The sequence below is a fragment of the Urocitellus parryii genome, chromosome 5 (assembly GCF_045843805.1).
Source record: "Urocitellus parryii isolate mUroPar1 chromosome 5, mUroPar1.hap1, whole genome shotgun sequence".
NCBI lineage: Eukaryota > Metazoa > Chordata > Mammalia > Rodentia > Sciuridae > Urocitellus > Urocitellus parryii.
The window spans coordinates 179,690,129-179,963,716 of record NC_135535.1 but is presented as its reverse complement, the minus strand read 5'-3'; the positions used below and the strand labels follow the sequence as shown (position 1 = coordinate 179,963,716).

General features: G+C 42.9%; 1 protein-coding gene and 1 non-coding gene across 51 annotated transcripts; one reads left to right on the top strand and one right to left on the bottom strand.

Annotated features, from left to right (window-relative positions):
- Positions 1-33,248: 33,248 nt before the first annotated feature.
- Positions 33,249-266,525, top strand: Sorbs1 (sorbin and SH3 domain containing 1). 50 transcript variants are annotated; one of them, XM_026394856.2, is made up of 35 exons: positions 33,249-33,346; positions 98,077-98,165; positions 147,987-148,041; positions 153,082-153,147; positions 156,326-156,421; positions 158,745-158,864; positions 168,334-168,360; positions 168,478-168,590; positions 173,219-173,926; positions 174,543-174,920; positions 178,656-178,800; positions 182,911-182,940; positions 188,373-188,545; positions 190,033-190,096; positions 192,114-192,188; positions 192,511-192,573; positions 201,571-201,618; positions 201,740-201,869; positions 203,719-203,833; positions 209,419-209,502; positions 213,611-213,676; positions 214,248-214,349; positions 218,202-218,251; positions 227,118-227,290; positions 229,884-229,969; positions 233,941-234,108; positions 238,358-238,404; positions 241,839-241,953; positions 242,114-242,239; positions 243,725-243,919; positions 245,379-246,149; positions 257,217-257,276; positions 257,848-258,038; positions 260,252-260,364; positions 263,154-266,525. In XM_026394856.2, exons 3-35 carry the CDS (start codon positions 148,032-148,034, stop codon positions 263,219-263,221), a joined length of 4,776 nt encoding a protein of 1,591 aa, XP_026250641.2. In that variant the 5' UTR covers positions 33,249-33,346; positions 98,077-98,165; positions 147,987-148,031; the 3' UTR covers positions 263,222-266,525. The 50 variants fall into 50 exon arrangements, with proteins under 50 accessions (XP_026250641.2, XP_077654903.1, XP_026250646.2 ...); XM_077798777.1 differs by having other exon boundaries at positions 158,745-158,873; XM_026394861.2 differs by lacking the exon at positions 168,334-168,360.
- Positions 142,416-142,488, bottom strand: Trnaa-agc (transfer RNA alanine (anticodon AGC)). Its single transcript has one exon. It is a non-coding gene; the product is annotated as a tRNA-Ala (tRNA).
- Positions 266,526-273,588: the final 7,063 nt, after the last annotated feature.

Below are 273,588 nucleotides of genomic sequence, written 5' to 3'. Positions count from 1 at the left end.
GCACAGGCTCTCAGGCCACTGCTTATCCTCTGAGGATGCTTTATGAGCATAAGAATTACGGTGTCGTGTGGAACATGTTCCCAGGCTGGCTCCAAACTACCTCTCATTCAGACCCTTACATGGTCTGGCAAGTCACCCTGCCTGCCCTGCCCCATGAAGGGGGAATTCTGGCATAGCTAGCCTGAAAAGGCAATAAACAAAGTCCTGCTGAAACTATTGCAAATACCACAATCAGCTCCCAAGCAGACAACAGATGCCCCAGAGTCTAAAATAGAACGCTGCTCAAGAGAGCCCTTGGGGAGGACTCCAGTGAGAAGAATCTGGGCTCTGAGGAAGTCCTGGAAGTAGCAAGTGGGCAGGGCATCCAGGCAGCAGGCTGGTGCAAGCAGGGGGTTGAACTAGCAGGCCTGGGAGCAGCGAATATGCCAGTTTAGGCAGAAGGCCATGGGTAAACAGGAAGGTCTCTCCTGAACAGTAGTGTTGGCACTGGAGCCTGTTTCTCATGAGATGAGAGTGGGCTTTAGCCCAGAAAAGGCATATAAAGGTTACCTGACAGAAACCTCACCCCTTGACCAATTTCTACAGAGACCATGGGCCACCAGCATTCTCCCTTTTCTACCAAAACTGAAGCAACCCCTAAGAGGGACCAGGAGGCCGCCATGGTCTTGTGAGTGCCCTCACTCAGGCAGTCTGCTAGTGGTTACTGGCTTGTCCTATAAGAGGAGCTTTTTAATCTGACATCTCACTTGCTTCACCTGTGCCTGGGAAATCCACCCCTGATCTCTCCTGATTCTCCCCACTACTTCCTTGTCCTGGCCACCAACTCCTGACAACACATACTGTGGAACCAACCGATCCCGAAGTTCCCACCTCACCCACCAAGGGGAGGAAATCCTCTGGGATATGTAAGGTTAATGTTCTCATTCTTCAAGTCACTTTCTGGGGTTTAGGTTTTCTGTTACTTGAATCTAAAAGTATCTCAATGACACAGGATGGATGTATACTAAGAGGGCAATGAGTACCAAGGAATTGTCTGCCCTCTAGCTCTTATTTTATGGAACCATCTCCTATTTTGCAATACACCTGCCCAGTCTGTGTGGCTCCCAGGAGGGATACTGATCTTTCCACCGTTTTTATTTTATTATTATTCTCTGAGTACCAGGGATTGAATCCAGGGGCCCTAACCACTGAGAAATATCCCCAGCCCTTTTTTATATTTTATTTTGAGACAGGGTCTTGCTAAATTTCTAGAACTGGCCTTGAACTTGCCATCCTCCTTCCTCAGCCTCCCAAACTGCTGGGATTACAGGTCTTTGCTACCACACCTGGCTTCCACCATTTTTAGTGATGGGCACATGACTCGGGCCTGATGAATCAGTACTCTGTTGCTTAGCGTTACTGCAGGGCTGGGCATATGATTAAAATTTGGTCAAACAACAGACTGATGGAATTTTTACTGTTATTATTGGGGGGGGGGACTCTTTTCCCCTGGGAACATAAACCTTTTAAGTCTCAAGGAGGTCCAAAGTTGATAATGTCTATCCTTCTTGCCATGTAGAGAGAGCCTCCATAAGAAGTGTCCAGACAATCTGGAGCAGGTATGCACACCTATAATCATAGCTACTGAGGACTGAAACAGGAGGATTACACAAGGCCAGGCTGGGCAATATAGCAAGACCTTGTCTCATGCACATAAAATGGCTGGAGATGTAGTGAGTGGTAGAGCACTTGCCTAGCAAGCATGAGGTCCTTGGTTCAATCCCTAGCACTAGGAGGGAAAAACATCCAACACAGGAAAGGGATCGAGAGCATAAAGTTTGCTCCACTTACCTCCATCTGTGCCTGAAATCCACCCCTGAACTCAATTCAATAATTTCCCTTTTTTTCTTAAACAAATTTGAGTTGGGTTTCTATTCCTTCCATCTTAGAACACCCTGGATAATATATACATACCTGGGTTCAAGTCCCTGCTCTGGTACTTATGACGTGGGTGACTTTGAGCAAGTTACTTTTGTAAGTCTCCATTTCTTCATGGAAATCGTAAGAACCTCTATTTCATAGTTGGCACTGTAAAAACTTGATACAGCACTGGCACAAAGCAAGTACTCAGTAAGAGAGAGAGAGATGGTCGCTTGCTTTGATTCTTCCAGAGCCCAGTTGTGTGCTTGGTTCTGTTCTCCACGAGAAACCAGAAGTTTCTTCTGTTAATTATGAAGCAGATTTTTCCCATCTCAGCTGCATCTCATCACCAGAAGGCCAGCCTCACCCTTCACATGAGCAGTGAGGAGCAGAACATGGAGTCCAATCACACACTGAAGTACCTGAGTATGTTGTGGCTGCTATTGAGAAGGGTGTGAGGCAGCAGGGACCTTATTTTGAGCCTGAGAAAGAGACGGTGAGTCCAGATGACTGTCATCCACTGCCTGAATAAAGAGAAGTGACCCTTGGGTAGCTGAAGAGGGACAGGGCTACTTGTACTTAGCGGATGGGAGCAAAGCAAGAGATTGTGAATGTCCAGATTTAGATGTGAGCACTACAGCAGAGTATGGGTGTGCTCTTCTGAGTTGGAAATTCATTTAAATCTCCAAGCAAATACAAAGGTTTGGTATATTTGGCTAAATCATATGGAAATCTTGCCTGGCTAAGATTTTTAATCTGTTAAGTCTCCTTTTTGACTCAGAGACAAATGTTGTTTATTTGTTATTACTCAACTACCTCTCAAGTGTACATGGAACAAAATATTTCTGGGTAGTATTCTCTGCTCTGTTACAGAGAGGATCTCAACAGCAGCAACAGTGGGGAATCTTTTCTCGTCCAAGAAACAGAAACCCCAGTTTAGACTAGTTTTAACAAAAACAAAGATGAGCCAGACACTGTGGCACATGCCTGTCATTCCCAGCAGCAGGATTGTCAGTTCCAGGTCAATCTGACCAACTTAGTAAGTCCCTGTCTCAAAACAACAACAACAAAAAAAAAAAAATTAAAAGAGCTGGGGATGTGACCCAGTGATTAAGCACCCCTGGGTTCAATCCTGGGTAACAAAAGGGGTGGGGGTGAGGATGTAGCTGAGTAGTATGTGCCAAGCCCTGGGTTTGAGCCCAGCACTAGAAAATAAAAATTTGTATCCCAAACTCAGGAAGTCCAGAGGTACAGTTCAGACATCCTTTCCTGGGGGCTCTGGCTCTAAGTGGATCTCTGTAACTTCAGAATCATCAGAATCACCTGCAGAGCTTATTAAAACAGATTCCTGATTCAGCCTCTCTAGGATAGGGCTGAGAATCTTCACATCTAATAAGTTCCCAGGTACTGCTGCCGTCGTTGCCATTGCTCCAGGGTCCATCCTTTGAGAACCACAGCTCTCCTGTCTGCCAGCATCAGCCTGTTCACATTCTGGCTTAGGTGATGGGTGCAGTCAGAAAACTGCTTCTTCCCACCACCATCAAACAAAAACCCCAAGCTTCACTCTTGTTAAACTGGCCTGAATCAATGGCTGTAGTAAATGGAGACATCAAGTTGAGCTGCAGGCCACAGAAAATCCAAGCTAGGTGAAACTGCAGATCTAGACCTGCTGTGCCAAAATTTCTAAGGTTGGGGCAAAGAACCAAAAAATTTAACAAGCCCCTTATGTGGTTTGTCCCTCCACTACAACCACTGCAAGTCATGTGAGAGTTTTATTTTTCTTTCATAATGAAAAGGCAAGCAGCTCTCTATTGAGAATAGAAACCCAGAATCTCTAACTTTCGGTCCTAACATTCTTATCATGCACGCTCCAATGCACATTATGGGCTGCTCCTCTGCACCTGTGCTCTGTCCATGTTCCAGGCAGGAAGAAGGGCTGAGGTGAGAAGTAGGCACAGCCCAACACATTCCCAGTGATTGCCACTTAAATCTCATCAATAACTGTTTCATTGGCCATATGGGCAACGCTTACTGCAAAGGAGGCTGCAAAATATAGCTTTGTAGCTGGGCACATTCTTGCCCTAACAAAAATCAAGAACCTCTTATAAGGAAGAGGAGAGGATAAGCATTGGGTGAAACACCAGCTGTGTTTGCCATTGTTACCTCTGAGATGATTTTGTAGTGCGTATTTTCTTGAAAGTCGGCTTTGTTCCCTTGAGTTTATGCCTGGGTCTTGTCATATAGATTTTGTAGCAACAAACTGACTTGCTGTCTCAGAGATGGAGAAAAGGCAAAATTCCTGGGAAGGTCTGGAAAGGAAAGAGCAAGCTGTAGACCTGCCCTAAGAGAGGACACAATCTGAGGCTCAGCAAGAGATCAGACTGGTGAAAGCAAAATCACCAAAGTGTGAGAAAAGCCACCTGTCTTTAAACCAATGGCTTGATGGGGGTTGCTATGAACTGAATGTTATGTTCCCCTAAAATTAATATGTTGAAGCCCTAGGTCCCAGTGTGATAATATTTGGAGATGGGACATTTGGGAAGTAATTAGGTTCAGATGTGGTCACAAGAGTGAGGCCCTCATGAAGAAATTAGTGCTCTTATGAGATGAGACACCAGAGTTTACCCCCACCCACTGTCCCATGTGAGGACACAGCAAGAAGACAAGATGCCAGGCACAATGGCTCAGGAGGCCGAGGCAGGAGGATCGAGAGTTCAAAGCCAGTCTCAGCAACAGCAAGGTTCTAAGCAACTCAATGAGACCCTATCTCTACATAAAATTAAAAATAGGGCTGAGGATGTGGCTCAGTGGTTGAGTGCCCCTGGGTCAATATCTGGTACCCTCCCCCACCAAAAAAAAAAAAAAAAAAGACAAGATTGCCGTCCGCAAGCCAGGAAGTGAGACCTCAACAGGAATCATAGAGGCTGGCACCTTGATCTTGAACTTCCCAGTGTCCAGATCATGAGAAATTCATTTATGTTACACAAGTCACCAATCTATGGTATTTTGTTATGGCAGTCAAAGCAGACTGAGTCAGGAATAATTGTCTTGGTGGCTCTTGCTTTTTAGAAAGGAAGTCCTGTTTAGGTTAGATAGAAGAAATAGAAGATAGGTAAAAAGGGAGACTTGGGGTCTAGCTCAGGTGTATAGTGCTTGCCTAGCATCCCAAGGCTATGAGTTCAATCCCCTGTAACACACACATACACACACACACACACACACACACACACACACAGAAAGGGCAAGGAAATATTATTTTAATTTAAGGTTCTGCATACATTTCTAGGTCTGTCACTCTCAAATTTTTGGAAAGTCTTTAACTCTTAGAGTTACCCTAAAATCAGTTACTTATGATAATTATCTTGTCACTGTTAATTCCCACCAGTCAATAGATAGGTTGAGCAAAGCAAGATGCTATATTTTAAGGAATCTATAATTTGAGGGACTTTCCAATGTTACCTACCAGTCAGATAATGGAGACCACTTAGCCGGAGGATCCTGAGATGACTAGACTGACCTCATCCTCATCTACCTTCCTCTGCCCACCCCTCACCAAGTTTCCTTTCAAAACAGAACTTGAGAACCCCCAAAGTGTCTCTCACCCTCAAGGTGGCCTGCATTCTCCCTTGACTGTATATTACTTGCTTTACCCCAAAAAATGTCTCTCTCTCTCTCTCTTTGGTACCCCAAATCCTCCATTAAATGTGTATTTTCTTTCCTAAACAAGTTTTTCTGAGTTTCCAAATGCATGTGCTGAAATTCTTTTCCATCACATATGGACCCTGAGACCTGAGTTGAGTTCTCCTTCCTCTCTAGGAACTCCTCAGGCCTCCTTCTGTTAACACTGTTGTTCTAAAACTTAGAGTGACATGGTAGAAAAGATGAGCACTTGGGAATTGTACCACATGTGTTGCCATCTGTAAATTGTGTGAACTTAGCACAATCATTTTAACCTAAATAAGTCTCATATCCTTACTTGGAACATAGATAGCTAATATCTACCTTAAGGGTTCCTATCAGGAAAGAATCAGGCAATAGATGGGACACATAGCTCTTAGAAGAAGTGCCACTAGTGTTAATCACAGGTAGTCATACCTGCTATGCCTGTCTTTCTTTGTATTCCCTGTTGGATGAAGAGAAGTGCATACAGGTGTTCATTGAGTACCTACTGAACACACCACTTGGTCAGAGTGATGGAGATGGAGGGACCTGCTCCGATATCGGTGGATCATTAGAGACACCGGTGTGAGTCTGACAGCCTAAATGATTGTATGTCTCATTACTTAAGAGCTGAGGAGTGGCAATGTTCTCACCTAGTTGTAAAAGTGCCTGTGGAGTCTCTTGTAGTGGAAGATGGGTTAAATATTACAATGTCTTTTCTACTAGTGCTTCTAGCAAAAATCAATGAATAACTTTATAACTGCTTTCAAGGGCACCTCACTTAAATTAGCAGAACTCTAACTGAAGTGAGAATGAGATTTGAAGCTTCATTCACTGTTCCGTGAGCACCCACTAGGTGCCAGGTGTTGGGAATGAGACATTTCCCCCACCCGATGGTTCAAACCTTAACCTGAGATTGCTGCTCCAGCCCCAGATGATTCCACATCTTAACTTGCAATCCTTCTTGCCTATTTGGCCCCCATTCCTAGAGAAACCATTTAGCCAATAGAAAGGTACCAGACTAGCAGCTGTGTTTCCCTTGCTGCGAGCAAGGAGGCTTCACCACACCTTCAGAGGAAAGCACCACACCTTTTACTCCATCTGGCCCCAGGACCCTTATCTTTTTTTAATATTTATTTTTTAGTTGTAGTTGGACACAGTACCTTTATTTGTTTGTTTGTTTGTTTTTATGTGGTTCTGAGGTTGGAACCCAGGGCCTCAAACATGTTAGGCGAGTGCTCTACCGCAGAGCCTCAACCCCAACCGCCCCAAGATCCTTCTAACACTAGAGGGCAGTCTGGCTCCATGGACCTAAGGAAGTCTGGGGCCCAGGAACTACCCTACACCTGTCCTCAGACTGCTCACCTGGCAAGGAAGTAAGCACAGTCAAATAACTTCTAGAGACCCATTTACCAGGAGGATAAGAACACAGGTGGACTAGGATTTGGACCTTGATTCCAACACATACTTGCTATTGAAACTAAGGAAATTATCTTAACTTCTCTGAACTTTGATAATACTTATTCATCAAAGAGATTTTTGACATTATCTGTAAAGCAGTCAGCATAATCTTCAGTTTGTGGTCAACTTGTTAGCTACTATTGTGTATGCTTCCAAGGAATAGATTTTCCTTAATTTTGGACATTGATTTTTGATTTAAAATCCAAACATCTTTTCCTAGGAAATGAGAGCACTCTTAAGACATGTATACTATGTATCAGACATCATAGTCGGAGCATTATATATGATGCTGCAATAATCCAGATGAGGAAATTGTTGCCTCTATTTTACAGATATAGAAACTGAGGATCAGAGAGGCTGGCTGACTCACCCAGCACCCCGCAGTTAGGAAGTGTTGGCGGAATCTGGATTCAAATTCGGGACAGTTGGCTTCAAAGCCTTTAACCACCACAGGGCTATAGTAGGAGCTTCTCAGACTTTAGCCCAGAAGGAAGTCATCAGGCTGAAGAAGGAGGTTGTCATAGCTACTAACTGGACCCCTTTTCAAGTAATCAGATCCTTGGTCTGCTCCAGTTTTGCAAGAGGAGCTGCCTGTCTGGAAACTCTCCTCCACACCTACCCCTGGAGGGAGCCGACTGCACCTTAATTATTCAGAGAGTCTCTAGACACTTGATATAATGAGCAGGTGTGGAGGCTTCTCTGACTTTCCACGACATGCCTTTACTTACCTCTGGTCCCCTCTCCCTAGTTCCCTATGAGGCAAAAAGAGGCACTGTCCTTTTTCCACATGGCATGTCAGCCTCCTCCTTCCTAGTTCACCCTGAAATCCATTTGTAAGAAGTGGACCATTTTTCTTGCAAATTTCAAAGTCATTGACTTCAAAGGCATTGTAAATAGGACCCTAACTAGTAAATGGATAAATCTTCATTTTCTGTGGATACACACTTCCTTTTTCTTGGTCCTAAGCTCATAAAAATCAAACCTAAAGACTGAGTTTGTGGAGGCTGGGGTTGTGACTCAAGTGGCAGAGTGCTCGCTTAGCACACGTGAGGCACGGAGTTCAATCCTCAGCACCACATAAAAATATTTAAAAGAAAATAAAGATATTGTGTCTACCTAAAGCTAAAAAAAAAATTTAAAAAGACTGAGTTTGTGTAAATGAAAAAAAATATATTAATATTATATATTTTAATTATGTGAATGGGAAAATCTATGCTTAGGGAAAAAAAAGACTGGAAGGAAATACAAATAGAAAGGTGGCAGTTGGCCTGTGATTCCTAGGCCCTAACACACTGTGATAGCATAACAGCAGGTGCTAAGAAATTCAATGATTAGAGTCACACATTCCCTAGGATCTGCTCCCTACTCTTGTACCTCACCTGAGTGATCTCATACACCGCACTCTCAACTCACCCAGTAAGTGTGGGGTCATTGTACTGCCTGAAATTGTCATGGTAGAGAAAACTGATCTAGGTTTGTCCCTGGTCCCCACTATGTGACTTTGTGTTGTTATCAGCATCCTTCCTATCTCCCAGATTTTTTTTTTTTTTTTGTACTGGGGATTGAACCCGGGGGCACTCAACCACTGAGCCACATCCTCAGCCCTATTTTGTATTTGATTTAGAGACAGGGTCTCACTGAGTTGCTTAGCTCCATTGTTGTTGCTAAGGCTGGCTTTGAACTCACAATCCTCCTGCCTCAGCCTCCCGAGCTGCTGGGATTACAGGCGAGTGCCACTGCATCTGGCTCCCCAGATTTTAATGTAAAATGAAACTAAATCCATTGGGTTATAATCATGTACATCTTTATTGTTAACTACCTGAAAATAATTAGCCATAAAAAATGATTTTTGCTAGGTGTGGTGGTGCATGCTCATTATCCCAGCTACTCAGAATCTGAGGCAGGAGGATTACAATTTGAGGCCAACCTGAGCAATGCAGTGAGACCCCATCTCAAAACAATTTTTTTTTTTAAAAAGGCAGGGACCTGGGGGTGTAGCTCAGTAGTAGAGGGATTGCCTAACAGTCATGAGACCCTGGGTTCCAGCCAATACCAAAAAATATGTATGTTTTTGAAAAATATTTATTGACATGGTGGAAGAAGCTCACTCCAAAACATTTAATAGGAAAAAATTAGGCTATAAAACAATATAATACTTCCTAATTATATACAGTTGATTAGAAAAAGATTGGCAGAAAATATTTCAAAAATATTATGAGTGATTCCTATTGAACAGCAAGAGCACAAGTTTTATTTCTGCCATTATATTTATTATTTTTCTACTTCACTATTTTTTAAAGGTTTTTCTTATTTTCATTAGCTACTACTATTTCTTCCTATGTTAGGTACATGGCAAAATTAAAATTTATGATAGTGATCTTTTAAATCTAAAGAGAAGCTTATTTTCCCTTCCATTCCCCTTTGCAGTCTGTCTTTTGCAGATGAAACCAAGATGCAGGGCTCTCAGTGACATAACCATTGAGGAGAAAGTCCTGAAAAGAGACTGCGGCCGAGGGTTGCAAGACTCTTCCAGCCCAGGAGTGACTCTGTCTCTGTGCTGATGGTTCCCAGCCCTATGCTCACTGCCTTCCCAAGGCAAGAGAATGCCAGAGAGCCATGACATGTTTCTGCTCCAGGTATTTCATTGGACTTGAGTTTTTCTTCTCTAGCTTGCAAATAAGCCTACATATCACTCTGTGTTTCCAGATTCTGTTTCAATGCAGGCAATTAAGCGGTAAATAATTGAAGAGGACGGAAACTGGCAAAGTGGTGTGTGGTATCCAAATAGCGATCTTGTATACTCTCTGGTGTAAACTTGAGGCTCATCTGCAAGCTAGGAGCCTGGGGAGCAGATGAAACTTTACTGTGAGCTACCTGCAAACACAGGACTCTCTCCTGTGCCATTCCCTGCTGTCTTTTGGTATTGTTTGGGAGTGAGAATGTAGTCTCCTGGTTTGGTCAAAGTATAAACAGAATGACTTTGGCAGACAGATTCAAGTCTTCTTTGGCATGTCTTAAGTTCCTCCCACCCTGGGTTGGTCCATCCATATCCAGAAGCTTCAGTTTCTCCTCAGGGTTGAGGATTCACGATCCAAAGCAGAGGCCTCAATAATACCACCACTCATCCTCTCTCTTCCTCTGCACAGTGAGGGAGGCGCCTTTTACCAGGTCCTTCTAGACACGCCCATCATGAAAGCAGCAGTCTTAGTTAAGACTCTTTGAGTTACAGGTAACATAAACCCCTTCCATCTTGCTTAAGAAGAAAAGGATAGTGTATACACAGGCACAGAGCTGTATCATAAAACCCAAGGGCAAAAATAAAAAAAGATGTGTGTGTGTGTGTGTGTGTGTGTGTGTGTGTGTATATATATATATATATATATATATATATATATATATATAGAGAGAGAGAGAGAGAGAGAGAGAGAGAGAGAGAAACACGGGGGGGGGGGAGGGAAATTAATGTGTATGCCAAGCATGGTGTGACACATGCCTATAATCTCAGCCTCATGGCTGAGGCAGGAGGATAACAAGTTTGAGGTCGACCTGGGCAACTTACTGAGACCCTGTCTCTAATTTTTAAAAAGAGCTGAGGATGTAGCCCAGTCGTAGACTGGTCATGGGTTCCACTCCAGGTACTGCAAACAGAAAAAAAGAAAAGGAAATGTGTGCCTTAACATAACCAAATCATAGCAAGAACAAATGGCTGGAATGAGGGACTCTGGCATCCCCCATGTCACTGTGCCTCTCCTTCCTATGTGAGGTCTCTGTTTCCTCCTGCCAGAGGCTGGTTTCTCCCATAAACATGGGACATAGCCAATGGAACCTACCAGACTTATTCTCACAGCTTTATCGTACCTCCCTGATACTGCAAAAATTAAAAAAAAGCTCTAGCCAGGTGCAGTGGTACACACCTGTAATCCCAGCAGTTCAAGAAGCTGAGGCAGGAGGATCAAAAGTTCAAAGCCAGCCTCAGCAACTTACCAAGGCCCTAAGCAACTTAGCATGACCCTGTCTCAAAATAAAAAATAAAACAGGCTGGGGAGGTGGCTCAGTAGTTAAGCATCCCTGGGTTCAATCCCCAGTACCAAGAAAATGAAAAAACCCAAATAAACAAAAAACAAAACAGAAGAAAACCTTGTGTTTCACTGTGCACAATGTGTGAGGCCAAGAGCAGGGACTCCTCTTCCTGGTCTTCGGTCAGTGTTAAGGAGGACCTTAGAGATCATCTCAAAAGTTGAGTTCATAGAGTTCTACTTCTTAGAACTCTAAGAAGCTGCAGAAACCATAAGAAACTGCCACACACTACTGGAGTTGGGTCAAATGGCTCAGGAGCAGAGTAAGACACTCTGAGGTCCCTCTGGCCAGTGCTGGGATAATCAATAAGGATTAGTACCCCATTAAACTCATTATATGCATTCAAACCCATGAGTTCATAACAAAATTGAAAACAGAAAACAAAAATCTTCAGGTTATTTTTTTAAAAATATTTTTTAGTTGTCAGTGCTTTATTTATTTGTCTGCAGTGCTGGGAATCAAACCTAATGCCTCACACATGCTAGGGAAGCTCTCTACCACTGAGCTATGACCTCAGTCCACCTTCAGGTTCTTGATGTAGCTCAGTGGTAGAGCGCTTGCCTCACATGGACAAGGCCCTGGGTTTAATCCCCAACACCTCAAAAAAGTTAATCACAATAAAATAAATAAATAACTTCCTGTGTCATATTTTGAAGGATGCCAGGGAATCAGTATATTATTTTGAAACTGTAAATAAAGAGAAAGAAACAGCATTTATTCTGCGCATCTTTATCCAGCTGTGTATCAGAGAAACCAGATGATGAAGGAATTCTTTTTTTCCTTATAGAAACATTTCCAATAAATGAAAAGGAAATAAAGGTAGCTTGTCAAATTTTAGCAATTCCTTTTTTTAAAAAATATTTGGCGACTCTTAATGAAATACTGGATCTAGACAATGATCATCAATGTTGGCTAATATCCTGATGGAAATACAATGCTACCAATGAAGGTGTAGGTGTTAGTTGGTGAGAAGAGCTAGATTGGCCATGAGGGATGATTCTTGGGGCTGGGCGATGGGTCCATGAGAGTTTATTGCATGTTCTTTCTATGTCTGTATATATTTGGTACTGGGGCTTAAGAACTCTAAGAAGCTGCAGAAACCATCCCAGCTTTAGAGTAACTAGTCTTGTTACTTTCATCACTGAACATCTCTTTTATTATTCTTTTTCCTCTTGAGCCCCATGTTCAAAAGACTCTGTTCACTAAATAAATGCATTTTTTATGTAATAATTTAAAAGCACTATGTCTTTGGGATAGTTTGAAAAATCCAAATGCTTCTTCTTTTGTGTATCCTTAAAAGAAGTCTTGGCAGGGAGATCCCAAAGTGGTCCAACTTTTTAATTTTACAGAGATGAAAACGGAGACTAGACAGGGAGATTGCTACAGACACCTGTGGGCGGAGAAGAAACAGGAGCTCTTTTCTCATTAGGCTGTCTACAGCTTCTCCAGTCCACCACCACTGGCTGAGCACAGAAAGGATTCTGGAATGTGCAGACAATCGCATTTACTGTACAGGAAACAGTCACTGTCCTAGCCTTCACTTTCTCTTTTCAAAGCTGAGCTGTGCCAGGGCCTTCAACTTTGCCACGTAGATTTTATTCACTTGTCTGAGACTATTCCAAAGCTGTCTGACACACTACCAGTTCATTTTGAATTTTCCCTTTAGGGTAGGCTGCCGAACACTTATTTTCCTTACCCCTCTCCAGTTAAAGAGTGGAACAGAGAAGTCAAGCACAGCCAGCTTCTGATTATCTGGGGCCAGGTAAGCTGACTTGCCATCAATCTTGGTCAACACTAATCAAAACACCCATATTATAGAATAGCAATCAGTAGATGCCACACTGCTATGGTTTGATTTGGAATGTCCCCCTAAGGCCACGCATGTGTTAAAGTTTTGGTTCTCTGCTTGGTACCATTGGGAGGTGGTAGGAACTCTAAGAAGGGCCTATGGGGGGGGGGGTTAGGCCTGGGAGAGTGCCTTTTTCCTTGCATCCCAGCCATGAGGTCCTACTGCACCTGCTGCAGGATGCGCTGCCCTCCCCTCCCCTCCCTACCAGAGGCCTGAAAACAGTGGGTTTAACCCATCATGGACTGAAACCTCCCAAACTGTGAGCCAACATAAACCTTTTCTCTTTATAGGTTGATTACTTTGGCATTTCAGTAACAAAAAAACTAACACAGTAGCTTTGATGTCAGGATGTTCCTTCTCTTCATCAAGCCTGTAGCAGGTACAGGTTTGTGTTTTTTTTTTTTTTAATTGGAAAATGCCTATATATAAGTATTCAGTACTTTGTTTCAGATGCTTGTCACAAACATATTCACTGAAGTTTTTCTGGTGCTAAGTCCACCTCATCAATGTTTCTCTTACAACCTCTTCTGCCTCAAAGATATTTTTCTGTCAAAATGGTAGAACCACATCCCCACCCCACAGCCTCCTATAAAGCTGACAGTGTAAACAACCAACCACAGTTGCCAACAGTCTCACATGCAAGGTTTAAATCTTTAAAAGCCCTTTTGGATGGTTCTGTGGTCCACTCTTATCTCTGTTGGGAATTGTTTGGTTTCCTTCCTGAATTTCCATCAAGGAAAAAAAAGAGGCCTGATTTGCCCACAGCAAGAACAAGAAGTGGCTTTCACAACAGCTGATTGGAATGGAAAACCAGCATCAGCTTCACCTCCAAAGAAGCTTTCACATGAAAGGGGAATGAAGTTTCAGTTATCTGCTCCAATTTTTACCAATAATTTCTTGAAAATTCAGAGTTGCTTATGCAAATTGACTAAAGGAAAAAACAAGAACTGTAACTGAGCTCAGTTTTGTCATGACTACACTTTTGGGTCCACTAAAGCTGAACTGCAATATCTCAGTTTAAGAGCTAAGTGTGAAGAGTAACTATCAGCACCATGACAAGTCTCTCTGGTCAGGATGCTCCATCATCCCCCAGCCTGCCCACGTGGCCTCAATCCTGTCTTCTGATACTCCCAGGATACTGCCCAAGCCAGCCTACTTATTATCCTGATTTTTTTTTTTTTGATCTTCAGTGCTCTGCCTCCTGCCTAGAAACTCAAGTCTAATAAACACAACACACACACACACACACACACACACACACACACACACACATATACACACACAGCCAGCTAGACATAGAAGAGAGCTCCCTCCAATTGGAGAGCTGTTGTCTCAAAACCTAGAAAAAAATAATTAATGGTAAAATATTAATGGCATTTCCATCAAAGTCAGGAACAGGATAGACAGCTTCCATTGCAATGAAAATCTACTAACACAATAGGAAGAATGGATAGGAGGCCAGAAGAAAAGATCCCCATTCTTGTGAACCTCCTGTGTCCTCTTTGATGATGGCTCCACTTCTGACCTTCTTTTTTACCTCTTAGTTTGTGCAAGGAAAATGGAAAATGGCTGTAGGTTACGATGCCCATGCCGTAAGAGAACTAGCATTTATTTACTGATTTTTACTGTTACCATGTTGACCATTTCCTCTCACCTATCTGGAGCCAAGGTAGGAGGCAAGACAGAAGGGAAGAAATATGTTTAAAAAAACTCTTACTGACTAGAGTTTCCAAATAAAGGTGGCCATACATTAAGCAAGAAAGAAGTGAGTGAGGACAAGTAAAAGAGAAAGGAAGAATGGAGGTGTGGTGACTATACAGGGGAGCAGCACAGAGTGGACTAGAGAGGGAGAATTTTGAAGGTAGAGAATGAGGATGAGAAAATGGAATAAATAAAAGGTAGGAAATCACCAGGAAGCCTTATCATTACTGAAGGAGCATGGAGGTATCTGAGCTGCAGCTGGATTAACACTACAATTTGACTGAGAAAAGTAGCTTCCAGGGGAACAAGAAAGGCAGTCAGGGATAAAGTTTGGGGAAGCTCTGGGTGCTTAAAGATGTGTTAGGAACTCTGCAAAGTGGTTTACATGGTTTCTTTGTTTAATTTAACCTTTGCAATGACTCTGTAATGTGGACATTCTTATTTCCCCCATTGTACAGATCAAAAAGCCGGGGTTTAGAGAAATCAGCATTTTGCCCCATATTAGTCACCCAATAATAAGTGGAGCTGGGATTCAAATCTGGGTCTGTTGGCTCTGGAGCTCTGACTGGTAGTCTTCAGTTTCATTCCTCCAGATTCTTATCAGATTCAACCTAGTTTACTTCCAAGGTTGGGCGTATTCAGGGTGGTGTCAGAGGGATTGCTATGCCTCTCATGTGTTGGTAAAAAGAATTTTGTCAGACTACCAAATTTACAGATTCCAATGAGCCTAAAATCCATGTCAGGACATTTTCCTCATAGATTTTATTCACTTGTCTGAGACTACTCCAAAGCTGTTTGACACACTACCAGTTCCCTTTATGATAGGCTGGAGGAACTGGGGTTGATTGACCTGCTGAAAAATGGTGCGATACTGGATATCTAAGGGACTGACATGGAAGAAGAAAACATCTTCCCACTCACTCCAGCAGGGAGAGCAGCTGAAGCCAATGTCTTGGCAGGGGATTACACTTCTGGTTTAGGACAAACTTTTAGCTAAGGCTTTCCAAAAATGGGATGAGCTGCTACATGCTTTAGAAGCTCCCCATTACTGACAGTATTCAATCCAAAGCTCCATCATTCATCTTTTCATCCTTACAAATGTTTGTAGAGGATCCACAATGTTTTATCTCATTCTAGGGACTAGAGTACACAAGGCATTGAGACAAACATCTCACTACCCCCCTGGAGAATTTCATTTTTTGGGGGGAAAACAGACAAACATGCACAGAGATAAATGATTTTGTAAGTGACTTATAATCCATGACATTTGTCATCAAGGAAATGAACTAAGAACTAAAGCAGGAAATGGGGAAAGGAACCATGTTAGTTGGTGTTCCACTGAGATTCTCTTGGGTCTCTTGGTAGTTTTGATGTGATAGTCCTGTTTCTGAGTGCTGGTAGTTCTAAGCACCTGTGACGTTGTTTCAAGGGTAGCCTTTTAGCCACTGAAGCTCTTTACCTGTCTACATAGAAATCTCCTCCCAAAGCCTCCTTAACCAAGGATTCAGCTTGTCCAGTGAGATTATACAAGCCCAACCCCTTGTCTTTTGAAGGAAGAAGGTTCTGGATACATTTTGCAACCTCCAGCTTCCTACAGAAAACTGACCCAGGCTGAGATTATGACTGAAATTCAGGCTTCCAGGCTTCTTTCTTGCATGATATCTTCTCCTTCCCTGACCAGCCTCCCCTCTTTCCCTTCCCTATGTCTCCTGGGGTCTGCCTTTCTTTCTTTTCTTTTTTTAAGGAAAACACTCTCTTAGGAATCCTCCTGTCAGGGTCTGCTTCTGGTAACTTAGCCCAAGACAGGGAGAGTCATGATCTGATTTACATTTTTAAATTGCACCCTGGTTCCTGGGGAAGAAGAGCCGTAGGTGTGTTAGGGGCTAGTAGTCTAGGTGAAGGATGAAGGAGGCTTGTCTAGGAGAATACCAGTGGTGATGGCAGTAAGAGCAACCTAAGGTCTGTTCTGAAGATAGAATCAAAGTTTGCTTGGGGATGACTGAAAGAAAGAGAGGAATCTAAGATGGTTCCTGGATTAGATTAGAACAAGCAGAGATATAATGGATAACAATCTCCTCATTGGATGGGAAGTAGAACTCAATGACTTCAAAGGCCATGTATCAATTTGAAAATCCTTTTGTAGTGGCCCGATTTTGCAACCCAACACAAGAGCTAGAGATGGTTACACATGAGAACAAACACAAACACAGGAAACATACATCTAGATTGGCAGATAGCTTGCAAAAATCAGTAAAATTGCTCAAATTCCTTTTAAGTTATTTAATGGAGTGTTTCCATTTCCTGCTCCTACAGCTTCCCCACTCTTCTGAATCCAGGTAATACCTGGCATTGTGAAATATGTTGAGCCTTTCTCTAAGTGAAAAGTATTTGTGTAAGAATCATCCTGAACTTCTTGGCTTGGCTATCTTAAGCTCTTGGAGATTGATTGCCTTGTTTTTGTTTTTGTTTAATTGTTTGTTCTCATGGTGCTAGGAATTGGACCCAGTGCTTTATGAATGCTAGGAAAGTGCTTTGCCACTGAGTTACATACTCATCCCTACCTTGCCTTTTTTTTTTTTTGAGGTACAGATGCTGCCAGGTGTGGTGAAATATGACTATAATCTCAGCAACTTGGGAGGTTAAGGCAGAAGGATCTCAAGTTTGAGGCCAGCCTGGGAAATTTAGCAATACCTTATCTCAAAATTAAACTAATTTTTAAAAACAGCTGGGAATATGTCTGAGTGTTCAAGCACTTGCCTAGAATGTGCAAAGCCAGGGATTCAATCTCCTATTCCACACTCACACACCTACAAAAAGATGCTAAGCTTTATTATCATTTTTGTTGCTAATATTTACAGAACTCTATGTGCCAGCTATTTCGTTTAGCACTTTGCATATATATGATTTCATCTAACTTTGCAACAATTCTTTGAGGTGATGCCCTTGTATTCTCCTTTAGGTGATGAAACCATCATGGCTTAACCATTCACTCAAAGTCAGATAGAGAATGGCTGAATTGGATTCCAACCAGAAGTGCCATAGCATTTCCCATGTTTCAACTGACTAGAAAAAAGTTCAGTCCCTCAAGGCTGTCAAGCCCCAGAGCAGCAGTGCTCAGTTCTCATTTTCCCACCTTCCAGAGTCTCTGGGCAGATGCGTCCACGGCCCTCAGTTCTCGCGTGAACAGGCATCCCAGTTTTTTATGGTACCAATGACTTGATGCTACAAAGCAAGGCCACCTCTCACCACCCTTATCTCTTTCTTGGTTCATAGGGAGTCGTAGCAGCCCTTAAGGAGTCTGTACCAGAGGTTCTAGAATTTTTTTAAATTAATTAATTTACCTATTTTAATTAGGTATAGGTGGCAGCAGGATGCATTTTGATTCATTGTACACAATTGCAGCACAACTTTTGATTTCTCTGGTTGTACACAATGTAGTGTTGCACCATTTTTGCAGTCATACATATACCTAGGGTAATGATATCCATCTCATTCCACCATCTTTCCCCATGCCCCCTCCCTCCCCTCCTTCCCCTTTGCCCAATAAAAGTTTGTCCATTTTTCGGCATCTCCCCCCGCCCCACATGCAATTATGGATCAACAACCACTTATCAGAACATTTGGCCTTTGTTTTTTGGGGGATTGGCTTACTTTGCTTAGCATGATATTGGAATTTTTTTTTTCCCCTGGTGCTGGGGATCAAACCCAGGGCCTTGTGCATGTGAGGCAAGCACTCTACCAATGGAACTATAACCTCAGCCTCCATCTGGAATTTTTTTTAGCAATGATTCCAAAGTAACTTATGTTTCAAGGTACTTCAGATCCATTCAACCCATGTTCCTCAAGTACCAGCTTCTACTTGGTAATGAGCAAGGCAAGGGAATGGTGTACAGTAAATGATGTCCTCTACTGCAGGGAACTCAGGTAATGCCAATCATGTTGTCCAGGTGACACAGATGGGGAAGGCTATTCCTTACAGCCCTATATTCTCAATTTTCTAGAAACATCAAAGTCCTTTTCTAGTTCAAAAGGAGATCTTCAAATCTAGAAATAATTCCTTCCTCAGGTGAAACAGCCATAATGTCCAACAGTAAGGTGTTTGTTAATTCACTAACTCATTATTTCATGCCATGAAACATCCTTGTTTACCTTAAAAAAAAGAATCTGGGCTTGGAATTGTAGCTCAGCAGTAGAGCACTTGCCTCATTTGTGGGTTCGATTCCTAGCACCACATATATATGAGCAAATAAAATAAAGGTCCTTCAACAACTAAAAAATATTGAAAAAAAAACAGATTCTGGAATCATTTGGGTTTCATACTATGTTGTGAAGGAGAAAACAAGATAGCATAATGTTTTGCATGCTAAGATCCCATTTATGTGCAAAAAAAGAGATATTTATTTGCATGGTGAATAGTGATTATTTCAAAATAAATACTGTTTTTTTCTGGTGATTTTTTGGTTTTTCCTTATAGTTGGCTTTAACTTTCTTATTTAAAAATGGTATTCATAAGCATATCTGAAATGATTACACACTGTATGATTCCAACTATCATGACATTCTAGAAAAGGCAAAAGTATAGAGGAGAAAGATCAGCAGTTGCCAGGTGTTTGGGTGGAGGAAGGGATGAATAGGCGGAGCATTGAGGATTTTTAGGGCAGTGAAACTATTGTGTAAGACATGGTTATGGTGGATGCATGTCATTTTACACCTGTCAAAATCCATAGAGTGTATGAAACAGAGAGCGACTAATGAAAACTATGGACTTTAGTTAGTGTATCAATACTGGCTCATCAATGTAACAAATTTACCACAGGACTGCAAGATGTTAATAAGAGAGAAAACAGCATGGGAGGGGATTCAGAAGAAGCTCTGTACTCTGCTCTACTTTTCAGAAAACTGGAAAAATACTAATGTATTCTATAATATTTTAACCATGCAGAAAAACAGAATATAATAAACCCATTCTTTTTTTTTACCAGATTTACTAAGTCTTCAGACTTTGCTATATTTGTTTTAGATTATTTTTATTTCATTTTTATGGCACTGGGAATTGAACCCAGAAGCCTTCTACTACTGAACTCTACCCCCGATCCTTTTTCAATTTTAAGACAGGGTCTCACTAAGCTGCTGAGATTAACCTCAAACTGTGATCCTTCTGCCTCAGCCTCCCAAATTGCTGGGACTACAAGTGTGAGTCACCATGTGTGGTTTGTATTAAATTATTTTTTAAAACAAATAACAAATTACAGAACAATTAAAGCCCATGTATACTCCACCTTAATTTCAACCTTTTTCCTCCTTCCCCAGGGAGAATTCCTTCTATCCATTATATATGAAATTTCACACACGTATATAATATTCTTATGTATTTTAAGTCCCCAAATAAATTGAATTATACATCCAACTCTGCAAATTATCTTTTTATTAATCTTATATTAACAGCTATTCATGTTGATTCATGAAGCTCATTTTAACTGCTATATAGCATTCCATTATGTGAGTATTCCACAATAAAAAGTTTTAAAATAATGTTTGGGAATATATCTTAACAATACAAAAAAGTACTCACAAGGTTAAGTGCGTACTTCTTTGTATGATACAAAACATAGGTATATATGAAGTAAAATACTATAACAAAAATATAAAAATATACATGTGGGCTTATGAATTATTTTTCATATTTCTTACATCTTGTGCCATGAATAAGCATTGATTTTATAATTTTAAAAGTATGAATAAAAGCATGCAATACTATTGAAATAGAAGTTACAGCTGCATAATCTGTGAAATTATCACCTCCTTGCCCGCCTCCATTGGCAGAACCCCTGGATAATCTGTAAATAAACTCACCCTGTTTCCACCTTGGGGATCAAGCAGGGGCAGCAACTGGCCCTACAGCTCCCTGTCCCAGTTGCCCTCTCTCATTGGTCTCTGCAACACATTGGATTGGGTTTGGTGCATGATACCCACAATGCAATTACAAGATTGACTATAATTATGCCTGCAGTGATATTATGGGATTGGATATAAATATTCTTGCTACACGTGAGCAGGGTTTATTTCTGTCCACAGTTTGCCATCTGGCTGCAGTACACCCTTTCCTAGCTCAGAGGAAGGAAAGAGCACCCATTCAAGTCAGAGGCAAAACGGGAGTGGGATGGGAGTGTTTAAACTATCAAATTCATTTTTGATGATTTTGAAAAATCATCTCAGCAAAATCATCTCAGCTTGTGTATTGCTAATGGGACCATTGTGTCAGAAATCACAGGAAAGGGCTGGAGATGTGGCTCAAGCGGTAGCGCGCTCGCCTTGCATGCGTGCGACCCGGGTTCGATCCTCAGCACCACATACCAACAAAGATGTTGTGTCCGCCGAGAACTAAAAAATAAATATTAAAAATTCTCTCTCTCTCTCTCTCTCTCTCTCTCACTCTCAAAAAAAAAAAAAAAAAAGAAAGAAAGAAATCACAGGAAAGAGGCAGCAGGATTGTATGGGTTTATTTATTTATTATTATTATTATTATTTTGAGACAGGGTCTTGCTGAGTTGCTCAGACTGACCTCAAGCTGTGATCCTCCTACCTCAGCCTCCTGAGTTGCTGGGCTGCATGAGTTTATGTTGCCCTTGACGCAGAGCACGCAGGCAAAGAGATCTTCACTTCTGTCCCTGCATGAGCTTGGACTAAAGCTCGGGAAGGCTTGCTCAAGTCCTAAAGCTCCCATGGTTTTGAAGACTCTCCTTGCAAAGGTACCCACATCCTCACCTTCTGCCTCAATCTTCCTTCCCCATTCAAGTCCTCCATCTGCCCCTGACTGCTAGACAGTTCCATCTGCCTGTCCTACTGTACCATCAAACTAAATTCAGAATTATGTAATCTTACCTACCCAAACTAGATCTTCCTCCGTATTCCCTATTTCTTTTAATGGAAACACCACTGGTCATCTAGAGGGTCATCTTTGGTCCCTTTCTGCCTCAGAACTTGTGTTTCAGCAGAAGGCAAATCTTGCCACTCCTTCCCCTATGAATCTGGTTCCCAGATCTAGCACAGTGCTTGTTCTCAGTGATTGACAGATATTTGTTGACTGAATGAATGAGTTGATAATCAAATGGCTCTTCCTTTCTATTCTTCTTGATCACCTTCCTAGTTCTAGCTCTTATTATGTCAAACTTGAACTATTGCAGTGACCTTTCAACTGGGTGCTTTGCCTAATCTTTCTGAGCTCCAGTTCCTCTGCTACTGTCACCAGATAGGTTGTCCTTGTGTGTCACTCCCTATTTAGACACATTTGGTGACTCTTCTAGGCTACCCATAAAATTCAAAACCATATCAGCTTTCAAGGCTACTGCAGTCTAACCCCAATTAACATATCTAACCTGTGATTAAAACTACTCACATTTTTTTTCTGTTCTCATCTTGCACTTGATCCTCACAATGACTATGCCCAGGCCATTCCCTTAGTTTGGACTGATATTCCCATTTCTTTCTGTTCTCCAGACCTTACCATCTTTCTGGACACAGCTCCCATCTCTTCTCTTCTATGAAATTTCCTCAGATCACTCTGGCCCTGAATTTCTGTGGTCCAGGATTTCCTGTCTATGCTATTGTTTGGTAATTAATTATGTTTCTGCCTTGTGCCATCTTTTATTTTATTGGGGTGAACTTATTGTGTATCCCTAGTATTGACTTATTTTTTAACCTTTTCTGTGCTCACCAACTTTTTAACTAGATCATGTGACTCTGCAGGGAAACTAGGAACTTTTTTGCCTTAGGAACTTTTTTGCTTGGGTGATTTTGTGCTTCATCCCTTCCCTCCTTCATCTCCACTCCCCACGGTGACTCGTGACCCAGGTCAGCCACTTCCCTAGTCACATATTCTATGAATGAATGATCATGGTCTCAATAATCCCGACCAGTCTAGTTGAAGTCTTTTCCCAGTATTTGTCTTACTGAAGCTGTGGGTTCTCAGAAGTGGCAAGGTGTGGATCTGGGACCACTACGTTCCCCTTCAGGTGATAAAGGTGGTCTGGGCTGCAGTAGACGAGGAGGTAGCAGACACCTAGAGAAAAGTAGTCAAAGGTGAGAAGAGAGAGACCTGAAGATGGTTCTTGGGTACCTGCATCCAATGATGATAGAAACAGGTTTATCCTTGGCATTTTATTGACCAAGTGAATACATTTCCCTTTTTAAATTTGAATTAGCACAAGTTAGATTTCTGTTATTTTAACTGGCAGAAGCTAATACACTTTGCTTAAAGAAAGGAATGGATTCCTTTTATGACTTGTACATGTACTATTTTAATACTTTATAGGTTTATATTAACATTTTCTGAGGAGCTGGTACAGTGGTGCTTGTCTGTAATTCCAGCTACTTGGGAGGCTGAGGCAGGAGGATCATAAGTTTGAGGTTAGTCTCCGTAACTTAGCAAGATCCTGTCTCAAAACAAAATTTAAAATACTGGGGATGTAACTCTGTGTTAGAGCACTTGTTGAGCATGTGCCAGGCCCTGGGTTCAATCTCAGTACTGAAAGAAAAATAAAAATCTGATGATAAGTATGCGTTTAATCATTTTAGCCAATTTTGAAAATAACAGAAATGTTTAAAGAAAAAAATTAATATCATCCATATCTCCATCACCCAAAGCTGCTGCTATCTGCCTTTAGCTTGCTTTTTTCCTTAAATCTTTCTTTTTTATCCTTTTTCTAAAACAATGTCATTATTTTCAGTTTTATATTCTGCTTTCTTTATGTTCATTACATTGCAAATGATTAAGCATTCACTGTTTTATATGGTAGTCTTCAACTTTGCTTATTTTTTTTTATTTTAAAAATGTTCTCTTTACCCAGTGACTTGGGAGGCTGAGGCAGGAGGACTGTGAGTTCAAAGCCAGCCTCAGCAACTGCAGGAGGCCCTAAGCAACTTAGTGAGACCCTGTTTCAAAATTAAAAAAAAAAAATTAAGGGTAGGGGGAATGGCCTGGGGATGTGACTCAGTGGTTAAGTGCTCCTGGGTTCAATCCCTGGTACCAAAAATAAAACAATAGAGATATTCTCTTTATTTTTCTCACTGTTAAAGAGAGGGCTAAGGTGAGAAAGTGAAAGAAAGACTGGGGAAAAGAGGAGAAAGATATCAAGAATACATGACAGAGAAAGAAAAGAGAGCAGAGATGACCCTCCTTTGCTTCGTTACAAGTCCATATTTTATCCTGCTTGGTTCCAGAAAAGATTTAAGGCACTATTGTCCTTGTAGCCTTAGGACGACAGCTCTCCCATCTCTCTCCCATGGTGGTGGCTGCAGGGGTTCCTGTGCCCCTGAGGCTGAGCCAGAACTGGCTTCTGCAGGCTGCAATTCAAGATGGCCAATTCGCAATCCTAGCAGAATCAATCTATTAGAAACTAATGAGGCACAAATAGTTCATGCACTTTGAGGCTGATCTGCCAAATGAGATAAACAGGGCTCAATCAGCAGGGAAAATCAATGATGCAAAAATGCATTTCAATCTAACATCATTTCCCCCTGGGATGCCCACGACATCACATTCTATTGTTTTGATGCTTCTGTGGCAATTCTTGTCTAAGCTTCTGTAGGCCAGGCCAAGAGAACTCCCTCACCCAGGGTTTCACGCTCCCAGAGGCTGGTAAATGCCAAGATTTGGTGGCTAAGACTGAGAGGCATGGCTGGCCAATGTGTGGAAGAAGGGAGGATTATCTGTTTTGTAAATAAATAACCTATGTTTATAAACCACCCTCTGTACCAGGTGATGTAATTAGCAACTAACATGACTATGAACTTTCCAAGACCACAAATATCAAAAGCATCATATTATACATTTACATTTATAAAACAAAAGACCGAGTGATGTTTTTTTAAATTTTTTTTTGGTACTAAGTTTATTTTCCCTTCAATATACTAGCAAGATATAATCATGAAAAATTTACGAATTATTGATAAGTAAAAAGAAAATATTTGACATCTCTATTAAATTTTATTCCTACTTGCCAAATTTCTCTCCATGCAGAATTATTTTAAAAATAAAACCATGAAATACATGCTGTTTCATAACCTACTTGTAAAAAAATTATAATATACTGGTGTAGACTATCAACACAGGTCTTTTCCACTGTCTTGGTGTTTCCTGGGAGGGCTACTGATGCCCTCTGTGTTTGGAAGCCAATTCGGTCCTTGGGAGACCTGATTGGAATGAACAGTTTAGCTCAGGAAAGTGGGGAAGGGATCTGGAAACACCACGTCTGATCCTGGATAGAGTATCCTGCAGAACCTGCAGGCCTAGCCAGTCAGCTAGCTCCAGGGCAACTACTAGGGATAAATAACCACATAGATTTACTCAGCAGAGCATCAGGTTAAATCCAAGGGTAACCAGAAAACTGAGGGCACAGGCTGAGACCCAAGGCATAAACTAATAAAGAAGACTCAGGGTGAAGCCACCTCAGTTTACCTATGGATAAACTGATATAATTAATTCTTTCCTCCAGAGCAAGGACTGGATCAGTATTTACCAATCCCAAGGCCAGAAAGAATGAAAATCAGGTAAGTAGTTGTTGCATAAAGGAATAACTAATCTGCTTTTCCAAGCCATCCTGGCCTTAGGTCAGATATTATCTCCTCCAGGAAGGTTTCTCTAATCAACACCCCTCTACACGTTCCCTCTACCCCCAGTCCCTGATAAATACCCTCCACTGAGACTCATCCAACACAACAATGAAAAGACAAATAATCCAATTTAAAAAGTCAAAATATGTGAATAGACATTTCTCCAAGGAAGACGTATGAATGACCAATAAGGACATAAAAAGATGCCCAACATCATTTGTCATTAGGGAAACACAAATCAAAAGCATAATGAGATACCCCTTTATCCCCACTAAGATGGCTATAATAAAAATGATGGACAGTAACAAGTATTCGTGAGGATGTGGAGAAACTGCAACCCTCATATGTCCCTGGCATCAATATCAAGTGGTGCAGCTGCTTTGGAAAACAATTTGGCAGTTCCTTAAAAAGTTAAACATAGAGTAACCATATGACCCAGCAATTCTACTCTGAGGTAAGTACCCAAGAGAACTGAAAACATATGTTCATTAAAAAGTGATACATGAAGGGCTGGGGTTGTGGCTCAGCAGTAGAGCTCTTGCTTCACGCGTGTGAGGTGCTGAGTTTTGATCCTCAGCACCACATAAAAATAAATAAACAAAATAAAGGTATTTGTCCATCTACAACTAAAAAAAATTGAAAAAACAATTGGTATGTGAAGGTTTCTAGAAGTATTGTTTATAATAACACAATAGTGGCAATAACCAAGGGATGAAAGGATAAACAAATTGTAGTCCTCCATATGATGGACTATCATTCAGCCATAAAAGAAGAAATGTACTGGTACATTCCCCATTAAAACATCATGCTAGGTGCTGGGGTTGTGGCTCAGTGGTAGAGCACTCACCTGGCATGTGTGAGGCACTGGATTTGATCCTCAACATCACATACAAATAAATAAATAAAGGTATGGTGTCCATCTACAACTAAAAAAATATTTTAAAAAATTATTATAAATGAAAGGAGGCAGACACAAAAGCCGTACGTGACAGCATTTATTTGAGAAGCTCAGAATAGGTATTCTATAGACAAGAAGTATCTTAGTGGTTGCTATGGACTGGGAGAAGAAGAGAAATGGAAAACAACTCCTTACAGGTAGGTGTAGGGCTTCTTTTTGTGGTGATGAAAATGTTCTGGAATGATAGGTGATGGGGTTGAACAACTTTATGAAACTCTTGGATTATTGACAGGTGTGTCTACCATGCTATCTTGTGACGAATATGTATTCATATCTTTCCTACAACACTGAGCATCACGAAGGTGGGACTTTCCTCATTTTTTTTGGCTCTGCAGCTCAGAGTAGAGAATCTGAAGCTGAGTGGCTAATGAATGGCTTGAGAGTTCTCTTTCTACAATCCCAGGACTACCTGTTTGGCTCTGCTTCCCGCCTTCCATGAACATTTTGGGTGTTAGAAACCCTAATCCAGGTATAGTGTCCTCTGGAACCAAAGAGTGGGCCTCATCCACCCAGCAGCCACCCAAAGCCTGGGGTTTGAATACCAGTTTGGAGCAACATTGTTTAATGTATGGATCAGGGATCACACTGAGTCCAAGCAAAGGGGCCACCACTGGCCCCTCAGGGATCATTTCTCTCCTGCTGATGAAGGATTCATCATGGATAACCCTTCTCTGGAGATGGCAGCTGGGTTGAAACAGTTTCTGGGGACCTAGTTCTATCTTGCTCTCTAGTCATGCTCTACTTCCACTTCAAGGTCAAATGAAGTCCTTGGTTCTTTTGGCATAAGGGAGGAGATAGAAATAGGTATCTTTGTCCAGTTGTTCCTTGTACAGAATACAGTTGCCCTTATTCCCTTGGCTATACAACATGCTCTCCCGGCCAAGATTATTTCCTTCTTATAGACAGAGCTGGATAAACAGGTGGGTCATGCAAGCATTGTTACAATTGCCAACTTAAAGGGGGCTCCTCACACCCCTGAAAACTGGTGAATTTTTCAGGCCTCCTCTTAGAGACAGCCAATGTGTGCCTGGATGAATCACTCAGTTCAGACAGCTGGGGAAGCAGGTGGAGAGATCCCTAAGCCACATGGCCTAGTGACTAGGGAGGGTCACTGTACTGCCGACCAAGCGGGTGGGTTGAGGTAACTGAAGCTTTAGACTGCTGAGTTGGGACAGGGCAAGCAAGTTCAGAGACAGGACAGACCTGCTAAGGTAATGCAAAGGGATTGAAACTCCACGGGTGCCCCAGCCATTTCCCTTTCTGCCCTTCCCTTGATACATGCTGAAGAAGTGTAATTAACCACCCCAGAGCACCCATGTGAATCAGTTTGATCCTCTGAAATGAGTTCCATCAGTGAACTCTTCCTGCCCCCTCTGACAAGCTTCCAAGTGCTTCCAGAATGTCGGTTATTCTTTTAACATCATTGTTGTTGATTTTTTAACCTTGTTAAGGTTACGTTAGTTCAGTCAGGCTAGTTGCCCATTTCGGAAGTCATGTTTTTCCCTGTCTATTCAGAATGGCTTCTCTTGCTCTCTCACCTTCTCTCGTGCTCTCCCCCCTTCCCTGTGCCTCCCTTCTCTCTTGCTTTTTGTTCCTCTCTCCTGGGTTCCTTCCCTTGCCTCTCAAGCCTTATCCAGAACGCCTCTCTTAAAGCTGTCAGCTGCATCCAACAACTCTAAAAATAAACACTTCATTGACTAACTTACTTTAGAGTAGTAAGTCTTCTAAAGTAAACTCAGCACTTTCTAACCCACGACACCCCTGTCCCATGTGTCAGTCAGCTTTGCCTCACTATGACCAAAATACCCGAGGAGAAAAACTTAGAAGACTCAAGGTACTAGAGGTCTCATTCCACCGTCAGACTCCACTACTCTGGGCCCAAGGTGAGGCAGAACATCACGGTGGAAGGGCGTGGCAGAGGAAAGCCACCCTTAATTCATGACAGCCAGGAAGGTAAAAGAGAGAAAGCCACATAGTAGAGCACGCCTGTAATCCCAGCAGCTCAGGAGGCTGAGGTAGGACGATCGTGAGTTCAAAGCCAGCCTCAGCAAAAAGCGAGGCGCTAAGCAACTCAGTGAGACCCTGTCTCTAAATAAAATACAAAATGGGGCTGAGGATGTGGCTCAATAGAAACAGGGACAAAATATAATCCCCAAAGACATGCCCCCAGTGACTTCCAGTCATGCTCTACCTTCCTACAGTTACCACCCAGTAATCTGCTCAAATTATTAATCCACTGATGAGGTTATAGCTCTCATAATCTAATCATTTCACTTCTGAACATCCCTGAATAGTCTATCACATGAGCTTTTTTTTTGGGGGGGGGTCACTTCATATCCAAACCATAATACTTAGTCAGAAAAAGCAGGACTCAGCAGCTCCTTCCAGACTGCCCCCCCCCTTGTCCCTTTCCCCAACCCCCAACCTAGGGCAGATTTTTTCCATGGATACATTCTGTACTTCTAATTTCTCCCGAAGTTCCCCATAGGTTAGCATATTAAATGTCTTTATTTTGATTATCTGATAGCATAAAATAAACTCCAAGCCAAACCTTGCACAGTTGGTAAAATACAATTATTGGAGGGTAGATTATTATTATTATTATTTATTTTTTTGTGGGGCTGGGGATTGAACCCAGGGCCTTGTGCATGTGAAGCAAGCACTCTACCAACTGAGATGTATTCCCAGCCCCTGGAGGGTCTATATGTACTCATGATTTCGTCTAAGGAACAATACCAGACATGTCAGAGCAAGGGTTTTTTTTTGTTTTTGTTTTTGTTTTGTACTGGGGATTAAACTCAGGAGTACTTTACCACTGAGGCACATCTCCAGTCCTTTTTTATTTTTTTTATTTTGAGATGGGGTCTCACTAAGCTGCTTAGAGCCTTGCTAAGTAGCTGAGGCTGGCTTTGAACTTGCAAACCTCCTGCCTCAGCCTCCACAGTCGCTGGGATTACAAGCGTGCACCACCACTACCGGGAGGAGCAAGTATTTTTAGATAGATAAACAGAGGCCTGGTAACCAGAGTCTTGTGGTTACTGATTTATATTTGTCCCAGCATGGTGATTCCCACTGCTCCTCTTGTTTTCTATCTGGTCCCACAGACATCTCCTGACTACTCTCTACCCATCTCATCAAGCTTTCCTGAAGCAGCTGGAAATCTTGGATTTATCATTCCAATTTCAAAACAGCTCTTTGCCCTCAGGCATGTGTGTGTAGGTTAACTTTTTTTCCATAATCAGTAAGATACAAGAGAATCAGTTCTTTCAGGGAGTTTTGTTCTTTCCACTACTTGCTTCACTTTCTTTAAAATGCTATGAAATAAATTAGGTATAAATCATTCCCGGGGTTTTTAGTTACACGGCAGCTAAACCTTTCTCTCATTCAGTTTTCTTCTCTCTTGGCGTTGTGCAGCATGGTGTCCCTGAAAATACCTATGGTCCAGCGTTGGGTAACTGGGGAAACAAGTTACCAAAACTGGAGCATTTTAAGTAAGTATGTTTCTCAATGTTGCCTCCTTGTAATGATAATAGTATCCACTTATTGAGGGCTCATGTATCAGAAAGTGTGTAAGTACTTTACACTGCACCGTCTCATCTATGGTTTGCAAGTGGACCTTAGAGGGGTTGTGTTCCCCCATGTTGCATCTGAATGAAGCTTGTCAAGAGTTCCCCACTGGCCACTGGAGCCAGGATTCTGCCAGCTGTCTTGCTCCTCTGGAGTCTGCAGCCTCAACCACTGTACTGCTGCCATTTCTAGATGGGCTAGTTTATTTCCCCCATCCCAACCTGCATGACCCTGAAGATGGAGGAAAGGCTGAGGACTCAGGTATCCACCTCAAAATCCTGCTCCCTCCTCTCTAAATTCCTCACACATATGGCCTGCTTGAGGGATGCTGCTTAATGCATGTTTACGATACTGGTTTGTGTGCACAACTCTCCTGCTTCATATTTTTATTTCTCTCTAACAGTGACTGCTGGGAATAATCTGATGCACATGAAGAGAAAATGAGGAGTTACTAATAAGATTAAATTACACTTAAGCACAGTTTTACTAGTGTGTGAAAGCACAGTACTAAACACTTGAGATGAGCAGACACAAGCCACAGCCTTATAGAATTTACAACCTGGAGTGGAGAGGGAATGAGGAATAAGACTACACAGAAATACACACGAGTTCATGCCAAATATGGTAAGTTCCACGAGAAAGGAGGAAATGGAGCGCTGTAGGGCCAGGAAGCAGGAGCCCTCCCATTTCCCTGGGGAACCACGAATGAGTCTGCGTGGTAAGAGAGAAGTGATTGAGATGGAGAGTGGAGTGCCCCCACACTTTAGTTTAGGCTGTCACTTGTACATTACGATGGCCTACAAAATTTATAGGACCTCTGGAAAATAATAATGCAGGACCCCTTTTTTTAAAAAAAAATGAATTCCAAGATGAGGAGAGCAGGGAGTTAAACCAAGTGTGGGACCCTTCTCAGCACAGGCTGCCTGACCAGGGATTGGACCCTGCCTCACACAAACAGCCCTGGCCTCGGCTTCCTCAATGCTTCCCTGTGCAAAGTAGGGAACCTGGTCTTGCTCTCACCATCCTATCTCCAGTGCATAGCAGGCCTCTTTATTAGGCCATTTTTGAACACTTCTTGGGAGAGACGTTTTGGATGAATCTTGAAGGATAGTAGGAATGAATTTTCTTTCTTCCTGTTTTCCTCTCTTCCTTTCCCTTTCTTCCTTTCAGCATTTTTCTCAAACACTATAATGATAATGTTTTGCTTTACTGTGAGAAATGTCATAGTTACACAACCTGGAACCACCAGAGGGATGACTTGAAGACTTTGGACTTCACATTCCTTGAGATAACTTCCCACTTACAGAGATGGCCTTGATTGTACATTCAGTCTCCCCGGATAGAATCTGGATTTTTCATTTTAAAATGATTTCATTTTATTTTCATGAAACAATTTGATAGATGTTTATGAAAGGGAAAAATCAAAATAATAAAGATAAACAAAAATAACTACTCACAAGTCCATGTGAAAAGTTCTAATGGGGTTGAATGAAACCAGTTTTCAAACTACTTTTTCATTTAATAGTTTATTTTGAGCATGTTTGTGTGCTGATAAGTGTCAATAGCCAGGCATGGTGGTGTATGCCTGTAACTCCAGATACTGAAAAGGCTGAGGCAGGAGGGTTGCATGGACCTAAGAATTCCTGTTTGACCTGGGCAACACAGTAAGACCCCCATCTCAAAAAAAAAAAAAAGTGTCAAATAAACTTTTTCATTTTTCATGGCTGTATGGCATTTTGTCAAATAGTTATACTGTTAGTTCTCTAACAAACACATTCTAATTGAACATTTGGAGTTTTTAAAAAAGATTTTTGTTTCTATTTTTTTTTTCCTTTTACTATTCTAAACAATGTTGCCCTGAATTTGCTGACTTTTCTCTCTATTCTTATTTTCCACCTCTCAATAATGATAGTATTTCTTCCTGGGATTGTTCTGCCATGTGAGTTAGTACAAGTGAAGCTCTTAGCACAAGCACAGTACAGTGTGTAGTAGACTAGATGTGCACAGTAAATATTTGCCGTTTTTACTTTATAGCCTAGAAAAAACTGTTGTGCTTAAATCGTGCTATAAATTAATAGAAGATGGGAAGTGTTCTTTGCAAAGCAGGAAGATGCATGGGTTGGGGGAGGCAGGGGCTCAGGGTTCTATTGGCTTGTCTCCTTGCTTATAGAGTAAGTTCCCACATAGCTAGGAGTCATCTAATCTTTTTCATTTTTTGCTTTCATACCCAAGGACAGCAAGTGCTCAGCAAAGACTTGTCCACTGTTCCCTGACATCTAAGAATTTTTGCAGATGGGTTTCCCTTCAGCTTGTGCAGTCAGCAAGTCAACAGGTCACCCCACCACACACAGCCTGTTAGTGGGAACATGCTGCAGCTGAAGAGCCTTGTCAAAGACAGCCTGAGGGGTGACTGCCCTACTTAAAGGGACTTCCAGGGATGTGGAAAGTTTAGCATGGAGGAAGCAAGTTCCAGACCAGCTACTTGTTGGCCTGAGCAATCAGTTTTTCTTCTCTGGTTCCCCTCTCTGTTTTCCTTTTCTATAATTCTGAAGGGAAATGGAGAAGGTCAATGGATGCAAGCACAGTGATTAGTTCTGAACACAATCTAATACTCAGAGTGATCTTCCCTCCTCACAGGACTGTGTTTCATTTTATTCACTCTGCTTTCACATTGCAGATGATCTCTTTTGTCCCTCTTCCTCACTAAAATGGAAGCTTCCTAAGGATAGAGACCTTACCAGTCACCCCAGGGCTCTATGTGAATATAGGAAAGCTCAGAGCCCCAGTTCAAATCCTGATTATATTGCTTGCTATGTGACCTGGGGCAAGCTATTTAAACATTTCTCAGTTTTTCTTGCTTTGAAAATAGGGATTAGTAATGGGACTTCTCATATAAGGTTATGATGATCAAATGAGAAAATATCTAGGAAAAATTAAGTACCTTGGCTGGTACAAAGTGTAATAATGATAGCAACAAACACTGATGGAGCACGATGTGGAGGACCTAATCTAAATGCTTTACAACCTTAAACTATATTAATCTTCATTCTTTAAAATCGGAACTACTGGACCATTTTCCAGATGTGCAAACTGGAGTCTAGGGGTAAAATAATTTATATGTAGTCCAAACACATTAGCTGTTATTTTATGACTAAGGTTCCTCCAGCTCCCTGAGGGCGATCCCTGTGAAAGACTGGAAGGACCCAAAGTTGGCTCCGGACTGAAAGGGTTACTGGGTGCGAGCGTGCGCCTTCTCAGCGGAGACCCGTGGGCCCGCGCAGGGCTCACAATGCCGCGGGCGGGGCGGCGGGCGCTACCTCGCCTCCCATTGGCGCACACGCCCCTTCCTGTCACGGCCGGGCCAGGCCACGCCCCCTGGGCGCTGCCAGAGTGGACGGTTCCAGAGGCATGCTAATGAGGGGCAGGGCGCCGCAGCCCATTGGCCAGCCGCGGAATGTCGGTGAAGTCAGCGCCGAGTCCCAGAAAAACAGAGCCGGGCCAACTGCAGCGTGTAGTGTGAGTGGGGCAGGACGCGAGCAGCCCGCCCGCCGGCAACCCGCAAGGTAAGCCTGCGCCGCCGGCCAGCCGGGCCGCGATCGCCCGCTCCGGGGCGGCGGAGAAGGGGGTGTGCGCCTGCCCGGCCCCCACGGGCGGCGCCTTTGTTCCGCGCTCCAAGGAGGTGCTTTTTAAAGGGCCAGCTGTTGGAGGGACTTGGGGGATCCCCCTCCTCCAGAACATCCTCCCATGGTCACGGGGACTGCTGTGGTCCCTGCGACCCAACGGTCTGTCATGCTTGCTCGGTAGATCTCCAGTCCTTTACGGAAAGTTCCCTAGCATGCAGGGGACCTGGGGCATTCCAGGTTTCTTTCTTCTTCTTCTTTTTTTTTTTTTTTTTTTTGGTGGGTAGGGGGTAGTGCGATCATGGCCACTGCCAGAAGAGAATGTCCTCCCTCCTCGGGCTGGGCTGCAACATGGGTGGGTGGAGGAGACTTGAAAGCCCCGGTGGGTTTGTGTTGTAAAGTGAAACTACCGAAGGGCTCCTCTGCAGCAGCCAGAGGAAGGAGGAGGGAGAGAGCGGCAGGATGGAGGCATCTCAGGTGTGTTCATTCATCAGCATCCCCTCGAGCAGAACAGAGGATGGCCTGAGGGGCGCAAGGACAAGGCGTCTGGCCCGAACCCGCCTGAACCGGCGGCCGGTGTGTGTGTGTGTGTGTGTGTGTGTGTGTGTGTGTGTATGCGCGCGAGTGTGCGCGTGCGGGGACACCGTGCCTGCCCATCCCTCCCATGCTCCTTCATCTCCCGGAGTGGCTGACAGCATCTTGCTAGGCATCTCATCACTGAGAAGGACGGAAAGCCATCCCTTCCTCTGAATTCCCTGGGCATTCCCACCTTGCTTCTTTCAGACCTGGCTTCCTTGATGAGCGGTAGTGACATTCAAGATAGAATGGAAAAGAGGCATAAAGTCATTATGTTCCTTTCATGGGGGAATGTACTGTCGAATTCTGCATCCCCGTGCCTCCGCTGTCGTAAGATGGCTTTGAAATTCACCAGTGCACGCTTTCTTCGGGCAGACAGAATTTATTACGCTATTACATGGCTACATAAAAGCAGAAGGGATCCCACTGAGCGTGGCTCATTTTATCCAGTCCCTCGGTTTTCCCAGCATGTTCTGGCTAAGGCTTTGGATTTTTGTGTTAAACACTGAGTGCTGGGATGCTCCTGTTGTCACAGGGCCGACCCGCTGAAATTGCTCGAATTGATTTCACTGTCAGTAGGAGGGAGGTTCATTTAGAGACTCATGGAACCTTTCTAGCATATCTGGCCTCTGACTCCATCTCCCTACCCCATCCCCGAGTGCCTTTTTTTTTTCCTTTTTTAGGTGAAGACTAGGAATGTCTTGTCTGTCTCCACTCTCCTTGTGTTTGGGGCTCTATTTAGATTCAATTCTGTGGCTGGAAAGGAAGCTTGGTGGTGATTGAAGGGGGTGATAGATTAAAAGTGGGGTGTACAGCAGAGGGGGATGGCAGCATTAATAATAGAAAACATAAGGTAGATGTTTGGGGACTACATAGCTTCAGACTATAGAGACTCATAAGGTAGATGACTGTGTGTGTGCTGTGAGGGGGAGGGGTGAAGTAGGAGGATGCTAACAGCATTTATCTGCCCCACCCTCTTGATGCTGCCTTAAATAGCTCCTTGCCAGCTGAGCCCTGAGGTCTCCCTCTTGGCCTGAGAGGAAAGGAGGGAATAGCTGGTCTGTTGTCTTCTTTGCCCTGGGCACTGTTGGAGTAGATGCTTAGGAAAAGGTTAGTTTCCCGAGAGCACTTTACTCAGCTGAAGGACCCTGTGATAACTGGATCTGCTGATTTCCCACCAGGGAATTAGAATGACTGAAATGAAGTGCTCTCTCCCTAGTGGGGTGAAGATGTTGGAGGGCATTGTCATCTTCCATACAACGCCCATCCTTCTCTTACCTGCTTTCATTTGTGGCAGTTGGAGAGTGTATGTAAACTTTTAAAAGAGCTTGCTAATATTGGGGGTGGGTTGGAGTTTGGGAAAGGATGAACAAATGTTTCTTGCAGAACAAAGAACTGTTCAGCTCTCTCCTCTTTCTCCTCTCCAAAATAGAGTTCAATACAGATAGCAGAGTCTGGGTTTTCTTTGCAGAGAATGAAAAGGCAGGCACAGGAAAGAAAGCTTCTATTGTGTAGGGTTGGTAATCATTTGGTCATCCCAACTTAGCTCTGGACCCTTCCCTGGATGTGGAAGTAGATTTGCTGTAGAGGGCACTCATTAGTAATTCAGGATTTAACCTGCCTGTGGGAAAAAGGAATGGATGGTCTCAAAAAGCTGGGGGAGCTCTGGACCAGAGGTAGGACAGTTGGCTTTGGTCTTGGCCACCCATCTTCTTTGGACTTTGGGCTAGTAGTTTCAGCTTCCTAGATCAGTGTCCTTGTTGATAAAGCAGAGGACTTTAGAACAAACAATTTTCCAGGGTTCCTGAGAGCATTACTCTCCTTAGATTCACAAGTACAGTTTGTGATGGCATTTTTAGATTCCTTCTTTTTTGCTAATCTGATGCTAAATTCACAGTATTGAGCAATGGCTTGGAAGAAGCATTCTAGGACACAGGCCACTGTTGGATTCAGATTCACCTTTTCCTTGCTTAGTGTGAGTTGTGAGGTTTACTGTATATAAAGAATTCAGAACCGGAAGGGCCCAGAGTCAGAGGCATAGACCCTCAGCATGGGAGGTTATCTGGGGAAGGTGAAGGTAGAATAACAGATTGTGAAGGAAAGAGAGTTTCTTTCCTTTTTAAAAATTTGTTAACATATATTAATTGTACAAATTAGTAGATTTCATTGTGACATTTCCATATACACAATATTGTCTTTTGATCATGTCCACCCTCTCTTCTACCCTCCCCTCTCTCCCCTTCCCCCAATCCCCTTCCCCCTTCCTCCTATCCCCTTCCCTTTTCCTAATAGTCCCTCTTTGGTTTTGGATTTTTTTTTTTTTAACATGGGATAGTTTTAATTCTGTGTCTTACTTTTTTGCTTAACATAATGTTCTTTATCCATTTGTTTTCAAATGGATGACATGACTTCCTTCATCTTTATGGCTAAGTAACACTCCATTGTTATGCATACCATATTTTCTTTATTCATTCATCTGTCAGTGGGCACCTAAGCTGATTCCATATCTTAGTTATGGAGAGCAATGCTGCAATAAATATGGGCATGTTTTGTGTGCTGACTTCATTTCCTTTGGATATATACCCAGAAATGGTACAGCTGATTGAATGGTAGTTATATTTTTAATTTTTTGAGGAATCCCTATGCTATTTTTCCTTCATGTCCATACTAATTTACATTCTCACCAATAGTGTGCAAGGGTTGTTTTTCTTCCAGATCCTCACCAGCATTTGCTGTTTTTTCATTTTTTTTTTTTTGGTAATAGCCATTCTAATTGAGGTAAGATAGAATCCTGAAGAAATTTTTGATTTGCATTTTCCTGATTTGAGCATTTTTTCCATATATTTATTGGCCATTTGTACTTCTTTTAGGAAATGTCTATTCAAATCGTTTTTTTTATTGGATTATTTGTTCTTTTGTTCTTTGAGTTTATCATATATTCTGGATATTATTCCTCTGTCAGATGAGTAACTAGCAAAGATTTTCTCCCATTCTGTGGGCTGTCTTCTCACTGTTGATTGTTTCCTTTACAGTGCAGAAGCTTTTTAATTTATGTAATCCTGTTTGTCAATTCTTGCTTTTATTACCTAAGCTATTAGGGTCCTATTCGGGAAATCATTGCTTCTGACAATATCTTGGCATGTTTCTCCTATATCTTCTAGTAGTTTCAAAGTTTCAGGTCTTACATTAAGGTCTTTGATCCATTTTGAGTTGACTTTTATACAAGGGAGATAGGGGTTTAGTTTCAATCTTTTGCATGTGGATATTCAGTTTTCTCAGCACCCTTTGTTTAAGAGGCTTTCCTTCAATGTATGTTATTGTTATCTTTGTTGAGAACCAACTGTAGATATGTAGATTTATTTCTGGGTCCTCTGTTCTGTTCCATTGGTCTACAAGTGTGTTTTTATGCCAATACCAGGTTCTTGTTACTATGGCTCTGTAGTATGCTTTGAAATCAGGTATTTTGCCTCCAGCACTTCTCTTTATGCTCAGGATATCTTTGGCTGTTCAGGGTCTTTTGTATTTCCATATAATTTTAGGATTGTTCTTCTAGTTCTGTGAGGAAAGTCATTGGTATTTTAGTGGGGGTTGCATTTAATCTATAGATCACTTTAGGTAGAATAGCCATCTCAACTATATTAACTTTCCCCATCCATGAATTTGGGAAGTCTTTCCTCCTTCTGGCCCTGTCTTCAATTTCTTTCTTTTGTGTTGTTCTTTTCTTTTTTTCTTCTTTTTATTTTTAGATATTGATGAACCTTTATTTTATTCATTTATTTATATGTAGTGCCGAGGATCAAACCCAGTGCTGCACACATGCTAGGCAAGTGCTCTGCCACTGAGCCACAACTCCAGCCCCTGTGTTGTTATTTTCATTGTAGAGGTTTTTCGTCTCCTTAGTTGGGTTTATTGTTAGGTATTTATTTATTTACTTTTGGAGGCTATTGTAAATGGGAATGTTAGGAAAGGGAATTTGTTTAATTCATTCTCTCCCATACGATCAGCTGTACCACTTCTGGGTATGTATCCAAAGGAAATGATGTTAGTACACAAAACATGCCCATGTGTGTTCAATTCACTATTTTATTTCTGATTGCACAGGTGAACGGATATTCAGATATTAAGGATATGAGAGTTGGAAGAGACCTCTGTGATTGACCCATTTAGCCCCCCTCTAAGGACTTTGAGAAATTGGGGGGCTTGGCTATTGGTCTAAAGTCATTCACCTGGCGAGATGCAGATCTGGAGCAGGAACCCAGGGGGGTAGGTTCTTGGTCCCCTATTCTAGATATATCTGTTAATCCCTCTCCTCCTCTGAGAGAGAGGAGTTTAGGAAGGGGAGGGGGAAAAGTGAGGAGGAAGTAGGAACCCAGGAAGAAGGGGGAGGCCGGAGGAGAAACAGTCAAGAGAAGGTAGGAGGTTGTGGACAAGTTCATTGGCAAGGAAAAGACACAGGAGCCAAGCTGGGAGGAGGAGAAAGGAATGGAGCTTGAAAGGGAAGGCACTGCCAGCCTTGAAAGAGCAGAGCATTTCTGTGCCCTTGCAGTGAGGAAAGGAGTAGCTTGGCTTAGACAAGGGAGGGTGTGGAGTGAGGGGGACAGAGAGGCCAGCCTTGATTGAGCCTGACTTGGAGAGTCCCCTTGAGAGCTCTCCTGTTGAGATGGGATTGTAGAATGGTGGAGCCTGCTTAGTGTCAAGGCTTTAGCTCCCCCTGGGGCCCATGGAACTTGAACATGTGGGGAATCAGGTGAGCTGGTAGTGATGCTGGCAAATGTTCTGCTGAGGTCCCAGTTTTTTTTTTTTTAATAATACAAAACTAAAATATTTTCCATGGTTTTCTCCTGTGAATTTCATTGTATGTTTATACAATTGTCATGTTTTATGAGAGAGCATTTCATGTATCCCCTTTTCAGTACAGAGACTGGTTTGCTGAATGGTAGCTCATCTGGGGGAGCTCTGTCCTGTGACCTGAGCTAAGCCTCAGGATGTTTCAGTGAGCAATTAAAGAGCTGGGAACAGTGGCTAACCAGAGCATTAACTGTTCAAAGGCAGGAATCAAAGGTGATGATACTTTGAAGTCTACGTTCCAAGCTAGCAGCTGGCCAGGAGCAGTGTAACTTCCTTTGGCCAGCTCCTCGGGCCTTCGGAAGTGTCTCTGTGGATCCTTTAGCTGCTCCTGTGTTGGTGTGTGGACAGCGTGATGCGTGGCACTGGATTTGGCTGCCCTATCCTTCTTTTCTGTGTTTCCCTCCTTTATCCATTTATTTTTCTCTCCTGTTATATCTTTCTCCTTGCCCTCCTCCCTTATCCTCCCTTTACTATCAATAGGATAGCTTTGTACTGTGCGTTAATATATTTATTGTGTCATTAAAATTTCATGTTCTCTGTTCTTAATTTAAAACCAGTTCAGACTTCTTGAATGTGGATGTGTTTTACACACAAAACAAACAAACCAAACCCAATTAAATTGCTTTTTATTCCTGTGTGGCCTTCCATTGATTTTTTTCCCCCCTCCTCTTCTGTGGTCAGTAGTGGCTCTTTATGGAAAAAAAAAAAATCCCAGGTCTCTGTCATGTGGTTCTTGTTTTTAAAACAAAAACAGCTATAACAATAGAAAGAGTTTCCACCCTTGTATTGTAAACCACAAGGGACACCCTCTCCCAAGAGATGTGCTCTGTTTCTTGACTTTCTTCCATGGAAGGAATGTCTTTAATATCTTCTTTAACAAGGCCTGTCCTATAAGGGGTGTGGGTACCGCTGGTGCTGTCTGTGAGACTGGCAGGCATAGCCAAGAGAGCAAGGAAGAATTTACCATGATGGATTTTCTTCATTTCCCCGGGCTATATCAGGACACTCACTTCTTTGGAAATGAATGAGATGTTTGTCATCTTAAAGATTATTTGGGTAGGATCCAAGGGATATCTTGTGCCTACCTTGGGAGGGTGGGCAGCCACCAACAGGTTGCTGGCATGAAATTCCAAATGTTTTGATATATGTTGTACAGCCTCATAAATTTCTTCTGACTCTGATTAATTACCGAGAAGATTGAGTCTTAATGTTTGGCAATCAGCAAGCAGTTTAGGATCTAAAGTGGGCCTTGTAAGAAGGAGACACCTAGAAGTCTCCAGTTTTTATATTAAAAATCCATGTGAGTTTTATAACCAACTTTATTTGTGCTAGTCTTCGTCTATCTAGTTACTTTTAGTATAAAAATACTTAAGCTGCTTTACTGTTGAACACAATTGATGGTTGAGGAGAATGTGTTTATCCTGGGCCCTCTTCAAGTATGTACAGACCCCAAGCCTCAGGTGCAAATGCCAGGTAGTCAGGAATGCTTCAGACCTGCTGTGGTTGAAAACCACCTCCCAGCCATACCTGCTGCCTCTTCTATGTCCCCAGAGGCCAGGCCTCTTGCTAGGATCTATCCCTCACTAGATGCTTTTCTCTCCCTTTCAGGGCCGATTCCTACTACTCCTATAAGGCTCCCTGCACATCTGGAAGGTGTGCATTTCCTACTTAGTTCACCTTTCTGCCTGTTTCCCTTGTGTGTTTCTTCCCTCATATTTTGAGATCTTGGAGAAGAGAGAATATTTCCATTCCTTTTTGAATTTTAATTTGTCTCAAAGATTGATCAATCTACCTACCTACATTATTTTAAAAGTCAAATACCACTACAAGAAAAATGTAAAGGCTTGCAAAGAAGCCAGGCTGGGTACGGCGGCCTTTTCTTGGAGACCTGTTCCCCAGTCACTGAATGTGATTTTCTATTGCTGTAGGAAAAAAGCACCACCAACTTAGTAACTTGAAGCAACCTAGATTTATATTATAGCTCTGTAGATTAGGAGTCTGGAAAGGGTCTCATTGGGCTAAACTCAAGGTATGAGCAGGGCTGCGTTTCCTTTTGGGAACTCTGTTTCCTGATGTGTGCCATGTCTTAGAGGCTGCCTGCATTCTTAGGTCAGGGCCATCTTCTTCTATCTTCAACTCCAGGGAAGGCTGGTGGAGTCCTCTAATTGCACCACTCTGAGCTTCTTCCATAGTCATATCTTCACCTGACTCCCTCCCCCCTCCCACTTTTATTTTATTAATTATATATGATAGTAAGATTTGTTGCCTCTTCCACTTTTAAAGACTTTGAATAATCTAGGATGATCTCCCTATTTTAATAAAGACTCTGTGTGTGTCGGTGAGACTGGAGGTTGAACCAGGGCCTTTCATATGCTATGCACGTGCTCTGCCATGAGCTACATCTGCAGCCCTGCATTCCTATTTTAAGATCAGTGATTAGCAACTTTAACTTTATCTGCAAACTTAATTCTCCTTTGCCACATAACTAACCATGTTCCTAGGTTTGGGGCGTAGGATATGGACATCTTTGAGGGGCCATTAGTCTATCAACCCTTTTAGCTATTTCTCCTGTTTTACTATCATATTTACAAGACCCCCTCCCCATGCAAACACACGCACTCACACATACACCCCCCCCACTCACACCCTCCCACCCCCACCACATACACTTACTTCCCTTCCTTCCTCTTCATCCTTTCAGTATGGTCACATCTCAGTTTTTGGTTACATTGATATTCCATATGCACATTATTTTTACTGTGCAAATAGTGTCAATGGCTGAGCCATATAGTATACTATAATGATACTTTTTTTTTTTTTTTTTGGTACTGGAAATTTAATCCAGGGGTTCTTTACCACTGAGCTACATCCCCAGCCCTTTCATTAAAAAAAAATTATTTTGAATTAGGGTTTCACTAAGTTACTTAGGGCCTTGCTAAATTGCTGAGGCTGGCCTCAAACTTGTGATCCTCCTCAGACTCCACAGTTACTGAGATTATAGATCTGTGTATTTTGAGTTAATAACGGCTTCATTTTTCCAAATTAGTTTTATTAATACTGATTATTAATACCCTGAGTCTCTGACAGTATTTTAAAACATCTCTGATTTATAACATATATTTATTTTCATTTTATTAATTTCCTACCCCCTGCCCGCTCCTTAGACTTCCCTCCTAGAGGCTCCAGCCCTCTCCTGTTCCTGTCCTTTGGCCTCTAGGCCTGTGGCATGACTCTTTTTTTTTTTTAAGGATTTTTTAAAAACTTAGTTGTAGATGGACAACTTTTTTTTTTTTTTAATTTATATGTGGTGCTGAGGATTGAACCCAGTGCCTCACACATGCTAGGCAAGTGCTGTACCATTGAGCCACAACCCAAGCCCATGTGGCATGACTCTTGCTGGGAATTCCCTTGCCTAGCTCTGGATGGGATTCTGTTTCCTCTTTGTTGATTTATTTTCCCAGGAGTTTCTGAGAAAGGGTCTGTGGAAGTCCTTCATTCCAGATTGCCACATTTGAAATGTTCTTATTCTACATTTGTAACTGATTGTTGGCTTGACTCATCTAGAATTTTGAGTTGAAATACATTTTCTCTTAGAATTTTGAAGGCACTGTTCTATTGTCTTCTAAGTTCCATATTGATGCAAAAATTTTGGATGCCATTCAGATTTTTCATCATTAATGGGTAATTTTTAGGATCTTCTTGCTTTATCTGTGTTCAATTTTCCTTGATTTAAAAATTATTGAGCTGGTGTTTTTATGTCCTTTTGATCTGAAGACATTCTTCAGTTTGGGGAAATATTCTTAAATATTTGTATTTAGTAATTTCCTTTTCTTTATTTTCTGTGTTTTGTCTTTAGAATTCTTATTAGCTAAATATTCTACTTTCTGGATTGAGTGTATAACTCTAAAATATTTTACTTCCTGTTTTCCATTTTATTATATTTTGGTTTTTCTTTTTGGAGGGTATCTTCAGCTTTATCTTAAGTCCTTTTTCAATTTCTTACTTTTGCTTTCATGTTTCTACATGAAGTGAAGCATCAGTCTCTGTTTTACTTTCTAAGTGCTACTTAATTCTCTAAATGTCTCCCCTCCCCTGCCTCCCACTGTTATTTTTAATTTTTATTTTTTTGTGGTGGTGCAGGGGATTGGACTCTGGGTGGAACAATATTGGACATGCTGGGCAAATGCTCTACCACTGAGCCATGTCCCCAACCCCCCTTTCCTTTTTAAATAGCATTCTATTCTTGTTTTATGGGTACAACCAATTTCCTTGTTAGTTATTGTTGTTGTGTTGGTTGTATTCTGCTCTTCCCTGCGTTGTCTGTTTCCTCCAAGCCTCTTTGTGCTTGCTTTGATTACTATATTTCCCACTGAAGCCATGCTTCCATGCATGCTGATCCTACACTGTCTGTTTATATCTTAAAGATGGACACTAAAATGGTCATTGGGCATCCTTGTGACACAGGAGGAGCTTATAATTTTCTTGTAGGATAAGAGAGCCCCTGTTTCTTCTGCTGGTGAAACCTGGGTATCAGTGCCTGTAGATATTTTCCCTGGGGCTTTCAAGGACCGAGTTTTCCTGGAGAGAATCTTGCCTGGGGTTGGGGTGGGAGGGTAGGAGCATGACTTGTGTGCATTCTGGGAGCTTTGATGGGGATCCATCTGCATGTTATCCTGTTTGCTCTGCAGCTTTTCACTCTATCTTTCTGTCTCTTGAAAGTTACTACCCTCTCTTCGGACTCTCTTCACTCTGTCTGAATCCTGAGCCTCTGGTGTTACTTGCCTGAACAGTGGACTTTGGAGGAGTGAAGTCCCTGGACTGAGCAGACTGCAGGAGGAATCTGGGTCTGATTGCTCCTTGCACTAACTTTCAGCCAACTCTCCCCTGTCTGGCCCCTTCCTGCTTCTCCCCTGAGAGTCCTTGTTGCCTCCAGTTCCTGAGCCTTCTTCATGCTCTGTGCCATGAGTTGGCCACTTGTTGAGTGGTTTCCTTTTGGCTTCACGTAGAGAATGGACAAAGCAGGAACCTAACACAGCTACTGCGTGGTGGTCGCCTCTCTGACTCCCAGAGTTCTGTTGACATTTGTAGTGTGCTGGTGTCTCCTTTCCATTAAGAAATAAATTCTTCTATTTTCCTTTTAGTGGGATTGTTGGAGACAGAAGAGGTGTTCATGGTGTTCAACCCTCTGATTTTATCAGAAACTTACTTCATCTCTTTATCCAAGTCCTTAAACCTGTGCCTGATATAGGTTATATTCCCAAGAGATATTTGTTAATGACTGGATGCATGTTTCTAAGAAGATATGTGCACAGTCATCAGATTTCAAGAGATTCCTAAACATATATTCTTATAAAACTAAATTCATCGTTTATTCTGAGATAGACATAATCACAGGCAGTGAATCCTGCCTGTTGTCTCCATGAGTATTGGAGGAGAAGCACCATGAGACAGCATCCTGGACTGTTGGTCTTATGAGTGGTGGTCTCCAGGTGCTATCTGTAGCACAATTAACTGCCTGGCTGGGTCTTTTGTGTCCTCAGCCTTCAAATGAGGTGCTGGTCAGGGACAGCTTCAGTTCTCTGCATGGAGCACCTGCTGTGTGCAAGGCACAGTGCTAGGGTCCTTGCAGGTGTCTCTTCTCAGACAGCCAGTGCTGTGTTTCATGGTTTCATCTCATTCTCAAATGTCTGTTATGGCATGTGTCATGCTAAGTTGATTGTTTGGTTTGTACGGAGTAAGTCCTCTGAATGTTTCACCTCTTACTCTCTAGGCTGTGTGCTCCTGATGAGAACTAAGTTGTAGTCATCTTCATGTTTCCTTCATCTACACAGTGGAGTCAGCTAGGGAACAGAAAAGCCATTTGCTCAAGGTCATGAGGCTGGATGGGACTGAGCTGGAGACAGATCTTTTCTCTTTGAGGGTGGCTCTTTTCTTGGTGAAGTGATTTAGGGGCGTAGAGTGCCTAGGAGTGTGGTCTCTGTCCTCAGGCTGCCTGCTACTGCCTTGGTCCCACATGAGTCCTAGAGGTCTCTGCTCTGTACCTCACCTAAAAAATGAAGAAAATCACGGTCCCTACCTCACAGTAGTTAGTGAGGATTAGATGATCCAGTGATGCAAGTCTGAGAACTGTGCCCACCATATAGGTAGTCACTTAGTAAGTGCTGGTCACCATTATTAAGAATGAGATGGGGACAGAAGTTACCAGTAGAGCCAAGGAGGTTTCAAACGGGAGACTCTGGAGTGGAAAAAGAATGTTGGCAGGCGGGGCTGTGTTTGTCAAGCTCGCTGGCCACCTGGAGAGGGACAAAGCTGAATGCTTCTAAGCTAGGGGCTGCTTTGGTCATGTGAGCTGATGTAAAAATGCCAGCATTCAAAAGGCCCTCTGAGTCCCTTAACTGGTCACTGGTACTCTGAACAAAGATCCTTTTGCTGCCTCTTTCTTCCTGGTTTGCCTCTACCTAGGCTGGCTCTTTCTCCTGTCCCCCAGCATGCCTTCTCCCCTCACTGTCTCCATCTTGGACAGTTGGTGTTACAGATATTTGCCATGTCCCACAGGGAGCAGAGAGGGGCGTCAAAGCGGTGCCTAGTGAGTAGGGACAGAAGCCAGGCATTTGAGCCGTTAAGCAGTTGGGGGCCTGGTCTTTTCTTTGAGGTGTCTTTCCTTGGTGATGTCCTTCCCACCATTTCTTCATCTTGCCAGCAGGCTCATCCAAAAGAGCACAGTATTCTAGGGATACTACTGTGTTTTGCTAGAGGAAGAGAGAGCTCTGTGTTAGCTTCAGGTGTGGGAGGGGCCTCTTTGATTGGCAGAGAGCCCTGCTTGCGTGTGGAGCTTTACCTCAAGAAGGGCCTTAGCAGCCACAGTCTCATCTCATCCATTAAACAGGTGTTGGTAAGGGTGTTAGACAGGGGGCCTGCCCTCCTGAAGTTTGTTTCCTCATTAACACCGAGAGAGCAGGACTCTCATTTTCCTGAATAGGCATTCAACAGTGCACTTAAGGTGACGAAGCAGGAAGGTTTTATTTAGAGTGACAAGGTGTGTGTGGGGAAGTGCAGGCAGTGCGGGTACTTTAGGCGTGCATAATGGATGTGGCATCCTGCCTCGTCCAAGTGGGCACACAGGTCAAGAAGTAGAGGCCGATGACATATATGAGGTCAGGTGTCTAGAAATGACTGACCCAGGACTGACCTGTGAGGAGATTGCATCCGGCAGTCAGCATTTTCCACATGACTTAGGAGTGCAGGTTCTGTCTGAGTACCAAGGATCAGAAGTACTAGGTTCTTAAAGCTTAACCTATAACTGGCTCTGCCAATCCATTTCCACCTGAGCCCTGGCTTTCCTTCGTCACTGGGGTGTTGTAGGTTGTACATAGTAGCTGTAACAGGAATGGGTGCTAAGTAGATCCTGGAATTGCCCTTCTGCTTTCAGGTCAGTGTGAAAGCTCATTACTCATTTATGCATTGATTATTGACATCAGCCTGTAGACTAACCTTTGAGCTTGGTTTCCCAGTATGAAAGGTCACTAGGACATACCTTATGAAATCCAAACAGTTTCTTTTATTGCTTGGAGTCAGTGTGGATCCTGGTGGCTGTGCACCAGAGCAGTTTCCTTGACTGATATGTAAGTAGATGATTCATCTGCAGGTTGCTCTTCTTGGAGTTTGTTTTCAGTCAGGGCAGATCCAGTGTGTGCTCACATCCTGTGAGCACAGAATGTTGATCAGGGGTTGTAGTTACTTATAATAAATGGACTTGGAAAATGGGGACAGTTTCCTGGTGTGTGGATATTAGGGAGTTTTTCCAAGGTGGCTGCAGCACAGGTGTTATGGACTCCCCTGTGCTTGGCCTTGCTTTCTAGACAGTCACACAGCAGGCTGTGACAGGAGACTGGCAGGATCTTGCAGCCAGGGATGAGGTAAGAAAGGCTGGAACCAGAGCTGGGAGATCTGAGTTGCTGCCCCAGTAGCCTGGCCAGCGGGAATCTGGGTAGAGACACCAAGGCTAGCATAAGAACTGCTTTTAAGGAGACAGAATGAATAGAGGCTCCAGAGAAAACAAATTCCCAACAGGGACAGAAATGAGAATAGCTAGAGGAAATTGGGAGAGCTTAGGACTTCATCAGGGTTTGATGGAGTTTGCTAAAAATCAGGTTGCCAGGCTCAAGAACCTGGGCCTACTCACTTTTAGGCTTTTTAGAACTATTTTGTGTTTGCCTCCTGGGGCCTCCGTGTTGCACATGGTACGTGAGTGAGCCAGCACTGGCAGGTGCGAGGGACAAGGTCCCCTAGGAACTGGGAAATATTAGTCATGCCTGTGCACTGATAGAAGATACGGCTCCTCACCAAGACAGCTGCTGCAGGAGGCCCCACTGCCGCCAGCCTGCCCAGTGTCCACATTCTTGGTGTTATCTTTAATTATTAAAGTCATAGGCTATTTAAATACTCACCTGAAGATGCATCATTGTGAGTAATTTTCCCTTCCTGGGATCAAAGGGGCTCCAGCAGAGAAGGTTTTTTTGTGGCCTGTGGTTCTGAATTCCCCAGGTGGCTCCTTTGAGGAACACACACCCAGGCAAGAGGAAATCCTGAAGATGGTCTTGATGGCAGGGTGCAGACCTTCATGGGCTGTCTTGTAGATTAGCATTTATTTTGAGTCCTTAATTTGAGGAGTAAAGGAGATTTTATATATATATATATATATATATATATATATATTTTAACTGTAGGCCAGGAAGACAGAATGCTGTTAGAAGATGTAAAATATTTAACATGCTGTTCAAAAAATTGAACTGCCCAGCAGCCTTTAATTGGTGGTGGTGCCTATGGCAACCTGCGTGGTTTTCAGGAGTGTCTTCTTGGGTCTCTTAGACTCCTCTGAAGGGATGGGTTGGGGTTCAGTCCTAGGTCTGGCTGGGCGCCCAAGAACTCGCCACTCTGCTTAACCCCTTCAGAAGTTCATAGTTGGAGGTCGTCTCTTTCGATAAGTAGAGAGGAGTAAAAGAGAGAAGGAGAGCCTATCATCCTTCTTTGCCTTGTTTGTGCATTCATCTGTTTTTTTTAGCATCAGAAATTTATTGGTTGCTCAAAACATTACATTGATCTTGACATATCATGTATCATACATTTGTTTCAAATGGGGTATGAATTCTTATTATTCCCTCGTGTACAGATTGCAGAATCACATGGTTATACAGCCACGTTTATACATACTGCCAAACACTCATCTGGTTTTATTGGCCTCTGCGAGTGTTTGCTGTTCTCCTTGAGCCTCAGGACTTTAGTGTGGAGGTTCCTTAGCCTGGAGTGCTCTTTCCTTCTTTCACTTTAACTCTGCTCATTGTCAGATCTCACCTGGAGCATCATGTGCTTAGAGTAACCTCCTCTGACTTCTAGACCAAGTTGAACCCTCCTGTGTGAGGGCTTTTCCCATGGTTCGGTGGTACTGGACAGAACATTCTTCACAGCGTTTGTCTGAACTGCTTTTAGGCTTGTCTGTCTGCCTAGCCCACAGTCTGTAGGCTCTTTCCTGCGAGTGGCCAGGCCTATTTCTCATCACCATTATATCCTAGCAGGTGCCTGGCTCCACTAATAATTTATTTATTCACTTGTTAAATTTTTGGTTCTGTACTAGATTCTAGAACTATAAACAGAATAAAACCCCCTGCTGTCCTTCCTCCCAGAGTTCTCAAACATCCAATAATGTGTAGGGAAAAAATGATCAATTGAAGTTCTGTTTATTCTTTAAAAGAAAAGCCTAGCTTTCTATTTATAGTAGTACAGATTTTATAATTAACTCATTGGTAAATATGCTCAAAGCTTTTTCATGAGCAGGAAAGCGTGATTAAGAAATTTGGTAACTGCGGCTCTGAGGAGAGGGAGGCATAGGAAAAAATGTGGTGAGCACTGTGTGGGGCAAGGGTGGCATGGAACATATGGGGCGGGGTGGAAATGGGCCAGAGAAGGACATTTCTGATAGCGGACAGAGGGATCTGCTTAGGCAAAGGCAGGGTGGCATGGAAGGCTTTGAGCATTGGGCAAATACTTTATAAGGCTGGAGTATAAAACAGGAGGAAGATCTGCTAGGTGCCCTCTACCGGGGATTAGGAGGGATTGAGAGTTGGGAATCCCAGATGGGTAAAACTGGGCAGGTTGGTCTAGTGGGAGAGAGAATTGTGTAAACACGCCCTAGGAGAAGCACAGCACAGAGAATACCTGGAATTTAGAAGAGGGTGGAGACTTTGGTTAGAAGGGATCAGGCCTCATCATGCTTTAAAAATTGAACATGCCCAAGATCACGCATATCCCTCTCTTCATCGCAGAAGTGGGTATTGGGTGGAGGGTGTTGCTCTTTCTAAGACCAACTTGAGACTTATTCATGAAGTTCTCCTTGCTCTTCTCCTGTCCACTGGGAGTTTTATCTTAATGTGATTTAGACTTCACCTTGGCCTGTATTTTCTGGGTTACAGTGTTGTATATGAATAGGGAAATAGCATATGGCATGTGTAAATACGCATTTTGGGGTTTTTACTTATCTGTGTAGTCATGCACACACCCTTCTTTTTGTGTGTGTGTTTTTAAGTCCTGGAATTGAAGTAATTATGTAATTAGGATCCACATAGAGTGTGGCTAGATAAGGTGTAATTAAAGAGGAAAGCCTAATTTTGGAAGAATGATAAGAGGTCATTTGACTCAGTCTGGGCCCGGATCCAGTTGTGGAAGAACAGTAAAAGGTCATTTGGATGTAGGGAGCTTGAGGCCACCCAGGAACCCAGACTGGCCTGAGAACTGGACAGATTTTGTTTCAGTTAATTGTGAAAGCCATTCACTGAGTATCCTCTTGGTACCAGATATTGTGGGAGACCCACGCCTGGGCAGGGAGCAGAAGATCTGGATCTCAGGGAGCATGGATGTGTAGGATGTGTTCTTGAGGACAAGTAGGAGGTTCTAAGGCAGAGAGATGACTCCTGGGGGGCCGCGTTGGGAAAGAATTCATAGGGCAGGTGGTATTTGAGCTGTGTCTTAAAAAGTAAGGAGAGTTTCAAAAGCAAGGACAAGAACTTTCTGGCACAATGGAATACTCAGATAATATTTGTAAGATGAATGCCAGTCTGAGGGGGGTGGTATAAGGAACATGGCCATGTTGGTGTGTGGTCATTTTGTGGTTTAGTTAGGCTCATACAGCTCAGGTGGTGCAGTATCAGTTATAAGGCCAGGAGGCCAATAGTGACTGTGCCATAGTGACTGTGTGCAGAGGACTCAGAGATCACTGTGCACTGCGGGGGTCAGGAGAAGTTTCCTTGTGGAAGAGTCTTAGAGTCTTGAAGGACCAATTGGAGAGGGGAAAGGGGAAAAGAAGGGAAGACTTCCCAAAGGAGGAAATGATGTAGGCAAAGGGCTGGAGAAGGAGCAAAGAGAAGATCATCAGACATAGGGGAACAGGGTGAACTCAGCTTGGCCACAACTTGGCTGATTTCTGGGGGTCAGGTGTGTTGGGCAGGAGAGGTTTGATCCATGGGATCAGAGGAGCCATGACAGATTGCTGGACAGTAAAGTGGCATGAAAAAAGCACGTTGAAGGAAGAGTAAGTGGGCCTTGGTAGATATGATTGGCTTCCAGGGAGTTCAGCCCCAGCAATTGAGCATGAGGTGATGGAGACCAGGCAGTGGGCTTGGGAGGATGGAGCCCTCTGGAGTCCTTTATTATTGAAGGGTTACTAGTCTTGCTGATGGAAGGATGAGGGAGATCAGACAAGGGAAGAGATACAGAGAATGGAAACACCTGCTATGTGTATGTTGGGTGTGTGTGTGTGTGGGGGGGGATCAACTGGTGAGGAAAGAGGATGTGGGCAGAGCGGTGTGTCAAAAGCCCAGAAAACCCTGTTCTGATTTCAACCCTATTCTTTTTCAGAGAACAAATGAAGAGGCCTGGGGCCAATTTCTTCCTCTTGTGATCTCCATTTCCTTGTTAGTGGGAGTTGCTGGGTTTATGGTGTAGGCTCATCTCAGACTTGTAGAATCATTACAGTTCTAGGGCTCAGGCAAGGGGAAGGGTCTGGGCTGGAGGTTTGTGGGGCTGCTCCACCAAGGTGAGAAAAGAAATAGCATGGTCCTTTTGGTTATGGAGTGGGCACGAACCTGGGGGTGGGGTGGTGCTCTAGTGACCAGGTTGGAGGTGGAGTTGGTGGAAGGGGGAGCCAAGGGAGTGGACATGACTCATCTTGCATGTCAGGGTGCTTTTGAGACTCTTTTGACACATGAGTAATATAAAAACCTAAGCTTATTCTGATATTGAGATAAATGCTCCTTTTTGGGGCAGAGCAGGGAAAGGGCTGAATCTTGAATTCACTGAAAGGAAATCCTTAGGATAGGGAACCATGGTGGTTAATGAATCCCCTACCCTGCCCCTCTCTCAGAGTCAGTATTTGGGAAATTTAAGGTCTCCGACCTTTCAAAAGTTTGTACAGACAAGAGTTCCTGGTAGAAGAAGATTTGGACAGGGCCTTGAAGGATGGAAGGAAGGAGTTTCCAGAGGAGAGGATGACTTCAGTTTATAGCACAACATTTGCAGTAGGGGTTCCAGGAAGAAAAGCAGGCTTTTTGAATACTCAGTGTGTATACCAGCTCCGTACCAGGTACTTTCCTGATCTTTGTTTCATAACATTTTCACCATTCCTGCCTTTATTATCCTGTTAGGGATACAGCATGTTGGGGATTGGAGGGCTGAGCCTATCTGCCCAAGGTCTAAATGATGGGGTGGGATCTCCTTTTATTCAGATCTCCTACTCCAATGGCAATACCCACCTCTGTCACCATTGCTGGTTGTCTGGGAAATGTAGGGAGGAAAAAGAGAATGATTTGTCTTTGTGACCCTTGCTTCCAAGTTAAGCACTTCCTAAAACTTTGATCCAACTGCCACCTGTGCTGCAGCCTCCTCATAGGGTATGACACTTTAGAAACTGATGATGCTGGCACTCAGAGCTCACCAGGTCTAAAGTGTCACTTACAGATTAGGAAACCGAGGCCCAGAAAGGAGAAGGATGTGCTAAGGTCAAGGGCAGAATGTGGATGAGAACTAGAAGACTCTGGACACTTGGGTCCTGTCCTTGTGGCTGTTTAAAGGCTCCCTGTGGAAAGTTTGTTTTTAGACAACAATGGGAACCTTTGTCTGGAGAGTTGGTCTGGGCTGGATTGGATCTGAAAGGTTCTCTGTGGATGTGTGCACGTGCACGTGTGTGCTTCCTCCCCTATAATCTCATGCCTTTGAACCAGCAGGAAGGATTCCTTAAGACCAAAGGTTAAGACCAAAGGCATTCAACAGGTGGAAAGGGCCTAGGAAGGAGGAAGAAGATCAGAAGCCACAGAAATAGAAGACTAAATGCTTGGCTAAAAGGAACTTTCCAAGTCTATAAACAATTGCTATCATTTATAGAACCCTCACTATACTGGGAAATCTTTATGTGTCATTTTTATGTCACTTCCAGGGCCTCCCCACAAGGTAAGTCTGTTTTATTGCCCCCATTTTGCAGATGAAGGAACTAATTAAAGACTGTGACCTACCTAGAGTCACAAAATTAGTAAGGTACAGAGCCAAGACTCCAACCTGGGTGTGTTAGTCACCATTCTGTCACTGTGACAAAAATACATGAAATAATCAACTTACAAGGAGGAAATGTTTATTTTAGCACACAGTTTCAGAAGTCCGTGGTTGCTCATCCTTGTTGCCTTTGGGCCTGTAGTGAGGCAACATGTCATGGTGGACACACATGACAGAGGAAGCTGCCCACCGCATGGCCACCAGAAAGCAGGAGAGAAAGGAGGGGACCGAGTCCTAACGCCCCTTCATGGGCATGCCCTCAATGGCCTGACTTCCTTTCATTAGGACCTACCTTCTAAAGGCTCCACAACCTTCCATTAGTGTCACAGGCTGGGGAACAAGTCTTCATACATGAGCCTTTGGCGAATATTCAAAATCCAAAGTACAGTACCAGGTCTGCCAATCCAAAGCTCTACCTTTAGTCCCCAAATGATTTTGTTGGACTAAGAGCACCAGGTATTTGAGCATTTGAGGGTACAGGGAATAGTACATTTAGGGAGATTACCATTTGGCAATGTTTCCTGACACAGGGCAATTTTACCCCCAGGGAACACTTAGCAATGTCTGGAGACATTTTTGGTTTTTACAGTTTAGGAGGTGCTATTGGCATCTAGTGTATAGAGGCCAAGAATGCTTCTAAACATCTTTTGCACAAAGCAACACCACACAACAAAGCATTACCCCACATAGTATGTTGTGTGCTGAGGTTAAGAAATCAGGCTCTTTGGGGACCTGGTTGTATTTTTACTATGTAGAACATAGGGCAAATGGAAGAGCCCATTTGAAGAACTTGAGTTGTTTATTTAGCTTCAGAGACTTCTGTTATACCTAAATGGTTATTTGCAGTTTGAGTTCCTCACTGACTGAGCCAAGAAAGTCTGGGGTAGTGGGTTGAGGCTGGGAGAAAAATTCCAGCAAGGTATGAGGGCTATAGTATCCCAGGACTATAGGAGGGATAGCAGGTGACAGGTGGGGTGCAATCCTGCCTCCTGGGAATTGTTTGGGCTACTTCAGTGTGTGTAACTAAATAAGATCAGATTAGGCTAACTGTGTCTTTTTCCTTTATTGAATTAATACTATGACTACTCATCCTCAGAAATGTCTGAGAAAGGGATACATGTGTTGCAGACACTCAGCTACAAGTAGACTATTTGCCAAATTCATCTGTTACTAGTTACTGTTTACCTCTAATGGCCCCATCCACTAACAGAACTGTAAACAAGTCTGGGGCGTCCCCAGGATCCTTAGCTTTTCCTTGAGCTTCTCCAGGCTGTTTTCTCTGAGCCTTGTCTGTGGTTGAGTCAGTCAGTGAGAACAGCCCTGTTCCTGAGCAGGTCATCCTGAGCCAAGTGCACACTGCTTTACTTGTCTCCCTCTTCCAGATCAGACATAAGAAGGTGTGTCATGTGTCCTCATCTCAGAACGTGTTCCCTTTGAACCCCTGTTCAGCTTGCCCTCTTTTGCTGAGCTTCTGCTCAGGCCTAAGGCTTTACCTTTACCCTGCTGGCCACTTCCTTTCCATCACCTGGGACCCATCCCCAGGCCTCACAAAGCTCTCTGGCCACTCTAGCCAACAGTGTCACCTCCCTCTTCCAACACTCTTTTCTCTAGGGACTCCTGTGCTTGTCTATCCAGTCATTAAATTCCGACGCCTTCTATGCCACTTTTTGACCTCTCCAGTGGCTCAGTCACTAACCAGCCCTGTGACCTTAGGTGAGTCACTTAACCTTAGGAGAAGGATCATGGCACGGAATCAGAGTCAAAGGAGTCACAGTTGTAGGACCTGGGGTATTTCTCTAAGGTCAGTGGAAATTCTAGTTCCCTTTTGGTCCCATACAGATTGTGAGAACCCAGGACGAATTGTTGGAAAACTCTCTTCAGACTAAATAAATAAACTTTAATATTAATTCTTTGCTCAGCGATTGTTTGTTGAGCGGCTGCTCTATCTAAGGGAGTGTGGTTAAGTTCCACAGGGGTGCAAAGGGGTCTCTTGGACCTTGCCCTCAAGGAGCTTGTAGCCTTGTAGGGTGGTGGGCATGTCTATGCCAAACCGTAACTGTGTAGACACTCTAGGACAACACTCTATGTCCAGCCTTGGGACTAGTTTATCACAGTGGTGCCTGTGCGCACACATACACACTCAAGTTCCACAAAAGGTGGAAGTTTTTGAGCCTTGTTCATCACATGCCTTACATGTTAATCAGCAGTCAGATTCATCAGTGGATGAATGAAGTAATGAATGATTTGTGTTTGGAAGGAAGGGGGTTAGGCTTTAGACCTTTGTGGGTGGGTGAGGTAAGCATTATAGACTGGGTGGAGGCAGGGGAAGAATGGCAGAGCAAACTTAGATGTAGGCATAGCCCTTAGAGATAGCAGTAGCTCAAGCCACGCTAGACAGCTGCAGCCCATTGTGATTGGACTGTGTGATAGGGGCAGGATGCAAAGACGGGAAAAGTAGTTTGGGGCCAGTTGGTGCAGTCTCTAATTCAGCCTTTGTTAAGAGGATTGGATTTATCCCATAGTAGGATGACCTCATGTTCCTGTTTCCTGGGATGGTTTTACCAGTTCTCCCAGTGTGATCATCAATAGTATCCCTGTCACTTTCCAGTATCTCTGTTTAGACAATAATTTGTATGATCCTGCAGTTCAGGAGAGGTATGGAGTCCATGCAGCTCTCCCAGTGGGATGTGGTCAGGCTGGCCTTAGGGAGGTCAGCGCCCACAATGCTTCATGGAGCCTGGAGGCAGGTGATGAGGCACCCTCTAGTTCAGGCCAGAGCCTAAGGATCTGTCATGGCATCCAAAAGAAGGAGGTGGTTATGAAACAGACTAAAGACCAAAGTGATACCACCCATGGTCTCTGAAATGGCTCCACATTGGCTCCTCCAAACATAGACCCATCTAAAGTGCAGGCATCCTGGACAAGCAATTTCTAAGTGGAAGTTATGACTGATTTAAAAAAAAAAAACAACAAAAAAACGACATTGTGTCTGTTTCCTGAACAATTAAAAGCCAGAGAAGCTTCTGCCCCTCCTCCCAAAAGGCCTGGTGAAACCCGCCGCTGTTCACTTGCCTAAACCCGGCATTGTTCCTTGGAATTTAAAATAGGTTATGAATGTGCTTGATGTCAGGAAAGATAAATCGGTGAGGAGGACTGTAGTCAATACATTCCCTTTTTAAGTAGAAACAATATAAAGAGCTTAATTCAGTCCTGAATCAATCTCACTTTGTTGCCGTGATTGTGTAAAAACCTGAACTGCTTTATGTCTGTCTCACGCTGTTTATATTCCCGATGTTCCCCATCTCAGCCAGCCCTGCACAGACTCTCAGCCTTTTTAGGCCATGTACAGCTCCCTTCTCTCAGGGATGTTTTCTTGCTCTTGCAAAAGGGTTGTGCGATGAGTGGTGATTTCATCTTATATCTAGACATGCTCTTCACGGTGACCATTCAGTGGTCTCTTTCAAGTGAACCTCCTTGTCTAGGACAGTTGGAAGGCTTTTGCTTTTTCCTTCCCATTAAAAGATCATTCCATTTGAAAATAGGTGATCACACACATGGTTTGGAAATCAGAACACTGTAAGCGTATACACTGAACATTTTCCTTCCCATTTCCACTGTGCCCGGCCCCCTGACCCTCAGCAGTCCCTCCTATTAGGTGGCGGAACATTCACTCAGTTGGCTCAGGTCAGTTCACTGTTTTGTTTTTTGTCCTGGTGGATGATCAATAACACCCTCTTTCCCTCTCAAAAGTGCCCCAGTTTAGGTGATAAATTATATATTATCCAATAGATAGGTGAGCACTTTGGTTAGTTTCCTGTATATTCCTCTGAGATTTCCATAGGCAGATAAAATACAGAAGGGGTAAATGTGACATTTAGTGTTTTTGTCACTAAACAATCTATCCTGGAAACTCTCCATATCAGGGAGGAGTGTCTTCATTCTTCTGTAATGTCTTTGTGAGCACTGTCTCCCCCGAATCCCCACCTTCCAATTTGCCGAGGCTGGCCTTGAACTTGGGCAGTCGCCTTCTCCTTACCTCACCAATTTAATTGCTATGTAGAGATTGTTTCTGTTTACCTAAAGAGAAGTGAAAGGCTGTGACAAGTGAAGGCAGCTTCCTTCTTAGGAAAAGTAAGTTCAGTAGTAGACTCATCCAGGAAGCATTTATTTGACACCAGATATGTGCCTAACATGGTACTAGGCACTTTGGATGAAGTGGGCCCTCCCTGCCTCTCCAGTTGCTTAAATCTTTTAAGGTCTATCTCAGATGCCGCATGCCTTTCAGGAGGGCTTTCCTGATTCAGTGGTGACAATTACTTGGCATCTCCAGCCATCCACTTATCTATCATTCATGTATCCATCCGTCTCTCTGACCATGTCATCAGCCAGCGTTCATTGAGTGGACTGTGTGCAAGAATCCGTGCTAGATATTTAAAAAGGAACCAGATTGTTGACAAGCTGCACTCTTGGGATCAGAAGGGTGAGCAGTAAGTGCACTGCAACGTGGCAGCTGCGTGATAACCTTTATGCCTGGGCTGCTTGAGGAAGCACAAAGCAAAGGGTGCCTGACCACTGTGGAGTGGGGAGGGTTGAGAAGGTCTTTTGAGGATGGAACCTTGTTTTGATTTTCTGTTGTAAGTATTTGCTTTACTCTTTATGGTTAGACTGGGGTCCTTCACATTATCTTCAGATCTAGCCCCCTCCCCGTCTCACTGTAACCTCTGGAGTAGTGTTCTGCATTTAATTAGCCATGCAGTATTTATTGAATGGAGGAGAAAAGCCCAAATTAATTAAATGAACCTAGAATCAAGTATATTAACACCAAACAGAACAAGTTCTTTGCTGTTCTTGGCCTTCACAGTTTGTCTATGTGACTGTGTCCTGCAAGGACTCTAAATTCATGCCTGCTCCTCCTTTTAGTTTCCTTTTATCAACCAAGCGATCTCTGTCCCTGCTTCTCCCCATTAGCATTGCCATAGTAGGGAATCCTCCCCGTGATTGTGCTACTTCCAAAAGGAAAGAGCTGCATGAATAGGACCCCTGGGCCCCACCCCCTTCTCTGGTCTTAGTTTCCCCTTTGGAACGAGGGGATGGCTATGACCCCTGAGGACCCTTGCACTTCTGACATTCCAAAAACAATGCTTTTGAGAATCCGCCTGGTGGCTTAGCAGATCCTTCTTTCATCTTCTAATAGCTCCAGCTTCCCTTGCAGTTTCCTGGTGCCGCAGGGATGATCAGTCCAGGATAAGAATGAGCCAGGCCAGGAAAATGACCTTTTAAAAGGGCCACAGGGAGAATGGGGATGACCAGATGCATAGCCTCTGAGCTACAAGTTGGGGTCAGCACTGCGAGGGGGTCCTGGTGATGGTTCCAGCGGCAGGGCTGTTTGGTTGTCATGGGTAGAACTTTTGGCTGAATGTTAGTTATTTCCTAAAACTGTGCAGAAGCAGCCTTCTGGGGACAAGGTGAGATTTGTTTAGCAATTCACACTCCTCCCTCTGTTGCCCTCATCTAACCTTCCTGCAGTAGCTTTTCTCAGGAAGTAGGGAGTGAGACAGTATTGCTCTGATAATACCAGTCCTTTTGGACTGATGTTGTGGGTACCAACTGTGTGCCTAGCACTGCACGGGGTGTCTCTACATGGCATAAATCACATGTTCTTAAACTTTGGGGAGCACAGGAATCCTTTACAGTCAGTGCTCTTTAAACATGTACACTTCTCTCTAGTGGGATGCAAGAATTTGTATTTTTAACATTTTCCCTAAGTTACGCAGGTTATATATGGATATTTTCAGCTGTAAGTAGCTGACCCCAAGTCAGATGGGCTAACCGTTGGGAGATTCATTGCCTCTCAGACAAGAGTGTTGTCATGTGACCGCAGTGTGAATTGTGCTCCCTGGGGTTGTGTGTGATGCGCGAATCTGAATCCAGACGAGGGTGAGCTTTAGAGTTGTTTCGAGTGACTCAGGGATGGCAGCAAGTCCCCAGATTCTTTCCATCTCTGCCACCATTGGTGTTAATTTCCTTTGCAGGCTGGGAATAAGATGGCTGCAGCATTTCCAAACATCTCAGCCAGACATAACATCCAGGGGAAGAAGGATATAGATTGATTCTGGCGTGCTCTCTCAGGAGTCAGGAAGCTTCTGGAAGCACCCCAGCACTTTTCCCATCATGCCTTATTGGCTGGATTTAAGTCATGTGTTTTCCCTGATCCAGTCACGGTTGACTGGAAGGGCATTGCCCTTCTGGAGCCAGGTGGAAGGGGGGGGGCAGAAAGTACCTGAACAAAGGAGAGGTTCTGTGAGGAAGGAGGGAGCGAGAACCAGAGGTAGGGAAGGCTACCACCAGGGCCCAGTGCACGGGCGGTTTACACAACCCACCCAGAGCTCACAGCCCTGTGTCATCCTGAACGGTCGGGGTTGTTGGTGAGGTTATCTCTGTTGTGCAGCTGAGGAAATGAGGCTCAGTGGGGTTTAGTGACTTGTCTTAGATAACACACCCTTGGGGTGTGGGGGTCGGGACAGAGGGAAGTGAGGTGTTCCAGAGGCCATTTTAGCCCTAGGAAAGCAGTCATCTTTGGCCTTCCTAAGGGGTCAAAGCAGCCCATTTTATTTCATATTTCTCTTTCAGGGCGGCAATAATTCGTGGCAGGAGGCCTTCCTGAGTAATTTCTAGGGGAATAATCCTCAGAGAAAAATATATTGTGCTTTCCCCACCTCCAAGTTGGCTGGGCCTGAAGGCAGTTGAAATAGTAGCATCAGCTCCTGTTTTGGGGGGTCCCCCATCAGCCGATGTGTTGGTTATTGTGCATACAGTACCTTAAATCCCGGCAACAACCTTTAAAGTTGGATTTATTACCCACACTTTATGAATAGGGAAACTGAGGCTAGGAAGGAGGTGGACTGAGGTGGTCTGCCCTGCTTGACGGGCTGGAGCCAGCAGGCAGCCTGCCTGACTCTGGTGGTGCTGCTTCTCCACCCCACGCCATGGCTTATCAGTGGCTGCCATCCTTGTTCTGGGCCTGAAGGAAGACTCTTGGGGAAAGGGGTTTCAGGGTCACATGAGTTCCAAAGGAGCCAAATGTTTCCTATGGGAATAATCCTCAGGGCATTAGGAAAAATATCCTGAGCATAATAAACACAAGAAAGAATCAGGAAATCTGGTTTGTTATATAGCAGCTAAAATGCAAGTAGGACAAACTCAAAAGCTTAAAAGGTTGTTGACCTTAAAAATGGAAGGTTCTGATAAAGGGTAAGAAAACCACGTGTGGTTCAGGAGATGAGTGATTAGTGTGGGCAGTGTGGCAGCAATAAGGGGTGCTAGACGAAGCATCTGAATTCCTCTCTGTGAGCCCCAGTTCTGCCGCTTTCAAGCTGTGTGACCTTGGCAAATGGCTCAACCTTTCAGGGTAGTTTCTGAGCATGTGAAACAAGGTCCTGATTGGCAGCTTGGTGGGCAGGGAGATCAGAGAGGTGAGTGGTGGAGCCAGCCTTGCCAGCTCTATAAACTTTGCAAAGGTGAGGCATGTCCGGGTATGAACCACAGACTTGGCACCTCCATGTTGTAACCTTAGTGCAGCGAGCTCTCCCTGGCTCTGAGCTGTTCTTTGCTCAGTGTGCACTGGTGCTGCAGAGACAGCTGAGGGCAAAAGTCTGGCTTTGACCTCACCTCCAGGTGAATCATCTTTGCCCAAAATGCAACTCTCTGGCTCTGGTTGATTGGAGTCCCTCCCTTTGCTTAGGCCTTGGGGAGTATTGTAAGGGAGACTTCTATGGAGGCTTATAGTGACCTAATGAGTACAAGGTGGGAAGAGGTTAGCACCCTGTGCTCAGAACAGAAGGTACAGACCATGGCGACTGTGGGAGGGCCCCGGGGCTTGGGAAGCTCTGGAGGAGCTGAGGGCTGAGAGTCAAACATGCGTTTGAGAGTGGACTACAGGTGGGTGTGTAGGAGCATCAGCAGGTGAGGCCCTTTCCCAGTGCAGCTAACACGGCTCTGATCAGAGTCCCTCTGGAGAGATGGTGACTTGACTTTTCAAATACAAACAAAGGAAATGATACCCCAGCCTCCACCCTCAGGGAAGTGCATCTACAACTTTATAGAGTTTTGAGTCTCTAGTAAGGTGGTAAAAATTAGTTTCTCCCTTCCATTCTTCCTGTCCATTTCCCATTTATTGAACACCTTCTAAACATTAATTGAACAGCATATACATGGCAAGCTGAGCTTGTGCTGAGGTTTCAAAGTCAGAAATCGTTGCTCTCCAGGAGCAGTCTTGTAGATAAACAAGATGATTGCAAAGCTGTGTGGTAAGTGCCAACAGTATGTGCAGGGTTCCCCCAGGAGGGAACACCTGATTGTGCTGGTGGGTGGAGGTGACACTTGACCTGGAGCTGGGATGGGTGGGAGGTGTGTTGGGTGGAGCAGTGTCTGGGAAGGCATCCTAGGCAGAGGATGGCAACAGATCCATTCCTCCAGTCACAAAGCTCTTGAAGTCATGCCATGCAATAGCGGTGACGCAGAGATGTATGGCATCTAGTCCATTCCCTGCAGCGTTCACAGTGGAGGTGAAGGGGAAATAATGCATATGACAGTGTGGCTGGGTGTGGACAGAGTTCTGTGGTAACACAGGGCTCCTCAGTTATTGATATTTGCCTATCAGTCTTTCTCCTGGGGCCCCATATAGGTTCTTTCTTTGGTGAGCTATTTGAGGTCCTTGCTTGCTGCCAGTTACCCTGGGGGTTAACCGTTTCCTTCAGCAATGTGGATTTCACTCTCAGGCATCTTACTTCCAGGTTTCTTCCTTATAGACCAAACCTTGGTGTCTTAGTCATTTTTTTTTTGTAGCTATAACAAAATAACTAAGGGGAAAGGATAAAAAACTGGGGGTGTCTCCCAGGTGACCATATAATGCTCTTACTTACTTTGTACATCAAATCTGTGTTTACAGATATAGTACCCCCCAAATGGGAACCCACATAGCAGCTAATGAAACATGGGAAACCTCTCTTGAGGTTCCCAAAGATGGTGGGAACCAGACTAGGAATTCTTTTTGTTTTGACAGAGAAATTGAGGCTGGGTGCTTTATAAAGAAAAGAGGTTTATTTAGCTCACAGTTCTGGAGGTTCAAGAGCATGGTGCTGGTATCTACTCAGCTCTGGAGAGGGCCTTATGGTGGATGGCATCACATTGGTGACAGCAAGTGAGGAAGGGACAGGAAGAGCTGGGGAGAGGCCCTCTGGCTCCTTATAACCACTCGATCTCTCAGGAGAACTCACTCACTCCTTTGGGACTTGTCATCCATGTGTGAGGGTGGAGTCCCCATGACTCAATTACTTTCCACCAGGTCCCACCCCTTAAAGGCTCCACAACCTTATCATGCCACACTGGAAACAAGCTTCAACACACGAGCCTTTGGGGGACATCCTCAAACCATGTCTGAGCCCTAGCAACTGATAAGGAGTTGAATTGGGCAAGTCATTTCACCACCTTGGGCTTTATTTTTCTCTCTAATATAAGTAGCCTATTGGAGCTGTTCAGTTTTTCTCAAAAGGAACAAATTACCTTAGAATGGCAAGAGCCGATGGTTGAAATCTGGTCCTAGGGGGTGGCACTTCCTCCCCATTCACTCAGTCAACCTCTTCAGGGGTGGGGTCTGGGATTCTGCATTTAACAGGCACTCTAGGCGAGTCTCTAGTTTTGGGACCCCTGAGCTACATGATTTCAACCTCCGGTCTTTCATTCTTTCATCTCCACAGCCACATGTCCACAGGAACTGGAGAAGCGTTCGCATTCTTGTTGTTGATATCCTTGCAATGATGCCTTCAGCAAGCTGCTCTAAGTTTAGTGTCTGAATTTTGACAGCGTATGCTTATGAGCTATTCTGCAGGCTGGTCCTGATATGCCTTAAGGAAGAAAAACCTTGTTAACATGCACCCGAATGTGAATATCAAAGTCTGTTTATGAGCTGAATCATTTCAACAAACATCCATCTCAACTTTTCATCTCTGGTTTTGGAGTGTTTGCCTGGTTTCCCTTTTCTGAGTCATTCTCTGTTGGCCTCCTGCATTCTGATGAGGTCATTTGCATTGTCTCACATCAGGGCCAAAAGTTTCAGTTTCTCTTTGACAAGAATCAGAATTCCTACTTTGGTTCCCACCCTGCCATCTTTGTAGGGTACTCAAGAGTGGTTCCAATGTTTCATTAGCTGATATGTATGTTTTTATTTTTTGGTATTGTGGCCAAAATCACAGGTTTTAGTGTATAAAGTAAAAAAACAAAAAGCAAAAAACTTCATACAGCTTCTAGTAAGATTTCCCATTTTTTTTATTCTTTCCTTAAAATCCCCTTGTAGTCTCTAAAATTTAACAGTGTTGTTAGGTTTAGAAGCTTTTGCCCCACAATTATTCAGGCTGATCTCTTTCAGATAATTCAAGTATGAATGAAATAGTTCTTGGGCAAGGGTTGGACCAGGCATGGCTGTGTGTTCTGACCCATAATGAAGATAAAAACTTTGAAACCTAGTATATACTAAGCTTAAAAAAAAAATCAAGGACTTTCCAGCTTGGCATGGTGGTACATGCCTGTAATCCCAGCAGCTTGGGAGGATCACAAGTTCAAAGCCAGCCTCAGCAATTTCGGGATGTGCTCAGTGGTAAAGTGGCCCTGGGTTCAATCCTTGGAACCAAAATTAAAAAACAACAACAACAACAAATAAACAAAAAACCTTTCTCTACATCTGTGATATGACTTTCCTTGTTGAAATCAATCTGTAAGAAACACAGAATTCTGCACTTTCAAATTTTGATGAACTCCTCGACATTATGCATGTGGGGAAATTCAAAGTTCTCTTTAAATGAAGAAAGTGGTGGCTGCAGGTGGGCACCAGGAAGGCAGAGCGAATCCTGTTCCCCACAGGTCTCTCACAGTTTTTTGCTTCAGTGGGTGTCGAGTATGTGGCTTTTTTTTTTTTTTTTTCCAAAATGATAGGCCAATAATTAAACCATGAAGGCATGGAATTCAAAGGGTGGATCAGTGTGGTTTTGAATTTGCCCTTGATTCTTTCTGAAGTTTAATTTTCATGGAAATATCAATTAGATGCAGGATTGGTTGCAGTGCAGAATGGCAGAGATGGGGGAAAGGCAGACGTTGTATGCATGTTAAGTACTTTGGTACATCTGTTAGTTATTTGTTATTTGCTAGGCACTTGGTTAGATAATCCCAAGACACTGATTGACACATATCTTCCTTTTTTGTTGTTGTTGTTTAGGAAAACTGAGGCATAGAAGTGTAGTAATTGTTATAAATTTATATAGTGAAACTATTGAGTCAAGAAGGATTTATAGAACACCTCTTGGCTGGAGTACACATGAATTCTATTTAGCTTCTAAAAAGATGTTAGAAGTGATACAGGACAACTGTACACTCTTTTTTTTTTTTTTTTGGTGTGTGTGGGGGGTAGAAGTACTGGTAATTTAACTTAGGAGCAATTTATCTCTCTCTCTCTCTCTTTTTTCTTCTTCTTTGTTTTGTGGTGCTGGGGATTGAACCCAGGACCATGTCCATGTGATGCAAGCACTCTACCAACTTAGCTATATACCCCCAGCCCTCAGAGGCAATTTAATGCTGAGCTACATCCCCATCCCCTTGCTTTTTAAAAAATTATGAAAGAGGGCCTGCTAAGTTGCGGAGGCTGACCTTGAACTTGAGATCCTCAAGTTTCAGCCTTCTGACTAGCTGAGATTGCTTTGTGGCATTTCTGTCACTTGGTTATTTGGTCTCTGCTTGTTTCTCTCCAAGGAAAGGGAGCTCTGTATTCACTGAGGCTGTTCATTTTATTTTTGAAGATATCTCATTGTTGGAATTCTTTAATATGAGCTAAAATCAGCCTATCTTATTGCCATTTTCTCCTTTAGGATCTGTGTCTCACTATTTTTGCACCCCACAATTAATTTCTTTATTCAACCCTATTCATTGAGCACCAACAATGTTTTAGGTTCTGGAGGGAAAAGGGTAAACAAGATAGGCAAGGTTCTTGTTCTCTTGGAATTTAGATTTTGGTGTCAGTATGGTGGAAAAAAGATTGAACTTTATGTTAGAAGACCAGAGCACAGACCAAAGAAATTTATAATAAAGAAAGAAAAATGAAGGTTTTGGTAGTATGTATAACCTGTAACAACTTAGAAGAGACACTTGTTTTCATTTTGTTTTATAGAGCACATTATCCCAGTGAACCTTCCACAGCAGTACAAGTTCACTGGGATAACATGCCCTGTAAAATGATAATTGCTAATTATTAAGCATAGTAGCTCTTTCTTCTAAAGAGTAGTTCTTTCTCAACGCCTGGTCCTTGGGCCAGTAGCATCAGCATCACCTGGGAACTTGTTAGAAATACAAATTATTCAGTCCCACCCTAGACCTGATGACTCTGAAACTCAGGGGTTGGGGCCCTAAAATCAGTTTCCCAAGTACTCCCAGGTATATGTGATGCCTGCCTGCACTAGTTCAAGAACTGTGACTGTGGCTTATCTCAACTGGATTCACCTGAGAGTAGGGCTGCCCAAACTGCCTGCTGTCTCCCAAAAAGTCAGATGAGAATCTGGGAGTGGGGCCCCTGAATTGGAAACTATCCAGGTGATTGCAGAGGCCACCAGGTCTGAGAGTGTGGTTCTGGCCACCGGACTCAGCCTGGGAGGGAAGGACAAGGACAGTGGGAGAGGAAGGAGCACAGGTGGTGGTTTAGGTTCACGTCTTACGTGACTTGGTTTGAGTCAGGCTCTCCTCCTTCCTGGGTCTGTGGCCTTTGGCAAGAGGATTCTGGCCTCAGAATCTTTATCTACATAGTGAGGATAAGAATGCCCATCCCTGGGCTGTTGTGACAGTCAATGGATGATGTATGGAAGCCCCCAAGGCTGTGCCACGCACATGGTGAGTGACAGAGGACTGAACTCACTTGTCCTAGCCGGTGGTGTTTGAAGATGATGGTGCTCACTTTTCTTCCCAGCCACATTCTCCACACTAAGCCTCATTAGCTCTTCCTTCTGGAACATAATTTCCAGCCTCTTCTTTTGTCCAGTATTCTTTTTTAAAAGGAGGTGTCCACTTTGATAATATCCATTAAATTATATGCATCCACTTTATATCACTGTAATTCTACTCCTTAGAAATTTTCCTATAGGAATATTTGTATATGTGAGAAAAGGTTTGTGTGTATTTCTGTGTGTATGGTGGGGGCAGGAACTGGGGATTTAATCCAGGGACACTCTACCACTGAGCTATAGTATTCCTTGCCTTTTAATCTTTTTCATTTTGAGACAAGGTTTTTGCTCAGTTGCTGAGACCGGCCTTGAACTTAGAGATCCTTCTGCCTTAGTCTTCTGGTCGCTGGGCTTATAGGTGTGCACCAGCGTGCTCAGTGTATGTGTATTTCTTACAGCATCATGTGTGATAGAAGGCTGGAATAACTTAAATGTCCATCAATACAGAACCTCCATGCAGTTGAGAACTGTGCAGCCACAGAAAGAGTGAGGCAGCTCTTTGAGTACTGGCATGGGACTCCGTGGGATGTATTTTTTAGTGAAAAAGCAGAGTATGAAACTGTACATATAGTGTGCTACAGTTTGAGCAAAAAAGGGAGAGAAAAGCAGATGCTTTATGTATATATGTATGTGTGTGTGTGTATAATATGCACACTTACATACATATTTATGTATATATGACCTCATTGGATATTTTATCTATATATTTATTATTATATTATATATATTTATTATTATAACAGATGTTTTATATATACATACATATATATATATAACCTATATTATATTTGTATATCTCCTCACTGGAAGGATATATAAGAAATGGGTTGTGTTGGTTGTCTTGAGTTTGTTCCGGGGTTACTGCAGCAGTAAGTGGAACAGACTTTTCACTATAAGTCATTGGGTGTGTTTTATATCATGTGATGAGAGTTCATTAAAAATACATTTAAACTGGGTATGATGGCACATTCCTCTAATATATATATATTTATATTTGAGATAGGTTCTTATGAAGTTGCCCAGGCTTTCCTTGAACTTACGATCCTCCTATCTCAGCTTCCCAAGTAGCTGGGATTACAGGTGTGTGCCACTGGGCTTGGCCTGTCCTAGTTTTGATGCTATTGAAGATTGCATTACTCTTGGCACTGTGGGCTCTGATGAACCTTGTGGTCAGTGACAGTGCCCTGCTGTGTTTCACATGAATGGTTGTGGGCAGGTCTCCTAGACTTGAGGAAGTTGAGAACAGCCCCCAGTCTGTACTCCCACGGTTAACTTTGTTATTGTCCCAGAATGCTAAGCCTTCAGGATAATTTCAGTCTTGATTCTGTCATCTATAGCATTAAATCTTTCCATTTTGTGCCACCTGAGGGTTTTATAAACCTTCCTCCTGTTCACATCATTCTTAAAAAGACATTGGACACCAAATGTAGTATCACAGAGCATCCAAGTAATTGTGTTGATGGAATCAACCCACAAAAAACTGAAAGTTTAATTATTTTCATGTCTTGTCACTATTTTGTGATCTATCTCAATTTATATCTCCAACTACCTAATGGAATAGACTATCTTTTCAGCTTTTACAAATAAAAACTATGTCATTAAAAAAAAAAGACATTGGACAGGGTATGGCTAAGAATTCAGTCCTATGTCCTGCTGTCAGTAATCTTTCTCTAGCTTATCATCAAGACACTGATGATACCAGTGTCTTCATTTACTTCCCAGATGTGTGTTCATTGTGTGCCAGGCACTGTGCTGGTGCTGAGGACACGCAGAGGACATAAGACAGCCTTCTGGCTTAAAAAGAAAAGATCAGTTCATACAGAGGGAGGCAGACTTTTCTGTAAGTGGCTCAATGGGTAAATATTTTCAGCTTTACAGACCATACATACTCATGTAGCAGCTCTGCCACTGTAGTGCCAAGATAGTCATAGACTGCAGGTAAATGGATGTTCTAATAAAACTTGACAAAAACCGGTCAGGTAAGGCCATAGTTTTCAGATCCCTGGTCTAGTAGGAAGGCAGACAGGTGGCTCAGTGAGGTTTAATAAGTGCACAAGGAGGTGTGTATAAGTACAGTGGTGGCCCAAAGTGAGGAGTGACGGACATTCAGTTAGGGTAGTGGTCAGCTAGTTTAGTAGATGGTAGTTCAAATTGCTTCACTCTATTTTTCTAACTTATCTGTAAGTAAGCCATGGTAGGATGTTTTTGATGATTTGTTGAAGTCCAGATGCATGATATCTCCTGCATCTCATCTGATCTACCAACTTGGTAACCACCACATGAGAAAATTGAGTGTATTTCCAGTGGTCCTTGTGTACCCAGACTGCCTTTTCCCAACATTCATATTATTTTTTAAATATCCCCCAACCATTTGCTGTGTAATTGTACCAGGAATCATTATCGCTTTATAGTTGTCAGAGCCCATTTATTGGTGGAGATCAGGAGCACTTGCTTTTCTACTTTAAAATTGGTGTGTTGGCCCACATCCCATGCCCTTAGACCCCTTTTTTTCTTTGTGTGATTTTTGCAGTTGATCAATAATAGTTATAAGGAACTTTTATGATCAGCTAAAATATGTATGAGAGAAATTATATGTTGTCTCCCAGAAAAATTGGAACCACATCAAGAAGTGGAAAGATGGCTGAAAACAAGTCACTCTTGGTGCTGCCCCTCTAGTACCACCCCTGGTGATGATTTTTGTGTTGGCTTCTGCCAAGAATGTGAAAAATAACCCAAGTTTACCATCAGACTGCTCTGGAAGGGCTGTGTTTTATAATGAGAGCCTGATGTGTAAGCTAATTAGCAAAGTTTTAGAGAGGCTTGACTCCAATATGTTCTGAGGGTTGTGGTGGCATTGAAGCTGAAGGGGTCTATTTCACCTGGGCAAGGGGATGTCCAAATGGTGCCATAGAACAGGTGACCCTTTGTAATCAAGCAGAAATAAGAGTTGGAGGAAGAAAAAAAATCTAATTGTGTATGACATGTGATCATACCCACATGACAAATGTTTATGCAAACAAAAACCTGCATTGAAATGTCCCAAAATAATATGGTGGTAGGACTGTTGATAGATGTGGTTGTATTTTCTCTGGTTTTCCCAAGGAGAGTCTATTGCCTGTTGTAATTATTTTTCCAAACACCACACATGCATGCCCCAGTCCTCAGGAACTCAGGGTTGCAGAGCTTGGCTGTATCCCTGCAGGGTCTGGGAGTTTGGAGCTATGTCTCATGCACTCCTGGCATTTTTGCGGGGAGGTACCAGGGATTGAACTCAGGGGCACTCGACTGCTGAGCCACACCCCTAGCCCTATTTTGTATTTTATTAGAGACAAGGTCTCACTGAGATGCTTAGTGCCTTGCTAAATTGCTGAGGTTGGCTTTGAACTCCTGCCTCACCCTCTGGAGCTGCTGGAATAACAGGTGTGTGCCACCAGGCCCAGTCTCACCCCTGAGGCTGGGCATAAGTGATGGCTGAGGATGCAGTAGAGAAGCTAATAATTCTCTGATAGCCTAGCTCTGGGAAGAATCTGGGATTCAGTTTTCAACCTGAAAGTTGGAAACAAATCTTAGAATGCAACCTTAATAAATGGTGTGTGTTATTCCTTTGCAACCCAGCCCGATTGGATCAGGTCTTGCTTCCCTGTGCAGAAACCTTTCATATAGCAAAGATGAATCCCTTAAAAATGTTCAAGTACTCTGAGTTCAGTGGCTCATGCCTATAATTCCAGCTATTTGGGAGGCTGATGCAGGAGGATGACAAGTTTAAGCCCAGTCTGTGTTATATAGCAAGACCTTGTCTCAAAATGTAAATAAAAAGGGCTAAGGATATAGCTCAGTGGTAGAACACTTGCCTAGCATGCAGAAGGCCCTGATTCCTGTATGACCCCAATAAATAAATAAATAGAGTAAAATAAAGAAATAATATTTTAAAAATTCAAGTGCAAAATTGTGAGGTAGTGTTTTGGGAAGTAAGTGACCATATAGGAGCTGTAGAGAAAATGTTCACATGTTTATTTCTGGCAGGCAGGTTTCCCACCCCAGCATTCATTCATTTCCACCTGTAATATCTGCATGCAAAACGGAGGGCACCCAGAACTGGGATGGCTTCCAGACCTTCCAAAATTCTGCCTCACTGCTCCCCACTCCACCAGGGGGAAGAAGTGTAGTTGTTGGACAGTTGTGGGTCCTGCTTTTGACACTGCCTCTTAACTCACCATATGTTTGTGGGCAAAGTCTTTGAGTTTGGCTTTCTTTCTTATTAAATTGGGATGATAACATTTGCCTCACAGGTGTTGTAAGGGTTAATCGAAGGTAAGCAGCCGCCCAATGCTTGACCTATAAACAGGTGCCTACTTTCTCCTGGCTGCTGTTATTTTTGTACTGTTAGTGCCAGCCTTGTAAATCTGCTCCTATATGTCCTGCAGGTGGTCATGCGGAAAGAACTCTGGTCCTGCATTCATTATCAGTACTTTGCACAGGTATAAATGATTCTGAATAATGATATGAAGTTGGTGAAGTGTGGGGCACTGGTGAGGTTTGTGGTCCGACAACATAAAATAACATTTAGAAAAATTTTTCTCTTCAGAGATCGTTTTTTTCACCAAAGGCTTTCTGCAAGATTCCTGAAGGGTGGAATTCATGAAATGTCAGGTGCTGTGTACCATTGGATGGCATTATGTTGAGGAAGGTGGTGTTGAGCTGGGAAACACGCATATGTTAAGTAAGGCCTTAAGAAATATGTGTTGTTTGAGTGGAAAGACAAAAGAGGAATAATCAATAAGAGGGAGAAGAAAAAGAAGGAAAGGGGGCATCTCTGGGTTGGGTCTTAGGACCATGTCCAAGCTTTACTCACCCGACTTACCTCTCTAGCCTATAAGCACATGGGGGCCTGGCTCTGAGCTTTAGGATGCCCACAAAACTTGCCTCCTTGAGTTAGTGAGATGACTTCATTCTTTGTCTGGGACATCCCCATTTTGATTTTTCTATGACCCTCAGATGCAGTCTTACTGGTGATAGAAACAGGATAAAATTAGGGGAGAAAGTTCTGTCCTCAAGCAGGAAGGTTTGGAGGGTGGGGAGACTGGTTCAGGAGCTGCCTGACAAAGGATGATGGGAGACATAGCCAGACTATGTTCATCAGCATCTTAAGAGGAGAAAGTCGTTTCCAAATTGGGGTTGATGTGTTTCTCCGTGACGCTGAGCATTAGCGCTCTACACCCATCACCTCTGCCTGCTGCTCAATGTCACCTGTGTCTGAAGGCATGGTGGGACCTTCCCTCCCTTTTCTCCATTCTTGACCCATCACTGCTGTTTGGGGACTGGGGAGACAAAGGGTCAGGCAAAGCGGGCATCTTGAGAGCTTAGAGGTCTGGCAAAGAGTCAGTGTTTAAGAAATACTGTCTGTCTCATTGTCTGGTGCAGATACCCCCCCCCCCACCACCACTGAGTAATATTACTTCAATTTCAGGGTATGGATCGAATGGGAACCATTTTAACTGTGCTTTGCTTTTAGATATATTTCAACAGTAGGGTAGATGGCATCCAGAATACTCAAGCTATTGTATAAAAAGCACTTTAAAGATCTTTTTGTAGAAATGTTCATTTTGACACATTTTTCAGAGTGAAAGTCTGTTTGTTTTAGTTTAGCTGCCTTTTCCCTAATTTGGAGATCCCTAGCTTTTTATCTAATAGATTAGGTTTATTCTTGGCCTCACTGCATTCTTTTAAACTCCTCTATTTATTGCCAAATCTTAGTAGTTTTTTCATGCCTTTTCAGTGTGCAAGCATAACACTGCCTTTGTTTTTAAATCACTGAAATTTTTATTTCATAAATATCTATCATATTTAATCTGAAAGGGATTGTTTGCCGAGGTGGTATATTCAGGCACCTAGGGTTTTTTTTTTTTTTTTTTAACAGAAACTGGAAATGTCTTTAAATTCTGTGTTTGATATTTTATGTTGCTGGGGGTCCGCTTCACATTTACCACTTTTTTTCTTTACCAGGAGATTGGTGATGATTTAGTCTGATGGGTTTGGTAGGTTTTGTTTTGTCTTTGATCCTTAATGTTTAGGGAAGAATTGCAGAACTCCCGTTTTAAGAGGCGGGGAGCCCTTGGAGAGTATGACCAAGGCCATGAAACTTCAGGTTGGGGTAACTTGACATCGGGTTTTCTCTTTATACCATTCTATTGTCTTTATTTTTCCTACTCCCTTTATTTGTTTTTCTTCTTTATTCCTATTCCCCTGCCCCTGAAATAGATTTTATACGTATTGCTAGATTTAGTGCATCTAGGCTTATGACGAAGAAAGATCCTTCTTCCAGTTCTCCCCTTCTGCTCTTCATTATAGTCCATGTTTTATTTTGAGGAACATTTTTACACAATGTTTTGGCCATTTTTTCTCTATGCCTTGCCACACGTGTCAAATTAGTGTGGGTTTTGCAGAATATGAAGGCTTGGGGTCATCCAGATACAGATGTAAGCTCTTTCGTGACTCCTATTTTGGTGCTGCTTCAACAGGGTAAGGGTGCTGGGGATGATTGAGCCCACCCTTGGTGGGGTCTAGCAGCAGGGATATTCATAGGAGCTGGTGACGGCCTTGGCCTGTGTGCTGCTGAAGCCCAGCCAGCACCAGTCTCCTTGACTGCGACTCTGCCCATTGCTGACTCCGCATTTTGGCTATTGAGTTTTGGCTTCTGAAGTGTCATTTGTATTGGCCATTTAGCCTGTGCTATTCCACAGCCTTTTCATCATAGGAATTATACAACTTGAACATTTTTGACCTTGTAAGGCTTTGTAGAAGAGACTGTAAATTCCAGATCTCTCTGTTCAGCAGTGCAGAGGCTGAAGCTAGGGAGACTCTGTTACTTGGATGGATAGCCTTAGCCTTAGGCTGCCCCTGATGTTGGTCTTGGGCATATGTTTGAACACATCCCAGAGGGGCTTGTGCTGCATAGAAGATTGCTGATGGACCCAAGGGGGACTTAGAGACAGATACCTGCTTTTTCCCCAACATAAGCTTTTTTTTTTTTTTTTTTTTTTGCTGCACAAAGGAAGATTTGGGTTTATCTAAATAGATGTATACAGTCTCCTGTCTCTTGTTGTTTATCTTTTGCTCATCCCAACTCAGTTTCAGGGTAGCTACTAGACAAGTTGGTGGCCTCTGTTCTTTTGAGAGAGTAAGGACCGCTAACCTCTAGTTTGGGTGAGAAAGAGCTAAGCAGAAACATAGCTGGGTCCTGGGTCAGGCATATGTGGTTTCTTGATGTGACTGGCAGATTTGTTTCTGGGCCCAACAGCACTGAGTTTCCTCTCTAATGACCATGGTCCATTCGTACCTTACTGGGGAGGAAGCTTCTCTGGAGTCTGAGGCAGTGAGTTGACTTATGCTGGGTCACATGTTAGTGGAAGAAGCAGAGCTAGAATTCTATTTATTTTGTGCAGTGTGTTTTATACTTTGTTGCATTTGCTTTTCAGAGTCTTCTGGCTCCTTCATGGAGTCTGGAGATACTTTTACCCAATTTGGGCATAAATAGCTGAATATGGCTAAGTACATATACTTTGCAACCTGAGAATTGGGCTGTAGTTCTAGCTCTGCTACCTATTAGCTATGTGATCATGAGCATGTTCCTTACCTTCCTGACTCACTTTCCTCATCTGTAATATAGTGACTGTACCCATCTCATTAGGTTTTAAGGGTCACCCAGGACTGTTCCTAGTACATGTAGACACTCAGTAACTTGCAGCCAGAAGCATTCATTTCCATGCTTGCTGCAGAGTTCCTGCTATTTTATGCCTGGAGTTGTCCCTCCTCTTTGATATTGCACAGGGAAAGCTGCAACAAATCCAAGCCTGTCTGGATTCCTGTACCATCTTCACATCATTCAGCACATGTCCTGTGAGCAGACCAAGGCCTAGGGGGATCTGCACCCATTGGAAGAGAATGCCCGTGGGCTTAATGATAATTAATAATAATAATCAGCCATTTGGGTTTGGTGATACAGCAGAGGCAGATTGGTTTTACTGAAGGAAAAGAGAGTTGTGTGTTTCGTCAGGTAGCCCTCACAGATCTCTAACTTGTATGTCATGTGCAACCAGCTGCATGTGAACTCCTCTTCCCCTTACCCATCCCTACCCAGCTGCTTTGGTATGATTCATTCTACAAGTATTTGAGTGCCTACTGTGTCCCAGGCACAGGGCAGAGTGCCAGAGAAAAACACATTGAACTAAAACAGAGCTGGGACTCAACTTCATGGAGCTCGTGGGGTGTAGGGAAAATAAACATTAAGCAAATAAGGGTACCTTTAGAATAAGTGTCAGGCTATGAAAAGGAGGTACTTGGAGCTACTTAAGCATATACTAGAGAGATTTAATTCACTCTGGGAGTCCAACGAAGGTTCCCAAAGAAGTGGCAATTGAGCTCAGAACTGAAGGAAAGCCAAAGGGGAGGGAGAGCTTGACCTCTTGTACTACGACTGAGCCCACCACCCTGCCTCCTTTCCTTGGTCTTTTTGGAGGCAGTTAGTTCTACAGTCAATAATTTCAAATGTATGCTATTAAAAAAATCATACTTTCTAGAGCAAAAATAAAGTGCGGCTGCTACTTCAGGAGTTAAGCTGTGTAAACTGTGACCATTTGTTGGGTGTCTGCTGTGTGCCGGACACTATGTACATTGTCATTTAATCTTCTCAACAGTCCTGCAAGGTATAATGATTTCTGGGTGAAGAAATCGAGGCTCAGACAGGCTAAGTGCCTTGGATTGGTCTCATGCTGGTTAATGAGTAGGAAACTGGGATTTGAACCCAAACACGTCCTTCTGCCTCTCCTTCTCATGGGTAGGTGTTTGTGGCTTGTCTTGGGGATCCAGCCACTGGCTCCAGGTCATGTCCATGGAAAAATGCAATGTGAGTTCCAGTCCTCCAATTATAAATGAACTTTTGGCACTTGGCCCGTTTATCATTTGAGGCTCATTGTCTTAATTCTGTGTCAGGTCAGTATCAAGGCTGAGTGGATCTGTCTCTTGGTGGTTTTAAATAGCCTTTTCAGTTCAACTCCACGATTAATGGAAGGTGGTCTTAAAAATAGTCACTTGGGGTGAGCAACAATGGACCAGATTAAAAAAAAAAAAGTGAATTCCATTCCTGCTTCCAGCTGCATCCCTGTGGGCTGTGGAGAAAAGAAATTGGCGTGGGTTGGTAACTTTTAATTACTTGAAGTAATTAAGTCTCCAATGGTGGTGTGGCTTGTCAGTAAGTGGGCTCTGGGTGGGGGTAATCTATTCCAATCATTTCATCTCTCAGAGCCCCAATCTCCTTATCTGCAAAATGGGGTAAAAATGTTGGTTGATCCATCTCAGCCATACTCTGAGATTCAAATGAATCATAGAGCTTTAGGACTAGGAGAGGAATCTCTAAAATAATATTTGAAAGCATTTCTGTAGTCCTGTGCAAAGGGTGTTGCTTTGGCTCCTTTATCACTGTGGGTCATATTATTAATATCACAAGACACTGGTTTTCAAATTTTAGCTGCATCACAATCACCTGGAAGTCTTGTGAAGACACAAGTTCTAGTCCCCTCCTTCAGAATTTCTGGTTAATAGGTCTAGGTGGGGCCAGAGGATTTGTATTTCTATGCACCCAGGTGCTGCTGATGTTGCTGAGCTGGTGAAGAAGCAGCACTGGCATACATCACCTGGAGGTGGAGCCTCCAGGTCTAGCCACAACCTTGAGAGGGACAGGTGAAACCCATTGACCCTTGGAGTCCGGGGAGTGTAGGTGTCAGATATCAGTTACAGAACTAAGTGGGCATTGGTGATCCCAGGTTAGAGTGGAGTGGTGGCAGTTGTGGTGCTCTCCTGGATCCCTGAGGACTTGGAATGGCCCTTGGCGGTCACCACTTTCCTTGGCTGTGGTCTGAGGGGCAGAAGGCTCCTTTTACTAGGTGCTTCAGGCTGAACTTGGACAGACCCACCCTCACCTGTGAACTCCTTCGTTCTTACAGCTGATCCAGATTCATCCAAACTCCAGTCCTCTCTGGCTTCCGTAAAGTAATCACCTTTTCTGTGATTTTCCTTAGCTGTAGCGAGGGAGAGTTTCCCTGTGTGGAAGGGCGGCTGATCATCATATTTTTGTCTTATCCTGAGAGATTTCCTCCTAATTGCTTCAGCCTCTCTCCTCCGCCTCCCCAGCCATGTGTGGTTTCTGCTTGAATCTCTTTCCTAATTGAGATACCCAGTCTTTTCCTTAATCATCTTCATTTCAGAAGACTGGCTAGGACAGGCTAGCAGCGATTCTTACACTTATGGAATCATATTGAGTGGCTTACTAAAGGTTGTGATTTACATCGCCATACTCTAAAGGATTTTGATTTCTCAGATCTGGAGAGATCTTGGGGATTCTGATGCAGGGGTCTGAAAAACAACACTTAGGAAGGTCACCAAGAGAATTTCACTTGCTCTTCTATCTGCCAATGGGTGGTAGCTGTCACTTTTGCTCCAGCCACAGACAGCTCCTGCTTGGACATCTGTCTTCCTTAGAGTTTGCACTTGAGATTCTGTATCCCACACCTAAGAGATACAAGGTCTTGGTCTAGAAGGGGAAGGGGTTTGCTTAATGGTTGCTTTCTTGGTCAGCCAGCCTCAGGGTGTCCATTTTGGCATCTAAAGTGGTCTTTTAAAACCCGAAGTGTCTCCCATCAATAGTTTCCTTGTACAAACTCTACTTCTGCCTCCAGGCCCAGTATGATTCTGAAGTCAAAGTGACCTTTGTAGCTCACACTTTTTAGCTCATTCTCACAGTTCTTGGTGAAAGATAATGTGCTTTCATTACTTTGCTTTGTATGACTGACTATTTAGCTTCCATTAGGCTGATTTTTATCTCTGAAATTGTGTTGTAAGCATCATGGAAGTTATGGACGCTTTAACCAAAAGTAGAACAGCACCAGGAAGGGAGCTGGTCAAACAACTACCCCACTGCCTGAGTGGGTGGCCGAGGCTGCTGGTTCTGATAGAGTGAGTTCTACCTGGTGCTAGGCATACACATATTTTACCAATGATGATGGATCCCTTGGTTCACAGTGATATTTCTAGAATGGATTGACCTCCATTTGACTCCTGCACAGGTCTTAAAACCAAGGATTTGTAACCTGCTTGATCTCCACTCTCTCTCTTAGGTGGAAGGACATTTTAGGTACTACTAGCCTTTGAGTATCAGTGCCATCAGTGATTCTTTCAAAGGTACCCCAGGCAAGTCCAGGTCCTTACTGAAACTGACTTTTAACCAGAAATAGGCCAGCACCAGGAAGGGAGCTGGTCAAACAACTCCTGCACTTCATCAGTGGGTGGCAGAGGCTGCTGGCTTTGAGAGAGTGAGGGGGGCCTCAGCCATGGCTATTGGGTGAGAGAGAGAAAGATTCTTCCTTCAGACAGTGTTCTTCCAAGGATGTGGTCCTCCCCCCTTAAATGTTTCTTTTCCTACATAATAGTCAATGTTCAAGATTGTGTTGAAAAAAATTAGGAAATAATCCAAGAGCTCAATATTCAAAAGGGCCTGGACAGACTCTCAGCATATTTTGTAAATGGCTCTTTCTAGCCTGGTTCGCTCTGTGGTGACTTGCCAGGTCTGTCCAGTAAGAATGCCACTTACTTTGCCTATTCTTTGCCTCAGTCCAAAGGAACTTCTTAATCATTCTAGTCCTTTTGAATTTTCATAGCCTACCACATTTGGGCAGCTCATTTTAAAGTGAGAACATGGGACCAAAGATGGCTGGAGTTGCAAGAGCCCTTTCTTAATGCTCCTTTCTGGCCCACGGAGCACGTGAAGCTCATTGGTATCAGGTTCCTAGTCCAGGTGTCCCGCATCTGAATTTAATTTTCTTCTCCTGGCCCTGCACTGCCATGGCAAAGATCCTGGCTTCCCTCTGCTCTTGTGCTGGGCTGTGCCGAGGTGTGACCAGCAGAGAGGAAAGGGCTTCTAGGGGCCAAGGTGGATGGAACAATGTAAGTCCAAGGAGAGTGATAAGGAAAGTGGTGTTGTTCAGATTGCACTTTAAAATGGGTTGGGCATCACACTGGCTGTGAAAACATGATCAGAAATCTGTAAAATCAACACTCTTTCTTCCTGGTAAACATGAGAGGCTCAGCAGCTGCACCTCCCTCCAGCATGTTTGGCCAACTGCTGTTCAGGACACTGTGCCTCCCTCTGCGGCTTATATGGGTACTGACTGAAGCCAGGATTGGCATTACTGCCTTTAGACTGGATAGAGCAGGGCATTGCAGTGTTCTTAAAAGCGGTACCAGTTCAGGGTGCAGTTGAACTTAACTGTGGCGAATGCCCATCCATGTGGGGCCACATGTGCCCTTTGCCCTGGCCCCACATCCCTGGTCAGGTTTCACTCAAGCCAACACCCTGTGGAGGCAGAGGAACTGACCTCCCCCCCCCACCATTAAGGCAAAGGTGACCCGTGGGTGATTTCTTTCCGCTAAAATCCTCACCCTCAATCATCACCCTATAACCTTGGTTATACAAGAAAATTTGTTTATTTCAGAGAATCAGCCCACACATAGGCTTGAAGTAAGTCCAAAAGGAACATTTGCCACTGTGTAAAAAAACTCATCTCCTCTTGTGTTCTTCAGGAACTACCCTCCGCCCCCTACCCCAATTGTCACCATCATTTGTAGAAAACCTACTATTTGGAAATTCATTGGTTTGTTTCTCTGAACTGACTTTCTTGAGGAAATACTTGGGGACAGTTGAATGACCTCTTTCATTTCTTCTTTTCTTTTCATGTGTCTTCACAAGGGGATGGCAGGGGAGGGGGTTCCAATAAGAGTGCCGCAGGGTCCTCCAGTGTAAGTTCCTGGAGTCGAGCCATGCCAAAAGAATTGTGATCCTTTAGTGATGTGGACCCAGGGTCATGCTGTAGACATAGTACCATGTGTGCTGATTTCTCTGGGACATCAGCCTGTGGCTGACATGGGACATGGAGCCTGAATGATAAGGCTGCAGGTAGCTTCACTGCTGGCTGAGTTTCCAGGTCAGATTTATATCCTCTGGGTGGGAGGCCTTCTGTGGCTGACCTAGGATTGTGCCTAGGCCTGTCCTAGTCAATATTTTTGATGAGACACTTTGGAGTCTGGGAAGGTAGCCAGACATGTGAAGTGCACAGATCTCTCAGAGCTGGGAGAGAGCGCAAATGCTTCAAAGAATCATCACAACCAAAAAAGCTCTTGTAAGATGTGTCCAGCAGCTGGGTTATGAAAAAATCCTATATGTATAGGATGGGGTGACCTAATTTAAAAAGAAACTCTTCTGAAAAGAGACACGGGCATTTGAGATGATCAGAAAAAAGAGGCAGACCCTTCTCAGAAGGATGAGGAATAGGTGGTTCTTTGGTTGGGTGCCCTGATGGTTTGGGGTTGCCTTCTGGAGCTATTGACTGCTCCACATGGGATGATGCTGGGCTGGCCCTCAGGAGGGGAGAGAGTTGGCTCAAGTGGCCCTGACCCTGGCCTCTTCATGTTCCCTGCCTCCCCATGCAGAGCATCTTCCAGGTCTACGATGGCTTCCCCCCGCAGGGGTTAGGGCTCTTCTTTTTTTCTGAGAGTTTCTCACTCAGGCCCTAGACCTGGGGGATACCTTTGATATTAAATAATAACAACAGCAACAACAAAGCCAAGTAAAAAACAAAGCAGCAACATGGGCTTTAGAGAGAAAAGCTTTGTATTCTAATTTTAAACTTAAAGACAAGGAACATCCAATTTATTCTGCAAATGTCAAAAGCAATAAGAATATGATATCAGTACCATATGGCATCAGGTTAGAATGGTGGGACAAAGGTACCCAGGGAGAGAGGAGCCTAAAACAGGAAACTGGGGTATAATTGAAAGGAAAGCTCTCAGGGTACGTGTGGAGGTGCAGAAGGGTGTGGGGGATGAGAAAGCAAATGGAGACTTGCCCAGGGAGAGACAAAGTGCACGGGTGAAGGCTCAGAGCAGAGAGTCGAAAAATGGCACAGTTGGGAGGGAAACCAATTTGCAGTAAGGGCCTCCTCTCATTGTTGTAATTTGTGTCTAGGAATTCTGAGAAAGTCACACCATCATACCATCACTTTGCTGAAAATGTTGTTGTTTTTTTTTTCTTGGTAAACATACCATATAGTCATAATACAATGACTTGACGTGCCTACCTTTATAGAATGAGTAATTGACATTGACTACTGATATAAGAAGAAAAGGCCTATTTAATACTCTTCAAAGTATTTCCCTCCATAACAAAGCAAAATTTTATTGTCATTGGATAAAGTTCAAAGCATTTAAGAAAATCATCTGTATTGATATATGAATACACATGTACATGAATGTAGAAGAGGAAATACCTCCAAGTCATCCAGTGGCTTTACTCTGGGTGATGATTTTATGATTGTTTTCCTCTTTTATTCTTTTTGTGGAAGGGGTATAATTTTCTAATTTTTTTTAACAATGGAAAATGTTACTGTAATTGGGAAAATAGTTTCTAAATAATAATGCTCTGGTTAGAAAATATGGAAAAACAGTTTAAAATTTCATTTACTTAAATGTTTCTTATTTTTTATGGCTGAAGTTTGGAAATATGTGCCTTTGGGATATGTTGGCCTTTTCCCTTCCTTTCTTATTGTTTTTAAAAGTTTTTACCCCAAAATTATACAAGCATTTAGTTTCAGGAACCAAATCCATCTACAGGACTCCCATCTCCCATCCCTTCAACTTTAAATTCTGCCTTTCCAGTTGAATCTACTTTAAAATTGTAACCGATTCTTTTGGTATTTAATTCCATATTTTAAAATAACTTGCATGTTTTGCTACTTTTTGGTCATTGTTTATAGACCTCTGACCATGTAGGATGTAGGATGAGGATAGACCTCTGACCATGTAGGATGTAGGATGAGGATTCAGTTCTCTTCCTCCTCTTCTTCTTCAGCACTTTGTTTTTGGAGGAAGAAAAATCCTGTCTGACTTCTACAAAGGCATGGGTTCTATAAAGGCAATGGGTGTTGCATCTTGTCCCAGGCAAACAAAGTTTCCTTATGTGGAGCAACATGCACAGCTTTGGCCTTTTAGAATCTTGCCAGTACGACTTTCAAAGTCTGGTCCAAAACTCTTTAGTTGTAGGTTTGAGTTGGTCTGTGTGTTGTTACCAGCTCCACAGACCAAATAGAACCAAGGGCCTGTCTAATCTGCATTAGTTTAGGGCATCTCCTAAAGATTGTTTTTTTGGGCCAAATTACATATGTGAACTTATTTTTATAAGCCTTGGTTTTTATCATAAAAGTAGAGTGTAGAGAAAATGCTGCACCCTAGTTAAGTGTTTTCTGAACTCTGGTTACCTTGGGGACCCTAGAAGGCATCTTCATTGAGCTCTCAGCGCCAGGACACTCAAAAAGACAACCTCTATCTTCTCTCTGGGCGTGATGGTTCACTTCTGTAATCCCAGCATCTTGGGAGGTTGAGGCAGGAGGATCACAAGTTTGAGGCCAGCCTCGCAATTTAGTGACATCTTGTCTTAAAGTAAAATAATGATGATGATGATGATGATGATGATGACGACGGCGGCGGCGGCGGCGGCGGCGGCGGCAGCTGGGGATGAAGCTCTGGTAGAATACTCCTGGTTCAAACCCCAGTATTGGGGCGGGGGGGGGGGGGAACCCAACCAACCAAACAAACAAACAATAAAAGGCTTATGTTTGTATTTAACTGATGGCGTCCAGGATTTGTGGACTCCTGGGGACCCAGCTTGGATTTGTACATAGTCTTAAAAGTGCCACCTTTCCAGAAGGGCTACTGCAGTCCAATCTCTTAAGGCTTGAGGACCGTGATGGAGTGTGGAGTTTCCCGCTCTCTGCCCCCACCCCCACCCTGAATTCTTTGTTCATTTCCATAGGCCATTCCTCCAGGCTTATCCTGTTTCCTCTAGGCTTGTGACTTCCACCTCCTGCCTCTTGCCTGTCTATTTACGGCCCTTCTGTGTTCTGGAGAAGAAGCACTTCAGTGGGACTTCAGGCTCTCACTGTCTTCCTCATTCATGAGGAATGAGGGGAAGCGATGGGAGAAACTTGAAGACCCTGAATCTTGAAGCTGGAAGGGCACTTGGCAGCCACAGGGTTTGTGCGGCTTTGCTGTGTCCTTCCCTCTGGCCGTGAGGAGCTTTTTCTGTGAAGCCACGCCATCCAGTGTCAGATGGCTCTTCTTGGAAAGTTCTTTCCTGCTGCCCTGATAACTTGTGTGGGACTTTCATCCACTTAAGAAAAATGAGAGCATCCTTGAAGGTGCGTTTTGACCAACGAGTTAACAAATCACCCTTCCCGTTGTTCTGGCACGAGTGGTAAAGTAGTAGCCTGCACTCTGCTGTGCACACGCAGGAAACGTTCCCCATGGGCTTTTCTGGCCTAGGTTCAGTCTGATTTGAATTTTCAGCAGTGGGTCCCTGGTTAGTCTGTGAACTTTTAGGATTGTGTACTCATTAGTTAGGAACACTGGCAGGAACCAGTTTTAGGAAACGGTGTCCTGGAGCTTTAGGCAACATTGAAAAGTCGTTAGCCTTTATTCTACAAAAGTGTCCAATGATCATGAGAATAGTCTGGGCCACCAGCTGTTTTGGTGTAGGTGCCCTCTTACTTCTTTGTGTCCCATTTTGTTTTTATGTCTCCACATATGTGGGTGTTGAGTTTCAAATTTTTTTAGAAGAAAATCAACTCAAGAATATACCTCCGGTAACTTTAAAATAAAATTCTGAAATCAAGTGCTAAATCACCTATACATTTTAGTAATTGAAATCTCCCAAGAGAAGTTCATATTTCATGTCAGGAAGGTTCTGGTTCTTTTGGATGAAGGGATGGCATAATACTTAAGAGCAGGCTTAGAGTGGTGGCTCAGGGTGGTGGCTCACTTGTGATCCCAAAGCCTACCCATCCCTCACTACTAAGTGCTTGCAGCCTGTCCCAAGTTCCCACCCTCTGTGTAGACATAGCTGGGGAGGGGACCAGTTTTGTGAATATCAGCAACAAGTATCTTCTAAGTGTGTATTTGAGTCTTGGTAAGATGTTCTCCCACCTGCCCTAGTATTTCTCTTCTGCTTGCCCTAACATCCTGTGACTTCCTTTGGAAAAATCCCTGAGGAACAGTTTGTTGAAACTGGTCAGCAAATTTTTTCTTCCCATTTCTCTGGCATAAGCGGTATTAGAAATGATGGGGCAATGGTAAAAGGAGCTGGTATAAACTTGTGGGTTTTTTTTTTTTTTCCCTGAGTGTGTTTCCAGAGAGGTACAGTGTTATTTTTATTTTTCATTATGATTTTGATTTATTCGAGTCTGATAGGATGGTATCAGTGACATGAGGAATAATTAAAGTATCTTTTGAAATTCTATCCTGAAACGCTACCAGGAATTGACCCAGATTCGTGCCAAGAAACACATCATAGTTTTGGGGTTTTTAAAAAATGTTTTTAAAAGTACTTGTTTGAAATGCTAGACTTTTTGATACTCAAAGAGCATTGTTTTAGTGGGTGGGGTTCTTTTTTGATCCTCTAAGTTAAACTTAGTTCAGGAGCAGCCACAGTGACCATCCTGTATTGAAAGTTTACGAGGCCTCTGAGAGGAAAGACCCTCAACATGTATGTGTGTGCGTGTGTGCGTGTGTGTGTGTGTGGGTGTTTGCGTGTGTGCACATGTATTTGCATTGTCTCCTTTTTTGCCGGCCAATTCTAATCTTTTCTTGACTCTTGTGGCTTTTACTCAATCATCAGAAATCGTTGCTGTCTTTAGATATTAATTCTTTAAAAATGAATTAGGAAAGTCGGGGGGTGGAGAATTGGCAACAGTAAACCATCATGTTAACCCTGATGAATGTATTTGTGAGATTCTTCTGACACTTCCTTTGTGTTCCCAGATTTCTATGATGAACACGTATTTTATATTAGAGAAAATTATTTGGAAAAGAGCATGGTTGCTTTTAGATTCATTCTCAGTCTGTCAAAGGGATAACGAGGTGGAGAATACAGGAGGGCTAACAGATGGGAGCTTAGGGACATTGGGAGCCAGGGCTGTCATGGGAACTATGTCTCCAACCTTTTTTTTGCCATCAAAGATGTCCTTTTTGTGTTGCTATTTTTATACTTATTTATTTTTCTTCTAAATATCCCTTGCTTTGAAAGATTTCATGTACCTCAACATTGTGTTTATCAAGTAATAATATATTCCTTTATTGTTGGTTCATCAAAAATAGTCCTTTTTTCTTTGGGCAGTACTGGGGATTGAACTCGGAGATGCTTAGCTACTGAGCTCCATTTCCAGCCTGTTTTACTTTATCTTAAGACAGGGTCTTGGTAGGTTTCTCTAGACTGGCCTTGACCTCACCATCCTCCTGTCTTAGACTCCAAAGTTGCTGGGATTACAGGTGGGCACCACTGCACCTGGCCACAGCTAGCCTTAAGTGCCTATTAGAGTTATCTGGGTTACTTTATGGAGTTGATGCTCCCACTGGGAGTAAAGTCATGATGTTTGAGTTGGCCCTTCTGATAGGCATTCATCTGTGTCTTCCACCTCCACTGCTGCCTGTGTGGAGCTTCCCAGGCTCAGGACCCAAGTTTAAAGTTCTGTGGTTAGAGCTGTATTTTGGACCCAAAGTCCCATATTCCTTCTGATGCTAGTGTTTCTCCCTGAAAACCTGCCTTGATTTTGTTTTTAATGTACCAGTGTCTAAACAACCTAGAATCCAATAATATATTGTCTTTGTGACTTTGCAAGCCTTTGTCTGCTTCATCCTTCAGCATCTGCATGATCACCACCGTGGTAATAATAGTTGGCATTAATCAAGTGAGCCCTTACCATGTGCTAGATAGATACTGTGTTAAATGGCTATGCCGATTTTCTTATTTCATCCTCACAACACCTCTGTGACACAGCTGTTAATGATCTCCTCCTCATTTATTCATCGGGAAACTGAGGCTCAGAGATATCGAGTAATGTTTCAAAGATATTGAAGTCGGAAAGCAGCCAGGATTAAAAAGCCAAGATTTTAAGTGCTTCCTTTCACACCTTGTGTCCCTTTCCCTTTTAATCCTTTCCCTCCTTAATCAGCTCTTTCCAGACCAGGATCTCTGTTTGGATCATCTTTATCCTCACCCATCCTCTCTTTGTACCTCTGTGTTTAGTCAACTCTTCACAGTTCTTCATCAGGAAAGGTAGTGTGACTTCTGGAATGGAGGGGCTGGCCAGGGTGCCAGTGGCTTCCCCTCCCACACCCTTGCCTGTCCAGGTGGGAGTGGGTGGCTCCTGAGTGTGTGGGAATTGAACTTAAGATTTGGGTCTCTCTAATTTCCCACTGATAGACTGAATCTTCAGTGGCTCAGGGAAGTATTGCTCAGCCACAGATACAACCCTGTACTGCCTCCGTGCAGTTCATTAGAGTTCTTTTTTTTCTTCCCTGTAGGAGTAGCAGGTATGGAGAACCTCAAGGATCTGTCTTTTGAAGAGGTAAAAAATCTAGAGGAGTTGCTTCCAGGCCCATAGGACTGCCTCAGATCCATGCCAGGGATAGGGTGCAGAGTAGGGATTTGTAATTTTAATTGGATCATGAACTACTCTGAGAATCTGATAAAAGCTTTGACTCTTTCCCCAGAAAAACCGATAGTGATAAGTAACATTTGTGTTACAGGAATTATGCTATGTACTCCACCTCTTTTATTCCTTTTGTAACCCTGTGAGATATAGGTACTATTGTTATTCCTTTTCTACAGATGAAAAAACCTAGGCATTGAGATGCTAATAGGCTTCCCTGTGGATACATACATACGCTGAAGTCTTTGCATAGGACTCCAGCTGGGTCTCAGGTTAAGATCTTCAGTTCTAGAGTAGGAGCCACCCCCTGTGTGGCTTAGAGACAGGAATTTGTACATGTGACAGGAAAGCAGGTGATATCAACTCCCTGGCTAGTGATCAACTTGCTTGTTAAGGTGGCAGAGAAAGGAAAAGCTGCTTTGGACTTCCCTTTTCGGAATCCTCCCCCATCTACTTGGATGAGTTAGGCAAGTTTATGTGGCAGTTTCTATGTGTTCACGCCTTGCAAGAATCCCAATACAGTGACCTAATTGGCATTTAGTGTTAGGTGGGGAGTCAGACAATCTGGGCTTCTCTCTTGGCTCTGCCATTGCCAAGCCTTGTGACTTTGGGCGTCTGTCAGACTCAGCCTGCCTGCTTGTCTGCAAACCAGGGAGAATGAACTGCAACCTTCTGAGGTTCTCATACCGTGGGCAGAACTCACTGCTTTTAATGTGTCTTCCGTGTGACCCATAAGCAAATGGCCTGCGTGAAGTAGTGTGAACATAATGCCATCAAGATAAAGGAATCCAGAAGCTGGCTTATGATCCCTGCCCAAGAGTGACAACTGCGCTTTGCAGCTGCGGTAAATATTTTCTTGGACCTATAATCAGTGTCAGTAATCATTTACATTTTGGAATAGTTTGTATTCCTACTTCTGTCTGCCCCTTTTTCCTCACCCGTCTATGATCCCAACAGTAGGTATCTCTAAAATCATGGAGCTGTGAAATGTCAGTGTTCTAATTTTGCAGAAATGGAAATAGGTTCAGAGAGGAGCAAGAACTTTCCCAAGGCCCCACAGCAAATCCATAGCAGGGCCAGGATTTAGGGTAGCATTCTTTCTTTTTCTGGGGGTGATAGCATTCTTTCTACTGTGCCATGTGGCTATCCTTTATCTCTTCTCTTAGCTCTCTTTACTACCAGATGCTATTCTTTTTACCTTATATGGCTTTCATTCTGCCAGCTTGCTTCCTGAAAGTACAGGCTGGGTCATCTTTATCAGTTTCTCCCTCTTCTTCTTTATTGCTACTAACATCTCTCAGTTCATGGTAAATGAAGGAGTGAACCCATTCATTAGAGCTGCCTCCAAAGTTTTTAGTGGTGTGAGGCCTACAGTTTCTTGCACTGGGATCATTGCTAACTTCTCCAAGTTCCAGGAGCTCTCTGATGTAGACCAAGATCTGGCACATACCCCTCTCGGTATGACTTGTCCCAGTTAAGGTGGAATTGTATACAGCCAGGCAGTGTGTTATGGGGGGCTTTGGAAGCCAAGGTGGTGTGGTTTATTAATGTCCAGCAGAGCTCTAACCTGGTTATGCAGAGCATCTTTCTAATGCTGGGCCCAGCGGGTCTGAGTGGTGCCATTAGCTTTCAGTGCTCGCCCCCCCATCCCTTGTGTGTGCCACTGTGAGTGCTCATGGACTTCCTCCTCTTCTCTCTGCTGAAGAGAATTCTACTGTCTATTACTCAGGTTTCCCAGCTACTCGACCTGCTAAGGAGAATTTTGTCTTGGTTGACTCTGTTTCTGGCCTTGTTCACGTAGAGGCAGAGCCTGGAGGTGGAGAAGGAAGGACTAGAGCCTGGGGAAGGTCAGGTTTGTGTCTGTGTGAATGTGTATAAGGAGGGGCTGTGCTTCTGTATCTGAAAAGACCTAGCATCTGTGGGGGAGAAAAACAAATGCAGGCTAAAGGAAAGGGGGAGGGAGGGAGAGTGGATGAGCTAGTGGTGGGAAGGGGAGAAGAGAGAGCAGAGGAGAGTCTTGGGAGGAGCAGCTGCCATCCGTGGGGCACCAAGAGGTAGAGAAGGAGGAGGGACTTTAAAGATGCTTTCCTGGGCTGGGGATGTGGCTCAAGCGGTAGCGCGCTCGGTAGCGCGCTCGCCTGGCATGCGTGCGGCCCGGGTTCGATCCTCAGCACCACATACCAACAAAGATGTTGTGTCCGCCGAGAACTCTCTCTCTCTCTCTCTCCTCTCTCACTCTCTCTTTAAAAAAAAAAAAGATGATTTCCTGTCTCTCTCTCTCTCTCTCTCTCCTCTCTCACTCTCTCTTTAAAAAAAAAAAAAAAAGATGCTTTCCTGTGCATTAAGAATTTAGCTCCCTCCCCTGATGTGCACAAGACATGTAATAACATTTTAGAATGACCTGAAGTTTGGGCTGAACTGCTTGCTTGTGTGGCTACCACATGGAGACTGGGCTATGTAAAGACCTGGTTAGGTCCTGGTTCCCGCAGAGGCTCTCTCTGGGACTCAGAGGCTGATGGTGGGACAGTAGAATATAAGAAGCTGACACCAGAAGGCTGGTGATTGGGGGCAGTGTTCGGTGTGGGGGCCCAGAGCCGATGTGCTGGAATCAGCATGTAGTTTGTATTGCTGCCTTCTGAACAAACCCCAGATCAGTCCCCTACATTAAAAATACAGAAACGTCAGAACTCTCAGAAGTTAGTACTTATTTGCTTTATTTCCTATTTTCAAAAATAATTTCAGGCAGTTTGGATTTAGTAGGGGGAATTCACTCATATTCTTCTCCCCCCCATACTTAGAAAAGAATTTGCTCTAAAAGGAAGAAAAGCTTGTGTTTCTAGACCACATTTTTTTTTTTTCTGACAGAAATGTGCTTGGGGAAGGGCACTTTAATTTTTGTTCTCTAAGAAATTGCTCTTTTGTACTGGCTTGAGATGGGGGTGCTTTAGCCTACAGAGCATTTCTGAATCATGGGAAGGAGCAGTGATTGTTCGGCGTAGATAAAAAGAGTGCTTTCTTCTGCCCACCTGCCTCCTGCTGTCCACCTGACCAGGGCACACTGCCTATCCAGCCTTCATCCATGGGGTGATTCCTTTGAGAGGCTGAAGGCCCAAGCTGCTGGGTCTCTGCACAGAGCCCTTTCTCTTGGCTCCTGGAGAGCAGGAGTAGTGTTTCTGCAAAAGAGCGGCATCCAGAAAGTTCCATGGAGACTTGGTGCCACTGGCTCATGGCAAGGGTAGGAAGAAGACTTACCCTGGACCTTCTCATGTGTTGCTGGTGAGAGTGCCAAGCAGCCCAGCCTCTTTAGGCCAACTGCCAACATATTGGTTGCCTTGAAATTGCCCATTTCTTCTTTCTTCAGCACTAGGATTGAACCTAGAGCTTCAGACATGCTAAGCAAGTGCTGTGCCACTGAGCCACATCCCGGACCCCATATCCATATTTTTTTGGCCATGTTAAGGGGACTTGTGTGAGGGCAGGAAGGGTTGGCTGCCTTCTGGTGTTTGAAACAATGTCCAGGACAGAAGGTCTTTCCTAGTCTATGTAGGTTTAAAAGATCCCAGGAAGTCAGCCTTCTGCTAGGGGAAGGCCTGTGATCCATTCCTGGGCTCTGCATGGGCCACATCTCCTTGTTCCGGCTGGCCTGTCTTTTTGTGGTTTGGGGGATGCCTGAGGTGATCCTGATGATGTTATTCATGGTTCCTTTAGCGGTGTTAGTGTTTCTCACGGTGACTCCCAGACCACAGCCATGAGGTGCTGTGAAGTGCTTGTGAGTAAGGCAAGTGCAGGAACCCACACCAAAGGGACAGTCAGAATCTTGGAGTGGGATGAGCGTCCCTGGTGATTTCTATTACCTTGAAGATGGAAAACCACTCGGCTACCTATGAGCACTGGACAGATCTGGGTATTATTGTTAGTAAATTTGATACCAAGAAGTTATGGGTTCAAATTTTGCATCCTTAAAAAAGTCAGAAAGGAAGAAGAGTGGCAGCATGCAGGTGTTGAGTAGCACCTGTGAGAGGATGCATGGTAGGTGTTTCTACCTACATTTCTTTTATTTGCTCTCACTGGCAGCCCCGTGGGCTGGATATTATCATGCCCATATAGAGGGGAGGAAACTGAGCATTAGAAAGACCGAAAACTTGTTCAGCATCGCACAGTGGGTAGGTGACTTGTTCAGTATCACACAGTAGGTAGGTGGAGACCAGCTTGGCCTGTATCGTCACCTTTTCCACAATGGCAGTAATGCCTACACAAGAATGATGAATGTCTCTTGAGCCTGGCTATGCAATAGAAATAAGATACAAATTACATGTGTAATTTAAGATCTTCTAGAAGCCACATTAAAAAGTAGAAAGAAACAGGCAAAATTAATTTTAACATGTTTTCATTAATCCAATATATCAAAAATAGAATTATTACAATATGTGATCGATATAAAAATATCAACGAAATATCTCCCCCCCCTTTTCTTTTAGTGCCATGACTTCAAAATCCAATGGTTCTCTTATCTATCAGTACATCTCAATCACACTAGCCACGTTTCAGGGGCTTCATGGTCACATCAGCTAGTGGCCATCCTACAGGAAATTACAGTTCTAGCCTTTCTTGACTAGAGAGGTGTGTCTACCTGGCTGTCCAGGTATCAAGGGGTCACAGTTTTCCAGTTCATTGATTAAAACACCTCAGGATGGATCAGTACCAGGTAGTCTGCATGGGTGTCACCCGAGGAAGAGGATATTAATATTGCTCTGGCTGGAGTCCTAGGTGATCCTTCTGTGCTCCCTGATTAGAAATGGCTGAACCAGAAACATTCACTGGGAATTGACTTGGGTTCTTTGTGATTATGTCCTGCCCCCCTCCCCCTTTAGGGATGGCTGCATTCTAAGCATGTTCTTTGGGGGCAGGGATGGTGTGGTGCTGGTGGACTGGTAGGAAAGATGGGGAATGCGTACCCTAGGGGCCCTTTTCCTACCCTACTAGATAGAGCTGCAGTTTCAGTGGAGAAAAGGAATCCTGTTTATTTGAAAGGGATCATGTGTAAGGGGTGGAGCTTGCCCTTTTAGTGGCTGAGGAAGGATCCTGTCTCAGGAAAGGTGAGATGAAGGAACCAAAATATTTAGGGGAGAATAGGATACTGTGTACTTAAGCTGTGTTCTTTTCCAGTGGTTTGATTTTAAAATTTATTTACTGACTTAAAATAAGAAATTTGGTCCTAAAGGGTTATAGCCCAGGGATCCAAACCTTAAATGCCCCAGAGGTCAGGCAGGTAGCATGGGAGGGAGGGTGAGAGATCACAGAAGAAACTGAGAGGAATGTTCTTTTTCACAAAAATGTTGTGGGCTGCCTTTTAAAATCAATTTATTTATTTTTTTTGGAAACATAAGATAATCTTGGTCTTTCTTTCCCCCGTTGTTGATAGAGAAATTTTTCTCTTCTCTAAGGGAAAAATCCGTGCATGCTACCATAACAAATGGCAATTGACATTAGGCCTCCGTGTTAGAAAACTAAGTGCCGTGACACCGTGACAATCTACAGGGAGTAGCTACCACCCATCTCAAGTGCTATCCTTGAGGCCCAGTGTTACCAGTTCTTGCTAAATCTTTTTTTTTTTTTTTTTTGGTACTTGGGGTTGAACCCAGGGGCACTTAACCACCAAACCACATCTCCAACCTTTTTTTTTTTTTAATATATATTTTATTTTGATTCAGGGCCTCACTAAGTTGCTCTGGGCTTCACTAAGTTCCTGAGACTGGCTTTGAACTTGCAATCCTACTGCCTCATCCTCCTTAGCTGCTGGGATTACAGATGTGAGCCACCATGCCTGGCAGATCTTGCTAATCTTAAGGAGAATCCACCTTAAAAAATATTTGTCTAGATAAATTTTTAAAAAGTTAGAAAAAATTATATACTTAAGGGAAGTTACAAAGTAAGGGTACAAAGGGGTCTTGAGTGCCCTTCACCCTGCTTCCCCCAGTGGTAACATTTGATATAACTATACCACAGCATCAAAACCAGGAAGTTAACATTGCTAAAATCTGTAGTCCTTATTCACATTTCACTAGATTTTATATTTACTCATTTGTGTGTGCACATTTGTAGTCCTATGCAGTTTTATCATGCACAGGATTATACACATTTGTGCAATCATTGCCACAATCAAGAAAATCTTTGGCTTTTAAAACATTTATGCAAATACACTGAAAACTATTGAGTTCTAAAGAACATGACCTAGGCCTGGTGTGGTCTGATTAGCCTCCAGTTTTCAAGTTCCACTCTAGTCTAGCTCTTTCTTTCATTCAGATAAAGTTTACATAACACAAAATTCACCATTTTAACTATTTTCAACTAGACAATCAGCATTTTCTAGTATATTCACAAAGTTGTGCAGCCATCACCACTATTCAATTCCAGAACATTTTCATCACCACAGAAAGAAGCCCCATATCAGTTAGCATTCACTCCCCATTCCCTCTTTTCCCTGCCTTCTGGCAGTTACTAATTTACTTTCTGTGTGTATGGAATTGTCTATGCTGTACATTTCATATACATGCAGTCATACAGTATATCCCCTTTTGTGTCTGTTGGCCCTTTCATCATTCAGAGAAAGAGACTTGGGACCAGAGAGGGATAGTGACATGCCTGTGATTCTACAGCTAAAGAGAGGCTGAGTCTATACTTAAACCAGAACTAATAGTCTTTGTACCATAGCTGTGCCTCTCACAAGTCAGGTCTTCAGGATGATGATGATGATGATGATGATGATGATGATGATGATATTAAAGCTGCCACTCCAGTTGCTTCTTATGAGTGTGCTTTGATAAACAAAGCTTACCAACAGAATATTTTCTTTCACAAGTGCTGAATGTTAGGGTTCTTCATGGAGCCATGGTAGAAAATGGAAATTGTGAGTAGAAAACAAGGTATGGAATTCAGTTGAGTTCATTGTGTTAATTGAGCACAGACTTTGGCCAGCAGGGATGAGTTAGATTGCATGTTGGCTATCAAGGGATAGTCAGTTGAGGGAAACAGACAGATGAAAGATAATTTCATAATGTTGGGGTAAGAGTCATGATTACGGAGCAGAGAGGAAGGGCACCAGGCCCAACCTGGTGGGGAGGGGATTTTGGGGTTGAAAGTGAGGCGGCAGAAGGAGGCTTTAGGCAGGAGAGGGCTGAGCAAAGATGTAGACCTGTGTGGTCCACAGAGCCAAGCCCTGAGCTCACTGGTGATGATGGAGGAGGGTGAACTGGCATATTAGTGATGTGGCTTAAGGGGTGAGCTTGGGTCAGATCCTTGAGTCTTGAGGTCATAGAAGGTCATATACCCCTGTGAATATCTAAAGTTTTCAAACTGAAAATGCTTGAATGTATACAAAATAGGAAGGAGAATTCCAACTTGGGAATTGACTATCTATGGGTGAGCACTGGGGTGAGCTAGAGGTACAGAGTGGGTGAGCTAAAAATCTGAGTAACAGCAGGGTTGAGAGGAATTAAACAAGAGATACCAGGAGACCCATTCCAGAGACCATGATGAAGTCATGCTTTGGGGCATCTTTGGAGGGCTCTTGATTTTGTTCACACCTCCATTTGCTTATCCTCCACCCCGTCCCACCACTCATTGGCAATTATATTGAGTCATGTGCTAGGAATTTTTTTTTTGGTACCAGGAATTGAACCTACAGGTATATATATATACATACATACTGAGCCATATCCCTAACCCTTTTTTATATTTTGTTTAAAGACAGAGTTTCACTGAGTTGCTAAATGCCTCACCGAGTTGCTGAGGCTGGCTTTGAACTTGTGATCCTTCTGCTGCAGCCTCCTGATCACTGGGATAATAGGCATATACCAGCACACCTGGCTATGCACCAGGAACTTTTGTAGTGCTGGGGTTTCAGCAATGAACAAATCAGGCAAGATTCCTGCCCTCTACCCTGTACCCATAATATGGTTTAATAAGATAGTAATGGATGGTGATAGGTTCTCCTAAGAAAGTGACTCTTGCTGGTAAGCAGGTTAGGTTGTTAGTGCTGGACTCAGTTGAGAGGTGATATTTGATCTGAGCTCTCAATGGTGAGAATGCTCTAGCCATGGCAAGAGTCAGGAAGAGTTTTTTATTTTTTTATTGTCAGGCAGAGAGACCAGCAAATAGAAAGAGGTAGTTTCTACAGAGCATACTCTGACTTTGTCAAAATGTTCTCTGGGGAACCGAATCATACAGTACAAGGCCCTGGGAGATCTGGCCCTACACTGTCTTAGGATGGAGGCACAGAGCCGTCAGCTTGGGGAGGAAGAATGTATATCTTAGTGGAAGAGAAAGTATGAAGTCACGGTGAATCATTTAAAGTAGGCGTGCTTTATTATTTTTTTTTTAAAGGGAAGCTAAAATCATTTTGCTATTTTTCAACTAATTTTGTTGTACTTTATGAGCTTTGTGTCATTCAGGGAACTTGGAAACATTTATTCTCCCTCCTCCTGCTTTATCTGTGGAGTAGGTGGCAGAGCTTTAAAAAGCTCCTGAAGATTCACTTTCCTTTGCCAGTGGTTGTGGTGGGAGGACAGCTGGGCCCAGGGACCAGAGGCAAGAGGTGTTTGGGAAGTGGAGCCACCTCAGCGGAGAGCAACACAGAGCTTCAGTGGGGTTCAGAGCCTGAGGATGTTGTCACTGGTTTCAGCCCCAGTGGGATTTGTCCTGCAAATAAGGACATTCCTTCTGAATTCAAAAGAATGCCTGTGCGTGCTGGGATTCATTTCACATATTAGGGAGTCATCTCAGATAACTAGTGTGGTATGATTTTTAAAATGAAGTAGTTACTCTCATCTGTTTCCTTCCCAGTTGGTGAGCCTCAAGGCCAGTTGGGGATTTTCTCTTCTAGACTCTCTGGGTTTGTTGGTAGAAGAGTTGGAACTTGTGGAAGGAGAAGGAGAGAGTCTGTTGTGAGCTCAGGAAGCAACTTGGGTCCTGAATTCAGAGAAAAAAAAAAAATGAGAGGAGCCAAGTCTGTGTTGGGTGGCATGAAGTTTGGGGTATGTTTTAAAGGAAACTGAAGAGTTTCAAGGTACAATTTTGGGATACAGTGATCTATAGTCAAACAAAGACTCCCTAATTTCAAAACAACAACAACAAAAAGGCAAAACAAATATGAGCTGGATCCTTGTCCATCTTTAGGTTGGTGGAAAAGTAATGGAAAAAAAAATAGAAGTTGCCTGTGCCGTGTAAAAGAGATGCATGGTTGCTGGGTGCACTTTGAACACTGGAGTTCCTGTTGGTCCAGAGCAGGTTGCATGGTCAGGATTGATGTTTGGTAGGAATGAGGGTGGCAAAAGGTGACTTTCACAACAGCCAATATTGCTCTACATCCTTGGGGTGGGATAGAGAAGAGGATGAAGATGAGAGAGGTGAGGGTTCAAGGTCTTTGGCAGGGTCTGAAACAACACTTGTGATGACTTTTGGCACATTGGGCCAGGGAAATGTCTTATTTTAGGCCAGGGTAATGGAACAACAGAAAAAATGAACAGTCCACTTTAAAAATGAGCGCCAGAGAAGGAGGCAAATTACTGTCTTGAGCTTCCCCTAGATTTCCTTCCCTTCCCAAACTCTTCCAATTTGCATTATGGCTCAGCTGGAGGTTCCTTGGGCTGAAGGGGACATCCGAATGTGTCTGTCTTCTGTTGAAGGATAGCGTGGATACTGTGGGCCTTGTGATGGGGAAGGTTGACCTTGACCAGCTTTGGGTTTCTGTGGGACTGGCTGATGAAGGTCGCCTGGTAGTACCTGGTGATATCTGGGAAGAGATCTCTCTAGGCTGGTCCATTCAGAGAACCAACTTACTCCTGTCTGTCATCTTTGTGGTACGTGGCATTTACTTTGCCATTCTTGGCATGGGACTGCTCAGGCTGTTACATGACCACAAAGTGGAAATCTGGAAAGAGAGTGTTCAGCTGACCTGGCAGGTTTCCACACATTGCATTGATCTTCAGTGTCCTGCCCTTTGATGGCAGGAAGGATCTGGTCAGAGTGCTTGCACCTTAGAACTGTTCCTCGAAGGCCCGGTGATGACCAGACATCCTCAGGTCCTTTGTTCTGCCAGAGGAGCCTGCACAGGTATGTGAAGGCACCGATCTACTGCTGAGACTGGACAGCCCCCTTGTCTGGAGGCACTGAGGCTGAGTATAGGAGGCACTGGTGTGCACACAAAGGTCCCCTCCACTTACCCAGTTGCCATTCTGTTTTTAATTTATTTGAAATAAAAAGAAGCAATGGTTGTCATAATGCAGTACAGAGTGGGTAAACATACTAAGAATATGCAGCTGCCCTCGGCCTGAATTGTTGGATCTTTCCTGGAGGATGGTTAATTAATGACCTCAGAGACATTGTTCTGGAGTTTCTGAGGCCTCTGGGTGAAATATACTCTTTTCCAAGTGGGCATCAAAATCACCTGTGGGAGACTTTTGACCCATTCTGGGGCCTCTAAACCAGAGTCTGTTTTAATGCCTTTGGGTCTTAGAAGGTTTTTTTTTTTTTTTTTTTTTTTTTTTTTTAAGTTTTCCAGGTGGTTTTAATTTTTAGCCAGATTTGGGAACTGGCCCACCAGTTACGCATCCAGGGAAGCTCTTCTCACTACCTCCTTGTTTCTTTATACTGCCTTCAAACTGTGAACCTGAACCCCAACCATGAAGGGGCTTTTACTCCTCTTCAAGCCCCTTTCCAAGCTGCTTTATCCAAATTGCTTTCTCTTGACTCCATCTCAGTGGGGATCAGGGCTGGTGGCTCATCTCTTTCTTATACATGAAGAGAACTCCACTTGGGGATTTTTCTGTGCACATGAGTGTGTGTTGCTAGGGTTTGAACTCAGGGCCTTGTGAATGCTGTGCCGACGCTCTACCACCAAGCTACATCCCCAGCCACACACACAGGATTTTTTTTTTTTTTTTTTTTAGAGAAAGTGAGAGAGGAGAGAGAGAGAGAGAGAGAGAGAGAGAATTTTTAATATTTATTTTTTAGTTCTCGGCGGACACAACATCTTTGTATGTGGTGCTGAGGATCGAACCCGGGCCGCACGCATGCCAGGCGAGTGCGCTACCGCTTGAGCCACATCCCCAGCCTGCACACAGGATTTTGATGGGTGGATATTCTGAGACATTTTCTCAGGAACATTCATTCTGGGGCTTGAATGCATAGTAGCTTCTGGCCATGGAAATCCAGGTCCTGGGGTGGAGATAGGCAGGACCGATGACTGGTACAAGAAAAAAAAAAAAATCTTTATTTACTGTCTTCTCAGAGATCTCATAAAAGGTTCAAGGTTTCTACCACCATGTTGCTTGGACACTACAAATTCTGGGACAACAGCGGTTGTCACAAGTAAATTATAAGTAGGCCTTGCCAGGGAGCAGGGCTGACTTGGTTGAATTCTTGATATGAACATACAAGACATGTTCTGAGTGTGCATCAGAGCTGTGTATCAAAGCCCAGTAGATGTTGGGTGATGTGGCATAAGGCAAGGGGCATAAGCCCCACAAGGTAATAAAAGATCTGGACAAGATCAAATTGGAGGAGCTGCTCACACCTCCTTGCTTTCGCCTATATCATCTCATGGTCTGGGATCCCCACCTTCCCTCTACCATCTCCTTCACACCTGGCCATCCCATCCAATTTTAGGATATCCTCTATGCTACAGCGTATCTTTTCATCTCTGCATTAGGTGCCTCTTCTCAGGGCTCCCATGACACACATGCATGCCCAGATCATTATATTCTCTGATTGTTTTGTAATTTGTTTGGAGTGTCTGGATGTGTCTTTAATTCAGGCAGAGCAATGAATGTAGGGGTCTTCCTCACTTGCGAATTTCCGTTACCTCACACGCTGTCTGGTAATTACAGGGTTCAGTAAATATTTGTTGAGTTAATGAATTAGTAAATTCTTTGACAGAGTGATATAATTAATTCCCACCAACTTGAAGTTGAGTAAGTGGCTCACTTATTACAGTGCCAGTACCTTATACCTGAGCTTATTTATAGTCTTATATTTAAGGTGCATATTAAGGGAGATTTTTCTAGCATAGTGTTCTAGACAGTTTGAGACTAAGCACTTTTGAAATAATGGCATTTATGGACAGTTCCCCCCAATTTGTATTTAAAGCAGTGAAATTATTAAAAATGTCATATTAAAAAATAAACTCTTAGGGAACCGGCTACACTTTACTCTTATATTCTTTGGTGACATGTAAAGGAATGCAAAACATTTTAGTAGGTATATCTGTTTTTAGTGGAGACTTATTAGTAGAAGCTTCAACTGTTTCCTTGACGTTAATACTTCTCTTACAGCTAAGTATTAATTTTGAGACACACAAGTATGTGCATGGATTTGTTTATTTTATATATATATATATTTTTTTTTCTGGTAGCCTTAGAATCATGAGTAGATAAAAATATTTCGGCATTACCTAAACAATAATGCAAAATCAGTTATAAATGTTAGCCACAGTTCCTCTGTATATGTCGAGAAGACAGTAAGGAGCAGCCAAGCCTGCCTGTGAAGAGCACCTGCTATTTTGCACCAGCTGATTGTTGACAGACACAAATATGGGTCATATTGACAGATCATCATCATATTCTTCTTCCCCTTTCTCCTCCTTTCCCTCCTTCTCCTCTTCTTCCTTGCTCTCTTTGCTGGAAGTCTGGGGGGATTTTATGTGACATACTCTTTGAACATACCCTGCAGATGACATTTAACACCTCTGTAAGCTAGATGTTGATCCACTAGTTTATGATTCCTGTTGAAGATGATCTCTTAAGCTCCTTTTTTGCCAAAGTTCCTATCATTCTTCAGGAGACTATTTCTGTGGATGAACTGAAGATTCTTGTTCTACTGTGGAAAGTCAGGGTGGGGAAGGGGGTTGGCCTGGAAGAGGAGGATGGGGACTTTGAACCTACATGGGGTTCCTGGCAATTGGTGTTTAGATGGGTCCCCTTGGGGTAAGGCCACAGTGTCTTTGATTCATACCAGGTATTTTATATATTTGTCGTTACAGGAGTTGGCATCCATTGGAAGAGTTTGTGAAACCCCCTTTCTGCCCAGAGCTCCAGGACCAATGCATCTTCCCACCACCTTAAGCCACTGGTGAATATGTGTGCGCGCGTGTGTGTGTGTGTGTGTGTGTGTGTGTGTGTGTGGTATGTGTGTTCCTTCTGCTGCAGTAAAGGGAAATATTTTTAGTCAACTGCAGAATGTGATTTGAAGAGAACTCTGCTAACCTTCCTCTTAGAGGAGAAAGGACACTAGTCTGGGTCTATATATTTCTGGATTTTACCATTTTTACTGTGGTGAATTACTTAGGTGAATTAGAGAAATGTATCCTGCCCTGTTTACATTGCAGGGTGGTTTGCTTTGAAGACTAAAAGAGACAATGAATTTGGAAATGCTTCCAAGGAAATGAAGTGCTGGGCAAGTATAAGGCCATATTATTTGGCTCTGAGATGTAGAGAAGGACAATTCTTTTTTTCCTTCCACACTTTATTAATTTTATTAACACACTTTTTCAAGCTAGAATCCCATTTTAGCCAACTCCCAGCCAGGGGCTTCTTCCCTTTGCTTTTATAATGTTCATAGACGTCTTCACCCTCTAATCCTCTGAGAGAGGGGAAAGCCAGGCACCTCTTAGTTAACCAGTGCATTAAAATGGGAACATTATTCTCATAGATGTATATGCTGGTAATGTGAATTTTACACACCTGTTTTCTTAGATCTCCAGAGTGGTTCAAGAGATTCATGTTTTCTATCTTTTCCTTTTTTTGTTTCTACCACTGTAGCTGCTGTTGTCTTGAAAGATGAATGAACTATATTACACAATGATCTTCATTTTTATTTGAGATCAGATCATTTCACAGTTAATAAATGTCCTTTGGAAGAAACTTAATTACTCATCACACCTGGTAAATATCTTGTTTCCGAGGTAGTTGAAAGAGACAAAAATATGTCCTTAGCATTGTGTTCAGTGCTGACATGAGGATACTTGGGGGCATGATGGCTGGTCGATGCTGAAGGTCCTGTGAGCAGTGACCCCTACATCTTGACTCCAGCCCCTTGTTGGAAAGGGGAGTGGGCCAGTCGACGTTTAATCAGCTTCCACCATGTGGATTGGGTGCTCTTGTGATCCAGTGAGACAAATCCCAGTGGCACGGTCACCTGGGGAGCTTGCAGGGTCCTGCGGTTGGAACAGAAAGGTAAAGGCAGGTAGGACAGACAGGCCCAGATTTAGGAGCCCAACTCAGCCACAGAGGCTAACTGTCCATACTGCTCTGTCTAGGTGTATAAGGTGAGCAAGGTGGACATTCTAGGTCCTACCTGAACCCCATCTGGTAGGCAGGAAGAGCTCTGTAGTTGGAGTCCCAGGGAAGCAGATGGCTGCAGGTGGCAGGACCTCTCATTCAGCAGACATGTGTCAGTGCCTACTCTGTGCCAAAGCACTGCTCTGAGCACTGGGAATTTGTTCATCACATGAGGAACAGTGGGGCTTAGGTTTGAGTGAGGCTGACAAACAAGAACGTGAGCTCCGTGAGGCCTGAGGTGTTGGCTCGCCTCAGTCACTGCTGTATCTCCAGCTCTTTAAGTTGTACCTGATGGGTACTCACTACGGTTTATGAATGAAGTAAACAAATAACTAAATAGAAAATGTATTTTCAGGTAGTAATAAATACTAAGAAAAAATAAAACAAAGTGAGGGACTGAAGGGATTCTTTTTGAAAGAATAGTCCAAAAAGGCTTCTGTGTGTGTGTGTGTGTGTGTGTGTGTGTGTACAGGCATGAGAGAGAGAAAGGGCGTGATTGGCTGAGACATCTTGTGCAGAGACCAGCAGGGGTAAAGGAATCTGGGGACAAGTGTTTAGACAAAGGAAACAGCAAGAGAAAAGAAAGCACTTTAAGGTAGGATGCATTTATCGTGCTAGAGGAACAGGAAGGCAGCCAATTTGGCTGGACTTAGGCTAGAGGTGGTTATAGGGAGGGATAAAGAGATGAAATCACTTGTAAATGGGGCCCATATTGCACAGGCCATGATAAGGAGTGAGGATTTTACCCAGAGAGTGATTGGATTCCATTGGAGAAGTTTAAGTGCAAGAGCCTGTATGGTCTTTTGTGTTTCAAAATCATTCCTCTGGATTCTGAGCAGAGAATAGACTTTGAGGACAAAAGGAGAATCAGTGTAACCTCTAGGAGACCCTTGCAGTGGTCCAGGCAGGGGATAAGGGTGTAGTGATGACAGAATGATGTGAAGTGGTCAGGCTCAGGGTATATCTTGAAGACAAGAGCCTCCTCAGTGGGATATGAGCAAAAAGAAGGGTCAAGGATGAGCACAGCATTTGACTGGGTAGATGATGTTGCCATTTGCTGAGATGGGGAACAAAGAGGGACTCAAGAGTTCTATTTAAGCCATATTTATTATTTTTTAACTTATTATTTGGTACTGGGGTTTGAACTGGTATCATTGAGCCACATCCCCAGCCCTTTTTATTTTTTATTTTGAGACGAAGTCTTTCTGAGTTGCCTAGGGTCCCACTAAATTACTGAAGCTGGCTTTGAACTTGTAATCCTCCTGCCTCAGCCTCTCAAGTCACTGGGATTACAGGCGTGCGCCACCACACCCAGTGAGCCTTGTTAATTTTAAGAAGTCCATTTTGTGTTCTTATAGAGATGTAGAGTTGGCTGGGCCTGGAAAATGTTCCTTTGAGAGTCGTCAGCATATAGATGGTAATTAAAACTATGAGTTTGGGTGAGATCATTTAGGGAGAGAAAGGAGATGTGTAGGTTTTTGACAAAGAAGGAAGGCAAAGGGTGGATTTTCAGATAAAATCCCTATAAAGAAATAAATGAAGTCCCATACTAATTAATATGTATGATAGGATTCCATTTTATGCAAATATGAATTATACAAATGAGATAATGTGGTGTAAATGCAGTAATTAAAACCTCACCTTATATAAACATTTGAAATACTGTGACAGCCTCCAAATCAAGAAAACTGGTTTTACAATTGCATAGTTCTGAATCTGGTCACATGACTGAATTATAAACTGCATTTGTGCAGTTGGCACATGGCTGTGCCTTTGGCTGGCAAGCAGAAAGACTACCATCCTTTGCCAATAACCTGTAAACGGCATTGTTCTTTATATGGGCTGGAACTTCAACAAGCTGTTTTGATGACTAAGTTTAATTCATTGTTCAGACATTTAGATTTTTTAAAATCCTATAATTACATCATCTAAAAGTTCATTAACTGAAGGTTTACTCAAATGAAAAACGTGTGCACCAAAGGTTAGATGTGATAAACTTCTATGGAGGCCAAACCGGTTATCATGCTTTACAGGACTACAATTTAGAAGATCTTTAAAATATCTTCAAAATATCAAGGATCAATGTTGTAGGATAAAAAGCAGCCAACATGTGCCATGATGGTTGTAGTAGATGTAAGGTTTCAGGTACCTCCCATAACCCCAACCACCTCTGTCTGATATTTATACACATTTTCATCTATTTCTGAGATTCTGGCTTTGGCTTCAGCTGCTCCATGTTGGTTTTGCTCATTTCTAGACAAGCCCTCCCTCTGAGCTTCCTCCCTGTTCTCTTTGGGCTCTTCAGTTTCCCCATTTCAAGCTTTCTGGTGAGTTTCTTTATCCTTGCTTCCCAGCCCCCATAGACATTCCTACCATCACCCGCACCAAAGCCTGCCTACCTCCTGCTGCCCTGCCTCTGGGTGCCCTTCAGTTTAGCTTCCCACCCCCAGGGCATCCTCAAGAGTTCCTTCTTGGTAAGTATTTGGCTCCACCCACCCCACCTGGTTGGTCTACTCAGGCCTTTTGTGGAAATGATGACAACAGAAGGGGAAACCAGTACAGGCTTTAAGGGCAGGGTGATAAGTAGCATTTGTGGGCTGTTTTAAATCCCTTGCACAATGGGCAGCCCCTAACTTGCTTTTACATGTGTTTTAAGATCCCTGGATTTCAGTGAAAATACTCTGAATGGAACTTCTGGAGCATCTAATTTCAGGAACATGAGCATCCATTTTGTAGGGTTCTCTGTAACCAGTGGTTTATGGCACATGAAGGTTTCAGGGGAATGGTATTCTTGATGATTGGCATCGACCCTGGTTTACATTTGTCTTTTTTTCTCCTAGAGTAGAACCTAAATTCAATTTTTAAAAATGAAGCTTACTAGGGGGAATATTTCTGCTCCCTGCTTCTTTCCTCAGTAAGTAATTTCAGGAATAAAAGGATAGGATCTTTCCGTGCTTTTAAATGGGGCATTTAAAAAATGGTGGTTTCCTCTATAAGTTAAAACAAATAGGAAGACAAAACGAAGGCCAGGGCTTTGGTCCAGCACTAAAGGAGATACCCAAGATGAGCAGCCAGTCGGGAGGGCAGTGGTATAAGAAGGAAACTGACCTCTCACTGTGTACCTCTTTGGACTTTACAATTTTTTGCATTGCTTACATATTATCTTATAAAAAGGATAAGAATAGTATCCCTTTTACTCTTAATTGACAATTTAGAAACAAATTTAAGTTCCTTTACCCCTTGGTCTGTTTCTGCTCTTGTTTGATGTGTCTTTTGATTAAGGCCATGGCCTGTTCACAATGTCCCCTAGTCTTTATTGGATCTGCAGTTTCATGTTCTTTAGCATTTTAGGACTAGGGTTCTTTAAGTTGAATTTCAAAATTTTTTTATGTATGGGAATATGTCCATTAGACCAAATTCTTTCTTTCTTTTCCCCCCGTATTTCTAAAAGGATTTAAGGCTGTTTCTGGTCAATATTTTCTTTAGCTGCTCTAGGCAAATAAGAATTTTAAATGAGGTTTAGTTGCCATGAGCTGACCTACAAATTAAGCTATTTCAACTGAGCATCTTGCTGTGGCCTGTTAGAGCATGTCTTATGACATTGTGGAATAGAATATGAGATTTGGTATCCATCGTGGTTGATAGTTTCTGACCCCAGAGTTCAGGCAAATTCAAAAGCAACCCAGGCTCATTTTCCTTGTCTTAAGAATCTCAGTTACCATAAGAAAATGCTCAAAATGGAGTGAGCACAAGTTGTCACTTATCTGAAAGTGAACAGTACAATTCACTGTTTAGAAACCATGATGCTGAGCACCACCCTGCTGTTGAGAGTGGGTGCTGTTTGGGGGTAGCTTCTGCAGTGGTCATTATCTAGAAATGTCTTTCTGGACTTATGTTATAAACCAGAGGTTTATAAGGTGTTGTTGTGAACTATAGAGAGGTGAAATCCATCTTGTGCAACAGTGACATTCCTAGGTGGTGGTATTTCTACGAAATGTACACATGTGATTTTGCACTGTTTTATCAAGCAGGAAGTTGGGTCACATTTGCTGGTCATGTGTAAAAACGTTATCTCCTTTTCCATCTAGTGGCTATTGTAAATAAACAGAGTGCAATATATTTTTTGTCCCTACATGTTTGGGGAAGTAAACATTATATGGTGCTTGGAGTTGTCACTGAAACAAGGAGATTGACGTCATCTCCAATGATTACCGCATGTCATAGGACAAAATCATCCTGATTGTTCTACAGACCCATCCTGCAGTCTCCTTATCAACAGAGATGACTCAGTGTTTTCTCCACTCAGAGAGAATGTCTCTGGTCTGCTGATTACAGCATGATTAAATAAAAACTGGTTTCTTCAGAGGCATGCTTGAAAAAAAAAAACAACAACTATTATTTGTGCATGTTGACTTAGCATATTTGGAACTTCATGATTGTAATCAGCTAGTTTAGTTCTTAAATGGGGGGAGGGGTCAGGAACCCCTTTAAGGTATATGTGCACATACAAGATTTGCATATGTAACCTTTTTCATTTTTAGGAGGTGACACTCCCTTACTCAGCTATCATGCTTAGTCACACATACCATTCTAAATGTAGCTCTTCTGGAGAGCTCTCTGTGGCAGGCACCCACTCTAAGATGACTCTTCTGATTACACAGAGAAAGATTAGAGCATATAACTATGCTTAAGGAATTCTGACTTCCATGAATTTGTAGCTTCCATAATTGTCCCAATATGGACTCAGAAGCTGGAAATATGATCTTATATAAGTTGGTGATTGCTTTCATTTAAAAAGGAATCAGAGGCACCTTTACCATTTTTGTTTTCTAACAGTTTTTGATTTCATTTTTTTTTTCTCAGGTTCCTTTATTCCCTCTTCAACCCCCTTCTCTGGTTAAAAGAAAAGCTATTTTTTTTTTGTGTGTGTGTGTGTATGTGTGTGTGTAGAAACACACAGATTGAGAGACTAGTGTTTATTTTCCAACAGAGTTCATGTCTCTAGATGTTGTATTTGTTCCCTGAGTTTGTCATATATACAACATGTGGTCTTCCATGCCAGTTGCAAACTAACTGCCCAAAGACACTAGTATTCATAAGTTTTTGAAGTAGGTGCCAGAATTGTAAAAGTCAGGAAATTTCACATAATTTGCTTTCTAGCTACTCTTGAAAAACTAGAATCTCTGGCATTATTTGGGCCATATTCCCGTGTGGAATGGTTGGCAGCAGTGGACCAGTATGCATGTCCCAGTTCACTATGGTGCCACCCACTTGCTACCTATTTGGACCTAACCCCTGACTTACTGCTTCTGTTTAAAATCTTATCTTGAAAAATGAAGGGGTTTGAGGTTCAACAAAACATTTGGTGTCCTCTTTTAAAAATAGTGAAACTAAATTTAAAATATTAGGGAGCAAAATAGTAGGGGCAGTAGGGTGAAACAAATATGTTTTGTTCCTTAAATATATTTGTGCATTTCTAACCCAGGGGAAGAAAAGAAAGCAGTTGTTATTTTTTGTAGTTGTTTCTAGTATTCTTTACGAATATCAAGTCATATTAGTTTTGAAACATATAATATACTTTGTATAATGTGATTTACTCATAAAATTACCATGTTGGAAGCATTTGTACAAATTTGCTAATTCTATTTGCTCTTAAATATTTCCAATTTTTTCCTTTCCAATAGAAATGAACTATTGAACTTGAAAAAGTTGAACATTGTTTATCCCACTCCCCCACTTTTTATAATTAGTAGGCAAAAATATAAAACCAGAGAATAGAAGTTACCCACTTTTTAAAATATATTTTTATTTTAATTGACACATCATAATTGTACACATTTATGGGGTACAGTGTGATGGATGTATACATAATCTAATGATTAGTAAAATAATAATCTAATAGTCATCAGTCCAGGTAGTTGGCATATTTATCCCTTCAGATATTTATCTTTTGTTTGGGGAACATTGAAACCTTTTCTACCAGGTATTTTGAAATAATCAGCTAATTGTTATCAACCATAGTTATATAGTTATCCTACTGTGCTCTTGACCATTGGAGGTTACTTCTCCTATCCAACTGTACCTTGTACCCATTGCTGCTACCAATGTTTTAATGAGACAAAGAGTTGTCTGTTTTGGGGGGGGGGCTATGTCTTCCAAAGTGTCCAGTAGATTATAGAAAAGAAACTTAACAAGTAAAAGCCAACAACTCAACCTGAAACTCGAATAACCATGGAAACTTAATCCAAATCATTCCTATTTTATGAGTTGTCATGAGACGCGTTTCTATTTCTTCTGATACTGCACTTTCTCTCCCAGAATCATTTTTTTAAAAATTCTGATTTGTTATACATGATGGAAGAATGCAATTCATTTCATATTACACATATAGAGCATAATTTTCAAGACACTGATTGTATATGTTTTCACACCATTCATGTCTTATACATGTACTTAGGGAAATGATGTCTAAATCATTCCACCTTCATTTCTATCCCCCTGCCCCCTCCTTTCCCCTCCCTCCCCTTTGCCCTATCTAAAGTTTCTCCATTCCTCCCATGCTACCACCCCCAATCGCTATTATGCGTCTGCATCCTCATATCAAAGAAAACATTCAGCTTTTGGTTTTTCGGGGATTGGCTTGCTTCATTTAGCGTTATATTCTCCAACTTCATCCATTTACCTGCAAATGCCATGATTTTATTCTCTTTTAATGCTGAGTAATGTTCCATTGTGTGTATATACCAAAGTTTCCCTATCCATTTATCTACTAAAGGGCATGTAGGTTGGTTGCATAATTTAGCTATTATGAATTGTGCTGGTATAAACATTGGCTGTGTCCCTGTAGTATGCTGATTTTAGGTCCTTTGGATATGAACTGAGGAGTGGAATATCTGGGTCAAATGGTGGTTCCATTCCCAGTTTTCCAAGGAATCTCCATACTGCTTTCCAGATTGGCTGCACCAATTTGCAGTCCCACCAGCAATGTATGAGTGTGCCTTTTCCCCCACATCCTTGCCAACACTTATTGTTGTTTATATTCTTAGTAGCTGCCATTCTGACTGGAGTGAGATAAAATCTTAGAGTAGTTTTGATTTGCATTTCTCTAATTGCTAGAGGTGTTGAACATTTTTTCATATGTTTGTTGATAGATTATATATCCTCTTCCGAGAAGTGTCTGTTCAGTTCCTTGGCCCATTTATTGATTGGGTTATTTATTTATTTATTTATTTATTTTTGTGTTAGGGTTTTTGAGTGCTTTATATATCCTAGAGATTCGTGCTCTGTCTGATGTGCTTGTGGTAAAGAATTGCTCCCATTCTGTAGGCTCCCTATTTACCTCACAGATTGTTTCTTTTGCTGAGAAGAAGCTTTTTAGTTTGAATCCATCCCATTTATTGATTAAGAAAGTTAGGGCCTAATCTGACATGATGGAGATTTGGGCCTATTTTTTCTTCCATTAGGTGCAAGGTCTCTGGTTTAATTCCTAGGTCCTTGATTCACTTTGAGTTGAATTTTGTACATGATGAGAGATAAAGAGGTTTAATTTCATTTCATTACATGTGGATTTTCAGTTTTCTCAGCACCATTTGTTGAAGAGGCTATCTTTTCTCCAATGTACGTTTTTGGCACCTTTGTCTAATATAAGATAACTGAAGTTATGTGGGTTAGACTCTGTATCCTTCATTCTGTACCATTGGTCTTCAGGTCTATTTTGGTGCCAATACCATGCTATTTTAGTTACTGTTGCTTTGAATTATAGTTTTAGATCTGGATTAGTAATGCCACCAACTTCATTCTTCTTGCTAAGAATTGCTTTGGCTATTTTGGGTCTCTTATTTTTCTAGATGAATTTCATGATTGCCTTTTCTATTTCTATAAGGAATGCCATTGGGGCAGAATCATTCTTATAAATCTCTGAAAATGAAATACTAGCCAGGATAGAGGTAGCATATGTCTTTTCATTTTTAATTTCTTGGTTTTGGGGTGAGAACTCAACAGACCCTTGGTGTGTCCTGGAGAGAGCATGAGAAGGCTGGAATTCTCACCTTGGTCACCCGCCAGGCCCTGACTTCCACCTACCCTAAAACAACCAACGCTCTCTGGGTTTTTGTTGTTTCTGATATTAAATGAGACTCTTCACAGTCTAGAATTCCATTGTTGATTCACATGCAGCCCCCACTCAGTGCCGGGAATGAGTTATGGGAAATTTGGCGCTCTGGCTATGCAACAGCTTCTGTGGGGTAGAGAAGCAGAGTCCCAATGAACGCCATCATTTATTCCTCATGCTGACTATAGTAAACACTGAGAAATACTGAATATAGTGGGTTATGTGCCAACCAGATCATGGCATAACGCTAAACTAGCTGTACTGGGAGAAAATTCTATGGTAAATGGTGCAAAGGTGAACTGGGCAGAAGGTTATATATCTTTGTGACACTCTGTATAGACCTTTACAGGGCTATATGCTGACCTACATTCACTGGGGCTTATGAGACTTCAGTCACCCTAATACTTGAATTTTTGCAATCCTGGGTGATACTTTTTCTTTATTACTTCATGGTTCATTCAGAGCCAGGTGCATACTATCTCTTGGCCATGGTAAGTCAATTCATTAATCAGGACAAAAAAAGAAAAATGGCAGAGAGGGTAACATAACATGATGTAGAACATGCTGAACAGAGGTTGGCAAATGGGGGCTACTGAGAGTGATTTACAGTGGGCCTATGTCAACAGTCATGGGCTGAGAGCTTATGATGGCACTTAAAACATGGAAGAATGTATTTGTATGCATACATATAATATAGTATTTCACATGCTTGTAGTCAAGCTGTTGTGTATATATTTTATACCAAGTATATTGTGTTTGTTTTAGGAAATCATTTCCAAAATAAATGCACTAAAATGACTCAGTACTGCTTGGTTGGCATTAAATGGGTTGTGTGTGTAGGAGCAAAGGAGGGGCCAAAGAGCAGGCTTGCAAATGCCTTGCCATTGTGTTTTAGAAGGGATCTGCATGCAGAATTGTAGACTGAATTCCTGGTTCACGTACCTGAAGGTACTGTGTATTTACATCTGTCTACATTGCCTCTTCAACATCTAATTCATTGATTCATTTACTTGTTGATTCAGCCAGTATTTATGGAGTAGCTAGTAGTATTTGCATAATGCCTTTTGGCATGTGGAATACATCCAAATATCTTATCCTCCCCCAAGGGTGCTGATCTTAGAGCCCAGCACATATGTGGGCAACGGCTCACATTGATGCATGACTATAATTTCTTTTTCTTAGTAAAGTCTTTCCTTTTATTTTCTTTTTTACTTGTGAACAGATAGCCGTGGCTTAGGGCCATTTAGGAAGGAACTTGGGACAGGTGGGCAGCAGGGTTGCTATGGGACTTGTGCTGGACGGTCATTCTCATGAACAGCGGGGGTGGGAAGCATCTACTGAATAGGAGAGTGGGGTGGGTGGGATGTGGTTGTGGCTTTGGGGAAGATGGAAACTATTCGGAACAGCTGACAAGGGTTGGGCCCAGGAGCTGAACAAGAGCTGAAGGCGAGGACTTCTGGATGCCTGAGAGAAACCCTCCAGGTCAGCAGGTGCAGCCTGGCTGTGCAAGGCAACAGGTGGAGACAGATGAGACAAAAGGAGAGGGCTGGGGACAGGGGTGGGATGTTTGCTGGGTGTTGACATAAGCGGCCTTCGTGCAGGAACCCTTTCTGACCCTGAGAGTGTGGCCATGTAGGGACTTGTTGAAGTGACCATCAGAAGTGAGGGGCCTCAGGGATGCTGGGCGGTGACTCAGCATGGCTCAGAGGCCCTTTATCTCTTGGCATGCTGCCCACCATGCGTACCCTATTGGGCCATTTTTGAGTGTTTTCATACATGCTATTTCTTTCTCCCTTTCTTTGGTCTAATTGCCTCTTCCTTCAAATGCGGGCCCGGACATCTCTCCTGGGAAGTTGTTTCCTATTGTTTTCTCTGCTCTTGGACCCTTCACCGTGTCCACACACATCTCCTGTGCTGTAGAGGCTTGTTTATGAGTCTCTGGCATTTGTGGGCTAGAAGGTTCCTTGAGTGCACAAGTACTCCCTGGTACCTGGCAGAGCACCTGGCACACAGAAGGTTGAGCCAGTACTTGCTCAATGGAAGGATAACTGCTCTGCTGCAGTATTGCTAGCATAACAGAATGTCAGGATCTGAAAAGAATTACCAGATCAGCTAGTCTCACTCATTCATTTTATAGTTCACAGATTGCTGTGTCTAATCTGTTATCACAGTTCCAGGCAGAGAAAGGACTCAAATTCACCTCCTCTGACTCCCAATGCCATGTTCTTTCCACTACACCACAGTGGCCTCCAAGTGTCTTCTAAGTGAGTGAGGTGGCAGCCCTCTGCCTTGGCTTAGTGCCCAGTGACAGCCTGATGTCACTGTTCTTAGTGTTATGTTATCAAATTTTTCTCACAGGGAGGAAAACCTTGTCCAGACGCTGCGAGGAGCTTTTCTCTGCGTGGTGCCAGGGTTCCAGTAGCCTTACCTCACTGATTCCCCTTCCCTTTCCGGGTTTGTCCTAGTTTATCTTTGGATAGGGTGAGCATCAGCAACCGTTTCTAAGTAAATAGAGGAATTGTACATTCAGTGTTTGTGGTTTCAAATAGTCAGTGCCTTGCTTTAGCCTGTCCCTTTCTGGCACTGTCACTGCTACTCCTGTCTCCAAATTGCCTCAAATTAGCATGTGTTAAAGACTAGTAGTGCACAATGGAAATTTCCTTCTCAGGGAAGGCAGAATTGTTAGAGCATTGAAAAGGGAAGCCCCCGTCTGAACCATTTTGTCAGTGGGGAAAAAAAAAAAATCTGAATCTGTTGGTTTCCACACCCTATCCTTAGAGAGGCATACTAGTTGGGGGTGTGTCCAAATGCTGGTTTGTATATTTTCCATCCCCGAAACTTATTTCTGAACTTTTGGGTAACACTTGCCTTTAGAATGTGTTGTTTAGAGTTAAAGTCTCAGCGTGATTGAGGGTGGGGTGTGGCTCTTCCCTTTACCGCCTGTCCACAGGTGACGCAGTTTTGTGCGGTTGGTTCCAGGTCACAGCGGATCATCTGAACCCTCTCCCCATCACCCTGGATCCTGAGTGCTCAGGGTCAGTCTGGGACTGAGCACTCGGGGTGGTGGTGACTGGTGTGAACTTTTGGGTTCTTCTGTTAACTGATCAAGTAGTCAGTCCATGGCTAAAACTGCCCATGGTGGAAAAAATACTCTGGAGAGCAGTGTTCAAGTGCTTTCCTGTGTTAAGGAGCTCCACAACACTGTTTCCCCTGAACAAATCTGTGTTCCTCTTACTTTTTTTTTTTTTTTTTTCTCCTTCCAAAGTAGGAAGGAACTACATGATGTACAATGTCCCCTTTAGCTCAGAAATCCTGCTGCTTGGAACAAGTCCAGTGTCTGGTTTTAGGGATTTCTGAAGCCACTTTGGACCTCCTTGGCTTCCAGCCCCAGGGGAGCCTCTGATCCTCCCTGGGCTGGTCTCTAGTTCCAGGCACGGAGCTGGAAGTATATCAGCCAAGGATTTGAACTGTGTCAGGAAGTATTTTGATTTGTTGTATTCTCTGCTTGGCATCTACTTATTTCCTTCAGGGACACCCCCTTCCTTGGAAAAAAAAAATAACTCCTAAGATGCTTGTCTGACTGATGCGCTAAGAAGGGTTCCAACCAGGTGTTTCCATGCTGAGGTCCTGGCTTGTCAGGCACAGGTCAGTGGGTGGGAAGGGTACTGCCAAGCTTACAGTGCTCCTGAGGTCTTCTTCCCCTCCTGACAGCAGTGGGCCTTATGCTGTCTCATTATGACAGTGACAATCCTGAGACAGAAGCAGCTTTGAGTGTTCAGGGTCTTGACATGTAGGCATTTCTTTGTTGTCAGCCATCACACTGCTGAGCTGTGACTTGAAGGATGGCTTCTAGGGGCTGGCCTCCCTCAGGCCTCAGCCCCTCACTCTCCTCTAGAGGCATGTACGCCTGGGAACTGGTTAGGAATGGTAGAGTTAGAAGGGCTTTATGGAAGGCAGGGTCCCAGAGCTCTATTGGGATCCCATCCTGAAGATTTCTCAGGATCACCATAAGGACCCTAACACAGCCAGGACGGTACCACTATTTCCAGTAGCTTCTTCGGGAGGCTATTCAGGTTATTGGTTTATGCAAAGCCTGTGGTCAACCAAAGTACTACCCCCTCCCCCCCAGTTTTCCCCTATAGCCTGTAGGTTTTCTTGTTTTTTTTTTTTTTTTTTTTTTTAAAGAGAGGAGAGAGAGAGAGAGAGAGAGAGAGAGAGAGAGAGAGAGAGAGAGAATTTTTAATATTTATTTTTTAGTTCTCGGCGGACACAACATCTTTGTTGGTATGTGGTGCTGAGGATCGAACCCGGGCCGCACGCATGCCAGGCGAGCGCGCTACCGCTTGAGCCACATCCCCAGCCCCTAGCCTGTAGGTTTTCTATGTATTCATCTTAGATTTCATATTGTTAAAATTATATTAGGCCTAAGAATATTTTTTAAAAATCATTTTTCTTATAATATTACTGTTTTAGAAAAAAATCATCTTATTAGATTTTATGGCCTAATGAAGAACTTTTAAAATCCAGCTCTTGGCATCTAACAAAGTGGTGATCCCTCCCTCATTTTGTCTCCTCTAGGCACAAGTTGTTGACCAAAATGTACACACAGGGAGACGTCCATTGCGTGCAGCTAGATGGTGATGCTTTGGGGATGGTGGTTTAATGACCTGTGTATACGTGAGCCTAGTTGCCTGTATTCTTTCATCATATTCACAGGGATCTCAAGGGGACTCTGTTAATGTCTGGCTCAAGTGAAGGTACACTCATCTGAACTATTGGTTTAATAAATAAAACTTAAACAAGGAAACTGATTGAGTTGTTACTTGTTTGTGGTGAACCTGTTATTTTGTGCCGATCACTGTTTTTTGTTGTTTTTTTTTTAGACATTCATCTATTTAATTCTTCAAGATTCTTTTTAGAATCCTGATGCCAAGCAAACTGGTGGATGCTTCTGGAGCCTTTCCTTTTGTTAATTAACTCCTCATCTTTCCCCACCATTCCTCTTCTCAGCAGGTTTTGGAGGATTACCGACAGCCACCCATCAGTGATAGTCACATGTTCCTTTAGCTGTCCATCCATGTGCTTCATTTGAGCCTAAAAACTCGACAGGACTCAAAGCTGCAGTGGCGTTCCTTCTAACTCTGCACCTGTCTTCTGTTTCAATCCCCTTTTATCAGAGTTGCCCTTTCCAGAGAAATCATTCTCTTAGGTGGAGGAGGTGGGAGCAGTGAGTACTGGTTTCTCTTATAGTATCATCCCCTCTGAGGCCTGCTATCTGCTTTTCCTCTTGCTCTGATCATACCCTTAAGACAATAGCAACAAAATAAAACCCCAAAACCCTGTCCCCCCAAAGGGTTTTCATATTTCTCACATGTTTCAACGCATCCCAGACCTTAGCCTTTAGAACAGTCTTCTGGCCAATAAATGTTATTGTCTTTTGTTCATCTTTGACTCTGTTTTCCTTCTTGTGGCCCAGACATGCAAACAGAACATTCCAATGCTCGGAATGCTTTGCAGCCTTTTAAAGAACTTTCCAGGCTCCTGACTTCCCCACCCTCGTTGGACCACAGAGTTTTTCTTCAAGTTCAGATAACCTCTTGCCCTTCCAAGAACTGTGCTTTATGCCATCCGGTTCTGTCTACTTTTATGACTGGCTTTCTGGGTTGCCTGGCATAACCATGCAGGACCAAGGTACTGGTGCATGACTGGACTGAGCCTTGCTTATCACCCCCCCACCCCCACCATCCTTATTCCCCAGGAGACCATCTCTTCAGGACTCCCACCCAGGGCAGGGCTCAGCTGGAATCACCCGTATTTCTGCTAGGGTTAAATGTCTGGAGCATTGGGGCCCCTCCCTGAACTGAGGCACAAGGCCAAGGCCACCCAGCCCCTAGGTCAGAGACCAAAGGAAAGAACAGGTCAGGGATGGGCTGGCAGAGAGAACAGCCACCTGCTGGGAAATAGAACATTTGGGGAAGAGGGGTGTGTGGAATAGAAAGTCCTTGATGACTCTGAAGACCCTCAGGTCTGTAGTCTGTGGTTCTGCAGCTCTGTGTGGGGCTCTCTGAGAGTCACTCATTCTATTTTGGGATGACTAAATCCAAAGAGGAGCACTGCTCTGGTGCCTGTAAGTGCCTCCCATTTCCTCATTTGAGACTTGCCTTTCCTGTGGAGAAAAGCACCTCAATTCCATCATTACAGATTCAGGATCATTAAGACTGGGGCTGGATTGAAATTTATCTCTTTATTCTCTATGGAAAAGGATTTAAGGAGAAAAACAGTGAGGGATGTTTGATTTAAGGGAAGCTTTTTAAAGAACCCACTTTAGGAATGTACATTTGCATACAAACAATGAAAGTGCTAATTAAAATGATTCTCACATAGTCCTTTCAGCAGTGCAGAGACTGCTGCTTGGCAACACTTACATAGTGCAAGTGAGTGTACTTGGAAAATAATAAAATTTGGCTCCATCCACCTAATCAACTAAGACAGATTGCATGCCTTTTATTTGCAAGGCACTGGCTGGAACCACTGTGGAGGGAGGTCAGAGCAGCAAACCTAATGCTTGCCCTTTGGGGGTAACTGTCTAAGGGGCGTCCTGAGAGGTGACTCTGCTGGGACAGTCCAGGAAGAGCCAGGTCGAGTTGGTCACCTTAATTACCTCGGGAGTTGAAAGGTTGGTAGGAATGAACAGAGTACCAGAAATGTCCGGTTGGAATGCTAACCTTCTAAAGCAATGCTCACATTGCTTTAGAAGGTTAGCATTCTGTCCAGTAGGGCTTATTCCCCTTCAGATTGAGTAGTCTAATTCCCTTTGGAAGCTATAGCCCAGCACATAAAGTATTTCTGTCATCATCACCCTTATTGGCATCAGCTATCACTGGGCACCTGCTGTTTGAGCCTGGGACTGTGCCCTGGGGTTGATGCAAAACCCCTTCAGCTCCTGGGGGAACAACTGCCACCTTATCTACCCCCACCCCCGAAAAAAAGTATTTTAGAACACAGAGCCTGGAGCACAGTAGATGCAGAGATGCAGAGTAAATATTTGTAGACTGAAGTTTATGGACTTAGAGTTTTGAGTGCAGGTTGGGAGTTACGTAGACTCGGTTTCAAATCCTGACTGTCTGCTACTTACTGCCTGTGAGCCTCATTTCCCTCATTTATGAAATTGGAATTAAAATGAGTAGTCATAGTACAATATTAATATAATGATGGTGATGAGAGGCTGCATGACATAATGCATGGTGGCCTATACTCTGGAGTTGAACTGCTGAGGTTCAGATGCCACCTACTAGTTCTATAAGCCTGGCAAGTTAGTGAACCTCTCTGGGCCTTAGTTTTCTTATCGGTGAAATAGGGATGATAATAGTACCTTTGTCAGAGGATGGCTAAAAGGATAAATTATAAAGCACTTCATACCTGGCATGAGGATGTTCTATCAGTGTTTGCTAAGACTTCAAAACTGACAAAACATGTATTTTATTTTGGTTCTTTTTAGAATTCCTGAGAGGTTTGACACCAGGCAGGTATCACTCCCCAACTCCCCATCCCCTATTCGTTGTTGCTGTTTTTACATTTGAGGGTGGAAAATGACATTCTGATGGGTTAAAGTGGTTTGCTGAAGGGAATGTAGCTAGTGAATGTGGGAACTGGGACCAGAGCGCCGGTACTTGCTGTAAAAGTAGCTGCAGGTGCATTTGTGGGTGTAGGTGGGCATGCATGAAAATATTCACCCTTTAATCCCATGCATCTGGAGGCAGGTTAGGAGTGTGTCCATCTCTTCTGGACTACCTCCCCTGCTGCCCTCGTTCACTGGTGCTGCCACCCCTGTCCTACTGCTGTTGACATTCTCTGCCAATTATGGCTTTGAGTTTGTGCCCTCAGTGGGGTCTCAGAGACTTCTTAAGATAGCCAGTCTAAACCTCTTCCAGATTCTGACAGTCTGCTCTCTGGCTGGACTTCCTTTAGAAACCAAAAGAGTCTATTGCACGTCGATACCTGATTTCAGAGTCCTTTAGAAGAACTGTTTCCTTTTGGGGAAGCCCAGGCTAAACAGGAAGGTTCCTTCTCCCCGACTTTTATATTTAGGGTTGAAACCCATCATAGCTTGTGAGAAACTGAATTAGGGAAATGTAAAAATGGTTTTAGAATACTTGCCGATCTCTTATCATGTAGGCAGATATCTTTAGAGGATTTTGTGTTCACAAACATGTACTTTTTAAAAATACTGCAGTGTGAGGGGCTAAAATATAAATATTATCATATATGAGCAATGAAAGGTGCTTTGGTACTTAAGTCCTATTTTTGAGCTCTGGAATTCAATTCCTTCCTGTTGCCAGCTAAACCTGGGGCTGATGTATTAGATGAAAATATATTCCTATCTTCAAACGTGGACAACAGGACATTCTGTCCTCCAAATTTCAGTGTTTGAATTGGGTGTTGCAGGAAACTTGGCACCCTCTATTTCTTTTCAAAATAATAAACAGACATGATGTGGCTTCATGTTTCATCTGATGGGGCTTAGATACTATTGCCTCATAACGGCTGATTCATAGACAAATGGGAACTAATTATAGTAGCTTAAAAATAATATCCCTGTTTAAATTTGGCAAGGCAAGATGCCGTGCATGTTTTGTAGGACATGAGAGCCTCTCTTTAGTAGCATGGAGGTGACATACCCATTTCTATTTTAGCCACATGGTGGTTGTGTTTCTTTATTACCTGCCGTCTTTATTTTTTAGATTTCTGGCATTTTCTCATACACACCCCATGCACAAATATTGATGCGCCTCTTCCTGAAATCTACACAGGGAAGTCTTTCCTGCTGTCTGTTCACTTCATTTAAAATAAACAACTGTCTTATTTGAAGAAAGTGGGTAGCATATTTTTTTTAATTTTTGTAATTAATTTTTTTGATCCAAATGTTCAGAATCTCTATGATAAAAAATTGCAGGGAATTTTTTTAACTTCTTTCTGTGGGAAGAATAGAGAATTTTTTTCATAGAGAGATTCTTCCTGATCATTTTTATTCTACCTACCCATTCCACTGTGAATTAGATTAGAAAACATTTTAAATTTGTTTTTAAATTTGCTTCAAGTAGATTGATGATACATTATCATGAGCAAAATTTAAAAATTAGGAAAACATTTGCAGTGAAAAGTAAATCTTCCATATCTGGATCTGACTTCAGAAACAATCCTGGGTACTATTTTCTTGTATACTATCCTGGAGACTTCTCTTAGCATTTAGGAATATGTGTTTATCTTCTGCACACAAATGACGTCATACTATCCACAGTATTTTGAACTTTGCTTTTTTTGATTATTTGTAATCCTGGAGATCATTCCACATTACACATTGAGCTTCTACATTCTCTCTTACAGCTAGCTAGTTTTCCATTGAGTATATGTGTCATAACATGTAATTGCTTATTAATGGCCTTTAGGCTGTTTTTATCTTTTGCCCATAAAATTATGGTAAAAAATGAATAATCTTGTGCATCTGCTTCAGGAATGATAATGTATCTCATAGCAGAACTCTAGAGCCCAGGGTCCTGGATTTAAATCCTAGTTTCTCCTTTTACTGTTTAATTATATGGTCTTGGCTAGTTATTTAATTTCTCTGTGCCTCAGTTTCCTCATTTGTAAGGTTATATTTATTATGTATGTTATGATTAAAAAAACTATTTTAGTTGGGGACAGGGGCACATACCCATAATCTGAGTTATTTGGCAGCTGAGGCAGGAAGATTATAAGTTCAAAGCCAGCCTTATCAACTTAGTGAGACCTTTGGCAATTTAGTGAGATTTTTATTTATTTTTTTAAAAAAATAAAAAGGACTGGGGATGGAACTCAATGGTAAATCGACTCTGGGTTCAATCTCTAGTACCAAAAAACCCCAAGACAAAACGACTGGTCTATGTAAAACATGCAGTGCTGGACCAGTTGACAGGTTTGTACTTACCAGTGTGACTGTTTGATATGATGTAAAAACATGCATCCTAACATGAAATTATCTCTACATGTTTTTGACCCACTGTCAGTGGCTTTTAGAAGCCATAACACAGTTTTTGAGTCTGTGGGTTTTATCTATCTCCTTGATTTACTCAGATCCCATGTTATCTGCCTGGCTTCCATTTCCTAGCATGGAGGAGAAAAGAGGAGAAAAGAGGAATTTCTACTATTTTCTAGAGGAGAAAAGAGAAGATGGTGTTTTAGGTCATTATACTCAAGGGTTCAAACTCCTTTTAGTGCATAAAATGTATTGTTAATGGTGGTCATTTTTGACAAGTTATCCAATTTTTCCTCATACATAATAATTTAGAACTTTGCAATATTTAAATGTTTACATGTACGCAACTATACAGCTCATGTGTATGATTCCTTATTTATTGAATGATGTCACTAGGCCTTCAGGTATAAATTGAACCTTAGCTTGGAAAGTATACATACTCTGATTTAGTCAATCAGAAGTTCCAGGGCCTTACATGATCTTAATTCTTATATAATGAAAATCACCACTCTCTGAATTCAAACTGGAGTCCAAAATCCCTTTTGTTGTTATTTGCTAGCTGTTTGATCTTAGGTACGGCACTAAAGTTTCCAGGGATTGGTTCTCCATTTACAGATGGATCTACCTCTTTGGGCTTTCTGAGAATGACAGGACAGAATAATGAAAGACTGACAGCTTATGGCATGGAACAGGTGCTCACGGACCATCTGTTCTTCTCTTCCATCTCCTGCTTTCCTCTTCCCCTGCCCCACCACCACCCCCTGGAATCTCTTCCACCTTAATTAACCTCGGGGTGCTCTTCATATCCATTCTTCTGACTCATGCCCTGTGATTTACCATTTGCTTTCTCTTCTTTAACGGTGAGGGCAGTTTACATCTCAATTGTTGTCGCTCGGGTCCCATTTTATTTGAATGTTTAATGGTTGCCTGCAAGTGAGGGAAGTCGAGGGAGGTTTACCATCTCCTACTCCTCTGAAGTCTTCACTATATTTCTTTGAAAGCAGTCGCTAGTAACGACATTACAAAATTGGAACTGGGGGCATGATTTGTGGTAACCCCTGAGTGATCACAGAGAACCTCCATTCTATTCTGTCATCCTCAGAAGGCCCTCTGAGGTGGGTCCATCTGAAGTTTATGGAGAACCAAAGTCCCAGAAACTTACGTGACTTGCCTCAGGTCAAACAGCCAGCCAACACCAACACAGGGGATTTTGGCTTGAGTTAGTCTGAATCCCAAAAGTGGTGATCTTTGGTGACCGAAGACTTGGTTATTCCTTTCAGGGATTTTGCCACAGCCCACTCATGAAATCCTTTTCCCACATAAACTCTTGGTGGTGGTGGTTATGAAGGAGTAGGGTGGGACACTGAGAGAACATCTTGAAATGACTTCATTTCATCAAAGTTCCATAAAGTGGCGCTTAACAGGAGACCGTTTGACTCTTTTTAACCCCCTCTTCCCAAGAAAAGCATGAGCCAGTTGGCTTGCAGTGGCCAGCTAGCCTGGTTCTTTAGTTCATGTTAGAGATGGTCTCTGGGTCGCCAGGCCAAGGAGATCAGCAGGAAAAGGAAAGCTACAGATGGAAAGGGAGCAGAAGACCTTTGCCAGCTCTAAATCATTTATTTGGGGAGTAGCTATTCTATTTAGCACTAAGGATTTTGCAATGAATTTTTGAAATAGCCAGCACACCCATATGCAAATGTGAGAACCAGAGAGCTCTCCAAAGTGCAGCCGGGTCCCTTCTGACTCCAAAGGTTGGGATTCTGTAAACAGAAACCTGGATGATAGGAGCCATTGTTTCCACTTGGAAAGCTTTTCCCATTCCTCATTTTCTACCTCAGGCCTCCCTATCCTTTAAGTTCTAGCTGAGTTCCCACTGGTCAGCTCTGTGCTTCATTGGACTCAGGACCATTTGACTGGTGTTAGATACAGGGTTGTATGTAGAACTGTTGTTGATTGAACCTGTTGTCATTTCGGCATTTTCACAGTTGTGCCTTGGCTTCCCCACCAGGTCTTCACTTCTTAGGGCAAGGTGTGATCCATCCTCTGTCCTGCTGAAGATGGGTCTAGTTCAGTGCTTCTCGGAGTGTGCTTCCTGACGGTGGCACCTGGGAACTACTAGAAATGCACATCAAACCCATTTTTTTTTTTTTAAAGAGAGAGTGAGAGAGGGGAGAGAGAGAGAGAATTTTTAATATTTATTTTTTAGTTCTCGGCGGACACAACATCTTTGTTGGTATGTGGTGCTGAGGATCGAACCCGGGCCACACGCATGCCAGGTGAGCGCGCTACCGCTGAGCCACATCTCCAGCCCCACATCAAACCCATTGATAGAAAGACTTGGGGTGGGCTCAGCTTTAGGCTTTTTAACTAGCGCTGCAGGTGATTCTACTGTGTGCTGAAGTTTGAGAACTTCTGATAAGAGAAGGGGTCTGGGGGTCCCCAGAGCCACCTGGGGGTTCAAGCCAGATTCAAAATTTATAATCGGACTGACCTTGGGAAAGTGAGTTTTTCCTTCTTTCTCTCTCTTTCCAAGGGTATCTTTGTAGAAATCTTTTCTGCAGGTTCTTAGTGGATACCCTGTGGGTATGGATGAGTGAGAACTTCTATGGCCAAATAAGTCCAGGAAATGCTGCGTTAGTAATTTAAACAGGATTGTGTGTGCCTGAGACAAGGCCTCTCTACATTGCCCAGGCTGGCCTTGAACTCTTGAGCTCAAGTGATCCTGTTAGCCTCCCCAGCAGTTGGGACTTTACAGGCATGCACCAGTGAGCCCAGTGTAAACAGAATTCTTTATGGCAAGACTTTTCAGATACCTAAGCATGTTAAGACTCTGGAATACATTTTCTGCCTCCCACCTGCAGATTTTTCTGGGAATAGGGTTTTGTGGAACATACTTGGGAAATGCTGGCCCAGCTAATCTAAGGGCATCTAAGAGAGCTTTGAGCTTCGAGATTTTATGACCTTGTAAATCAGTGAGAAATTCAGAAACTTTAAGTACAAGTCAAGTTATAAGTAAGCCAAACTTATTGAGACAGTATGGAAGTAACCAAACATTGAAGAGTAAAGAGTTATATTCTTTAAAAAACAGCAAAAAATAAAAATTTGGAGGGGGGGAGTAGAAAATGGTACATTAGGGGTAAAGTAGGAAAGAAGGAAAATGTCACTTACTGAGCATTTTGGATGCCTGACAGGAAACATATGGCACATTCAAGTCAGGTAATTTAAGGAGGTTTTAATAAAGGAACTATTTTTAGGGGGTGTGGGTGGGGCTTGGGAAAAGCATCCCTAGTGACGCAGGACTCAGTTCCTCTCTGTATGTTGGGTTTTACGTAGACCACATTCAGTCATCATCATAACCCCAAGGGGTGGGTGTTGTTATTGCACACTTTGCAGAAGAGGAAAGAAAGCTCTAAGAGGGAAAGCTGATTACCTTTGCATCAAAGCTGAGACACAAGGAGACTAGACACTGCTACCCCACCGGTAGCACTTTCCTGAGGCTGAGAGCCCTCTCTTCCTCAGTCTTTCTCCGTGATGAGGCTGAAAACACTACTTTCTAGAATCTCCTGTTCTGAGCTAGATATGTTACACCGGGCAATCAGCAGACAGGAGAATAGCACCGTAGGTAAATGTGTTAATTAACAACAAAAGTATGCAGATTACATACACAGGGAAGAGATAAAGATTGTACACGTGCAGTTCCATGGCTTGGTGGATTGGTGATGTGGAAATCTGTTATCCATCTTTTTCTGGGATCTGCCCATCCTAGAATATCTTTTTCGAGGAGATGGAAGCCATAGCTTATAGGGACTGGAAGAGAGGGAAAATTTTTCAGACATGTGGCGTAGCCTGAGAGGGCTTGGCAGTGGGAGTAGAATGAAAGGGTGCTCTATTCATGAGTGCCTTAGCCAAACGGAGATGGGGTGGTGGGTGGACAAGAAGTTGGCAGAAGCCATCCTGATGAGATCTGAGGGTGCCTCTGGCATCAGATTTTATGTCTGGGCCATGTGGATCCAGCAGAGTCTCTTTAGCCTAAGACCTTTGTTTGAAGATGGTCAAGGCTGAATTTCCTCAGGAATGATTTCTTACTTCCTCCAGGAAAATTTCAGAGTATGTATGTGAATTCTTAATTTCTCTTAAGTCCTAATAAAATTTAAAAATCATGTTCCTGTAAGGATTTCTTTCCCCTGTGTCAGTTTGAATTTGGATTGGCCTTTAATGCGTGGTTATGATACTTCTTAGGATTAAGTACTTTCTATGCCAAAAATAAAGACACTTCTCAAATACTGCGCACAAGACCTGCCTTTGAGAACATCTGGTAAAAATAACAAGTTGCTTGGAAAACTGATTCTCAGATGGACCCCCACCTCTTGGTTAGCGGGGTGTCCCTGTAGTAAGCCTTTATTTCCTGTTGCTTCCTCCCAGCAGGTCCTTCATGGAAAAATTTTCGCATGTTTCCTCAGGCAGCAGGGAACCTTGAAGGGCAGAGGGCTGAGGCCCCAGATAGGAACAGCGATGTGGCCTCTGCCCAGTCGCCTCAGGGTGCGTGGAGAGCCAGCCTGGGCCTTGCAGCTTTGAGGCTGGGCCAGCTCCCTGCCCTAAACTGCTGAAGACTCCAGCTCTCCCCAGGCTTGAGCAAGGCCCAAACTTGCCACACCTCCGGCTCTTTTTATAAGAGAGATGTTTTTAAATGGTCTTAAATGTCAGATATTTTTTTTCCCCTCCACAACCTGCCTCAGACAACTCATAAATTATTCTATGGTAAAATTTTAATAGGAATGTTTAGAAAACGAGAAGTTCTACTCAGCAGAGTTATATTACTGCAAATCCCCAACCCCTTTTTCTACCCTACGACTGATTGAAGACTATCGTTATAAGGAAGATGATTTACTTGAAACCATATTTGAGGCTGTCTTCCAAGACCAAGGTCCCAAGTTCCTTCATCATGCTGTACCTTAGTTTGAATGATGTGATATTTCCATGTGATATTTGACTATTTTTGACTTTAAAAAGGCAGTTTGAGATGATTTGCTCTGATGATAATATAGAAAGTGTAGGAGTTTGAATTCAGTGTTTTCTGACCTCAGAATAGACTGAGAAAGGTTTTTTGTTTTTTTTTTTAAAGGAGAAATCTGTGATATGCACCTTTCTCACCATTTGCTTCTTTCTCATGAATATGGGGAATTCAAGATTCTGGCTACAGAATTGACATTGTTGTTCAAGCTGCCTCTGCTGTCGCATTGGCTTCACAGTGGAGGCTCTTGCAAGTACACGTCACATGTGTGGCTGTAGACATAATCAGTTCTGTGTCATGTGCACAGGCTTCTGTGAAAAGCCTGTGAGTCTGCCTTTTGTGGTTTTTCAGAATGTTATATGTCTTAAGTTATTTTTATTTTTATGCTTACTGACTTGATTCATTTAGTTACAAATTTATGAAAATTTTGAGTTTAGGGAGCATTTTGTTAATGCTACAAAGAGATGGAAAATTTGAACCCGGGGCTGTCTTGCAAGTTTGGGATATGTGGTACAACCTGGAATTGTCATGAATGACCACAGTGGTATTTTCTAGATACCTTTTGCCTTTTGGAAGAGAAGCATTGTAAAGAATGCTAGCCTATTTCATTTCGTTTCATGATATTTCTCATTCTCTAAAAGTTGAACTTCCTGATTAAACAGTATATTTCATTATCTATAACATTCTCTTAATTCTTTGAGGATGTATCTAGAAGAAATTCCCAAAGTGATGTTCTATTTCCTAGGATCACTTGCCTTTTTATATAAAATCAAATAAGCAACATATTTATTGTCCCTTTATTACACTAAGACACCATGTTAAAATTCAGAAAGAATATTTGCATTGAATAAAGAATTTTGCTCCTCTTAAACATGACATTCTCCCTACCGTCTGCTCCATGGAAAGGTGAAGCCAGTTTGCTGTGTCCTTTGGTAGAAATAGCCCCGGATTGGCAGGTGGAAACCCTTGTTTTGGTACTGACCAGGTCCCACATTCACTCTGACCTTGTGGGCAAGCTTTTCCTTTCCCGCTTGGACTGTAGTGAAGATGTCAAAGTAGACCATTTCTAAGGTCCTTTATAATAAAACCCACTCAGCAATGTTTTATTTTGAATACTTTCCACTATGTAAGGTATAAGACAGCTCCAAGTAAGTGTGAGTTTCTTATTCCTGGGAATTTCAAAGGCCTTCATGGCTAGATAACTGCCCACTCCTCAGTATGTGTATATAGAGTATGATGATGAGCAGAGAAAGGGCCTGAATACAGAATGCACAGAGTACTGGGACCCACCTACAGAGTGATGCTTGGTTTGGGGCCAAATAAGTGCCCAGAAAGTGTCACATACATAGGACAAAGAATGGGCTAAAACAAGTGCCTTAACAGTTATCATTTCTCAGTCGATTGCCCACGATCAGCTCCGTGCCAGGTGCTTCTATGTTTGTGCTTTACCTGTATCATCCCAACCATGCCTTGTAACTGCTACAGGAGATGGAGGCTGTGTTTATCCCATTTTATAGAAGAAAAGAACTGAGGTAATTTGCCCAAGGCTGCAGAGCTAATAAATGGTGGAACTGATATTTGGATTTGAGCCTACATTTTTAAACACTGTGTTTCTGAGGGAAGATGAAGATGTGAATAGAGAGATATGCAAAAGACCTCTATCATTAAAAGACATGCAAAATTGCCAGTGGTTAGCAATGGAAGGAGAAGGGGCCATTTATGACCGAGGGTCACCTAGGTGGGCCCATTTCCTTTTGGTACTCCTACCTCGATTGCCCGTCACTGCTTTGCTAGGTTCTGCAGAATATCACCTCTCCATTAAGACTGTGGCACAAGCTCAGCTAGAAGCACCTTGCCAGCCTCCTTCAGCACTTCTGTCAGGGCTAAAAAGAGCCGAGTGTTTACTGGAACTTGGGAAATCTCTGCCACTTGAGTTGACAAATGCCAAGTCAGGGGAGTAAACAGCTGGACTCAAACAGCTACTTGGGACTACGATGGTGTGTGTAGGGGGTGCTGGTGAAACTATGGAAAGGTTTTAAAAATTTCTTTCCAAAATTTCCCAAACTTCATTTCATTTTAAACTGAAGCCTTACTTACAATGCCTCCATTTGTTAAGTCCCCAAATTCCAGCTTTGGAATTTATGCCGGGAAAGGCTCAAAGTGACCGATGTGAAGAATCCCTAACTAGGATTAGTTTATTTCTTGGATGGCAGGGGTCATTTATAGCTGCTCAGAGGCATCAGTACAAGCTTCTGTTTACTGTCACTCTTTCAGCATTTGGGAATGGACAATGTCCAGGCATCACATGGCTTTAAAACCAAAAATCACTATCTAGCTGTTAAGCAGCCTCTGTGCCTTGGATTTTAAGCCTCTCAGGGCAGTGATACAGTGGAGCCCAGTGTGTGCACCAGGCAGCCCCTCCATTAGCGCTGGGTGAATTCATTGAATGATTTGTTAAGTACATTCTCTGAATCACCATAAAAGTGAATGCAATGGAAAGATATTTTAAAATAAGAGGGGAGTGGAAGAAAGGGAAATGTAATGCAAGGCACAGCTCTGTAGTATGAGGAAGGACTTAAGAGTTTTGGTTGAAGGTCATATAGGTTGGGTTTTACCTCACAATTTTATCACTCACTGGGAGTGTGACCTAGCGAAGACACCCAATCACTACTTCTTTTCTAAATTTTTGGTCACAGTACCTATCTAAAAAGGTTATTGGGATTAAAGGAGATACGATAATCGGATTCCCCTCTAGCAAGACATAAAATCCATCTGATTTGAATACTAGAAAAGAAATGGGAAGCACAACTTGAGAGGGTACCATCTCCACCCCAAAGAAAAGAAGTTGACATGTTGCAGAGTGGTGTCATATTCCATGTTACCTTGAAATTGGTTATCTCTGTCAGGAGCAGGTTCATCAGACCATGAGTGGTATTTGTGGAAACTTTGTCTTAGAGATTTCTAAAGCCTGGAACACTTTTTTTTTTTTTTAAATAGAAAAGCTGTGGAATTAGAACCTTATTTCAAACTTGTATAGCCCTGGGGAAAATACTTATGAAGTAATACTATACATACACTATGATCATAACCAGATAATACAAAGAAAGATTACAAGGAAATTCAGCAAAAACATATGAGGTTATGTTAGGGTAGTGCCATTAGAGATTTTTTTTCCCAAATTTTCAAATGTTTAGCTGTGTGCTTGCATTTCTTTAGTAGTTTCAAAAATGCTTTTAAAAACAACCTCTTTTTTAGGCTTTACTCTTGAGATAAAAAATGTTAAATATTTGAACAACCACTTTGAATTTTTTAATTTTTTGGAGGCACCAGGGGTTGAATTTAGGGGCACTTGACCACTGAGACACATCCCCAGGCCTATTTTGTATTTTATTTAGAGACAGGGTCTCAGTGAGTTGCTTACCACCTCATTTTTGCTGAGGCTGGCTTTGAACTTGCTATCCTCCTGCTTTAGACTCCTGAGCCGCTGGGTTTACAGGCATGCACCACCGTGCCTGGCTGAATTTTTAAATTTTAATGGCTTTTCTAATTGTATTTTTATAAGGAATTATTTTCTTTTGCCAAATAGTTAATAGGTCTATATTTGGTAAAAACACAACTTTCCCCTTATAATAATATGATAGGATATAGTAAGAATGGAGTACTAGAAATCAAAACCTGTCTAATTAAAAAGTAAACATTTGCTCATTAGATGGCATCAACATTTTTAAGATTTTATTTTATCTTATGGATTATGATATGAAATGGTGTTAAGTTTAGGGTCTGTTCCATTTGAATTCTTTGCTTTTCCAAACATTCAGCTTCAGCATATTTAAGTTAATAGATGAGTATGCGTCTAGTAAATTTTTTCATTTGGAAACCACATGCCAGACTATGTGCAGATGGGACAGCAGTCGTGACTGGCAGGCGCTGCGAGTGGAATTGCATTCACACATTGTTTTATTCACTGTGAACATTTTGCAGGAAGAAAGGGAAAAACTGTCTCCCTGCTTAAATGAAATTCTGACACAATCAGTACGGATTATAAATTATATTTAAATTGACGGAACAAATTCATAAACATTTCCAGCTTTGTGTGATGGGTTGGGGTTGAGCCCATGCATTTAATGCTTGGTGCATAAGAAGTTGGTTGTAATGGGCTAGGGCTGGGGCTCAGTGGTAGAGTATTTGCCTGACACCTGTGAGCCACAACAAAATAAAGGTATTGTGTCCATCTATAACTAAAAATATTTTTTAAAAAGTTGGTCATATTGACTGGTATTTCTAATCTATGTGAGGCTGGAGTTATATTTCAGTGGTAGAGCACTTGCCTATTGCCTATCATGTTTAGGGTCTTGGGTTCAAACCCTAGTGCTGCAAAAAAACAAAATAACTTTGTCTGCAAGAAAAGAATATTCCAGGGCACCTTGGACCTTCTGAACCAACAAATCTGGGAGCAGAACCTATAGTATGTGTTTTAATTAAGTGCTTCCTTAAGGAAATCAATGTACAGCCTCTGGTAAAAATAGGAACATTTTGAAAAGATTAAATTGTTATCTGAATTGAAAATCTTTTTAAATCCAGAGAATTCAATTTTACAATAAAAATTCCGGAATGAAGCTGATTTATTTGGGGGTTTATTATTATTTTTTTTTTACCAAAATATGAGAGGGAGATATGAGACTTCAAGGCACTGTGAACAGTGTTTTTAATTTGTACAATATAATCTGTTTTTGAAGTACAAGTTAAAAATTTAGTGGAAGATACATGTGAGAATAATTAAAAATTGTTCCTGCTCTTTTTTTCTGAATTCTGTAATTCATCATCATTGTCTAAGATCAGCAATGCAAGTAGCGATTTAAAATATTTTTTCAGTATCCATAAGAAGAAAACTTATATTTGAGAAAAATCATTGCTTAAACCATTTGGGAATTTATAAAATAATACATTTGGAAAAAATTAACAAATTTGGAGGAGAAGGAATAAAAGAATCCCATTTACATCAAGAACCATAACTAATATTTAATTCAATAAATGGATATAATTTATTTTGGAGTAAAAGTAACATCAATATCCAATTCTCTGGAAAAGACAATGATGGTTTTCTTAAGGGCTTCTAGTCACATACTTACATGAAATAGCATTTTTGGCTTTTCAAGGAATGAAATCGAAGCCAAAGATAATTTGAGTCTGGCGGTACTCTCTCTAAAGATATGAAAGTCATGATTATCTTTAAGGAACAAAAAAAAAATCAGGGTATGGGAAAAACAATCACTTTGCTTATCTTAAAATTTCTTTGAATTTAAAAATGATTTCACATATCTGTGTTTAAATACAGTTCCTTAATGTCATTTGTGTAGATTTCAGTGATAACAGAATGAAATGATTTCAATAAAACATTTAAACCTGTACTTAGTGAATAATTTTATATGTAGTTGAATCTATATAATTTGAATGATTCTTGTGACCTTTTCCCCTCCCATTGAAGTAGTGTTTGGACTGGGAAACTGTCAACTGTTTAGCTAGTCTTGGGGACTCCTTGTCCCTCTGCCTTATCTCCCTCCATCTGGTAACCCTCCCTGAAGGCAAGGGGTGAGGGGGACTGGAATGTGAATCTGACATGTCCTGCAGAGAAACCACTTTATTTCTTGGTCAGGCAGCACTGGGTTATTCAGCTTCTGGGCAGTCCCAGCCCTGCAAAGTGTCTTCAGATGGGAAGAGCACCACTCTAGGATGATTTTCTTATCTTTCTGACAGTTGCCTACAACTCTCCTTCCAACACTGTGATGTATGAGTTCCCATGACCCAGGCACTCAGTTTATTTTTTTTAGCTAGGAATTTCCAGAGCCACTGCTGGGTTGCCCTTTGCCTTCCTGGCAGCTGGCTTCACTCTGAATTTAATGAGGTTGCTGAACTGAGTGACCAAGGAAGGGTTTCCCCCGTTCAAAGGAGTTAGAAGGATTCAGCACTTATTCTTGTTAAATAAGTAAATGCTGACGGCTGGGGGACTCCAGGAAAGGGCCTTTCCAGTCAGTTTTCAGGTGGTCAGCATCTAGGGCATGTTCCTGTGCCCACCTGCTTCTCTTTTTCTGTCTTTTTGGACTTTGGCACAACTTTGGACTTTATCCGTGAACTAGGAATATATTTCAAGTCACACATACATGCAACTTTTGGAGTCACTGGGATTTTCTGTTCTTCTTCACTGGGGGGACAGTTTAGCAACCTTTGGCAAACTTTCATTGTCATCCTGGATTTCATGCTACCCAAGGCCTGGCTGCACCTGATGCTCTGCATTTGAGCTTGCTGGTTAGTTCTTAGAGCTGTGATATTAGCAGATGGGAATTTGAAATGCTTCATTACCATTCTGAGAGTTCAAGTATTTTTCATTTCTGTGTTTAGTAAGTTTTAATAATATATTTTAGCTTTTTTCCCCCTTGTGATCTAATGTGTTTACTTAGACTTTACATTTTTACAGAAGAAAAATTTATTTTTGTACTTTTATTATTAAACAGATCTGGAAAAAGTCTACAATTATATGCTTTTTAAGCTGGATTTCCTCCAGAAGTGTGATATATTCACCAAACTCCACAAATACTAAAGCTCCCTTTAAGCAGATTGGGAACCAACCCAAGAGTTCTAAAGTTACATTTTTTTTTTCTGAAGGATTTTTGTTGCAGACTTTTAAAAAGGGGGAATGGGGATTCTTGTATGGGATCTTTATCCTTTCCCACATCTACAGTCTTTTAAAAATGCCCCTCTGTTAGACTTTCTGGTAGTTTGATTTCCAGATTGCAATATACACGGTGCATTTAAACGGTGAGATCCATTTTGCAATGCCACACTTTTAACAAACTTTGATTGAATGAATTAACGAGTTCAGAAGCATTTTTGTGGACTTGCTTTAAGTGAATGGTTTATTTATTATCTACGGAAAGGAAAAAGCCTTTTATTCCCTAAGTTAATACTTGCTAAAGCATTTTATTTTCAGAGGCATTTGGACTTATATATAAATGTAATGAAACATGAGGTTGCAAATCTTCATCTTGACATTTTTTTTTTTTCGCTTTTTTAGAGGAGAAGGAGATGCCATGATGAAATTTTAGAAACAACTCAGAATGGCATTTTAATGCTCTTGTGACTTAAGAAACATCCTATAGTTGAACACATCTTCAGGGAGTTCAGCGTCTAAAAAGTAAGAAGAACATCTGCTGCTGATTTGGCTGCCCCACTCTGTGGGGAGGGCTTGCTCGGCAGGGTGGGCATTCTTTATGTTTTAGGGAAGATGTGTGCCTGGACGTTGCTTTTTCTCATCTCAGTGGATTGATAAAGACTTTAGGGCTCATACCATTTGGAAACAAATTCTGTGATGCTGTGAGTCCTTTGGCCACATGAAACCTTCTTAAAGGCAGACCATATTGCTTGGCTTTCTTTTCTTCTTTTCCTTTCCTAATAAACTCAATGGTCAGCCTGTGTCACTGATGGCCAAGAGCACTGCTATCTTGTAACCTATAAACTTTTATACAGTTTGGGGTCCTGGGTGGGGTCACTGCAAGGTTTGTGTTGAATGTTCTCTGTCTAAAGCAAAAAGCCTTATTTGCTGGCAGTGTCCTTGTCTCCTTCATGCAGAACCCAGGAAAGTGTTATTATAGTAAAAGAGTGACTAACCAGAGTCTGTTATTAACCAAGGTTTCCACCCACCTCTGACTCTACTCCAATTTCAGGGTTAGAATGGGACAAATGGGAAATAATGTCAATATATGGCCTGTTGAGGGTGTTCTTCCTGTGTGCCAAGCACTGTGTTGCATGGGCAAATGGCCCTGTCAATCCTCATGTCAGAGAAGTTAGTGTTGTTTTGTCCCTGTTTTGCACATGGGGACCCTGAGGTTTCCATCAGTGGCAGAGTCACTGGAACTCTTGACTGATTAGAATTGGTATGAAGCATTTAATTATTCTCTTAACGAAGCTCTCAACCTGCGCCCCTGCTGATACGCTGACTGGAACAGACGCAGTGCTTCTCTCCCAGCACCTACTGATGATGTTCTATGGGTTGTGAATGTGAAGACAGGGTCATTTGGGCTGAAAACCATTCTCCTTAACATTTATTAGTTTAGAAATGATCTTTTAAATATCTCTAACTCTGTCACATTTTATTGTATTTTAGCAGTTGATAGTGTAGTTTTTCTATTTAGTTTGTGAGCCTCTGGGTTCTAAAGGATTTTTGACACCTTTTATTTTCTGGTAATTTTATCTTGTCAGCCACTAAGGCAATTGAGCAGAAAAAAAAAAGCTGCACTGTAGGCAGAAGTGGCAGCATGAGATTTAGGGAGTGCGCACAGAGGATCAAAGTCTCTCTGAGCAGCAGTTTTTGCTCCAAATAAGCAAGAAAAGACAAATGTAGAAATTGTCACCTGTGGTTGCTGTAATCAAGGCTTATTTGGAGCTTTTCACATCCAAGTTGCTGGAAGCATCTCTCCTGGGCAGAGAGTATATGTGGTTGAAGGATTTTTTTTTTGTGTGTGTGTGTGTGTGTGTGTGTGTGTGTGATAAAAAAAGTTCTGGGTATTGGTGGCCTTTCCTGTGGCCTGGCTTCAGGGCACAGCCACCCACATGCCCTGCCTGTCCCGGATCCCCCAGCTTTTTATAGTACTCTGTATGCTTCAGCCAAGTTAAAATCTCGACTTAGGAATCTTCTCCACTGCCAAACTTACCTGGAGCTCTGGCTTGATAGAAGGTCTTTGCCTCGTGTTCAGGGTCAGTTTGGGTATACCATCTACCCAGCATTATTTCTATATACTCTGCAGTGCACCTTTCCATCCACAAGGCTGTTCTGTTCTGTGCTATGCGCTAGACACTGTTGTGTGAGAGCTCTAGCTTAGGTGCTTGTGAGAGCAGCTTGTTAGTGCCAGAAGACATGGAAGACAGTAAGTTTGTCTGTAAATCAAGTGATACCTAGTCTGTAACATTCATGAGAATGAACTCTTGGGAGAAAGAATAGTTACTTTGCTTCTTACAGGAAGTTAACTTAACAGCAGGGGATTGTGCTGTTGGGGAAATGGCAGGCCATATGACCTCATAAAGGAAGCAGATGTTGACAGTTCTTGAAAGGAGAGCTGACTGAGGCTGTTCTTTTATTATTATTATTATTATTATTATTATTAGTAGTAGTAGTAGTAGTAGTAGTAGTAGTAGTACTGGTAGTAGTAGGATTGGTGGAGATTGAACTCAGGGCCTTGTGCATGCCAAGCACACACTATACCACTGAGCTACACCCCAGCCCCGGAGACAGCTCTTTTAATTGCCTGAAAAGATTAGTTTTCCTGCGATAATAAAGGAACCTCTTTAGAGAAATCAGCCATGGAGAAAGTAGTTTGAACCTCCTTGGATACTATTGCTGATAAACATGCTGACAGTTGCTATGAAAACACTAACACTGTTGTAGGCACAGGAGGGTGTGCCTGATCTCCTTTAATTCTTGTGGTGGCACTATGTAATTGATGGTTACCGTCATTCCTCTTTTATAGATGAGAAACTGAGGCTTAGCAAGGTTGACTGCAGATCATACACCTAGTAAGTGGCAGAGTAGCAACTCAAATCCAAGTTATATTTATTCTAGGGCTGGGGGTATTGTGGAGCGCTGGCCTGCCATGCATGAGGCCCTGTGCTCAGGACCCAGCATTGCAAAAACCAAAACACTTACCAAATTATGTATATTTTCAAGTTTCTCTACTTTTATTTAAGAGTATTTGTGGTGGGGGTGTTGGTGGATGTCCTTCGTCCTAGAGTCTGCTGGAAAATACTGTGTGAGATCTTATTCAGTATTAACTTCTCCTAAGGAACACACTATATAAAGGAGTTGAGATCACAAGAACTCCAGGGTTATATTAAGCATGCAGAAAAGAGTGCTTTGGTCGGCATGTGTCCAGGTCATTCCATTCTCCAGGAAATTCTGAAGCCTTGCATTCTCACATTCAGCATCTCCCTACAGTGAAGGGCAGCCCAGAGACACTCTTCTACGCTATTTGTATGGTTTCCCGGGTATCAGTGTCTCTCCCCAACTAGGATATAAGGTCTTCCAAGGTAGGCACTGTCTCTTATATTCATTGATAAATGTGATTATCTTATTACCACAATTGGATAAAAACTCCTAAGATGATAGGAGTTGTAGGTTGTTGTATTCTCCAAAGAGTCTTTGTGCAGGAACATGATATCTCATGCAAGGACCATTTTTTTTTGGACATGGTGGAGCCAGAACCAGGATCTGTATTCTAGTTTTCCCTCTTGCTCCTACAATACTCTTCACTGAGTCTTGTAATTTTTACAGAGGCACTATTTCTCCATTTGCACAACAGGTGTAGAAACCTTAGTAGATATTCTGAGGATCAGAAATGACATAATGTAAAGGGGTTGATTCTCAGTCATCTTTTAGGAAATGAAGAGATGGTTCACCTGTCTGTTCTGTAGCATGAGCACAGAGCCTTTGCTTGCAAAAGCAGTAGTTTATATGATGGTTTGGCTTCTTGAGACCTTAAGAGAGAACAACTCTGATGTTTTAAAAAAATACATGATGTGTTTACCAAGAGTTGCTTTCATCCCCCAACTTTGCATAGGAAGGAACTGGAGACCAGTTTCTTGGTGCTTGAATCCTATTGTAGTTTGAAAAATCAGATTTTTTGGTACCAGTAAGTACTGGTAACATCAGCTTTATAAGCAGATAAAGAGTGATTATATAATTTGTTAATATAATACAAAAGACTAAAAAAGATTATACTAATTCCTTGTTTGTTAGAATATATTCCCTTTACAACACAATCTATAATGTTTCACATAAAATTTTAAATTTAATCTTAAGAACAATTTATTAAATTAGGCATTATTAATACCATTTTATAAGTGAGTCAACTAAAGCTGACAAGCAAGGCACTTCTAATTTGCACGGCTCTGTCCAAGTTTGGATGCAAATCTTATTCTTCTGACCTTGATTTGTTTTCCAGCTGTCACAAGGCACATGTAGCAACAGCAGTCAGAAGTATAGACTAGATGCCAGCTGAGTCAGCGTTCTTCTGTGCCTGCAGTGTAGACACGTGTGTGTGTGTGTGTGTGTGTGTATAAACATAAATTAATATATATGTATATATTCATATATTATATATGATTTTTGAACTTGGAATTTAACTCATGGGTGCTTTACCACTGAACTACATCCCCCAGCCCTTTTTAGTTTTTATTTTGAGACAAGGTTTCACTAAGTTCCTTAGGGCCTTGCTGTTTTGCTGAGGCTGGTGTTGAACTTGTGATCCTTCTGTCTCAGCCTCCTGAGTTACTGGGATTACAAATACATTAATTTTTATATATTGGTATGTAAGTATATTTTAGATGCCAACCTATATTCAGGCAGTCTTACTTGAGAGACAACAGATTTAGAAAAAAAAATCTTTCATTAATTATTTGCTGTGAGCTAGGTACTATATTGGAATATATTAGTGGTTTCATCTTAGTTTGAAGAAAACCCATTTCGGAAATTTGCATTGTATTCTCAAATGCTTGGATGCATATTTTATACCTGATATGTCAAAAATATTGCCTAAAATTAGTGCAAAAAATGAAGAGATTAGAAAAAAGTAGTTACCATAATGCTGTGTGAGTAGTAGGAGCTGAGTGTCAGGTTCATTACAGTTAGGCACAGCCTGAGGTCAGGAAGTAACTGATTCTGGGTTTGTGGGTATTATATATTTCACCTTAGCTGTTAAACAAATATCACGGAGAAAAGAGGTTTTCTTGGAAAAGTTAATGTTTTCAGTGTTTCATGTTGACTTTTGGGAAGGTTTGGTATACTTTCAGTAAAGTGACAAAACTTAGGGAAAACAAGCAATTTTTGAATAAGCCAGTATTATGAATTGAAGTATTTAAGTTATGTATGCAAAAGACTCAGTCATTTTACTGAATGGAGCCTCTGTCCCCTCATTCCTGAGCTGGAACAGGCCTGGATTGCAGATGTCTGTATAATATAGGATGTGGTGAATGTGTAGCCTTTAGAATTTTATGGCTTAAAAGAAAAGTGGAGTGGGAACCATGTGTGGGTTGGGTGAGAAGGACACCTCTCCTGCCATGCCAAACCCAAACTTTTTTTTCCCCTTTCTCAAGTTCTAACGGGCCCCTTTTCAAAGCCCATTTAGATTTTTTTTCCACTCACACACAGTACCTTCTTAGTCTCATTTATCTACAGTGTGGCCCAAGGCCCAACCTTAACTCTCCTGAGAATTCAAAATGTTTTCTCGTTCATACTTTCTTGAAAGGTAGACATTGTATATCATCACTTCAGAAGAAACATGGCATCTCTATCCAGGCTTGCTTTTATTTTGAGGTTATGTATTTACAATTTAAACTGTTAAAATGTTTTGCTTTTATCTCATAAATTTGGGAATGATCTGGATTGTTTAAGTGGATACCACAATTAGACAGTCTTGTTTTGGTTCTGTAGACATGACCATATTTGGGAAACACAAATGGGCCAGTTTTCACATTTAGAGGATGGTCTTGGGTAAGAGTACATGTTTAAGAAACTTTGTGTGCCTGAGAGTTGTACATATTAAGAACTTGAGCCAGAGCTCGGGGCTCTGGAATGCCGTGGAGTTGGGTGAGGAACAGGGAATTGACAGGGTGCAGATTTAGGAGCAACGAAGGTACTATGTGTGTTGTCACCTGGCAGCCCCTCCTAACTCTTCTAAAATAAAATGTTTTGGTGCAGTTGCCTCTTTTGGAAAATTGGCTGAACATTTTAGTCATTTCCCTCCTTGTCCTCATAAGGAACTGTCTTCATTGAACATAAGCAATCACTTGATTAATGTTGGAAAAGTTAATGTTTTCAGTGTTTCATGTTGACTTTTGGGCAGGTTTAGTATACTTTCAGTGAAGTTTCATATTTACATTTTGGGTAGTTGCTATTAGTCCTGGGGAAGAATGCATCATGTGGAGCTGCCATTCTAAACGACAAGATTGTTAGTGGTATTTGTTTTAGCTGGTCTCTTAGAATATTCTCTTGAAATTTCTAAAGATTAAACAATCATGTATCTGATACCAAATAGGGACTAGAAACAACAACTTTTCATTAAAAAAAAAATAAATGCACTACTGGTTGAACATCCCTAATTTGAAAGTCCAAAATTTGAAGTGCTCTAAATTCCCAAACTTTTTGAGTTGGATATCACAGTAGAAAATTCCACACCTGACTTCCTGTGACAGATTGCACTCAAGATGCAGGCACACTAAAAATAACCCATAAAGTTATCTTTATGCTATGCATATAAGGCATATGTAAAACATAAATGAATTTCATGCTCATCTTGTGTCCCATCCCCAAGAGCTTGCATTATTTACATGCAAATATTCTAAAATCTGAAAAAGTCTGAAATCCAAAATAACTTCTGTTCTCAAGCATTTCAGATAGATGATACTTAACCATATAACTGTATAGCTATGGCTATATATAACTATACACACACACACACACACACACACATGTTATATAGTTATAAAGAAAAAAGTTACCTATAACTCCTGATACTATAGTTACTATTAGAATTTGGACATATTTTCTTTCAAATATTCACATGTATTTGCTTTAACATAATTATAATAACAAATACTATACAGATCTATACCCTGCTGTATTCATCTAATATTTTGATAAGAGCCTTTCCCCATGTTGTATGGTACACAGAAGCATTATTCTCATAACTGTTCAATAGTCCACCCAGGGGCTATGTGGACAGGTAATTGGTCCCCCTGTTACTAAACACTAGAATGTTTTCATTTTTTCACTATTTTAAATAAAGCTGTGGAAAACATCTCAGGCATAATTTTAGTGTTACATGAAGTTCTTTCTTTAGGCTAGATTCCCTTAAAGCACAAGGGGAATGAGGTGTTCAGTTCTTTGCTGCGTATTGCTGAAAATAGTGGTAGCAAGTTACAGTATCATTGGCTGTGTATGAAAACAAAACAGTGTCTGCATTTGCCAACCATGAGTGTTTATTTTTTAAAAATTTTTGGACTAATGTTAAGAAGTATAATAAATGATTAATCATTATTTTAATACTTTTTAAAAACTAGTGAGGTTGGGGCTGGGGATGTGGCTCAAGCGGTAGCGCGCTCGCCTGGCATGCGTGCGACCCGGGTTCGATCCTCAGCACCACATACCAACAAAGATGTTGTGTCCGCCGAGAACTAAAAAATAAATATTAAAAAAAAAAAAACAACTAGTGAGGTTAAGTGAACATTTTCTCATAGATTTGTTTGTTGTTCACATTTTTCTCTTCTGGGAGTTATTTCTTAATCCCTTTAATTTTTTTTCTGTGAACTTAGTGTAATAAGTTAATAAGGATATTAACCATTTCTTTTAGGTTTGCTGCAAGCATGCATTTTAATAGACAATGTAATATATGGTTATGAATTATCTCCTGAACTGTATTCTTTGAGGCATATACAACATTGCATTTTTATAAGACTTGCAACTATTCTTTGGCTCTATTTTGCTTATTGGCAGTTTCGTTGGCAGAAATCAATACTGTATGTTTATTTAAAGGTTTCACTTAAGTATTATAGGTAAAACGTAGTTGCAGATTTACTAGTTCTAGTTTTGCATCTGACCCTTCTCTGATGTGGGCCTGGAATGAGAGTGTGATGGTTTTAGTGGAAGCTTGGGCATGGGATTTCTGAATTCTGTGATCATAAATGGGTCTTATTAAAATGAGTTCCTCATCTCCATGGCTTTTAATAGGGCCAAACAAAATAAGAAAAAAAAATCTTTAGTTTTTGTTGGTCTAGTGTATCTGGCTTTCAGGACTGGCCTTGAAGTTCAGGGGGGTGAGGAATGGCAAGTCCGAGACACGTGGAGTTTAGGGCTTATGGAGTAAGGGAGATAAGAATGGAAAAGGAATTGGAATGAGGTCTTGGAGCATGAGGAGCTTCCTTTTAGAACAGGGGCCTCTGTATTTCTTCTAGGAGTTTAGGGGCCAGAGAGGGCCATGAGCTGGTCCTCATTCCTTCCCAACTACATGCTGATTTCCTTGAGGGTTTCATCTAGACTACTAAATCCAGAAGGATCTATACAATTCCTTTTCAGGGCTTTATGTCATGTTAAGGAATTTTGACTTGAATTTTTAGATCATTATTTCCCAAAGTGTGATAATTGAGGAGATTTTAGGAAGTATTTTCTTGAATATTTGGGAATGTTCTTACTTATTCATCCCTTGATTCTCTCTTATGCAAAATTTATTCCCTATTTTTTTTCTGTATTCTGATCACACTTATTCCAAATTGCTAGCAGAAGGGTCATCTGATTATATTACATTTAAACGGGACTCCTCTTATTCTATAGCCTTGTGATGGCTTCAAAGATAGCAGTTGAATCTGATCATATTGGTCTGCTAAGCACTGCCCTAAATAAGTAAGCCAAAGAAATGCTATTTGAGACTGGGTGCAGTGGTGTACGCCTTAATTCCAGTAATTTAGGAGGCTGAGGTAAGAGAATTGCAAGTTCAAAGCCAATCTCAGCAAATCAGTGAGGTCTGATAAAAAATTTTAAAAAGGTTTTGGGGCATAGCTCAATGATAAAAACACCCCTGGGTTCAATCCCTATTACCCCATCCCCTGCCAAAAAAGAAATGCTATTTGAATTGTATCATCAAGCCTTTGTTTGTAGATACATTATTTTTTCCTAAGAGTTTCACTGCCTAGCCAACCCCTCTGAGCTTCCAGGGCCCATGGATTTTTTTCCTCATTGAAATTTGACCCAGGAACTCTTTGTTGCAGAAGTCAGAACATGGCAGTACATGGGATATAGGGCAATTTGAGGCTTATTAGGCCATAGTAGTGGTCAATGGATGAGATGATGGAACAAAATAGTGGGTGCAAGGATGCATGGGCCAGGAGAATGAAATAATTGGCAAGAGTAGGATGCTTTGTTAGGTGTGGGATGGAGGGTGTTGGCAAGGGAAGAGGAGAAGCGTGCTCAGATATTCTTCATTTCTTCTGCTATCCATTGGTCATTCAATAGTATATTATTTAGTCTCCAGGTGTTAGAGTAGCTTCTATTTTTTATTTTATCATTGATTTCTAATTTCATTCCCTTATGATTGGATAGAATGCAAGGTTTTATCTCTATTTTTTTGTTTTGTATTTGCTAAGAGTTGCTTGTGACTTAAGATATGGTCTATTTTAGAGAAGGATCCATGTGCTGCTGAGAAGAAAGTGTATTCAGTCATTGGTGGATTAAATATTTTATATATGTCTGTTAAGTTGAAATTATGAATTTTTTTTTAGTTCTATAGCTTCTTTATTTAGTTTTTGTTTGAAATATATGTAGTGATGAAAGAGGCATGTTGAAATCACCCAGTATTATTGTGTTGTGGTCTATTTGATTCTTGAAATTGAGAAGGATTTGTTTGATGTATGTAGATGCTCCATTGTTTCAGGCATAAATATTTACAATTGTTATATCTTGTTGATGTATAATTCCCTTAAGCAGCTTGAAATGACCTTCTTTGTTCCTTCTCATTAGCTTTGGCTTGAAATCCACTTCATCTGCTGTGAGGATAGAAACCCCTGCTTGTTACAAGATCCATGTGAATGATATGTTTTTTTCACATCCTTTTACCTTCAGTCTGTGGATGTCTTTGCCTATGAAGTAAGTCTCTTAGAGACAGAATATTGTTGGGTCTTGTTTTTTAATCCAGTCTGCCAGTCTATATCTTTTGATTGATGAGTTTAGGCCATTTACATTCAATGTTATTGTTGACAAATGATTTTTATTCCCCATAATTTTTGTTTATTTCTGGTTTTTAATTTGAGTTAGTTTCTCCTTTAACTATTCTTCTAATATAGTTCCTCCGTTTTCTGGTTTTCACATTTATTTTTCATTTCTTCTTCATGAAATATTTTATTGAGTATGTTTTGTAGTGCAGGCTTTCTAGTTGTGAATTCTTTCAACTTTTGTTTATCATGGAAGGCTTATATTTCATCATCAATTTTGAAGCTTAACTTTGCTGGGTATAGTATTCTTGACTGGCATCCATTTTCTTTCAGACATTGTATTATTCCAAGAACTCCTAGCTTTGAGGGTCTAGGTTGAGAGATCAACTGAGATCCAGATTGATTTCCCTCTAATGACCTGTAATTTTTCTCTGGCAGCCTTTAAAATTCTGTCCTTATTCTGTATGTTAGAATTTTATAATAATGTGCTTTTATAATAATGTGCTTTGGTGTGGGTCTGTTGTAATTTTGTATATTCAGGGTCCTGTAAGCCTCCTATATTTGATTTTCCATTTCATTCTTCAGGTTTTGGAAATTTTCTGATATTATTTCATTGAGAGGATTATGCATTCCTTTGTTTTGTATCTCCAAGCCTTAGTCTATCCTGATAAATCTTATATTTGGTATTTTCACGTTATCCTGTATTTCTTGGAAGTTCTGTTCATGGTCTTTTAACATCTTTTTTTCCATGATCACCTTTGTTTTCAAGATTATATATTTTGTCTTCATTGCCTGAAACTGTGTTTCAAATGGTCTAGTCTGCTAGTGATGCTTTCCATTGAGTTTTTAATTTGGTTTATTAATCCTTTCATTTTGAGGGTTTTTTGCTTGATTTTTTTTTTCAGAATTTCTATCTCTTTGTTGAAATGATCTTTCACTTCCTGTATTTTCTCTCTGATTTCACTCCTTACATCTTTACTTTGCAGTTCAGTTTAACTATGAACATTCTAAACTCTTTCTCTGATATTTCTTCCACGGTGGTATTGATGGATTCTGTTGTTGAAGTATCTTGGTTTGTTTAAGGCGATTTGTTCCATTGACTTTTCATGTCTACCCATCTAACAGTATGGATCAGAGGCAGTAGAGTTTCTACCCTGTGAACTTATAGTATCCTTGATGGTTTCTAGTACCTCACCATTTAGGGGGAGACAAATAATAACAACAACTGATGCAAACAATATACAGCATTAAACCAAATAGTTCCTGCTATGGCATCAGCGTTGTTAATTGTCACAATAAGCAGAAATTATGTGTTCAGTTATTGCCTGCAGTAAAAACAGTAAGTTTGCAAAAGGGTTTACAATGAGAATGGTGAACAGGGAGAGAACTGGAGTGATGTAGGATGTAATAATTATGAGGGGGGAGGAGGAGAGGAAATAGAAGTAAAAAAGGAAGAGTGAAAGAGAGAAAAATAGAGATTTGGCTATTAATAGAAAAGATAGAGAATCAATGGAAACAGATAAGTAGGAGAAAAAATATATAAAATGAAAATTTAAAAATTTTAAAAAACACAAACCAAAATATACTAATAAAACATTCTAGTCCTCAAAAAACTGATCCATGAAAAAGAAGCAGCTTCAAAGTGCTAGAAATGAGGGAAAAATCCCAAATATGAATATGTTTAAATGTCCATGAAGTATTTAGGTCACAATTAGAGGAAAGAAAAAAGAAAAAAAAAATTTAAAAAAATCTCATTGAAAAGTTAAAGAATTGTTTCTGTTGGAGTTCAAAAGATTCTCAGCTTCCCTTTTCAGCAATATTAGGTAGGGTGGGCTGGAATGTGATGACTCTTCTACCCTCTGGGTGGGGTTGCTGGAGTGTTAAGAGTAAATCCTATTGGAGGAGCTCTTGGAGGTGGGTTTTAGGCTTAGGTGGGCTCCATGTTCTTGTCATTGAATGGTAATTGGTCTAAAGATTTTAAATCAGTGTACATCCAGGGCCTAGCAGTTGCTGATCCATACTGAAAGACTGAACCCTGGGATTTCCCCTGGATTTCACAATGGAGGAGCCAATTCTTAGTCCCCTCTGTTACCTGCCTGTTTCCTGGTCTCTTGGGTTCAGTCTCCAAATTCAATCTCTCCTGCCCCATTTCTTTGAATTCCTACAAATTCCCAACCAGGCTGTCAGTCCTGCAAGTGGCCAGATTGGTGTGTGTGGGGGGGTTTCCATGACCTGTATTACCCTGTGTAAACCCCTCTCCATGTTTGATTTTTCTCCTGGTCACTTCTGCACACTCTCTGTTGAGCAGTGTCAGTTTTCCAGGCCTGGCCAAACTTGGGTTTGCCAGGATTTGGCTCACTCATCTGTCAGGCCCCGCACCCCAGCTGCAAAATGGTTCCTTCCTCTGTCCTATGTGGGCAGTCAGGAGAGGTGTGCTTCTTCCCCACACAAGGATATTGAGCAGCACACCTTTCAGTTTAGTTGGGCAGTGTTTTTGATCTCTTATCTCTTTGTACCCAGACACACCTCAGTACTCCTAAAAAAAATGCAGGTTCCTTTAATTCCCTTCCCTTCAACTTGCTTATGGAGGGACTGTTTTGGCTGGTGCCTCTAGTGGCAGCTGTAATGGTGGAGCTGGGGATTTCTTCCTTATTTTATTATATTCAACCCCCTGAGTCCCTGATCTGCGTCAAATGTCCAGTGTTAATTCCCAGTAAAGTCCCCCGCCCCACTTTTTTCTTTTTTAACCCACCCTGTCGAGAAGCTGCCCATCTGCTTTTTTGGTTTCCTGCCAGGGAGCATCCAGGAAAGTGACCTTATCTATTAAGCCATCTTGATCTCCTCCTCACACAGATACTCTTGAGGGACAGATCTTCACTAGCATCAAGGGGAGCTTGCTCTGAATGAGACACCATACCAGATATTAGGGTGCAGAGGTGAATAAAAGCCATCCCTGCCTACCAGGTGTTCACTGTCTGGTGGGCACTGGGGATGTGGCAGCAGAGGCAGGGCAGAGAGAATGGGAAAGATGAACAATGGACTCAGCTGGGCTTTATAGCTGGTTATCTGGATTTCACATTGTCTTGTGGGTACCATTGAAGACTTTTTTAAAAAAAATTTATTTCTTAGTTGTAGATGGACACGATACCTTTGTTTATTTATTTTTATGTGGTGCTGAGGATCGAACCCAGGGCCTCCCACATGCTAGGTGAGTGCTCTACCACTGAGCCACAACCACAGCCCACCATTGAAAGATTCTAAAGGAGGCAGTGACACATTTGGTCTATTAAGTGTGGAGGGCTGATTGTCATCTGGCTTTCATTACTGGTTACAGGGTTGAGGCTGGTCGAGGAAATAGAAGAGGGGTAGAAGGGAAGTATAGAGAACTTAATAGAAGGACCAAAAAGCAGGACCTGTTAAAGAAGGGAGACTGTTTTTCTGAATCTCAGTTTCTGCACCCAGATAATAAGAAGGTAGATTAAATGTTTGGTTTATGATCATTTTTTCCTTTTTAAAACTAAGTTGCCACAGAATGTGTTTACCCAGGGAAAACTCATGAGGTATAAATGAATGAAATTGATAAAAGCACAATTGCCCAGAGTTGATAATAGAGGGTGGGGAGTGGGTGGGTAGGTGCCTACTTCATGGCCTAAGGGACAGAGCTCATGGATTCCTTCTAGTGTAGTGGGAAAACTCTAGGACAGGGTAAAGGAAACTGCATGGATCTTTCTTGGTTTAGTAGTCCAGATAAAACCCTCAAGGAAGTGAGCATGTACTTGGATAGGAACTAGGACCAGCTCGTGATCCTCTCATACTCTTAAACTCCTAGAAGAAATACAGAGATCCTTGCTCTAAAAGGAGGCTCCTCATGCCCCAATGTAAATTAGCTCACGGTGACACTTGAATCAGTACCAGAAAGTGTCTTGGGGGAGGAGGAAGGAGTTAATTGCAGTGGGTATTTCAGTGAGGTCTGACTAGTTCAGAAACGGTTGGACTTGGCCATGTGTGTGCACTGGAAACCTTTGTGAAGGCCATTTCAGATAATTGGTTAGAACGGAAACCAAGTTGGAGAGACTCCCAGAGGAAATGGGAGGATGTGGGGGATGGCCTTTCTGATGTGTTTTCCTATTGCTCCCTCTCCAGAAACATTGGTCTTTTCACAGAAACCTTCAGGTTGTGGTGTTCTGAGCCCCCAGCCATTCCTGGGATTCCAGACCAAAGTTAATGTCAGGGTCAAGTTTATCCTAGTTTCTTCCTCTTGAAAGGAAGTGTCAGCGACTCAGTGTTTATCCTTTCTGGCTTTCTGAAGAGACTTCTGCACCCATTCTAATACTGTAGAGAGTACATTTGAAGAGAAGTGACATTAATAGAGCTTGAGAAGAGAAGGAGCTGTCGAAAAATTGGAGAAATGTGGCTCTTGAGCTGGTAGATCAGCAAAGTACAAAGAAATAAGGCCGAGCGTTATTCTGGGGCTTTGTGAGCTGTCTCTATTCTTCACAAGCCATTGGAAATAGCTGAAAACATATAAAATCAAGTCCTAGATTGGATTTCAAAGACAGAGTCTAACTGAGGTTTTGTCTGAGCGGGGACCTGCCTCCCTCTTACTCAGTAAGGAGGGTCTTAACTCTTCTGTAAGTAAGACTCCAAAGTTAGGTTCTCAAGGCTAAATAGAAACAAGGACAAAGTTAGTGGTTGAGCACCTAATGCATACTCAGTGCTGAGGACAGACACAGTCATTCCCTTCTGGAAATTTTCAAACTAGTATTGGGGACAGGAAGGAGCTATGGAGGCCAAACACCCTAGTGTATAGGAGAAGCTGGAAGGACCATGTGACAGGTTAACCGAGGATTCCTTCTCCTCCAAGAAACTCTGCTGTACAAATTCAGTTTCTCCTTAGTCACATTCTCCAAACTAGCCTTATAAGGACCTCCTTTCATTCCCTATTAAACAATCCATGTTCAGTAATTTGATCCTTTTTCGGCTGGAAGCATGAGTATAGTTTTTGCTTTTTAGCAATTATTCATTCTTTGTTATCAAAACATCTTAGAGAGGGACTTTGCAGGACCATTAATTATCCGGATGCTTTCTTAACAATTGTAGATATTTCACATCTTGTTCTTTCGGTGGAATGTTGTGTTGATGCTATGATGCTTTGACAAAGTCAGGTAGGGCCCACAGCTCAGGGCATGGGATGGCTGCTCAGCTCTTACTGGCCCACTCACACTGTGACATTGCTTAGGTTTCCCACTGGGAAAAACTGTCTACCTGCCAGTGTCTGGTTTTTGTCACTAGATGACCCTTTTCTTCCCTTTGGCTTTTACCCCAAGGTGCCTGATTCTTTTGGAGGGGACTCGTGGGAGACATTCCAAAGATTTGCACCACACACTCAACCAAATAAGCTCTTTACAGCTTGGTTTTTAAAGAAATGTTAGGTGTGAAAGTTTTTTATGTAAAATAAGCTCTCGAGTCCACATCTGATTGTAATAGGTGGCACTGCCGCTAAAGAAACAGCAGGGCTAGATGGGACCCTCAGAGGTTCCAGGGTTCTGGTCAGGTTCAGTTTGTGCAGCCTCCTGATGCACCTCACTGCCCGGACTGTGAGCTCTTCGGGTTGTAGAGACAAAGCCATTGCTGGGTCCCGGGATTCAGATCTGGCTGGCCTCACTTTGGAAGAAAGGAATAGTTTCCTATTAGGTAAATCCTTTGGGACTCCTCCTTCCTGTCTGGTACTGGTCAAGGTTCTTAGATTGCAAATAACCAGAACCCAATTCTTGTGGGCTACAGCTAAAAAGGGTTTTATTGGCAACATTCTAGTTACAGATTCATGGGGTTATTGAAGCCTGGAAAACTGTAATCAGAACTGTGCAGCAATTCAAGGAGGCTGGGTCAGAGCCACAGTCAGGCCCTGGAGGAGTCTGAGTAGGATGTAGCTGCTGTTGTCACCATTAGTGAGGCTTGGACCCTGGGCATCATCCTTGGCATGCTGCCACTGCCACCTTTGCTGCAGTTTTGATTGTGTTTTAAATTGCCCCCCTACTTCTTTATGTCACCTGTGTAGTTTCAAACTGTCACCAAGTGAGAGCATGCATCAGAACCCACTACCTTAAAAGTGAAGACCTGGTACTCACCCATATATTGTCATTCATGCCTGCTAGAGTCACACGAGCTCTTGAAATATTGAAATGGTTTATTTCATACTATCCTGGGACCACTCTGCTTCTGTCCTTCTACCTCTCTCCATGCAGCCACTGAATGGTTAACACCAACCTCGAGGAGAGTCCTCCCAGAGAGGGCTGCAACTGAATGCTGCAGTTGGCTGGGCATAATTCACGAGCCACTTATCAAGCAGGAACGAACTTTATTTTTAGAACACACACACACACACACACTCACACACACACACACACACACACACACACACACACACAGCACCACCCGAGCTCTTCAGGAATTCCCTCAGAGCCCAACTGCCACCACCAGCTTCCCACAAGCCTCTCAACCCCCCACTCCTCCTGCTCTTGAGGCCAATTGGCTGGGTCACATGGGCGGAGCCAAAAGAGTCCCCCAATGAGCAGCTCCGTGGTCTGAAAGGGCGGGGAAACAGCCCAATGAGCATCACCGCAGAGGAGCCAATCAGCTGGCAGCTGGAAGTTTGCTGGGGCCACGGTGAGCCAATCAGCTGGAAGTTTGCTGGGGCCCCTTCGGCTGTGGCTCTCAACAACTGAAGTCGACTCCCGTTGGTGGACAGCTGTGGCAAAGTGATGGTTAAGTGTTTGAATAATATCCCTGACCGTGTCTACTTTAGATCAGTTTATAAGTAAGAGTGGGGCTGACACTTAGAAGTTAATAGTTTCTGTACTGAGAAGCATAAAATGTACAAAAGGATACCGCCAAGTGACAGTGACTACTTTTCAGTGTGAGTTGAGGCCTCTTTTTTTGCTTGGTTTGTGTGATAGCTCCGTTATCTCTATTCATTTCTTCCCCAGCATTAGTGGCTGTGTGCTTTGTACTCACTTTTTAAATTAAGATGAATTAAATGAGACTGTGCAGAGGAAATTGGTAAATGGACTGTGGAGTACTATTACAGTGAAATAGTATACAGCCATAAAAGTGATGAATATACTGACTGTGTAGAAACCCAGAAAAATGTTCATGAAATAGCTGTTTTTAAAAATGAAGGAGGGGCGGGGATGTGGCTCAAGCGGTAGCGAGCTCGCCTGGCATGTGCGGGGGCGCTGGTTTCTATTCTCAGCACCACATAAAAATAAAATAAAGATGTTGTGTCCACCAAAAACTAAAAAAATAAATATTAAAAAATTCTCTCTCTCTCTCTCTTAAAAAAAAATGAAGGAGCTGGGGATGTAGCTCAGTGGTAGAGTGCTTTTCTAACATGTGTGAGACCCTTGTTCCATCCCCAGTACTACAAGAAATAAATAAATAAATAAAGATAAAACACAAAGCTGTTCAAATATGCTTATAACTGTGTAAATGTTATTTATGCATTTAAAGATAGAACTGCAAAGGAATAGAAATAGTTTCTGTTAAGATGGTTTCACAGTTGAATCAAACATTCAATATGCTTTAAAATTGAGTAAAGCCTTAACATAATGAAATGATTGTGAAAATTAAAAAACATTTGCTGATAATCACAAATAGCCCTTTGGGTTCTGGGAGGCAATCTGAGATATTGTAAAGGTAGGATTAGAAAATGGGAGTATGTACTGAACACAGCAAGTTTGTGCTCTTTGACTGAATGTTTCCACGGCTTAGAGAACAATTTAAGGGGATGCTGAAGGTCATGGATAGTCTCACGTGTATTGGACAGTGACAGGCAAAGTTAGTGCTGGTTTGGGCTACAGAGAAGGACTTAGAATGACTTTTCTTTTCACCTCCACAGTTCTACTCTTGTCAGTGTAAGGATAGTAAGCAAAGCAACTGAGAAGGGAAACCAGTGCCCAAATCGAGCTTGTTAAAAAGGGAAACTAAGCATGTCGCCTCATGTGGACCCTTTACCCTATTTTGACATTCCTATTACATAATTTGTGAACCAAGGATTTTTCTCTCTGTCTTTTCTGGTATATTTTCTAGTGCAAAGGGACTAGCTTGTATTCTGGTTAGAATGCAGATTCTGATTCAGTTATGTAGAAAAAGTGGAGTCTGGGTTTCTGCGTTTTTAATAAGCTCCCAGCTAATACCAGTACTGATGGTCTTGGGACAACACTTTCAGTGTCAAGGTTCTGCATACCCTGAGGACTCACTTTCCTGACTGTGTGACCTACACGTGTGTTCAGTTAGAACTCACTATTCATAATACACACCATACCTGTGTTTCAAAAACTATAAAACACTATTGAGAAAAGTTAATGAGGACAGAAAGCAGAGCCGTGGTTCCTAGGGTGTTGGGATGATATACCCCTTGTAGAGAAGCACAGGGAACTTTTTTGGGATGATGGAAATGCTATCTGTATATTTGAGTGGTGATTTTAAGACGTGTATTTGTCAAAACTTTAATCGTACAATTAAAACAGATACATTTCATTACGGGTTGAATGATGTGCCCAAGGTCACAAAGTATGTGGCCAGCTGTGAGCCTGACGACGCCGCTTGGCCAGGCGACTCCTGGTTCAGCTCTGTTTTATCAAGGGCTACAGTGCTTGCATTTTTAATGCTAGCCATAGGGATTTATCTTGAACCTGCCATTCATCCAGCCCATTGTGTGGTGTTTGTTTTTCTGCAGAGCATTTCAGAGCCCCAGCTGCAGAAGCCTTGTCCTGCCACCACCATGAGCTCTGGTAAGTCATTTAAAACTCTGCCTTTCTTTTGTGAAGTCTACAAAACCGGGCAGTTTACCCAGATTTCCCATATACTCTGAGGGCCCCACAGCATTTTATGTTTCAAAACGTGAGTAAGCACCCACACTCTGTCATAAATCACCACATACATTGTTAATATTTTTTTGAGTATCTCTGGTGTCAGAACTGTACTGTGCACTTTGCATGCACTGTGTTCTGATCTTTACAACAGCCCCCTTTCTTTTTAGTGAGACATAATCGGCAGACAACACAGTGCAGATAATTTTAAGTATATAATCTGATAAATGTTGACAGACTTGTACACCTCAGTGGCATTTCTTAATCTGAGAGACCGCAGCAAAAGTACCCAGATTGACCATAATTACCCCAGAGTGAGAGCTAATCTGAAACTTCCTTTATTTCCACTGGCAGAACAATGTGCACCCTTTTGCAGGTGCTGTTGATAGTAAAAAATCAAGAACTAAACAAATGACTAATTTTGAGTATTTTTAGTCCTGGGCTAGTATGGAAAGCACAGGGTTAAGGAAGACAGAGAAGGAAAGAGATTCCTGTTGATTGTGCAGCCAAGAATTGCCAGGGTTCCAGCCTAGAATTGGAGGCAGAGAAAGTTCCATCAGAAATTTGGTCCTACTATGGCTCTGGAGCATATTCTGGAGCCTCCCAGGACCTGCAGGTGGGGATGGCAGGGTAACTGGGTGAATATCTCATTCAAGGGGTCCCCTAATCTTGCATTATTTCAAGGATTTTATCTCTGTAGATTAAAAACTAGCCTCTTTTTGTTCATTGGCAACCGTGCTCTTTTAGCCAAGTCCTGAACTGTGCAGGACAGTGTGAGGTGTGGCCTGGGGGAAAAGCTCAGGGCCACACCCCCACCTCATTCATCATGTATTTTCGAGGTGACTGTGGGCCTGTGGTAGATGCTTTTTTGCATTCTATAAAATGGCCATGGTAAAACACCAACCTGTTGGGATTTTTGAGAGGATTTAGTGAAGCAATGCTCTTCAAATACTGAGCACCATGCCCAGACATGGCTAGTGCTCTATCCTTGGAGTTCATGCTATTAGCAGTCCAGAGTTTTTCCCTGCAAAGAGAAGAACTTGACTTGTCCCCCATTCCTGAGTGTGTTTGCTGTGTAGGAAGACACTGTGTACCTTTCCCCCTCCAATTGGACTAAGGTGCTGTACATAACTCATTTTTTGTTGTTCATTTGCATTTATTGTCATTTAAAATAAGCTTCCCCTCCTGCAAAAGTTTTGCTCTACAGTCTAAAGTTTCTTACTCTTCCAATCTCAGGATTCGCCTCAACTGGCATCCTGCTACAGACATCTATTAGGGAAGCCGAAGGAGGAGGAAGGGAGGGCCTGGAGGGAGGGTGAGGTGTGGCAGTGCCCAAGGGACTTCCCCAGGGTCTCACTGAGAGAGGGGCTAAAAGGAGGCATTTCCTAGGAAGCCCTGTGTCCTGTGGCCCTATAATCTCAGTCTTAGGACTTTCTATCTTAATTTGAAAGAAACAAAACATCACCCTCATAAAGGTAAGGAATGAGAAAATGCACCATGTATTGTCTGATGGGATAGTGGGCTACTGTTAACAGTGATCAGGGGGAAGACCCTCACTGCCAGGAAAACATTTGTTTGCATCTTTGAGAGAAAGAGCAGCATGAAAGACGTGTTCTTTTCAGTTGACCTTTGGACTGAGCTGCCAGGATCTGACAGAAGTCCTTTACCTGCATGATCTTGCTTCATCTTCCTGGAAACCAAATGTGGGCCTGGCTTACTGCCTCTATTAAGTAGATGGGGAAATAGAGCCCCCAGGGGCTAATAACTGGGATCACTTAACTAGTATGGAGTGATGTGGAGGCAAATGCAGCCTGTTGGACATGCTGCTGCAGAGGCTTGAGTTTGTTGCTTTGGGGGTAGATTGTAGGGGTTGGGGGGGTGTCAGAAACTAGGGATACCCAGAGTCACTCTACCAGTGAGCTACATTTCCAGCCCTTTTAATTTTATTTTATTTTGAGACTGGGTCTCCCTAAGTTGCAGAGTCTAATATTGAACTTACGTTCTACCTGCCTCAGCTTCCTGAGTAGCAGGCTGACAGGTTTTACTTTGGCACCCAGTTTGGCTTTATTGCTTTTTAAACCCTTTTTTCAAAGTTTTTTCTAGGTTGATTATTATGTTTAATCAAGGGAGAAAAAGGGAAAGGAAGAACATGTGCCTGGGTTTGGTGGTAGCTCATGGCCACTCTCTGCAAGCCTGGGGAGGCCCAAGGCAAAGCCAACAATCCCAAACAGCTGTGATCAAGGGGAACCAGGGCAGGTACATAGAAAGGAATAAAGATGGTTGAATGATGGAACTTGTGATGTTTTCTGTACTTAGGTTTCTGCCTTCTCACCAAAGCTATTTTTCTACCTATTCAGAAATGAGGGCCCAAGGGAGATTTGGCATCCAAGGGAATGACCCTTTATCTGCAGGCATATGTGGGTGAGGAACAAGATGCAGCCTTGGGGCTGGCATTGACGAAGTCCAGGGCACTGGTAGAGAGGGCCAGGGTCCCTGCTCATGTGTGGTGCAGGCTGTAGCCAGGCTAGCCTGTTTGTGTAGTTTATCGGGTGTCCAACCTTTCAGGAGACTGATTGTTAAGAACCTTGGTAGGGTGGAAATCTTAGCCAGATGTGTTACTAGAGTTTGGGACTGGGCTTCAAGCCCAGCATTTGGGGAAATGTGATAAAAAATAAATCAGGAAACCAAATTATTTTAGTTAGGGAGGAAGAAGATGAGCTATGATCTGGGGCTGTTCAACTCCCAGCTTAATGATCTTGGGTAGGCCCGACATTCTCTCAGTGCATCAGTATTCTTATCTGTAGAAGTTCCCAACTCTTAACTGCAAAGGGTTGGGTCTAAAGGATAAAGTGAAATGCTGATTATGGAATGCTGAACCTAGATCCTCAAACCCAGGCAGATAGATGCTTAAAGAATTATAGTTATGATTGTGTTTGTAGCTTGGTTAGCTCTTTGATGTTGGGGTGCACTCCTCCAAGCACTCCTGCCTATTTTCCCTACCCTGCCACTATCTGTCTATTTTGGGATAAAGAACTGGGCGAGACCCAGGCTTCTGGTGGGCAGGGAAGGTCTCAGTGTTGTCTGCAGCTGAGCAGAACTAATGAAAGTCACAGCTGACACAGAGGAGGTGTGATATTCAAGGTGAGACTTTAGGATGCATAGGCTTTCCCCAAGGTAAGGAAACCACATTCCTAGCCAGTACCTCAAAGGAACCAAGGACTAGAAGTCTGAAAGTCTCCAATACACTCAGTTTAGTTCAGCAGAGTAGGCAGGGAGAGGAGTGAAATACAGCTGGGAAGGGCTTGGACAGGTGGTCCCGAGGGACTTCAATTCAGGGCAATTTGCTTATGCTCTGTCCTTTGAATATGCTCTGTCTTTGGCCTGGTGGCCCCTGAGGCTTGTGGGCTGGGTAGTTGGTTTTTAATCAAGAATGTTGGTTTGTTAATTTGAATATAACCTTGTATTGCCTAGATGCAGGTCACCCTACTTACTAAAACTTTATATATCCCAAACAGTCATTTCTGTACTTTTGGGAACTTGGAATACATATATTTCCCAGTGGAAATAATATTCTACATGAGTGAATTCCCAGGCTAAACTCCCCAATTTTAATATTCAAATCTGAGGTCAAATATAGTACATTTAAAGGAAAACAGCCAAGAGAATCATGTTGCAGAGTCCCATTTTGTTTCCATCTGTCCTGTAGCCCCGGGCTCCTTAATGCAAGGTGGTGGTTAGGTCAGAGTCTAGAAAGTGCTCTCTGGATGCAGATAAGGGTTGGAGTAGAGAAGGGACAGAAAGAAGGCAGGCAGGATGTCAGGAGGTCATGGCATCTCTGGGACAGTAGCACAGGACCTGAACTGGGGTGATGAGGAGGGGAAGTGTCTAAAGGCAAACTATGGAAAGGATGGCATGACTTTGACAAGCTTGACACGGGATGGGTGAGGGAAGATGTCAGGGAGCCCGAGGATTCCATCTGATTGTCTGATATGGTGCACTGTGGATGCACAAGGGTGCCTTTGAGCTGGCCTTTGAGCAGATAGACAGGCCTTGTCAGATAGGAGGTTCCATTTTAGAGGAGTTAGACAGATTTTTTAATTTCTTATTTTAATTTAATTTAATTTTTTAATATTTTTATTAGTTATTAATGGAACTTTATTTATTTGTTTAAAGGTGGTGCTGAGAATCAAATCCAGTGCCTCGTACATGCTAGACAAGTGCTCTACCACTGAGCCACAACCCCAGCCCCAAAAGATTTTTTTTAAATGTCAGAAAAGAAGCCATAGTCGGACATGGTGGCATATGCCTGAAGGGAAGGCTGAGGCAGGAAGATCATAAGTTTGAGGTCAACCTGGGCAACCTTTTTTTAAAAAAATATTTATTTTAGTTTTAGGTGGACATAATATCTTTATTTTATTTTTATGAGGTGCTGAGGATTGAACCCAGTGCCTCACACTTGCTAAGCGAGCACTCTACCACTTGAGCCACAACCCCAGCCCCCCAACCTGGGTAACTTAGTGAGACCCTGCCTCAAAATAAAAAGGGCTAAGGCTGTAACTTAGTGTTGAAGCACCCCTGGGTTCAATCCTTAGGACCAAATATACCAAAAACAAAAATTAAAACAAAACAACATGGCAAAAAAACAAAAAGAAAAAGAAAAGGAAGCAAGAGAATTTACACATATCACCCACAACATACTTCCCATCTCTACATAGATTTTGTATCCTGCCTGGTTCAGGCCACACAACATTCTTGGAGGTCTCCCAGGATGCCCTAGGGGGTCTATCTCAACCCTGAGAAAACTGATGGGATGCGTGATGGTAGATAGAGCTGTATCAGGGACTTAGGGACAGGACCCCTCTGCTGTCTCTTGACTCTTTCCCCAGCATCTTGTACCACATGGGACTCAGTAAATGCTGGGTGATATGGTCACAAATCTCAAGTTCTTTTTCTTTCTTTCAGAATGTGATGGTACTTCTAAAGCTGTTGTGAATGGCTTGGCACCTGGCAGCAATGGGCAAGACAAAGGTAAGGCTCCTGAAGAGAAGCCTGGGGTGGTACTGAAAAGCATTTCTAGAAGGTGTGTGGTATGTGGGTTGGGCCACTCCACTTCCCTGGGAGTAACTTCACTGGCCAATCAGGCGGTGAACTAGGGAACAGTTCCCTATAATGACATGGGTTCTTGATTCTCACTGGTCGAAGGCTCTGAGATGGTATATTGAAAACTGTCCCTAGTTCACAAGGATGCTATGAAGAATGGGTCAAATATATAGACCAAGGCATCTGCCACGCCTTATGCATCTGGCATTCATCACCCTGAAATCTTACATTTCACCTTTGCTGGTAAATAGGGATACTTGCACAGCATGGGAGGCAAGAGCCTAGATCATTAAAAGAAATTATTTTAGTGCAATTAGTTTCCTGCACATTCTGTCATATTTTCAGATTTTTTTTTTGTTCTGCTTAAGATAGAACCAAGGGCCCCTTGTGTGCTAGGCAAGCCCTCTACCACTGAGCTATATCCTGAGACCTCATATTTTTAGTTTTTAAATACTGAAGTTGAGAATCATGGGCAAGGGGAGGGAAAGGAGAAGTACTAGGGATTGAATCGGAACAAATTATTTAATAAGCACATATCAATATGTCTAAATGAACCCCACTATTGTATATAACACACTAGTAAAACATTAAAAACTCTTTTTAGAAAAGAGATTTAAATGTGAAGTGAATAATGGATAAGATGACCTTTGAGGTCCTATTTGCTCAGAGACTTTTACCTTGAATTCTTTCATGTGTCTGTCTAAACAGCCTAGCAGTGGATTCCTGGCACGCCCCCTCCCCCTTTGGTATCAGGGAATGGACCCAGAGGCACTTAACCACTGAGCTCCATCCCCAGCCCTTTTTATTTTTTATTTTGAGACAGAGTCTCACTAAGTTGCTGAGGCTATCCTCAAACTTCTGATTCTCCTGCCTCAGCCTCCCAAATCTCTGGGATTACAGGCATGTGCTACTGCATCTGGTTCCTGACACCATTTTTGCAGTATGGGGTGACAGGGAGCTTAAGTTGGAGTAATGAGAAAGGGTTCAAGGACTAGTTCTCCCTTCACAAACAGAGATGTCTTGGGCGGTCTTTTATCTTTAAGAGTGTGAATTCTCTTCTCTCTAAATGAGGGATTTTGATGACCTGTAGTATTTATTCCTGCTTCCCTTCCGGGGCTCCAGTGATTCTCTGACTGCTCATTCAGCTACATTTTATGGAATCAAAGGGGAAGCGGGGGGAAAAAACCCTGGTGTGGGCCATTTAAGCCAAAAGGCAAGATCTCCCAAAGAATAATGCCAGAGAGTGTGTCATGTTTGGCCTTTGTAATTCCCATCTGGTGCAGCCAAGATTTCCTTCTGAGACAAGGCCAGGTATGAACCCAGAGGGAAGCCACGAGGGAGAGAAGGCAGAGAGAGCAGGAAGAGTTGGGGACTCTGGGCCCAGGTGGTTTGGAGGTGGGCTCCTTAGGGACAGGAGGTGTCCTGCTGTTGTCCTGTTCTCCCTGCCTCCCTGCCTGGCCACTCTTGGTGTGGGACTGTATCTACTGTGTTCTTGGGGTCTTGAACAATCTTGGTGCAGCTGCACTTAGGGGACATTGGGGGCAATACATGTGGAGTGGCTGCAAGGGAGTGTTAAGCATCCAGTGAGGAGCGTGGTGGGGGTGGGGATCTCATTATTTTTTAAAATCTGTGGGTCCCTCCGCTCTGTCCCTGTGAATTCATTTAAACAAGTGACTTAAGGAGGTGGGAGAAAGGTGGAAGGTGGAGGTGGGTTCTACTCTCTTCCTAGTAAGACTCATCTTTAACTGGAAACAAAGAGGTCGGTGTTTTGTCAGGGGAGCCTCTGGAGGTCACAGAACCAGGAACCAGGACAGCTGAGCTCCAGTCTCAGCCTCTGCACTTGAGAACTGAGTGGTTGGCTTCTTCCTCTGAAAATAGTAACAAATCTCCCACCCAGCCAGTCTCCCAGGTGATCATAAGGCATAGTCAATAGGATGGCTGTGAAAGTTCATTTGTATCTTACTGTGTGCAGAATTGTCATTATTTACTTAGTTATTGGTGGCCATATGGCATATGAAGTGTCAGGTGATGGGTTGGGAGGTACACTGTCCACTGCCAAGGTGCCTCCCCCCCTCCCTCCTGTTCTTGGTTTCACCAGCATGATGTTTGATTCAGCAGTAACAATCTTATACCCAAGCAGTACTACCCCTTTGTTATCCTGTGACTCTGGGGCCCTGAGACCTCTGGGCATCATTTGTTGGAGCAACTTTGGCACCAGAGCACAAGAGCTCTGACCTTTCTTTATTTGCTGCCATAAATAAAGCCTCGCCAGAGGCTTGGGGATGTGCTCACCATTGAGGATCAGAGCCTGGGCAGGCAGGGAGCCCAGAGACACTGCAGATAGATAAGTGAAAGTACATTGGCCTCGAGGACCACAGCCCTCCTTGCATCCCAGACTCTGATCCTACTCTGCTTTAGCTCAGCTGGGCATTGGGACCTTGGATTGTGCCTGAGTCTGCCTAGTCTTCAGCATGCACTTGGATATTTGGCAACTCTTTCCCAGTGAAGGGTAGGTTTAAGCAAGACCATCTGTTTCCAAACAGATGGGGGTTCCGATTTGCTTGGGGCCAGAGGGTAATGATTGTTAGAATGAGCCCAGGACCCCACAAGTTATGATTTGGGGAAGCAGTTATGGTGATTGAGGTGACCAGGCGACTCACAAACTTATTTCTTTCTTTGCTCGACTTATCTGGAGCCTTTGGTCCACAGCCCTCTCCCCAGAGCCCTTGCTACAGAGCAGACTACCCGGCAATCTCTCAAGGGGCCCCTGGACCCTGATTGCACTCCCCTTCCTCCATTTGCCAGGCCATCTGTGTCTCTGTACAACTCTTTGTCCAGAGCCTTGGCAAGCTCCCGGTGTGGCAGGAGGCACTAGTAAACACTGACCAACTGTATTTGGGTGATGGTTGGAGGCAGGCTTCTGTGACTTGGCCCAGAACTCTAGAGAGAGAAAGCAGGTTATTTTTGATTACTGCATCTACTGCTCTTTGTATTGTTCTTCTTGTGTAGGCGACTTCCTCCTATTGTCCTTGCTCAGTTCCTCAACTGCCTGAGTGTTTCCCAAATGTTCCTTCTGGATGCACCATTTACCCTTTTGTGTTTTCAGCAACTGCCGACCCTTTACGCACACGCTCTATTTCTGCTGTTAAAATAATTCCTGTGAAGACAGTGAAAAATGCTTCAGGCCTAGTGCTCCCTCCAGGTATCTCGTCTTGGGTTGGTTCCTTTCTTTCTAATTGTTAGATCACGCATGGCTCCTTTCTTATTCTAACACATACTTTGAGGCTTAATCCTTGCATGTTCATGAGGCATTCTCCCTCTCTTCCTGTTTGTTTCCTTTCTTTGTGTGTGTGTGTGTGTGTGTGTGTGTGTGTGTGTGTGTGTGTGTTTCTGGGAGACAACAAGAAGGAAAATTGCAAACAATGGCCTTGCCTTCCCTCCATTAGGAGAAGGGTCAGTTGGGGGCAGGGCATTTGGTTTGCGTGGACTTGTTAGCTCTCCCTAGAGCTTTACAACTTCCTGTGCTTCAGTAAAAAATCTACTTTCCTGGAGAATTAACCTGGCCTCACACAGGGAGCCTCTGACTTGGGCTGACTTGGAAGCAGCTGCTGTAGATGCCAAACCTTAACTTGCTTTGGTGATGCTCTGGGCTGTTTTCCAGAGCACCCTGCCCCTCCCTAGCTTTACCTGCAGTTATTTCCTGCCTGTTGGGTGGGGAGGAGGCAAGGCACAGTTAAAATGTCAGTTCAGATGTCACCTCTGACTCAGAGCTTCCTTCTGTACCAAGTGGGACAAGTGAGGCCGAGGCTGCATCTTATCCTGTAGCACTTCCAGAAGTTGGGCAGTTCTGGCTGGATTTGCCAGTTTGCCCCTCGGTTTTTTGAAATGACCATAAACATTTTTCCTAATAGTTTTGTGACATCAGTCACTTACCTTCTTGACAGGTAGAAAGGTCAGAGCCTCTCCAAGGCCACCTCCTGTTCCGCCATGCATTGTGGCTTCTGTGCTTTGCTTTCAGTGGACACAGAGGGCAGATCTGTCCTCTTCTATAGCACCGATAACCATTCTGAGTTGTTGGGAAAGGGCTGTTGGAATGGAAAGCAAGGAGAAAAGAAGAATTGCTTCTCTATCCTTGCATAGGAATGAGGATGAGTCGGACAGTGAGCCCACTTCCTGTGCAAATGCACACCCTGAGCTTTAGCCTATAATCCTAAGCGCGGCGATTTTAGGTCAGTGATAGAGGCTGTGAGCAATTTGGAGGAAAAAAAAAATAAGCATGGAGTTTAGCTTAGCTCAGCTGCACAAAAAGAAACATTTGGCACATGTGCCTTCTAGAATTGCATGGTCTGCGCCCGTTTCCTGTCTCCTCATTACTGATTTTCCTGGAGGATAGGCATCCAGATCTTTTGAAGCTTACAGTGGTCCCCCTGAACTGCAGTTTCACTTTCTGTGGTTTCAGTCACCTGTGATCAACCATGGTCTAAAGGTATTAAATGGAAAATTCCAGAGATAAACAATTCACAAGTTTTAAATAAGTTTTATTAAATTATAAGTTTATAATTGCTCCATTTCATTATTAGTTATTGTTAATCTCTTCCTGAGTTTAATCTATAGGGCTTTATCATAGCCGTGTGTGTGTGTGTGTGTGTGTGTGTGTGTGTGTGTGTGTGTATATAAATAAACAGCATATCTAGGGGTCAGTGCTATCCGTGGTTTCAGATGGTCACTGAGGGTCTTGGCCCCTTGGGTTAGGGTGACTACTGTATTTTGAAATCCTTCTCAAAGAAACAAAGTGTCCTGGGTCTGTTATTAGGCCCTCATGAAACTGTAAGGGGAGGTTGAAGACCCTGTGAAGACTCAGCAGAGGTTCTGAGGATACTGTCCACTGGGGGGCTGAGTCTCCAGTCATCTCCTTTACTGTGAGTGTTCTTCTTTGTGTTTGGAATAGAGGTCCCCACCCATGAGCAGTGTGTCCTCCAGACTCATTTCAGAGTCTTGACTTAGAGATTTGAAGAGTCTTGTTCTTCCTTTTTTTCCTGTTGGAGAACTTCAGAGAGCAGTGATTCTCCTGAAAACATCTCTCGAACTTCTCTATGTTGCCAGCTTGCTCTTTTGTAAGAAGGGTGCTCTGGAAGCTTGAGAGATCTTTCATAAATGCTTTTTTGAACTGTGCCTTACTAATTGGCTAGAAATCCACTCACCATCCTAAACTTCATTTAATAAAAGGAATAAACCTGCTTTCATTTCAAAATATTTTGAGCTGATATGGTAACTCATACTCTTACTCAGAGCTGACTTCCTCCATTTCCCCCTAATCTCATGATGAGCCATAACCCCCTGAGAATGTGAATTATCCCTCTCTACCACCTTCAGATTAATTTCATTAGCCACAAATGTTTGAGACTTTGCATAGCTTTAACCAGGTTCATCTCATTCCCTGGTTATAACAATTTGCTAACTGACTGTTATTTTAATTCTCCAGGAGTCTTGGATTTAATGTTCATTTTTGGCTATTTTCTTTTCAGACATGGATCCTACAAAAATCTGCACTGGGAAAGGAGCAGTGACTCTTCGGGCCTCATCATCCTACAGGGAAATCCCAAGCAGTAGCCCTGTGAGCCCTCAGGAAACCCCACAACATGAAAGTAAGCCAGGTGCGCTCCCTATAAGACTGGGGTCAGATGTGCAGAGCCTCATGGGAAGGGCAAGAGGTCATCCTGGTTTTTCTCAGGGAGTGTGAATTCATCAACCACCTCCTGAGTTTTTCAGTGGTTCCTGGGACAGTCAACTCCTTGTCCCTTCTGTGATGGCTATTGGTCCAAGCCCTGGACTGACGGGTAGTTGTGTGTTTTGTGTGAAATCACAACAGTAATCTCCACTTTATCATAGCTTTGACTGAATAAATTGTCCTGTTACATGGACCAGTGCTCTGTAGATTGCAATCACGTGGACAGAGGTGGCTTAGGGCTTGGGGAGCACATGCTAAGACAGGCCATAGGTTAGGCCTCTCTGAGCTCATCCCCACTTCTGAAAAGTTGGCTGTGACCTGATTGGGAATGGCTGGGCTGTAGAAGGAGCCAGGGGAGACTGGGAAGTACAGGTGGCTGAATGACCTCACTCCCTGGAAAGCAGAGGCAACAGGGCTCAGGCCTAGAGTGGGCCCAGGCAGCCAAGGGAGCAGGATCAGGAGAGCAATTCAAAGACTAGTGCAGACTAGGAGCCAAGGGAGACCAAAGAAGCCTGTGTGAAGTCCCCTGCCCACCTTGATTTACAACATGGGAAACTTGAGTGTCTGTTTCGTGGTGTTGAGGTTTAGACCTGGGACTTTGTAATCCTGCTGATCTGCGTTCACATCCTACCTCTGCCACCTGGTGGCTGTGCACCTTGACCAAGTTACTCTTTCTCTTTCATCCCTAATGATCTTGTCTGTGGCATGTGGTGGATTGTTATACCTGCCACACAGGAAGGATGGACGAGAAGGATGTGAAGTGCTTACACAAGCCTGATGGCATGGAATAAACCGTTAGTTTGTTAGCTGCTATTATTAGATTAGGATTAATTGGGTGCCTCCGATCAGGGCTTTTCACAGCCCAAGTATTCTGGGATCAGCAAATGCTGACTTTGTGGTTCCATGGGCAGTAAGTTTGGGGTGGGGCAGCTCCTCTCTACTCTGTAGGGCTGTGGTTCTCATGCTCTCTATCAGAATTATCTGGGGTTAAAGCACAGGTTGTTGGGCCCCACTTCAGAGTTTTAGATTCTTGCTTATCCGTGTGAAGTGACAAGTTCTGAGGTCAGCTGATGCTGCTGACCCAGGGACCTACATTTGAGAGCTGCTGCTGGGGGATGGAAGTTTTCTTTTTTCTTGAATGACATAAGGAGAAATTGAAATGAGGAACTGACCACCACTCCTTTGGAACCAGAGAGGAAAGAAAGTAGGAGATTCTAGCCCTTTTGATACAATAGGACGCACGTGTTGTGATAAGGTGGAATTATGCAGGATGGAAATGGTTAGTGCCCAGTGTCCTGAACACTGACTTTCTTCCTGTTCTAGCCACCTATAACAGGTGCTGAGGCAGATACTTGAAGATAGGCCAGGCCAGGGTTGGAGCACAAGCCCCTTAATAGTAATGTTGGTACCTGTGGAGGGATTCTTTCTCTATAAGCCCAGGAAAGGGCACTAAAAAGTGATAGTGGCTTTTTGGTCCTGTGCTGACATCTAATTCCTGACCTATTGCAGTTTGCTACTCTCTTCTCTAGGAAATACAGGGGCAAGAAGAAGAGGTAAAAATATTTCTTTTAAGGTTCAAATCATCCTCTCTGGGCCTGAATAGGAAGGTGAAATTTCCAAGCTGGAGGGTATGTGGGTAAGAGAGTACCAAAGGATCCAAAAAGAAAAGCCATCCCTGTAGCCCCAGGTCCTGCAAGATGATCCTTAACCTGGCCCATCGTCAGCCCTTGAGTGGAGGTGGTGGAGGAGAGGGAGCCTTGAGCTCCCTCTAGTGGTTGCAGTGTGGCACCAATGTAAAGCACACTCGTTCCTCTCCACCAAGTGCAGGCTTGTACTACAGAACTGTGTGTGGACTGTAGGGGTTTAGGAAGTGCTTTCTTGTCCTAGAACATTCTGAAGCTTATGAATTTATACCAGGTAATTTTGGTGAAAAAAGATTCCACCAAATTTTTACCAAATTATTTTAAAATGCTACTTGGAAGAATTGAGAGAGAGAGCTATAAGTCATGTGCACCTTACAGCAAATTCATCTTAGTATTTTTCGCCTGATAAGTTGAGATCACTGAATCCAAATGAGCATATGTTCATTCAGCCTCATGTGTGTGCCAGATCCTAAGCACATCATGGGAATTGTGATTAGAAATAGAAAGAAGAGAGAAGAGAGAAAAAAAGGAAAGAGTAATTCTGGGTGCTTAGCAAGGATAAAAGGCAGTTTATTTCAACAGAAGCGTCAGGTGGGGCTTGTGGCCAGCTACCCTGCTTTCTGGCTATGGGTAATTCACAGTGATTTTGAAGCCCATATAAAGTATGAGTAACTTGGGCAAGATGCTTTCCAAGCCTTTCTAGTTCCAAAATACACCATGACCTTGGAGAATTCGGAAATTAACCCAGCACAAATAGAATCCTATTGACTGGGTATAAATTTAAGATTGTACTCTTAGGCAGTTTGTATTGAAAGGAACAAGCTGGGTTTGAGTAGAGGAAACAAAAAAACCACACATCCTTATTAAAAGTACAAAGCAGGCTGGAATGTGCAGACGCTGGGGAGTGAGGTTAAAAGAGGATATGACCGTAGAGATGGGACATTTAAGAATGGGGATCTCGTCCTCATACCATACTGTGCAGGGGCTGGCATCCTGCAGGCTCTGGATTTTGGCTGTGTCCTCATGGCTCCCTGCCCTCCTCTCATTCCTGCCTACTCCCTCCTTTTGAACTTCAGTGTGACAACTTGCCAGCTCACACCAGTCTGTCTTGGAGCCTGGGAGCCCCTGGGTCTTGACTGGCCTCATGAAAACACTTAATCAGTATTTGCAGACAGCCATGTCCAGCCTGGACTGGGAGACCAAGTGTGAGGCAGTGAGTGGCTCTTGCCAAGGATTGGGCCTGCTTCCTACTCCCAATGCCTTTGGATACCTGATGTCAGATGGCATCCAGCTCCCTCCCTTATCACCAAGGCCAGTATATGTCCCCCAGTTGCTCTGTCTGCCTCCTATTTGCTTTGCTCCCTGGATTTACCACCTTCTTACATCCCAAGGTCTCTAAATTGCTGATTATTTGCTTGGGCTACAAGCTCCAGTCTTGACGTGTCCCCCCAGGAGCCACATTTTAGAGGTACAGCCTATTTTCAGTTCTTGCTCCAACTCCCTCATCCTGAGAGAGGTGGTATAGCCCTGGAACATGGATGCCTTGATCAAGCTCAACTCTGCTGCTTACTATCTTTGTGATATGAGCCAATCAGTCAACCTTAGAGGGCTTTGGTTTTCTCATCTCTGAAGTGAGGATGATCATAATAGAGTTGTTGGGATTCAATGAGCTGTTTCATATCAAGCATTCAGCACAGTGCCTAGCCCATGGCAAATTGTTCTTTAATGGTAACCATTCTAGTTACCATAGGTCAGGAGACTGTTGAGGAATTGAAATAATTTCATTTTGAGGCTATGAGGGCTTGGGCCAGGTGTTGGCAGCAGGGATGAAGAGCAGGGTAAAAATGTACTCAGTAGGATAATAAAAACAGGGTTCAAGGAGAGATGGGTTCAAGGAGGACTTGGTGCTAGCTAGGGGGTGTCTTCCTTGGTTTTCTAGGGCAGGTGTGGCTCTCATGGACATGGGGGATTTGTGAAGGAGTTGAAAGGAATGTTGAAATTCGTTTTTAGACATGTTGAATTTCCTGGCAAGGAAAGGGCTTCTAAGAGAACATTTCTAATGGGAATATGGAAATTTGGGAGTACAAGGTATGAATTTGGGAGTCATCTTCTTCCAAGCATGGAGATATCCTTTGCCTCCAAGCATGGAGGTATCCTCTGAGGTGGAGTCAGGACAGGTAGAGCCCTCGTAGATGCTCAGTTTAAGCCCACTCTTTAGATTCTTGTTTTTGAGTGGTAGTTGGATTCCAGGTCCCTGACCAAGGCTTCCTGGCCAGTTTCCTCATCTCTGATCATGGACATTGGTTTTTGGATCAGAACCATCTAAAAAGAATGGCTATAATTCTAGTACTGAATCTATGCCCCTGAAAGAAGCTTCATTACCTTATCTTTGCTTCCTGAACTCATTGCCTGGACAGATCTGTGCATTGGGCCTATCAGTTCAGAGTGACTCCACCCATGTCCCATGTTGTAGGGTTTTTGTTCAAGGGAAGTAGGGAGCTTGAGGTGGTGTTAGGTGCAATGCCAGGCTCCTGTCTAGTGTAGCTTGAAGATCTTTTGGCTTGATAGGTCAGTTCTGACTCAAATGCTAAGGTCCCAGTTCAGCTCTTAGCATTTGTAAATTCTATGTCAGTTGGCCCCAATCCCACTGCCTGATTCTTCACTACAAAATTAGTTTTGGACATGAAGATTTGGGGACCTAACAATCAACTCATTTCCACTGATTTGATGCTCACATTTGCTCTCCAGATAGGCAGTAGCAGAAAAATATCATAAGAAAATGGACATTGAAGTAGTTAAAGATAACCCCACCCCCATTAAACCAGAGTGGGTTTTTATGAGTAAAAGTGTGAGAATTAAGCCAACAGAATTGGAGGGGAAAGTTTCCATGAGAGAGCACCCTCACTTCTGACACTCAACTGCAAATTCAAGGGATTCCCCAAATGACCATCAGGTTCAGTGAAGATGCTAGAAGGACTCAGGTAACTCACTGCAACTATTATACTCACAGTTACAGTTTGTTACAGGGATAGGGCAGAGATTAAAATCAGTCAAGAGAAATGTATAGTGTAGAGCGTGGGGCAGTTACAGGTTATGTCCCAGCATCAATGTATGACAGTATGCTGTGGGATATTGCCAATCAGAAAGTTCACCCAGGCCTTTGTGTCCAGAGTTCACACTGGCGTACTCTACTGCCCCCCTGGTAGATTTCAGTCCCCATCTCATTAGAAGGTGGAGCTGCTGTTGACTCTAAGGCCCCGCCCCAAATCACATTACTGGTGTGGCTCAAAGCCCTCAGATAAACAGAGATGTTCCTCAGTTGTGAGATTCCAGAGGCTTAGTGTGAGATGACCTCTCAGAAGTAGAGGGCAAAGCCCGGACCTCTTTTTGGGGTAAATTAAATTCTCTATTGTATATCATGAATAAAAGAAAATAAGGCAAGGAACATCCTTAGACCCATATTTAACACCTGTCATCTACCTCTTGAGTATTCGGCCAGAACACATCCAGACGGTCTCATTAAAATTATTCTAGGATTCCAAGAACTAATAATCCAAAAAAAAATTACACGTGGGCATACACACACACACACACACACACACACACACACACACTCGTCAAAATGAAATTAGCACAGAATAAGATAAAAGAAAATATCAGGAGGCTCATAGCCACAGACCAGAAAAGACTGTAAATAAAGACCAGTGGAAGAAAAGATAAAGCAAAATAAATTATGTTTCAAATCTTATCTAGGACCTAACTCCGAAGCTTCTGTACTACCTCGGGAGCTCTGAGGTAACATTTATTGAAAACAGCATTTTGACACTTTCTTTAATGAGGAGTTAATAATTGATGATTATGTGTGGAAAATTTCATCCTGCTGCACTCAGGCACAATTGGCCCTGGGCTGCTTTCTGCAAGACGAGGTAATAGGTGAGGGAGAATGAAACATCACAAATGCTCCTCTCCTTCCACAAGGGAGAGAGAATCGCCTAAGAAGTCCTGGGAACTGCTATTTGAGGCCAGGGTAAAAAAGAGCAGTTTCAAAGATTTGGAATGAGAAGGAAAAAAGGGTAGGATCCCCAAAGATATTATGTTCATGAAGCTATTTATCAAATGGCAGAGATCAGTAACTCTATGTAGATTTTCTTCCCCTTATACTTTGGATTCTAATTTTATAAAGCACATGCTTCATGCCCTATACTTTCATTTAGTCCTCATGACTCAAAAGAGAGTCTGTTTCTATTTCACAGATGAGGCTCGTCATCTGCTGCAAGGATGTACAGGAATAAAACAGGGCTTTTGTGATACCTAGAGATTTGGATGGACAATCATACTTTAACTTTCCATGACAAATCTGTTTGCGAGTGTCACTTGAATAGAACCAACCCAATTGGGAACCAAAAAGTAGGTGAAATATTATATTCCCAAACCCATATACAAAATTTACATCCTTCATTGAGTAGCCCCTCAACCAGAACCTGTTGATACTTAGTGTATACATAAACTTAATGTATTAAAAAAAATCACCTGACAAAAGTAGATAAGGATATAGTAATTTAGGCCTGGGGATGTAGCTCAGTGGCAGAGTACTTGTTTAACATCCTCAGGACTCTGGGTTCCATCCCCAGCAGAGGAAAAGAAAGAAAGAAAGAAAAAACAATTTAGAAAGAAGTTGGGATGGTAAAAATGATAAAGTGAGGAAGGATAGAGGGCCATTGTCACAGTGTGTCACCTATGTTGGAGGGCCTGCCGAATAGAAGAATTTCTTTGGGCCAAGCACCTAGTTGGTGGCACCAGTAAATGTTAAATGTGAACCCTTCACATTCACATATCTGATCTCTGGATCCTTAGCAACCCTATGAGGAGCACCTGAATTAAGGATTGTGTTTTGTACATGAGGAAAGTGAAATTTGGTGTAGTTAACAAATTTATCCCAGTCACAGAAGCCAGTATGTTATAGTAATGTGAGCAAAACACAAGTCCTGTAAATTTCCTGACTTTGTGGTTGCGGCAGAGAAGGCAAATAGCTATGAATCCACAGGGAGTGGCAGAAATGTAAGAGGCAATTTGTGAAATATAATTAAGCCCGGCATGGTGGCACACACCTACAATCTCAGCTATTCAGGAGGCTGAGGTAGAAGGATTGCAAGTTCAAGGCCTGCCTCAGCAACTTAGTAAGGCCCTGTCTAAAAATAAAAAGGACTGCGAATGTTGCTCAGAAGTAGAATGTCCCTGGGTTCAATCCCTAGTACCAAACAAACAATAAAATGTACATATAAAGAGTATACAAAACCAAGTCATTTTGAGGGCAGAGAGAAAAAGGTAGATTTCAGGATAGTTTTGAGTGAACCTTGTGTCATTGGTTTTTGTAGGCTGTGGACCACCAGCCTCATCATCCCTGGGAATTTGTTAAAAATGCAAATTCTTGGGTCTTACCTCTCTCACCCATTGAAATCAGAAAGGCTGGAAATGGCTCCTAGTAATCTGTATTTTAACAAATCTTACCCCTGCTTCTGATGCAGGTAGATCTCTGCTGTTAATGGATACAAATCATTTAAAACCTTTACCCTTGCCTTGTCTTGCTCTGACACCATATATAAAACATACTCCTTATTTCCTCATATATAAAACATAATCCTTACTTCAGGTGCTCCTCATAGGGTTGCTAAGGATCCAGAGATCCTGGAATGTAGCTGCCTCTTTGTGTCTCATGGTGAGGTTGGTGTCTGTGGGTGGGGGCAGGATACTGCACTTGAATTCTGGAGACCTATGCTGACTGCTTTGTCCCTTCCTATGTGAGACTGTGAAGCTTTGGGCAAATCATTTGTCTAGTCTTTGTTATCTCATCTACAAAGTAAGGTGATTATCTACCTTCCAGAGTTGGCATGTACACTAAATTAAATAGTAAATAAGTGTAAAAGTATCACAGTGTCTGGCACTTAAAAGGTATTCAGTAAATGTTTGTATCTCTCCACTTCATATCTGGAAAGTCCATCTCTGGTCACTAAGGGACCCACGTGGAAATGGAAGCTTGGGCTGCGAGAGCTACAGTATTAGTCCCCTCTTTATCTCTACATAGGGACACATAAAGATGCAGCCAGGGAGAAGAGGAAAGTTAAAGGATTGGCTTGATTGGGGTGGGCAAACTGTGACCATGAATAAAATCCAGCCCACACATGTTTTTGTAGCCTATGAGTTAAGAATGGTGTTTGCATTTTTAAATGGTTGAAAGAAAATTCAAAAGAAGAATGATATTGTATGCCACATTGATAATTGCATGAAATTCAAATTTTATTGTCCATAAACAGTGGTGTATTGGGTCACAGCTATGCTCATTCATTCATGGGTGTCTATGGTTCTCCTTGTGCTGTGCTTTGATAGCAGAGTCAGGTACAGATCGAGTCCTTTATATGAAATGCTTGGGACCAGAAGTATTTTGAATTTCACATTCTTGAGTATTTGCATATGAATAATGAGCTATCTTAGGGATGAGACAGGACCCAAGTCTAAACATGAAATTCATGTGTGTTTCCAATATGCCATATACATACAGCCTGAGGGGGATTTTATACACTATTTTTTAGTGCTCCTGTGTTTTGACTGCATCCCATCATATGAATTTTCCACTTGTGGCATCACATTGGCACTCAAGAAGTTTCAGATTTTGGAGCATTTCAGATTTTTAAATCAGAGATGCTCAAACTGGCTGTGACTGAGACTATATGACCCACAAAACCTAAAAAGTTTATTATCTGGCCCTTTAGAGAAAGGGTTTATAGCGCCCTGGGCTAGCTGGAAGATAGAGTATCTGAAGACAAGAAGTGATGCAGAAGGTGATGATAAATAGCAAACATTCACTGAGTTTCACCAGGTGCTGTGCTAAGCATTTCATGTGCTTTATTTGATTATTGAAGTGGGCATATCATTATCCCCATTATTTGGAGGGGCAAATTGAGTCTCACAACTTGCTCAGAGTCACAGAACCCATAGGTGGCAGAGCCAGGATATGGGGTCCAGCCCATATCCCAGCTGAACATATAGTTACTGCACACTATTGCCTTGTGGAGTGGGTGGCTCAACCAGAGAGAGGTTTATGGATTCTGAAATGCATCAGGCAGTGGCTGGGAAGGCTGAAGGGCTACAACCTTATAGCAGGATGAACACTCAGGAAAGGTGATTGGGTTTTAAATGTTAATGTGGCTTATTTAATCCAAAGAAAAGCAGGCAGGGACAGAGAAAAGGTTCTCTCACAGCAGTTACCTCTGGGCGTAAATCATGTTCTACCCAGCAATACCACCCCTGGAAAATGAGCCTGGCCATTTCCTGGGCAGAGCCTGTCAGTCAGCCCAGTCTTCTAGTGAGGAGTGGTCATTCTGTGCCCACAGCAGGCCTGAGGAAGGGGAGCGAGAATTAGTAACTGGACAGTAGAGAGTTCTGTTGCCTTTCTGTCTGTAAAATAAGAATGTCAAGGAACAATTGTTTCTTCATTCCTGTGAATGTGAGCCTTGTGTTTTCAAAGGTCAGCGCCTGTGAGCACATCATGGTTTAGAGTGGGTTCCTATGGTAATCAGGCCATCGTGACTGAGGGCACTTTGTGTCAGACAATGGGGTGCTGGATTTTCGCCCTTCTATGTAGCTCATGCTTGTTTCCCGCAAATGTAACCATTTCTGGTTGCAAATGTAACCATTTCTGGTTTTCCCCTTTTCTTCTTGCTTTCATCCTTTCTGCCCCACACATAGGTCTGGAGCCAGAGAATTCTTCAGCAGGTATGCTTTCTCTTGTACCCCTATTGTCTCTGCCTTCCACCAGGGACCCCTGAACTAGAGGGGAACTGGGTGTGTTCCCTGAGTGACAGTTTGTTTCTCCCCCCTTCTGTCTCTCAGATGAGTGGAGGCTCTCTTCCAATGCCGATGCCAACGGGAACGCCCAGCCCTCTTCACTTGCTGCCAAGGGCTACAGAAGTGTGCACCCCAGCCTTCCTGCCGACAAGCCCCAGGTAGGCACGTGCCCTCGGGAAGGGCGGGAGCTAGCCAGTGGTTCTCCAGTCTTGTAGCCTCGTGTGTGTGACTTTCTGCTTGTTCAGCTGGACCATGGAATAGGGTTCAAGGTCTTTAGCCAATTCTGGAAAAGCTCTGCAAAGACCAGAGGTAGGAGAATTGGGGCCAAGAGGAGCAGAGGTATTGGGATGAGGTTGTTCTGAACTAGGGTATTGGAAACGGGTCTGATATTTCCTAAGTTTGATATGTATGTGAAAATGTCCTGAAAGATGGAATCCATTCCGCCTTGAATAAGAAGGAAAAAGGTCTATGCTTGTTTTTAAATTATCTTTCGAGTGTAATAGTCAAGAGAAGAATACCTCTTGTGTTTATTTCATTCTCTAGAGTTGGGGCCGTAAGAATTCCACCAGCTGTGTTCTTACAGATTCAGATCAGCTAGCTGTGGTCAGACAAAAAAGCTCTACCCTACAACAGGAAACCCCAAAGAGTACAACTCGGAGTTGGGATAATTTTGTTTAGGTCATTGCACCTATGTGATTTTTCCTGTCTTTCCTCTTTCCCTTCCTATTGATACTTTGCCATTTTGATGAAAAGGATGACTCTTGTTGTAATTATTCAGGTGATCTGTGAAGAACGGTTTTACTACAGGAGCCACTTCCATAGATGGAGTAGTCTTTTCTCTTAAAGGAAGTGCCACTGCTCAAAAGATACTGCATCTTCCCTCTGAAGATGCCCCCAGAGCTCAGAAGGAGCCTGGAACTTCCATAGGTCCTTGCTAGTTCCCTCTCCTTTCTCTGGTGATCCTCTGACTTCTACCAGAGGATGTAAAATTGCCCTAGCCCCTGTAATGAAACCAAATCAGAGGTGATGTCCTCCTCCTTGTCTGCAGACCTCTGTCAGCCTGGGCCTACTGTTGGTCACTTGTCTACCTTAGGTACTGAGCAGCACCATGAAGCTTTCTGTTACTTGTTATAATGTGACTCTCAAGTACAGCATGTCATTCAGGGTTCCTGGTTAGAACCCAAGAGCTGCAGGTGTGCCTGGCCTCCTGAAGTCCTCATTAGATACAGGGACTTGGGAGGTCAGTTGTTTGGTGAATGACTTGCCCTGGTTTTCCCATTTCTGAAAACTTTCTGAGTATATACATATGGTGCCTATGGCAGACATGCTTCATTCCCAGCTCCCTTTAGAATGGATACATCAACCAGCCGAGCATGGTGGCTTACACATGTAATCCCAGCAGTTTGGGAGGCTGAGGCAGGAGGATCACAGGTTTGAAGCCAGTCTCAGCAATTTGGTGAGGCCCTAAGCAACTCAGAGAGACCCTGTCTCAGAAAAAAAAAAATATAAAAAGGGCTGGGGATGTGGCTCAGTGGTTAAGTACTTTTGGGTTCAATCCCTGGTACCAAAAAATAAGAATGGATGCAGACAGTACTGATAATTCAGAGCAAATCTGGAAGCACATCGTCATTTTCCATCAATGTTTAGACCAAAGGGTAACTCAGTCAATTTATTTTGACTTTGTAAATACCTCTTCTTAAGCAATCATTTTTAAAAACATGGTAAATAAAGAGAAATTCCTTTAAAATATATTTATTTAAGATGGCTTTATTACATATCTCTGTTACATTCAGATCACGCTGTTAAACATTGCCTTCAAGGAGTTCATAAGGTTGAGCATTTATGAGAGCTCCACAATTAGTGTATTTTTTATTGGTCACTAGGACTTCTTAAAAAGAACATGGGAAATGCTGATGGTAAAGGCTGATATAGAGGCTTTATTCTGCATATTCAGTATAAAATTGTCCACTTAGGTCATGCATAACTTTTTAGGTTTATTTTATGAATAATTTCTTAACTCCATAGCCATTGCCAGAGATATAAGTATGCACTGGATTCAAGAAAGCTAAGGTAGGCTAGGCTAGGCACTTCCCAGGCTTGGATTTAGTGAAGAGAATTCTCACACCCCTGTGGGCCTGCAACAGCAGCATGAGAGTGGAGATGAGCCTAGAAGACCACAGATGGGAATCCTGTGTCCTTCCAACCTGCACTTGCTGCACTCCTCCTCCAGATCCAGGAACAGGGAAGCAAGGGTCCCCCTCAGTGACATCCTCATCATGGTGGTCCCCAGTGGAGGTGGGGAACAGCAGTTTGGGGAACTATAAAAACTATAAACATACCAAAGTTTTCAAGAAGCCTCATTTTTTTTTTCCTACTGACCTGCCTTGTAAAAAATAAGTGGAATTTCATTAGTAGCCACTTGGGCAGGAATGCAAACTGCCTGTGTGATTCCTACAATGTTTACAGTAAAATGAAAAGTAGTTCCTTTGAGTAAAGTCACTGTGTCTCTTACCCTCCTTCTTTAGGGTTAAAAGAAGCTCCAGGACAGGAAGTCCTTTGGCTCTGAATGCATTGTCCACACTCTGGGGAAGCATCCTCTACAGGGTCACAACCCTGGAGGGCTTGTGCCTGATGTAATGAAGCTTTGGGACCATTTATGGTCACAGCTGAATTAAGTTAAAACTCATTGAAAAAGTAATTTCTATCTTTGGAAGAGAAGAAATCACATGTGAGACACTCGAGCTCAAAGTAAAAGTAAATCTGAACCCAAACCCAAATGGCCTCTTGCTTACTTCCTGACAAACTTCCTCAGCTCACCCAGCAGTCCCTTTCGTGCGTGCTAGTCCAAGTACTTTGTTTCTGGAGAGCATCATCTGGTCTGTAGACATGCTCCAACCCATCCAAGTTCACTGAGCTAAGTGAATTCATCCAAAAGTTTTTGCTCTTGCTGTATACCAGAGAGGAGCTGTTCATTTTATATTTTCAGCTGGCATAAATACCCAACTCCCCTACCACTGGCATGAGTACTCGGTGGACACAACAGGCATTGAGTTAGCTAAGAATATTCAAATAGGTGCTTCTCGGCCCAGATTATTATTATTATTATTTTTTTAATTTTATTTTTTTTATTGGTTGTTCACAACATTACAAAGCTCTTGACATATCATATTTCATACATTAGATTGAAGTGGGTTATGAACTCCCAATTTTACCCCAAATGCAGATTGCAGAATCACGTCGGTTACACATCCACAATTTTACATAATGCCCAATTAGTAATTGTTGTATTCTGCTACCTTTCCTATCCCCTACTATCCCCCCTATTATTTTTAATTTGAAAATTGAGTTTAAGGGATAGGCTGTTTATATTCGAATCTAAACTCAAAAATTTTAAAAGATTTCTCACCCATTCACCCTTTCTAGCATCCCTTCCCCTTCCATGTACTCTATAAGATGTAAAAATAAAATTTAAAACGAACCCAAAATAGACCCATGCCCTTGTATTCTCCTAGTTTTGAGTCACAACTCATTTATCAGATATTGGCCAAGCTCTAATATCCCTCACCTGTGCAATTTGGAGGATGGTTTTCTTCTAGTGCTGGAATATCTGTAAAGATGGGGACCACTGAAGATAGTCTAGGGACATGAGCTTTCTTCATCTCATGGCCTCGTTCCCCATTGAGTCACAGGTTGGAAGGTTAGTCTGGAGAATCACCCTGCTTCCTGGCCATCTGTTCCCTGAGACTTAGAGAGGAGTGGTGTTGAGTGGAGAGGGATGGGATGTGAACTAAATCTCTGTGTCTCTGAAACTATAACCAGAGACCTGGGCTTAAGCCATGATTCTGAGGTTGATCCCTCACCTCTAGGATTATGCATTATAGTGGGCTGACTAGGGCTTGAATTTGACAAACCAGATATAATTCAGTCCCATAGGCCAATTACTTTGGTGTCCTTTTCTGGGCACATCACAAAAGGGAGACTATGTGCTTTGAATCTCATGCTCGTCTTCCTTCTGGGGTGTGTGTGTGTGTGTGTGTGTGTTGCTGGGGATTGAACCCGGGGCTTTGTCCACACTAGACAAGTGTTCTACCACGGAGTTACACCCCCAGTCCCTTCCTTCTAATAATTAGTTCCATTAGATTGTTTCCTCTAAGAAAAGAGCCCGTGTGGATTCACAGTCCTCAGCATTCTCTTCTTGGTGGGCTTTAATTTCTTATCCTTAGGGAATGGAGGACCAACTCCCAATGCCTCAATGAAGACATCTCCCTCCTGGGAACACAAATAAGGACTGTTCTTCCAATTCTCCTTTTGCTAAGGGAAAAGAATAAAAGGCACTCACAAGTGTCTAACAAACATAAACTTTTAAAGATAAAGGCTTCAAGAGAAAAGTCTAAAGAAAGGAAGGCTAGAGACAGAAGGGGGCTGTATGGCTTCCTCCATTGACATTTGGTTCCTTGGGCAACCCTCCTTGAGTCAGGAGGTTGACAAAGATGCAGCCAACCAAGGACTGGTGTTGAGTGTGTTTAGCCTGTTGTGTGCTGAGCTCAGCCTCTCTGGTTGTGAGCCAGGCCAGCATTCCAGGTGAGTATGAGCCAGTCCTTGGCTTTGTCCAGAGGAGAACTGTGAGCATGAGGAGGAGACTAACCTGAAGTTGTCTAAAAACATGTCCAGGGATTTTTGTCTTTAGGTGACGTTATGCTGTTGTTTCTAATGGTCATCCTTTCCATCTCCCCTCCTCTTTCTTTTTTCCCTGTGTTTTTATCATGCCTTGAAAATACTACCAAAGGTTCTCTCTCCCTCACATCCTCCTCTCCCTCAAGAGAACCGCTTTGCATGGCAGCCCCCCACCATCCACAGTACCTACAAGGATTCCCTCTATATGAGCTCACCAAAGCCTTACATCCCACCCAGCACCCCCAGCCAGCAGAACCCCTCACCTCCCCAGCCTGTCTCTGGCCCTCTGACAGCTAGATTGGTTCCCAAAGATGTGGCGTGTCCTGGTCCTTTGCTTCTGGGTTCCAGTGCTTCATCCCGACCCCAGCACCACTATGCAGCCACCAGGTTAGTTTATAGTAAGAATGTGAGCTCTAACCCACATCATGAGGCTGTCGGGAATAAAAAGGTCAGCAGCTTATATGTACCCAGTTTATCCAATAACATTTGCCGGGCAGCATTGGAAAACTCTCCTGTTGCACGTGACCCAGCCAAAGACACTCCCTTGGAGGCTGCAGGCACCCGAGCACCAGCCCCCAGCCTTGTGCCCCGCACAGCCGGCACAGGAGAACCACCCCCTGCTCCTTCTCCTGACCCTCCCAAGCTGTTCTTTGACATCCGTAAAGATGCCGGTAATCGTGGCGAGAGTCCTTCCATGAGGACTCGGGCTTCGTTCTCAGATGCAGTGAGACCATCTGTGCTAAGCCCCCAGGTTACCTCTGATCCCGAAAACCAGAAGAGCAGAGAACCCTACCTTTTGCAGCCGTGTTATCCAGCCAAGGCAAGAACTTAGGAATGTTTGTGTGTCTTCTTCACTGTCTCTTGAAACTGATGTGAGCAGTGCATTTGTTCTCTGGGCTGCTCCATCCTCCTTTTCCTTATTAATATTGCTGCAGCTTGAACCCCAAATCCTTCTCTCTAAACATCTCAGCACAGATCTCTCTCTGTCTCCCTCTCTTTTTTGTAAATATGTAAGTATGCTGGATCGTGGACTCCATAGACTGATAATCTGGTGGGATAACGGAGTGTTTCTATTTTATGACAAGGTGCCAGTGAAATCATATCTGCTCCCAAGCTTTCAGGCTCGACAGTGGTTTTGTGGGGTTAAACACAGCCTGCTGCTTGTTCTGTTGTTCTGTCTCTTTCTCTCTCATAAAGTGTTAAAAGGATTCAAAAATAGATGGATGGAAAGTCAACTTGGACGGGGCTCCCTCTGTGTCATGGAGTATCAGGAGGCCAGCTGGCTAGCACCAACTGTCTCATGTACTCTGAGGAAAGGGCACCGATTAAATATTTCTCAGGGTACATCACTGCATGTCCACTCTCGACTGTTTAAATATGGAATTCCTTCCTCCCTGCCGGACCCCTTGACATAACGACCCCCTTATTTCCTACAGGATGCCACTTCCTCCAGCCCAGCCCAGCCCGAGGTAATAGTTGTCCCTCTCTACCTGGTTAATACTGACAGAGGGCAAGAAGGCACTGCCAGACCTCCAGCGTCCCTGGGGCCGCTCGGCTCTGCTGCCCGGGCCACCGCTGCCCCGGCCACCGCCCCTGCCGCGTCACCTCTGACCTTCCCGACTCTAGATGATTTCATCCCCCCTCATCTGCAGAGGCGGCCCCAGCACAGCCAGCCAGCCAGTGCTCGCGGCCCCCTCCCCCCTGTTAGCCAGACACCACCATCCTTGTCACCACCACCTCCGCTGGTCCCTCCCGCTCCGGAGGACCTCCGCAGAGCCTCGGAGCCCAACCTCTCGGGAGCCGCCTCCAGTACCGTAAGCTTGCTGCACTTGCCTCCCGTCGCCTTCCTAATGTCTGCTCCGGCCGTGAGCCCCCTTTCTCACCCAGCTACTAAATTCTGAAGAAAGCATTGGCTGCTGCTGCGCCTGCGTGATGACTGGACCCCTGATGGCTGTCCCTAGAGTGCATGCTTCCTGTGTGTGACCTGGGTCGCCTGGGGCTCTTCACGGGGCTCTCAAGTGTCTCCTCTCCTCTGTCCTGTTTGAATGCACATCTTCCTGAAGGAACTTTGTCCTCCCTCTGAGGAAACATCTGTGGCCTTTCTTTGCTTGGCTCTTCCTGGGCCAGGCGGATGTAGTGTTGAGAGCCGGGAAAGCTGCGGAACCCTGGGGACCAGCCAAGGCCAGGTGTGGGGCTACAGGGCAGGGTCCCAGGGAGCAAGGAGGTTCTGGGGGTGGAAGACATTCACTCTGGTTGGGCTTGTGAGTAAACAAATATGCTTTCATAACAGAATGGGCAGAGATTGGGATTTAAAAAAAAAAGGAGAGAGTTGGATTTAATTGAGGAAATGGAAGACTTGAACAAGTATTAGAACTTTTTCAAAATTAGACAATTCCTGGGACTTCTATGAGGAAGGCCCTAGGGATGCACCAGTGTTCACAGAAAGTTAAATGTCCTTGACACCTCAGGTCCCTTCCAGTAGGGGGAGGTGGGAAAGCCCAATTGTTTTAGGGGAAAAAAAAAAACTGAACCAAAGTACTTGGGTCTTGTTTTCCCTCAGGAGCCTGGGAATGGAGAAGGTCTGAAAGAATCTCAGCGTGAGTTGTAATATGAAGATACATGAGTCTACTTATGGTGCTGTGGGGTTCAGTGGGATCAAGCAGTAAAAGTTTCTCCTATTATGGTCCTTGGCACAGAGGAAGTACCCAATTAGTGTTAGTTACATTGCTGAGGACTTGCCCTAGCAAATGAGGCGCCAGTAACCAGTTAATGAATAATTAATCTTTGAGTTCTGCTAACTACCATAGGTATACCTGTGAAAAAAGTCAGACTGCTTACTCTCTCCCAATGGGATATTTGGGGTATCAATGTATCAGTTCTCAAAGTTAGTTTGGGTGGGATCATGTGAGGGCCAGGGAGGTCTAGTTATACTCATAGAGTTTCTGATCTTGTGGGGCTAGGGAGGAGCCCAGAACTCTCACTTGGTCACAAGCACCCCAGGGTTTTTGATATTGGGAGTCCATGCACCATATTTTGAGATGCAGTGAACTGGTGAGTCACATGTTTGGTTATGGAACTCATCAAATATCCCCTTGAAGAGATGTGCATATCAAATTGGCCCAGGTAGCGTATTAAGCTGGAGCCAGTCAGGCAGAAAGCAGGAAGGAAACTTCTTGTTTGACTTATTAGAGAAATTATAATAAGGCAGCAGAAGTACCAAAGCTGGGAATTGTTACATCCTGGGTGGGAGGCTGTTCTTGACTCTCCAGATGCAGCACAGTGGAGCTAGGCCAGGCCCAGGCCTGATGTGACCTGTGGGCTTGAATATATTTCTGGCTTTGGACTTTGCAGCTCAGCCCTCTGGGAGGAAAGTGATGAATTATTCCCTCCCCCTGGCTCTCAGGCTGAACTTCTGGGTGAATTTAAAACTTCTGGTTTGGAAGCATGTAGGCACCTTCCTTTGGTGCAGAATATCTTTCTCTAGAGTAGCAAGTAAAGTGAGCCTTATTTTTAGTGCACTCATATACCATTGTAAGTAGCTTTGTTTTGTGCCTTATAATTTATCATTTGTGTAGCTCTAGGTTTTCATATTGCGTTTGTTTTAGGTGTGCTAGGGCAGATTAGTTGGGACAGTGTCCTCAGTATCTCAAACCTGACAAATCAGCCTGGAGTAGACTTCCCAGGAGTTGGCCTGAGAACTTTTGATTTGGCCCCAGGTAACAGAGTAAGAGGTGAAGAAGGAAATTATTGGGATTCCTCCTCTGAATAGGAGTTGTCAAGTAGAGGAACGACCTTTGAGGATGGTGTCCAAGCCATGAGTTGATAATTTGTAGCCATTTGGAAATAAGAGGGAGAAATAAAAGTTAGTTTAATTCATTTAGTTTATTTTAGTCAATAGCTGTTTTGTGATGTTTCAGAAATAAGACATGGATCAAAATCTACAAAATGTTTGCACAATCTACCCATGAAGACATCACATTAGGCTTTCACACTTTAAAGAGCTCTGGGCCTGATATTTTGTGTTCCTTGGGTACGCTCTGGCAGCATTTCTAAGTCATTTATCTTTATTAAATCACTGTGGAGATAAATTTGGATAAGTGTAGTTATTTTCTACTTTATAAATGGAGGAGTCAAGATGAGGCACTTGTGTACAAGATCATACTGTGCGCTCCTTGGGTCTTGGAAAAAGATTTTATTCACACAGAAAATTGAGCTGCCACTCATTGGCTACATAGGAAATTTTCAGGAGGGAGAGACTGACTGAGACGATGTGTGCAAAGCCCCTACTGGGTGCCAGGAGCTGTCCTGGGTGCTGATACACACATTTTTCTCTTCTGATAAGCATATGTCCTCGCGACACAAACATTAGCTCAGTCACACACTTGGTAGTGGATGGTGGCTTCTGTAATTCACTTGACATTCACTGAGCACCTGTTATTTGCGGGGCATTGTTCTGGATGGTGGCAGGTGGAAGAGCTGTGACCCTTGTCCCATAGGTACATACACAGTAGTTGATCTCTGAGCATAGAAATTGCTTTAAAAGTAACAATCAGGGCCAGGGGCTAAGCTCAGTGGTAGAATGTTTTCCCAGTATATGTGAGGTCATGAGTTCAATCCCCAGTACAGCAAAACAACAACAACAACAACAACAACAGAAGTCCATGTATAAAAGTAACAATCAAAATCTTGTTCTTAATACATTTAAGAATGTCATCTTAGTTTTAAGGTTGGTTAATTTTAAAATAGAAACTTTGCAAAATGTATAGATACAAGGAAGGAAACTGTCTGAATATTGTCACTACATTTGAGGGTCCTACTTTTTTTTAAAGACTGGCATTATCCCCTCATACAGATTATAATGTTGGCATTAATCATTTTATTAGTATTTCTGGTAGAGATCTCAAAATTTTTAAAGTCAGGATTCTCACAAGTCCTTACTTCAGGGATTTCTGTCACTCTAATGTTAGAGTGGAAAAATGTCACAGCAGGATAGGATAATGTTCAGATCTCAGAAGCCAGTTTTAGTAAAATTGCTCAGTGATTCTGATGCCACCTGCAGCTTTCCCAGAGAACCGTTTCTTAACTCTTTCCTGTTCTTACGTCAGTGATTTCTTGTCCTCAGCTCGTCTCACATTTCTCTACACAGTGTACTAAACCTCCCTGATTCTTCCCAATTAAGCCAGCTCTCATTCTTGGATCGCATTTGGAATTGCATGGGTTTTGCATGTCACTCTACCTTGAATTTGAATTTGCTTTTTCAGTAACTGGATTGACCCACAACTCTTACCAGGTGAAAATAATGACTGATGCTGCTGAGACTGTCAGCAACACTCCCCTTCCCTTTCTCTTCCCTTACTAATACCAGCAAAGAGAATATGCATTCCAGACGAGGCTTCTAACTGGATTTAATGATGATATGTCTCACTGATTCCATTTCTTTTTATAAAATTAAGGTCTTTGTAAAACTTTACATTTCTCCTTTTTAAAAAAAGCATTAACTCTAGGTTTCTTGTACATACAATTAGTGACAATATTCATTTTCTTTTCAGGGTTCCAGTCCTCTACTAAATGAAGTTGCTTCTTCCAATACTGGAGCTGATTCCCAAGCCTCTACACCAGCCAGCAAGCCATCATCTGCCTACCCCTCGACAACCATCGTCAACCCCACCATTGTGCTCTTGCAGCACAATCGAGGTAAGGGGAGCCTCACAGTGCACCCCTACTAACTCACTGCAGTCAGCATGGCTGACCCGTGGTATCTGGGGCAAGACTTCTATCACTGCACAGAGATTTTCACAAACTTTATTCTGGGCTTCTGCCTCATTTTACCCACATGACCTATAAGATCCATCCCAGCAGGCTGACAGAGATCACCTATTTGCATATGTAAGCCAGGCTAGTGCAGGTACCTTTTCTGCACCTCAGGTGCTCCTGGTTTTCTTCAGAAACCAAGTTGCAACCCCCCCAAATAGGAACGTTTGTGTTTCTTAATTCTTCATCATGTGATTTCTAATGAGGCTTTACTTAGAAAATGTAGGTATGATGATAACCACTTTTTAAGTCGTGTCAGAAATGATTTACTTCTTTGACAAGATAGATTTCTAGAAAGCAAAATGTTGAGTACTAAATTTAACAAGCAAATATGCTGGGTAGAATTTTCTAAAATATGAAACATGTTTTTATGCATCTAACACAACACGTTTTCTTAGTGCTCTCTGGCCCCCTTCTCACAGCAGTTATTGTATAAGGTTGTCATTCGGTGAAACCCTCGGGGACTGAGGTTTGTGTGGCTGCTTACCTTACTCCATGTGGCCCAGGCAGGAATGCGGAGGGTTTTCAGGTTCAGTTTCTATAGTTTCTCTGGCTGCTTTGGTTGGTTCTGCTATGTCTCTGAAGGGGCTTGGGATTGGCAAAACTCAAAGAGCTTTGAGATAGTAATGATACATATTGACCCTTCTGCTTTGAAATTCCAGAGGATGATTCTAAATCCCAAGTTTTCCTTTTTTGGGAATTCCATAGAGAGGAGTAAGCTTTCCCTTTTACAAAAGTTCTTTGCAGCATGAAATGGAAAGTTTTCAGGCTGTCTCCCAGTGCAGAAAAGCCTTTTTAGTATGAATTTCAAAGAACAGTGGAGGTTTACTTGTTCTGTTCAGAGCTCAAAGCTCAGATCCAAAGCTTCCTTTTCTTGACTCCTTCTTCGCCTACTTCATAGTTTCCTCCCTTTCCCACCCGCTTCCTCTAACTTGGATGAAAATGGAACTGGAGTCTATTTTTAATTGTTTTCCATACTAAATAGAGGTTTCTGTTTCCTGCTTCTAACTTGAAAAGTAGATATATGTAACATTTTCTCTCACTTCAAATATTCCCACTCAGATCTTAAATAGTCATTTTAGCGGGGCTATTTATTTATTTATTTATCTGCACTGTGTGGCTCCCATATCAATTTTCTCCCATGGATCTGTGTTCTTCAGGAAAAAAATAAGGGTCCCAGCCCCCACACTAAGCTTTGTATAAGCCCATTCTCCCAAGTGTGCCATGCCCTTACTGGCAGTAGCTCTCTGCTCAGAAAGTGTCCATAATGCAGGACAAAGTGAAATTTTAGTTCTCTATGAACTTCTTTATGAGTCATTTTTTTTTAAATCTAGTCAAGTAGAAGCAAGTTAATTCCCAGAAGGAAAGGCAGTTTCTTTAAAAATGGTATTTATTCCCCAGGCAACATGGTTTTTGGGAAGTGCCAAGTATAATGTCAGCTGCTCCTGCCAAGTCCCTCCAGTGACACCCAGTGAGACATCTTTGGGCACAGAAATGCCTGTAGTTCCTCTTTGTCTCTTCCTTGAACAAGTGAATTCCTCTTGTTCACCCAAATACTTTTAGTTCTTGCCTTTCTCTTTTAGCCAAGATCTGCCCTTGGGTTTAAACATCAGAAATGTGCAGCCTGAGACATACCTCCTTCAGAAAAAAAGATGCAGTAATGACGTTAGTTTTTTGGAATTCAGTGGCACCTTCCATAAAGAACAAAACCATGCATTCACTAAGTAGGTAGGACAGGAAGAGCTGAGAGGAATGGAAGAGCCTGGCCAGCTTGCCCTGTGTCCCTCATCATAAATAGGGTTTAGGTCAAGTGTTCTTGGCACTGTTTGGGAATTTACCCAACCTAATAGCTCTGCTTTGCCTCACCCATGAAAACAATTTCTTAACTATTGCAGAGTGTCCCAAGGGAATGATATCTTTACTCCAGTTCTGGACTTCTGCTTTAGTCATCCTGAAAATTTCCTCTTTTTCCCCCCCTGCCTAGATTGTCACAGGGCATGGTACGATAATAATCTTGTTTCTTCAAGCCAACCTCCCTATTAAGAACAAACAGGGGACACCGATCCTCTGGCTTGGCACTGATGGTTATGAGCAAGCATCCCTTTTCTCCTTTTTCCTGAGTTTGCGTACCTCATGTATTTAAGGGTAAATCACTTATCACGAGGCCCGGAAGGAAGATTTAAATCCAGATACTTTTAGGACTGAAGAGGTGTATGGGTTCCCTTGCTCAGGGCTGCTCAGTCTTGTTAATCTGATGAATCTTGTTAACTTGATGATTCAGATTCAGGAGCTATTGGGAAGGGGTGAGAGGATAAGATTCTACATTTTCAGAAAGCTTGGTGGGCATCCCAGCAGTACTGGATGTGGACCATGCTGGAGATCAGGAATTCAGAGGTTCCCAGGTGCATCTGTGGACATAGGAAATTGTCTAGGGATTCCCCTAGAGTTGCTAACTTCTAATTTTGCTAAATAATAGCCCTGAAAAACATCCACTAGTATGTGTGACATAAAATAAAAGAAAGGCCATTTCACTCCTCAGCAATGGGAACAACAGTATTTTAAATTGTATACATTGGCTTCTACTGGCTGGGAAGGACCCTACCAGTGACTTGTGGAATGGATTTGGATAACCATACATCCCTTTAGATAACACAGAGAACCTTGATGTCACAAGTGAGGAAATAGGCTGAGAGGCGACGTAATTGGCCATTGTCACCTGACAGGTTGCTGGCAGAGCTGGGTCTAGAGCGCCACTGGGCTTCTGCTTGTCCAGCTGGTGTGAACCCCATCCACATGTTGAAGGTGAACGGCTGCCACTTGTACTGTCCAAAAGCTCGCATTCTGCTTTCTTCTCTTCTTACCCAAACTGATTCTAGTGGGAGGATAGATGGAAATGTGGCCACAGGGCATGATGACAGCACCCATGGGCTGGCAAGTGTTCTATTTTTAACTGTGTGGCTGCTTTATATTTAGCAGCCATGGAAGGTAAAGGTCACTTTTGTGCTTATCACATAGCAAGTACACTCAGAACTTTCCATATGAGATGTTGGCCTCCCCTCCACGTGGTCACCCCGAACTCTGAGAAATCAATAGACCTTCAATATTAAGGAGAGTGACTAGCGATGCAGAGAACCTGGACTGGGAGTTGAAAGTCTAGCTTCTAGATCCAGATGATTTTCGGTGTAGTTTGGGCCCCTTATCTGAACTCTCTTGGCCAATGCTGATCTTTCTTAGAATTTCTCCCATACTCTGGACCAGCCTCCTTGCTACAGTGGCTCAGATGTACAGTGAGAAAAATAGTTATGTCTAACAGCTAAGGTTGTTGCCAATATTGCAAATGTTATGCCTGAAAACACTTAAAACCAGGGTCTGGCTTTGAGAAAGCTCTTGGGAGATGACAGCTTCCATGGTTATGATTCTAATCACCTTTCCTTCAAAGGTACCAAGGCTAGGATCAGATAAGGTCCTGTGCACTTGAAACCAGAGGGAGTGAAAGGTCCCCTTTAATGATAAGATTATTTCCCCCACCCCAGTGTTGGGGATCAAACCCAGGGCCTTATGCATCCTGGGCAAGTATTCTATCACTGAGCTGTACCCCCAGTCCTTTTTATTTTATTTTGAGACAGGATCTCATTAAGTTGCCCAGATTGGCCTTGAACTTGGAATCAGCTTCAGCCTCCTGAGTAGCTGGGATTATAGGCATGTGCCAACACACCTGGCTGAGATCATCTTGAGACAAGATGTAAACTGCTAGAAAATGGACCGTCTTGAATTCTGGTGCAAATCTGGAGAGTGAGGAGTTGGGAGACATCACGCCTGTATAATAAAATCCATGTCAACTCTCCTGTCTTCAGCTGACCTGTGTATTTTCGCATCTAAAGGACAATGAGGGTGCTGAGTTTGGGATCCTAACTAGTTATACCAGGATCTCTTGGTCTTACCATGTACTGTATAAATCTCACTTACGCTGTGCATTCTTTTCTTTTATCACAGAACAGCAAAAACGACTCAGTAGCCTTTCAGGTAGGTGACAAATATATTTATTTACATATTAACCACTGTGCCTGTTAAAGCCGTCTTTCAGTCACCACCCAATGTTGGGTCAGCACAATCTTCTGAGCGACCCTAAGAGTTGGGGACTATATTCGTTGCTGGAATCTTTGTTTCAGGGATGATAACAACAGGCTTAGATCCTGCCCCCTGGAGCTTGCAGGCTTGGCAGACAGAAAAGTGAATCAAACTAGTAAACATGTCCCATGGAACTGCAATGAGTAGCTTGATAGTAAGAACAGGATGTTCTGGGTAGGTAGCATAAGGGGTTCTGCTTCAGATGACAGTGTTCATGGCAGGTCTCTGAAGAGGCCACCTTTTGGTTGTTCTCTCTTTCTCTTAGATGTAACAGGTCAGGGTTTAGGAAATGTGGGCAGGTCTTGTACTGTTTGGGTTGCAAAGCCAAATGCCAATGGTTGACCCAAGTGTGATGGGTCCAAGTAAGAACCACCTGACCAACAGGGTCTAAAACTGCTTTTTGAACTTAAACTGATTTTAAGGATTATCTGGAGATATTGTCAAAACTCAGTCTTCTGTACTTGGCCTGCAAAAGTTCAGATTTAATGGGTATGTGTGAGAATTTGCATTTTTCACCAGCTCCACAGTGGTACTGATGCTGCCCTCTGGTGACCACACTGGGTGGCAAGTGGATTATTAAAGCCTGTAATGGGGAGTGACAGCAGATATAATCAGATAATCAGGGATCACTTCCTGAGAAACTGTGCAGGATGGGACAGTGTTGGGTGGGGAAGGAGCAAACTTGTAGGCTGAAATTAGGAGGAAACCCAGGAATAGGAGTGCTTAGTCATTTCCTGCTCGATTCCTTGTAGCCATTCTGCTTTGAATCCTGGTTCTACCACTTACTCATGGTGTCACAGACCTCCTCTGTGAATGGAGAAAGAAGTATCTCCCAGGTTGTTGTGAAGATCAAAGGAGATTCCACTTATAAAACAGCTGAGCATTGAGCTTTGGCACTTGCAAAAGGCTTACTGTTATCAGTGGGCACTGCCATTGATTCATTATTCATTCTATTGAGTGCCTGCTTTGAGTAGAGCAGAGGCAGGAGGCAGGCTCTGGAGGTGCATCAAGAAAACTGTGCAGCCTATGGGCTGCTAATGGTGTCATGTGATGATTTTTCACCTTTCTTTGGTCATGGCCACTCCTTGAGAGAACCTAACGAAGGCAACAGATTCATTTTCCAGAAAAAGCCACGCATGCAAGCATGTGCATGTGAGTTCCGTGGATTTTTAAGTACTCATGAACTCCAGAGTTAAGAACCCTTGATCTGGTGGATAATGGAAGCCACCATTTTCTGAGCAGCTGCTGCATGATTTCTGTGTGACTTTATCCCACTGCTGTCCTTGTGACTTGTGCAGAGCTGGGTGGGGAGGACGTGGGGTTCTCACACCCTCTCAGCTTTATCAGGGCTTGGCCACGGGGCCAGGACAGGCTGCGGTTGAGCTCAAGGTGCCCTTCACTTCCCCTCCTTTTGCTGCCACTTCATTCCCCTGGCTCCAGCCTGGATTGCAGAGAACATAGTGGCTTTGGGGGAGAAAAAATGTGGCTCCTGAGAGCTTCTTCCTACTGTGGGAGTTTGAAGGAATAGATGAAAAGGGCATCCGGCCATATTAGGAGACTCAAATTTGGTCCCTTCTTGGGGCTGTTTGTATCTGGGTAAGGGACTTCACCTCTTTGAGCTGAAGTTTCCTCATGTGGGAAGTGGGGGTGACAATCTTTGTCCCTGCCTAGAGGAGCTGATGTGACAGGAATGGGGAGAATGCCTCACAACCAGAAAGGGTTTCTCCACCATGCTGGCAGGCTCAGCCTGGCTCCTCGGTGCTAAACCAACCTGATGCTGTCTCCCTCCTTGAACTCTGGGACAGATTCATTAATGATGTTTGATAGACTGGGGCCTAAAGCAAGTGCTCACTAAATGTTAGTTCCTTTTTTAAAAAAGAAGTACCATTTTGTTTAGGAGCTCCTGAAAGACAGGGGCCGGCACTGCAGACACTCTGTAGACCCTGTGCCTTAGAGAAAAAATAAGGTTCTGCTCCTCACCTGTGGGGGCGGGACTCAGGGTCACCAGTCTTCTGTTTTATCAGAGTCTAATTGAGCCCCTGTGGGCTCAGGAAGAGTCAAATGTGAATAGAATCCACATGGCTCAGGCCCACCCTGGGGAGAAAGGAAAATATGATTGTGACTGGGATAGTGAGGTTGACACAGGACATGGAAGCCACCCTCCTTCCCCTAGGGAAGTGTGAGCATTGTTGTCATCTTCAGTCACAAAACTTTGAGTAGGAAGAAAATCTATCCCACCTCCCATAAAGAGAGGCCCCGTCTGAGACTGTCATCATCATCATTATTTAGGGGCCCAAGACCTTCCTTGTTAAAGCACAGTATAAAATGAGAAGGAAATGCCCCAGGATATCTTGTGAAGAATTAGTGTTTGCTTAGTGAGAAGTAACAGCAAGCCCTCATTGCAACAGGGATGTCAAAGTGGCCCTGTCACCTGCATGGGACACTTGTCATTTGGGATTTTCATTTTATTTTTAAAAAGTACCACTTTTTGCAGTTTAGCCCTCCATATATCAAAATCCACTCAATCATGAATCACGTGACCACAAGTTTCTTAAGTAAAATAATTCAGAGGTAATTTTTATAGATTAAAAGGATTCTTACAACTCCATGGATGGCTAGCCTGTTTTGCAGTTAAGTGATTATTGAGCACCTGCTCTGCAGTTTTAAAAAAAAAATTTCAAAGGATCTAGAAACCCTTGAGAACAGCATGTCTGTAGCCCTCATTGTCATAGCATGATGAAGGCCCCTAAGCACTGGGTAAAACAGAGCTTGGAATCAATTCTCCTGCACCCTCTTGATCTCACTCGGGGAAGCCCTTTCCAGGTAGGAGGGGAGCTCTCAGAGAGCCATATTACGGGTAGACTTGGGTAACTCAGAATCCTCCTGCACTTCCAGGCTTCCTGCTAACCCCTTGTCCCCATGTTGGAATTTCCTGGGAGCATGAGAACTCTTCCCATAAAGCCAGTCTGGCCTTAATACGGTGATGGTGCCATGGATCAGGTTTTCTGAAGCACTCACTAAACTGATTCTTCTCACACAGAATATTTAGGAATCATTTTGCCTTTACAAATGCAGCAAGAGTTTCAGAAATCCATTTGAAATCATGGCAGACTGATCCTGTTGAGTTGACTGAAAATCCTCAACCTGAGCGTGTTGATTTTACCATTCCCCTACTTCTCCAGCCTCCCCTCCACACAGACACCTCTGAATTTCACTACTTTGCAGGGACCATTAGGTCCTTCCATTTCACCATGGGGTAGCTGCCAGACAGCACTTGGCACCTCTCTGTCAATCAAGGAGCAGATATTCCTGAGCACTTACTGCTTGCCAGGCAGATCTGCATGCCCTTCATTCTCACCTTATGGACTGTATCCACAGGACTTCAGGGTCCTCTGGTTTACACCTTTTTGCTTCCAGTCTTTTGACCTCTCCAATTACCATCTGGCTCATTCCTTCCTCCATGCTGAATTCCCTCCCTACGGCCTGCTCATACACTTCTTCCTTTCTCTGCAGTGTGGCACCTACCCCCACTGTCCTCCTGAAATGGCTACCCCAGAGTGTTACTGTGACTTTCCTCTTGCCTAATCTAATGCCTCCTCCTCCTCTGCTTCAATTTATGGGTTCTTTGTGTGTGTGTGTGTGTGTGTGTGTGTGTGTTTAACCCACATCTTGGAATTCTGTCTTCTCTGGTTTCATGGCACCTTGTTGTGTTTTCTGGTTTATCTCCTGTTCTTCTGATGACTCCCACATCCTTTTGAGGATTCTTTTGCTTTTCCTCCTGTACCTTTGGCATCCCTCAGTGCAGAACTTCAGCTCTTTGGCTATGCTATCAATTCCTTCCACACTGAACTCTGCCATCTCCTTGATATTAGCCTTGTGAGTTTGCTCTAAAATTGCATTCCTACCAGGGCATCTCACCTGGGCTTCCTCTGTGTTTCTCCAAGGGGTCTTTAGGGCAGTTCTACCTGAGTATCTCACTGTCTTCTCAAATATATTCTGAAAATGGAAGCAGCCATCTTTCCCTCCCTTCTCCAACCCAGTTTCCTTTCCTAATGTCTCAGTTTGGGTTAGGCTAGGCTCCCAGACTGGAAACCTTGGTGCCATTTTGGAGGGATACAAAACAAGATATAGTTCAGAGAGGACTGCTAGGCAGATACTAGGTCAAATCCCAGCTTAGCCACGTGCTGGATGTGTCACTTCAGGTTGGGTATTTTAACTTCTATGTGCTTTGGTCCCCTTAACCATTTTAAAAAATGGAGGGATGATAATAATTTCTTTTCAGGGTTGTTGGGCAGATAAAATAAAGAGTTTAGTGCAATGCATGGCACATAATCAGCTCATAGTAGTTCAGAGGCACCCATGCATTTGCTTATGTCATTCAATTGGGCAGGAACACCTTCTGCTTCCTGTTTATCTGCTTGGCTTCTCCTTAGACATGTTGGATGCTGGCTCATGTATCAGACCTCATCATCCTGCCTTTTCACTGCTGCGCTTGCTTTTTCTGCCCATTAGAATGTAAGCTCCCTGTGGGCCAAGATTCTGAGATATTCACTGTCAGTCCACTATGCACAGCACCTGGCAGGTGCTTAGTCAGTGCCTCTCTAATAAGTGAATGACAGGACTTGGAATAACAACTATCATAAATAATTGTATAAATCTGTACACAGGACCTGGCATGTTTATTAGGTCTCCATAATTTCCAGTCTTGAACCAAATTAAATAAACCGTAATGAACATGTAGCAGTTTACAGCTCTCTGAGTTCTGTGGTTTAAGTTATCTTGATAAGTTCTCTTACAACCTGGCTGTGAGGTTGCCAATGGAAGTGTTATCACCATTTTTTGGATAAGAAAACTAAGGCACAAAAAAGTGACTATCCCACAATGAAATAAGAACTTTCCAGTAATGTTTAGCCACCTCCTTATAGTCCTATCTGCTCCCTTAATTTCTGGACTAGTCAGAACTACTTGGATGCCCAGAGCATAATATGCAAACCTCTGCAAAACACACTGTTGGCAAACTTTTTTTTTTATGGACCAAATAATAACTATTTTAGGCTTTGAAGCCATAGCTATTCAATTCAGCAGTGGTAGTGTTAAAATACCATAAATAAAGTGTAAATGAACTCATCTGATTGTATTCCAATAAAATTTTACTTAGAAAAACAGATGACTGGCCCATGAGCCATAGTTTGCTTGACCCCTGCCCTAAGTGGAACTAGTTCCAGTTGGGAATTAGCAAACACACTTTGTTTTAGCTGGATGGTTTGTGAGTTTTTGCTTTGGAGCTACCAGAAGAGCTTCAGCTAATGATTGCTTTTTATTTCCAGATCCTGTCTCAGAAAGAAGTGTGGGTGAGCAGGACTCTGCACCAGCCCAGGAAAAACCCACCTCGCCTGTCAGGGCTGCTGAAAAAAGAGCAAAGGATGACAGTAGGCGGGTGGTGAAGAGTGCACAAGACCTAAGCAATGTGTCCACGGATGAAGTGGGCATCCCACTTCGGGTATGAGTATTGACCTAAAAGTCCTTCATGGGCTTTCAGCTTAACTAAACTGTGATAAAAGCACAGCCCTGATTGCATGTGAACCCGTCTATGGGTTACACAGGCCTGGAGGGGAGGGTGCTCACACTGGCACCAGACCCCAAGTGCCAGACCCACGATAAGCTGTGTTCCAAACTTGGTGTTCAGCAATTTTTCCCAAAGTGGTGTGGGATGTTTATAAGTTTCATGGAAAAAGAAAGGGTTTTGTGGTCAAATGAAAAGGAGGAATGTCTGAGTGGGACAAAGTTGAAGAAATTTCTCTGCAGCAGACCCTCAGAGAGGCTTTGGGCTTGTGAGTGAGTGTTCCAGAGGTGAATGCCACAGGCAATCTTCCTTTATTGGTATTCCATGGAGTCTGTTCAGAAATTCTTGCTCCAGGGTTAGAGCACCCTGGAGAGTGTGAGGTCCAGAGCCCCAGTTTTGGGGGTTCAGGAAGAATATCCCCCTGGGTAGGAACTACCCCCACACATACAAATGGAGGAGGAAACTCTGATATAGCCACTGGAAGGATTCAGCCCACCAAGGAGGCCTCCAGGAGAAGGTGGGGTCTAGTAGCAGCCCTGTCCACTGGTCAGGCATGCTAGTCCTCCTGTCAGCCTAAGGAATTCAGGGAAACCTGCCTTTTGAAACTGGATTCAGGTGAATTCCATTCCTCTCCATGTGTTCACTAGGCCACTGACTACAATGCTTCCCTGTGATTTCCAATTGGAAAAGGGACTAGTTTATTTTTGCTTTCTTTTGGAGAAAGTAGGTAGACATAGCCATGGGCTAAGCCTCAAAAGAATGCTGCTCTTGTCCTAAGTAGTAAGTAATTTAGAAAGAGAACTATTACCAAAAGCAGCTCTAGCTACAATAAACAAACAAAACCCAGCTTTGTGGTGAGGGTGAAAACTCTGACATTGAATGCTATAATGGGTTATGTGTTAGTGTATTCATTCTGAATCTGGCCCTATGCAAGGTGACTTTATATGCATTTCTGCAGAATAATCTGGAATGGATTATTATGCCATAGCATAATAAGCAAGTGTTCTTTGCATCAGATTTCTAGGATTTACTTCAGGTTCCCATAGTTTGTGTTTGGAAATAAATTCTCTGTAAGGATTTAAATTTTTAAAAAAAAAATTAAGAATGGACATATTTTAAGTCTTTGTATACCTTTATCAAAATCTGCATTCTTTTGGCCAACTATCATTCTGCAAAATGTTTCTATATCTTCAAAATGTTTCTAAATATTGAGATGCTTAGTACTTCTTTTCTGAATCAAGACTAAATCTGCTGTGATTGGGTGGATGAGCTTATTCATGTCTGTCTGAATCTCTTAGTTTGTTCTTTTTCAATAGTTTTGACTTAAGATGTCACTTCCTGTCTGATTCTGATTTTGTAATCATAAAATTTCTGAAATGTGCAATTTCCATTTTACCTTATTCTTTGCCTTTGTTTTTCTCCAGAACACTGAGAGATCAAAAGACTGGTACAAGACCATGTTTAAGCAGATCCACAAACTAAACAGAGGTACTGGTTTTCATTTGTAGAAGCTGTGCTGTGCTGTGTGCCCCCATATTGACTCTTGAGTATCATCCTAAAGTTAGTTTGCTTAGACTCCAGGAGATTGGGTCCTGCAGTTGGATTCCATTAGGTACTGATCTGCCTGAATCCAGCCATGCTCCTTGAGAGCACAGGAGGGAGGGTGCACCTGTATGCCCACCTCAGCTTTATAATTTGAGGTCAGCTCACAAGTCCTCCCTCCCAACTGTGTGGAATGCAGCAGGCTGAGCCTAGCACTCTGCCTGAGCTCCAGCACCTATCTGCCTAAGATTCGAGCAACTCCATCTCTCACCTGCTTCCAGCTTTAGGTATGTCCTGTGTCAGCCCGTGACTGCCTCATGAGTAGAGAAAGTTGAGAAATCTGAGTTAAGAACTGAGTTAAGAAAACTGTTCTCGGGGCTGCAGTTGTGGCTCAGTGGTAGAGCACTGGTCTTGCATGTGTGAGGCACTGAGTTCGATCCTCAGCATCCCATAAAAATAAATAAATTATATAAAGGTATTGTGTCCATCAACAACTAAAAAATAAATTTAAAAAATAAAAAAAAAAACCTCTTCTCATCTAGTTTCACTCCCCTAAACACTCATGTGACCTTGGGCCAGTCACGTGCCTCTCTGTGTTTATCCTGCCTTCCTTCCTCTGAGAGATGTTGCAGGATCCACATGAGAAAGTGTTTGGCCTTGTGAAGGTATAATGATGCATAGTGTACCTCTAAGGTTATGTTAATGTGAAAAATAAGCACCCTTAGCTGCCAGCCAGCACTTGGCAGGTAGCCCTGAGAATCAGTCAAGAGCTGACACACCAGAGCCTGCTCAAGCTGAAAGAGGTGCTTCCCAATTAAAGGCCCACTGGGCTGTCAGCCAGTGACCCAGCATGGTGGGAGAATCCCAGGCCAGTGCTCAGGCAGGTCACAACCCCACCAGCTCCCATTGCTGCCTGTGCCATCAATCAACTGATAGGCAGGGATGTAGCTGCACCATGGGCAGGGTACCAGTCCTCCTGTGGGCAGAGCATCCTGTCCTTCCCTGTTCCCAAATCCAGTCTGACCGCCTGGCATGGATGGTACATGAAGGCAAAGAAAGAGTGTTCTAGTCAGTATTCCTGTGTAAGCTACAAATATCCAAGTTCTCTAATTAGCTGCAGATGTCAATTGACATTACTGTTAGTAAGTTCTTGCTGGGTTCAAAATGAACCAGGTATGCCCCTCTTCAAAGTGTTTCTAAATATTTAGAAACAGTACTTAGCTTTTCTGAATCAAGACTAAATCGGCTGTGGTTGGGTGGATGAGCTTATTCATAGTGGCCATGCTAAATGCTGGGTCTCTGTGATCCGATGGGGTCATTTCCACTGGTCACTTCCTAAAGTTACTCTCCACTGCCTCTGGCCATCTGTGACTCTCTCACATATTCACATCCAGCTATGGAAGGCTAAATGCAGGGACGAGTGCTTGCATATGTGCAAAGTAGTTTTGCCTCACAGGCAGTGTTGGTGTTCTCATGTAGTTATTAACTCAACTAAATTACAGGTGATAACACAACTACCTGTCCTAATGGTAGACAGGGGTATTTGAAAAATTGAGACTCCACTTGTTTGCCTTGATTCTAATGTCCACCATACACGCTTTAAAAAAAAAATCATTCTAGGATAGTGTTTCCATTGCATACTACTCATAATCATACTTAATAGCTCTTGCCCATAAAGAGTGAGAGCTTGAAGCTTTGCGCTAAGTGCTTTCTGCACACTGGAGCCTGTTTTGATGTAATTCTTTGACCAAGGGAAGTAATGATATTGTCTCTTTTGATGTGTCTTAATAATTCAGGCAAAAGGACTGGATTTTTAAAGCAGTTTGAATTTCTTTCATGTGACTAGTGACGTTACCATGTTCCAGAATTCAAGGAGCCTAAATTGTATGTGGATTCCTCCTCGTTCATTGTCTCCATTTGTATCTTCCTCTATTCTCTCTCCCAAACCTGCTCCTCTGCCTAGACACTCCTGAAGAAAACCCTTATTTCCCTACGTACAAATTCCCTGAACTTCCTGAAATCCAGCAAAATTCTGAAGGTACCATAAATTTAGATGGCGTATCTGTTGTTTTAGCCTTTAATTAGTTCTTAGAGTTCTATTTTAGGCATAAGATATGGCTTTTAGATTTTGTTTTTATAGTCATTCTTTTTTGGTTGGTGAAAATTTTATTTCACTCATTTGCATGATATGCTGTATTAAAATAACTAAGTCCTTTCTAATTCATTAATCTATTTTTAAGTGTGATGCTGGTGTGCTTTAATAACACTAAACTAGGTAATCAGTCATTCAAGTGGGAATTTGTCAGTGCCTCCACTTCATGGTGGATAGTTTCAAAATCCACTGCTTTTCTCTGCTACAGAGGACAATCCTTACACTCCTACCTACCAGTTTCCTGCATCTACTCCTAGTCCTAAATCTGAAGGTAATTCAAGGAAAACCGTGTGCCTCTCTTTGTACTGGTGCTGTTATTTTTTTTTTCACCTTGGGGTTTTTCCTGGTGGCTTAGGGCTGTCTCCCATTCATTTGCTTCCCTCTAACCTTGTGTTTTGTGGTATTGTCTCATTCCTCGCTGACTCTATAACCAGAGTATATCCAGATGGTACTTTAATTCTATTCCCTTAGGGTTTGCATGATTAATGAGTAGCCATCATAGCTCAGTTATAATGTTTGGAACATGTGGGGCTCTGGGAAAAGCTGCCTATACCAACATCTCAGGACCTGGTATCGGGGGTAGTCATCTGGTGCTGGTGGCTGGGCAGTGATTTGGTGAAGCTGAGTCATTGTGGTGGACGGGCAGGAAGTGGACCTGCTGGCTCACAAAAACAGACACATCACCTCTTTCAGCATCCTATACATTCAACTAACTTGTCACTGGGCTCCTCTTGCCATTGACCTCCCTTTGGGAGGGAGTTCTTGATGTGGTTTTGAAATATAAGATTCAGTCATGGTAAGAGATGAGATCTCTTGAATATAAGGATTTGGGCCAAGCTGGAAAACAATTCACAAAAGCTGCTAGGAATTTGTCTTGCTGGGGAGCACAGCCACATTAGTGTCTCGGAGTGTACTTACTTGGGCAAAAAGTCCTCTTGTCAAAGAAGCTTCTAAAAGGTGAGTTAGGGGCAATATCTGAAGAGTTATCATAGTAGCTGGCATGGTCTAATCTTTGGATGAGTGACCCCGGAAAAAGGAGGGGCAGAGTCTGGAAGAGGAAACTTTGTTAAATGCTCTTCTAGGAGGAGATGTAGGTTTAATGCTCTGAACTTCATTCTAGTTGTTCAGAGCACTTGCTCTGTGCCATGCACTATACTGGCAACCGATGATGATACCGTGAATACATCAAGTGCCCTGGCAGGGATTTGGAAAGGGGGATTTAGCACACTGTGCCCATTGTAGGGGCAGTTGCAAGAGCATGTGTCTGGAGGCTGCAGAAATCTTGTTGGCACACAACAGGTCCTCAGTAATGCCTGGAGAATATAATGAGTGAAAGCTTTGCACTGTGGAACCAGAGTGCTTATTTTAGAACCCTGGTGCTACCATCTCAATGCTGCTCTGCTCTGATCAGCCCAGCCCTTCTCACCATTTGTAAAGTCATTCATCTGGTCATTCACTGGACTCTTACTGATCACTTATCATATATGAGATGACATGTTGGGACATGAAATATCGTATCATGCCTGGGGCCTATTTTGAAGGAAAAGTCTATTGAGTAAACCCCAGAACTCAAAGCTGATGACTTAAAATTTTGATCAGTAACCTCCTCACTATTTGGCATAGATAAGTTAGTCTTTTTGTCTTGGGAGTTCTGATTCTAGCTGAAAGCATTGCTGAAGAAACAATTGACTGAGTTGGGCAAGGTGGGGGGCGTTGTTTAGAATAAATGTGACTAATTACAGTTCTTAATTTGTGCTTTATTTGTACTTGTGAGCTCAACCCACTTATGAGATGGGGCTCCCTGTAGGTAAGGTGACAAGTGCAGAGCATGCTGAGGGCACATGTCCCATGGGCACAGGTGGAGGAGGGCCCCTTGGAGAAGTCCTGTGGAGAGGAACAGCGTCTCCTGCTGGACTGGAGGACTGATTAGGCCTATCATAGGCAGTGCCCATGGCTTCCTCAGCCTTGGGACGGGATGTCATGGCCTCACCCCAGAGCTCCCATGTCATCAGCCACCTCGCCCTTCAACCCTGATTTATGTTAACATTTGCCTTTTGGTGTACATCAAATCTGGCACGAGAGGAAAGTGGGGTTTTGGGTTTTTTTTTCTTTCTTCAAGGCATAAATAGTAAGAAATAACATGACAACTTGCCACATATATTTAGACATGAACCTTATTATACTTTTTATTTTCAAAGACCAAAAAAGGGAAAATTAAAAGAATTAGGTTGAACATTAAGAAATCCAAATAACAAAGATGATTAGACTTTAACACAAGTTTCTAAGAAGTCATCTTCCCTGGAGACCTTTCTAAAATAGGATAGATGCTATCTCACGCCCCCATCTCTGCCTAGATGACATATCCAGGCACAGATCACTGATGTGTTCCATTAGATAAAGACGTTTTACAAATAAGGAAAATGTTTAAACTAGATCATTTTTTTAAACTATTGGACTAAGATCCTCTGGATTTCTGAATCTATGGCTGGTGGCTTAGATGTTATCTGTGGGTTCCATCAGAGTACCCCAGCCCTGTCCGTGGTGCTGCTCCCAATAGGTGGCCCTGGGCTCTGTGCACTTCCTTCTTGACATAGGAAAGATTTATGCCTTTCAAAGAAAGGCGTTAAAGACAGTTAGCACTTAATGGAGGGTCTGCCCAGAGATTTTAACATGCCTTAAGAAAGAAACAGCTTTACTGAAGAATGTGAACACTTGATGGTCCAGAACTGGTCTCTTAGGGAAAAACTTGTTGCTGGTATTGTTTTAATTCAGATTTTGGAACTAAGATTATCTGTAGTAAACCTACCAGAGCCTAGCCTGAGGGTTGTTGCCTCTGTCTAAATTTTAGTTGTTGATATAGTATAAAAAGACGCTTCTAAAAGCTCAAGACTGATTCTCCTAAATAGCAAGGGGCCGTGTGAGTTTGTATGCTAGCTGCTAGCTTAGCAACCTTCTTTCCCCCCCCAGTTAACAGTGAACAAGTGAATGTCTGGCCAGACTTTTAGAAGATAAACAGAATGATTATATCTTGATCAATGAGGTTTAAGTCCCTTCAGTCATTTTACAATCTTTGAGGTTTCTGTGTGTTGCATGTGCTTACACTTTGCTTCATGAAGCAGGTAAGGGAAGAAAGAGCTGTGGAGAAGCAGCTTCACAAATGCAGCCCTTTCCCCTTCCCCACCTCCTTCTCTTAGGGCCAGCAGTATGGTAGCCAGTACCTCCATATCTCACCACTAATCCTGTAAAGGGTAGTAACATGACCACCACTGCGATGACCATGGGACTGTCACTTACTGAGTCTTTATGCTATGCAGTATTAGACTCTATGCTGAGTGAATCACTATTGTTATCTGATTTTCGACCCCCTCCCCAGTGACCCCATGAGACTCAGAGAGGTTAACTAATATATGCAATATAACATAGTAAATGGCAGAGCCAGGATCCAAACCCAGGTAGGTCTAAGAGGCCCCTAAACATGGGCTTTTACTGACTATGCTGCACTCCTGTACTCCCTTGAATGGCCCCTCCTTTCCAGGGGCTCTCTGATGCCTCACTGTAGGTATCCAGCTTCCCCCAAGTCAGAGCTGCCTCAGGATCCTGAGCCAGTGTCTCCTGGGATGGTGTCTGGGAGATATGTTTAGGAAAGCTGTCCAGGTGTTTGGGAGTCCCAATTAGCCAGCATTGAGAACCACTGCAATGGAGGAGCACCACTCTTCCCCAGAGTGCAAAAGGGATGAAGATACTTGCCTAGATGCAGTTGTAGAAATTTAGATGCAGGCAGGATTAATTAGAGTGAGGAATGCAGATTCAAAAGAGTTAGACTTTCTACCCTGAAGATGGCAAATGATGTTTGCTCACTTGGTACATTTGATGTCAGGAAGACAGAGGATATAAGGATACCTAGGAATCTTTACCAAAACCAAGTAATGGATAGGTTACTTTGTGGTGCATGGCTTCTGACAGGGTGGAATCTGTCATCAGAGGTGAAGTCCCAGAGACTAGCCTTCCCCCTGGCTTGTGGATACCTCTCACAGCACTTCAGGCTGGCGGTGGCCACTGCAATGTCCTGGTGCTGTGACTCAAAAATAGGCACTCCTAGTGGTAATGTCCCAGTGTTCTCTCTCGTTGTGCCTTTTCCTTATTCCTAGACAAGATTGCACTAAGCAAGGACTTAAGGAGGCTGGTTTTCTTAGGCACATCAGTTAAAATAATCCTCTACTGGCCTTGCAGGATTTCCAATAATAGCCTTATTTTGCTTGTATTCAAGCAAATCGTTCTATTGGGAGTATGGTTGGCTAGGATTTGTGCCTCCTGCCCCAAACTCTGGCTAGTACTGCCCAGAAGAGGGGCGGAGCTGCTCTCAGTGGTCACCTTTGATCTCCTTACAAGAGCTGCTCTGAAGGTTTTTGCCTAGCAAGTGCAGAAGTCTTTGGCCTGCAGAGTAGTTTAGAAGTGAAGGAGTTATTCCCTTTCTAACTTCAGGACCCAAGGATCTGATAGGAGGTGAGAACGGTGAGGTGAGTCCTTTTCTAACCCAACGGGCCTCCCAGACTTTCCCCTCTAACACCTTTCCTGCTTTACCTCCTATCTTCCATAGAATTATGTCTTTTTTTTTTCTGAATATGTCTTCTGCAGCTACTCTGCACCCTGTGCTGGCCCTTTTCTTACCCCTTCAAATTTGATTGCCTTTAATCAAATCATAGACAACTTGGCAAGTCTCTCCCCAAGCTCCCAGACGTCCTGGCTTCTTTGAACCTTCTTGCCTCCTTTGCTTATTCTTCCTTTCATATCACAGACTCTGTACCCAAATCTGTGTACGTTCCTCTTTTCCTTAACTGATTTTGTCTGAGGGATGTTTGTACATGTCTATCTTTACCCTTTAATCCTTGCTCTTCCTAAGTATGTGGGGTAAAGTCTGAGAAAGAATTATGTTGACTAATGGAAAATTACTGTGTTAAAGATGAGCCATTCATACTAGAAAGGCAATTTTAGGTTTAAAGACCTAATAGGTATATAAAATAGAAATGTAATGACATAGGCAGTAGTTATACAAATGCTGCTTTTTTTCCATCAGCCCATTTTGGTCAGTTACATTATGTTTATAGAACATCAATTTCAACCAGTACTTTCTCCTGTTGTCTTTAAGACTTTAATAAATTCAACAAAAACAAATGAACAAAACCCAGGGGGGGGAAAGTCATTTAGGAGCTCATTTAAAGTCAGTGTGGTTGAAAAGGCAATTATGTGGCTCCTGGCAGTTTTAGGAGGGTAACTGTCCCTAAATTGTCCTACCAAGAACAGACTGCCAAATCCCCGGGGGAGAATCATTGGTGCATGAACATCAGAGCCCAGCAGGGGCCTTCAGGTCCCTGAAGTGAGTTGTTCACCCCCCTGTAATCCTGCATAGTGTTCAGGCTTCCTGGAAGTGGTGTAGGAAGTTGTGAGTGTTACTGCCAAGGTTTGATGTCTTCTGCTTAGAGCAAGAGGGGCACAAATAAAATATGGCTCCACAATGAGCAGCGATTATAAGATTCCAGCTCAGCGGACTTCACTGTGGCCTTGTTTTCAAGAATCCTGAAGAAAATGAGGCAGGCTTTCTAACACTAGTTCATCGACAACTCGAGAAACACTTTACTTGGTGGGTTTTAGATATGGTTATATACACAAACACACACACACACACACACACACACACACACACACAGTACTCTCCCACCCCTGGGCTAGCTCTAACACAGAGTACAGACAGATACTTCTTATACTTTTCCCATTCCTTGGTGTTTCTCACTGTCTACCTGTCTTTCCCAGTGCAGACTCACCAGAGAAGGTTTACAAAACCAGCACATGGAAGACACTATAGCAAGAGTGACTCGGGGCTGGGGTTGTCGCTTAGTGGTAGAGCACTTACCTTGCATGCATGAAGCACTGGGTTGATCCTCAGCACCACTTAAAAATAAATAAGCAAAATAAAGGTGTTGTATTCACCTACAACCAAAAGACTCAGTGTTACCATTGTCCCCAGAGATCAGCAGCAAAAAGACTAAGGGTGTGGTGGGGTAACTCAGAAATGTTGCTCAAGCATCACTCAGGACGGGGTAATGTGGAAAAGTGGAGCAGAGGCTTCGAGGGCTGGAGATTGGTCTGGCCAATGGTGTACTTGAGTTTCAGGACAGCACTTTCCTTTGCTTCTTCCACAACAAAAACAATACTGAAACACTCGAGGTCTTCATCTTTCCCAGGATCAGGGCACATGAAGGTGTGAAACGTAGAACGAAGCAACATCCTGATAACAAGTTAATAGGTGACATGAGGAAGAGAGACCTTGAATCCATTCCTCCTTTGTATTTTTCTCATTGTGCAAATTTTTTCTACCCTGCTTGGACCTTGTTTGAAATATGATGTGTTTATTTCCTACTGGAGTTTTTACAAAGTTTAAATGAGAGGATATCAGTCAATTTTCAGCTATTACTGGACAATACTGGGAGATACTATTATTATTTTTATTCCTAAGTTGGGGTAAATTTTTTTCTCTTAGATTTTCAAGACAAACATCAAATATTAATTTTGATGATGTCTGTTTTATCTAACCTTGTTCTTTCTGTTGTTTGTGTTTTTGGTGTTATCTCTTAGAGGGCTTCTCTTCACACAAGGTTTACTATTATAAAAGATTTACTCTATTATACTCTTCTTCTGACAGTTTTATATTTATTAAGCTCTTACATTTCGATAAATAACTCATTTTGAAATACAGTAGTTTTGAACCCGGGGCTGTCTTGCAAGTTTGGGATATGTGGTACAACCTGGAATTGTCATGAATGACAAATGAGTTCAACTTCTGTGTCTCCCCACCCCCAATATTTGGGATTGAACCAGGGGTGCTCTATCACTGAGCTACATCTCCAGGCCTTTTATTTTGAGATATGGTCTCCCTAAGTTGCTAAGGCTGGCCTCCTGCCTCAGCCTCCTGAGTTGCTGGGAATTCAGGTGTTCACCACTGTACCTGGCTCTTCTCATTGTCTTCTAATAAGCCTCCTAGAATTCCACATTAGAAGAATCTAGAGAGAAACATTTTTCTTAAAAAAGTTCAGGCTTAAAAAATCATTTTTAAGTATTTAAATGACATCCCTCCCCTCAAGAATTGTTTCTAGCCTTATGAACCAGATAATAATTATAAATTAACTTTCACCTCACCATCTAATGATGGATTCTAATTTTTCTGTGATTCAGAGGGGCACAAGGTTTTGAGCTAAAAAACACTAGGCCAGACTTGAAAGAGTAATGTTTTGGTTTCTCACTAAGCTAATTTTTGTTTTGGACAGGCACTGTTTTTCCTAATCAAGTCCTTGTGAGCCAAGCTGATTTTTCGTTTTGTTTGATGTCATGGCAGAAGTCCTATTAAAAAACAAAACAAAAAAAAAATGAAAAAACTGGGAACACAAAATTCTTCAGTATGGTCTCTCCAAAAATACATTTTATCCTTCCCCTGCCCTATTTTTAGAAGTGAACAAATAAACTTGTGCACTCAATTTATAATAGTGAATGGCTTGGTTGTGTTGGTAAAGAAGCTGAAGCCCTGTTCAACCTTGATGTTGATTCTTATCCTTAAAGATAAAAGGGTGGAAAGAGGTGAAAATATGCCTTGGTACCTGATTCTTGTCTATTATTTTGACTGAGGACCAGGGACAGATATAAATGGGGAGAAGGGAGGGCACAAGATGGTTAGAGAAGCTGTCTTCCAATGTTGCTTGACTCAAAATAATAGCAATGCTAGCTTTATTAACATTTCATAAAAAATTCTGATAGTTTCTGCTCTGCAACTTAAAATGATTTTTGTAGAAACAAGGACTTGATTAACACTTTGTCATTAACATAGCACATTAGATTGGCTTGCCTTTGCTGGTTAGGTCATGCCCTTCACTGAAGTTATGAATTTTGAGGGAAGAAATTGGGTCTTCGTTCCATATGCATAAATTCTGAATTCAGATTAGCAAGATATTAGAAATGGAGGATGACTGTTTGAGAGCAACTCTTTGGAGTAATGCTTTGGAAGTATCATCATGGGGATGTAGTAACTGAGTAACCTGCATTTTCAGGACAGATCCAATTTAGAAATCTGTTCCCAAAAATGTGCCTGTGGTCTGGGCCAGGCATGATGGTGCACACCTGTAATCCCAGCAACTTGGGAGGTTGAGGCAGGAGGACCACAAGTTCAAAGCCAGCCTCAGCAACTTAGTGAGGCACTTAGCAAACTCAGCGCCATCCTCTCTCTAAATAAAATACAAAAAAGGGCTGGGGATGTGAATCAGTGATTAAGCACCCCTGGATTCAATCCCCAGTACCCTCCAGAAAATAATGTCCCTGTGGTCTGATTTTTAAGTTTAAAAAATACAGCCATTTAATGGGTACAGATCTCATCTCTCTATTCAGCACATTTTAGAGCCCCAGTGTTAAGCTTATTTAGTGAAGCATGTCACGCCCTTAGAAAGCCATCTCGTACCACAGAAACTCTTATGGGTTTGATTTGTTCCGGAGTCACTGTTTAGACACTTAGCTCAGGCAGTTCCTTTGCAGAGCAGGCCATGTAACCACATCAACCATGGGTGTGTTGTGCCCCAAGGAAGGAGAGAAATCTCCTCGTGGAATGAGGTTGAGGTGGAACCAAAACAAAATATGATATGGATTTTTGTCAACTCTTTGCTGCAGAACCTCTGTTAGTGATGTTATATATGGAAGTTTAAAATGTGAAACTTTTCAAAGCTGAGGTGGGGAGCCAGCAACCACACCTTCCGGGCCTCCCCTTCCCATGCAATAGCAGCCTCAGGGCCCCTGAAGAAGACCTGTCAGGACCCCACGGCTCTTGGCAGGCAGAACCAGTGACTGAGCAGGAGCACTGGGATGCATCTCAGCCCCTGACTCCCACTTGGCCAGACTCGGGCCTCTGTATTCCAGCTTTGGCAGGAGGTGTCTCTTGAAGAAGACCTTTGGCTATTTGTCCCCATGCATTTCCCAGTGATAGGCAGCGGTCATCTGCCAAGCATTGGTCATTCACGTCCTGTCGGGACTGCAGGTCCTCCGGGGTTGGGTGGCCTCTGCAAACCTTCCTCTCCTCAGTGTGGTCTGCTGTGGTGTAGCTTCCCGGTGCTTGGCTCCTTTCTCCGCTGGGTTCCCTGGTGTGTCTGGATTCGGTGCAGGCTGTGGAAGTGGGGAATGTGCAGTCCAGTTCCTTAGTAGCCCATTTGTCCTGATCATTTCTTTTTTTGTTCACTAGATGATGATTCCGATTTGTACTCTCCCCGATACTCCTTTTCTGAAGACAGTAAGTGACTGAGTTTCCTGGTTGCGGGGGAGAAGCGGGGGATGGTGGATGAGGGAAGACATCTTCTGGTTTCCGTTTTCATTGGTTTGTAAAGTCGTCTGTATGCACTTGCTTTCTCTAGCAAAATCTCCCCTTTCCGTGCCTCGCTCAAAAAGTGAGATGAACTACATTGATGGTGAGAAGGTAGTTAAGAGGTCAGCCACGCTACCCCTCCCTACCCGCTCTTCCTCACTAAAGTCAAGCCCAGAACGGTAAGTGGTGCCTTGCGAGTGTTCACCTTGACCAGCCAAGTGCCTTGTCAGCACTTCCTGAGACCCAGGCGCCTCCTTTCTTAGGATGGATTTAATTTGAATCCCCTGCTGTTACCTACCAGCAGTGACTTATTCTGAGTCTCAATGTCCTTATCTGTAAAATGGGGATAAAAACCTTGACTGCTTTGTGCTCAGTGTTGCAAGGATAAACTGAGATAGTGCACATAAATATTCCAAGTAGTGCCTGGCTTATTGTGTGGACTTAATTAATGTCAACTATAAATATCATCACCTTTTCATAAGAAAAGTCTTACTGCAAGATTTGTCACAAGTTTTCATATTCTATGTCCATATTAACCCTGTTTATATATTCAGGGCAGAGAATAAAATGAAGCCACACTTTTCATGTCTATTTATTTATATGTGGTGTATCATCAAGATGTAAGGTTTGGAGTTATTAAGAGGTGACATTAGTCATCCCTTAATGCCTGTGCTAAACAATCCGATTTTTTTCCCCCAGAGTGGGGAATTGAACCCAAAGATGCTCTATCACTGAGCCACATCTCCAGCCCTTTTTATTATTTGAGAAAGGATCTCACTAAGTTGCAGAGGCTGGCCTCAAACTTACAATCCTCCTGCCTCAGCTTCCCAAGTAGCTGGAATTACAGTGTGTCTCCACACCCGGCCCCCATTTTCTTTTATTTAGTTCTTATCTCTAAAAGTGCCCTGTGGAGCAACCACTTCATGCCATCTGGACATATGTCCCATGCAGTTTCCAGCCCAAACTCCTACCAGTCTCCACATAAAAAAGGCTCTGGTCAATTCAAATGATTTTTCCCTCAAATGCACATCCAGTCTCACTTCGGCTCACCTTTCCATCCTCAAAAACAAAGCCCCACACATACCTAAGTGGCATCCACCTGAGGAGTTAGGTAATCAATTTGAAAGGTAGGCTAGATATGTCCATAAATCCTTTAGAGATGCATTCATCAGGCACTTACTGGCTACATTTTATGCAGATTATATCAGATGTTATAGATGTTGTCCTGCCATCAAGAAGTTTTCAGCCTTACACGAAAAACAAAATGCAACCACACTGCAAAGTAGTAATACACCTGCATAAAAATCTTGCACACAGTTTCCAAGAATTTGTGTATCTTCTGAAACCCATTACTGGATACCAGGTTAAGAATATGCACCAAAGACTGAGATTGGCAGGTAGTAGGGTGGGGTAAGGATTAGGGAAGAACATAGTCATAGTAACAGGTAATGTTTATTTAGTAATTCCTGTAGGTCTGGCACTTTGCTTTCTGATTTACATGTATTGTCTCATTGAACCCTTACAACGACCCCTATTTTTCAGATGAGGAAACTGAGGTTCCAAGAGGTAAAGTACTTGGCTAAGATCATCTAGTTACCAGGTCTTATCAAAAGTATTTGAGCCATAGTCAAGTAGCTCCAGGACCTATGTTCTCTCTCTGCACTGGCATGAGTGGGAGATGCAGGCATGTTTGGGGAATGATAAACTCATGAGAGCAGAGCGAGGTGAAAGGTTTTTCCAGGTCAGCTTTACCATTTCTTTCTCCTCTCTTCTTCTCTTCGTCTCTCCAATTGATTGTGCCTCATTTTCAGCACAGGATGGCTCACGCCCTTTGTGAAACCAACACAGAGATTTAACTGGTTGTTTTGAGAAATGAACCAGCACAACTGAATTATTCACCCTTACTCTAATTTTATGCTTTGGATATAAAAATTCCTTGATTAGACTGTAGCCAACCAAAGTCAGACTGTGTTGGAAGCTGATGCCAGGTTTCATGACAATAGCTGAAACAGGATTATCTGTCTGCAGAAACGACTGGGAGCCCCCAGATAAGAAAGTGGATACGAGGAAATATCGTGCAGAGCCCAAAAGCATTTACGAATATCAGCCGGGCAAGTCTTCTGTTCTGACCAACGAAAAGATGGTAATGTGCATGTTAAAGTTCTTTTTGTCTCTCTCTCTGCCCATGTTCTTTAATCCAGATGCATTGTTCAGCTGGATTATATTCATTCCCCCTTGAGATAGACTTTCTTTGTTTAGAAGACAATGAAAAAAATGAATTATTTTTACCCTTTCCATTGTTGCAGGTGTTCATAAAATAAGTCCTGAGAGTCTCCTTTTAAAGAATCCTCTTATTGTGGCTCCGTTGCTCCATTTTGTGCATGGTTTTAACTAATTTAAATTTTTCTACTAACATACAGATTGATTTTGCTGCTGTCTTTTAAAAAAAAAGTCTAACCATTAATGTATCAGGCTTATCATTAACTGGAATAAGTCAGGGTTTTTTAAAAAGTGACTTTTATGTGAACAAGGATAAATTTTGTAGGATTTACCAGTATATCATTAAAAGCCAAATAATTGATAAGATGTTATAACTAGAGGCAAAAGCCCCAGGCTATTAGAATATATCTTTTAGGTTTTCCTTTATTGGTAACTGCAATAGTGAGGACTAATGTCATATGCAACCTGGTTCTAAAGTTCACATCGCAAAGCAATTATGATTGAGAAATTGATCTGTTTCCAGACCACCCTGGAAAAATGGCCTCTTCTGTGAAATGGGAAGAATTTTTATAAGCTGACTAGTTTCATATCTGCCAATCATGCTTCTTTTTATTCATCCTTCATTAAAAAAAGCTGGTTCGAAATTCTGTGTGGTTAAAGGGATTCTCCAAAGCTCCATAAACATTGCAGCCCTCTGGCTGTGGCAACAGGATGGAATGATTATGCTGGAGATTGGTTTTTATTAAATACTGTTACCATACCATAAGCAGGCCCCCTGAAATGCAGGTTCAAATGATTTCCCTCTACCTCTCCTGCTCTACATGTTTTTAAGGAACAGTCAGGTTGACTTTTACTGCAATAAAAATGTGACATCTTCAAAAGCACAGAGCGTTAAGTAATTTTAATTAGGAAAAGAGGTCATCAGTTCACAGAAGTGCTTTTAGAGTTGTCATTCTTCAGCATTTACCATGCACTGCAGGTATTTTAAGCAGGAGATGTAGAGAAAAGCAGAGGATCTTGCCTATGGTTCCCCTCTTCACTGAAGGTTCTCTTCCTGTTAGAAGGTGCCTCATTCATAATAAACACAGAAGGTTCCCTTCCACCCAGAAAAGCGTGCTCTTCAGGTATATTCCTAACACTTAATGTTATCGTAATGTAGTATGTAATAACATAGTGAACCACAGTCACATAATCACACATTTAAAAGATTTCAGGGACTTTGCAGGCCTTTGGTCATTTGCCAAGTGACCATTTAGAGGCTGTCATTGCTCTTACTGAAGGTGTGCCCTTTTTTCTTAATTTCTTCTTTGTTTCCACTTCCTCTGACTTAGTAATTTAATCACTATTCAGAACCAGGAAAACAACAACATAATTTTGTTTCCTTTGTTGATATCACAGTGGTACACGTATCTCCCATACCACGGTTCTTGGGCTCATTTACATTGTTGTTTTGTTTTATTATTGATTTTTTTCTCTTTCCACCTTTTTTATTTGTGCATCATAGTTGTATACAATGATGGAATTTATTGTTACTTATTCCTACATGGACACAATGTAACAGTAAGATTTGGCCAGTATCACTCTCCAGCCCTTACTTCCCACTCTCTTTCCTCTTTCCACACCCTGGTCCCTTTCCTCAACTGATATCCCTTTGATTTTCATGAATTCCCTGTCCTCCCTCCTCACCTTTCTTTTCGTTTTCCTCTCCAGCTTCCACATCTGAGAAGGGAGTATGTTGATTTTTTTTTTTTTTTAACTAGTCTTGGAAGGTGGTACACAGTGCCCTCTAGAGGCCCTCTGGGGACTGGTAAGACCCAAAGGACCATCTGGGTGTTTGCATGTAGGAACTCTGTTGCACCAGGCCTGAGACTGGTCCACCAGGGCATGTGGGCACCAACGACAGACCAGGGAGGAACTGCCTGTCCAGTCATTTAACTCCAGCACCTTTCACCTAGTATTGCTATATTCTTCCCAAGAGAAGGTTTCCATTTAGAGAGGAATTTCAATGAATCTTACTCATTTGATATTTGAATTAGTCCTTTATGGTTAAATTTTTTTTCCTGTTATTTTTATCACATGAACAGAGAAGCTGGAATGTGAGTTTCAGTGTGTAAGTCTTGCCTTTTGGAATCCAGTATTTGGCTTACCAGAATTTGAGCCCCCAACATACACTTTTTTGTTCTTGTTGTTGTTAATTGCCAGTAGGTATACAAACTAGTGACAGATGTAAGATCTAGGCTTGTTTTAAGATGTGCATTCTCATTTTTACCCCATTAAAACTCTCATGTTTGTTTAACTAGCAGTTTAAATGATGATCTCAAGGCTTAGTGATACATTGACAGCAAGAGTAATGAGTGGTAGACTTTATCAGCCACAGCTCATCTTGCCCTGGAATATCCACACCACCAAGACCCGTGAAACACTGCTACCTTCAAAATGCCCCATGGATTTACAACCTTGGTGACCTCTTCACCTATTTGATAGACTCATGAAGGTCTAAGTATACTTGGCCCTTCTCTTATATAATAAAAGTCCATTTCTTCCCTTCTGGACTTGGAATTGGAAATCTACTTGTTGGTCCCTGTTTTGTCACAAATTACCTTTTCCAGGCTTTGTTCCTTTATACTTTCCTCTGAAGTCCCTTACAGAGCACGAGCTCAATTTAACAAATACATAGAACCATTCTTACATGCTAAACTTCAGGTTAAATGTTGTGGTCCCTGCTGTCACAGGTATAAAATACAAGGACATACATTTCAAATAATAGTTACAGACATGACATGTTTGCAGCATAAAACAAGGGGATTTCCCCAGCTTGATTTCTTCCCAGTTCACCCTTATTTTGGCATTTCAAGTTAGTTACTAGCCCTGCTTGGTCTTATCTGCAAACTCAGTGGATCTGCCCCCTCTCATTCAGAGTATGAGATGTGGAATGTAGTATAGCAAACAGAATGCTGGACCAGAAATTGGAAGATGTAAGTTCTGGGCTCCAGTTCTGGCTCTGCTGTGTCTTTGGGCAAATCATTTGACCTTCTTCAGTGTTTTCATCTGTAGATAGAAATATTATGTAGCCTGTCAGCTTTAGTGAAATACTGAGCAAGATGGTCAAATGGGATAATATAGACACAGAACTATGAATATTATCAAGGGCTGTGCAAATGAACATATCATGTTCAGATGATTTATTTAATTAAAATTTTAAGCTGGTCTCTGGCTCCTGTTCAAGCAGCAAATCTATCTTTGAATAGTTGGCATTTTCCTGGCAAGCCACTCATCCTTTCCAAGAATTTTATCAAGCTGGGAAAAAATAGCCAGCAAAGAACAGAGCCTGGCATTATGGAGTGTGCTCTGCCTGATGGGACAAGGTTCCTTCTCTGCACCATGAAGGATGTTTTCTACTGATATGTTCCTTACTTGGATCTACAGCTGAGTTATACTTGAAAAAAATGCAGATGTTCATGCTGTATGGTATCAACTTTGTACCTCTATCTCTGGGCAGCTCTCAGGACAGAAGTTTGGAACTGCAGGATTAGGACCCAAGTTGTTTGACCTGCCTTCTGATTCTCCTCTCAACCCAGCATTAACCTCATCTGTATAGCAATCTGCAGACAGCATTCAGGAATATAGTGGGTTAATTCTTTCAGGACTGTGAATACCAAAACTTTCAGGCAGTTTCCTGAAAGAATTGGTACATTTTATTAAAAAACAAAAAAATCCTAACCTCCCAGAGAGCAGTTTATAAAGTAGGATTTGTAAAAATAATAAACACCAAATAGGTTTCATGAATACCCATTGTATTAGGATCTAGCATGTCTCAATGTCTAAACTGTTATTCCTAAATGGTTGTCTCTTTTTAGGCATTATGCCTCATTTCACTAAATATATACAGAATCCATTTACTACAGGAAGGGCTGGCCTTCCCCTTCAAGACTGGAGCCCTAGGTCCCTACAGACAATAGTAGGAGGTTTATCTGTATACAAGGGTCAGACCTTGTGTTTCAGTATTTATTTCCCTGTGATTTCAACTTAGTTTAACTTCATTTAAAGAAAGGCATTGTGCCATATATTCATACCTTCCTTTACCAAAAAACGGAAGTGTAGTAATGGTGCAGAATCTCCTAGGGATCTTGGAAGAAGGGGCTGGTAAAGATCACCAAGACAGTTTGCAGCCTTTTCTACAAGCTGCAAAAGGGCTGATAACTGATTTGTTGAGGAAAGCACGTCCAGGAAGCACTGCTTTGTGATGGTAGTTGAAGACCTGTCCATGGTGCATGATAGCTCTCTTCAGCTCGTAGCCCGGAGGTAGTTAAGTTTCTTGTATGGTGTTTTCAACCCCTGTAGAAAATGCGTACATTTTATATTTTCAATTGTAGAAAATTATTGTACTCTTATTTATGATCATCAAAGTTTTTTTGAAAAACATACGTATATGAGTTTAATTCAGCCATGAACCTCAAATACTTTTGTCTGATGTGAATGCATCTCCAGTGTATGAAGGAGGAAACCTGATTCTTTCTAGATACTCATTTTCCAACTGATTATTTTCAGAAGTTTATGTTACTCCCCTGAGTAAGGTTCCAGCACTCTGTACATATTTGATTAAACATTAAAGCCAAAAAATCAGATTACCAGTCTATGTGATACCTTTTAGAGTTATATGAAATGAGAAATCTTATTTTTGTAACATAACCCAGAAGTTTTCTTCCCCCTGTTCTGTTATCTGTCTTGTCTGGCTTTTCCCTCACTTAATTTTTTTCTGGTTCTTTAACATTTATTTGTTAGAACACAAAATATATTCTGTCTGTACTCATCTCCCACAGATGCTTGTTTAAAATGTTTTTTCACTTGTGTTCTCTGTTCTTACTTATGTCATCTTCCACTTTGCTGTGTACAGGACATGGTTTCTCACCTGTTCATGTGCCATTAAAGATGCAGTATTAACCAATTGGCTTTTCTAAAGTGTCAGTATTTTCGTTTATTTTGAAAACCTCAAGGCAACCTTGCAAATAAGCACTAAAACTGTACTAGCCCGTAAAAAACTGTTTGCTCTACTCAACTGGCATAAATGCTCAATGTTTGGTGTGCTCACCAATTTATTTGTTCATAACTAATAGTTCTTTGCAAGAGGAAATAGGGGCTTTCTTTTTCTCCCACAGTATCGAGAATTATTGAGGAGTACTGCTGTGCCCACATTCAGATTTCTTGTGAGGAGCTGCAGTGTGGTGCAGAGTTTGCCATCTCTAGTCCATTTGCCTCTGCCGTAGGACTGAGAATGAGTCACGTGCTGCTCCCTACCTCAATTTCCCTGTTTTCATAAACACGTCCTCTCCCTCCTGTTTTAGCTCCCTGATTTTGCTGATGTCAGTAAAAAATGGACCATTGCTGCTGTTGAATGCAGCTGCTGGAAATCCCTGGAAACCACTGCATCTCTACTGGCCTGTTCCTATGTAATCTTTGCATAATGTTATCCTTCTCTTTCTTCCATTTCCCTATCACCAACCCCTATAGAGTCGGGATATAAGCCCAGAAGAGATAGATTTAAAGAATGAGCCTTGGTATAAATTCTTTTCGGAGTTGGAGTTTGGGAAACCGGTAAGTTTAATAGCTTCAGTGGTTCTACACCTTTTTAAATAATGCTGTTGATGCATTGTTGCTGCTAAAGGATCAGATCCATGAGTGAGGAATTCAGAAAGTGGGGAGCAGTCAAGTAGGTTGTCCATAGTGGGATTGTCTTGTCTTATTATAACCTGTAAGTTTTCCTTACTTTACTTCACCAAGAGAGGACAGTGAGCTCTGGAAGAATATCTTACCAGAATATCCCAAAGAGCACAACTAAACCATTGCTTCTTCTGGGACTCCCCATTGACACCAACTATCACAAGCTTTGTGGATGGCGTTCTTTCTGCCATTGGTTCATTGCCTTGCCCAAAGTCTGTTTGGCATGCTGAAGACAAACAGGGAAATGTGTTACATGACAGGACGGCCAGCATGATTGCTGCCTCAAGTAACATTTTTAAAAGCACCTAGGTGAGGCAAGTGTCTGAATGGACCACCAAAAAAAAAAAAAGTTATTTTTTTTTCCTCTGTGGGTGTAGCTATAAATGCAGCCCCATGATAGGCAATTTTTAAGAAACAATTTTTATAAGTTAGAATAATATTTTCCAACATTTGGAATGGAGGTTAGAAATTCTAGCAAATGTAGGGTTCAGACTAATATCTTGCAGCTTCCCCTGTGACAACTCTGAATTGGCTTTTGTACAAATTGACCTTGATACTTAAAGGAGGATTTTCTTAGCCCTGCACACAAAGGAATATCAGACAGAAGGGATAATCGAACTCATCCTTCCACTTGAGATGACTAGACATTGCCTTTAAAACTCTACTATAAAACCTTAATTATTACAAATTCAAAAAGAATTTGTGGGTGGAGGATATAGCATAAGAAAACATTTTATTAGGTTTTGTATGAGATTTAAGCCTTGAATCCAGCTTTTGAATAAAGGTAGATTGGGATGATAGTTTTATTTGCAGCCAGGAATTAACTTAATCGTTCAGTAAAAGATTAAATAAATTCTGTTGTGTCTTTCTTATTAGAAAGAAGTTAAACTGGTACTCTGGGATTGACAATTTGATTTAGCAATGCTGAGCTTTCTTTGGAAGTTCAGATTCATGAGATGGGAGCACCTGGCTTGCAACATCCTGCTTGTAGGAACAGGTGTTCTGTTCTTCTGGTCCCTCCCAATGGCTGCTTAGCCACCCTCCATGAAGAGGGCCACCTAGGAGCAGTGGAGAGAGAAGCATCCAGCCTAAACTGCCCCTCCTTTCCTCTCCCCTCCCCAAAGCTTTGAGGAGGGGACACCTCATTTCTTCTCCTCTCTCTCCCTTTTTTCTCTGCCACCATTTAAACATCAAGTGTACTCAAGAAATCTTTTCCACATTCAAATGTATAACAGTATCCTGACACTTTTCCTTTTCTTCTTTTTCTTAAAACCTGCTCAATGATTGCACAAAGAAAGCTTCTTTTGATACTCAGATAGTTCTTCCTCTTCCCCCCCAAAAAAAACACCACGATTGATATATGTAACAATAATATGCTACTTTGATTCAGGAAGGCAAAAACTATTTACATTATGTTTAATAAAGATTCCATGCGATTGTTTTTGAAATTCCTTTCAGAAGCCAAAAATTTCTAGCCATCTTCTCTGTCAAATAATTGAACTAGTTTTTAACTGAAATGTTAGCTTTTAGGAAAAATCATGACTTTTTTCCCCTAGTTAATTGTGATTGGTTTGTGTTTCTAAATCATTGTAAACAATCTATCGTTACACACAATATTTGTTGGCAATAGGCATCATTGCTTTCCCAGCATACATTCAATAAGCTGGGAATAGTTTGGTAAGTTAACACGGACTCTAGGGGAAACTGATCTGAGAACTGTACAACCATCTCAAACCAATACTGAGAACACAGTCCATTTGTTTATTGGGACCTTCCTATAACTTGAATTCCTATCCTATTGCTTTAAACACCCTTCATTATTTAGACTTAGAGATACTTTTCAAAATGGCCTCTTCTCTGAAGCCACACACATTCCTTGCACCGACCTCCTAATCCTAATGGGACTGCTCCCTTCTGTGTAGGTCTCACGTTAAGAGATAATAACACTTTTGAAGACTTGCCAGAATAACCTAATCAATGCCCATATCCTGAGGAACAGCATTGAGAGAAACAGTTCTTCGTGGCTTGAGGCACCTAAGAGTGGGCTTATTATCAAGTTGAACCAACAGATTTGGGAAGACAGTATGACAGGGAGAAATTTGTCTTTCTGCCTCAGCCACTATGGACCACAAAGGAGGAAGAGACATAAAATGGTGTAAATCTTGGGAGTTGCTTTGGAAATTTTTCTAAACATTCAGAAGCAGATGAAATAGAAACTCCTAGCAAATCACATAAATTACCATTCCTACATTTTTTTTAAATTGTTGTTTGCACCAGCATGAGTTCACTTCCCCTAAGTCAAGCCCACCAGAAATTTGGCACTAGACTTTTACCTTGAACTCTTCCTCAACTACTTCACTTAAAGCCACTTAAAATGAATTTAGCAAGATTCGGACTATAACAACTTTTAGCTCAACAAGTTGTCACACAGCAGCAAATAATTCAAGATTACAGGGACCATTTTGGGGATGGTTATTTTAAAACCAATTTAATTTGTAAATACTATCTTGGTTTTTTTGTTTACTGTTTTGTTTTTTTTTATGATAAAGAAATAAGTAGGGGTAACATGTAACTATAAAAAGTCTACTTCCCAGATAAACAGTCCAAATGTATTAAGTGCTAAAGATAAACACTATTGTTAATATTATTTAACTTTGCAAAATGCAGAATATACATATACAGAGATGACATTACTGATCTGTTGCCATCAGTGGTGAATGTATTTTGGATCACTTTTCTTTTTCAGATTCATTACAGAGAACCTGAATATCAGCTTTTCCTTCTTCTTTCTCCTCTAACTTCTACAGAAATTGACATGATTTTCATCCACAACTCAAGGCCACATTTCTCAACACAAACCAGTTGGAATGTTTCCAAAGATTGTTTATAATGAAAGTTGCATAAAATTGTGGGAGCTCAGTAATGAGATGTTTCTCATCTCCTCAGAGGTCCTTGTCTAAGAGATTTCAAGTATAAGTAGGCAGCACAAGAAAGTCCAGGGGGCAGGAGAGAGGCCCCAGAGTTACAGGGAGGCTGAGGCAGGAGGAACAGAAGTTCAAAGCCAGCCTTAGCAACTTAGTGAGACCCTGTCTCAAAAACAAACAAAAAAAAAAAAAAAAGAAAAAAAGAAAGAAAGGAAGGAAGGAAGGAAGAAAAATGGGCTGGGGATGTTGCTTTGGAACTTCTGACCGTCCTGTGCTCCAAACCCTTCCATTGTTAAATCTACAACAACCACCCAGAAGATTTCCATCTTAGGGATGCAGCTTTTAATTCTAACATGAAGGGTTAAGTAGAAAACAAAAATAACCTTACCAGTGTACTGTTTAAATTATAAGTTTAAACTCTGTTCTCTAAGGAGGATGGAAGCTGTGTCTTTACTGACAATAGTATCTTTAAAGTCTAATTAAACTATAAAAGGAGAATTAAAAACCACCACTATGAATTTTGTCTAGTGTACCATTTCTGCCTGTTTTGTATGTGGGTTTTATTGCTACAAACTACAGGAAGCACATATAGTTCAGTTTACCCTCCATTAGTCAAACATCTAGATTCACATATTTGTTAACATATAATGAATTTTTTTTACAGTAGGGAAGAAAGTTTCAAAAGTGTATAATATCCAGTGTTAGTCTTAGTTTGGAAAGAACAAGGGGGGATTTGAAAGTTTCTGATTTGGTTCAAATTTGTGTTAATGCTTTTTTGGTTTTTCCCTTTCCTTTTTGTAAGTTGTCAATACTTAGAAGCTAATGCTGATTTGCTCTGGAGACACAGTCGTTAGAAACACACTTCCTAGTTAGTGGTTCCAGGTCCTCCCTGGGGCAGGCAGCCTCGAGTCCTCAGAGTCCCCAGCCCTTTGCTTTGAGTTGGCCTTTCTATGTTGGTACAGTTTTCCTAGTGTGCCCCTCTTTGTTTGAGCCAGCCTCCATGTTTGTCTTTATGTCTTTATGCTCATTTCTTCATTTCCTCCTCTGCTTCCCGTCAGCCTCCCAAAAAGATATGGGATTATACTCCTGGAGACTGCTCTATCCTTCCTAGAGAGGATAGAAAGGTAATTCCGCTGTGCCTCCTCCGTGGACTGTGTGTGTGCTCTCTAGCCTTGGTTAGTGTGAGTGTTGTGGGTTTGTTTTCTTTTCTTAAATCATTTCTTTTCTTTTTTTTTTTTTTTTTGTTTAACTTGGTAACTCTTTTTTTTTTTTAACTTGGTGATAAAACTATTTAACAAAGTCTCTAAGACATATACTAATGTTTAGAGGTTTTTTAAAAACAATTACTTATTCTTCTGACATATGGTATGTGCCACAGTCACTTAGTCTGAAAATATAGAAAGTAGGCTTTTTCTTAAAGGTAGGTTTTTTTTTTTTGTGGTATTGGTAGTTCTCGTTAGCAAGTAGAATAGACTTTTGAAGCTCTGATACTTCAGGATTTCTGTTGTACATGCCTAATGTTGCATTCTCTGTTTTCATGTCTTTAATTTCTAATGAGCTCTTATGATTAACTCATGCCATCTGGGCCTTATTAAAGTATAACACTAAAAACTTCATTTTCAAACTTAACCTTCCATTCTGTCCCCTTTCGTCTAAACTAAAACATTCTTTCCCATCTTTTCTTTCTTGAACCAGACTAATCTAGAAAAAGATCTCAACCTCTGCCAAACAGAGTTAGAGGCAGATTTAGAAAAAATGGAGACGATAAATAGAACACCCAGTGCAGACCCGCCACAGGTATTTCCCGGTTTTTCTCATGCTGTCGGTTCCTTTTCAAACTCTGCTTTGTTTTCCTCTCTGCTCTGTGGTTTCTTATGTAGGTGAGGTGACAGAGGGTGATGCTGGTTATTTTAAGCTGCATGGCTTTCTGACTCCTGTTTGAGACCCCCCCCCCCCACCCACTGCCAATTTTTGTTTGGATTCCTTTTGAGCTTGGCATCTCCCTTAAAGGGCATTTTTCAAATATGCGCAGAGTGGCTGGCGATTTAAACTTGCCCCCGCACCCCGCCACAGCTTTACCCTTCTTTTTCTTTGCTTTTTAGAGGGTGACCCTTTTAAGTTCCTTTCCTTTGACTCTGTTTAGCTTCTCTGAATTTTCAGGGAGTTATTTTTTTTTTTTTTTCAGGCAAGTTCCTTGTCTTTTTTTTGTTGTCCTGGGAGATACCAACCTCAGAGGTCATTTTCAAAAACATAGCAGAAGTCATTTGAGTGCCTTTTCTGTTTAAGTCCCTGTCAAAGCCGTGGTATTTATATTTTAAAGCTCATAAAGTTCTCAATGAAAAAGTGCACTTCAGAAGTCAGACAGCCCAGCCATAAACAAGTATTGGAGACCGAACCTGCATCAATATTTTTAAAGGGAGCTTTGTCAAAATGTCATTTATTAAAAGGTAGGGGAGAGAGCCAGGTGTGGTGGTGCATGCCTGTAAACCCATGGCTTGGGAGGCTAAGGCAGGAGGAACAGAAGTTCAGAGCCAGCCTTAGCAACTTAGTGACAACCTGTCTCAAAAAAAAAAAAAAAAAAAAAGAAAAGAAAAGAAAAAGAAAGAAAGAAAGAAAAGAAAGAAGTACGGGAAAGAGAGCCAGTTCAAGGTAAATGGGTTTCTGAGGACAAGCCAAATTTATGCAGAACTGTCCCCAGGACTCCCTGGCAAAATTAAGGCGAGTCTTAGAGGAAAAGCTAACTTTAGAGAAAGTTAAAAGGAATGTGGACACTGCCAAAGAAGCAGGGAAGGTCCCTGGACTATGGCAGGAAAAGTGGAAAGCACTAACAGATCCATGTTATATGGATGCAGAGCTAGGACACAAAGGGTTGGACCACCAACACGAGGGGTGTGAGCAGTGATGTGGATGTTGGAAACTCAAACCAGGAAAAGGGTGGAGTAATCAGGGGATTTTGGTAGCAGCCACTGTGGGTTCAACCCCTGGTAAGAGCATCCAGTGTCCAAAGTCAGTGAGCTGCAGGATAGGCAGGGCAGTTAGAGACACAGAAAGATGAGGAAGCAGCATAGCCAGTAGTTAGGCCCAGGCCCTCCCTTAAAACTTGAAAGAGATATAAGAAGTGAGTCACCATGCACACAATTGAGGCAGATGGGTGACTGGGATTGGGGGAAGCTGGGCAAGGAAGAACCTGGTGTAGTTATTACTGTTGGATTGAAACTTCCAGTGGGGTGCAGACCATAGCAAGTTCTGGAATAAGAACTGTGGTGTCAGGTAAGTCCTGATGTGGGCTAGGATGCAGGATGGGAGGTCTGTGATAAGTTGGCTAAGAATGACTCAGGAGGCACTTTTCAAAGTAGTCCAAAATAACGTGAGCTTCCGTAAGCCATGCAAGGATGGGAGGCAGTTAGAGAGCCCCTGATCTAACTGCTGCCTTCCTGAGGGCAGAGCGTGCTTCGAGCACTCAGAACTTAAAGAAGTGTCTGGTGCCTCTGTGAATCATCTTTACACTGGATCAGTTGACTGATGCCTGTTATTGGTGTGAATATGTGTGGGACGTTGCTGGTGGAGGCCTACTCCAACACAAGAAGAGAGCCTTTGCCTTCAGGAACTTGACAGTTCAGTTACATTCATAAGTAAAAGACAGTGGTGTCTGCTAAGAGTTAAATGAACGGCATGGGCTCTGAGGGCCCTGAGAGAGAAGTCTTATGGGAAATCAGGAAGACTTCTCAGAGGAGTTAGCCAAGATCCGAAGGGGTGAGTGGAACTTAAGCACATGGCAAATAGAGGATGTCCATTAGAAGCACTGGGAATGCATTGGAAAGATCACAGAATCACAATAATTAAGGGATAGGACGAGGTCTTTTGGAATGAGAATTTTAGGGTAAAAATAGTAGGAGGTAGGTTTGGGAAAGAGTCTTGACCTTGGATTGCAGAGGTGCAGAGAATATGGCTAAGGAGACGATGAATTTTGCCCTCAAATCAGTGATGTACTTCTGGAAGTATTTTAGGGAGACTAATGGCATTGCTCTAGAGAGGATGAATTGAGGGAGAGGACACTGGAGTCTCAGAGGTGAGTAAGTTGTGGCAGTAGTCCAGGCGGGCAGCGATGAGAGTCCTGACAGTGGTGGCACCAACATAGAGGGCTGGGAGATGGGAGAGAGATCACCCAGGAAATTGCAGTGGGATATTTTACCTAATTGGTGTGAGGGACAAAGAACTAGGAGAAGAGAGAGAGACAGACACCCGTAAAGGAAGTATGAGAATGACCCAAGTGCTTCAGAGAGTCCCCAAACATGGACTCCCAGGAAAGGTCAGTGGGATTGATAACTAAGAAATTAGTCAAGACTTTGAAGGGCGCTGGCTGAGTAGTTGTTGGGAGTTAGATATTTGGCAACAATGAGGGAATCCTGCGGAAGTGCAGCACAGATTGAGAAGATGTAATCATAGAAGGAAGGAAGGGAGTGGGATGTTCCCTGAGGATGTCACAGCGATGGAGACCAGGGCAAGGTCTTCCAGGGTGGAAGAGCAGAATGGAACAGATGCCGAGAGGTAGGAGATTCAAGATGGAGAGAGGAAGGTCAGTGAGACCAGGGTAGCCAGAGGGCTGGAGGGTGAATGTGGAGGTAAGAGTTGGTGCTTTCTCTGAAGAGTAATGTCCTCATCCTGGACAGATATGCCATCAAAGATGAAAGGTGGGTGTTTTGGCAGGCAGAGGGCAGGGTGAGTGAGCCTCCATGAAGGCCTCCTACTCTGTGCCGTCTCCTTTCCCTCTTCCACAGTCTCTCCCTTTTCTTTGTCTTTCTGTCCTGTGCCTAAACGTCTCTTCTCCAGATAGCTTGTTTTCTTCAAAATGATTATTATTAGAAATAGGAGTATTAATTTTTACATTGGTTTATTGGAAAATAAATATATTGAGCCCTTCACATTTTTCTCTCCAAGACAACAAAAGAGACCCTAACCTACACACTTGCGTTGCTTTCTCTCTGCATGTAGCTCTTGGTGATTTTCTTCTTTTGTGTGGTGGCCTGTAGTTTCATAAAGCATTCCCTGAAATGGTCATTAGTAGTTTTTTTTGTGAAATTACGTTTCTCCACATTTCCACACTTTTAAATCTGCAGCCATAAACAAATTATCTGAATACAGTGTGGTCTTTCAAAATGCATTTTTTTTGTGTGTGTGCATTCTGTATCTAAAGTGTTGCATTACCCTCTTTCTGGATGTGGTACCTCGGGCGCATGAAGGGATCTGCAGTGAGCACAGCAGGGGAGTCTGAGGGCTGGGGAAATGCTGGTGAAGGGTGTGCAGTTGCATATTGGCCCAGAGGAGGACCATTGCCTGGTGGACCTGCAACTGAAGACAATTAAGTCAGGAGGCCATCTCCTGACTCACCCAGAGAGCTGTGGCTGTATCAACTGGAAGGAAAAGTCCAGAGCATGGAGAACCCCTGTGCCCTGAAAGCTTCCCCTCCAAGAAGAGCACCACCCTTCACCAGCACCAGAAACCTTTGCATCCAGGCCCCTTGGCTCCTAGAGATTTTTGTCTAAATGAGGAAAGGAAAGTGGCTTCTCTCTTTTTCCCTTAGCTTGAAATCTCTGAGTCAAAATAAATCATCTACAGATTATTATTCTTTTTTTTTTTTTTCATTTGCAGAGCTCAGCAGTCAGCCCCTCTCTGGACATCTCCCCAGAGCCTCCTGGATAGTAAGTAGTCACTCCTCATGTTTTGGACCCAGTGTGTTATATTTGTGTCCATCTAATGGCTTCAATGATGTACAGTTTGGTGGCCAGTAGAGAGATCTAATTGTAGCGTTCAAGTTATTCTTTTGTTCTGTCCTTCTCTTTCTAGTTAATTTCGTGATGACTCATACTGCCTTTAATAAACTTTTCTTCATGTTGATGTCTTAACATAGAGAATGTGAAGTTATTTGTCTTTGTTTAGAATCCGTTCTCCTTTATAAATTCTTGGGAAGGGGTAGGTGGCTGCAGGGGAGTGATCCTGGTGGGATAGCTCGTGAGGTTGGGTCCTCAGTCTAGATCTTCCATGAGGAACTTAGAGCCAGGAGGGGGGCCAACTTAAACTTGAGTCTCACATTATGTGGGACCCCCCCCCCAATAGATTCTTAGAACTCTGCATCCTCTACTCAGTTCTTCATGGGGTAACCATCAGCCTCCTGTCCGTCTCCCCCAAACCATTATGAGTCCTCTACCAGATTGTCCTCCTCTGAACTCAGTCATGCAGTTATCAGTCCAGCTATTACCCCCACTCTATTAGATAGGTGGTAAATGGTAAATGGCAAACATTCTAGATTGTTAGTAGGTACTGAGCCTCCTATGTCCAGTCTCATGATAGTACCTTGTGTGGCCCTTATTTCTGCTGCCATATACCTGAATTATATTTTATAAATATAAGAGTTAATGATGCATAAGGGCCTTAAGGACAAGGCCCTCCATCTCCATTGGTGCCTGACACACCCACTAAATTGGGGAAAGGAGCTGGTTCTGGTAGGACCATTTCCTTGTCTTTACACCATTATATCTGCAGCCTGTTCTTTGGAATATGATAAGAAGGAACAGCACAGCACAACCGTTACCTGTTCCATTTGGGTTGGTAAAGCCACAGTGAGCAAAACTGCTGTTTATAGACTTTTTTTTATAAGTATCATAGTCATCCGAGTGTGTCCTGCCTACCATGCCAATGCAGGTACTAGGCAAGAGGAGTTTCATTTGAAAATTGGCTGGGACTTGGGTGTTTCAGTGGGAAGATGGAAAAACTTTAATCCTTTTAGAATAGTGCTCAAAAACTCTAACAAGAATAACTTGGATCCATTATGTTAATTTTTCTTCTATAAATATGTGTGCTTCACGATTAATATATCCCAGAATATAAGAAAAAATTGAGAAGTATATTAAGACAGCAGCTGGAAGGAAAGTTACTTGCCTTCGTGGAGAGTTCCCACCTTGGCTTCAGAAGGCAGGGTATACTCTCTTGTACCCACTGTGGGGTAGTGACCAAACCACCAGTATGACACAGAAGTGTCCGGGCTGAGACATGGCATTGGGACCTCCCCCCCCTTTCTCCCTCTCCTCTCGGTTCTGAGGCTTAATTTGTTGAAGAGCTTCCAGTGAAGCTCTGCCTTCAGCTGTAAGGGTGACAATTCACAGGTCCCCTAGATCCCAGGAGATGTGCTTCCAGAGGTGAAGGCCACCAGATGACCTTTGGTGACCTGCGGGTAAAGGGCTTCCTCCAGGCCACAGCTCTCCACAGATTCTCCCAGGACCCCCAAGGCTGCCCCTTTGTTACTAGCTTGTCACTTTGGCCTTGCTGACTGCGCAGTGCCTGATTGGAATCTTCAACCAGGCCTCTCCCTGCCCTCCCTGGTTCAGGCTTGCCCCGTGTTAACCCTGCTGCCTGGTCTCCCCTTCTGCCTCTTCACCCCTCTCTTTCTCAAGGACACAAGGAAGAGAAGGCTGCTTCTGAGCTCAGTGATCAGATGAGTTGATTCCTTAACTCTTCTGGGATAAGGCTCTATGCTATATTCCTATTCATAGGAATGAAGATGTTGTCCTGAGTTAGTCAGCATTTTGTTGCTGTGACCAAAATACCTAATGAGAATAACTTAGAGGAGGAAAAGTTTATTTTGGGTTCTTGGTTTTAAAGGTTCAGTCCAAGGTCAATCAATTCCTTTGTCGTGGGCCTGAGGCAATGAGGCAGGACATCATGGTGGAGGGTCATGGAGGAGGAAAGCTGCTTACTGAGCATTTACTACCTGCCAGGCCTTATGCTTAACATTTTATCTACCTTATCTTGTTTTTATTCCTCTCAACATTTCAGGATCAAAATCCTCATTGCATAGGTGAGGAAATGGCATGTTGAGGTAGTGTAATGCCCACAGTTCCTTAGCTGGAACAAAGAGCGCACTGTCCATAGTAGGAACAGTGAAGTTCTGGGATAGGGAACCTGTGTCAGCAGTAAAGTCTCACCTGCATCATTACTGACTCCAGTTTGGTAATAAACTAGCAGAAGACATAGCAAGGTTCTTTGTTTTTTGAGCCATCACATAATTTAAGCAACCCTGTGTAGGACTGAAGGGGACTAATACAGTTTTTAACAGAGCAAATCATTTCCAGGCATTCTGAGCATCCATAAAGATATTTGATGTGTTAATTTATCAACTTATTTTGAATCATTGAAGTAGGTTTCTAAAGACCTCTGTTTTCCAGCCATGGTCAGCTCTTGTGAAATACTTGACAGTAATAGATAGTTTCTTCCTCATTCTTCTACTGTTTGAGGAATTTTCAGTATGAGGCTTGCTTTTCTCCTGGTTTGTTTAAATGCATAAGCTTTTTTCTTTTTTTCTTTTCCCCCTCTGTCTTTTATTTGGGGCTTGAACCCCAAAGCGCTTTGTCACTTTATCCTGTCCTTTTTATTTATTTATTTATTTTTATTTTGAAACAGGGCTTTGCTAAGTTACTGAGGCTGGTCTCAAACTTTCTATCCTCCTGAGGCTCCAGAGTCACAGGTATTATAGGCATGTGCCACAGCACCCAGCACACTTTTCCATATTTGTTATTGGTGAGAACCAGCCTGACACAAAGAGAAGTGTGCAATAAATGCTTGCTGGATAGATGGACGGGTCTGCAAATCTCAACCCAAATCCAGCTTGATTGGCACGGAGGCAACCTGCACACTGATTCTGTTCCCTTTTGCTGGATGGGTAGGGATGATGTACTCAAACTTTGTCTAACCCAAGGAATGAAGAAAGCAATTCCAGATGGCTCAGGTTCCCAGCTTTGTGGCCATTGGGGAAGTGATGCTTTTGAAACCTACTTTTATGTCTTGGACAGACTACAGTTTAGAATTTTGTTAATTAGAATTGATTATATATCACATGATATGAAAGGAACTAGGAACAGAGGAAGAAAATCAGCCATAGTCCTGATCCTGATATAATGACCAGTCCTAGCCCTAAAAAAATATTCTTATGGTTACCATCACAGTAATGTCTGATTTTTCTTTCATTTCTCTAGCATTGTCAGATGTATCAATTAGTGGGAACTACTCATTTTCATCATTGCTTGATATTTCAGTATTGATTAGCCCTGATGTCTTCTTTGCCTAACCAAGAGAGCTTTACTCTATTTGACCAGATGGTGGCACTCAAGAACAAGTCACTGTTTCCTAGATATACAGGATACCAGAGTCCCTTTAATCTGACTTAAGAACAGGCATAACCTGAAGAACTATATGATGTATTAGAGATTCCCCTGGTACCTGAAAGTATATCAGAAATCCGTGTGCATGTAGGCATTTACTTTCAGAATCACTTATTCCACCAGTGCATACTAGGTACCAGGCATGCAAAGACTAATAAAATAAATTGCTTCTGAGGGGTTCAGGTGTAACATGGGAAACAGACTGTGAAGTCAGTATGATAGATAGATGCAATGATAAGACCCAAGAGGAAATGAGCACCCCTTGTTTTGTGGAGGAGGAAAGGTCAAGAAAATGTGACATTATATTATAAATATAAAAATAATTGTGTCATGCATTACAAAAGTCTATAACTTGAAACTTAGAGTGGATTGTCTAGATACCCCTCTCCTCTGTAGTTAACCACAGTTACTTTTTGTTTTTTCCTTCCTGAAATCACCAAATTGTTTTGAACAGTGAATGTGAGCTCCTACTGAATGTCTTCTACCTAGGAGAGTGATAGAAACAGAGGACGTGCTCAGTAAATATTTGCTGAATGGATCAATAAGTAGTGTGACAGCAGGAAATATTTTCTAGAAATATCACTAGCAGTGATATGCAGAGATGATTGGAGGGAGTCAGGCTGGAGTGGTGATAGTATGTGTGTCGCAGGCTTATAGGTGAGGATGGTGAGATGCTAACCAGGAGATAGAGTGAGGAGATTACTGTTGGCTGTGTCAAGAACCCAGAGAAAGCAGGGCCTGGTTATTGATTAGATTTGAGTGGCAAAGGGAGGGAGAAGGGAATTGATTCGTGTGGTTTTCTGGCTTAGTTAATGGGAAGTGGCAGAACAGAGCTGGATTTGGCTTGGGATGTGTCAGTCTTAAGATTCCTGGGAAAATCCAGGTGGCGGTGTCTAGAAAGCAGTTGAATATGTGTCTGTTTCCAAAAGAAAGGTCTGTGTAGATAACAGATTTACAGGCGAGGTCTTGGGCAATCTCCCCATACCTGTTAGTATTGCAGATGAATGACATCAAAGCCAAGAGAAACATCCTGCTTTCAAGTTTCTAGACAACAGGAGCTTGGCTTAGCTGCTCCACCTTCCTTATTGGAGTCAGACTGGAATCTGGCCTTCCAAGACCTGGGCCACTGCCTCCAGAGCCTGCCTATTCGCACAGTTGGAAAAGTTGGCCTAGGATAATCACTTTATTCTTGCAGTAGCTGTGTTTTTGTTGAATCCTCTTGAAACCCAGCAGCCAGTTCCGCATGTTAGCCAGAGGCTGAATTCTCTGCCTGTCTCCTATTGGCTTGCAGTGTCTGAACCCAGATCTGGCTCAACTTGAGCTGCTCAGAGCTGAACTTCTCACCCTGTTTTTGTTTGTCTGTTTTTGTTTTTTTTTTTTAGACTAACAACAGTAACTGCTAATCCTTATTGTACCTTTGAGTCCAATCAAGCTTTGAGTCCAGGTTGCTTCTCTCATCTTCTCTGATCTACCTGGATATAATGAGGACCCAGCAACTCTGTGACTTGGGCAAATGCCTTCACTACTCTGGTCCTCAGTTTTCTTTTTTGGACAGTGAAACAAATGATGTCTGTCTTTCCAACATTAGGAGACCTGATGGGGATGATACACTTAAAAACATTGGTCCAGAGCTCTTATAGACTGTTTTCTAAATAACCCTGCCTTAGTGCAAAATGTTACACATCTGGAAAAAGTATTCTTTTGTCAGCTTTGATATCAGAAAGAAAAAAATTGGCTGTAAGCAACTCCATTCTGAGAGGTTTCCTGAGTGTTGGTTTGTGGTTCTGTGGGAAGCAGGAAGAAATGGTGATATGGGGTGGAATGCAGCCAGGGAGTGGGCTGGGCCGGGGTGAGTTCTGATGTCTGGTAAGGTAGGGAGAGGTGTAAGATTCAACAGTCGGTTGTGGCTGAGTCATGACAGAATGAAGTTAACAGGAGGTCAGGAAGGTGGTTTGGAAGTTCTGACCAAGGCTGAGGTGATTCAAAAGACCATAGGTGCAGCAGGACAGAAGCTGCTATCAAAGTCAGTCTTCAATGGTGAAGGATGTATAAAGGGCTTTAGGCTGTGTCCTCTCACAATATATGTCTCAGATACCACATCTATTGGTTGTCAGGGGTAAAGGACAGCTACACTTGAATCATTTTGTAGCTGAGGTTATTCAAAAAAGGGGAAACAGTTCAAACTAAAAGACAAAATCAGAAAATACAATGGAAAAGAAGCGGGTGGGCTGGAAATAGAAAATTTAGAAAAGGGTCAGGTTCAGTTTTAACTAAGTAAATTTAAAGTTAAGTCTAGTTTAACTGGCCTTGCATTTTTAGAAATTAGAATCTAGTGCCACTGCCTTGCAGGTCACCTTCAGTGTTCCTCAGCAATCTAGCAGGAATTGAGGTTCTTCTCAGAACCTTGGGGTGGAGGATGGACATCTGTGAGCTTCTCCTGCAGACAGAATCAGGTAGGCCAGAGGCTGCAAGGCTGCAAGGCTGGCAGCCCCTTGGCCCCAGACCTGCTCCCTGAGCCTGGGAAAATGTGCCTTTTTCTGTAGGAATGCTGCCTGTAGGCAGGGTGAGAAACACCACTAAGGACAACCAGCCTGAGCCTGGATTGTCCTAATTCCCTGCAGTACAACTCTTTTCTCCATGGTGGTGGTTTCAGGTCACTGATGTCAGGAGACAGGATCCCTAAAGTCAATTTAATATCATTCTTCTACTTGGAAAAGAATTTCTCAATTCGTAATTTCATACATCAGACGTGTCCTTAATCAGATCACATGGGCCAGTTTTAGTTCCAGAAAATGTGAAATTTTATTCATTCAATAAATATTTATTGAGTCTACTCATGGAACCTATAGACCAGTCGGCTCCTGCAATAAGGACACAATCGGGGAAAGAGCCTGGTCCCATCCTGTCCCTCTCCAAGGTTTCTCCCAGTGAGAGGTGAACCCCGGAGGAGGCTGCTCTGTAGACTTACGACATTTGCATGTTCTCAGCCCTGAGAGTCAATTTCCTTTTCTCTTAGAATCCCTGTAATGTTTTATCATGACTGAAGAGAAGGAGAAAGCATTTAATCCTTCACCCAGGCCAGGGAGAATGAGGAGGGACCCTGATGCCTGCCCCACTTGGTGTTCCCTTGAAATTGGGTTTGAGCAGCTCTTAACCAGGGTGGACAGCAGTTGGGAGGGACATTTTCAGTGCTGGAAGCACTGGTGTTGCTCAGGGGTCCTGAGCCATTCTAGGGTGGGGACATTACTCTTCCAGACAGTCTCTGCCGCTTCCATTTCAGACTCTTGTGTTCTGATGCTGCTTGTCCTGGGGGTGTATACCTGGCCGGTGACACTGGATGGTAGTGACATAGTGGAGCTTGAGCTGCCTTGACCTCCCTCTGGCTCCTGCAGTGTGTAAGCCACTGCCTCCTCAGTGGTGGGGAGACGTCCATCTAAAACAGCAACTAAAAATATAATACACCTAACAGTGTGGTTCAGGTTCCACCTCTGCCATCCCGCTAACCTGCCTGCACTGACAGTTACCCAATCTCTCAGTGCTTCATTTCTTCATCTGAAAAAAAAAAAAATGGCAGAAGTAGGCTTGTGTGTGAGGATTAGAGAGAAAATGATCACTAGGCACTTAGCACCGTGCCTCCCACATAGGGCATCTCACCAGGTGGCATGTAGATTAATTGCCATTGTTATCTGTGATCACAGGGACTTGGAGACTGGGGTCATACACAGAAGGAAGGCTACATTTATGGAATATGGAAAATCTCATCATTGATGGGCAGACAGAGGAAAGATGGATGGATAGATACGTGACAGAGCGAATTCAGCTTGTGTTCCCTGGAGAATCTAAACAGGAGAATACCCGTGTTCACTTTTATGACTCTTTAACCTTTAGTTTTTCTATGTATTTGATAAAATCCATAATAAAATATTGGATAAAAGAATTCCATCAAGCTGTGAGTCTTCAGAACTGACAAATTCATAAAGATAATAGGAATCTAATTTCAGTAGGATTAAAAGCAGCCTGGTGGTGCTGGGAGCAGTGGCACTCGCCTGTAATCTCAGCAGCTCTGGAAGCTGAGACAGGAGGATCGCAAGTTCAAAGCCAGCCTCAGCAATTTAGTGAGGCCCTAAGCAATTTAGTAAGGCCCTGTCTCTAAATAAAATTTAAAAAGGTATGGGGATGTGGCTCAATTGTTAAGTGCCCCTGGTACCATCAAACAAAAACAAACCAACAAAAAAGCCCAGCCTGGTGGAAGCCATTTGTTTCCTTAATAAGAGTGAGTGGTGTGTGTGTGTGTATGTGTGTGTATACATGTGTCAGTGACAATGTTTCAGTTAGTGAGGCTATAGAAAAAGTGAGATGATTAGGAAAAAGGAGGGTATCAGCAAGTATGTATTTTTATATTTTTGTGCCCACCTCATTCTAAAAATAATTTGTGGTATCATGAAAAATACCTGGAGCTTAATAAGATAAAAATAAATGAAGGATATAAATGGCCAATGACGTCTGCACATATCGTAAGGTTCTGGGCAAAAACTTTAAGTACAAAATTAGGCTACGAAGCAGGGTGTGGTTGTATTGTGCTTATAGTTCCAGCTATTGGGAAGCTTAGGCAGGAGTTCAGAGTTAGCCTGTGCAACATAGTGAGGCCCTGTCTCTTGGGGGGAAGAAGAAGAAGAAAGCACCTGCCTGTGATAACAAGAGCAAATATTAGCATATAGAATCCCAGTATATCATTTTTCGTGGTCACTGATTTTCCTAGGTACCCAGATAGCTGGCCTCTCCTCCTTTCACTGCTGATTTTAATGTTCCATCAGCCCATGTGCTCATGCAGAATAACCTAAAAAAAAATAATCCAAGTAATGGGCTTTTGGTAGCTGACATTTGCTGGCCACATGTTGGGGCACGCCCCTCCATTAATGTCCTTAACCATGTGATCTTGTGTGTAGCACTGGGTCCCCAGCCCTCTCTCCTACTTTTTCTCCCATCCTCTCCCAGCCTTCCATCCTCAGCCCTCCTCCATCCTTCTCCTGGCCCCCCACCCCTCACCTTTCCTCCACAGGCAGTGTTTTGCAGAGTTATTCTTTTAAAGCACAAACACCTCATCTCAGTTGGAGGGCTTTGTTATTTAGACAAGATTCCTGAGTGTCTAAGCCCCACAGACCTGTCTTTGTCTGTAGACATCTGTGTCTAAATCCCAGTGCTCTTTAGAAAGCACAGTGCTTGATATGGATGCCAGGAATTGTGTCTCTTGCCCTGAGCTGGTAATTTGCTTTTGAGAAAAATATTACAAATGCTAACTCCTGTTCTTATCTCCCCCCCCACCTTCTTTCTTTTACAATTACCTTTTTCATAGTATATATTCTTCCAACTTCCATGCAGTGAAGAGGGAATCAGATGGGGCTCCTGGGGACCTTACTAGCTTGGAGAACGAAAGACAGATTTATAAAAGTGTCTTGGAAGGTGGCGACATCCCTCTTCAGGGCCTGAGTGGGCTCAAGAGACCCTCCAGCTCAGCTTCCACTAAAGGTAATTAACAGGGTGATGTCCGCAGGTCTGTCTCCCCTTCACACCTGTTCCCTGAGTGTTGGCAGCAGGCGAATCTCCTGTAACTGGAACCAACTCTGCCCTCTACAGATCCATATCCAGGCCTCGGAGCCCTCTTGTATCCCCTCCCCTGTTTTCTCGCCGGCCATTTTTCTTTCTGGTATTAATGGTTTCCCTCCCTCTGAACCCTGACCTTGCTCTCTCTGAAGCATTTCTGTCCTTTTTGTTCTAATCCCCTTTTCTTAGAAATTAGCTGAGCTTCAGCCTTTCCTAACTGGCAGGGTGGCCATTTCTTTCGTTGCATCTTTGCACCTGCTTTGCAGCACAGATTATTTTGCTTCCGGACATCGACTGGAAATTTTTTAAAAGCCCATATGACAAACGAGCATGTTACCTCCTTTTTTTGGTTTGTTTGTTTTTTTTTTCTTTTGTAGCAGCTTTCAGCTTTAACCTAATGGGTCTGTTTATTTTATTCTGCATGCTTACCAGTGGATCGTAAAGGTGGGAATGCTCACATGATTTCTTCATCTTCAGTTCATAGCCGAACATTTAACACTAGCAGTGCTTTAGGCCCTGGGTGTAAGCACAAGAAGCCCCTGTCAGCTGCGAAAGCCTGCATTTCAGAGATCCTTCCTTCCAAATTCAAACCCAGGCTCTCTGCTCCCAGCGCTCTTTTGCAGGAACAGAAGAGTATCCTGTTGCCCTCAGAGAAGGCGCAGAGCTGTGAGAACCTTTGTGTTTCTTTGAATGATTCCAAAAGAGGCCTCCCCCTCCAGGTAGGGGGAAGCATCGAGAACCTGCTCATGCGCTCCCGGCGGGATTATGACAGCAAGTCCAGCAGCACCATGAGCCTCCAGGAGTACAGCACCAGTGCCAGGAAGCCCTGCCCTCTCTCCAAAAAGGCTGGGCTGCACTTCACCATGTTCTATCGGGACATGCACCAGATCAACCGAGCTGGCCTCTCCCTGGGATCCATCTCCTCCTCGAGTGTGCGGGATCTTGCCTCCCACTTTGAAAAAAGCAGCCTGGCGTTATCCAGGGGCGAGCTGGGGTCCAGCCAAGAGGGCTCAGAGCACATCCCCAAGCATACTGTCTCCTCCCGCATCACTGCTTTTGAGCAGCTCATTCAGCGGTCTCGGTCCATGCCGTCCCTGGACCTGTCTGGCAGGCTGAGCAAGTCCCCGACGCCTGTGCTGTCCAGGAGTGGACTGATCTCAGCCCGCTCAGCTGAGTCCCTCCTGGAGTCAACCAAGCTCCGTCCCAGGGAGGTGGACGGAATGAACTCCAGTGGGGTCTATGCCTCCCCGACATGTAGCAATATGGCAGACCACACCTTGGGCTTCAGGGGCCTCGTGCCTTCTGAGCCCCTCTCCACCTGCTCAGATGAGATAGACCGCTGTTCAAATGTCTCCAGTGACAGCAGAGAGGGCAGTGTTCATGGAGATTTCCCTAAACATCGTCTCAACAAGTGCAAGGGCACTTGCCCCGCCTCGTACACCCGCTTCACCACCATCCGGAAGCATGAGCAGCAGCAGTCCTCCAGGCAGGCTGACTGGCGCCCGGAGTCCAGAGGGGACAGGAGTACCCTGCTCAGAAACATCTACCTGATGAGCCCCCTCCCTTTTCGGTTGAAAAAGCCCCTTCAGCACCATCCCAGACAGCCTTCCCCGGTGGGCCAGAAGCCAGACCTCCCTGGTCAGCCCCATCAGGATCAGCCCTCCTCTGGGGGGAGGCCCTTGGTTCCCACCCGCCTGTCTTCCCGACACGCCATGGCCAGGCTTAGCTGCAGCTCAGAGCCCCCTCAGGAGAGACCCATGATCCTGGAGGACGGCCCAAGGGCCATTAATAATGGGAACTCTGTGCCATACTCAGACCACGGCCTGGACAGGAACAACAACCCACAAAGTGAACTGGCACCATCCCGTGGAGGTGGCATTTTATGTGTTTGACCAGTCTCACCTCCCTGTCTCCACATGGCTTGCTCTGCCCCTTCCTCCCGTGTGTCCCTGGTGCTCATTTCCTTCTCTGTCCTTTGCTTCTGTTTGTTTTGCTTGGCAATTAACCATGGCTTGTAGTGGCTGCACTTCTTTAAAAACAGATCTCCCATGTCATTTAGACTAACCACCAAACCGTGTTTCGAAAGAAAAATTGGCCGATTAGCTCATCTGAGAAATGTGCCCATTTGAACTCTCAAGCCCCTTGCTGTTTGCACCAATCCCAGCCCACCTGTGGTTTTTGGAGAGGCAGCCTCTCTCCGTGGCCCTGTGTGTGTAAGTGTACGGTTTGTCCCCGTAGAGCCTGCACGATGCCTCTTTGTAGGGACAGTCAAAGAATGCCTTCTCCTTTTGTTCACCGTTTGCCTTCTGGTTAGTTTTCTTCATATTAAACTAGCTTGCAAGTAAACCTAAAAAGCACGAGGGAGAGGTGGGTTTAGGTTGTTTCCTTCAGAATTTGGTTACTGATCGTGAATCAATGAGGACTTTTGTGTATAATAAAAGAAAGGTGAAATCTTTTCTTGACCTGGTTTCACACTAAACATTTGCCTGTTTTTTAACACGACTTTGTTGTTTTGAAGATTCTGAATCACCGAGACATTTTATACCAGCTGATTACTTGGAATCTACAGAAGAATTTATTCGAAGGCGTCATGATGATAAAGAGGTAAATCTCCTTCTACTGTAAATCATTTCTTCCATTTGTATTATCTTGTCTTACCCCTCCTTTCCTCAATCAATGGAAGGGTAACTGATGTGATACAGCAATCTGTATACGGGGTAAAAGTGGGAGTTCCTAACCCACTTGAATCAAACCGTGTAATATGATGTATTAAGAACTATGTAATGTTTTGAACGACCAATAATAAAAAAAAAAAACAGGAAAAAAAAAAGAGGTAAATCTCATCTTTTTAAATCTCCTAGCACTTGTGCAGAGAAAATCATGAAGGAAGTAGCATTCTAGACACCTATCAGAGGTAATGTGGTCTAGTGGATGGAAGCAAAGATTGGGGTTTTTGCAAATGACTTTTTATAGGTTCCATCAGTCCTCTTTAACCTGCTTTTCCAAAAAGTGGGATCAGTTTCCCCATGGGCACTCAGTTAAAAGTACCTGGTCCAGCTAGCACTGCTGCATGGGAGGCACAGAGCAGCCTCTGCTCACAGCTTCTCTCAGTGCCTCCTGAGCTGGGAGCTGGAGTTCACTCTTCTGCCCTCCTCCCAATGCCTGCCTTGATGTTCTCAGAGGAAGTCCACCCACGTTTCTCCCTCTGCCAATCCCTCTATTGTCACAAAGCACTGTTCAAATTGAAAAGGATGCAGTAGGAAAAAGAGGAACAAGAAAAATAATAATGAAAATCAACTTTGAGGAAGTTGCCTTTAACTCAGTGTGTGTGGGGGGGAATGCCCCAAGAAGTTCTAGTAAGCCCCAGCCAAGAGCTTCAGTGTGTGGATATTTACTTGGAGTGACTGAAATCTCTGTGCAGTAGTAGGAAAGAGCCCATTCTTCCCGGGATGTAGGGGGAGGTAGGGGGAGGGAGTCCTGTGTATCAGCCCAGTGGGCAAAATCCTAAGCCTCTGCCATGATAAAGCATTATGTTGCACACTTTGTGGGCTTTACATTCTCAGGAAAAGGGGTCAATACCTATTTTCTGTAATGAGTTAAAAGATGCAAGATGTGTTTGAAATAGTGGCGGGAGGGGGCGGGGGTGTTTGTGTGTTTGCAACTCTATCCCTTCCCCTTTTTCTGTTGCTGTCTTGAGCAGCTCTAGTGTTGAGGTGGAGTTCCTTAAGGATTTAGGGTAAGTTTGCCTTTGAGGAGAAAGGTATGATCATAATCATTGTTACCAGACAGGTGAGACTAAAGACAAAAAGAAACTACCATTCCTCTCCCCATCCTCTAGGCATTCAGTACCAGCCCCTGGGAGGAGACAAGGGGAAGTATTTGATGTAAAGAATTGTTTATAATCAGGAAATGCAAAACTCACTAACGATGAGTGTTCATCAGGATGCACAACAGATTGATTTCTGTGGCTCTTTGTTAAGTATTTCCTGCCCCTGAGATACAAGATAAGCGTAGGTCTGGACTGCTGTGATGAGGAAAGATGACATTCCATTCTAGTAATGGGACTCTAGTATACAATGCGGAAGGTTTTGTGGTAGAATTTGTTCCTGCTACACAGGGGGCCATGTTTTACTTACTTGATTTAACAGTGATTACACTATAAGTTGCTTACAGAATGTGAGCAGCTTGCTTCCTGAGTGATGCTGACCCACAGACCCTGGAATGGTTTGTGTCTTTACCCATGTTTTTTTGGCTTCTGTGGTTAAACCACAGGCCTGATAGATCTACTGAGGTCACATTTAAGCTCTGGGTTGAGTGAGAGCTTCACTCCATCTGATGTTTGCTTCCTCTGATGTTATTTAACCTCGTCCACAGAGCCAGAGGTACAGTACCAGAGGTTTCAACAAGGGTGTGTGGCAGCCTCGAGCACGAGTCTGTGCCCACTGCAGTAACAACGGACACCTTCCAGCTGTGGGGGTGTCAGTCTGCACCACTTCATGCAAATGCTTTATTATTAACATTGATGATAATGGCAGTGCAGAAAATGTCCATCCTGTAATCGTCAGTATGGTCACGTAGCCAACTCCTTTGTTTTGTTCTGGAGAGGACCACAGCAAGGAGTGGCTTACCCAGGACCACCTGGCAAGTTAACCAGAGGCAGAACTAGGAATCAAAGCTCCAGTTTCCTGGGCCAGTGCTCTTTTCATGGTACTGTGCTTTGCAAAGCACTTTCTTTTCTCATTTAATCTTTATAGCCATTTACTTAATTCTGGAAATGCCACAGCTGTTTGATGAGTTGTTATTTGTAGACCCGGTAGAAAAGTCAGGCCCACCATCCTTTGGAGCTAGATGTCATATGAGGTATTTAATCGCCTGCTGGAAGAAAACTAATGTTTTATTGAGCATGCTGAGAATTATCCATTCTAATTAATGCTTTCCTCTAAGGGATATTAATCCTAGAAATGTAAGATTGTTGTGCTTTAGGAGACACAATTAAAAGTCTTTTCTGTTGGACCATTTCAATAGACAATGAGGGCATTTGGTAAAAAGCAACTTTGCTTGATTATTTTAAAAGGTCTTTAAAACTAGAAATAAACTGGGTCCTGGAGTGCACCCATGTAATCCCAACAACTAGGGAGGCTGAGATAGGAAGATTTCCAGTTTGAGGCCAGCTTGGGCAACTTTGTGATTGATACCCTTTATTCTCCTTCTTTTTTTTTTTTTTGGTACTGGGGATTGAACTCAGGGGCACTCGACCACAGAGCTACATCCCCAGTCCTATTTTGTATTTTATTTAGAGACAGGGTCTCACTGAGTTATTTAGCACCTCTCCGTTGATGAGGCTGGCTTTGAACTCTCAATTCTCCTGCCTCAGCCTCCCAAGCTGCTGGGATTACAGGCATGTGTGACTATGCCTGGCTATGATACTGTTTCTTAAATTAAAAAAAAAATTAAAAAGAGCTAGGGACATATCTCAGTGGTAGAACATTTCTGGGTTCAATCTCCAGGACTGAAAAACAAACAAACAAATAGAACGAGATGACTATTTTCCTAGTATAGAAAAAAATTGTTTCTTTTAACCTCAGGTACCATTATTCTTAGCTTATTTTTTATATTTACAGTCTACATCATTCCCTTAAACTCAGCTTTATTTTAATCTAATGAAGAAATAGTTCTATAAGAATGTAACTGGGGGGGCTGGGGCTATAGCTCAGTGGCAGAGCCTAGCATGTGTGAGGCACTGGGTTCAAGTCTCAGCATCACATAAAAATAAAGGCATGCTGTCCATCTACAACTACAAAAAAGAAAAAGTTAGACTTTTCTTAAAAGAAAAACTGGGGCTGTCAATCACTTAGCCTTGAATACATATTCTAAGGGCTCCTAAAAATTGTGCCCAGAGAGGAGTGGGCTGGCTTAGAAGGGGTTCCTTATTTTATGAAGTGGGCAGTGCCACTCTGTGGAGAACATATAAGAGTAACCAAAAGAGGAAGCAGCAGAATTACCTGGTTACAAGGTAATGAAATCCTATGGCAGATTTAATAGGCCTAACGTGCACAGGAGTCATCAGCCAGCCCTGGTTCTGCCTTGGGAACTACTGTGGGATGTGCCCAAGTGAGGTGGTAAAAAAGCAACATTGTTTGTTTGATTATTTTAAAAGGTCTTTAAAAATAGAAATAAACTGGGTCCTGGAGTGCACCCACGAACATCTAACTCCAAAGGATGGTGGGCCTGACTTTTCCTGATGGCTTCCCAGCATCCTTGCAGTGCCCTGGATGTGCCCCCCTGGGTCACCTGGCCTTTGCTGCCAGAAGGCAGGAGACTTGGCTGAGAGTGTGATCTTATGGAGTCGATCCTCCCTGGATCCCAGCTCTCCCCAGGTTTCTCCTAGGCAGTGCGCTCTCCTTCCTGCTGAATGTGAAGGGTGGTTACTATGGGAACATAGAGTTATAGCCATCTGACCCTTAAAGTCTCCTCATGGTTCACGCAACACCTTCTTCCTTAGTTGCTTTCGTTGGCATTTTTCTAATGCCCTGGACCAGATGATTCACTGCCTATTTTATGCAATTTCATGGCAGAAACTTTTAGCGGACCAGAGACGACTTAAGCGAGAGCAAGAAGAGGCCGATATTGCAGCTCGACGCCACACGGGCGTCATCCCGACGCACCATCAATTTATCACTAATGAGCGCTTTGGGGACCTCCTCAATATAGACGATACTGCAAAAAGGAAATCTGGGTCAGAGGTCTGTTTTGGTTGCCTCAAACTGCTGCTTGACCCAAAGCAATATTTGCCTCCCTTCAGCATTGCCCTATGTAGGTCAATTTAGTTCTCCAAACAGCATCTGTCATCCTGGCTTCCCTTAGCCTTGCTTTGGCTCTTGTGGCTGGTGAATGGATATGAGCCCCATTACATTCTGTGCTCTGTATGCTCAAGCATGCCTGGCTGTGGGACCGGGATCCGCTGACGCACACCCCTAATGCATGCTTAGAGCCTCGGCTGCCTTCGTAAGTCCAGTCCTCTCCATGCTGCATTGTATCATGATTCTGTGTTGCCTGTGTATATTGCTTGGAGACCATGTACCTGAGGCCACGTGCATTGGTAGCTATGATGTGAACAATTGCAAGAATCTTCTTTAAAGAGATGGTTAATGCAACTTATATCACAAAAGTTATCAATACTGTGCCATTTACAAAAGCCCCCCCCCCAACTTAGTAACATTACTATGAAAATCTCAGAGAACAATACTGCAGCTTGTGTGCAGATCTATTAATTGTAAGGCTTGTTCAGTGGCGCTGTGGCACCTCACTGAAGACTTTTAAAATGTGAAGATTTTTGCAGTTAGGATAAACCCATGGAGAGTCAGAGAGCTCTCTGAGAGACGTTTCATTTGTTCTCTTAATTTTGACATTTCTAAGATTACAAAAACTTAATATTATCATAGGAACAAAGAACAAAACTTTGAAGTGACTTTATCTGGGTCTTGGCCTCCTACACCAAGGTCAATATGTTGGAATTCTTGTGCTGGCCAAATGCTGCCTCTTTCGTAAGAGATTATGCTGTGCCACTTAACCCTTAAGTAGCCCTGCTGAAGATAGTCTTGTTTGGGGGAAGCATTTGTGTCTGGGACTTGGGGTGGAGGGTGGGGGAATGGGATCCGCAATATGTAGTTTTATAATCTATCAGTATAGTAGATTAATATTAATGCTTTTATCTTTTCTGTCTTTTGAGTGACAGATGTTTGTCTTTTTTTTTTTTTTAAGAAATTGAAGGCATCTGGCAATCAGATTTAAAGAAGGAAAGCTGGGAGGGGAAGGAGACTTTAAAGTGTGGAGAAAAAGAAAATGTTACTCAATTGCCTGGGAAGGGAAGTCCCTTAGCCCTCAGTCTTCTGGATCCCCCTTGGAACAGCCCTGTTCTGAAGGCTCTGGTGATGGGTTGACTCTCATGTGCAGGCCTTCCTGCCTGTGGATGAGGATGCAAATGAGAACATGCAAAGATACCCCTGTGACACATGTAAATGAAGTACAGCTCGGGTAGATGACCATGGACCGAGGCAGGCATTCTCCCTCAGGGGCCCCATCTCCCTACGAGAGCAATAGTTCTCAAATTTGTGCATCAGAACCCCCTGGAAACTTGATAAAATACAGGATTCCTGGGCCTCATCTACAGAGTTTCTGATTCTCGGGTGGGGTCCAAGAACTTGCAAGTTCCTAGGAAATATTGATGACATCCATTTAGGAGCCACATTTTGAGAATCATCTCCTTGGAAGGTGACTGATAGACACGAGAAAGTAGAACCCAACAAGTCCCAGGTGTGGCGTGTTGTGTGGATGCACTTTGTTCTTACTCAGTAGATCTTGGGTGGGAGTAATTCTGTGTAAGAACCCGCTGGAGGCATGAACAGGACTTAGTCTGTGCTCCTGGGGAGCTGGGAGTGAAAGAGCCTCCCTCATACACAGTTATCTTTCCTTGTAGTAAGATACACAATGCTGTGAGAACCAGAGAGATTAAGATGGGTGTGGTCTCTGGAGCTATAGGAGAGTACAGAGGAAGCCGCTGCTTTGTGTAGCCATCGTGACTCCCATACACTTCTTAGGAGTTCAGTGGCATCAGCGTTTCTCAACCTTAAATAACATATGAATAACCTTTAATGAAAAAAAAAATGTCACCAGCCCTCTTTATTAACGTAATCCAATTTATAAATTAAATTATAGACCACACACCTGTACAACTTTATTAGTTTAATTGTTCCGTGATATCATTTTGACAAAACTTATTTACCATTCAAACATGATTACATGCTGCTTTGGTATAATTTTTTTTAATGTTCTCACAGCTCTACAACTGGGTGACACGGGGACCTCCCCTTCTCCCACCCTTTTCTTCTGGAATCACTGAAATTTTTATCCTTACAGATTTGGTCATTGGGTCTTCTTATGACCTTGTCATTTATCATTAATCCCACATCCATTCTTTTCTTATTCATGCACAGCTGTTAAATTATACTCTTTGGTTACCTATAGGCACCAACATAGGCTATAGGCACAAACATAGGCATTAAAATTGTGTAGCATTAACTTGATTATAAGGTGGTTATTCAGTTGGCCTCTAATAATGAATGTGTATAGATAGATAGAAACATCAACATGAAAATTCAAAATTAAACATTCCTGTGGAGAATTCACCACCCGTAAGAATATCTCTGCAAGGCCCTGCCTCAAGGTACATAAAATTATGGGCATATCAGTAAAGTATTAAAGTCCTAAACTAAAGCCAGATGTGTTGGCATATGCCTGTAATCCCAGCGGCTACAGAGGCTGAGGCAGGGGAATTGAGAGTTCAAAGCCAGCCTCAGCAAAAGCAAGGCTCTAAGCAACTCAGTAAGACCTGTCTCTAAATAAAATGCAAAATAGGGCTGGGATGTGGCTCTGAGTTCAATCTTCGGTACCACTGCCCCCCCCCCCAAAAAAAAAAACTAAGCTTGATGAAGCTTTTAAATGCCATTTTCTTGACAAGGCATGATGGCACACATCTATAATCCCAGCTACTGGAGGGGCAGAAGCTGGAGGATTACAAGTTCCAGACTAGCATAGGCAACTTTGCCAGACCCCGTCTCAAAATAAAAAATATAAAAAGAGCCAAGAATATAATGGAGTGTTAGAGCACCCCTGTGTTCAATCCCTAGTGCTGCATAAATGCATACATACATACATACATACATACTATTTCTTTCCCCACCTACTGTTCCGTTTTTCTTTTTTTCCTTCTCCTCTTTTCACACCTTCTAATATTGAAGAGGACATGCACTTTCACTTTCATCACATTGCTCCCCTAGATCAGTAGGTCATGACAGTTGGCAAGTTTAGAGAGGTTAGAGCTGCTCATGGCTGGATCACAGAATTGCACTGGAAGCTAGAAATAGCTTGTTTACATACATGATTTCTATTCTCCATCATCTTAATAAAAAAGAAATAACTACTTTTAAAGATGAGGAAGAAAGATACACAAATAAGAATGATAATAAAGATGAAATTCTTGCTAGAATTGGAGGTGAAGAAATTACAGGCAGATACGGGGGGGGGGCTTAGTAGAGATGTTGCAGATAGATTTGCCAGACTGAAACAGGAAGCGTGTAATAGAGATAAAAGCAGTTAGGTAAGAGTGGGGAGGAGTGACCCAAAGGCTTCAACCCATGTCAAGAATTGAGATGTGATCTGAGGGACAGTTTGAGAGCCAAAGCCAACATCAAAGCAAGAAAGTCATGGGGAAGAATTTGAGGAATGCTATTTGTGCTCCTGGGTGACAGTAGATTAGAGGGAAGGGAAGGTGAAGTCAAAGGAAGCTTTGTGCCAGTGGGAAGCAGAGGTCAGATCTGAGCAAGGGGGTTGTGGACCAAGGGCGGGCAAACTTGATGAGAAAGTGGAGAAGGGGCTGGGGCTCACTTCCAGGCATGGTCCTCTGGGAGCAGAGCGCTACCCCAGCAGAAGCGGAAGTCTGCAGAGGGAGGATGAGCTCAGGGCTTGCTCTGGCTGGTTTTGGGATGATCTCACAGACCATGAGAAATATAGAGAGTTGAAGATGCCATAAGAAGTGAATCAGAGCTTCATCCCCTTGCAGATCATAATTTAGGTTAGGCAAATAGAAATATCCCCTGGAGTAAAAATGCAAAAAAGGAATGTCTTGGGATTTCTTGCTGACAATATTTTCCCCCCATAGCCACAATCAGCATGTTTTGGGGTCCAGTACTTAAGCTTTGGAAGCTTTTCAAACCATCTCTTCTCTAAATCTGACCCTCATGCAGGATACAGTGGACTCAGTGTTCATCTAGTGTTCTGCCAAGGTCAGACACAGGAATTTGGCTCACATTTCTATACCAGAATGAACTGGTTAGGCAAAAATTTTCTGCTTTGCTTTCTAGAAACATATGAAAATGCATCCTTTTTATTGCACGTGAATAATTATTTTAACTTGCTATTGTTTCTTATGTTTAGATGAGACCTGCCAGAGCCAAATTTGACTTTAAAGCGCAGACACTAAAGTAAGTGCCACTGATTCTATTTATTTGTCTTCTTAGCTGCCTCTTGGAAACACAGAAGTTTGCCTATAGAATAGTGTTGGAGAAATGATTAACAATTATTTTTTTAAAATAGTAATTTACATGCCAGGCTCTGCTTAAAATATACTGCATATGTTAACTCATTCATCCATATGAATGGGGACTAAACCCTGTGGATGGGTACTATTATCCCCACTGAATAAATGAGGAAGCTGAAGTCCTGTAAGGTGAAGGTAAGTGATAGAGTCAGGATTACAACCCAGGCGACCTGGCACCAGAGCTGGGCTCTGCACTGTACCACCTGGCCTCCTCTTCTATAGGAGCTCTGTTTGCTTGATGAAGTGGTAGCTTGAGCTGACCCAAGCCCTGCTATGGAAGGAACCAGAACCAGCCTCTAGGAGTCAAACTTTAGTAGTTTTACAATAATATCCCCCCAAAATAAAGGCCTATGGGGACCCACAGGAGACACATCTGAGTGTGCTCCTCAAAGTACTGGCCCCATAAGATGTTTCTCAAAAGAAGGACCTGTTAAAGAAATGAGTGAAGGCCCCACTGTGTGCTGGATTTAGACCTCTCCCCACCTGAGAAGATGCTTTTCTATTAGCATATTAATAACTAGAAATCTTTCAAGGAAGAAACTTAATTAAACTTATTTAGTCTAGTGCTTTCTAAATTTAGGAGAACAGGAAACTCTTCTGTTTTCCATGGAAAACCATTTGGGAAATGCTACCAAAGACTGGGTTCCAAAAGGAAACTTTCAGCTTTATATTTGATTATAGATTGAAACAGGCCATGACTTTTCATTGGCAGCCAAAAATATCATTTCCAGCAGCAACCCCTGCCCTGCCGATGGGAGGCCTCTCCCTGGTGATGAGAGGGAGAGGTCTCTTCTGTGGACGATAGTAAACACTGTGTGGAGGCTGCTCAGCCGTGGTTCTGATATCCTCCAACGCAATACGAATGACCAGGCCACAGTCTCTAGTGCCTAAGCACGAGCCTGGTGTATTTTTCAGTTCTTTAGCCCATCCGCTGAAAGGCAGCTGTGTAATGTATTACAAAGATATTATGTTTCTGGGTCAGGAAGTCCTGAGTTCAAATCCTGACTATGCCATTTACATCTCTGTGACTCTACATTTATCCATCCCTGTCACCCTTAGTTTCCTCCTCTGTAAGATGAGGATAAAAAGATGTCACAATGATACTTGTAAAACATTTTGCACAGTATAGCAGAAGTTAATACTCACACTGTACCCAACACACACACACACACACACACACACACACACACACACACACACAATATGAATACACTTTCCATTATGATTTTATATAAAAGTGGAATTCATTATGAAATATTCATAAATGCATATAGCATAATTTAAAACATTTTTTTTCTTTGAGCAACCCTATGAAATAGAAAAGGTGAGAAGGCTGAGATCCATGGAAATTGCCAACATTTAAAACATTGCCAATGCTGGAAAGCTGGCTCCTGACTCAGTGTTTTTATCACATGCCACCTCCAAAAAATGTCGATAGGACTTAGGAAAAAAAAAAAAAAGGATGAGCCAAGTCCATGGAAAGTCTTATTTTTTAAGCTCTCCAATCCCTTGGTTTTTATCTTTCCTTATAGTGTCTTATTCAAAAAAGTGTGCTGAGGGAACACTGGATCAACAAAATTAACCAGATTTCTTTCCCCACTGGATTTCACCTGTGCTGTGCTCATGTACGCAATGACATTCCAGACTGGTATCATGTTACTGTTTCCCAAACCTTCTTACCACCAGACCTGGCCACCTGGTTCTTTGAGAACTGGAGGAGTGATCGGTAGTTCAGGAAGAATGGCAGCCCCCGGATGCTGTGGTGTATCTTCTCTGGCCACAGCTACAGATCTCACCTTGGCCACATCTCTCATACAAGTTGACCTCCTCCTTTGCTTAACAGTAGGGCCATTTCAGCCCTTACACTGCCTTCATAGCTGCGAGACACTCAGGGTAGCAGATTTCAGAGCTTGCACACCTCCAGCAGGGCGGATATGCTGAGGATCTTGTCGCATCTTGGTGTCCGCACTTGGGATTAAAAGGAGTGGGAATTCAAGACACCCTTAGGAGGGCTGGGCAAAAATGTAGCCAGAGGCCTTCCTCCTCACAGAAACAAATGCCTCAGACTCCCTTCACATGCCTCTTCAGGGTCAGGATCCTCTCTCCCCACTGCAAGACCCACAGAGGCTGCCTTGTGCTTTTATTCAGCACAGAGCCTACTTTGTGTAAAGTTTTCCCGATGTGCCTGTTGTTTAGCTCTCACTTACTGTGGGGCTTCTGGGCACACTGCAAAACAGTCACACCCCTTCCATGTTACAGAGACCTTTCTTCCTGTTGGTTTGATGCACATGAAAAAAGATCTAGATTTTTTTTTATTAATTCAAAGAATATCACATTACAATTTTTGTTATCCTCTTAAGTTTTCATTTTGTTCAGAATTTTACTTTTTGTCTCATTGTATTTAAAAAGAAGCCCTGGTTGGATGTGACTATCATTATCATAGAGTCAAGCAAAGGGATGGATATGGAAAATTGGAAAATTGCATCAAGAGTGCTTACAGTAAATCCACTTTTCTTTCCAAGATCTCTTTTCTCATGTTGAAAAGACAGGGAATGAACATTTAATGGATGTTAGCTTTAGAGCAGGCGCTGTGCATGGTGTTTCATTTGCAGTTTGTGTCTGCGTTCTTCAACTCTGAGTGAGCCGTTATCATCAGATAAAGGAACAGTGACTCAGGAAGATTAAGTAGATCTTCTAGAGTCCCAAAGCTAGTAAATCATAGACAGGGATTTAAACCCAGATCTACCTAACTTCAGAGCGTTTCTACGGTATGATAGAAAGATGGATGGTAAAACAAGTGGGTGGGTAGACGACTAAATGGATGAAATGATAGAAGGGTATCAGTGTGTGATAAATGAGTTGAGGATGACTTAAAGCCACGTGGGCATGCCTTGCTAGGATGGAGAAGGCAATGGAGGTGGCAGGGAGATTCAGGAGGAGACATTTTTGGAATAATGGAATAAACATCAGTTAAGACTTCCGGCTGCATTGCAATGTGGTGCTGTCAGTATTCTAAACTTTTAGACAGCGCTCACAAAGAAATGCATGAAGAAAACCACAGCAAACTAATAAGGCCCCCCGAGCACTTTCAAGTGCGAGTCAGTTTGAATGTTAACACGCATCCCCCACAAGACTGGAAAAACGCCCAGTGTGACATAATTTCCTGAATAGGGCATTTCTCACTTCCAAATATGGAGCCCCCTCTTCTGTAATGTGTCCCCTTTGGCTCTTCTTGAAGTCTCTTTTTGCTAACAAACTCAAGTGTCTTAATCTCGCACGTTTGAAACTCTGCTAAAATGACCTAACCTCTGTTGGCAGGGAGCTTCCTCTGCAGAAGGGAGACATTGTTTACATTTATAAGCAGATTGACCAGAACTGGTACGAAGGTGAACACCATGGCCGGGTGGGAATCTTCCCACGCACCTACATTGAGGTACAACAGCCCCTCTCTCGTCTTCCTAAGGAAAAGCCCAGTCGTGCGAATCACCATTTGCTTACAGTGTCCTTGTGTTTTGTCCCCTTCTCCTACTCTTGCTTCCCTTCTTCCTTCTCTTTTTTCCCCCCTTTCTCTTTTGCCTCTTTTCCTTTCTCAGCTTCTTCCTCCTGCTGAGAAGGCTCAGCCCAAAAAGTTGACACCTGTGCAGGTTCTGGAATATGGAGAAGCCATTGCCAAGTTTAACTTCAATGGTGATACACAAGTAGAAATGTCCTTCAGAAAGGTAAGCCATCTTTCCCGCCCCACGTATTGAGGCTGTCTTAGATGGTTCCATCTAAGACAGGAATGTGACATTGTGACATTGCTGTGGTGTGCCAGTCTGTACCCTAAAGAGATGCATGCTGATCAAAAATGGCACTAAGGACAGAGAATTTTCTGAAATGAGATATTTTTAAAATATACTCTAGTCGGGATTTAACCACATTGAGTTCACTAACAGTGTTTCTAGAACTTTAGACTCTTTTTTTTAATAAACTGTTTAAAACATCTAGTTGGCACCTAATGCTGTGTTGAACACTGTGTTGGCGATGAGATTTATGATACGTAAACAGGCCTAGTGGGGAAAAGAAGTCCACTGGTACCAGAAGGGTTTGAAAAGCTTTGAAGCCAAAATTCACAGGTTATCAGCTGTGCAGTTTGTTGCCTCATGGAACAAAAAAAAGAAGAAGATAAAGGGCCCTCTCTGGGAGTGGTTGTAAGAGGCTTAAATGAAACAACATTCGTGAAACCACCAGTGAGACATGTAGCATCTGGTCAGGGCTCAGTAAATAGGAGATGCCGTTAGTTGCCTTCAAGGAGCTCAACGTGCTTATTATGAACATAATTATTCTGTGCAAAGAACTCTCTTTCCCAGAAATTGAAATACTCCTACATTTCAAAATTCTCTGATTGCTAAAGTTATTAAAGTTACAAATTTTCTTGGGGATATAGGGAACTGAGCAGATGGCTCATAAACAGATGAACTGTCTTATACAGTTAAAAACTTATACAGGAAAATCTCTGGAAGCAACTTATTTGCCCATAGTAGGGGGTCAGTAATTAAATTGTTTTATGTATACAAAAGAAGACCCTAAATTGGTCCATTAGGGTGTGCAACACTATTAAAAATGTAGAATTATGTTTCTTTAGGAAACAAGGAAGTTCACTGTGTATAGTTAAGTATAACAAACGCAAATAGAAAAAGGGGAATACAGCGAAAATTTGATTTTCATGGGAAAAAATATGGACAAGTCTACTTCACATGCATAGAGTTAAATCTGGAAAATCATAAAAAACAAAATATTAATAACAATGACTCCCCAACTTCTGGTATAATGGGTGATGATGGTTTTCTTCTTGGTATTTATTTGTGTGATAATTTTTCTGCAATAATACATGGAAAATAAATTTATAAAAAGGGAGAGAAAAATTGAGTCCCTGTTCATTTTGCTTCAAATGAGTCAAAAACACCATGTTTGCCTTCCAGCTTGGGAGCATGAATCTGATCTCCTTTTACTTCCGTAAAGACTTGAAGATCTAGTTTAACTTCCTAGCAATCAAATAGCTCCACTGCTGTTGGCATCCCTAGCCAGTGACATTAACTCCATCAGGTCCAGCAGGGGCCATTTCTCCTGAGCAAAGGATGTGCTAAATGATGCAGGACAGTGCAGGCAGGGGCCTCAGATGTGGTGAGGCCTGACTAGGACCCTCATCTTTCTGTGTCTTGTAGGGTGAGAGGATCACACTGCTTCGACAAGTGGATGAGAACTGGTATGAAGGGAGGATTCCGGGGACATCCCGACAAGGCATCTTTCCCATTACCTACGTGGATGTGATCAAACGGCCGCTGGTGAAAAACCCCGTGGATTACATCGACCTGCCTTACTCCTCCTCCCCAAGTCGCAGTGCCACTGCGAGCCCACAGGTATCTACTCTTCTCGTGACTGGGTTTCCTTCTCAAAACGTGTTTCTATGCTCTGTAGTGCCTATGGCACATGGCCCCTGCAGGAGGGCTCTTGGGCACTGTGATTACGAACTATCTCTGACAATGTAGACTATAGAATGGAGTTTGGTTTTGTGCATATAAGTGGCATTTCCCCAGCATGTGGTAGGAGAAATATTATCTCGGGGGGAAAAGGAAGGGCTAAAGATAATTCTGAGGGGAAAAGGTGAGTAGGGAAAATGAGAGACTTTATCAGTTGGTCGATCCTGGGAATTGAAGCTGGCGGTATGGAAATCATAACTAGTAGATCATTAATCCCGTGGCCTGGGGTGGTTCTCTCAGTTATCCTGTCAGTCAAGATTGGCTTGCAGAAGACAAAGTTTGAGAGAAGCAAAGTTTGTCTCATCCTCAGACATGTAAACCAGATCTGCAATAATGCAAGAATTCACTGGCACCAGGTTGGAAAAGGAACTTACAGGTTGTTGGCTTACACCGGCCTGGGAGGAAGTAAGATGGGCACAGTAAGATGTTTGCTGTTCTGAACACTAATTATGAACATACTTGTTTAACAATATGAGGTATTCCAAACCCATGTCCTCTTTCCAAAGCAAGAAAAAAAATCATAGCTTTGAGTTCAAGAGAGGCATGTGGGGTGACGACGTCCTGTGGAACAAACTGACCATACCTGTGTAAGTTGTAGGGACGATGGCCGGAGGACTGGGGGACGCAGCTGATGCTTCAATGGTGCCTCTTTTTCCTCTAGCCCTCCAAACATTGCCTCCTCTGTCACTGGCCCCAGCCGAGGGCTTATGGTACAAGGCATCAGATGGGCTTCCTGCCCAGTGAGATGCGCATCCTGCCATCTCCTATGGGACAGTGTGAGACTGAAGCAGAGTGTTCTGCTCTATGAGAATGTGGAGAACTCAGCCGGGTTTTTCCACTTGACTGTAGTCAAAAGTGACCATAAAACAAAATGATCCCACTTCCCATGCTCCTTTCAGAAAGACTCTGCTGAGCTCCCTAGGGAGAAGGAAGAGCCAGGACAGGGGTGGGCCACCTTTCCCCCACAGTTCTGGGTCAGAGCTCTGGTTGCAGATGACGGGGCGGCTGGGATGGGGTAGCTTCCAGTGTGTGTGTTTTAACCCAGTTCTGCAGAGCAGGCTGGTGCCACCCGAAACTGTCTGATGGGAACCTCTCCCGTCTCTACCACTTGCCTCTCCCTTCCACCCCACGTACACACAGCCCTGCACACTCCCATCCTGCACCCCAGTTTCTCTCAAATCTCACCAGGTGATTTCCTTTGGGGGCACCAGAGTGTCCTGCTCATCCTCTCCATTTCATTCCTCTTTATGTACCTAGTGATTATTTTCCTCCATTCTCTTTATGCTGACATTTGTACCTTTTGCTTCTTTCTTTTGTTTTCTTCTCTCTCCTTTTCAAGTATCCCAGTCACAGCAAGCTCATCATGCCAGCCCCCTCATCTCTGCCCCACCCCCGCCGGGCCCTATCCCCCGAGATGCACGCCATCACCTCCGAGTGGATCTCGTTGACTGTAGGGGTCCCGAGCAGGCGGTCTCTGGCCCTGACCCCACCCTTGCCTCCTCTGCCGGAGGCTTCTATCTATGACACAGACCACCTCGCCTGGTCGGTGAGGGCCCGTCCCTCCTTGCCTCTCAGCCTCCCCCAGTCAAGTTGGCTGGATCGCTCCACTCCACACTCAGTGGGCCCCCCTCTGGCCCTGCCTCCTCCCAACAAAGCCTACTCGCTAGTCGCCAGTGCCCAGGCCCCCCTTCACATCAATGGAGATGGTGGTGTCTACATGTCACCATCAGGCATCCGCCAAGATAGCTTCTCCCAGCCACTGCTTGGGGGCTCTGATAGGGTCATCTCGGAGCTTAGCGGTGCCTTTAGCAGCCAGAGCAAGAGGCAGCCCTGGAGAGAAGAGAACGGACAATATGAAAGGAGAGCAGAGAGCCAGGCAGGTGAGAGATGCCCTGGTGGACCCAAGATCTCTAAGAAGAGCTGCTTGAAACCTTCAGATGTGGTCAGGTGCCTGAGTACTGAACAGAGACTCTCAGATCTCAACACCCCTGAGGAGAGCCGGCCCAGCAAGCCTCTGGGTAGCCCTTTTCCAGGAAGGGAGGCTGGGCAGACAGAGCTGCGTAGAGGTGGCGAGGCTGAGAGGAAAGCTGCTCAGAGTGGTATGAGCCAGGTAGGCCTGCAGCATGACGGGGGTGCCCTTGGCATCTTGCTTGGCAGGGTGGGCTGCACATCTCACCCTTGGCCCATCGACTAAGGCCAAGTAGATGTCTGTGAGACCCATTTGCTTGCCTTAGGAGCAAAGAGATGGCCAAGGGAATAGAGGTGACACCAGTCATGGTGTCAGGGCTGGGAACCGTTGGAGGGAAAGGTCAGGTGGTACTCTGGCCTCTTGAGGTGATTCAGAAGTATCCTCGCATAGGGCACCCACTGGCCTGGTATGAAAGCCTGTAAGAAGGAGGGCCTTCCTCAGGTCTCATTTGTTCTTTGGAGCTTGTCCTTGGTTTGCTCTGACTAACAGCTGAGAACACCAGGCTTTGGTGTGGTATGTGGCGGTTTGGTTTTTGTGAGCTGCACTTTGTTTCCATAACCCATGGTGCGCTGCTAGTGCTCGGTTTTGTCGGGTCTCCGTCCTGTCTTGTGTTTGTGTGAGAGCACACGGCCTTGTTCACATGAACAAAGGCATTTTGGTTCTGGGGTGGAGCATGCAGGGCCCCCTTGCTGGGCTTGGGGTCACTGAGGGGACACACAAGGTTCTTTAGTAACTTTCTCATTATCTCTCTGAGTCAACTACAAGGATTTCAGAGTTTAGACACCAAAGTGGCCTTAGGATGTTTTGAGGGCTGACAATTTCTTGATGGGAAATAAACTTGGCAACCAGACTGATTACAATTCTAATTTTGGCTATGTCATTTCCTACCCAGGAAGTCAAAGACCTTGGGCAACTTCTCCAAAGTAGCCATGTTTGAGTACCAGCTCCCTGTTACCATGTAATGATAGGAATCACTTACCCTCTCGGAGATTCAGTTTCCTCCTTTGTAAAAAGAAGGTAACACCTACCTCATAGAGTAGTTGAAAAGATTCCTTGAATATAATGCATGTGAGTGCTAAGCACAAAGCCTGGGAACATGGCTGTCACTTTGTCAAGGGAAGCTGTAGAGTTACCATCTTGGAGGATCTATAACTGCATCTAGAACTGAGAACATTCTAGAACCTCTTTAGAACTGGATGGCTTCCTGAAGATGTAAATCGCTTATATAGATATCTGTTGTATGCAATGCCCACCGTGAACTGCTCAACCCTCAGACCTGCATCTCAGTTTCCCTTTGAAGTTTTGTCGAGAGCATTAATTCAAGGCCTGCTGGTGCCAGCTTCTAGGAAGGGTCCATATGTCATTAATCCCTGCTCTTGAGGAGCCTGTGTTCAGTGAGACTCGTGGGCACAGCCAGGTTAACAGGACAGTAGCAGGAGCACAGATACCTGAGATATACTAGGCCAGACCTGGCCTGATGCATGTGTGCCCACAGGCCTGGGTGTGGGGGGAGTGGGAATCACTGAGGGAAAGCACATAGTTTGTAAGAATCAGCTTAGCCTCTTGCTGTCAAGCCACTTACTTACCTGCCATTCACCAAAGCTACACTTTTCCCATGTGCAAAAGCAGGAATGGAAACAGTCCCTCCGTGGTAGTATGAAGTGGTGAATGTAACTTGGATGCTTGGCAGGTGCTCAAGGCACCCACTGCCTTTGCCACATATGGTTTCCCCATCCCCCAGCGTGGGAATGTGGGATAAAAACAGTACCTAGCAGAGGTTTGTCCTGATCCCTGAACAGGTGTCCCTGGAATGTGTGTACAAAAAAGAAAAATGTGTGCCTGGTTGAGGGGTGGTGAGGTGGCCATTTGAAGAGAATTAAATGTCTGAGACACAGGAGCAACGTGCATGTTGATCTAAGGTGCCTGGACGCTCCTGTCATCAGTACTGAGTCATCATGACGGCCCAATTCCAGGATGCAGTGTGTACAGGAAGTGCGCACAGTGCCGGAGCTCCGGTGAGGTTCTGGGTATTCACTTCCTGCTTCCTAATGGACAGGAGTGGAGATTATGCTGATGGAGAGCCAGGCTTGTTGAAAATTGGTTTTCTTTCCCTGGTGGTCCTTCAGACCCCAAGAGTACCACTTTCTCTCACCTTCCTCCTGTTCTCCTGGCACAGCCCCTCTCTGTGGGTGCCTGAGTATAGGCCCTGGGCTTGCACTCTGTGGAAAGAGCAGCTGCCCACACACACCTCTCTGTCTCAGCTGCTCTCACCTTCTGTCCTGTGGCAACCCTGGAAATGGGGTCCTTCACCAGGGACTCCCGCCCCTTGGGCTGTCTTTGTGTGACAGACAAGCTAAAGATGGAAAAGGCTTACCTGACAACTGTTCCCATGAGGATGATGTGACCTCAGGCCGTGTCACTTGTTTGGATAAATGCATTCCAGACCAGGTTGTAAGTCAAGAAAATTGCTAGCCACCATTCACCTTGCTAAACCACAAGTTCCATTCTATTCTAAATATTTGGGGACCTAGGTTGAGTACCTGACTAATAAATCAGGAAAATTTTGCCTGAGAGACTTAAAGGAAAAGATAGTCTGAAATATCATCATATTTGCTCTTTATTTCAAGCTTCTAGTGTGTTCCAGGCACTGTGCTAAGTACTTCCAGAGATTGAGAGGGATGAACATCATCGGGACTTTCCCATTGCTCTCAGAGAAGTCCCTCCTCCTTCCTGGCCTCAGAAGGCCCCATGTCATCTGGCCATTGAGATGACAAGCCTCATCTTTCTCAGCCTCCAGCCTGTTTGCCTAGATCCTTCCCACCTATTCTTCATGTTTCATTTAGATATGATTTCCTCCTGGAAGCTGTCCCTGATGACCTCCCCCAACACCGGCATGACTGGTCCCAGGGCTCTGACTTTGTATTGCCCCGGCCCCTGCACTGACCTATGTGAGCACTCTTCAACTCTGATACTTGCCCCTTTGTTCGTTTGTGTCCCTCTACAATATTAAAGCCCAAAAGTCAGGGACTGTGGCCCCTGATATCTAGAAGGTGCTCAGTAAATATCCGTTGATTGAAAGAAAAGACAAAACTTGGCGGACCACAACTAAGAGTTTATGATGTGGCCTCAAAGAGTAAGATCTGTGCACAAATAATTATAAGGTGAACAAGAAAGAGAGTCCCAGATAGTATACTCTGAAAAATCAAGATGAGGAGAGATTTTAAGCAGCAGGAGGGGGCAAGAGGGTTGTCTGGAAAGACTTCATGAGAAAAAGAACATTTGATCTGATCTTAGAGAGTAGGCAGTTTCCCCATAGGTACAACACAAGGGTGTCATCCAAGGCAAATGCCTGAGCAAAGGCCCAGACCTAGGAATGAAAAGTTGTGTGTGGAGAGTGTGTGTTCCCCATGTAGGGAAGTACAAGGGCCATCTGGGAGAAAGCCTGGGACCAGAGCTTGGAGGGCACTGGCACCTCTGATGTTCACCAGCAGCACCTCCCCACAGTGCATGCTGAAGTCATCTTCCTTGTGGTCCTGGGGAACTTTGCCACACAGTTACTGCTCTGCTGCTCACCCCAACGCTGCAGATTCATAAACTCTTCCAGTAAGATGGTTTGACTTCACCCCTTACTGTTTCACACTGGGCTGGCTGCTCATGTTTTCAGAAGGACAGCAGAAGCTGGTAAATGAAGTGCAAGGGTCTTTAAGATGGGTTGGGAAGAGCACTGGATTGAAAATCAGGGTCACTTCAGCTCTGCCATTAGCCTGCTGAGTGTCTTTGAATGAGTCATTTCTCTTCCTGGCAATTTCCTTGTTCATAAACAAAAGATTCAGATGAGAGAACTGAAGTTCCTTTTGGCTTTGCTGTTTTGTGACTAGGTGAAAATCCTATATGAATTTCAATTGAAATGAGAAAAGAACACATACAAAATTCCAAGTTAGGGGTTTATTATAAACCTGCAGACTCTCAGGAAGAGAGAGTACTGTGGTTTTGTTTGGTATTGGGGATTGAACCTAGGGGTACTTTATCACTGAGTTACATCCCCAGCCCTTTTCATTAATTTATTTATTTTTTGAGAAACAGAGTCTCAGTAAGTTTTTGAGGGACTTGCTAAATTGTTGAGGCTTGCTATCCTCCTGTCTTCAGCCTCCTGTGTGGTTGAAATTATAGGTAAAGCAACTTAGTTAATTGGATAAAAACAAACAAACCAAAAAATCAAACAACACATATACAATACCCAGGAGTTCAGAATCATCAACCAAGTTCTTGGATTTTTTTTTTTTAAAGAGAGAGTGAGAGAGGAGAGGGAGAGAGAATTTTTAATATTTATTTATTTTTTTAGTACTCGGCGGACACAACATCTTTGTTGGTATGTGGTGCTGAGGATCGAACCCGGGCCGCACGCATGCCAGGCGAGCGCGCTACCGCTTGAGCCACATCCCCAACCCCAAGTTCTTGGATTTTGTTGGCCAATAATTTTGGCCAACAGGGTTTAGAACCATCAGTCAAGAAAGTAAAGGGGAAGATCATCTTGGAAGTCTCCATTACAAGCATATCAAATATTTACCAAGGTTCCCCACAACAGAAGCACCATTGCTGACAAATAGTTAGCCTTGGTTTTTGAGAGTTTCTACAGTTCGTAAGCAAGCCTCATAGGAATTCTGAGTTGAAAAAAAAAAAATCTTTGAAGATCATCTATCTCAGTGATTTGTCATTTTTTCTGCATCTTAGAACCTCTGAGGATTCCAGGCCAGTATAGTGGGGAGGAGGCTGGCACACACAGTTCTGTGGAAAGTTCCCAGGGGCTCCCACCTGAGTCCACCTGGGAACGCCCAACTTGTCCGTGGACCACCAGGTTAAGAGCTCCCAATCCATTCAACATTCACAATGAGATGAGAAAACAGAGGCCTGAGTTACAAAACTTTTTGTTATAAAATTGATTCCTGAAGGGAAAGAAGCCAATCAAATAATAAAATCTGAGGGCATGAAGTATAAAATGAAAATTTTCAGGAATGCTCTTGTCCTCAAAGCTTCTGTTTGAGACATGCAAGAGCAGACTATTGCAGCAACCTAGGGAAAGGAGAGGAGGGAAGCCATTCAGCTGAAGACCAAAAGAGGTCTTTGGTGACTTCAGAGGGAACATCCTTCAGGATGTGGAAGCGAGCTTAGTTTCCAGAAAGATAGGAACAAAGACAAAGGCCTGCTTGGAGAATTGAGGGGAAACTTGTGATGCATCCTACAAGAACATAAAGGAAATGAGAAATGTTAAGATGCTCAAAAGTGGGAGGCGGGGCTGGGAATGTGGCTCAGGCGGTAGCGCGCTTGTCTGGCATGCGTGCAGCCCGGGTTCGATCCTCAGCACCACATACCAACAAAGATGTTGTGTCCGCCGAGAACTAAGAAATAAATATTAAAAAAAAAAAAAAAAAAAAAAAAAAAAAAAAAAAAAAAAGTGGGAGGCATTTTCCTTTGGCTCACTCAGAAGGGAAATCTCTAAACAAACCAGAGTGTGAAGAGCTGGTGGGATGGGGAGAGGCCCTGGCTACAGTTCTTACAAAACATCAGCAGGTGTTCTGCCAGCATTCAAGGGTGGGGAACCAAGAAATTGCAGCTCCATCCCTTCAACTGTTAGGAGAAACCCAAGTTGCTGCTGTCCAGTACTGGACCAGTCAAGGTCCATCAGCACCACTCTCCATTTGTCCTGAAACCGCCCTCTGGCAGAGCACCCTGGAAGATCAAGGTTTAGAGGAACACATGGAATTTTGAGCCACAGAAATGGGTGTTGGAAGCCTGGTTCTTCAAATTTCCAACCTGATCTGTCAGCTATTTGTTTTCTCATTTGTGAAACATAAATATTGACGGATTTCTCAAGTCGCTCTGAGAATTCTGAGACACAAAGGAGATAAAAGCATCTGGCACAGCCCCTATAGTGTGATGCTAAGGAAGCAAGGAAAGGAGACCCAAGGTGTTTACTTTAACCTCCTATTTCACCCTTGAGGGAGGAGAAAGAGGGGAAAGAGAAAAAGTGGAAGATGGGGGAATCATTTTACTCTGGGATACATAAATTAAGAATTCGGAAAACTGAGAATTTGCACTCCACATATTAGTGCTTCTCCTAATTCTCTCCCATGTTGAGGACAAAGGCATAAGGGAAGCTTTTAGGTTCTTCATACTTTGGGGCTGGGAGGTACTTAGAATTGAACCTAGGGGGGCTTTACCACTGAGCCACATCTCCAGCGGCCGCCCCCCGCCCACTTTTCTTTTTTTAAAATTTTGAGATAGAATCTCACTAAGTTGCCCAGGCTGGCCTTGAACTTAGACTTATCCTGCCTCAGTCTCCCACATGTGCCACTATGCTCTGCTTGGCTTCTGCCCACCTTAACACACAGCTGCCATTACTGCCCTATTTTATAACAGAAATTGGAGACTACCGTCTACCAGGAGAACAGTGAGCACTGGCTGAGCATTCAAGTTTGGTGTTGTAATCAGATTCAAGTTACAACAAAGTTAATGTATTGTCCCTGGAGTGATCTGCAAGGAGGTTAAACGTAGATGTTTAAGCAGGTGAGGGCTTAAACCAACAGCTTAAACAGCTCTTGGTTAATAGTCTTATAGTTAAGGTGTAGTTTTTTCCTTGGTCAACACAATAGGAGAATTCGGTGGAGTCACAGGCTGTTTTGAGGCCACTTTGGAACTGAGTCATTCAGGTCTTCCCACCTGGCTGGCAAAGTATGCCCATGGTGTTCCAGGAACTGCAAAATTTCTATCACTATCCCTGGGCACCCCCTCAGAAGTGAGCTCTCCATCCCTATCAGGAGGCTGAAATCAGAAGTCCTCCTCCATTTAGTCTTCTAGGCAGTGAGTGGAGGGCTGCCTCCCTTAAGCCAAGCCAGCCCTACTCATCCTAGTTATTAATTCAGAGGCTGTTAAGAGCCAAAAAGACATCTATGTAAATCATGCCCGACCCTCTTGTTTATTTCAGAACTTGGAAGTCTAAAGAATTAAGCATTTTGCTCAAAAGCTAGCTAGTCGGTGTCAGAGACTAGCATGGAAGCCAGATTTTCTCATGGTCCCACAGGGAGGCCAGTGTAGGTCATGAGAAAGAAGGGTGCAGTTTGAGAAGGCAAGGGCATGACTTTCAAGACGACAAAAGGAATGGCATCTCTGAAAGATGTTAGGAGAGCTGCAGAGACCCGTGGTATTTCTGGAAAGGATCTGGGGCCATGGAGAGAATGAGTGTCTATCCTGTCCACCTCTCAGGCCTTCCTGCTGCTCTGTAGTCTCTGTGTAATTTATTTTGAGCTTCAAGGCTTGGCACCCACTCAAAGCTGGAAGAGGATGATTACTGCTCCTCAGTAGCACCAGGTGTTTTGTGGATCCAGAGGGGATTAACAGCCCCAGGGAGGCCGAGATCAAATATCTGATGGACTTCTGGGAACTGAGAATAGGACAGCAGGGCAACAGAGCAAGGTCACGTGCAAGGTCACTTGGAGAGACTAAAACAAATACTGGGGGGCAGAAGGGGCAACTTGGGTGCAAATACAGAAGAAAGCGGTTTTGGTATGAGCAGCCCTCATCTGCTTAGCACTGATGGGAGGAAGAGGGAGCGCAGTGTGTTGGACTAGTTGCTGTTTTTCCAGACACATGAAAATAGGAATGTATCTCCAGAGTCCAAAATGTACATAGCATGAGCTAACACTCCCTTTATTCTTAACCCTGGATGAGGTCCTGGTGAGAAACTGTGTCTACCCTTAGGCTCAAATAAAGGCAAATGCTGAGGACCTTGAGAGGGGTCAGAACCACACCATCCAAAGAAGGGTAATTTGAGCCACATACATAATTGAAAATTTCTAGTAGCCATAGTAAAATGGAACAGGTGAAATTAGTTTTAATAATAGATTTTATTTAACCTAAATGTTCAAGAAGCTGTTTAATGACATATTTTGCATTCTTTATTTTGTACTCAGTTTCTGAAGTCTAGTTTGTGTTTTTACACTTACAACACATTTCACTCTTTATTTGCCACACCCAAGTGCTCAACAGCCACGTGTGGCTAATGGTCACCACACTGGACAGCACAGGCTTAGCGTGAGAGCTGTTAAGTGATAAGAAAACAGGAACAGTAAATGAGAAAACATATACCCAGAGGGGGAGAAACCCCAAGGGTAAACAGCCTTCCAAGTAAAAGCTGCTTTGATACACATTAAATGGGTTCTATCTCCACTGAGGGTCCACCCCATGCTATACTTCCCTCCCCCCTAAAAAATTCAGGTTTACATTCCAGCTACTTGAGATGTTTTATTTAAATCTAAATAGGAAGAACTTGTCTCTGAGCTAATAGAGTAAATGTTTATCTTGCCTTCTTCCTTCATTTACTCCACAAACACTAAGTGAGGAACTTGGTCATCCCTACCTCTCACTAATGTACAGACATGGAGGCTATGATGATGTTTATCTTCTGCTCTGAGTGTGGCCTGGGACCAAAGAAGGTATTAATTGAGCGATCAATATCCCTCAGGTACCGTGGATCCTTAGGTTAATGATTGGATGCTATCTTTAATTTGTACACTATTCCTTTTTACAGAAGGTTCCTTTGAGCACCTAGAGTTTAAAAAAAAAAAAAAACATTCAAGAAGAGAAATTATAGACCCTATTTCCAGACGAGGTAGAAATTAAGTGCTGCTCTCAGGGTCACACCAGCAATCCCATCGTGACCCAAGAGGGAGATGATGAATGGGATGAGATTCCAGGAGGCTCAGCTCTTATGCTCAGTAGTTTTGTCACCTTTTGAAGGCTTCAATCTGCACTGAGCCTTAAAATTTTCTCTTCTTCTCTCCCCAAGTCAAAGGGTTAGTACCAGAGTTAGATGAGGTAATGAATCTATATGTGCTTATAAAATATCAGGTTCTTTTGTACCATTTTCGATTCACTAATCTTCTTTTAAGCACCAAATTGTTTGCTAGGTGATCAGTTCCTGGCACAGCTTTGGCGTTAGGTTGATTAAAGGATGCTGGGGAGCTTTTGTAAGCTGTGGAGATCATGCCTGGAGATTGTTCACATCCTGTCTTTGTATTGCTTTGACCTGAGGTCATCAGGCCACCAGCTGGAGTGTGGATTTTTTTTTTTTTTAATGAGAACAAAAGTTCTCATGAGGTCTGACCCAGACCAGTCTTGCCATACTCCAATTAGATAATCTCAGCATGAGGTAGTTGAAGTCTGCTACAACCTTGCCTCCCAAAGTTAGGCTGAGAACCAGCACCCTCTGCACAACCAGTAGAAATGCTGAGTCTCATAACATATGCCATAAGCACCAAGAATTTGCACTACGCAGCATCCCAGGCGATACCTGCCCACGCTTGAGCCCTGCTTAGTAGTAGTCAATGGAGGTCTCAGTTCCAGCAGCTGCTATGGCAGGCAACTCACTTCCTCTTAGGCAGCCACTTCGGTTGTTGGACAGCACTTACTTTTAGAAACTTGTCCTTTCATCAAGTCCAAACCTGACTGTCACTGTCACCCACTTGATGTGCCCCAAAGTTAGTTTCATTCTTCTGAAAGCCCACAGAGCAAGTACTTGGAAATGTCCCTTTCTCTCCTTTGTTACATGGAAGTCTTGATCCAGAAGCGAGGTGGGAAGTAAGTAGAACGGCACAAGGTCAGTCTCGGGCACCTGGCAAAGGCCTGCAGGTCATGAGACAATGTAGAGAGCATGGAATGGCCTCTTAGTTCTGTCTTTTCCTTCACTTCTGCCAGAATCTAAGGGCACTGGTTTGAGCGATTGAGGTTTGGAAGGGGTTTAGAAAACTTGAAGAGGCTTCCCAAAAGGATGAGAGAATGGAAGGGATGCCTGGGATGGAAATTGGTGGTGCCGGGTGTGCTGAAGGATGATGTCATTTGTAGTGGAGATGAACAGGAGGGGGTGGTTCTGTGTATGGAAAGAGCAAACCAGCAGCCTCAACTCTCTCCAGCTGAATGACATTGAGGAATGCACAAAAACCTCTCTGAGCATCAGTTTTTAGGGTTTTTAAAGAAGATGGGATGATCATCCCTCACCTGCCTATCCCCAGGGATTGTGTGGGACACATTAACAATTATGTCAGAGAGCATAGTTGCTAAGGTGGAGATGGTCTGAGGATGGAAGAGACCAAGCAGACAGTAGAGGAGCCATGAGACAAGTCTACACTCACTCGCTATATGACCTCAGAAGAGGTCCCCGAGTTCTCTTGGCCTCTCTGAAACAAGTGGATCCTACACAAAAAAAAAATGTCTAAGTGCCCTTCTACAAGGCATTGGAGTTGCTGTGGTTTGTTGCAATTATTGCAGCTTACATGGAGAATTTCTCCAAAGATGGCTTTTCAATATCTGTTCAGAAAGACTTCTTAGAGCTTGCAATTCAATCCTCTTTGAGGGAAGTGATTCCAAATAGTCTTTCAAAGAAGGCCTGGCCTCCATGATGGGAGCCCTGATTAAAAGGTGGGTCTGTGTGGCCTGAATTGCACCTGTTACCATATCAACATGTAGTACTGGTGAGTGATGAGTGACTGTTTCATCTCTACGTCTGTGTCAGGACACACAATCCTATTTCTGGAAGTAAACTCTGGCCTAGGAGATATCTGAACTTGCTTCATACCTCACTGGAGTATGTCATATGCAGATTTTTCCAGGGGAGTGGTCTGGTTTTACACTTCAGATAATACCCAGGAGTGTTTGACAAGTATTATTCTTTTTCAGTTTTTTTAAGTACCCATGCATGGCAGACCTGATAGTTTTGTGGGCCTGCTGTCAGAGGATCCTACTTAACAAAAAAATTGAAACTGGCTGTGTGGTACAGCAGCCATTCCCAAGATGTTTGTTAGCTGAGGGCAAAGGGACCAGTATGCATGGGAGACAAGTCTGTTTCTGAAGACAGCCTTTCCTGTCTCTCTCCTGCCCACCTGGGGACCCTGTGTTGTTCCCTGTCACCACACTGCAGCCATGTTTCGGATTTCCCATTCCATTGCCTGGATGCTTGCTTCTAACTCTGTACATTTGCATTTTCTCCTGTGCATCCACCATGTTGTCATGGAAACTCAGTGGCCATAGGCTGCGAGTGTCTGGTGTCATCTGAGTGTAATGGTGTGGTATGTGTATTTGCTCACACTTTTATTTTGACTCCTCGCCAATGTGACATCTGCTAAAATGTCTCCCTTATGATTTGCTTGGTGATCACAGCCTTCTCATCATTCATTGAGAGCAGGACCTGATCTCACAGAATCTGAAAAGAGCTATGTGGTAAGATGCCTGTTGAATTAGACCGTAGCTTTTCTAAAGAGAATCCTTACTGACTAGAGTCTGAGGTAATGCCTGGTTAACTCACAGAGCCATTATTTAGAAGCCAATGGCTATTATACTGCCAGTAGCTAGGCCACCCTCTTTCCCTCAGAAAAGCAGAGGAATTTAAAGAATATTTTTCTACTCTGCCTACATGTGGGATTAAATTAATGAATTAGTGCATGACTGGGGATACATACTTGTATTTCTTCCCTGAGATTATTCCATTTGTAACAGTTGCTCACTAATTACAGGCTTTTATGCTTCTGCCTTTTTTTTTTTAATATTCATACTAAATCCCAAATTCTTCTGTATCTTACCTGTTTTTCCATGCTTACGCCTGGATCCCTCCTGCACTCCACTACTGGAAATCTATTTTTTTAACCTGGATCTTCAACTCTGTTTTTTCCCTGGACTTATGTACTACGTCTGGAATGTTACATCTCTTCCTCTCTTTCTTTTTTTTTTTTTTTTTTGTCCCCACATTGACTGTTTTATGGGGGTTTCTGGATATCTCGGGGCCACCTCACAGGAAGCAGTTTGCAATGAGATCATAAACATTGCCGAGAAATCTGTTCATTACTGCAGCACTGTCTCTCATCCCCTTGACTTTCATCACAAGGTATCCCCTTCTGACAATAAATCATCTTTAATCATTTCTCAGCAACCTCAAGCCCAGCAGCGAAGAGTCACCCCAGACAGGAGTCAAACCTCACCAGATTTGTAAGTACACTTGGGAACCTTTGGTGCTCACGTTCTTGGTGGACTTAGGCCTTAGAGAGTGGATCATTGACTGACTGTGAGAACAGCCATGGCGGGGGTGGGGGTGGGGGTGGGGGGTTGGGTATGAGCAAATCACTCCCTGGTCCTCTGCAAATTTCTAGTGAAGGCCATGTTTCCTATCAAGCACTGTGAAATACAGGTTGCAGGATTATAAAAGAGATCACAGAGAGAGGTAGACTTTCAGTACAAGGGCAAATGAGGGTTGGGCTCACCTGTCTCGATTCTAGTGTTGTAGGGAATGTAAAGAACGGTTAATTCTGAGCATAAATGAATGAATAGGTTTTATTGACTCATTCATTTATTAGTTTAAAACATGTATTGAGTATCTCTTGTTTTATGCACATAGGGGAAAATTCTGTTCACAGAGCAAGGGTGAGTTGAACCAAACATTGAGAGATAATTGGATTGTGAAAACTAGAATAGGGAGGAAAATGTCTTCCCAGCTGAGGGGACCATATAGGCAAAGGCATTGAGTGGGTGGGGCTTGGAGAACTTCAAGAAGGTCTGTGTGACTGCAGTGTGTGACTCAGAGGAAATGGGGATTAAGCTCAAGAAGTGGGGTGACGTCAGATAGTAGATTTCAGTAGTGTAAATAAGTTTGGATTTTATTCTACCAGCACTAGAAAGTGTCAGAAGATTACTGTATTAAGGAACATACCGATCATATTTTGTTTGGGGTAGATCACTCTGGGGGGTAGGTTTTAGAGTCAAGAGACAAAGATGCTAATGAGAAGATACTAATGCAGTGGAGAAGGAATGGGCTCTTTGTAATCCTCTTAAGTGTGGAAGATTACCCATGGAGATACCAGGGTAAAAGGGAGTAGCCAGCAAAGGGGACTGAGAAGGGGCAGCAGGAGATACAGATGAGGGTCTAGGAGTACTCATTTTCACAGACCAGAGCTGGCAGCTGCAGTCCAGCAGTGCCACCTGGCCCCAAAAGGCCAGGAGTAGGTTATGACAAACGTCCACCAGGTGTTCCCATTGGTAAATGAAAAACTACTCATGACCTCTAATATAGCTAGGTTAGTAGGGAATTGCCAGCCTGTGGTCCATTAGAAAGTGCTGATGAATGAATTTGATGGTGAATAGAAGTGCATGTGTGGCAGTAGGGGAGAGGGGGCTTATAGATTAAGGAAACAGGGATATGGCAGAGACGGAAGCATCTTTATATTGGAGGAGAAGGAGCTGCCAGAATTGAGAGATGTGAGAAGATCTGAGTAAAGCAAGAGCCCAAGGAAGGGGATTCAACATGGCTGGGAGAAAGGCCCCTTGCACACCAACAGAGCAGAAGGTGAACAGAGACATAGTCTCAAATGTGAGGAAAGATCAAGGAATCCTCACAGCAAGCTTTCATCCGAGGAAGTGGAGGTGGAGTACGGAGTGCTTGGTAGAGAGAGGGGCACCAGAATTGGCAGGGGCGATGGAGCGAGGGCTTGAGGGACAAGGACCCGAGCTCTGTGAGGCCCATAAAAATTTAAGTTGAGTTGGGAGCCTGGGCAGCAAGGGTGCTGACTTTTCCCCAGCCAGGCTCTACCATCTGAAAACAGAAAGTAGACATCAGGAGTTATATCCCAAAGTGGCCATGGTGGAAATTAAGAGATTTGGACAGCCAGACATAAGAATCCAAGTTAGGTAGGAAATAGCAGACAAGTACGGAAACATGAAAAAATGTGTTAATTTATCAGCTAGAAATCTATCTGCATCTCTTAACTCCTCATTGTTTTTACAATGGCCTTCTCCAATAGCCAGAATGTACTGTCTCTGGGGTTAAGTAACTTCTGATTTTCCATGATAGTCTATGTATATTATCCCAGTTTAAGAAAAAGCCTTGTTTTACTTTAAAGACCAGAGTAGGAGGTGGAAGGGGCTCTAGACAGAAAAGCTTGACTGTAGTAATAGAATTAAACTAAATAAGAGGCCTGATCATGACTTGCTTATCAGGAGTTCCTCACCCTCTCTGTCTCAGTTATTAATTTCTATGTTGAATGCATTTCTCCAAATGCCATTATTAGAGAAATAGTCAATTAATCCCTACTGATGATTAGGAAATGTTACTTAAATGTTAATTTGATAGAAATGGGGTTTAAAAGCTTGTCATTTAATCCTAGTGATATTTGAGTCACTTTTTATTGATTTTTTTCTTTCATTTATAGATTTAGCTACCAAGCATTATATAGCTATGTACCACAGAATGATGATGAGTTGGAACTCCGGGATGGAGATATTGTTGATGTCATGGAGAAATGCGATGATGGATGGTTTGTTGGTAAGAATCTCATCAAGTTTTTATTTCTAGTTGAAGAAAGAACTAGGAGGGATGAGCCATGCAGGAAGCTGTCTTCTCTGCACAGAAAGAAGGGCCTGCTCAGCTCCTGCCCCATAAATGGGATGCTGAGCCACTGGTCTCTTTACTCTTAAGACTGTGTGGATGTTACTAATGTTGGATCTAAAACCAAGCATGCCAAATTCTGACACATGGGAAGGGAATTGTCAAATTCATTACTGTTATTAATTGGGTCTCCTTTATATTTCTGTTGTGCATGTCTATTTTCATTTGGAAATTTTATTTTTAAAGCTCTTTATGAAACAAAATAAGAAAATTTTAACTTGTCTACCATGAGAAATTCAAGCTTATGTGTGGGTTTTACACAGATCTTCTTAATCTACTCTAGGCTTCTAATAACTTTGATCAAAGCAACCTGCTTAGTTATAGCAGGTGTAGCTCCATGTTAGAGCATTGACTTAGTTGGTCTAGCACGTGGGAGACTCTAGGTTCCATCCCCTGTGTTTTGACAACAGCAAAGAATTTGCCTATATGAGAAGGGGAGAAAAAGATCAACACTGCTCAGATTCTGTTACAAGCCAGAAGCTGTGCTTGATGTGCTTTTATTGATGATATATCAACGAACGGCCCTGTAAACAAGAATTTTCTTCATTTAACAGATTCAAAAAGTGAGGGCCAAAGAGGTTAAGTTACTATCCCAGTTCACCCAGGTAGCAAATGATGGGATCTCAGACCACCCAAACTCTCCTCAGACCCACATTCTTACTGCTGCTTACCTGAATTTAGTGCTAGAAGCCGCTGACTTACTCTGTGCCTTGATTTTCTTCTTCTCTCTAAAGACCAACTTTCCCCTGATCTCTCTGGAAAAGCTTTGCTCTAGCAATGTCAAGGCTGGAGTGGTGAGAACAGTAAGACTTCAGCATCAATGGGAAGTCCGGAAGATTTGCTTTGGCCCTACCAGCTTCTTAGAAAGTGACCCCATCCTTCTGAGACCCCAGGAAGGTCAAAGCCCTCACTACCTTAAGTCATTCTATTCAGGAGAAAGTAAGATCTGAGAAGCAGTGGCCAGCTCGATGCACTGAGTCCAACAGAAACACCAGGCGAGCCGTGCAGGAAATACCAAATTTTCTAGAAGCCACATTGAAAAAAGTCAAATAAAACCAACCAAATTAATCCCAATATATTTTATAAACCAAATACATTCAAAATATTATAATTTGAACATGTAAACAACATAAAGATGACTAGTGAGATATTTTACTTGTTTTCATACCAAGTGTTCAGTTTAGAACCCAGTGTATGTTTTCCACTCACAGCTGAGCAGATTTCCACCTAGCCACATTTCAGCTTCTCAGTTGCCACTCTGGCTGTTATCTTAGAGAGTGCAGCTCTAATGTATATTAGCTCTTAAACTCCTTCATGAGTATTTCATGAAGTATTTCATGAAGTATTTCCTTTTTTTTGTTTTAATTTTAATTTTGGTGCTGTAAATTGAACTCAGGGGTGCTTAACCACTGGGCCAAATCCTTGTCCCTTCTTGTTTTTTGTTTTGAGACAGGCTCTTGCTAAGTTGCTGAGGCTGTCTTTGAATTTACAATCCTCCTGCCTCAACCTCCCAAGTCACTGGGATTACAGGCAGGCACTACTGAGTCTGGCTGAGTATTTTAATGTAAAGGCACCTATTCACCAATGGAGGCATCCCCAGTCACTGGGGAAAGGAAATGCTTTGGATATCTTTCTCACATGCTTCAATCACTTTGAAAAGTAGCCTAGTATTCAGAATACAAGCAGTAGCCTGTCAGAACTCATTTTTTTCTCATCCATAAGGAAAGGTGCTAACCAGTATACGAGTACAAGTACAAGTGAGTGGTTATCAGCTCTGGTTTTACCATCTCAGTTCTTTTTACCCTTCTTGACCAGCCTCCCTAGGGGTGCAACTAGATGTTTCGTGGGTCATTAGCCTTGACACATTCTTTTAGTTTAGAAGCTTCACTTGGCAATGATCCCAATTCATTCATCGTGGCTGCTTGAGGTGCTGTGTTCAGCAGGATTCTGGAGCCAAATCCAAGCCAGCTGACAAAAGGGTGCAGTGTTAAACTGTGATGCTTTCTAATGAGAGGAAAATGATGATACAACCTATATCAGCCACCCCTGCTGTAGAGGGACTCCCAGGGGAGGGGCTTGATGAGGGACCAGCAAACCCAGATTAGGAGCAACCCAGGAAGGGCTTTGTTCCCAGAGGACTCCATGCTCCTGGTTCAGTGGGACCCTAACAAGGTGACAGGGAGCCAGGTCATAGGGTTTAAGAGGAATTTCTTTTTGATGTGTAGTCATCATCGTAGTCAGTGGGCTGTTAGAAATCCTGCCGTTCAGAAATTCTAAATCCCAGTTGTCTTGTCGTGTCTTGTCTTATGCTGATTTCTCCAAAAGAAGAAATGTCAGGAAGAGAAATGGCTGGGAGTCAGGAGACCTGAATTCAGATTACGCCTCTGGCACTTACTCAGCTAAGGGTCCTCAAGTGTTATTTGAGCTCTTCGAGTCTGGATTTCTTCATCTGAAAAATAGGAATAGTAGACATGCCTACCTTTCTTAACAGCTAGCATCATTTTGCAGCCAAAATGAGATAAGATAGGGGAACTTGGTTTGGAAATCATACAGTGCTTTAGAAGCTGCCGGATTTTAAAAGTGATATTCAACCAGAAATCTCTACAGTGCTCTCTCTGAACACAGTGAGTGGATCTTCTCATTTTGTGTATGTGTTTGTTTTGCAGGTACTTCAAGAAGGACAAGGCAGTTTGGTACTTTCCCAGGCAACTATGTAAAACCTTTATATCTATAAGAAGACTGAAAAACACAGAGATTATTTTTATTGGAGGATGAAGCATAATTCGTGAACCAGTCTCTTTATTTAAATGTCAAATCACTATGAAAATCAATGCAGTGGATAAAGTAAGAAGAAGTAAAAGACAGGAACAGAGAAATGTTGTGTTTAAAACCCAAACCTGTCTAAACTTATTATATATATCAGGGCTGAACTGTGTGCTGAACAGAAAGAATTGAGGCAACTCTACATTCACTTAGCTGCTTCTGGAAGCTGCTCCAGCCTTCAAACTCCCTTCTGCCTCTTGGATAATCTGACCTGGAACACAGTCCAAGAGCAGAGTTAGCCACAGATGCTCCCTGCTGCCCCAATCTTAAATTCCATCTTGAAGGGGTTCTTGAGCCTAAAGGGGCCCCAGGCAAATAGGTTTCCAGCCAGGTTCCAAAGGTTCCAAGCCTGAGCATCCACTGACTACCCCAGCTTCCATGTCTGGCTGCCCTGGGGCCAACTGAGCCCCAGTGCTCTAGAGGTCAGTCTGGGCTGCTGAGCTGTCTCTTGACAATGGTGGTGGCCCCCAATTGGCCCCAAACCATATCCTCCCTGGACCTGCAGAGGTACAGTTGAGGAAGTAGAGGCAAAACAGGTACCTTGTGCCATCAGCCTGCTGTGCAACTTTGCCATCGACTGCCCTTCTTCCAGATGAAAAAGCTCATGAGGTTTGTACTGAGAATTGGGGAGCAGATGGCCAAGCAGATAGATTACATTTGTATTTCTAAGTGATTAAGTCGAGAAGCCCTGCAGCCCCAGGGGTCATTTGCAGTGTGTTCTTTTCCCATATCAGTGGCTGTTATAAACAGTCATCACTAGGCATCTGCAGCTGCAGCTGTATTTATCAGAGCACCATTGCTAACCTTTCTGGCTTGTATTTGGCTGGGACAGTTTGGGATTGGTAGGCTTAATCCAAAGTGGGATGTAATGATTCATTTAACACATGTGACATATGCTGACTGCTGAAATATACATAAGACTGCTCCAGGCCTAGAAGGCCAGTTTTATCTCCTGGTACAAGTTCAAAGACCACTCCTAGCGTAGTCACCCACAGTTTGGAATTCTCATGCACCCAGTGAGGCTTCTGTTCTCGATAAAGGCGTAGGTGCAGTAGCCTTAGTGTGAAGCAGTGATTCTGTCACTACTCGGACAACCAGGAGCTCTGTCCTTTGAGGGTACTGGATCTGAGGAGGAAGCCCTCCAAATGTCCTGACAAGGACATTTGTTTAGGGGTACTTAGTCACAACTCTGTCCATGTTGTATTAAGGGAATTTTTTAGCTTCTATGTTAGATCTCTTAGTGACACAAAGATAGAAGTGCCCCATTCCTTGCCCACCAGGAACTCAGAAGCAATTGGGGAGATAGACACAGAGAAAGGAACTTAAGAGAGACTGTGATAAGTGCTAAGAAGGGTGCGAGAGGAAGAGATGTATTTCTCCTGGAGAGATCCTAGAAAGCATTGTCATATTTCTGTCTCCATTAACTCTCTGTTGAATAGCTAGGATGCTGGGAGAACCTTTGTCTGATGGTAGCTTATGGCTAGAAATACTTGGAACTTTTTCCAGAGTCTCCAAACTTTCATACTCCCCACAAATACATTTCCAAGGTCACAAATAGGAGTAGCAAGTCTAAGTGGCAAGGGTGTGTACTAGAATGCCTGGTTCTCTGCATCTATCTCAGAAATACACCAAGACTATTGTCCCCAAGTCTGGAGTCTTTAAAAAAAAATAAAAAGTAGGCAAAATTTGTCTTTAGTTAATCTCTTCCCCAGTTGCTCTCCCAGATACCCTTCTTAGAATCCCACCAGCCTCCTAGGGCCCACCAGTCAGCCACAATCCCCTCACTTTCTCCCTATCCTCTAAAGGAGGCTTGCAGGAAAGAAACAACCTCGGCTTCATTCACACTAAAGTGTAAATGACTGATGAGAAGAGGGTGTTACCTCTTTCCAGAGACATTTGTTTTTAACTAGGACAGAGCAAAGCCTTTACCCCAAGGGAAAAGGTTGTGGAACTGTAGGGGAGGGGGGTTTCTGGGTAGAAAGTGTTCTGGATTTTCTTTAGGACCCAGTGAGAGTAAGACCTATTGTTTGTGGAAGGTCTGCTTCACCAGGGAGGGCACTATTTTCTGCCTCTCTCTGGGGGCTACAATAAGGATACAAAAGCACGGTGCGCTTGCGCACTGCATTTCACCCACTTTGGAATGTAATCCCTGTACTGGCTCATGCGCCTCCTGTTCTTCCTTAGATGCAAACCATTAACAACACAATCTTATTAAGAGTTTTTTGAGGGGTGCTTCTTGATTAAGTAGGTAATTTTGAACACCTCTTTAAATACAGCTAGAAAATAAAACCAATTTGTAAAGCTAGATTTGCATATGATGCCAGCCTCACGCATTTGTATATCTCCAGAAATTCCCAAATGCCTCACTACTGTGCCCGACTTTAATAAAATCATATGTTCAAATTCGTATCACTTCAGTTTCCTATGTATGAGAAAACAAGGGAGCAAAAGTTTCCCATTACCCTTTTGTCTTCAAACATTTAGTAATATAAAGTACCTATTTTTATGCTGAAATGTTTATACAGGTTTATTAATAGCAAGTGCGACTAACTGGCGGCATGCCTCGAGACACATTTTGATATATTAGCAGTGCTTCCAGGTAAAGGCAAGCCCCAAACTACTAATCTTTTGCAGTCTCTCTGGGATCAGTAAAAGAAAAAAAAAATCACATGCGTGAAAAGTGGGACTGTAAATATGTATATTTAACTTTGTATAGGCCATGTACCTACCTGTATAGAAAATAATTTTAAAAATTTGAATGAATGGGGAGGACAATAAGGAAGTCATGAAGTTTTTCCATTTTTATTTAAATGAAGGAATTCCAAATAACTCACCTGCAGACTTTTAGCACAAAAATAGCCATTGCAAACTGTTAAAATTTATAATAAAATCATTCTTTTGGGAAGAGAAGGTAACTATAATCTCAGTTTTTGTTTTTTGTTTTGCAGTGCTATTTATCTGCAGTAGTATTAAGTCCTATTGCTAGAACAGGTTACTACAAAAAAATTATAATCTGAAAGAAAAATAACTGACATTATATATAACTGATTAATTTAAAGTATTGCCATTTAAATGACACACTGAGAGCATGTACTATGCAGACACAGATTTTTCTGTTCATTTATTTTTCTTTATTGCAGTGGATTGATTTGATAAATAGATGTGCTGAATTACTACCTTTGCTGTACATATTATTTAATAAACTTTATTCAGAATTGTGTGGAATGTTTGTTCTTGCCATTCGTTGGTTCCTGCCTTTGTCAAGCTTCTATTCCCTGCTTCTCCCTCACACTCCTGTCCTCATGTCCACTCCCCCACTCCCCTGCAAGTGCTAGGCAAGGGCTCTACCACTGAGCCACACCCTCATCCTGTTTTTAATTAATGGCCACCTGGCTTCTACCCTGCTGGAGGACATCATTTCTTACCTTACTTTTTTCTCAGTAACTCCATGGCCTTCTCTAAGTTTATAACTGTTGACTATTTTACCTTTCTTCCTAAAGTATGTTGTTCTGATAACAAAAATAATGCACATGTCTTTTATTTATTTATTTATTTATTTATTTTTATTGGTCGTTCATAACATTACATAGTTCTTAATACATCATATTACACGGTTTGATTCAAGTGGATTATGAACTCCCGCTTTTACCCCGTATACAAATTGCTGTATCACATCCGTTACCCTTCCATTGATTGACATATTGCCTTTCTAGTGTCTGATGTATTCTGCTGTCTGTCCTATTGTCTACTCTCCCCCCTCCCCTCCCCTCCCCTCCCCTCCCCTTTTCTCTCTCTATGCACATGTCTTTTAAAGCAAAAGTGAAACATTATAAAATATGCATAATGGATCTTGATTCACTCCTCAAGACATGGGAAAACATAGTATTTAGTTTTTCTAAATCAAATTAGATCTGGTTCATGAGTCATTTCTTACTATAGTGGGTTTCTTGGTTTTTCCCCAAAATGGAGTGTGTGAAGCACTAAGTGTCTGGTCTCCCTACCATCCCATACCATGACCACCTCCACCTTGTTCCAGGGTGGGTTCTGTTGCACATAGGGCTCTCCCCTAAGAGAAAACCCAAACCTCCACCCTCTCCGCCCCGACACTGTCTTTCCTTTCCCACCTTGTCCAACTCACAGCACTAGTCCTAAGTGCTGGACTTGAGCCTCAGGCAGGCCTGGGAGAGGCGTTGTCTTCCTGGGCCCTGGTCACAGGCACTGCTAACCTTTCCCTCCTGCCCTCATTGCTTTCAGCAAATCCATCAGGGTATCTTCAAACTGCAGTTAGAACTCAGCCATTTCTACCATTATACTTCAAGTCATTTTCTCTCCACTAGAGCATTGCCATAACTTTCTGTCTGTTCTCTGGGCTTCTACCCTTGACAGAGCAACCAGGGTGGGATCATTCTACAGGTGATCCAAAAACCCTCTGAAGATCTCTCAGAGGATTAGATCAACAGGCTCAAGTTCCTAGGCATACCGCCCCGCCCCCCACTGTCCCTGACCTCATCTGCTAGTTTCCCATGGTTTGTTCCAGCCCTCAGCTCTCCTGAAGGTCTCAAGCCCGTGGAGCATGCGTCAGTTCCAGGGCTTTGTGCTTGCTTTTCCCTGTGCCTGGGAGATCCCTTACTTAATAGCCACTTGGCTTCCTTCCTTCCTTTAGGTCTTTATGTTCCCTTGTCAATAAGGCTTTCTCTGACAACTTTGTATACAACTGGAGCCTATTGTCTGCACCTCCAGCATTCTATCCTCCTTTTCTTTTTCTATGTTCCTTTATAACACTTACCACCATCTAATATTTGTCTTCACAGAAAAATCCCTGCGGGCTGGGGTTGTGGCTCAGTGGTAGAGTGCTTGCCTTGAATGTGGGAGGCACTGGGTTCGATTCTCGGCACCACATATAAATAGAAAACAAAAGTCCATCAACAACTAAAATGAATAAAATAAATAATTTTTTTTAAATCCTGTAAGATCTGAGGGTAGTGATTTTGTTTTGCACTAGGACACTTGGTCCTTTTCTGGTCAAATAAATGAGTGAATGAATCCCTGAGGCCAGAAGACCTAGGACTCAATATGTTCTACAAACAGCAAAAGAAGGAAACAAACCATGTTCTTATGGCAGCAGAAACATAACAAATTAACTTCCAACTGAATTGGGCTAATAAATAGATAGTGAGAGTTTTGTAATTATATTCCTCCTCCTGCATAGATTGCTGCCGACTGTCTGCCGTGTGATCCTCTGAGCTTGCCTTTTTGCATATACTAAACACAAGCCTCTAAATAAATGCTTTACATGGTCTTATACAAATTTTCCCCTTAATAGATCTTGGACATAGTTCCAAAATTTATTTAACCCAGTCCCTTATTGATGATGCAAATGTGTTAGGTTATTGCCAGCTTTTTACCACAATAAACAATGCTGCTTTGTGTAGAATGGTTGGCTCAGAGAGCAGGGACGTTTCAAATCCTAAGAAACTGTCAAATCGCCTTCCTAAAAGTACCAATTTATTCTCCTGCCAAGTCCACAGGAGTGTTTCCCACCACCCAATTAAAACTACTCCACTGTCAGCTTCTGTGAAATGCATCTCTTTGGTTTTCTGGCTCTGGTCAGCCCCTTCACAATCCTCTTTCCAGATCCTTTGCTGCTTTCTCAGCCTTCTGATATTTTCTCTCAACACTTGCTCCTTCAGGGAGCAGATTCCTCCTAATATAATTATGGCCCAAAGAGTGGATTGTAGTGGGGCCTTTTCCATGATTAAGTGGTAGAAGGCTGACACTCAGGCATTTGTTGAGACATACCAAAAGGAGTTGGAACTCGCCTCAGGCAGGAGCGAGTCCAGAGACTCCAACTTTCTTCATCTGTATTTATCTTATTCTTGGCTCTGTTGGTCTTGTTTGGCTACATTTTCACCTACTGAGTACAGCAATGGGAAACACGGCTGCAGGCGGCTCTGGCCTCATTTCTTTCAGTTCTCTGACTTGATTCTAGAGGCAAGAGGCTTTCCTATTTGGCATTCCTTGAACACAATTCCAGACCCTGGCAGGTCCAACCTGAGTTTTTTTTTTTTTTTTTTGCTTCCCTGCACTCATCACTGTGGTCAAAGGAGGTGAAGTGGGATTGGCAGCTCTACCCAAACTTTACAGAATGAAAATCCAGGGAGGGGTGACTAGTATAAAAAGAGGGGAGCAGGAAGCACTGGACTTGGAGAGTTATTACAGCAAACTTGAGAAAATGAAACATCATTGTGCTGTCCCAACATGAACTTCAGTGTAGCCGAATGCAGGCTGTGTGCGGAAGGCCCCTCAGTCAAGGTCTTGAGAAGAACACAGTGGAGGATGACGTCCATCCTGTGGAGGGGGCCAACAGTGACCACGAGGGCACCGCAGGACTGTATCACATGCTAAAAATATCAGAACTCTTCTGGAGGAAATAAAAATGTTTGGATGAGTTGTATATGGGTGGCTTTGCCAAACCTTAGCATGTAGAAATGAATCCTGGCTCAGGAACACTTAGCCAGTGGCTTTTAGGGCAAATGAAAGAAATCATCTCTTGATTCAGGTAATTCATAGATAAATTAGATGAGAAAAGTTTCAGATTGAAGATACACTGGCCATCCCTTACTCTGTGAGGGACACATTCCAAGACAGAGTATGCCCCAAACCACAGATAGCTCTGATCTCTATGTCTACTGTTTTTTTTTTCCCTATAGAAATAGAAAGCTTAATTTATAAATTAGGTATAAGAGATTAAATAATAACTAACATAACAACAATTATAACAATGTACTGTAATAAATGTGATAGATATAAAGGTCATCTCTCTGGATATCTTGTACTCACACTTCTTACCACGGGAACTGAAACAACAGAAAGCAAATCCACAGATAACAGGATGACTACTGTATTCATGAAAATTTAAGATAAACCCAAGGACACAAAAAGCCATGATGCAAAAGTTCTGGATGACTCCATGACACTTTGAGTCTGTCCTGGTGCATGAGTCTGCTGCTCTTCCAGGGGCCCCACTCTGTCATTGTCAGATGTGAAATAACCAGGTTGACTGAGAGTGTCTGGCTCCTTCTGACTTTCTTGTTTCTAAATTTTTTTTTGATAGACAAATATGAAAAGGGGAAGTGGATCTGAGAATCACCTGCAGTAGTGGCCTAAATTACATAGACCAAGGAACTCAAAGCATGGTTTGCAATCAAGTCCAGAGATTCATAATATCCAAACTATTTTCATAATAATCATAAGATGCTTCAGCTTCCAGGAATGTCTCTGGAGACCCTCACTTTCTGGTATTCACACCTTAGGTGGTCCCTTTCCCCCATTTTATCTGGTCTGTGGATAGAATATGGCAGAAGTGATGCTATGTGAATTCTGAGGTGAGGTCACAAAAAACCTTTGTGAGTGCTGTCTTACTCCTGGACCACTTGGCGAGAAGCAGACCACAGCTTAGGACTTCTGCATCCCAGGTGTCTTGCTGAGTTGGGTCAGTGTGCTAATTCCTCCTCAAAGGAATTATTAGACAGGGCCATGGGCTGAGAGTCTGATCTGAGTTCAAATACGGTCTTTGATCCTTACTATGTTGTAAGACATGAGAAATTCCATTTAAACTTGGGCTTCCTCGGGCTTCCTCAAGTAAGAGGGGAATATGGCTGATCAAAATGAGGTTCAGTTAGGAAGGAGGAAGAAGGACATTTGGAAGGCAACTTGCAGTTCCACCACTGAGCTCTGTAGTCCTTCCAATGCCCACTGTGTACCCACACTTTTCCATGCATTATCTACTTCTCATACCAACTCTGTGAGGTAACCATTCTTATCTACATGTACAGGTGACAAATCAGACTCAGGAATTCAGCCCAAGGATATACCCACAAGTATGTGGATTCAGTCTGACTTCAAAGCCAGTGTTGTCTCCATTGATCACACTCTGCTGCCTCCATGGGACAGACAGCTAGAAAAATTCATAGACCAGCATATACCTCTGGATTATCTAAAGTTTACCAAAAGATGACAACATACAAGCATGATCTCGTGGAATAATGATAACTGCTAACCGTTTGATGAACATCTACCATAGGCTTCAACATTGAAAGCTCAGTGGAAGGTCCATATCCCTTCTTAGTCACTGTTATGCCAGAACCAAGGCAGTAGCATTGGAACAGAAGAAATCTTCATGCTGATTCCTTGTCATCTTGACCCTACACAAGAGCCTTGTGAGGGTTGCTCAGCCCTGGGCCTCTGCTTCCTCACCCTTGATCACCTGCACTTTGGCTTACCTATGTGTTGCTATAGGTCCCCAAATCTCAAAGATCACCAAGAACTTTGCACTCCTATTTTCTTTATCGGGTAAAAAATGATTTTGGCTACACTAACAAATGTCTCAACACATGACAGCTTGTGTGACACTAATGTGTCTCATTATCTCTCAGAAAAGAAGCTAGGACTCTGCTTGGTTTTTCTGATTCTGTTGGCTTTTCATGATGACACTCTGGCTACCATAGCAGCTCTGAGTATCGCATCCTTCTACAACTGCACATGGAGGCAGGAGGCAGGGAGCCACATGGGACAGAGGTTTCCTCTTTGCATGCTTCCCTCATTAGGGGACAAAAGTCTTTTCCAAAGCATTCCAGCATCTCATTGGCTAGAGGGGACCATGTGGTAACCGCCCCCCCCCCAGCTGCCAAGCAACTGCTTCGTGGAGGTGGATAAGGCAGAGTGGTTGGAGAGATGACTTTGGAGTAACCAACCAGCCATGAGCCTCATAAGCTGGGGGTTCTCCTTTCCTTTGTCTTCTGTGAGAGCTTACTGCTTTTCTCCTTGCTGTTTCTTTGAGTTCTTTCCTAGCTTCTTTCTTTTAAAAATTTGGGCTAATTTGTATATATGACAGTAGAACGCATTTTGACACACTGTATACAAATGGAGCACAACATGTCATTCCTCTAGCTGTACACAGTGCAGAGTCACACCAGTAATGTAATCACACATGTATATAGGGTAATAGTGTCTGTCTCATTCTACTGTCCTTCCCATCAGCACAGCCCCACCCTTCCCCTTACTCCTTTCTGCACAATCCAAAATTCTTTCATCCTTCCCTACCCGCCCCACTCACTATAGATCAGCATCAGCTTCTCAGAGAAAACATTTGGCTTTTTTTTTTGGGGGGGTGGCGGGGATTGGCTTATTTCACCAACCATCATATACTCTAGTTCCATCCATTTACCTGCAAATGCCATAATTTCATTCTTCTTGAAGGTGGAGTAATATTTCCATTGTGTATATGTACCACATTTTCTTTTTCCATTTCCTGGCTTCTGATTATCTTCTCAGCCCTGAAACATGGATGCTCTGGAACTTCTCTAATCTGTTACCTGGGCAGTCTTATCTATTCCCCTCCTTTTATATGTCACCCCTTAACCAATTACCTGTTTCCATTTTTTAATTAAATGTATAAAGTTATTATCTAAACTATAAGAAGTAAAACAAACAGAAAACATGCCTATTCACTACTATGGTGATATATCCTTTATAGGAGAGAGAGAAAGAGGAGGAGGAGGGGGGACTGTATGTGGACAGACTGCTTTTTACACTTACTCTATCGTAAACATTTTTTGACAATATGTACTGATCTCTGCATCATTTTGATGATCACATGACATTTCATGGTTTAAATGTGCCATGGTATATTTAGCAGCCCTCGATTATTGACACTTGGGATGTTTTGTAATACACTGTCATGGAACATTCCATAGTGAACCAGCTTTTACATACTCTTAGTACTTTGAATGGCTACACTTAAAAAAAAAATCTAGATAAAGTCAGGAGTAGAAATGCTAGATCAAATGGGATGCTGTATTTAAGTATTTGGACACTCACTTATTAGTCACCCAGGTTTGACAAGACCTGTCAGTTTTTCCTTGCACTTCACCTTGGGTTGTCCTTTTCTCTTTGTTTCTGAGAATCTATCACCTTATACCTTCCCTCAACCTCCTGAAGTCTCCTATCATAAAATGCTTCCTATTCACAAAATGTGGGGTTTAGAGGTGCCCTGGTCACCTTCCACTTGGGAGTTCATTTGTAGGAAAATGGTCTTGAGTATTTTTGAAACTTTCCAAAGAATTCACCAGGGACTCTTGAACATAAGGCACTGAGATCCGAGGATGGCAGCCGTGCTCAAGACGGTGAGTCAGAGCAGTTGGTGAAGAGCTGAACATCACCATCAGCAAATTATGGGAGAGAAAGGCCAGAGGAGACAAAGGCAAGGCAGGAATCTGG

Excerpts from the sequence above, each read along its gene's own strand:
- Sorbs1 (XM_077798777.1), top strand. Across the intron at positions 168,591-173,218 it reads TTCCTGCCGACAAGCCCCAG|GTTCTCTCTCCCTCACATCC; the intron begins GTAGGCACGTGC and ends ATACTACCAAAG. Across the intron at positions 229,970-233,940 it reads GGCGTCATGATGATAAAGAG|AAACTTTTAGCGGACCAGAG; the intron begins GTAAATCTCCTT and ends ATTTCATGGCAG.